The following is a 263022-nucleotide window of genomic DNA, read 5'->3' on the forward strand; positions in this document are numbered from 1 at the left end:
TGTAGAGTTGTAACTTGAATTATACAATGTAAAACCTAAAGGTTAAGATGTTATGTTCTCCCACAGGGAAAGTCTTTAGAGTGGTTGTTGTTTGCACAGTAACCATTAACATCTCTCAGTGGCTACATCTGGGGCATAATTATCCCTGATATGAAAAGTGCTTTGATAAGGTCTGTCTGAGTAAGAGTTGGCTTGCTGGAACTTTTTCTGCTAATACTATCTTAGATACGCTAAGAAGGGAGGGTAGTTTCACAACAACTTTTGGTAACTTTCTATGAGGCACATGCATTTATAATGCCTTATGATAGGCCTATAACACTGGCTGTGAACTGTCATAAGAACTCGTAAGTAGATATAACATCCTTATAATACACTCTCTGAATTCTGAAACACCCCTTTGTACAGTACCAGTTAAAAAATATATATATTTTCTACTTTGTAGAATAATAGTGAAGACATCAAAACTATGAAATAACACACATGGAATCATGTAGTAATCAAAAAAGTGTTAAACAAATGAAAATATATTTTATATTTGAGATTCTTCAAAGAAGCCACCCTTTGCATTGATGACAGCTTTGCACACTCTTGGCATTCTCTCAACCAGCTTCATGAGGTAGTCACCTGTAATGCATTTCAATGAACAGGTGCGCCTTGTTAAAAGTTCATTTGTGGGATTTATTTCCTTCTTAATGTGTTTGAGCCAATCAGTTGTGTTGTGACAAGGTAGGGGTTATATACAGAAGATAGCCTTATTTGGTAAAAGACCAAGTCCATATTATGGGGAAAACAGCTCAAATAAGCAAAGAGAAATGACATTCCATCACATTCCATCACTACTACAGTCAATCTGGAAAATGTCAAGAACTTTGAAAGTTTCTTCAAGTGCAGTCGAAAAAAACCACCAAGCGCAATGATGAAACTGGCTCTCAAGAGGACCACCTCAGGAAAGGAAGACCCAGAGTTACTTCTGCTGCACAGGTAAAGTTCATTAGAATAACTGCACCTCAGATTGCAGCCCAAATAAATGCCTCACAGAATTCAAGTAACAGACACATCTCAACATCAACTGTTCAGAGGAGACTGTGTGAATCAGGCCTTCATGGTCGAATTACTGCAAAGAAGCCACTACTAAAGGACACCAATAAGAAGAAGAGACCTGATTGGGCCAAGTAATACGAGCAATGGACATTAGACTGATGGAAATCTGTCCTTTGGTCTGACGAGTCCAAATGTGAGATTTTTGGTTCCAACCGCCGTGTCTTTGTGAGACACAGAGTAGGTGAACGAATGATTTGTGGTTCCCACCGTGAAGCATGGAGGAGGAGGTGTGATGGTGTGGGGGTGCTTTGCTGGTGACACTGTCAGTGATTTATTTAGAATTAAAGTGGGACTTAGAAGGCTTAGTGGGACTATCATTTGGATAATGACCTAAAATGCACCTCCAGGCTGTGTGAGGGCTATTTTTACCAAGAAGGAGAGTGATGGATTGCTGCATCAGATGACCTGGCCTCCACTATCACCAAAACTAAACCCAATTGAGATGGTTTGGGATGAGTTGGACCGCAGAGTGAAGGAAAAGTGGCCAACAAGTGCTCAACATATGTGGGGGAACTCCTACAAGAGAGTTGGAAAAGCATTCAAGGTGAAGCTGGTTGAGAGAAGACCAAGAGTGTGCAAAGCTGTCATCAAGACAATGGGTGTCCACTTTTTTTGCGTACTACATGATTCCATATGTGTTATTTAATAGTTTTGATGTTTTCACTCTTACTCAGAAAATAGTACAAATAAAGAAAAACCCTTGAATGAGTAGGTGTGTCCAAACCTTTGACCGGTACTGTATGTTTGGATAGTAGGTAGGCCTATTATATTCACTTCATGGCCAGCCTGACTGTCATCTCTTCAGTTGCTTATTAGGCCCACTTTGCTGCCACATATAAAATGACTCAACAACATTGGCACTGGGGCACAGGGTATGTTTGGCAATAACTCACCTTCTTCTTTCTGCTCCATCTGACGGCAGCAGTGACTTTGCACGCCCCAACACCGAAGGCTTTGTTAGGCCCTGCCATGATGGTACGTGGTGCTGACGTTGGCACCTGCGGGTAGACCTGAACTGATCCCTGGTGTTGGAAGCATCACAGTATTGGCATTGCCAGTCTTGGCTTGCAGCTGAGTGTGCCTCTCCGATGCACGTGTATGCAAAACAGCTGTGTGTAAAGTGACCTTTTGCAGTGTTATGGATGAAACGTTATGGATGAAACACCAGTTCGTTATGGAAGCAGAGTCAAAATCATAATCAATGATTGGATAGAATTAACACAGCAATTTATGGATAAATAGTCTAAGCTAACCTTAAATCGTTGCAATTTATCCATTATTCTCACATGGGGGCTTTGAAAAAGCCATACCTTCACAGAAGAAGGCTGTAAGCATTTAAAGAGAACGTAGAGAGAGGACTCAAGCAACTGCGCATTCACGACCCACATAAACTCCCACATCGCTCAGTATGTGATATGAATTGTCTCACTAAGAAAGGCGCAGTCGACCCAAAGTGATAAGCGCACTGGGTTTCTTAACAGATACATACCAAATATAAATTCCTGCCCCTATCTACATGGCTGCGAAATTACCACCTCCTTTAGAGGGTGTCACAATATACCAACCCCCTTTAGAAGGTGTTGCAAAAGATGGAGGTATACTATTTAACCGTCTGTTTTGCCCTCATTTTTATGTCACTTACGCGGTTCACCGCTCCCATGGAAAACAAGGGACCTGGTTTTGTCGATGTGGGCAGACGTTTTGATATTCTTGGATGCCTACCACGCCAGCTCATTTTCTAGGTTGCATCTGAAGTCTTACCCTATATTCTTCCTATCTAGTGCACCTTTGACTAGAGCCCTATGGTCCAGAGCCCTATGCACTACACAGGAAATAGCAGAGGTGTGGACTCGAGTCACATGACTTTGATTCGAGTCTGAAATATGATGACTTGGAACTCTACTTTGACTTTAACACCAATGGCTCGTGACTTGACTTGGACTTGAGCCTTTTAACTCGAACTGACTTGATACTCTACCCAATCCCAAATATAATAAATTATGCTATTTAAAAAAGTGTGCAGTGTATCAACTCTTCATTTAACAGGATCACAGTTGGAATCAGACAGCAGCCAATCAAATTGTGCCAGCTGAGAGAAAGTTGTGCGTGGCAATGCAGAGTAACGTCAGCAGGTGAATTCAGATGGAGCCCTTGGAAAGATGATACCCAAAATGTATTTTTGGATATAAAGACTACGCTGTATCAACAAAAAAAGGATTGCAACTTGCAAAACATGCAGGAAGAAAATTACAGACGGAGACGCAACAATTTCCAACTTTGTTCGACATTTGAAGCTGCACAAAGAACGGCGTGGCTGATATAGCCGACAGCTATATATTTAATTACTTTACTAGTGTAGGCTAACATAAGTTAAATCAATGACCCTCCACACAGTCAGTCAGTGCGGAACGTGAACATTGCACCCAAGATTGAGCTACAACTGGCTACGCAGTTGGTAGCCTAAATCCTGCCTGATGTTACTGCTGTTCCTAAAACCATTGACATTAGTTAGCCTACTGCAAACACACAGAGAGTGTGTGTGTGTTAAGGTTGGGTGATTGTGTACAAGCCTGCAACGCCCGATTGCGCCCCATAGTGATCCTCGATAGTCGATCCCTATTGGGGGGGGGGGGGGGGGGGGGGGGTGTATGTCTTTCTCATGGCTACCCATGTTTTTTTCTTGTTAAAAATATGAAATGGTATAACATTTGGTGAAGAGCACATTATGACTTGTTTAGGACTCGAAACTCAAAGTTTAGGACTTGAGACTTGACTTGATACTTGACGGTCTTGACTTGAGACTTGACTCAGACTTGCCTGTCTTGACTTGGGACTTGAGTGCTAAGACTTGAGACTTAATTGTGACTTGTAAAACAATGACTTGGTCCCACCTCTGGGAAATAGGGTGCCATTTGGGATGGATCCCAACTGTTTATTGTGGAGAAAGTCAGGTGTGCTGTCTTTTTTTCTCTTTCTCTCCTTCTCCTTCTCTTCCTTTTCTCCTCATCACCTTAAATAAACCAGACTGTCCCTGTATTATTTCAGATCATCAGCGTAGGGGGAAAGTGTGGCCTGAAACATTGCTGAATGTTGAATTGAAAAGGAATTTTGTGTTTCATGTAAGTAACCTTTGAGTTACTTTGTATATATAGTTTACTTTAACGTATTAAACATGTTTTATAATGGCCCTAATGGAAATGATAACAATCCTTTTTTAAGCATTGCACAATGGATTTTCTCATGGGTTTGGGAATTACTGTCCCACCTTTTGCGAAATAATGACTCAACCCATGTTAGGGAAAGGTGGGAAAAGTTTAAGCCTTGTCTCTTGCCAATCCACTGATCCAATACTCCACGAGTCACCTAATAGTCACCTTGATTGCTTAATGGCACATTACTGCCCAAGTGCCAAGGAAAGGAATGTTGGACACTCCACAAATCATCCAACCGTGGGCACTGCCAGGCACCTCTCTGACACAAGGGACACCAAGACGGCGTAGCAGTGAAGACGTGTTTGTTTGTCCTCTCGTGTACTTTAGTTTTTTTTGTATTTTTTGTATATATATTTCAATTTATTTTCAATCTCTTTTCGATTTTTAATTCGATTATACCTTCCGGTAACTTGCCTCACCCAATGTGATACGGAATCGCCATTATTTTCAATTTTAGAACACATTCAAGAACCTCCAGAAGCTAACCAGCTAATTAGCTACAAGCTATTTAGTCATTGTTAGCCACTGCTAGCGGCTTTACCTTCTGCACAGATACCAGCCCTGTTTTTAGCCTGGATAATACTCACTAGTCTACCAGTATCGGACTGTCTCTCAACAACAACGTCGGATTTCTGCCGTAATCCCTGGACCACTACTTCTGATCTTCACAGCTAGCTTGCAGCTAGCTAGCTCACAGCTGGCTTGCACTCACCGTGGCACCCAGTACCGAAGCTATCCCTGAGGCCCACCTCCATACCTACTCAGCTGTTCACCCGAACCCCACTCATACACGGCTAGAGCCCAATACTCCACCGGATCCTTGCTGTAAACTCTGGACCTTGGCACCGGATCACCGCTGCTACCGATTGGCTATAGTGGCTAACACCACTGCCACGAAGCTAGCACCAGTTAGCCGTGTTAGCCGTGAGCCAGGCGCATCTCCCGGCTAGCAAACTAAATTCTACAATACCTCTTTTGCCATCTTGGATTCTCTGTCGACACGGCGCCCCGCCGCACCACCACGACTGGTCTGCCGACGAATACTCCATCCGCTGTGCCTTCAACCGGCCTCCGTCGGAGCAGACGCTCCTACTAGCCCCGGGCTACTAACTTTAAACGCCGTGTTGCCCATGTGCTAACGTAGTGGTGGCTTCCCTGTTCCATCTACTGCTGCCCCCTAGACACTATGATCACTTGGCTACATAGCTGATGCCTGCTGGACTGTCATTAATCACGGTACTCCATTCTGTTTATTTATTTTTATCTGTCAGCCCCAGCCGCGAACTCAGGCTCTGTGTGTAGTTAATCTGACCCTCTCTGCCTAGTCATCGCCATTTTACCTGTTGTTGTTGTGTTAGCTGATTAGCTGTTGTTGTCTCAGCGGTTATTTTAGCTAGCTCTCCCAATCAACACCTGCGATTACTTTATGCCTCGCTGTATGTCTCTCTCAAATGTCAATATGCCCTGTATACTGTTGTTCAGGTTAGTTATCATTGTTTTAGTTTACAATGGAGCACCTAGTTCAACTCTTCATACCTCTGATACCTCCTTTGTCCCACCTCCCACACATGTGGTAACCTCACCCATTACAACCAGCATGTCCAGAGATACAACCTCTCTTATCATCACCCAGTCCCTGGGCTTACCTCCGCTGTACCCGCACCCCACCATACCCCTGTCTGCGCATTATGCCCTGAATATATTCTACCACGCCCAGAAATCTGCTCCTTTTATTCTTTGTCCCCAACGCTCTAGGCGATAGCCTTTAGCCGCATCCTCATCCCACTCCTCCTCTGTTCCGCGGGGGATGTGGAGGTAAACCCAGGCCCTGCATGTCCCCAGGCACCCTCATTTGTTGACTTCTGTGATCGAAAAAGCCTTGGTTTCATGCATGTCAACATCAGAAGCCTCCTCCCTAAGTTTGTTTTACTCACTGCTTTAGCACACTCTGCCAACCCTGATGTTCTTGCCGTGTCTGAATCCTGGCTTAGGAAGGCCACCAAAAATTCTGAGATTTCCATATCCAACTATAACATTTTCCATCAAGATAGAACTGCCAAAGGGGGAGGAGTTTCAGTCTACTGCAGAGATAGCCTGCAAAGTAATGTCACACTTTCCAGGTCCATACGCAAACAGTTCGAACTTCTAATTTAAAAAATGTATCTCTCCAAAAATAAGTCTCTCACTGTTGCCGCCTGCTACCGACCCCCCTCAGCTCCCAGCTGTGCCCTGGATTTGTGAATTGATCGCCCCCCATCTAGTTTCAGAGTTTGTTCTGTTAGGTGACCTAAAATGGGATATGCTTAACACCCCGGCAGTCCTACAATCTAAGCTAGATGCTCTCAATCTCACACAAATCATCAAGGAACCCACCAGGTACAACCCTAAATCTAAAAACAACCCTAAAAACAAGGGCACCCTCATAGACGTTATCCTGACCAGCTGGCCCTCCAAATACACCTCCGCTGTCTTCAATCAGGATCTCAGCGATCACTGCCTCATTGCCTGTATCCGCTATGGGTCTGCAGTCAAACGACCACCCCTCATCACTGTCAAACCCTCCCTAAAACACTTCTGTGAGCAGGCCTTTCTAATCGACCTGGCCCGGGTATCCTGGAAGGATATTGACCTCAACCCGTCAGTTGAGGATGCCTGGTCATTCTTAAAAAGTAACTTCCTCACCATCTTAGACAAGCATGCTCAGTTCAAAAAATGCAGAACTAAGACAGATATAGCCCTTGGTTCACTCCAGACCTGACTGCCCTCGATCAGCACAAAAACATCCTGTGGCGGACTGCAATAGCATCGAATAGTCCCCGCGATATGCAACTGTTCAGGGAAGTCAGCTTTTTCAAGCAGAAATTTGTATCCTGTAGCTCTAACTCCAAAAAGTTCTGGGACACTGTAAAGTCTATGGAGAACAAGAGCACCTCCTCCCAGCTGCCGACTGCACTGAGGCTAGGTAACACGGTCACCACCAATAAATGATAATCCATGATAATCGAAAACTTCAACAAGCATTTCTCAACGGCTGGCCATGCCTTCCATGCCTGCCATGCCCCCCCACCCCCCGCAGCTACTCGCCCAAGCCTCCCCAGCATCTCCTTTAACCAAATACAGATGGCAGATGTTCTGAAAGAGCTGCAAAACCTGGACCCGTACCAATCAGCTGGGCTTGACAATCTGGACCCTCTATTTCTGAAACTATCCGCCGCCATTGTCGCAACCCCTATTACCAGCCTGTTCAACCTCTCTTTCATATCATCTGAGATCCCCAAGGATTGAAAAGCTGCCGCAGTCATCCCCCTCTTCAAAGGGGGAGACACCCTGGACCCAAACTGTTACAGACCTATATCCATCCTGCCCTGCCTATCTAAGGTCTTCGAAAGCCAAGTCAACAAACAGATCACTGACCATCTCGAATCCCACCGTACCTTCTCCGCTGTGCAATCTGGTTTCCGAGCCGGTCACGGGTGCACCTCAGCCACGCTCAAGGTACTAAACGATATCATAACCGCCCTTGATAAAAGACAGAACTGTGCAGCCGTCTTCATCGACCTGGCCAAGGCTTTCGACTCTGTCAATCACCATATTCTTATCGGCAGACTCAGTAACCTCGGTTTTTCTAATGACTGCCTTGCCTTGTTCACCAACTACTTTGCAGAAAGAGTTCAGTGTGTCAAATCGGAGGGCCTGTTGTCCGGTCCTCTGGCAGTCTCTATGGGGGTGCCACAGGGTTCAATTCTCGGGCCGACTCTTTTCTCTGTATATATCAATGATGTTGCTCTTGCTGCGGGAGATTCTCTGATTCACCTCTACGCAGACGACACCATTCTGTATACTTCTGGCCCTTCCTTGGACACTGTGCTATCTAACCTCCAAACAAGCTTCAATGCCATACAACACTCCTTCCGTGGCCTCCAACAGTTCTTAAACGCTAGTAAACCCAAATGCATGCTTTTCAACCGGTCGCTGCATGCACCCGCACGCCCGACTAGCATCACCACCCTGGATGGTTCCGACCTAGAATATGTGGACATCTATAAGTACCTAGGTGTCTGTAAACTCTTCTTCCAAACTCATATCAAACATCTCCTATCTAAAATCAAATCTAGAGTCGGCATTCTATTTCGCAAACAAAGCCTCCTTCACTCACGCCGCCTAACATACCCTAGTAAAACTGACTATCCTACCGATCCTCGACTTCGGCGATGTCATCTACAAAATAGCTTCCAATACTCTACTCAGCAAACTGGATGCAGTTTATCACAGTGTCATCCGTTTTGTTACTAAAGCACCTTTTACCACCCACCACTGCAACCTGTATGCTCTAGTCGGCTGGCCCTCGCTACATATTCGTCGCCAGACACACTGGCTCCAGGTCATCTACAAGTCCATGCTAGGTAAAGCTCCGCCTTATCTCAGTTCACTGGTCACGATGGCAACACCCACCCATAGCACGCGCTCCAGCAGGTGTATCGCACTGATCATCCCTAAATCCAACACCTCATTTGGCCGCCTTTCGTTCCAGTTCTCTGCTGCCTGTGACTGGAACGAATTGCAAAAATCGCTGAAGTTGGAGACTTTTATCTCCCTCACCAACTTCAAACATCTGCTATCTGAGCTAAACGATCGCTGCAGCTGTACATAGTCTATCGGTAAATAGCCCACCCAATTTTACCTACCTCATCCCCATACTGTTTATATTTATTTACTTTTCTGCTCTTTTGCACACCAATATCTCTACCTGTACATGACCATCTGATCATTTATCACTCCAGTGTTAATCTGCTAAATTGTAGTTATTCGCCTACCTCCTCATGCCTTTTGCACACAATGTATATGGACTCTTTTTTTCTTTTTTTCTACTGTGTTATTGTTTACTCCATGTGTAACTCTGTGTTGTTGTTTGTTCACACTGCTATGCTTTATCTTGGCCAGGTTGCAGTTGTAAATGAGAACTTGTTCTCAACTAGCCTACCTGGTTAAATAAAGGGTAAATTAAAATGTAAAATTAAAAACATTTTTTTATCACCCTACACTGCTCTGCGCTGGCACTCCTGGTGGTGGGGTTTAGAGATAGTAAAAACAAACAAACAAATACAGAGAAAAACAAAACACACAAGCTTGGCAGACTGGCGAGGAAGGGTTTGTGTGCCTGCCTTGTCACAAGGTAAACATAACAACTTGTCATACGCTGACATAACTACCCTGTCATAAGGTAGACATAAGGTTGTCACAAGGTAGACACAAATCAGCAATGTTTCAGGCCATAGGGCAGCTATACTCTACCCCATTGTTATGAGGTAATAAGCAGGTTTTTCCAAACCTATTTATAACATATTTTCACATGCACCCATACATAGGGCAACTATCACTGTAAAACCTGATTAGTTACATTTACTCAAATGGTTGTAGGAAACCAATGGCACTGAACCAGTATACTGCACTGTCAATGTTTGAGTAAACATAACAAGTGTTCTTGTTAACTGTACTTAAATAAACAGCTCAAATGTAACGTAACACGATGGTGTTGGCTTTACCTGACGTTCTTATTTATTTTTATTTAAACTTTTTATTGAAAACGATGCTTCGAGGGTGACTGTTGTTGATGTGTGCAGAGGGTCCCTGGTTCGCGCCCGGGTATGGGCGAGGGGACGGTTTAAAGTTATACTGTTACATTGTTGCTGTTGACCCGGATCACTGGTTGCTGCGGAAAAGGAGGAGGTCAAAAGGGGGGTGAGTGTAACGGATGTGAAATGGCTAGCTAGTTAGCGGTGTTCGCGCTAAATAGCGTTTCAATCAGTGACGTCACTTGCTCTGAGACCTTGAAGTAGTAGTTCCCCTTGCTCTGCAAGGGCTGTGGCCTTTGTGGAGCGATGGGTAACGATGCTTCGAGGGTGACTGTTGTTGATGTGTGCAGAGGGTTCCTGGTTCGCGCCCGGGTATGGGCGAGGGGACGGTCGGTCTAAAGTTATACTGTTACATACAGGTGCAGTGATCTGTGAGATGCTCTGACAGCTGGTGCTTAAAGTTAGAGAGGGAGAAATGAGTCTCCAGCTTCAGTGATTTTTGCAATTCGTTCCAGTCATTGGCAGCAGAGAACTGGAAGGAAAGGTGGCCAAAGAGGAATTGACTTTGGTGGTGACCAGTGAAACATACCTGCTGGAGCGCGTGCTACTATGGTGACCAGTGAGCTGAAATAAGGCGGGGCTTTACCTAGCAAAGACTTATAGATGACCTGGAACCAATGGGTTTGGCGACGAATATGAAGCGAGGGCCAGCCAACGAGAGCATACAGGTTGCAGTGGTGGGTAGTATATGGGGCTTTGGTGACGAAACGGATGGCACTGTGATAGACTCCATCCAATTTGCTGAGTAGAGGGTTGGAGGCTATTTTGTAAATGACATCACCGAAGTCAAGGATCGGTAGGATAGTCAGTTTTACGAGGGTATGTTTGGCAGCATGAGTGAAGGATGCTTTGTTGCGAAATTGGAAGCCGATTCTAGATTTAATTTTGTATTGGAGATGCTTAATGTGAGTCTGGAAGGAGAGTTTACAGTCTAACCAGACACATAGGTTGTCCACACCTAGTTGTCCACATATTCTAAGTCAGAACAACCCAGAGTAGTGATACTAGACGGGCGGGCAGGTGCGGGCAGTGATCGGTTGAAGAGCATGCATTTAGTTTTACTTGCATTTAAGAGCAGTTGGAGGCCACGGAAGGAGAGTTGTATGTCATTGAAGCTCATCTGGAGGTTAGTTAACACAGTGTCCAAAGAAGGGCCAGAAGTATACAGAATAGTGTCTGCGTAGAGGTGGATCAGAAAATCACCAGCAGCAAGAGAGACATCATTGATGTATACAGAGAAAAGAGTCGGCCCGAGAATTGAACCCTGTGGCACCCCCATAGAAACTGTCAGAGGTCCGGACAACAGGCCCTCCGATTTGACACACTGAGCTCTGTCTGAGAAGTAGTTGGTAAACCAGGTGAGGCAGTCATTTTGAGAAACCAAGGCTGTTGAGTCTAGCGATAAGAATGTGGTGATGGACAGATTCGAAAACCTTGGCCAGGTCGATAAATACAGCTGCACAGTATTGTGTCTTATCGATGGCGTTTATGATATCGTTTTGGACCTTGACGTGGCTGAGGTGCACCCATGACCAGCTCGGGAAACCAGATTGAATAGCGGAGAAGGTACGTTGGGAATCGAAATGGTCGTTGATCTGTTTGTTAACTTGGATTTCGAAGACTTTAGAAAGGCAGGGTAGGATAGATATAGGTCTGTAACAGTTTCGGTCTAGAGTGTGTCCCCCTTTGAAGAAGGGGATGACCGTGGCAGTTTTCTAATCTTTGGGGATCTCAGGCTATACAAAAGAGAGGTTGAACAGGCTAGTAATAGGGGTTTCAACAATTGCGCCGGATAATTTTAGAAAGCGAGGGTCCAGATTGTCTAGCCCTGCTGATTTGTAGGGGTCCAGATTTTGCAGCTCTTTCAGAACATCATCTATCTGGATTTGGATGAAGAAATGGGGAGGCTTGGGCAAGTTGCTGTGGGGGGTGCAGGGCTGTTGACCGGGGTAGTGGTAGCCAGTTCGAAAGCATGGCCAGTCGTAGAAAAATACTTATTGAAATTCCTAATTATCACTGATTTATCAGTGCTGACATTGTTACCTAGCCTCAGTGCAGTGGGCAGCTGGGAGGAGGTGCTTTACAGTGTCCCAGAACTTTTTTGAGTTTGTGCTACAGGATGCACATTTCTGTATGAAAAAGCTTGCCTTTGCTTTCCTAACTGCCTGTGGATATTGGTTCCTAACTTCCTTGAAGAGTTGAATATCGCGGGGGCTATTCGATGCTAATGCAGTACGCCACCGGATGTTTATGTGCTGGTCAAGGGCAGTTAGGTCTGGAGTGAACCAAGGGCTAATTTTGTACCTGGTTCTACATTTTTTGAATGGTGCGTGGTTATCTCTCTCTCTTTATAGCTCTCTCTCCCTTCCTCTCTCACACCACAATCTCCCTTCTATCGGTATCGTGGAGGTATGCTCTAGCAACAGATGGATGCAATCCAAGGGATAGCAGTAGCGTTGACAGGAGCCATCCAACATTCTACCGAAGCTACGTGTCAGACTGTGGCCAAAGAATGGAGCGATATCACATTCTTTGATGTTAATTGCCGTAGTAAAAATAGATCCAAGTGCCAAACCCTCCTTCCTGTGGCTATTGGGCCTGTAACTATTTTTTACTGATGGGCAGCTCAAGACCTCATATAACCTCATTTGTATTCAAGGTTGCCATTGAGAGTCCCATCTAGTTGATGAAATACTAGCTAAACTGTGTTGATTTTGTGGCTCAGCTACTTTTCTTCAAACCAAGCTGCAGATTCAGTCTTCCCAGCCTGGTGCAGGTCTACAATTTTGTTTCTGGTGTCCTTTGACAGCTCTTTGGTCTTGGCCATAGTGGAGTTTGGAGTGTGACTGTTTGAGGTTGTGGATAGGTGTCTTTTATACTGATAACAAGTTCAAACCGGTGCCATTAATACAGGTAACGAGTGGAGGACAGAGGAGCCTCTTAAAGAAGAAGTTACAGGTCTGTGAGAATTCTTGCTTGTTTGTAGGTGACCAAAAACGTATTTTCCACCATAATTTGCAAATAAATTCATTAAAAATCCTATAATGTGATTTTCTGGATTTTTTTCCCTCATTTTGTCTGTCATAGTTGAAGTGTACCTATGATGAAAATTACAGGCCTCTCTCATCTTTTTAAGTGGGAGAACTTGCACAATTGGTGGCTGACTAAATACTTTTTTGCCCCACTGTATATGCTTGATGATTTACAGTTCATGTATAGTCTACAATCTTTTCATAGTTTTTTCCCTCAGTGTCACAGTTCCGCAAATGTACTGGATGGAAATTATTTTGAGATGATATTGTACCATTAACCACTATTATTCTGTGGTTGGGCACTAATCATCATAACTAAATTGCACAATATAAGAGAGAAAAAAAGTGAAAATAAGAGAAAAACACATCTACTAGTGAAAATATACAAATGTAAGGATATCGCATAGTATTTATTTTTCCTTAACTATTTACTACAAATATTCAGTGTCACAGCACAACATATCTTGGCGTCAAATGTCAAATCAATTATGTTATTATCATCATGACAAAAAATATCTGTCATGCCATCAATTCAAGAGCTGTCACGAAACCATACAAACATGCTTCCAGTAGAGGTCGCTGTAATACAGGCAACTGGTCCTCAGCAACTTCAGTCTTACATTCTACAGATACAGTATATGAAAATAAAATGCCACTACAAAACTGTTTGAAAAAGAACAACATCAATCGACTGAAGTCGCTATTTCTATAGTGTTGTAGAGGTTCATCTGTCTATGAATGAAATTCCACAAGTTTAACTCAGACCAGTATTCAGTTGTTACAGTCACAGGCATTCAGACATACGTTGGATGTTTGCCCCAGTTGGATGTTTGTCCCAGTTGGATGGGCAGGTTTGCCTCAGCACTACCACTAGACCATAGTTGTGTTCAGTAGGCATGAAACGGAGGGAAACGCACCTAAATGGAGTGAAATGGGGAGGTACTATCTGTACTTGTCCAATAAGAACTACTTGTTTTAGTTTTTCATTGTAAAACCTTTTAAAACATTTTCTGTTGCATGTCCTAATGAACACGACCCAAACTTGGCCTCATCAGTGCTCCAATTTTGAGTAGTTACACTCCCGCCTGGTGGATGAATGCCTTTACAACAGGTCAACAAGGCATCTGTCTGGTCAAAAATCTGCGCTTCACTGGGCCACTAGTAGTTGTTAAGGGAGTGTGTGTGTGTGTGGGGGGGGGGGGTGTCTTGTCCTCTTTCATGATTTACACAAACCAGCCTCTCCCATCTACCAGTGTGGCCTAGTTGCGTCACTTTGGCGCATGTGAAATGTGTAAATAGAAATCACCCCCGTTGCGAAGTCAAATATATGTGAGAGCTGAGAGTCAAGGGACAGCAGTTGCCCGGAACCACAGTAAAAATAGAAATGTGTTTTTTCTTTTTTTGGCTTTTTATTTGATCTCATCCCTCCTGTTTTTGATGAGTCAGTAGGTTGAGCGTAGTCTCTGTCAGGGCCCTCATGCTTGGCCTCCCCACGATACGATTTGGAGAACTCTCCCCCACCTCTGTGTTTCTTAGTTGGTGTGACCTTTTCCCTCTCTCTTCTCTCCTTTTTCTCTGTTCTCTCTCTCTCTGTTCTCTGTCTCACCTGTCTCTCTCTCTTTTCTGGCTACAGTAAGTTTGGCCATGGGTGAAACAAGACGAAGACTAGAGTTACTACGCTTATCTGCAGACAAAAGTATCTCTCTGCGTGTGAGTTAGCGTATGAATGGAAGGTTCATGACCTCGATTAAAACATTCTGTACACTTGATTCATCTAGTAGTCATAGTTTCCAGTCGGCTGGATTTCAAAAGCTATAATCAATGCATGTAGGCTACAGTATGGTGAAAATACAGGAAGCCATATGGTTATGCTTATGTTGAAAATGCAGGAAGCCATATGGTTATGCTTATATTGAAAATGCAGGAAGCCATATGGTTATGCTTATATTGAAAATGCAGGAAGCCATATGGTTATGCTTATATTGAAAATGCATGCACAGCATGTCAAAAATGGAGCAAGTTACATGGTTATGGTTATACTTAAAGTTCTGGCTAAGGTTATGGTTAAGGTTACAGCTATGGTTAAGGTTATCAAATCCAATCCAATTTTTGGGGATCACATACAAGTGTTTAGCAGATGGTGTAGCGAAATGCTTGTGTTTCTAGCTCCGACAGTACAATAATATCTATCAAGTAACATCTAACAATTTCACAACATATACCCAATACACAGAAATCTAAATAAAGGAATGGAATTAAGAATATAGAAATATATGGACGAGTGATGTCAGAGCAGCATAGACTAAGATACAGTAGAATAGTATGGAATACAGTATATACATATGAGATTAGTAATGCAGGATATGTAAACATTATTAAAGTAACTACTGTTTCATTTATTCAATTGGAAGCCTACAGTTGAAGTCGGAAGATTACATACACTTAGGTCGGAGTCACTAAAACTCGTTTTTCAACCACTCCACAAATTTCTTGTTAACAAACTATAGTTTTGGCAAGTCGGTTAGGACATCTACTTTGTGCATGACGCAGGTATCACATATTATTAGTATAGACATATTATTTCACTGTATCACAATTCCAGTGGGACAGAAGTTTACATACACTAAGTTGACTAAGTCTTTAAACAGCTTGTAAACTTCCAGAAAATGATGTCATGGCTTTAGAAGCTTCTGATTGGCTAATTCACATCATTTGAGTCAATTGGAGGTGTACCTGTGGATGTATTTCAAGACCTACCTTCAAACTCAGTGCCTCTTTGCTTGACATCATGGGAGAATCAAAAGAAATCAGCCAAGACCTCAGATTTTTTTTTTTGTAGACCTCAATAAGTCTGGTTCATCCTTGGGAGCAATTTACAAATGCCTGAAGGTAGAACGTTCGTCTGTACAAACAATAGAACGCAAGTATAAACACCATGGGACCACGCAGCCGTCATACCGCTCAGGAAGGAGACGTATTCGGTCTCCTAGAGATTAACGTTTTTGGGAAAAGTGCAAATCAATCCCAGAACAACAGCAAAGGACCAAAGAACCGGTGTAATGTTTACTCTCCGTCTGGTCGTGGTCAGTACCCGTGCTGCAGCATTCTGTATGGTTTGCCAATGGCGTTCTTGGGTAGACCCAAGAAAGCCATTGGTCAACTACAAAACTTGCAGAATGCTGCAGCACGGGTATTGACCACGACCAGACGGAGAGTAAACATTACACCGGTTTTTAGGTCTCTGCATTGGCTCCCTGTCAGTTTGCTGCCTGTGAGTTTACAGTAGTCAAGCCATCACTGCCAAGACTTAATTGTAATTTCCTTATTTTTATTTATTCAGTTTGTTTTCTAGCTACTACCAGTCTGCATGTCACAGTGTTTTGGAGTGCCAGCACAGCAACCTGTTTCTTAAGTAATGAATCTTTAGGCACTCGGCTGATTCAAGTCCCAAATGATTACATTTGCCTTGCTCGTGTGAGGGTTATTTGTAGCAAGTTCTACTTTTCACACCATTACTCAAGTAGCACATGGTTCCAGAGATTTCCCATGATATTTTGTGAATTCTTAATTCCTGTCTCCTTCACAGACGGCTTCATAATTATAGTTTTTTCCAAATGTTATTTTCTCCCTGTGGCTTCTTGCCCCAGTTATGAGTGATGCTGTAAAATAGGCCTACTGTGTACTATGAGGGGTGTGTTTGTGTGTGTTTGTGCGTGCGTGCGTGTGCTTATAAATGAAGACACTGGCATAAACATTACTATCCCAAGCCTGAATTCTACACTTTTTTTAAATTTTGGAATATTTAGCTATGCAAGCCTGGTCAACATTACTGATGGCTGAACTCAACCAGATTGACCGCTGTGCTCACTCAGTCTGATTTAAGGGGCTAATGTATACCTGTCTGCCTTTTGCTTTTAGGAGCCGCACCAGGAGCTTACGACATCATCACACAGTGCCGTCTGGGACCATTCTTCCTGTTCTGGAACGTGAGTCAACGAGGTGCTCCAGGGTGAACTGTCCTCTAGGTACAGATCTAGGATTAGCTTCTCCTCCCCAAATCCTAACCTTAACCATTATTGGGGAGACCCAAGATCAATGTCCAGGGACAACTGACGTGAGTCATTGAGGTAGCACTGCTACTGCTGCTGTTTCTCCTGCAAGCATTTCTTCCTCCATGTCTTGGGAGAGCATAGAAATATTTTGAGAAATAGCAGGATGTCGTAAATGCTTGGCAGGGTATCTTCTCAGCTGGAAAGTAGGCCAGCTTATTTGTCACATTTGAAGGAAAAATAAACAGTTGAGTGACTCGATTCTGCAACAGCGTAAATGTCAAGTTCCGTTCAAAGTTATAGGTTGGCATGTTGGTTGAACACTTTGGGATTGATCTTTCAATCACTGGCGTGTCAAAGGTTTTTGTGAGAGGGCTTTCAGATCACCGAAATGTGACGTTTTTTGCTTTAAAGCCAACCCATTCAAGAACACACTCACACACACTTAAATACTCGGAGGAGTTTGAAACCAGGATCAGATATAGTGGGTGTCCTGGCAGTTAAAGGACACATTTGCTTTTTGAACCAACCTTATATGTAAACAGCACATTATAGAAGTGTCCAGACACTTTTTTTGTGATTTCACTTACCACACCAACCATATTTTTTAAAGGTATTTAGCAGACACACTCTTATCCAGAGCAGCTGGAGTACATACCTTTTTGTACTGGTCACCCATGGGAATCAAACCCACAACCCTGGCATTGCAACAGCTTAGCTCTACCAACTGAGCCACACTGAGGATAGACTTCCTCAGGCTCATTCTGCAGTATCAGGCGATGATAAAACATGTACAAAGGCTCCAAAAAAAGGGTCATTTCATTTTCTAACTGCAAAGCTCTCAGTATAGTGATGCAGGTCTTTAGATGTTGTACACACCAAAATGTGTCAACTCCGCAACGTTATATTCCATTATGTTGGACTCAAGTGATACTTTTCCAAGTGCGAGCATGCTCTTGCTTTACATTCCCATTGTGCTGATAGAGAGAAAGCACATGCGTGCTCACACACAGAAAGTATCGCTCTTGTCTAAACATTATTTTATTTTTACAGACCGGGAATCCTTTGCCTATCACCTTTAAGGGCACAACGGTACATGGCATCTAGGATACCCAGAATCCCATCTAACTTTAATCAGGAGTCTTTTGCGAAGGGCCCCATTACAGAATGCAATGCTCAGATAGAATTGCATTGTGTACAACCTGATGTTATTATCTGTCGGTTAGAATTGTGGCTGGTTTTTTTCATTCGATTAATGGTTCACTTGTAAAAAAACTGTATCAAAAGAAGGAAAAGAAAGACGGCACTTCTCAACTTAAGCCCCTCCCTCCATTGCCTTTGAAACCCAAAGAACAAGAAGAATGTTTTATAATTACAATATCTTTTCATGGGTAACACTTTACTTTACGGCACAGGAATAAGTGGTTACAGTAGTTCACTTACAGCAGGTATTAATTTTAAAAAGTACAGAGTAAAATGGTACATGAAGACCTTCTTCTCAGTTTGTCAGTTAATGATGACAATTTCCAGGAAGTCTGTGCATGTGTCCCATTTCCTAAATAGTGCACTACTTCTGGCTACATCCCTATGGGCCCTGGTCAAAAGAAGTGTACAACATAGGGAATAGGGTGCCATTTGGGACACAGCCCTATGTTTCTTTATAGAGGTGGATTCTGGGACTGACCTTTACAGTAGTTGGCTTGGCCTTTGTGACAAGGCGCCTTTCTTTCCACTTGACATTTCTGGGGTTGCCGTGTATGTGTGTGTGTGTGTGTGTGTGTGTGCGCGTGCGTGCGTACGTGGGCGGTGTGTGTAGAACGGGGGTATCTGTGTGTGTTTGTGTGTGTATGTGTGTCGGGGTGTGTGTGTATTAGTGTGCGTCTCTGTGTGTGTGTGCGAGCACACGTTTGTGTGTAGGGGTGTGTGTGTGTGTATAGCATGGCTGGCGTTGGAGGAGCTGAGACTTGTGACCGTTCACGGAGGTGACAGCAGCTTATTGCGCGGAAGGGGATCAGTGTTGAAATTCCACCACTGCCAGGGGGAAGCCAGTGACTATGGCTCTTTGGCAGCTACCCACTGGGTAAAAACTGGTTGAATCAGCGTTGTTTCCACGTCATTTGAAAAAAAAAAGTGATGACGTTGAATCTATGTGGGAAAATGATTGTATTTGCAAAACATTATCAACAAGGGAATTTTGTTTTTACACCCAACTTTTAACCTAAATCCAATGTCATGGGGACATTTTTTGTTGAATTCACATTCGTTGACAACTCAACCAAATGTAAATCATAAATGGACATTGAACTGACGTCCGTGCCCAGTGGGCAGCCACTGGTGTGTGTGTGTGTGTGTGTGTGTGTGCTTGTGATGATATGTCAGTGCGTATTCTTATCAGCCAGTCTGAGTATACAGTAGCTTGTTGAATTACGTGTGTGTGTGTGTGCACGCGCATGTGCAATCGTACGTGCTTGCATGTGTGTGTGGATGGGTGTGGGTGGGTGGGTATTGCCTGTTCATGCATCACTAACCAAATTAACCCAGTGAAATTAACAGCCATTCCAGACTGGAGGTTAAATGTATTTAAGATTCAAACCTTCTTGCTCTCACGCAAGGTCCCAATAGACCAATGACATGACAGAAAGTGTGTGTGTGTGTGTGTGTGTGTGTGTGTGTACATGCTTGACATCGCCTGTCCCCTACAAGCCTTTAGCATTGCAAAGTCACAAGTCATATAAATGTCATACAGAATGTGACACTTTAAATTTTCCTCAACCTTTTTGAGGCATAAAGTTTTGCAGTCTAGCATCTATGAAAATTATACACATAGAATATCAGAATGTACTGTAAGTTCATTATCAAGTCATACAGGGAGGAAAAGCCTCCAAATTGGTTGTATTACTATCGTCATATTGCAAAATGATACCATGCCAAGTTATCTTGTTATGCTGTCTGACCAATATGATGGAATCATACATTGTCATTGTACTGTCTTGTAGGCATAGGAAGGGATGGTTTCAAATGAGCAATCTTGCATCCCTCAGTCAAAATCTCAAGCCATTCCACCAAGAGCAGTGAAGCCTAATGGGTATGCTGTGAGAGCTTACTGACATGCTCGCTATGGTTGTCAGTAAAATACACTCTTACATGCTGACCAGACCGCACGAGCATGTGCGCCATTGCGCGCATGTTGATTTTGTTCCCCAACACCAGATGCAATCAGGACATGCAGGTTGAAATATCAAAACAAACTCTGAACCAACTATATTCATTTGGGGACAAGTCAAAAAGCATTAAACATTTATGGCAATTTAGCTAGCTAGCTAGCTCGCTGTTGCTAGCTAATTTATCCTGGGATATAAACATTGGGTTGTTATTTTACCTGAAATGCACAAGGCCTCTGCTTCGACAATTAATCAACAGATAAAACAAAAAATGTTTGTTTCTAGTATTCGCTCCTCCTACAGGCTTCTTCTTCTTCTTTGGACTTTATATAGCAGTTGGCAACCAACTTTAAGGTACATTACCACTACCGACTGGACTGGAGTGTGGACCTCAGTTCATCTTTCAATTTCCCACATGGGTATATGCTCCTAAAAACCAATGAGGAGATGGGAGAGGCAAACCAAGTTATATTTTAGCGCCTGGCCACGCAGACGCTCGTTGATGCGTGCGAGCAATGTGGGTGCAGTGATTGAATAACATGTTTGTGTAAATTTATTTTGCAGCGCTCGGCCACGTGATAAGAGCGGTGTGGTCAGCATGTTAAAAAAAGGTTATAATGGTTATTCAGCTGTCCCCTACATAGAACCCAAAAGGGTTCTACCTGGAACCAAAAATGGTTATTGAAAGGGTTCTACTATGGGGACAGCCAAAGAACCCTTTTAGGTTCTAGATAGCACCTTTTTTTTCTAAGAGAGTACACCAAAAGCCCCTGTTGATGTCAAGCACCATTGGTTTGTAGATCCAGCTCAACCCCAAATGAATTGAAAAGATAAGCACTGCAAATGTGGATATATACATACTGATTACCTTATTCATTCAGTTTGGATTGTGGCATAGAGCTGGATCTACCATGGAGGACCATTTAGGAAACAAGCATTTTAATTAATACTATCAAGTGATATCCTCTAGGTCTACATTGTGCATTTTGTTGTGTATGTCTGTTGCCCAAAATAAATTATATTAAATTCAAAACAGATCTCCTGGGACATGAACTCATCTTGACATTAGACTACTTTTGACAAAGTTTGATTTTGGAGTGTATTGTCCCTTTAAATCAGTGTCCTTCAGCCCTATTCATGGAGGGCTGCAGTATGTGTGGGCTTTAGTCTCGACCCAGCCCCAACACACCTGATTCGTCTCGTCAACTAATCACCAAGACCATGATTAGTGGATTAGCTGAGTCATTAAACTAGGTGATTTAATGTTGAGCTGGAACAAAAGAATGCACACACTGTCTATCTACAGCTTTCTAAGATCAGAATTGTGAAGTGGAGAACACTGCTTCAGTAAGTCATCATTTCATCCTTTCGCTTATGCTTGTTGAGTGGTGGAGGCCATGTCTGCGTGTATGCAGCTGCGTCGTTGTTCTCCCTGTTGTAAAATCTTTGTTCATGTCAGGCTCCTCCACTCTGAGATGTCGATGTTCAAAGCCGGGCAAGCCTGAAGCGTAGCCCTGGGGGAGACAGGCCCTCCAGTCATCCTCAAAGAGCTTTCTCTGATGGAAGTTCCAGCTGTAACAACAGACAACTATGCAGCAACCATGTCATCGAATGCTTCCATTATATCACTCTAGTGATATACCAGAGCGGTAAGATTTTTTTTTACAGTGGTAAAAATAGAAATGGTCCTTTTACTGGTATTTTACTCGGTGACGCTCTCTTTGTAGGTCATTTTCTTTTCCTTTTGTGTTGTTTTTTTAGATGACTGCTGAAGGACTTGCCCTTTTATTGGACTCAAATTCAATGGAATTCTGTACTTCAATGACATTGTGCTTGACGCATTTACATTAGAAATTCAAGACTTAAGACTTAAATCTGCAGTTGCTACATCCATTTAGACTTTTAAATGAATGATATATACCCATTGATTATTGAAGAATATACTGTAGGATATAGATGCCTCATGGGCTTAGTTCAACTGTCGTACCCCATCAGAACTCAAAATATAAGCTTGTTTTACTCCAACAATGTAAATGTAAACAAATACTGTATGGCCTCAAAACATGTTTATTAAAACTATACATCCGATATTAGGGATGGTCAGTCTGTGTATCTATAGCTCTGTCCATGAGTTTGAGAATCGTTACATTTCTCCAGCCCTACCACTCAGCTGTTTACCCAAATCAGTGGCAGGGTGTTGCTTTGTTATTTTTCGAACTGCAGACTGCCCCTTTAGAGGGACAATCTGGGATTGGTTCATACATTTTTTTGGAATCCCAGATTGTCCCTTTAAAAATGCATTCTGCATTTCTTACACTCTACATATGTTTCCCTGTCTTTCATGCAGTCAGGTGAAATGAACACGTGCTGTGTGGTAAATGGAGCATGAAGTATTAGCTGTATACCTCTTATCCGTGTAACATCAATTATTTCCGCGTACCCAATCAGCTGACTATTTAGAATGCAGACTCAACCACAGAAAATAAATAAACAAAAGGGAAGCATAGAACCCCCTACAGGCACATGAACACAACTGAAATGGGAGACTAGAGATATTCGACTTCACAGAGGATATTTTATTTTATTTTATTTCACCTTTATTTAACCATGTAGGCTAGTTGAGAACAAGTTCTCATTTGCAACTGCGACCTGGCCAAGATAAAGCATAGCAGTGTGAACAGACAACACAGAGTTACACATGGAGTAAACAATTAACAAGTCAATAACACAGTAGAAAAAAAAGGGGGAGTCTATATACATTGTGTGCAAAAGGCATGAGGAGGTAGGCGAATAATTACAATTTTGCAGATTAACACTGGAGTGATAAATGATTAGATGGTCATGTACAGGTAGAGATATTGGTGTGCAAAAGAGCAGAAAAGTAAATAAATAAAAACAGTATGGGGATGAGGTAGGTGAAAATGGGTGGGCTATTTACCAATAGACTATGTACAGCTGCAGCGATCGGTTAGCTGCTCAGATAGCTGATGTTTGAAGTTGGTGAGGGAGATAAAAGTCTCCAACTTCAGCGATTTTTTGCAATTCGTTCCAGTCACAGGCAGCAGAGTACTGGAACGAAAGGCGGCAAAATGAGGTGTTGGCTTTAGGGATGATCAGTGAGATACACCTGCTGGAGCGCATGCTACGGATGGGTGTTGCCATCGTGACCAGTGAACTGAGATAAGGCGGAGCTTTACCTAGCATGGACTTGTAGATGACCTGGAGCCAGTGGGTCTGGCGACGAATATGTAGCGATGGCCAGCCGACTAGAGCATACAAGTCGCAGTGGTGGGTGGTATAAGGTGCTTTAGTGACAAAACAGATGGCACTGTGATAGACTGCATCCAGTTTGCTGAGTAGAGTGTTGGAAGCCATCTTGTAAATGACATCGCCGAAATCGAGGTTCGGTAGGATAGTCAGTTTTACTAGGGTAAGCTTGGCGGCGTGAGTGAAGGAGGCTTTGTTGCGGAATAGAAAGCCGACTCTTGATTTGATTTTTGATTGGAGATGTTTGATATGAGTCTGGAAGGAGAGTTTGCAGTCTAGCCAGACACCTAGGTACTTATAGATGTCCACATATTCAAGGTCGGAACCATCCAGGGTGGTGATGCTAGTCGGGCATGCGGGTGCAGGCAGCGATCGGTTGAAAAGCATGCATTTGGTTTTACTAGCGTTTAAGAGCAGTTGGAGGCCACGGAAGGAGTGTTGTATGGCATTGAAGCTCGTTTGGAGGTTAGATAGCACAGTGTCCAATGACGGGCCGAAAGTATATAGAATGGTGTCGTCTGCGTAGAGGTGGATCAGGGAATCGCCCGCAGCAAGAGCAACATCATTGATATATACAGAGAAAAGAGTCGGCCCGAGAATTGAGCCCTGTGGCACCCCCATAGAGACTGCCAGAGGACCGGACAGCATGCCCTCCGATTTGACACACTGAACTCTGTCTGCAAAGTAATTGGTGAACCAGGCAAGGCAGTCATCCGAAAAACCGAGGCTACTGAGTCTGCCGATAAGAATATGGTGATTGACAGAGTCGAAAGCCTTGGCAAGGTCGATGAAGACGGCTGCACAGTACTGTCTTTTATCGATGGCGGTTATGATATCGTTTAGTACCTTGAGTGTGGCTGAGGTGCACCCGTGACCGGCTCGGAAACCAGATTGCACAGCGGAGAAGGTACGGTGGGATTCGAGATGGTCAGTGACCTGTTTGTTGACTTGGCTTTCGAAGACCTTAGATAGGCAGGGCAGGATGGATATAGGTCTGTAACAGTTTGGGTCCAGGGTGTCTCCCCCTTTGAAGAGGGGGATGACTGCGGCAGCTTTCCAATCCTTGGGGATCTCAGACGATATGAAAGAGAGGTTAAACAGGCTGGTAATAGGGGTTGCGACAATGGCGGCGGATAGTTTCAGAAATAGAGGGTCCAGATTGTCAAGCCCAGCTGATTTGTACGGGTCCAGGTTTAGCAGCTCTTTCAGAACATCTGCTATCTGGATTTGGGTAAAGGAGAACCTGGAGAGGCTTGGGGAGGGGGGGGGGGGGGGGGGAGCTGTTGGCCGAGGTTGGAGTAGCCAGGCGGAAGGCATGGCCAGCCGTTGAGAAATGCTTATTGAAGTTTTCGATAATCATGGATTTATCGGTGGTGACCGTGTTACCTAGCCTCAGTGCAGTGGGCAGCTGGGAGGAGGTGCTCTTGTTCTCCATGGACTTCACAGTGTCCCAGAACTTTTTGGAGTTGGAGCTACAGGATAGAGAAATATCATTAAAGGATGTTGAGAAACATTAGAGTCACTCATACAGTGTTTACATATATTTATTCCAAAAGCCCCCAACTCACTTTAAATGCTCCACTGAGCCTACAGTATGAGTCAGTGAGTCAGTAGCTCAGAAGGGCATTTCTTGACCGGCGGATGAATCTTGACATGACAGCAGGACAAGTGTGTGTCCAATTACCCACATTATAGTCTGCTGAAGCAAGCAAGCAAAACTCCACAGGGACTGCAAGTAGATATTGAATCATTTGTTTTTGTTGTGACTTATTTCATTATTTTAAAGAGACATTTCAGTGAATTTACGTATATAGATATTTGTTTCCTTACCTTATTAAAGGCAGTTTGCAGTCACTCCCTGTCCGTAATCTATACTTTTTTTTGTTAAGGTAGCCAAACAAATAGCCAAACAAATATGTCAAATTGATGACCAGTCCCTTTAAGATTGAGTAGGGGAACTTGGCCCACAGTCACTGCTAGTTAAAATAATGCGTGGGAGAACTTAATTTGCTAGACCCAGTTTAATTTGTAAACATTTATAATTTTTTACAAAAAAATGATATCTTCTCAAGGAAATGTGGGCTACAGCAGCAAACGGATCATATCCATCAGACCAGTATTTGTAGAAAATGTAACTCATGTGATGAAGAGCAAATTGTGAAATCAGTTTGTTACTTGCTATGAGAACCGCTACTTAATAAACCTAACCTGCATGGTTAACCCTCTGAAACATAAGGATTTAAATGTCATGCCCAATCATTCATGTCAAAGTAACTTCTAACAAAGTTATTGCGCTACAAAATCATTTTCAGAGATGTTTTGGGCAAGAAATGTTAAGCATGCCAACCAGGGGAAATTGCAAAGGAAGAGCTTGGACAGTCCTGACTTCCTATCAATCCTGATACCGTAAACAACCTCCCCCTGAGTGAGGAAGAGGAGCTAGAAGACAACAACGCTTGCATAGCAGGATAAATGAAGACCATGGGAGCCAGGGGCTAGTTCTCTGGGGAGGAGGACTGTGTGTGTGTGTGTGTGTGTGTGTGTGCGCGCAAGTAGTGTATGGCACAAACATGCCATCCTTGGTTAGGTCCAGTGGAGACTGAAAGGCCAGAGCACATTGGGCTGCGCTGGAGAAAATCAACGCTGGGATAGATCAAAACAACCCTAGGATGGATGAGAAGGGATCACTGGGGATCACAGGATCAGCAGTCAGTGTATAGTGTGGAAGAGATATCAGATGACTGGTTCTCTCTTAGGCACTGGACTGAGCTGTACACGCACAGTACTGTACTCTAGGTCAACTTATCTGAGCTGGAGCCGTGGGTAGTTATCTTTGAGCCATACAAGTAGGTGAAAACAAATTAGAAATGTACAGTACCTTCAGAAAGTATTCACACCCTTCGACTTTTTTCACATTCTGTTGTGTTACAACCAGAATTTAAAATTGATTAAATTTAGATTTTTGTTGTAGTCACTGACCTAAACCCAATCATTTTAAAGTGGAATTATGTTGTTCCAATTTTTTGCTAATGAATTAAAACTGAAAAGTTGAAATGTATTGAGTCAATAACTATTCAAAACCTTTTAAGGCAGGCCTAAATAAGTTCAGCAGTAAAAACAATCTTAACATTTGCTTAACAAATCACATAAAAAGTTCCATAGACTCATTCTGTGTGCAATAATAGTGTTTAACATGATTTTTGAATGACTTCCTCATATCTGTAACCCACGAATACATTTATCTGTAAGGTCCCTCAGTCGAACAGTGAATTTCAAAAACAGTTTCAACCACAAAGACCAGGAAGGTTTTCCAATGCCTTGCATAGAAGGGCACCTATAAGTTGATGGGTAAAAAAACTACAAAAAAAACATTGAATATGCCTTTGAGCATGGTGAAGTTATTAATTACACTTTGCATGGTGTATCGATACACCCAGTCACTAAAAAGATACCTAACTCAATGGCTGGAGAGGAAGGAAACCATTCAGGGATTTCACCATGAGGCCAATGGTGACTTTAAATCAGTTACAGAGTTTAATGACTGATTGGAGACAGCTGAAGATGGATCAACACCACTGGAGTTACTCCACAATACTAACCTAATTGACAGAGTGAAAAGAAGGAAGTCTGTACAGAATAAATATATTTCAAAACATGCAACCTATTAGCAAGGAGGAATTAAAGTAATACTGCAAAAACATTTGACAAAGCAATTCACTTTTTGCTCTGAATACAAAGTGTGGTATTGGATTTGCCGTAAACATAACACATTACTAAGTACCACTCTCCATATTTTAGAGCATAGTGGTGACTGCATCATGTTATGGGTATGCTTGTACTCGTTAAGGATTGGGGAGCTTTTAAGAATAAAAAATGATCTGGCAAAGCAAATCTTAGTGGAGAACCTGGTTCAGTCTGCTTTCCACTAGACTCTGGGAGATTCATTATACATTGGAGTTGCTTGCCAAGAAGACAGTGACATGTGGCCGAGTTCCAGTTTTGACTTAGATCTGCTGATTTGAACATGTATTGAATCAGTGAGTTGAATACTTATCTAATCAAGATATACACTACATGGTCAAATGTTAGTGTAGTGTATCCCCTTCAAATCAATGGATTCGGATATTTGAGCCACCAGGTGTATAAAATAGAGCACACAGCCATGAAATCTCCATAGACAAACATTGGCAGTAGAATGGCCCGTACTAAAGAGCTCAGTAACTTTCAACGTGGCACCGTCATAGGATGCCACCTTTCCAACAAGTCAGATTGTCAAATGTCTGCCCTGCTAGAGCTGCCTCAGGTCAACTGTAAGTGCTGATATTGTGAAGTGGAAACATCTAGGAACAACAACTGCTCTACCGTGAAGTGGAAGGCTACACAAACTCACAGAATGAGACCGCAGAGTGCTGAAGAGCATGCTAAGAATTATCTGTCCTGAGGCCTCCCGAGTGGCACAGCGTTCTAAGACACTGCAGCGCAGTGCTTCAGGCGTCACTACAGACCCAGGTTTGATCCCAGGCTGTGTCACAGCCAGCTGTGACCGGGAGACCCATGACGCGGTGCACAATTGGCCCAGTGTTGTCCGGGTCAGGGGAGGGTTTGGCGAGCCGGGATTTCCTTGTCCCATCACGCTCTAGCGACTCCCTGTGATGGGTCGGGCACCTGCACGCTGATGTCGATTGCCAGCTGGACTGTGTTTCCTCTGAACATTGGTGCGGCAGGCTTCTGGTTAAGCGAGCAGTATGTAAAGAAGCAGTGCGGCTTGGCAAGTTCGTGTTTCAGAGAACACATGGCTCTCAACTTTCACCTCTCCCGAGTCTGTGGGACAAGACTGTAACTACCAATTGGATATCACGAAATTGTCCTTCTGTCCTCGGTTGCCACACTCACTATCGAGTTCAAAACTGCCTCTGGAAGCAATGTCAGCACAATAACTGTTCGTCGGGAGCTTAATGAAATGATTTTGCATGGCTGCACACAAGCCTAAGATCACCAATGGAGAATGTCAAGCGTCGGCTGGAGTGGTGTAAAGCTCGCTGCCATTGGACTCTGGAGCAGTGGAAACATGTTCTCTGGAGTGATGAATCACTCCTCACCATCTGTCAGTCTGATGTACGAATCTGTGTTTGGCTGATGCCAGGAGAACGCTACCTGCCTCAATGCATAGTGCCAACTGTAAAGTTTGGTGGAGGAGGAATAATGGTCTGAGGCTGTTTTTCATGGTTCGGGCTAGTCCCCTTAGTTCCAGTGAAGAGAATCTTGATGATACAGCATACAATGACATTCTAGACTGTTTAGTGCTTCCAACTTTATGGCAACAGTTTGGGGAAAGCCCTTTCCTGTTTCATCATGACAATGCCCCTGTGCACAAAGCGAGGTCCATACAGAAATGGTTTATCGAGATCGGTGTGGAAGAACTTGACTGGCCTGCACAGAGCCCTGACCTCAATCCCATTGAACACCTTTGGGATGAATTGGAACGCCGACTGCGAGCCAGGCCTAATTTCCAACATCAATGTCCGACCTCACTAATGCTCTTGGCTGAATGAAGTCCCTGCAGCAATGTTCCAACATCTTGTGGAAAGCCTTCCCAGAAGAGTGGAGGCTGTTATAGCAACAAAGGGGGGACCAACTCCATATTAATGCCCATGATTTTGGAATGAGATGTTCGACGAGCAGGTCTCCACATACTTTTGCCCATGTAGTCTATTATTGTTTTATTTTTCATTAATATATTTTCATACAATTATTGTATTCTTTCTTCCACTTTGACATGAGACTTTTTTGTGTAGATCATTGACAAGAATGTATAATTTAATCCCACTTTCTAGCACAAAATGTGGAAAAGCTCAAACTGGTGTTAATACTTTCTGAAGGCACTGTATGTCTTACATTTGCATCAATGGGGACTTTATAGTCCTGGTAGTCCCTCTCTGTGTCAGTCTGTTTTATTCAGTTTGGTGCTTAATGAACTGCAAGGCACACTGTTTTTTATTTCATGACATTTACTCTGTACATAATGGCACCCTGTTTCCTACACATCGCATTACTTTTCACATTTACATTTTAGTATTTTGGCAGACGCTCTTATCCAGAGAGACTTACACGACCAAGGGCCATACGGATCTGGTAAAAAGTAGTGCACTGTATATGGAATATTGTGCCATTTGGGATGCAGAGCCAGAGGCACGGAGCGTGTGGTGGTGAGTAGCCTAGGGACGGCAGGTAGCCTAGTGGTTAGAGGATTGGGCCAGTAACTGAAAGGTTGCTGAATCGAATCCCCGAGTTGACAAGGTAAAAATCTGTTGTTCTGCCCCTGAACAAGGCAGTTAACCCACTGTTCCCCGGTAGGCTGTCATTGTAAATAATAATTTGTTCTTTAACTGACAACATCCTAAAGAATGAACAACACTGTGTTATGCACACTCACTTTAAAATGGGGGCAGACATGAATCATTGAAAACCTCTTTGGTTGTCATCGCACAGCAGGAATGAACAAAAACCGAGTGTGTGGTGGCGATGGCAAGCGGTGAGGGCAATTCCCACAATGCAATGGGGGACCTGGTGAGGGGCAGTTGATGAGACACAGGTGGCTGCCATAGGGATGCTTGGTAAATGTGATTAAATCTTAACTCCAGTAAGCTGGAAGTGGCTCAGACACAAAGGGGAGGCACATAGGGAAAGTGTAGTGTGTGTGAGACTAGACAGATAGTGCACTGATCCTCTCCTCAAGGACCACGACAGTGTCCTGGCTTTGCATGTAAAGGGCACCTCCACAACTTTTCAACCTCATCTCCAGCACAATACCAGTGTCAACACATGTAGAGTTTCATTCCAAAACGCAATATACATTACCAGTCAAAAGTTTTCTACATTGTAGAATAATAGTGAAGACATCAAAACTATGAAATAACAGATATGGATTCATATAGTAACCAAAAAAGTGTTAAACACTTTTTATTTATTTTATTTTGAGTCTTCAAAGCATTCTCTTGGCATTCTCTCAACCATCTTCACATGGAATGCTTTTCCAACTGTCTTGAAGGAGTTCCCACATATGCTGAGCACTTGTTGGCTGCTTTTCCTTCACTCTGCGGTCCAACTCATCCCAAACCATCTCAATTGGGTTGAGGTCAGGTGATTGTGGAGGCCAGGTCATCTGATGCAGCACTCCATCACTCTCCTTTTTGGTCAAATTGTCCTTACACAGCCTGGAGGTGTGTTGGGTCATTGTCCTGTTGGAAAAAAAGGACAGTCCCACTAAGCGCAAACCCGATAGGAGTGCGTAATGCTGCAGAATGCTGTGGTAGCCATGCTGGTTAAGTATGCCTTGAATTCTAAATAAATCACTGACAATGTCACCAGCAAAGCACCCCCACACTATCACACCTCCTCCTCCATGCAGCAGGGGTTCAAACTGTATAACCCAGTCCCTACATTTGAATATACAAATTGATTTTATCAAACAAAATTATGCTACATTTTTTCTCTGGGACCCTCAGGATGACAAATCAGAGCAAGATTACTGAAGATAAGTACATTATCAGAGGTGAATGTATCAAACCAGTTGTCGTGATAAAAGTTGTTGTGTCCTCTCCTCAAACAATAGCATGGTATTTTTTCATTGTAATACCTACTGTAAATTGAACACTTCAGTTAGATTAAGAATTTAAGCTTTCTGCCCATATAAGGGAAAGGGAGATACGTAGTGAGGTAGTTACAACTGAAATGTGTCGTCTGCATTAAACCCAACCCCTCTGAATCAGAGAGGTGCGGGGAACTGCCATAGTTGAAATCCACGTCGTCGGTGCCCGGGTAACTGCCTAGCTCAGGGGCAGAACAACATATGTTTACTTCGTCGGCATAGGGATTCGATCCAGCAACCTTTCGTTTACTGGCCCAACGCTCTAACCACTAGGATACCTGCTGCCACGGTTGTTTCTAAAGTGCGATAATGTGACTAGAATAATGTTGTAACTAACAGCCAACATGTCTGTGTCATGGAAAGTTGGATGTTACTTACAACATCATTCTAGTCACATTAGCTCACATTAGCAACAGCCATTCCGGTATAGGGACACCGATCCCATAAAGGATCGACCCCTTTTTTAAATTTTTGCAAAAAATGACATACCAAAATCAAACTGCTTAAGCATTGAAGCAAGGATATGCATAGTCTTGATACCATTTGAAAAGATGCCTACACCTAGCAACCTATTTAAATGATATGAGTGTCACGCCCACACCATAGAGAGCCCTCGGGGTTCTCTATGGTGATTTAGGTCAGGGCGTGACGAGGGGGGTTTCTAGGTATTATATTTGTGTGTGTGTGTGTGTATATGTGTGTGTATGGTTCCCAATTGGAGGCAGCTGATGATCGCTACCTCTAATTGGGAATCATACTTCGTGTGTCCTTTTTCCCACCTGCGATGTGGGATATTGTTTTTTGTGAGTGCCTATGTGCGCTACGTATTTCATAATCATTATATTTTTGTTGTTTTGGAAGTTTCACTATCATTATAATGTGGAACTCTACTCACGCTGCGCCTTGGTCCAATTATTCATATGACGGTCATGACAATGAGCGAAAATTACGATATTTTATTTGAAATGGCAATCTAGACAAAATGAAAAGGGCCTATTTATATCATGAATAATTAGAAATGACTTTAGTTGGAACCTTTATCAAGTGGAAGGGGGAAAAAGTAAGGAACTTGTCAGTTAGCCCTGCATTAAAGAACAAAATTGGTTAAAGAAAATTGTGAAAATAAAAGTATATACCAGTATCATTTGGATAATAAAGCATTTAAAGGCTAACATTGGTTGAAATACTTCTGACTGTCAAACTTCTAACTCCACCCATAACTTTTGGACTTTAAAAAATTCCCAGAAGGCATGGATTATTATTTTTATTTGATTTATTTAACCTTTATTTAACTAGGCAAGTCAGTTAAGAACAAATTGTTATTTACAATGAGCTGGGATTATAAATATAGGACAAAACGCACATGACAAGAGAGGCAAAACAACACTACATAAAGAGAGACCTAAGACAACATAGCAAGGCAGCAACACAACATGGTAGCAACACAACATGGAAGTACTACAAACATTACTGGGCACAGACAACAGCACAAAGGGCAAGAAGGTAGAAACAATACATTACACAAAACAGCCACAACTGTCAGTAAGAGTGTCCATGATTGAGTCTTTGAATGTAGATATTGAGATCAAACTGTCCAGTTTGAGTGTTTGTTGCAGCTCGTTCCAGTCGCTAGCTGCAGCGAACTGAAAAGAAGAGGGACCCAGGGATTTGTGTGCTTTGGGGACCTTTAACAGAATGTGACTGGCAGAACGGTGTTGTATGTGGAGGATGAGGGCTGCAGTAGATCTCTCAGATGGGGGGACTGAGGCCTAAGAGGGTTTATAAATAAGCATCAAACAGTGGGTCTTGCGACAGGTATACAGAGATGACCACTTTACAGAGGTGTATAGAGTGCAGTTATGTGTCCTATAAGGAGCATTGGTGGCAAATCTGATGACCGAATGGTGAAGAATATTTAGCCGCTTGAGAGCACCCTTACCTGCCGATCTATAAATTATGTCTCCGTAATCTAGCATGGGAAGGATGGTCATCTGAATCATGGTTAGTTTGGCAGCTGGGGTGAAAGAGGAACGATTACGATAGAGGAAACCAAGTCTAGATTTAACTTTAGCCAGCAGCTTTGATATGTGCTGAGACAAGGGCAGTGTACCATCTAGCCATACTCCCAAGTACTTGTATGATGTGACTACCTCAAGCTCTAAACCCTCAGAGGTAGTAATTACACCTGTGTGGAGAGGGGCATTCTTCCTACCAAACCACATTACCTTTGTTTAGGAGCTGTTCAGAACAAGGTTAAGGGTAGAGAAAGCTTGTTGGACAATAAGAAAGCTTTGTTGTAGAGTATTTAACACAAAATCTAGGGAGGTGCTAAATGAGATAAGATGGTATCATCTGCATAAAAACTTCCGACTGCCTCAGCTATGTTGTTGATGTAAATTTAGAAGAGTGTGGGGCCTAGGATCGAGCCTTGGGGTAATCCCTTAGTGGCTGAGACAGCAGATTTTCACTCTTTGAGAGAGTTAGTTAGCAAACCAGGCCAAAGACCCCTAAGAGACACCAATACTCCTTAGCCGGCCCACAAGAATGGAATGGTCTACCACATCAAAAGCTTTGGCCAAGTCAATAAAAATAGCAGGACAACATTGCTTAGAATCAAGGGCAATGGTGACATCATTGAGGACCTTTAAGGTTGCAGTGACACATCTATAACCTGAATCCAGATTGCATACCTGAGAGAATACTAAAGACATCAAGAAAGCCAGTCAGTTGATTGTTGCCAAGTTTTTCCAACACTTTGATGAACACGTAAAAATAGAAATAGGCCTATAACAGTTAAGATCAGCTTTATCTCCCCTTTAAATGAAGGATGACCCGTGGCTGCCATCCAAGGAATGGGAACCTCCCCAGAAAGGAGAGACAGGTTAAAATGGTCGGAGATAGGCTTGGCGATGATAGGGGTAGCAACCTTAAAGAAGAAAGGGTCTAAACCATCTGACAAAGATGTTTTTTGGGGTCAAGTTTAAGGAGCTCCATTAGCACCTCTGACTCAGTGACTGCCTGCAGGGATAAACTTTGTAGCAGGCCAGGGGAAAAAGAGGGAGAAGTATTGAGGAAAGTCACAATGGAAGGGGTGGGAGATGAGGAAATGTTGGACGGGCAAGGAGGCATGGCTGAGTCAAATAGGAATCCTGACTTAATGAAGTGGTGATTAAAGAGCTCAGCCATGTGCTTCTTGTCAGTAACAATCACATCATCAACATTAAGGGACATGGGCAGCTGTGAGGAGGAGGGTCTATTCTCCGGGTCTTTACCCATTTACCAGAACTTCTTGGGGTTAGACCCACAGAGAGAGATCTGCTCCTTAAAACCTCTTAAGGATCTCTAAAGATCAGTGTCCCACCCTCGGGACGGTTGAGCTAATGTGCGTTAATGCGATTAGCATGAGGTTGTAAGTAACAAGAACATTTCCCAGGACATAGACATATTTGATTTTGGCAGAAAGCTTAAAGTCGTGTTAATCTAACTGCACTGTCCAATTTACAGTAGCTATTACAGTCAAATAATACCATGCTATTGTTTGAAGAGAGTGCACAGTTATGAACTTTAATAGTTATTAATAAATCAATTAGGCACATTTGGGCAGTCTTGACACAAAATCTTGAACAGAAATACAATTGTTCATTGGATCAGTCTAAAACTTTGCACATACACTGCTGCAACATCTAAATTGTGCCTGGGCTGGAATAATACATTTTGGCCTTTCTCTTGCATTTCAAGAATTGTACAAAAAACATACAAAAAAACGGGTTTTTTTTTCTTCGTATTTTCTTTTACATATTTTCCTACATTAACTTCACATTTCCACAAACTTCAAAGTGCTTCATTTCAAATAGTATCGAGAATATGCATATCCTTGCCTCAGGTCCTGAGCTACAGGTGGTTAGATTTGGTTATGTAATTTTAGACGAGGTAACTAACTTTGGCCTTCTTTTAGCCTGAGTGTACTTATTTCTCATTTGCCTGAACAAGTGCCAGTCATCCCGAGTAGGCTGAGCCATTTGCCAAATGCAATTTTTGAGGTGGAGTAACTCTGCAAGATCACAGTTGACCCAGGGGCTGAATCAGTTTTTAATTCTCATTTTCTTTATACCACTGAAAATGTCAAAAAGGAAGGTCCAAGCACCTTCAACAGAGGGGATCAAGCTGATTCTATACCATTTTACAGAGGCCAGTTCATGAAGGAAGGCTTGCTCATTAAAGTCTTTTAGCAAGTGTCTATGACAAATCAGGACAGGTCATTTCACTGAGCAGCCATTACGAACACAGGCTGTTAAACAGTGATCTCTAAGGTCATTACAGACAACACCAGACTGATACCTATCAGGATTATTTGTGACGCTAACATTGAGGAGAGTAGCCTTTTCTGGGTGTTTGGAGTCATACCTTGTGGGATTGGTAATAATCTGAGAAAGATTTATGGAGTCCCATTGCTTTAAGACTTGGTCAGGTGGTTTAAGCTTGTCCCAGTTTAGGTCACCTAGCAGGACATCGTGTAAGGGACAAGGACAGAGCTTAGGGCAGGTAGGGGTGCTTATGGAGGGCGATAGCACCCAGCAACAGTCAACAAAGAGCTATTTGAAAGTTTAATGCTTTAAACCAGCAAATCAAATTGTTTGGGGACAGACTTGGTAGAGACAACCGAGCACTGAAGGTGATCCTTGGTAAAGATTGCCACTCCACCAACTTTGGAAGATTTGTCTTGCCGGAAAAGGTTATAACCAGAGAGGTTAACATCAGTATTCAATACACTCTTCCTTTCAACCACGTCTCAGTATTGACCAACACATCTGGATTGGAGCTGTGAACCCACACGTTCAATTGATCCATTTTAGGTATTAACATTCTAGTGTTAACCTGCAGAAAACCCAGGCTTTTATGAGAGCAGAAATCAGTGACGCAGATATCAGAGCACAAGTCAGAATTGGGGACAGTAGATGGGCCAGGGTGTACATGCACATTTCCAGATATCATCAACAGTAATACAATCAAGGCACGGCATAGGACCGGGACAGCTCTGCAGTGCTGATTTATGACGTCTGAATTGTGCATCAGATGGCAACAAGATCACAATGTACATTAAATGAATCTGGTAAAATGAATACAAAGCCGGCGAGAGGTGGTTAGAATAGAATGGGAGGCCAAAAGTCTGTGTAACCAATAGAGAGTCAGAGTCGCAAGTGTGGGAACAAACATCATCTGTCCCACGGTTGGGTAAAGAAAGTGTGTAGTCCACAAAGTATGCAGGAGTCATAAGGCACATAGCAAAATAGCAAAAATTATGAAATACATAATGACTTGGGGCTAGCCATTGTAAGTTCAGAGTCACCCGCCCCAACAGTGTGTGTGTGCTGGAGGCGAGCGAATGATCGGGAAAGAGGGGGGAGTGTGGTGGGGGTACCTGTACCAGACAGGGGGAAGAGAGGCCATGGTGAACAGATCGCCAGGTGGAATCCAAGCAGCAGTGCAGCAGGCAATGGGAGTAGATGTCACACCCACTTGGGAGAAGCTTTTATTTCTGGAGGCAGATTTCTTGAAGAAAATGTTACAACCTCCTGCAGGCCTAAAACCTATGGGTACAAACAATGTTTCCATGATGGGCTATTATCAGGACAATAGTCTCTTCAACCTTTACAAAATGATAGCTCAGGCTAGGTGTGAAAAAAACTCCCCCAAAACTTGCAATGTATTCAGTACTCTAAAGCTTTACATTTCTAACAACAAACATCATGAAACCGCAAAATGTCAGGCAAAGGATATACTGTACAGTATTTCTTCATCAACGTATTTATGCTTTCGATAATAAAACATTTATACATTTTCTCTTTTAAAATGCAAAAATATATAAAATGTCTTACAGAGCCTTTCCATAAGTCCACTTAGGTTTCTTCACCTGTCTTCTGACTGTGATTAGAGCAATGTTTTATTTTTTATTTTTTTACATTTTTACCCCTTTTTCGTGGTATCCAAATGTTGTAGTAGCTACTATCTTGTCTCATCGCTACAACTCCCGTATGGCCCGCCACAGGAGTCGCTGGTGCGCAATGAGACAAGGACATCCCTACCGACCAAGCCCTCCCTAACCCGGACGACGCTAGGCCAATTGTGCGTAGCCCCATGAACCTCCCGGTCGCGGCCGGTTACGACAGAGCCTGGGCGCAAACCCAGAGTCTCTGATGACACAGCTGAATTTCACGGTAGATGCTGTGTTTTTGGTTGATGGCCAATATTAAAAACAGTGGAATGCATTTGTGAATTCAATCGCTTTATTGTTTAATTCATTAAGGCTCCTTTCTCTTCTCTGTGGTGGAGTTATTTTAAGAATAAAGTAGGCTAATGAAGGCAACAAATCCTTGCTTACTGGAACACCCAAAGTCATCCAATTGTTATAATAGGATTTGAAGCAATAGCCTACGCCCGTATGGTCAACTATTTCAGCACCGGGACTGGTCTTGATAAATCAATGAGATGTTTATTTTCACTTAATATCCATTTGGGTATTGGTTAGCCTACAATTAGGGTGTGGAAATATTAGGATTATTTTGCTCCTCACTCGCAGTCACTTAGTAGCCTACTCCTGACCGGTCACGTTGTACAGCGGCAACTTTTGAAAGTTGGACTACAGGAAAAGTCAGGCCGAACAGGCCCCCATTAACATCGACAGGGCTGTAGTTGGGCGGGTCAAGAGTTTTAAGTTCCTTGGTGTCCACATCACCAACAAACTATCATGGTCCAAACGCACCAAGACAGTCGTGAAGAGGGCACATCACCTTTTTCCCCCTTAGGAGACTGAAAATATTTGGCATGGGTACCCCAGATCCTCAAAAAGTTCTACAGCTGCACCATTGAGAGCATCCTGACCTTTTGCATCCTCGCATGGTATGGTAACTGCTTGGCATCTGACCGTAAGGCGCTACAGAGAGTAGTGCGTACGGCCCAGTACATCACTAGGGCTAAGCTTCCTGCCATCTAGGACCTATATACTAGGCGGTGTCAGAGGAAGGCACAAAAAATTGTCAAAGACTCCAGTCACCCAAGTCACAGACTGTTTTCTCTGCAACCGCACTGCAAGCGGTTCCGGTGCGCCAAGTCTAGGAGCAAAAGGCTCCTTAACAGCTTCTACCCCCAAGCCATAAGACTGCTGAACAATTAATCAAATGGCCACCCGGACTATTTACATTGACACCCCCCAATTTGTTTTTAACACTGCTGCTACTCGCTGTTTATTATCTATGCATAATCACTTTAACCCTACCAACATGTACAAATTATCTTGACTAACCTGTACCCCCGCACATTGACTCTGTACCGGTACCCCCTGTATATAACTCTTTCTTGAACTGCACTGTTGGTTAAGGGCTTGTAAGTAAGCATTTCACGGTAAGGTCGATCACTTGGTTGTTTCATTTCAGAGAGACAAATAATGTTTTTTCAAAACACTACTGTACACATCCGCCTCACACTCAGAGAAATAAGTAGTACTGATAGGTTTTACACAGTCAAGTGTAACAAATAACAAAAAAAATGTATAAAGAACTGTAGAAATGATACATTTGTGACATAAATATTTAATACAGTAATATTAGATGTGAATGTTAAACATTTACATTTGGCATTTTAGTCATTTAGCAGATGGTCTTATCCAGAGCGAAACTGGATAACCACTGTGTCAAGCCAAGACACAGTGGTAAAAAACAAACGGCTGAGCACCAAGTCACTTCACTGTAATAAGACAAAATGTTAGACATGAGGAACACATCACTTCTCTGTTCATGCAATTAAAATGAATAGAATAGAATTTGAATTTATTCCCAAACACAGAGTAGGGGACCACACGCCAGTCCCCAAAGGCCTTCTTCACTCAAGGACACTCCAGTCTAGATTTCTCTACAGTCTTTCACCAGAAGCTCAATCCAATTGCAATGATTAAGATATCAGGCTGAGCGCCTGCACGTTTTCAAGTGCCCACCAAAAACTACTCGATATCTGGCAATTCAGAAAACGCTCTGTATCCCAAATGACACCCTATTCCCTATTTAGTGCCCTACTTTTGACCAGGACCCATAGGACAGGCAAAAGTAGTGCATTACAGGGAATAGGGTGCCATTTGGGACACAGCCCACTTGGGTGTTGATGAATAAAAAAAAACACCAGATGGTCATGTACTATCAAGCCATGAAAAGTGATCAAAACAACGCAGCCAAAGTGCTTGGGAATGTTCCAGTGGTTGTGCTGCTGATTCTGGACCAAGCATGTCCGCCGTTGTGACGTGAGTTTGAATCCCCAATTGGCAACTTTCAAATTCTGTCATTTCTGCTCTATTTGTCTCATGTTTACCATGCCAACTGTTGCAATAAAAATAAACACGGCCATAGTGATGAAAGGAGACCTATAACAGAGATGTTGCTAATTCAATCAAATTGACTTCAATTTGATATTTACATGTTCAAGTCAATTCAAACAATGATTTCAAAAGACCTCATATGAAATAATCATGAATCATGATTTGAATTTGAATTTAGCTCCTGAATTGACTTTATAGAATGGAATTGACCCAAACCCTGGCTAATTACTGAAAAAGTTATTTCACCTTGTCTTGACCTGGGTTTTGGATAAAGCGCGATTTTGTCAAACTGTGCCTAAAATGTTTGAATGATCTTGCAGCACAGCATGCCATCTCTTGGGCACCGTAGTTTCAGTTTGTCAATATGATCTCACACCTCTAACTTACACTTCGTGGCACACCAATAGTCACACCCGATTGTGTCACACACACACACACACACACACACACACACACACACACACACACACACACACACACACACACACACACACACACACACACACACACACACACACACACACACACACACAGGTACTAACACCCAGACCGAGGGTTGCCATAGTAACCTAAACATAATTCACTTCTTTCAAAGGTGTTAGCAAAACCCTAAGTGAGGTGATAGGAAGCCAATTATCTATAATGGGGTATTTCACTTTCGTTGTCTGAAGGTTGAAATTAGACTACCAGAGAATATCTCATGGCTATGTCTGGGTGGATTATAATAAGGTAGATATTTTGGCCACCCATTGCCTATTCACATACATTTCTTGATTTACTCCATTGCCTCAAAGCACTGACAGGGACTAAAGTGTGTCGGAACCACAAATTTAAATGGGTTATTTTTGCTAACTTTTGATGTGAACACTTAAGTGTTGATTACAGTTTTTCGATTGCTTGAGCACATTTGTCCAAACAGAATTCACTTTTTCAAAACAATTAACACTCAGCCCCAAACAGAAACACATTGGCCAAAATGACACATTTCACTTGCAAAATGCATTTATGACTCTCAAAACAGTAAATACATGACACAAAAATATATCTAATGAAAAGTTATTTCAATCAATCTTTACACAATGGCCCAATAATACTAACTACAACTATCAATATACCCTATATTGCTGTATTGGAAATTTTTCCATTTTAACTGAGAGCTGAACTATCTTCCTCTATGGGTCCTTTCTTTGTCCTTGCCCTCGGCCTCTTACTTGGTCCATTCATGCAAAAAGCAACTCATAGGTGACCTCTTTTATGCATGAATAAGGAATGATTGCTGATTAAACATTTGTGCAGTTTTTGCACAAATACAGAAGAGGTTCACAGTCATTGGGAGTAATTTGTATCAGCTGTGACCAAATGCTTTAATTTTGTTTGACATGATTTACTCAACTGACTTTTGTGTCTTTTGTAGAGAGTTGTGTTTACTCTTTGCAGAAATGTGTTTAACACTTGCATTGTGTGTGAAAGCAATTAGAAATGAATTACAGTTTTGCAAAAAAGAATACTGTTGTGCTCATTAGGTTATGATAGAAATCAAGTGGACCCCAGTTTCATTAAACATGTTTTAGCAATCGAGAAAAGCTGTAGTAGGCACTGTCCCTGTCAAATAAACAATTTAGCAAAAATATAGTTCGAATTTGGTTTCCTGATTATCTGGGGTCATTAAAGAGCCTGTACCTCTTCTTAAATGGGTAAGTGTGTGATTTGATCAATTCTTGTTCTGGATGCCCATTGAAAAAACGGGGTTGTGTGGACAACAAAAATGTGTGTTTCAAATACCTCTTGTGCCGGCCAGATGGCAGACAGCGTGTTTGGTGTCATGTGGGCAAACAGCTTGCTGATGTCAATGTTGTGAACAGAGTGCCCCATGTTGGCAGTGGGGTTATGGCGTGAGCCGGCATAAGCTATGGACAATGGACACAATTGCATTTTCTCTATGGCAATTTGAATACACAAAGATACCGCGATGAGATCGTTGTCGTCCCATTCATCAGCCACCATCACCTCATGTTTTACCATGATAATGCACAACCCCATGTCACAAGGATCTGTACACAATTGCTGGAAACGGAACATTTCCAAGTTCTTCCATGTCCTTCATACTCACCAGATATGTCACCTATTGAGCATGTTTGGGATGCTCTGGATCGACTTGCACGTTCCAGTTCCAGCCAATATCCAGAAACTTCTCACAGCAATTGAAGAGTGGGACAACATTCCACAATCAACAGCCTGATCAACTCTATGTGAAGAACATGTTGCGCTGCATGAGGCAAATGGTCACACCAGATACTTACTGGTTTTCTGATCCATGAGTCTACCTTTTGTTAAGATACCGGTGACCAACAGGTGCATATCTGTATACCCAGTCATGTGAAATCCATATATTATTTTTGTTCAGTGTAAAATTTATAAAACAGAAAGGAAAGATATTGCAGTGAAATGCTATTTGAAAGGACAATTTAAACGTGCCCATTCAAAATATCCAAAATAAATGTTTCACATCTCTACTAAAGATGTATTAATCTATTAAAGGATTGGATAGGTATCAACAAAATGGTAATGGCACCACTTCACCTTCTGATAGGCCAAGAGAAATGAGACAAATTCAAACCTTTCAGATCTACACAAGTGCCTAAAGGCCCTGGTGGTGGGAGCAGGGCTATTGACTGACAGCAACTCTCAACTACCTTGTCTCACTGTCCTTAACACAGCTCAGGATATGACCCAGATGCAGACACAGGAGGCAGACAGTTAGAATCTCAGATGTTTATTACAAAACAGGGGGCAGGCAAAAAGGCAGGCCCAGGGCAGGCAGGGGTCGGTAATCCAAGACAGCATCAACCAGGGACTGAATGGCAGGCAGGCTCAGGGTCAAAGCAGGCAGGCAGGGGTCGGTAATCCAAGACAGCATCAATCAGGGACTGAATGGCAGGCAGGCTCAGGGTCAAGGCAGGCAGGGGTCAGTAATCCAAGACAGCATCAATCAGGGCCTGAATGGCAGGCAGGCTCAGGGTCAAGGCAGGCAGACAAAAAAACAGAAACTAGAGATACTGGAAAACGGGAAAACACGCTGGTTAGACAAGACGAACTGTCAACAGACCAACAGAAAACACGGTTATAATTACACAGGGGATAATGGGGGAAAATAGGAGACACCTGGTGGGGGGTGGAGACAAGCACAAGTAATTAGGCAGGTTTCCATTGACCCAGGTTTATTCAACAAAAACATTGTCTCAAAAAATATATTTTTGTCTCACCTAGGGCGGCAGAATGGCCAGGACAGGCCCGGTTAATTGAACTTTCTTTACTTGGACAAATAATGATGGAAAATGTGTTTTTCGAATAAATACTGATTGCCGAATCATTTTGAAGGTATGCAGGGCACCTGATGTCATCACGTAACTATAAAGCTTCACCCCACTTAATGCATACTGCTTGCAAAATCAATTTCTTCAACTATCAAAAATAATGTTCTTTGCAGGACAAGGATTGTCCTGATTGTCAAGAATGGCTGAATTGCTTCGCCCTGCTTTTCTGGTTGACTGGCAAATTTCATCATCCAATTATTTCAGATCTACAGGAGTGCAAGTTTCACCATGTCATGGCAATTATTGCATTCTATCCATGCTGGCTTTCGCGGGCTACCTGAAACATGAAAGAGATAGGTGGGATGGCATACAGGCTGTCGCCAGTTTATTAATGCGCAATTTGCCTAAGTGGGTAATGGAAAACACCTTTTTTTATGTGAAGTTATTACTGCCAGCTGTTTTTATCGACACAAGATAGTTCAATGGAAACGCACCATAGCAAGCAATTGTCTCATTTACTTTCTATGCAAAATATCTAAATGTAGACCCCCCAAAAAATCAATGGGCAAGGTCATAGAAACATAGCTAGTGTCAGTTTAATAAGGGCTTAAGGCTAGGGAAAGAGAAGAAGTGATTCGGAGGGTGTCTACTTGGCTCTGCAAGCCTGCAGTCAGATGTATCCAAGCAAACAGCTGGATTTAATCTTGTACTCCCTTCATCTGGGTCATGTTCACTGGGCACAAAATGGATGAAAACGGAGAGGTATAATAAAACAGGGAGGTATATAACCTGAACTCATCCTATGAGAAACAGTTATTACCGTTGCATGTTTTTATTTAACAAGGAAAAGCCCATTGAGACCCAGAGTCTCTTTTTCAATGGAGACCTGGCCAAGAAGGCAGCGACAATCAATACTTTACATAGTTAAAACGTACAACAACATGATCCAGCCTAAAAAAAAAACATTTACACTCCTCTATAATGGAGTCTCCCACCAATATTTTTTTTTTTTTGCTATGGTGTTCTCTAATGAATACAACCTACAGTAGTTGTGTGTTTCTTTCCCTGTGTGTTTCTTTCCAATATTGTAAAGGATAATCTTTCTCTGTTGGGTCGTGAACTATATGTGACTGTTTTTATTTTTCTTCCCACGATCAGATTGAGCAAGGGTCAGTTGTGCTAGCACAGTATATTTTAAATTGTGTTGTGGTGTTGTTGTGTTGGACTTCAGTCATGGAGCTACGAATATATTGCTTTACATCTATGCAATACAAATTATTAAAGACATTTGGGTCTACAGTATATAGGTCCTTGAGATCCAGGTTTAGATTACAGCATGTTTTCCTTCACGACACTACTACTAAGAGCAATCTATTTATAATTCATAATCTATCTTGGCACTATGGACGCAGGGACAGTTATTTTTGTTAGGTACTGAGAGAGAGGCGTGTGTAGAGAGGTTGTCAGTGGGTCACCCAACTAGCTCAGAAGAGCTTATTTAGTATGACACCCCGTTCCACAACAATAAACACAGCCAACATCCTCTTAGCTTGGGCCCTGAACCCTCCCTGGTTTTACTTATTAGTCTTCCTCTGATGGAGGGAGGAGGGAAGTTGAACTCAACTAGTGAACACCATGTCTGTCCACTCTCCCTATCTTCCACAGTGATCAGCCAAACTAAGCCTTACCATCATGGTACTCAGTTCTGTCCACTTTGGCCAGCACTGGGCCCTGCTGAAATATGTGGGGGAAGGTCGCACAAATGTTTTGGGTATGACCCCTTCTTCAGCGTTCAAGGCAACGCCAATCAATGTCACAACAATAATATCGTATTGGTGGGCATAATTATAAATTCACAGTCAGTATTGGCCCAATCAAGAGATCCCAGCAGAGGGAGCTGTGGGGGAAACATAAAAATCATATAAAGGTAGACACACAATATAAATACATTATGATGTAATTACCTAAATGTTTGGCCTATTTATAACCTACTACAAAAAAAACAAGAAAAAGACCATTCCTCATTAAGGCCTGCTGGGGCCAGAGTGCCCAAACAGTCTAGCCAATATATATCTCTTTGGAGAAGTCATTTATGCTTATCTCTTCCCATATGTGGCACCTTCAGCAATTCAATACGTGTATTAACATAAGGCACTTAAGTCCATGATTATGGTTATTGAAATGCCTGGCAACAGGTGATTTTTCATCATGGTTGCAAATGGAGCTCTTATGCTCACATATCCTTGTATTAAGTTCACGTTTGGTCTTACCCACATAATAAAAGTTACAAGAACACTTATATACAACATATTTCATGTTACATGTTATTCTACCTAAACTCTTGATCAACTCACCTGAATGGGGATGGATAAGAGAGTTCCCTCTGATCATGACATAACAGTGGACACAGTTGTGACAAAGGAAATTGCCATCGGGAATGATAGATATAAAATGTGATGCTTTTTTTCTTAGGCACCTTACTAAACAATCTCGTGTCATCGAGCAAAACCTCAGAGGGGGATTCAAACGCCATACCAAAGCTGGGGTCACTATGTAAAATGTGCCGATGTCGATCATCCATTTCCTTGATCGACCTTGAAATAGGACTAGGAGGTGGACATCAAAGATGGAGAAGGATTCCTTTTGACGTGGTTGCAATAATGCATTCCGATCAGTTTTTCCCTCTTGTTTTGAATCGTTCACATAGAAGGCGAGGCCCACAGCAGACGGCAGTGACATCTATAGCTTCATAGCCTTTAGGAAGGAACATGAACTACGCACTGGGCAAAACTGGTTGAATCAACATTGTTTCGACGCCATAAAAAAAAACATGTGATGACGTTGAATCAACGTGGAAAACTGATTGGATTTGTAAAAAGTCATTGGCGTAAGGCAATTTGGTATTTTTTTTCACATAACTTTTAACCTAAATCCAATGGCAGGGTGACATTTTTTAAAATGTATTTCACATTGAATTCACATTAGTTGACAACTCAACCAAATGTAAATCAAAACTAGACATTGAACTGACGTCTGTGCCCAGTGGGTAGTTTTCAACGCAGAGACGCCTTTGCGCCACTTCCTGGAAGTCAACCAAGTCATAGGAGGAGAAGTGGAAGCACTGGCAGGTGAAATCCTCAATGAACATTGAGAAGAAGTTCTGGACGGAGTGGCTTTGACAGACAAAATGAGAAAAAAAATCCAGAAATCACATTGTAGGATTTTGAATGAATTTCTTTGCAAATTATGGTGGAAAATAAGTATTTGGTCACCTACAAACAAGCAAGATTTCTGGCTCTCACAGACCTGTACCTTCTTCTTTAAGAGGCTCCTCTGTCCTCCACTCGTTACCTGTATTAATGGCACCTGTTTGAACTTGTTATCAGTATAAAATACACCTGTCCACAACCTCAAACAGTCACACTCCAAACTCCACTATGGCCAAGACCAAAGAGCTGTCAAAGGACACCAGAAACAAAATTGTAGACCTGCACCAGGCTGGGAAGACTGAATCTGCAATAGGTAAGCAGCTTGGTTTGAAGAAATCAACTGTGGGAGCAATTATTAGGAAATGGAAGACATACAAGACCACTTATAATCTCCCTCGATCTGGGGCTCCACGCAAGATCTCACCCCGTGTGGTCAAAATAATCACAAGAACGGTGAGCAAAAATCCCAGAACCACACCTAGTGAATGACCTGCAGAGAGCTGGGACCAAAGTAACAAAGCCTACCATCAATAACACACTACGCTGCCAGGGACTCAAATCCTGCAGTGCCAGACGTGTCCCCCTGCTTAAGCCAGTACATGTCCAGGCCCGTCTGAAGTTTGCTAGAGAGCATTTGGATGATCCAGAAGAAGATTGGGAGAATGTCATATGGTCAGATGAAATCAAAATATAACTTTCTGGTAAAAACTCAACTCGTCGTGTTTGGAGGACAAAGAATGCTGAGTTGCATCCAAAGAACACAATACCTACTGTGAAGCATGGGGGTGGAAACATCATGCTTTGGGGCTGATCATTTACACGACTGATCCGTGTAAAGGAAAGACTGAATTGGGCCATGTATTGTGAGATTTTGAGTGAAAATCTCCTTCCATCAGCAAGGGCATTGAAGATGAAACGTGGCTGGGTCTTTCAGCATGACAATGATCCCAAACACACCAACACGGGCAACGAAGGAGTGGCTTCGTAAGAAGCATTTCAAGGTCCTGGAGTGGCCTAGCCTGTCTCCAGATCTCAACCCCATAGAAAATCTTTGGAGGGAGTTGAAAGTCCGTGTTGCCCAGCAACAGCCCCAAAACATCACTGCTCTAGAGGAGATCTGCATGGAGGAATGGGCCAAAATACCAGCAACAGTGTGTGAAAACCTTGTGAAGACTTACAGAAAACGTTTGACCTCTGTCATTGCCAACAAAGGGTATATGACAAAGTATTGAGATAAACTTTTGTTATTGACCAAATACTTATTTTCCACCATAATTTACAAATAAATTCATTCAAAATCCTACAATGTGATTTTCTGGATTTTTTTTTCTCATCTTGTCTGTCATAGTTGAAGTGATGAAAATTGATGAAAATTACAGGCCTCTCTCATCTTTTTAAGTGGGAGAACTTGCACAATTGAAGGCTGACTAAATACTTTTTTGCCCCACTGTATAAGAGGGAGACCGAGCAGGACCACCAAGCGCCCCACCCCCCCAACCAAGAGAGGAAAGGCAGCTTCCAGGGAAGAACCAGCAGAACAGGAAGCCCGGAGACAAGCACCCCGAGAGAGAGCAAGCAGTCAGTCATTGAGCGAGAAGGAGAGTGACAGTGTGGAAGAAGAAGACAACTACGAAAATAGAGACACTTAAAAGTCAAGGCCAATATTACTTTAGAACTCTGCTTGAAAGATCTAACAGAAGTTGACCAAGTTTAAAAATGAGTAAAAGGAAAATCTGAGTTTGGAACTTTTACGCGTAGGGTATACATACGGTCATTAAGGGTTACCCCCTTTTTTTCAATTATCACCTAAAATGACATACCCAAATCTAACTGCCTGTAGCTCAAGCCCTGAAGCAAGGATATGCATATTCTTGGTACCATTTGAAAGGAAACACTGAAGTTTATGGAAATGTGAAAGGAATGTAGTAGAATATAACACAAACGATCTGGTAAAAGATAATACAACTGTTCTTTTGTATTTTTTATTGTACCATCATCTTTGAAAGGTAAGAGAAAGGCCATAATGTATTATTCCAGCCCAGGTGCAATTTAGATGTGGGCCACTAGATGGCAGCGGTGTATTTGCAAAGTTTTAGACTGATGCAATGAACCATTGCATTTCTGTTCAAAATGTTGTATCAATACTGCCCAAATGTGCATAATTTGTTTATTAATAACATTTTATGTTCAAATGGTGCACTCTCCTCAAACAATTGCATGGTATTCTTTCACTGTAATAGCTACTGTAAATTGGACAGTGCAGTTAGATTAACAAGAATTTAAGCTTTCTGCCAATATCAGATATGTCTATGTCCTGGGAAATGTTCTTGTTACTTACAACCTCATGCTAATCGCATTTGCCTACGTTAGCTCAACTGTCCTGTGGAAGGAACACCAATCCTGAAGAATATTTATAGGAGGTGATCTAATACTATAACAGAAACTATTGACCGGGAGGCAAGGTAGCCATTGAAATGAAGTGTGGAAGGGGGGAACGATGGGAGATTCTTGTTTTTTTAATTCCTTAAAACCAATTCTCAATACTTTTTGTATTATTACATGTACAGTACCAGTCAAATGTTTGGACACACCTACTCATTCAAGGGGTTTTCTTTATCTTTACTATATTCTACATTGTAGACTAATAGGGAAGATATCAAAACTATGAAATAACACATATGGAATCATGTAGTAACCCAACAAGTGTTAAACAAATCAAAATATATTTCATATTTGAGATTCATAAAAGTAGCCACCCTTTGCCTTGATGACAGTTTTGCACACTCTTGGTATTCTCTCAACCAGCTTCCTGAGGTAGTCACCTGGATTGTATTTCAATTAAGAGGTGTGCCTTGTTAAAAGTTCATCTGTGGGATTGCTTTCCTTCTTAATGCATTTGAGCCAATCAATTGGGTTGTGACAAGGTAGGGGTGGTATACAGAAGATAACCCTAGTTGGTAAAATACCAAGTCCGGATTATGACAAGAACAGCTCAAATAAGCAAAGAGAAATGACAGTTCATCATTACTTTAAGACATGGTCAGTCAATGCGAAACATTTCAAGAACGTTCAAGAATGTCAATTTCTCCTGGCTGAAAGTGGAAGAGAGATTGACTTCAACACTACTTTTATTTTTGAGAGGTATTGACATGTTGAATGTACCAAGCTGTCTGTCTAAACTACTGGCACACAGCTCAGACACCCATGTATACCCCACAAGACATGCCACAATAGGTCTCTTCACAGTCCCCAAGTTCAGAACAGACTATGGGAGGCACACGGTACTACATAGAGCCATAACTACATGGAACTCTATTCCACATCAAGTAACTGACGCAAGCAGTAAAATTACATTTAAAAAAAGATTTAAAAAACACCTTATGGAACAGCGGGGACTGTGAAGCAACACAAACATTGGCACAGACACATGCACACACACACACACACAATAACGTACGCACTACACATACACATGGATTTTGTACTGTAGATATGTGGTAGTGGTGGAGTAGGGGCCTGAGGGCACACAGTGTGTTGTGAAATCTATGAATATATTGTAATGTTTTAAAATTGTATAAACTTCCTAAATTTTGCTGGACCCCAGGAAGAGTAGCTGCTGCTTTGGCAGCAGCTAATGGGGATCCATAATAAATACAAATACAAAGTTTCTTCAAGAGCATGAGTTCCGCTCTCATGAGTACCGCCACAGGAAAGGAAGACCCAATATCAGGTATGAAGGTAAGACCCAGATGCAGACACGTTGAATTAACAATGGTTTAATAATCCAACAGGGGCAGGCAATAGAAACGTAAGGGAAGACCCCCATGAAATGGACAAAAATGAATGGCAACTTATTGCCATTGAGTGAAACATATACACAATCGCAAATACCACTCAAATGGAAGGCAGTTCATCCAAACCTTATGGCAAGTGGCATATGGCAAATGCCAAGTGTCATACAAAAAAGATGGCGAGCGCGCTCCACCATAGATTTTCATATAGCAAATGGACATAAATTCAAGACCAAAGGGTCAAATTTTGAAAATGTGATTTTTAAAAATTTATTTATTTTATTTCACCTTTATTTATCCAGGTAGGCAAGTTGAGAACAAGTTCTCATTTACAATTGTGACCTGGCCAAAATAAAGCAAAGCAGTTCGACACATACAACGACACAGAGTTACACATGGAGTAAAACAAACATACAGTCAATAATACAGTAGAAACAAGTCTAAATACGATGTGAGCAGATGAGGAGATAAGGGAGGTAAAGGCAAAAAAAGGCCATTGTAATGGCATTCTTCCTCGTCTTCTGAGGAGGAGTAGCGAGAAGGATCGGAGGACCAATGCGCAGTGTGGTAAGTGTCCATAACGTTTATTTTAAGACATAAACTGAACACTATGAAATACAAAACAATAAATGTGAACATGAACGAAACCGAAACAGTACCGTGTGGCAACAAACACTCACACGGAAACAAACACCCACAACTCAAAAGTGAAACCCAGGCTACCTAAGTATGATTCTCAATCAGAGACAACTAACGACACCTGCCTCTGATTGAGAACCATACTAGGCTGAACTCAAAACCCCAACATCGAAAAACACACATAGACTGCCCACCCCAACTGACGCCCTGACCATACTAAATAAAGACAAAACAAAGGAAATAAAGGTCAGAACGTGACAGCGATGGTGGCAAAGTAAATACAATATAGCAAGTAAAACACTGGAATGGTAGATTTGCAGTGGAAGAATGTGCAAAGTAGAAATAAAAATAATGGGGTGCAAAGGAGCAAAAATAAATAAATAAAATAAAATAAATACAGTAGGGAAAGAGGTAATTGTTTGGGCTAAATTATAGGTGGGCTATGTACAGGTGAACTGCTCTGACAGTTGGTGCTTAAAGCTAGTGAGGGAGATAAGTGTTTCCAGTTTCAGAGATTTTTGTAGTTCGTTCCAGTCATTGGCAGCAGAGAACTGGAAGGAGAGGCGGCCAAAGAAAGAATTGGTTTTGGGTGACCAGAGAGATATACCTGCTGGAGCGCGTGCTAAATGTGGGTGATGCTATGGTGACCAGTGAGCTGAGATAAGGGGGGACTTTACCTAGCAGGGTCTTGTAGATGACATGGAGCCAGTGGGTTTGGCGATGAGTATGAAGCGAGGGCCAGCCAACGAGAGCGTACAGGTCGCAATGGTGGGTAGTATATGGGGCTTTGGTGACAAAACGGATGGCACTGTGATAGACTGCATCCAATTTGTTGAGTAGGTTATTGGAGGCTATTTTGTAAATGACATCGCCGAAGTCGAGGATTGGTAGGATGGTCAGTTTTACAAGGGTATGTTTGGCAGCATGAGTGAAGGATGCTTTGTTGCGAAATAGGAAGCCAATTCTAGATTTAACTTTGGATTGGAGATGTTTGATGTGGGTCTGGAAGGAGAGTTTACAGTCTAACCAGACACCAAGGTATTTGTAGTTGTCCACGTATTCTAAGTCAGAGCCGTCCAGAGTAGTGATGTTGGACAGGCGGGCAGGTGCAGGCAGTGATCGGTTGAAGAGCATGCATTTAGTTTTACTTGTATTTAAGAGCAATTAGAGGCCACTGAAGGAGAGTTGTATGGCATTGAAGCTTGCCTGGAGGGTTGTTAACATAGTGTCCAAAGAAGGGCCAGAAGTATACAGAATGGTGTCGTCTGCGTAGAGGTGGATCAGAGACTCACCAGCAGCAAGAGCGACATCATTGATGTATACAGAGAAGAGTGTCGGCCCAAGAATTGAACCCTGTGGCACCCCCATAGAGACTGCCAGAGGTCCGGACAACAGACCCTCCGATTTGACACACTGAACTCTATCAGAGAAGTAGTTGGTGAACCAGGCGAGGCAATCATTTGAGAAACCAAGGCTGTCGAGTCTGCCGACGAGGATGTAGTGATTGACAGAGTCGAAAGCCTTGGCCAGAACAATGAATATGGCTTGAGTTAGTGTTAGTGAGTTAGTGTTGCAAATTTCTGCTTGAAAAAGCTAGCCTTGGCTTTTCTAACTGCCTGTGTATAATGGTTTCTAGCTTCCCTGAAAAGCTGCATATAACGGGGGCTGTTCGATGCTAATGCAGAACGCCATAGGATGTTTTTGCATTGCTTAAGGGAAGTCAGGTCTGGGGAGAACCAAGGGCCAAGGGCTATATCTGTTCCTGGTTCTAAATTTCTTGAATGGGGCATGAACCTGTTAGGTTCATTGATAATTTGTGTGAGATTGAGGGCTTCAAGCTTATATTGTAGGATGGCTGGGGTGTTAAAAACCTCTTATGGCTGCATCCCTTGTTCTCAGTTTCCGCCTGAAGACATAACCTAATCTAACTGCCTGTAGCTCAGCCCCAGATGCAAGGATATGCATATTCTTGGTATCATTTGAATGGAAACATTCTGAAGTTTGTGGAATTGTTAATTGAATGTAGGAGAATATAACACAGTAGATCTGGTGGAAGAAAAGAGAAAGAGCATATATTTTCTGTTTTTTTATTGTTGTAGCATCATCTTTCACATGTACTAGAATAGCCACACAGTCAGATAGGATGCTGGAGATAATTTTGATGGATAACAAAAGAGGGCAACTGTAGGTGTGCAAAGTTTCAGACTGATACCTTCAGGAATGGGTGAGCTACATGACATTTAGCATGAAGTCACCCAGGTGTCCCACACAAGTTACCCAAATGGTCGAATTGGTGAAATGACCTATAACTATATACAACAGTGCAAATAACTATATACAACATATCAAAAAGCAATTCTAACACACACACATTATTCTTTTTTAAATAACAGTACACCCTTTGGAAGTCCTCTACACAATATTTTGCTGCCTGTGCCATGTCCCATAGCAGTCTCTTTCTTGTGTAAAGCAGAGGCAAACTGAACAAGTGGTGCAGTTCATGCGACACAGAACACAACAACGCCTCCATGCTGTGCCCTTTTGGCCCTTGAGGCACAGTCATGCGTGCAGTAATGAACTGTGGCATATGAACACCACTGGGGGCAGAGACCGGGGGGCTCCCAGTCGGAGTTGCTATCACTGTGAAAGAAAACATAACAAATTATTTGTATTGTATGAGCCTTTTATCATCACATAAAATAAACAGATATGTATTGTATAGAGCAGTGCGAACAGTCACTAAGGTGAAGTGCTGTTCCATTCAACCCAATGGCTATTTCATATGGAAATGGAGAGGAGTAGCAGGCGCAGTGCCCATGTGTGTGTTTGCTGTTCTACTCCATTCCATTTGAATAAAATAATGGAAAATATATATATCTGACATGGAACACACACACACACACACACCGTATATATATATGCTCCTGGTAACACATGCTCCTGGTAACATGTTCCGATCACCAGGTGCACAGCTGTCCATTTGCAATGTCTTACAATGGGCATTTACCATCACAAATTTGACATGCTCTAATATACTGCAGAAATGCCAAATTGACTGGCCCATTGAACTCGGGATGGCCGGGCAGTGATAGTGGTTCCTCTCCATCGCTCGTTGGTGTTGATTTCAGCATGTCAATATGGTGATGGTTCATCACTGTTTAAACGTATTGCAAACGGACAAAAGTCAGCCATCAAGTCAGCGTCCATCAGTCAATAAGATATCATTCTGACACGAAACATACATTGACACAAAACCCACTTTGTCCAACACGTTTAGAAGCCAACTATCACATATTTCAGAGCAGGCCCAAAACTCACAGCGCCATCTGTTTAAACCATAATAAAAAATTAAAACACGTAGTTATGTTCTAGCTGCGGGTCCAGTTCTGATATTATGTGTAGGCCTAGCTGAGACGAATCCCAAGATTCGGCTCGATAGCTCATTCGGAGCCCGAGCAGCGACCTTAATTAGTGCTGAAAATCCCCTTTTTCCGGTCATTGCTACAAGGACCTTGAATGAGCTATCGGACAGAAACTTTAGGGTCTGTCGCTATGGGCCGAGGCGGTTTCAATGCACCTAGTCTTGTGACTCTGGGACTTTGCTAAAAGTCTAAATGTTATTTTTGCGATGGTAAAAATGTATTGAAGTCATTGCAAATGTACGAGGCTGTTTCTCAGCCTGAGAACCTTCTAGAGCCTTATAACTCACTGTGCACTATTGACTTAAGCTCTAGACCAGATTTATCAAGTTTCAGAGCTCTAGTTCTGACGGTTCTTTGATGGTGCAAACGCCGGTATCTATTGCAGGCTCTGTGTGTCTGTACGCCCCACACTGTGTTAATCCATCCATGCTGTGTGTGAGTTCAGAAAATCAAAGAAATCACAAAAATCATGTAGAGCACCGAAACCTGCCTTAACGGATTCGTCTGAAAACACCGCAACTGGATCTGTAACTTTTTTTGGAAAAGAAAACACATGTCTTTAACCATCAACAATTGTACATTGTACAATTTCTCGTAAATTCCGATAGATAAAAGTCTGGTTCTTTTTTTCCTTACACCGTAGGTTCATGTACTTTGACGTGAAGTAGTCAAATTAGCGCTCTATTACCATTTTTGACCTTTAATCCCAGAAAATGGGCCTGAACTCAAAAAGCGTTGAGGCTTTGATGCCAACTTGTTTCTGGGCTAAAAGCCCATTTGGCCAAACCTGTGCTCACCGAGTTTCATCTTTGAAGTCTTCATCTGTTGCCATCTGGTGGTATTTTCCAGAACAGTTCAACAATTCAAAATGGTATAAAACGGAAACCAAATGTCCAAGATACTTTATTTGATGACTTGCCGGAAGATCTGACCCTGGGGCATGACCTGAGGCCATCTGCCTATTTTTTAAGCATTCGTGGACATCTAGTAAGGGACCATACATTTTCAAAGGTAGGGAAATGGTACCAGATGGCAGGCATGCAGGCTCCGGTTCAGGGTAGGCAGAGGTCAATAATCCAGAGGTGGGGCAAAGATACAGGTCGGCAGGCAGGCTCAGAGGCAGGGGCAGGCAGAGTGGTCAGGCAGGCGAGCTGTGGTTATGGCGCTCAGTCAACATTTGGACCCCATATCCATAAGACCATGAAGCAATTCCTTGTGCCTACCAATGGAGGCTCCTTGGGAGGAAATGGCGTTGCGCCGCTGGCCCGGGTCTGCTGGGTCAGTCATGGCCAGTTCGTACTATCAGGTATGAAGGTAAGACCCAGATGTAGACATGTCTAATTAATAATGGTTTAATAATCCAATAGGGGCAGGCAATAGACAGGTCAAGGCAGGGGTCAGTAAACCAGAGGTGGGGCAATGGTAACGGAAGGCAGGCAGGCTCAGGTAAAGGGTAGGCAGAGGTCAATAATCCAGAGGTGGAGCAAAGGTACAGGTTGGCAGGCAGGCTTAGAGCAGGCAGAGTGGTCAGGCAGGTGTGCTCAGAGTCAGGACAGTCAAGGGTCAAATCCAGGAGGGTGAGAAAAAGAGAGACTGGGAAAAGCAGGAGCTGAGAACAAAAATGCTGGTTGACTTGATGAACTGGCAACAGACAAACAGAGAACACAGATATAAATACACAGGAGATAAATGGGGATGATGGGCGACACCTGGATGGGGGTAGAGACAATCACAAAGACAGGTGAAACAGATCAGAGTGTGATACCCATAGTTACCTCTTCTGCAGAGGATAAGTTAGAGTTACCAGCCTCAGAAATTGCAGTCCAAATAAATGCTTTACAGAGTTCAAGTAACAGACACATCTCAACATCAACTGTTCAGAGGGGACTGTGTGAATCAAGCCTTCATGGTCATATTGCTGCAAAGAAACCACTACTCAAGGACACTAATAATACGAGACTTGCTTGGGCCAAGAAACACAAGCAATGGACATTAGACTGGTTGAAATCTGTCCTTTGGTCTGAGTCCAAATTTGAGATTTTTGGTTCCAACTGCCGTGTTTTTCTGAGACTCAGAGTAGGTGAACATGTATGGTTCCCACCATGAAGCATAGGGGTTGAGGTGTGATGGTGTGGGGGTGCTTTGCTGGTGACACTGTCTGCGATTAATTTAGAATTCAATGCACATTTAACCAGCATAGCTACCACAGCATTCTGCAGCTATACGCCATCCCATCTGGTTTGCACTTAGCGGGACCATCATTTGTTTTTCAACAGGACAATGACCAAAGACACACCTCCAGACTGTGTTAAGGCTATATGACCAAGAAGGACAGTGATGGTGTGCTGCATCAGATGACCTGGCCTCCACAATCATCCAACCTCAACCAAATTGAGATTGTTTGGGATGAGTGCTCAGCATATTTGGGAACTCCTTCAAGACTGTTGGAAAAGCATTCCTCATGAAGCTGGTTGAGAGAATGCCAAGAGTGTGCAAAGCTGTCATGAAGGCAAATGGTGGCTACTTTGAAGAATCTCAAATATAAAATATATTTTCATTTGTTACACACTTCTTTGGTTACTACATTATTCCATGTGTTATTTCATAGTTTTGATGTCTTTACTGTTATTCTACAATGTAGAAAATGGTCAAAATAAAGAAAAACCCTTGAATGAGTAGGTGTGTCAAACTTTTGACTGGTACTGTAAATGTAATGTTTTGTATCAATGCTTATTGCCTTTTTTGATCCCAAAAACTATCAAAATAACAAAAAAATACAAAGCCTATGAAATCTGAAATAAATATTTTTTTTTACACAAAAAAACAACAAAACAAGAGATGATGCAAAATAACTGTCTGTATCTCATGAAAGAGAAAAATAATCAGAGAACTATGTTTTTAAAGCTGATCTTGTTAAAATCAGTCATATAGAGTAATTTAGGCCCACAGCCTTCAGTGGAAATCGTGAGTTGTGCTCTGCCCCCCACCTCATCCCTCCATCTGTCTCTGTAAGAGAGGGAGAGAGATAGAGAAAGATAAATAAGAAGCTTGGCTAAAATAACAAAGCAAAAGGCAAAGGGGGCGGAAAGGAAAGGGGGGGGGGTTGTTTGTTTGAGGAAGATTACTGTGCATTCCAAATGGCACCCTATTCCTTATATACTTTTGAACAGAGGACCCTGGTCAAAGAAGTACACTTCATAAGGAATGGGGTGCAATTTGGGACGCAGGCTACATACCTGCTGTCTTCCTCTGAAAGGGAGACACAGTAAAGGTTTTAATGGTAGAGTTAGACGGACAGTGTTGTTTGTGATGGCCCCCAAGTGCCTCGATCTCGACACAGACAGTGTGACCTCTATTGTCTGGTTCTAGCTGCAACATCTATCGCCAAATTTGGTGACGTGCGAAGGGGCGAATACGGGTCTCTTGGGCCCTCTGAACCAAAGCCTAGTCATTTGCTTGGGGAGCTAACATGAGTCTTCAGGTTAATGAAGATGGTAATTTTCGATTGCACATTAGAAATGTTGAATGGGATGCTTTTTGTGACCATGTTAGTTATCACTGCTACCTTTTTTAATTGGGGAGCAAGGTTGCTGTTACCTCAGCATCTAGGAATTCTATATATTTTTTGGTACCATATGTTATTATTCGCTGTCTGCTTAACCTTGTGAAATGAAATACAGATCATTGGCTCAACATGATAGGTGTTCCAGCGTGTTGGGAGTATTTTTAAATGGGTTTGTGTGTGTATGTGTGTGTGTGCTGTATCTTTAATTACAATTGCTTTTCAAAAATAACTCCTGTTGCCTGCTGCTGCCTGAAGCCTCAGCCAATCTGTCGGCAAACCATGATTGACTTCAATTGCCGGAAAACGCTGTTAGTTTCATTTCATTTACACCTGCGAATTTCCATTGTCCTGTTTTCCTTACATTGTTGTTGGAGGCATTTGCAATATCATGTTAAACCTGTCTAACAATGTCGATTTTTTTTCTTCTTGCCGTTTCATATGACAAGTGACAAACTGTAGATAAGATAAGTGGAGTTGCAGAAAGAAAATCACTGTATTACAAGAGAAACATTTCAATGCACCTGTTTGATTCTCATGATCTCAAAAATAGTAGCCATTCTTGCTCTTCTACTCAGCCAACAGCAAGTCTCAGTTCTTAGCCTAATAATTGAATGTACAAATATGACGTGTCTACTCTTCACAGGATAAGCTGGCACTGTGTATTTGGAAACTCTTCTGTTCAAAACACTACTGGAAACACTACTTTGAAGTCAAACCATTCTGACAGCGGGGGCATTTTGCTACTTAACACATGGAAATGTGTTCTATTTAGGGCCCAGATAGCCTGGCTCCACTCATCGCCCCTCGTGCCCCTCCTCACCTTTCTTTTTAGGCTACTGTTCAGTCCCCAGACTTCTACTCCTCCCTTCTGCACCTTTCTCCGTCATCTCAAATTCTCCCCTCTGTCAATGACTAATCCATCAGCCAGGAGCTTAGATATGTGGATGGAGAGAGAGAGAGAGAGAGAGAGCAAGAGAGAGACATCCCCACGCAATCTTCTGTGCAAACCCAAAGCAGTCGTCACCGGTCTCAGTTTCATATTTCATTCGATTTATTCGATATCAAAACACTTGAGAAGTTGAGACGATCATTTATTTAAACCTACTGTAAAAAAAAAAAATGTTTCAGATGCTGCTAAAATTGTGATATACTTTCATGCTACAAGAAATGTTAAAAAAATAAACATAAAGTACATTATAATGATATATTTGACTTTATAGGGACTGAATGCTGAGTTAAGGCTCCCAGGCTTGCAAGGACAGACCAGATACAACTTCCATCTTTTGATCCAACAATTGGCAGGAGTCTTCTGAAGCCCCCATGCTGCTGTTCAAAGACCATTCACTGGCATTTTCTACAAGAAATCTGCCTCCAGAAATGAAAGCTTCTCCCAAGTGGGTGTGACATCTACTCCCGTTGCCTGCTGCACTGCTGCTTGGATTCCACCTGGTGATCTGTTCACCATCTGCCCTGGCCTGTCTCCCCCTGTCTGGTGCAGGTACCCACTACACTCACCCTCTCTCTTCTGTGCTTTTGCACGCTTCCAGCACACACGCACTGTTGGGGCGAGTGACTCTGAACTTACAATGGCTAGCCCCAAGTCGTTATATATTGAAAAGTTTTGTGCATTTAGCTATTTTGCTATGTGCCTCATGACTCCTGCATACTTTGTTGACTACAAACTTTCTTTACCCAACCGTGGAACAGACTGTTTGTTCCCACACTCGGGACTCTGACTCTATACTGGTTACACATCCTATTCTAACCACCTCCTGCCGGCTTTGTATTCATGTTTCCTGATGAAATTGCTGTACAATATGATCTTGTTGCCATCTGATGCACATTCAGATGTCATAAATCAGCACTGCAGAGCTGTCCCTGTCCTATGCCATGCCTTGATTGTATTAATGTTGATGATATCTGGAAATGTGCATGTACACCCTGGCCCATCTACTGTTGCTAGCCCCAATTCTGACTTGTGCTCTGATATCTGTTTCACTGATATCTGCTCTCATAAAAACCTGGGTTTTCTGCACGTTAACACTCGAAGCTTATTACCTAAAATGGCTCAATTGAAAGTGTGGGTTCACAGCTCCAATCCAGATGTGTTGGTCATTACTGAGATGTGGTTAAGGAAGAGTGTTTTGAATACTGATGTTAAAACCTCGTAGGGCGCATGAACTGCTAGCGGGACACCTACGAAAACATCTGGTGAAATTGCAGAGCGCAAAATTAAAAATACAAAAATCGTAATATTAAACATTAATGAAAATAAAAGTGTCTTACATAATTTAAAAGCTTAACTTGTTATTTCAACCGCGTTGTCAGATTTCAAAAAGGCTTTACGGCAAAAGCATACCATGTGATTATTTGAGGACAGCGCCCCACATCAAAATACTTTTTCAACCAGCACAGGCATCACAAAATCACAAATAGCAATTAAATAAATCCCTTACCTTTGAAGATCTTCCTCTGTTTGCAATCACAAGGGTCCCAGCTACACAATGAATGGTCATTTTGTTCTATAAAGTCCTTCTCTATATACAAAAAAGTCTGTTTAGTTGGCACCAATGATCTCAGTAATCCACTCGTTCAACATGCATACAAACTAAATCCAAAAAGTTACCGGTAAAGTTTGTCAAAACAAGTCAAACAATGTTTCTAAATTAACTCTAATATATAAATAAATTATAATATAAAAATAAAATAAAAAATATATATATATATGGCTAGACGGTACACTACACTTCTCTCAGCACATATCAAAGCTGCAGTTAAAGTTAAATCTAGACTTGGTTTCCTCCATCGTAATCTTTCCTCTTTCACCCCAACTGCCAAACTAACCCTGATCAGATGACCATCCTACCCGTGCTAGATTACGGAGACATAATTTATAGATCGGCAGGTAAGGGTGCTCGAATGGATAGATGTTCTTTACCATTTGGCCAACAGTTTTGCCACAAATGCTCATTATAGGACACATCACTGCACTTTATACTCTTCTGTAAACTGGTCTTCTCTGTATACCTGTCGCAAGACCCACTGTTTGATGCTTATTTATAAACCGTCTTAGGCCTCAGTCCCCCCTATCTGAGATAGTGGGGCAAAAAGGTATTTAGTCACCAATTGTGCAAGTTCTCCAACTTAAAAAGATGAGGCCTGTAATTTTCATCATAGGTACACTTCAACTATGACAGACAAAATGAGAAAAAAAAAATCCAGAAAATCACATTGTAGGATTTTTAATGAATTTATTTGCAGATGGTGGAAAATAAGTATTTGGTCAATAACAAAAGTTTCTCAATAGTTTATTATATACCCTTTGTTGGCAATGACAGAGGTCAAACGTTTTCTGTAAGTCTTCACAAGGTTTTCACACACTGTTGTTGGTATTTTGGCCCATTCCTCCATGCAGATCTCCTCTAGAGCAGTGATGTTTTGGGGCTGTTTCTGGGCAACACGGACTTTCAACTCCCTCCAAAGATTTTCTATGGGGTTGAGATCTGGAGACTGGCTAGGCCACTCCAGGACCTTGAAATATTTCTTACGAAGCCACTCCTTCGTTGCCCGGGCGGTGTGTTTGGGATCATTGTCATGCTGAAAGACCCAGCCACGTTTCATCTTCAATGCCCTTGCTGATGGAAGGAGATTTTCACTCAAAATCTCACGATACATGGCCCCATTCATTCTTTCCTTTACACGGATCAGTCGGCCTGGTCCCTTTGCAGAAAAACAGCCCCAAAGCATGATGTTTCCACCCCCATGCTTCACAGTAGGTATGGTGTTCTTTGGATGCAACTCAGCATTCTTTGTCCTCCAAACACGACGAGTTGAGTTTGACATTCTCCCAATCTTCTTCTGGATCATTTAAATGCTCTCTAGCAAACTTCAGACAGGCCTGGATATGTACTGGCTTAAGCAGGGGGACACGTCTGGCACTGCCGGATTTGAGTCCCTGGCGGCATAGTGTTTTACTTTGGTAGGCGATGGTAGGCTTTGTTACTTTGGTCCCAGCTCTTTGCAGGTCATTCACTAGGTGTGGTTCTGGGATTTTTGCTCACCGTTCTTGTGATCATTTTGACCCCACGGGGTGAGATCTTGCGTGGAGCCCCAGATCGAGGGAGATTATCAGTGGTCTTGTATGTCTTCCATTTCCTAATAATTGCTCTCACAGATGATTTCTTCAAATCAAGCTGCTTACCTATTGCAGATTCAGTCTTCCCAGCCTGGTGCAGGTCTACAATTTTGTTTCTGGTGTCCTTTGACAGCTCTTTGGTCTTGGCCATAGTGGAGTTTGGAGTGACTGTTTGAGGTTGTGGACAGGTGTCTTTTATACTGATAACAAGTTCAAACAGGTGCCATTAATACAGGTAACGAGTGGAGGACAGAGGAGCCTCTTAAAGAAGAAGGTACAGGTCTGTGAGAGCCAGAAATCTCGCTTGTTTGTAGGTGACCAAATACTTATTTTCCACCATAATTTGCAAATAAATTCATAAAAAATCCTTACAATGTGATTTTCTGGATTTTTTTTTCTCATTTTGTCTGTCATAGTTGAAGTGTACCTATGATGAAAATTACACGTCTCTCTCAACCTTTTAAGTGGGAGAACTTGCACAATTGGTGGGTGACTAAATACTTTTTTGCCCCACTGCATCTACTGCAGCCCTCATCCTCCATATACAACAGCCGTTCTGCCAGTCACATTCTGTTAAAGGTCCCCAAAGCACACAAATCCCTGGGTCGCTCTTCTTTTCAGTTCGCTGCAGCTAGCGACTGAAACGAGCTGCAACAAACACTCAAACTGGACAGTTTTATCTCAATCTCTACATTCAAAGACTCAGTCATGGACACTTACTGACAGTTGTGGCTGCTTGTGTGATTTATTGTTGTCTCTACGCCCTTTGTGCTGTTGTCTGTGCCCAATAATGTTTGTGCCATGTTTTGTGCTGCTACAATGTTGTGTTGCTACCATATTGTTATTATGTTGTGTTGCTACCATGCTGTGTTGTCATGTGTTGCTGCCTTGCTATGTTGTTGTCTTTAGGTCTCTCTTTATGTGCTTTTATCTCTGTTGTGATGTGTTTTGTTCTATATTTATATTGTATTTATTTTTTAAATCCCATGCCCTCATTCTCGCAGGAGGCCTTTTGCCTTTTGGTAGGCTGTCATTGTATCATGTCATTTTCTTAAGAAGTTTTAAGGCTACTATTTTCACATCTGGATGAAAAGTGTGCCCAAAGTAAACTGCCTGCTACTCAGGCCCAGAACCTAGGATATGCATATTATTTGTAGATTTTGATTTAAAACACTCTTTCAGTTTTTAAAACTGTTTGAATGATGTCTGTGAGTATAACATAACTTATTTGGCAGGCAAAACACCAAGGACAAACCTCCAGGAAAAAAGTTGGAGGGTTTCATTGGGAATCTAGAATTTTAAGGCAGTTGCTTCCAGTTCCTATCGCTTCCACTGGATGTCAATAGTCTTTAGAAATTGGTTGATGTTTTTCCTTTGAGAAATGAATAAGTAGCCCTGTTCAGAACGAGGGTTGGGGGAAGTGTGTTGTTTGATAGAGGCGCGTGACCTGAAATGCACTCTCCACTTTGTTTTCCTCCGGTATTGAACACAGTTTATTCCGTCTTAAATTGGATTGATTATTTACATTTAAAAATACCTAAAGTTGGATTAGGAAAGTTGTTTGAAATTTTTGGATCAAATTTACAGGTAACTAATTAGATAATGTGTAGTCATGTAGCGCAAGTTGGAACCGGTGTATTTTATGAATCATACGCGCAAAATAAATGGACATTTTGGATATATAACGACAGAATTTATCAAACAAAAGGACCATTTGTGATCTTTAATGGACATATTGGAGTGCCAACAGAAGAAGATCTCCAAAGGTAAGGCATGCATTATATGTTATTTCTGACTTTTGTGTTGTGCCTGGCGGGTTGAATTATGATTTTCACGTGTATGTTTGCTGGGGTGCTGTCCTCAGATAATAGCATGGTGTTTGCTTTCGCCTTAAAGCCTTTTTGAAATCTGACACTGTGGCTGGATTAACAAGAAGTTCATCTTTAAACCGGTGTATAACACTTGTATGATTTAGGAATTATTATTATTATGAGTATTTCTGTTTTTGAATTTGGCGTGCTGCTATTTCACTGGATGTTGTCAGGGCGCGAAGGGATCACTAAGAGGTTGACTTGCCTAGTTAAATAAAGGTTAAACAAAAATTCACAAATACATGAAGAAACGTATCTTTCTTTCTTTGATTGGTGTACCTTTAGGTTATGTATTTCGGTCCAGAATGTAGAGGTCTGAGTTTGTGAGTAAAGAGGCTCAGCTGTATCACCAGGTCTATGGTTTCATTAGAGAGACTATTAGGATGAAGCATAGGCGGTAAAATGCTCGACATGTGGTGTTATTGATGTCAAGACCTCTTTGTAATGGACTCAACTATTGAGAAACACTGTGACCCTCCTCAAATACTAAAGGTCATAGGGAATATAACCGACCACGAGGCGGTGCCTTGGAGAAGGTCAGTGGCACAATTGTAGGGACAATGTGGGGGAAGAGAAGTAGCCCGTGCCTTGCTGAAGACCTCCAGGAGGTCATGGTACTCTGCGGGAACGGCAAAGATATCCGAGGCTTGACTTAAGCCCAGAGGAGGACGTCTCAGGGAAGGCTGCGCCGCTTTGAGGAAATGGGAATAGCAGAACTGACTCCAACCCAGGATTAAACTCGTGGTCCAGTCAATAACGGGGTTGTGTTTTTGGAGCCAAGAAAATCCCAATACAGGAACATGAGGGGAATCCATGAGGAGAAGCTGTATAGTCTCACTGTGATTTCCTGAAACCTACAGATTAATAGGCACAGTGCAGTGGGTAAGGAGCGGCCGTTCAGTACTCTAGCGTCCATGGGAACAGAGAGGAGTTGAGTCTGGATACCTAATCCAGAAACTAGAGTAGCGTCGATAAAACTCATCCGCCCCAGAGTCAATGAGCACCCGGAGAGACTGTGGGGAGACTGGTCTCCCCACAGCAGTATCACAAAAAAGCGAGTGCAGGTGATGGGAATTAGAGGATTCCCAGTTTGGCCCACCAGAGTACTTGTACCTACAAACGAAATAGGTCTCTTAACTGGGCAGGTGGCTATATAATGTCTGTACTGTGGGGCTGCGGGACAACAGTTGGCGCTCAGCCTGTGGGAAATTACCTAGGAGATAGTCCAGCTCTGCCCAGTTGCATAGGCTCATGGGTAACCGACTCACTCATCGCTGATGAGTCTCGAGGGAACTCGGGTGGCTTCGGCTCTCCTCGGAAGTGCACACTTCGGGAACTTCCGGATTCCTTTCGGAGGTGAGCAGGCAGCAGGGGATGAGCGAATGTTCCCGAGACCCGACCTCCTCTCACTTCTGCGTTCTTGTAGACTCCCATCAATCTTAATCGTGAGGGCGCCGAGGGAATCGAGGTCCAATGGTAACTCCCGCACTGTGAGCTTATCTTTAATTTCCTCTGACAGACCGTGAAGGAAGGTATCGAATAGAGCCTATGGATTCCAGGCACTCTTGGCGACCAATGTGCGAAACTCTACCGCGTAGTCTGCCACACTACGGGAGTTCTGATGTCCCTTCAGTAGTTTTTGGGCCGCTTCCCTCCCGGAAACCAGAGAATCGAATACCTTTTTCACCTCTGCCATGAAATCTTCCAGGTTATGACAAAACTGCGTTTTGTTGCTCCCAAACTGACATCGCCAAGGAGAGCGCCCTTCCTGACATTAGCGTAATTAGATACTCTATCTTCAATCGATCTGAAGCTGTAGCTCAAAAATGAGGGAGCACTGGGAAATATCGCTCCGGCGGAGGTAAACGGGGTTCAAAGTCTGCTGGGTCGGTCATGGCCAATTCGTTCTATCACGACACAAGGCGAGACCCAGATGCAGACACAGGAGGCAGATGGTTTGAGCTTTGATATTTATTATAATCCAAGGGATAGACAAAATGCAGGTCGGGGACAGGCAAGCATTCATAGCCAGGGCAGAGTCCAAAACGGTACAGGGCGGCAGGCAGGCTCGAGGTCAGGGGCAGGCAGAGTGGTCAGGCAGGCGGGCTCAGAGTCAGGACAGGCAAAGTGGTCAGGCAGGCGGTCTCAGAGTCGGGACAGGCAAGGGTCAAAACCAGGAGGATGAGGAAAAAGACTGGAAAAAACAGGAGCTGAGAGAAAAACACTGGTTGACTTGGAAAACAAGATGAATGGAATACCCAGGGGATAAGTAGGGAAGATGGATAACACCTGGGGGGGAGTGGAGAGAAGCACAAGGACAGGTGAAACAGATCAGGGTGTGACAACTGCAATTCTTTCAGACAAAGAGAGAAAGAGTGTGTGTCATGCTCTGACCTTAGAGAGACTTTTTATGCCTCTATTTGATTTGGTCAAGGTGTGATTTGGGTGGGCATTCTATGTTCTGTTTTCTAGGTTTGTGTATTTCTATGCTTTGGCCGGGTATGTTCTCAATCAGAGACAGCTGACAGCTGAATCATACTTAGGCAGCCTTTTCCCCTGTTGGTAGGTTGTCTTTGTTAGGGATACTATAGCCCTTGTAAGCCTCACGGTCATTTTTGTCATTTCTTGTTTTTGTTGGCGACATTTGACTAAATAAAAGAAAATGTACACTCACCACGCTGCACCTTGGTCTTCCTTTAATGACGGCCGTGACAGAACTTCCCACCACAAACGGACTAAGCAGCGGGTTAAGGAGGAGCAGCATCTTCAGGAGGACTGGACATGGGAGGACATCCTGGACGGCAAAGGATCCTAGACATGGGAGGAGATCCTGGCCAGAAGGGATCGCCTTCCATGGGAACAGGTGGAAGCAGCTAGGAAGGCGGAGGCAGCAAGTAAAGGGGTCCAGCGTTACGAGGGGACACGGCTAGCACGGAAGCACGAGAGGCAGTCCCCCAATTTCTTTGGGGGGGGGGGGGGGAGCACACGAGGAGATTGGCTGAGTCAGGTTGGAGACCTGAGCCAACTCCTCGTGCTTACCGTGGGGAGAAGCGTGGTACTGGTCAGGCACCGTGTTATGTGGTGGAGCACACGTTGTCTCCAGTGCGCGTTCACAGCCCCGTGCGCTACATCCCAGCATCTGCCGGGCTAGGGTGAGCATCCAGCCAGGACGGATGGTGCGGGCTCAGCGCGCCTGTTCTCCAGTGCGTCTGCACATCCCAGTGCGTCCTGTGCCAGCGCACCGCATTTGTAGGGCAAAGATAACCATCCAGCCAGGACGGGTTTGTGCAGGCTCTACGCTCGAGACCTCCAGTGCGCCTCCACGGCCCAGTGTATCCGGTGCCTCCGCCAAGAACCAAGCCTCCAGTAAGTCTCCCCAGCGACGGCCTCCAGTAAGTCTCCCCAGCGACGGCCTCCAGTCCGGAGCCTCCAGCGACGGCCTCCAGTCCGGAGCCTCCAGCGACGGCCTCCAGTCCGGAGCCTCCACACACCAGGTTGCCCATACATCTCCTCACTCCAGGGATGATCCATGGCACAATGCCTCCAGTGATGATCCATGGCACGAAGCCTCCAGTGATGATCCATGGCACGAAGCCTCCAGTGATGATCCATGGCACGAAGCCTCCAGTGATGATCCATGGCACGAAGCCTCCAGCGACGGCCTCCAGCGACGGCCTCCAGTCCGGAGCCTCCAGCGACGGCCTCCAGTCCGGAGCCTCCAGCGACGGCCTCCAGTCCGGAGCCTCCAGCGACGGCCTCCAGTCCGGAGCCTCCACACACCAGGTTGCCCATACATCTCCTCACTCCAGGGATGATCCATGGCACAATGCCTCCAGTGATGATCCATGGCACGAAGCCTCCAGTGATGATCCATGGCACGAAGCCTCCAGTGATGATCCATGGCACGAAGCCTCCAGTGATGATCCATGGCACGAAGCCTCCAGTGATGATCCATGGCACGAAGCCTCCAGCGACGGCCTCCAGTCCGGAGCCTCCAGCGACGGCCTCCAGTCCGGAGCCTCCAGCGACGGCCTCCAGTCCGGAGCCTCCAGCGACGGCCTCCAGTCCGGAGCCTCCAGCGACGGCCTCCAGTCCGGAGCCTCCAGCGACGGCCTCCAGTCCGGAGCCTCCAGCGACGGCCTCCATTCCGGAGCCTCCAGCGAGGGTCCCCAGTCCAGGGCCAGCAAAGAGGGTTCCCAGTCCAGGGCCCGCAAAGAAGGCCCCCGGTCCGGGGCCCGCAACGAAGGTACCCCGTCCGGGACCCGCAGCGAGGGTCCCTAGTCTGGGGTCGGCGACAAGAGTCCCCACACCAGAGGCGCCACCAAAGTGGGATGAGCCAGAGGTGGAGTGGGGTCTACGTTCCGCACCAGAGCCGCCACCGTGGATAGATGCCCACCCGGACCCTCCCCTATAGGTTCAGGTTTTGCGGCCGGAGTCCGCACCTTGGAGGGGGGGGGGGGGGGGGTACAGTCACGCCCTGACCTTAGAGAGCCTTTTTATGTCTATTTGGTTTGGTCATGGTGTGATTTGGGTGGGCATTCTATGTTCTGTTTTCTAGGTTTGTGTATTTCTATGTTTTGGCCGGGTATGGTTCTCAATCAGGGACAGCTGTCTATCGTTGTCTCTGATCGGGAATCATACTTAGGCAGCCTTTTTCCCTGTTGGTAGGTTGTCTTTGTTAGGGATACTATAGCCCTTGTAAGCCTTGTAAGCCTTGTAAGCCTCACGGTTTTTGTTGGCGACATTTGACTAAATAAAAGAAAATGTACGCTCACCACGCTGCACCTTGGTCTTCCTTTAACGACAGCCGTGACAGTGTGTGTGAGAGAGAGGGGGATATAAAAAGAGAGAGAGTGTGTACACACACACAAAACACACAGACAAAAAACTCCAACTGCCTCCAACTGCCCTTAAATGCTAGTAAAACTAAATGCATGCTCTTCAACCGATCGCTGCCCGCACCCGCCCGTCCGACTAGCATCACAACTACAAATACCTAGGTGTGTGGCTAGACTGTAAACTCTCCTTCCAGACTCATATTAAGCATCTCCAATCCAAAAATCTAGAATCAACTTCCTATATAGCAACAAAGCCTCCTTCACTCATGCTGCCAAACATACCCCAGTAAAACTGACTATCCTACCGATCCTTGACTTCGGTGATGTAATTTACAAAATAGCCTCCAACACTGTACTCAGCAAATTGGATACAGTCTATCACAGTGCCATCTGTTTTGCCACAAAAGCCCCATATACTACCCACCATTGCGACCTGTATGCTCTCGTTGGCTGGTCCGCGCTACATATTTGATGCCAAACCCACTGGCTCCAGGTCATCCTATAAGTCTTTGCGAGGTAAAGCCCTGCCTTATCTCAGCTCACTGGTCACCATAGCAACACCCACCCATAGCACGACTTATATCTCCCTCAATAACTTTAAGCATCAGCTGTCAGAGCAGCTTACCGATCGCTCCAGGTGTACACAGCCCATCTGTAAATAGCCCATCCAACCAACTACCTACCTCATCCCTATATTTGTTTATGTTTTTCTGCTCTTTTGCACACCAGTATTTCTACTTGCACATCCTCATCTACACATCTATCACTCCAGTGTAAATAACTGCAAAATTGTCATTACTTCGGCACTATGGCCTATTTATTGTCTTTATTTATTGTAATTATTAACGTGTGCGTCCCAAATGGCATCCTAACTCGTACCTTACGAGGTCCGGAGCCTGCTTGTTCTCTGTTCTACCTAATAATGAATTGCAAACACATTGAGTCCCAGGTCGAAATCAGTCCCTGATTAGAGGGGAACAATGAAAAAATGCAGTGGAACTGGACCTCGAAGCCAGTTCCACTGCATTTTGTCATTGTTGAGTTTGAGGGCCCTACATAGAGCCATATGGGCCCTGGGCAAAAGTAGTGAAATATACATGATAGGGAATAGGGTGCAGGGATCTGTCTGCATAAGATGTTCCAAATGCCAAGGACAATGATTTCAGCACGAGAGGGTTAGAGAAAGCAGGCACAGATGGTGCCCCCTTAGACACATACGTACACACACACACCAAAAGCTGCATACATTTGTATCAAACAAGGTTACCCAAGTTGAAATCCGAGCCTGTTATCTTATTACCCACATTTAGCAGACTTATTTTGGCTAGGGGGGGGGGGGGGGGGGTCGTATCAGAATAATATGTTAGTCTTTAAATGTTAGACAATTTCAGTGTCATAAAACAAACCCTTTATTCGGCTTATCCTTTTCACTTTGGCCTGCCATAGATCAGAGGTCAACTTGTTTTTTTTATTTAAAACCTGGAAGTACATACAGAATGCCACCAATGCCAGTAGGATCCCCATATGCATGTCCCAGTCCACCACAGCTGTCAGTCGACAGAACAGCTTACAATAAGCAGCATAACCTTGGGCTCTTGGAATAGGTGTAGCTATATGATATATTTTCATTATATCCATTAGTTGTAGCAGAAAATAAAAGCAACCTCACTTAACGATATTGCATTAAAAAGCTGAGCGATGATAAAACAACACACTATGATTGGAGTAATAATATCCTATTAGAGCTGCACAGACCCATTCCTTAACTTGTAACAATAAAATGGCAGCCCCAGCATTTGATGTGCTATGAAGAGCATTTAAAATGATCACAAAGTAAGCCTTTAAAACCATGTGATTTAATAATGTACAAGCTGTGAGCAAGGGCGTCATAATCTTTCATTCTATCCCTAACCCTGGCTTAACCTAGGCGTGACCTCCTCAACCATAGGATCAGTGTTGTATAAGCAGTCTAGATATTGATGATTCCCCCTTGTTTTACATGGATAGTTTCATAGAATCATGTCATTTGTAATACAGTTGAAGTCGGACGTTTACATACACCTTAGTCAAATACATTTAAACTCAGTTTCACAATTCCTGACATTTAATCCTAGTAAAAATTCCCAGTCTTAGGTCAGTTAGGATCACCACTTAATTTTAAGAATGTGAAATAATAGTAGAGAGAATGATTTATTTCAGCTTTTATTTCTTTCATCACATTCCCAGTGGGTCAGAAGTTTACGTACACTATTAGTATTTGGTAGCATTGCCTTTAAATTGTTTAAACTGGGTCAAATGTTTCAGGTAGGACTCATTTTACTGTGGATATGAATACTTTTGTACCTGTTTCCTCCAGCATCTTCACAAAATCCTTTGCTGTTGTTCTGGGATTGATTTGCACTTTTCGCACCACAGTACGTACGTTCATCTCTAGGAGACAGAATGCATCTCCTTCCTGAGCGGTATGATGGCTGCGTGGTCCCATGCTGTTTATACTTGCGTACTATTGTTTGTACAGATGAACGTGGCACCTTTCTTTTGATTTTCCCATGATGTCAAGCAAAGAGGCACTGCGTATGAAGGTAGGCCTTGAAATACATCCACAGGTACACCTCCAATTGACTCAAATTATGTCAATTAGCCTATCAGAAGCCTCTAAAACAATGACATAATTTTCTGGAATTTTCCAAGCTGTTTAAAGGCACAGTCAACTTAGTTAATGTAAACTTCTGACCCACTGGAATTGTGATACAAGTGAAATAATCAGTAAAAAAAAAATGGGAAAACTTACTTGTGTCATGCACAAAGTAGATGTCCTAACCGACTTGCCAAAACTATAGTTTGTTAATAAGACATTTGTGGAGTGGTTGAAAAACAAGTTTTAATGACTACAACCTAAGTGTATGTAAATATCCGACCTCAACTGTACATGTGTGTGGGGGGGTAGATAATCCATAGAAGCCTATGCATTACATAAGTGTACATCATGCGGACTAGGGATGTCACGACTTCCGCCGAAGTCGGTCCCTCTCCTTGTTCGAGCGGTGTTCGGCGGTAGACGTCACCGACCTAGCCATCACTGATCCATTTTTCATTTTCCATTGGTTTTGTACGGTCTTCCTTCACACCTGGTTCCAATCCCATCAATTACATGTTGTGTATTTAACCCTCTGTTTCCCCTCATGTCCTTGTCAGAGATTGTTTGATTGTATGTGATGTGCAAGTGATGTGCAAGTGATGTGCAAGTGATATTTTGTTTTTTGGAGTTTTGTCAGCACTTATTAAATGACTCAATTTATATCAAGTTCTTTCTCCAGCGCCTGACTTCCCTGCATCCTTTACAGGGGGCTACTTCTGTTTTGGTGCATGGGCGATAATTCCATGCTTTTCAGTCGTGTGATCTCCCAGGTGAATGCATTGCTAATAGAAGGTAGGATAGGGTGCTGTTTCAGGTGGTCTTTTCTGACATCACTCGGTAGAAATGATCAGATCACACAATGTCTAATCTGCACAGCACAACTCAACGAACAAAAAAAACTGAAACACCACCAAGGTGGTCTTGCACGTTGATCTCCTCGACAATGTTAAGTTAATGTACTGTGTGCTGGTTGGTATGGCATCCAACACCCACTGCTAACATGTTTGGGTGTATACCGCAAGGCTCTGTAATCAGACTTGTAGATTTTACATAGTAGCCTACGACGAAGTCAGTGCCATGCTCAGGGATAAGCACAAATAAGCACAAACAAACCCCAGATCAATACATTTAATCTAAAGGGCAAACAAAAATCTATCTACAGTGAAAAAAATCTATGAGACATCAAATGTCTTAATGCCTGTTGGTAGTGCCCAAATTAACATGTGAGAAAATAGGTTGCAGGAGGGTGTTTTGTTCTCCTTGGATCATAGGGGAACACTAAAAGAACATCAGAAGACTATGAACAGATCCCTGAGGAACGTCTTTACTACTATCTTCTAGTACACTAAAGCACTTAGGGAAGGACATGAGTTATATGCCCTGGAAAATGTGTCAGAGAGAGAGACTCCCTGACAACAGCTGAAGACAGCCTGACCTATATACGAGATGCGATGCTGACAATATCCCAAGGACACAGGCAGATCACCCCGAGGAGAACGTCTGTATAACGTCCAGCCATTAGGCAAAAAGCAGTAGCAAGGAGGCAGGGGGCATCTCCAAGAGAGAAATCCTCCATCCGGCAGCCCTACTCTCACTGACTACAGAGAAGAAACACATTCCATATCAATCTCGCTAGAACCATTTGTGTAAGGTAAGGTGTGGTGTGTGTCAGGGGCGTCATGCCTACTGAAACAGAGTTTGTATCCATTTGTATGCTGAAAATACAGATACTATTGTTTATTTTGTGCTGAGTTGATTTCCAAGACATCCTACCATTCATTGTTCATTACTTACTTCATCCTCCTTCATCCATATTGGGACATACGACAACAATGAGGCTCCCTCCACTTCTTTATGTCCTTGGCGTCAAGTTCCTTGTAAATTGGTTTGTCTTAGCTAGCTGTCTAACAGTGCTGGGTGTGTAAGCCCCTCTGGGACCCCCTGTCATGGCCGACTAATTGTCTCAATGCCAGAAGGGGTCACTCTGACTCTATCAATAAGGTGTCTGCTCGTTCCAGCAATGGAGATAGGGCCATTTCACCACCTCCTTCTCAAGGCTGTAGGGACTGAGTGAGAATGTGTGTTTGTTTTTGTCAGTGTCTTGATCTTTTAATGACAACATATTGAATTAGCACTGATAAGCAATAATCAGATGTTGTTAATATAAACATCTCTTATGTTGTATATGCTACAATATGCTGCAAGCAAAGGTCATTTTCTTCCTCCAAAAGTCATTTATATATTTCATTGGGGTCATGGTGTAGCTTATTGACTTGTCATTGGTACTGACCTCTTGGGGTCATGGTGTAGCTTATTGACTTGTCATTGGTACTGACCTCTTGGGGTCATCTCTAATCTAGTTATTAATTGCCTGATGTAAAACTTGAGTGATTTTATTGCTATGCATCGCCAGCTAATTCAAGCTTGGCCTTGTCGCTCTTTGAAAGCATAAGCATAGGCATACGATTTCAATGACCTACTACTGTATAGAGTGAAAGTGTTTAGGTGTGGTAAGTCCCAATGGTAGAATATCTGTGTCAGTAACACAAACCTATAACAAGCCTATATATATCACCACAGAGTTCTTAGTACTGCAGATGGCACCTACATGCAATTGAATAGGACAACATTAGAGCAGATTCATACAACAGCCCTTGAGATGGAAAAGTTCTACTTTTCCACATGAGGACATTTCCTCCAGGCATGTTCATGAAACATTAACGTCATCATTAGATCAGCCCACCTGCTTCTTCCCCAACTAACAAATGAGTCATATGATTCAGTCTTTAAAAAAACAAACATTTACAGACACACTTATTCAGAGCAACTTACTGTAGTGAGGGCATACATTTTCATATTCATTCATATGAATTGAACCCTCAACCCTGGCATTGAAAGTGGCATGCGCTACCAACTGAGCCACACAGGACCACATGGCATCGCCCTCACCAATGTACAGCACAGTATTGGTAACACCATAATTAGGCCTCCATTCCAACTGGAAAAAATACATAGTACATAGTAAGTACAGTATGGGCTGATTTTCTGTTTTCAGAATAAAAGGTGCCTCGGTAGATGAGCAACTTCAAGAAAAATAGCCAACTACTGGCCAATGATTGCCTACTGTATGTATAATTAATAGCATGCAGCTCATCTAGTATTCTATGTGAAATGTAAAGAACCCACTTGACATAGCTCTGTGTGCATCCCATCTGACACCTTATTCCCTATAAAGTGTGCTACTTTTGATGAGAGTGCTATGGGCCCTGGTCAAAAGGAGTGCACTATAAAGGGAATAGGGTGCCATTTGGGACGCTATCTCTCTGTCCTTCTGCATAGTGAGGGTTAGTTGGGTAATATTCTGTAAGAAGGCTTGCCACTTACTCTGCTCTGACTCTGTGTCTTCTGTGTCTTTGGTGTGTATTGCATATTTAATTGTGTAGTGTATTTTCTACATGCAAAAACTAACAGGAAATTCCCAGTTTTTTCACATGATTACTGTACAGTACCAGTCAAAAGTTTGGACACACCTACTCATTGAAGGGTTTTTCTTTATTTTTTTATTTTTTTACATAGTAGAATAATAGTGAAGAAATCAAAACTATGAAATAACACACATGGAACCATGTAGTAACCAAAAAAGTGTAAACAAATCAAAATATATTTCATATTTGAGATTCTTCAAAGTAGCCAGCATTTGCCTTGATGCTTTGCACACTTTTGCCACTCTCTCAACCAGCTTCATGAGGTAGTCACCTGGAATGCATTTCAATTAACAGGTGTGCCTTGTTAAATGTTAATTTGTGGAATTTCTTTCCTTCTTAATGTGTTTGAACCAATTAACCGCTGTGTCTTTATGAGACACCGAGTAGGTTAACGGATGATCTCCGCATATGTGATTCCCACCGTGAAGCATGGAGGAGGTGTGATGGTGTGGGGGTGCTTTGCTGGTGACACTGTCTGTGATTTATTTAGAATTCAAGGCACACTTAACCAGCATGGCTACCACAGCATTCTGCAGAGACATGCCTCCCATCTGTTTTGCGCTTAGTGGGACTGTCATTTATTTTTCAACACGACAATGACCCAAAACGCCACCAGGCTGTGTAAGGGCTAATTAACCAAGAAGGAGAGCGGTGGAGTGCTGCATCAGATGACCTGGCCTCCACAATCACCCACCCTCAAACCAATTGAGATGGTTTGAATGAATTGGACCGCAGAGTGAGGAAAAAGCAGCCAACAAGTGCTCAGCATTTGTGGGAACTCCTTCAAGACTTTTGGAAAAGCATTCCAGGTGAAGCTGGTTGAGAGAATGCCAAGGGTGTGCAAAGCTGTCATCACAGCAAAGGGTGGCTATTTTGAAGAATCTCTAATATAAAATATATTTTTGATTCGTTTAACACTTTTTTTGGGTTACTACATGATTCCATATGTGTTATTTCATAGTTTTGATGTTTTCACTATTATTATACAATGTAGTAATAATAAAGAAAACCCCTCGAATGAGTAGGTGTGTCCAAACTTCCAAACTTCCAAATCTATATTACTATTCTATATTCTATTCTACTCTATATGCATCTAGTCCTCTACAGATGGGGTCCCTGGAGCAACCACACTGTGTTTGACTGTAAATGAGTGTGAGACAACCTGGTCTCACTCAAGCCAATGCCTCTCAATGTGTTACGGGAGGGTGGCTAAGATGGGTGCCTGCCTACACACATCTTATAGCAAGTACACAAATGTCTAGAGGCAATGTCCTAATGGTGCTGCTCAGTACTTAGTATACGCACGCACACACGCACGCACGCACACACACACACACACGCGCGCACACACACACACACGCGCGCACACACGCACACACGCGCGCAGACAGGTGCACACACACGCGCAGACAAGTGCACAAACATACACACACACACACAATTGTTGTTCTTGGCATGCACCAGTAGTTTATCTTTTCGGGTTGGATACACTGCGTAAGTGTGGATAATGTATTCATGCTGTGTCAAAAAAAGGCTCCCACCGCTACAATGTGTCGTTTTAACAGTTTTGGCTTTGCAGTGTTCACATATAATTGTTGGAATGTTAATTCCAATGCTGCTGCAAAGCCAAACAGACAGATGTGTCTATGTCTCAATCTAGAGTTGCACACTACTTGGGCCCATATTCTCACTCTAATCAATATGATAATTTAGTGTGACCGACTGGATTAGAACCGGGGTGTGCTGTATGCCACAAAACTGTGTTATGTTACTGAGCTAATGGAATTCTCCAGGTTATAGGCAAGTTTACTTATCACATGAGAGTGGCTCAACATGCCCCTCCGTTACATTAGGACATTTCATAAATCGACTATTGTTGCCATGTGTGGTGCAAAGTACTTGTGTGGTGTAAAGTACTTGTGTGGTGTAAAGTATCTGTACTTTACTTTAATATACATTTAATGTATATTGTAGCGATTACATTTACTTTTTCTACTTAAGTACATTTAAATCAAATACTTTTAGACTTTTACTCAAGTAGTATTTCACTGGGTGACTCACTTTTACTTGAGTCATTTTCTGATAAGGTATCTTTACTTTTACTAAAGTATGACAATTGGGTACTTTTTCCACCACTGGCAGAAGCATCAGAAGGGACCAGACTGAATGAATTCACATTCCATGTAATAAAACCGAAAACAAAGACAAATGATCACACATTCAGAATAATCTGACAAAGAATTAATGCATTGCTATAAAATGGATCCATAGAGACGGAAAACCCGCCAACACTACCTCTTCCCATGCCTGCCTATTCAGACATTACAGTACGTTTGTTTATGCTAATTTGCGCCATGCAAATGACCTCCACAAAGCAAACAGAGGTCGACCCCCATCTCACAAGAATCTAAACTGAACATTTTTTTTCCACAATCTCCACACAAACTCTGACAGATTAACAAAACCCATATGCAAACGAACCAGGATGCTCAGTCGGAGGAAAACCGCAGTGTCACCCAAAGGCCATTTCTCTCCTCTGCTTTGCGACAGCAAAATAAAGAAATGTTCTTTTATTTCTCCTCATCAGCCGGACCAGGGAATGACAAGTTTACAAAGGAGAATGCAAGAGGGGAGCATCCTAAAAAAGGAAGCCATTATTGCGGGGTCCTGCTGAGCCGGTCGTAATGCCAGTTGCACAATAAGCAGAGGCAGTATGAGGAAATGGAAGGAAGAGACATTACATATCGATCCCATGGCAACTGTGAGTGGCAGCCATGCTATGTTCCTAACTGGATAGCAACCAGTGCCTTAGGGCAAAAAAGGGTCGCTTAAATTTGTCCTTTGGTTGTGCTGCCCATGCACGTCTGTTTTAAAAATGTTGGGCCAGTCTTTTGGAGAATGGAAAGAGAGAGGGCCTTTTTTAGTGAGTGAGAAACAAACTGTAACACTGGAGCAGTTTTTTATTTTGTCATTGTATTCTCCAACCACTATCCTACAGAATTACTTTGACAATATCAGTAGGTCTCCAATATTTCTCATAGGATCTTTACAAAATGGCACAAATTCTTAAAATTAAATACGGATTCACTGAAAAAGAAGAAAAGATAAACGTGACGACAGCAGACCATGGGAGAGGAGGTGCAAGAAGAAACACAGAGACAATCTACATAAACTGACAACAGTATGGACACATGATTGTTGTATGGGTGTTGAAGTCAGTAGAAGGTTGATGTCTTTGAGGAGAAATTATTGGAACAGACAGGAGACTGAAGGCTGAAACAAGGCCTGTGGCTCCTTTGATTGGCAGGTTAGACGGCATAGGGGCATCTCAGTTCCTCCAGGCACTAAAGACAGCATTCTTAGACCCCTTACCAGAGCCCAGTATAGGCCCTATAAGAGTAAATGTGTGTGTGCGTGAGTGCGCCTACCTCCCCTTGGTGGGAGACGTTTTCCTCATCAACCTTGTACTTGTCAACTAAGACCAGAAGTAGAGACCATTTATCTTCCTAAAGGTGCATCATCAACCCTCTAAAAATAACAGCTACAACTGACCCCCATTTTTCTCCTGTTGAGAGAGAGAGAGAGAGAGAGAGAGCTCTCAGGTCCATTTTTTCTATGTTCTGTCTCTCTCCCAGTTATTTTTAGGATGGTTATCTGTCAATGCTTTGTGGTGCTTCGTGACAAGGCTGGAATTAATTTGTTTTGTTGTACACAGACAGCTCGAAGAATCACTGTGCTGCGCTGGCCTTCAAAAGTTTCTTGCTCTTGGCCAATGACCTTTGCCAAGATGTTTGTTTGAAGTTGTAACATGTATTGGATTTGACAAATGGGAGTACTTTTTTTCTACCAAAATATCAAGAAGAGAGAGCGCTTACGCTAAAGACCTCAAAGGAACAAATAAAGTTTGGAAAGATTAAAAAAAAAAGAGTTAAAGGGACACAATATTTAACACAAATGTAATATCTCCAGCATCATACCAGTGTCTACACATTTGACAATGATGATTTTCTCAATTCTTTCACATAATGTTGACACTGGTGGTGCTTGAGATGCACTAAGGATGTGTTCCTTTAACATTCAGTAGTAAGAGCCGATCTCCTGCGGCAGTGCTGCCTGCCAGCAGGAATCATCTCTGATTGTTTTAGAGATTCATGGAGCTATCATCGTTAAGTAACATAGTAGATACAAAGCATTGAATATTTACATTCCTGAACTTACCATCATGCATTCGGTTTAATTTCCAACTATCTCTCACGGTCTCAGGTCACAATTAGACGTTCACCCATGATTCTCAAACACCAAATGTCAAAGTTTTTGCAAACGTAAAATTGTTTAAGGTTAAGTTTAGACAACTACGAATGGTTAACATAAGGGTCAAGGTTTGGGATAGGCTTAAAACAAGAATTGGCTAGGCTACAAAAGGCTAGGCTGCAGAAGGCAATCAAGCCATCCGTCAAAACCTATTTAATTGACTACTCCAATTGCTTGTGAGCGATGTAATGAAACAATACATTTAGCCTAAAATCCCTTGAACGTTGGTCAGTGTATTGAGCTGTTTTGCAAAAAGCCAAATGAACTTTCATGAATAAGTTAAGGATGTGCAGTACAAATTATATGTCAAAAGCCTGTAGTTTAGTGAAGCCTAAAGTGGAATGTATCAGAGCCCTTTGAAAAGAAAGCGTTGGGGGTGGACAAAACAAAAAAATGATGTTTTCTGTTCAAAAAAAAATGGGCAAACGTAACCATTCCTAAAAAAGCCAGCTTCGATGACACATTGGTGAACCATGAAATTAGATAAGAAGCCTTACAGGCTGAATAAGGCCACTCTGGTACACAGAGTAAGTGGTTTTGGAATAGTTTGAAACCTCTGTAGCGCAGTTGGTAGAGCATGGTGCTTGCTATGCCAGGATAGTGCACGCATGACTGTAAGTCACTTTGGATTAAAGCGTATGCTAAATGGCACATATAAACTGAGAGTGAAAAACATTAGCAACACCTGCTCTTTCCATGACAGACTGACCGGTGAGTCAAATCAAATCAAATTTGAGGGCAAAGGGGGTGCAAGTCAATATTAAGAAGTTGTTCCTAATGTATATATGACGCTATGACATTACATGACAGAAGGCATTAGCAAATGTGAGTTCCCTGTGAATGAAATGCTTCTGAAATGTTTCTGCAAGGCGGTGTGACTTCTCCGCATTCAATTTTTTCAGCCTTTCACTGTATGTTGTATTCCTCTCTGAAATCCATGTGTAGCAATGCAAATGCCTTGTAAATCTAGCCCTGTGGATGTGTGCGTGTGTAAGGGAAGTGGATGTTGTGTTTTGTGCTGTATACCGACGCAATGCTCAGGGGATATGAGAAGACGACCTTGTCTTTGTGGCAACTTCATTGCCGATTACATGATTTGTTGGCACAGTAACCAGGTCACCCGCAGGATATGACAAACAAAGTTACAGTCAGCCTCCTCTGGTAAGTTAGATTGCCACTTTGCATCCCTCACTGTTGCACTTGAAAATTGGCAGACTATTTGTTTCAAGTCTGCTGCTTGTTTCAAACAATGCAAAGTTGTTAACCATTATCAGTGGCGCCGTGAATACATCAAATGGTTGTTTTATGGAGTAGAATATGGTTTTTAGAACACTCTCATCTGTGCGTGGTCTTCGGAGTTGGGCCTCTTGAGGCCGACAGTGGATTTACGATGCCTTCGGTGATAAAAACCTAAAGACTGCATTCCACAGCATGAGTTGGTGTTTGTGTGCCAGGAGGTACCAGGGTGGAGATGGTTTGGGTATGGATAATGACCGAGGGCCTGAGAGGAGAAACTTACTAACCCAACTCGTAGTTGGCTCAAGTAGGCAACGAAAGACCCAGCTGACAATGTGTTTGCGAGATACCAGACAAAAGGCCATTTGTAACCAACCTGTGACTCATGCGGTGTCTACAGACATCCCCCAAACAAACAAAAACGGACTCTCGGAGAATGAGTGCACAACTGGTAAATAGTAGCTTAACCCTCCTGTTGTGTTCATGTTATTTAATTCTCTGTTCCCGGTCCAAAATGACCTCCCCATTATATCGGATTATAAAATCATAATAATACATACATTATCACCTAATGTTGTGTTAGATCTTTTTATCACCTTAAATTCTTGTGAACATTACAAGTTTTAAACTTCTATTTTCTATTTATGGTCTGTAGGCCTCATTGACCTGAGCTCATACAACTCGTTTTTGACTATGACAAATACTCAGATGAAACATAATGCGCTATTTATCACAGACTACTTTGTGTTAAAGGACTCTCCTCCTCACCAGTGTCATGATCAAAGAGCCTCACATACAGTATATCGTTTGGTCATTGTGCTGCCACAGAATGAATTGTGAGCAAGGCCTCAAAAAAGCTTTTATATACCAGAGCTGCGAGAAAAGTTCTATATGTTATTGAAAAAATGTTGCGATTGTTTGTGGGAATGCCAACAGGTGTCGTTCCCGTGGGGGAAAGATTCTATTGGGGACAGGTTCCCGTGGGGGTTGCCATGGAAGCCAAGAAGGGGAGTGAGGTGTGTGTGTGTGTGCTCAAACACACATGCATGTGGGGTTCTGGGAGAAGAAGTGTGTCCATCTGATGAATGGGCATGTGCCTTAACAAAATTTTACACGCTAATTGTAGTTTCACCTATTCATTTCTAATGACTGATAATTTTTGACCAGGAACACCACAGGCGTACAAAAGTAAAATAAAACACCCAAAATATAATGAAAATCGTCAAAATGAATTTTGTGTGATCACGCCCTGTGTGGACAAAGTCACGGAACCTTATGACAATCAGATTAAATGAACTACATTTTTCAGAGAGAAAACTTGAAAATCGGCCCAATTTGACCGGAACACAGCAGGAGGGTTAAAGATATGTCAGTCAGGAGGCTAGCTGCCAACAGAGACTTCTATTGCCCGCTAGAAGGATGACATAAGAAGCTAATGTTGAACGGAACCTAACGCAGCAGGAGCAAAACATCTGCTGTTTTTGCGGACATGAATGTAGTATACTATAGCATTTACTGTAGTGTTTTTGTGGAAATTACTGCAGCATTTACCCTAGTGTTTTTGTGGAAATTACTGCAGCATTTACCCTAGTGTTTTTGTGGAAATTACTGCAGCATTTACCCTAGTGTTTTTGTGGAAATTACTGCAGCATTTACCCTAGTGTTTTTGTGGAAATTACTGCAGCATTTACCCTAGTGTTTTTGTGGAAATTACTGCAGCATTTACCCTAGTGTTTTTGTGGAAATTACTGCAGCATTTACTGTAGTGTTTTTGTGGAAATTACTGCAGCATTTACCCTAGTGTTTTTGTGGAAATTACTGCAGCATTTACCCTAGTGTTTTTGTGGAAATTACTGCAGCATTTACTGTAGTGTTTTTGTGGAAATTACTGCAGCATTTACCCTAGTGTTTTTGTGGAAATTACTGCAGCATTTACCCTAGTGTTTTTGCTTTATATTTGACATAGAAGTGGAGGTTTTCTCCTTGAGGAAACCTACTGGACAAACTCTAAAGGTAGGTAGTACTGGAGTCTGAATGGATAGTTTAGAGCAGGTATTTCCAAACAGGGGTATTTCCAAACTACACGCAATGCCATCGGGGGTACACCAAATTAAAATGTGATTCACTTTTAACATTTTTTAAAAATGTACATTTATAAAAAATAAAAAAACTGTACATCTATATTTTCCAATGGGGCTATACATTTAGGTGAGGTTTTTTTCTCACCTGAGTAGCCTCGTTTCACTGTCAAAAATCAAATTAAACCTTCTAGTGTTCAGCGAAATAACAAAACAAGTCAAATACAGGTAGCCTGGTCAAATAAGTAACATCCAATTACATTAACTGTTACTCTCTCACGGGAAACTTTCACTCTTGCGCAGACATTTAGAAAAGGAATATGACAATTTGAAAAATAAGCCACCAGACTTTTTTGATCGAGAATAAAGAAGACTTGAGTCATAAGACATATATAAGCAACAGATACCATTAACAAGAAGGGGCATCTTATATGGTGAACTACCGAGTGGCTAGGACAGGCAAGGACAATAGTACTGTGGAGGGCTTAATTCTTCCTCCTGCCGTGGATATACAGTGGGGATAACAAGTATTTGATACACTGCCGATTTTGCAGGTTTTCCCTACTTACAAAGCATGTAGAGGTCTGTAATTTTTATCATAGGTACACTTCAACTGTGAGAGACGGAATCTAAAACAAAAATCCAGAAAATGACATTGTATGATTTTTAAGTAATTAATTAGCATTTTATTGCATGACATAAGTATTTGATCACCTACCAACCAGTAAGAATTCCGGCTCTCACAGACCTGTTAGTTTTTCTTTAAGAAGCCCTCCTGTTCTCCACTCATTACCTGTGTTAACTGCACCTGTTTGAACTCTTTACCTGTATAAAAGAAACCTGTCCACACACTCAATCAAATAGACTCCAACCTCTCCACAATGGCCAAGACCAGAGAGCTGTGTAAGGACATCAGGGTTAAATTGTAGACCTGCACAAGGTTGGGATGGGCTACAGGGCAATAGGCAAGACGCTTGGTGAGAAGGCAACAACTTTTGGCGCAATTATTAGAAAATGGAAGAAGTTCAAGATGACGGTCAATCACCCTCGGTCTGGGGCTCCATGCAAGATCTCACCTCGTGGGGCATCAATGATCATGAGGAAGGTGAGGGATCAGCCCTGAACTATACGGCAGGACCTGGTCAATGACCTGAAGAGAGCTGGGACCACAGTCTCAAAGAAAACCATTAGTAACACACTACGCCGTCATGGATTAAAATCCTGCAGCGCACGCAAGGTCCCCCTGCTCAAGCCAGCGCATGTCCAGGCCCATCTGAAGTTTGCCAATGACCATCTGGATAATCCAGAGGAGGAATGGGAGAAGGTCATGTGGTCTGATGAGACAAAAATAGAGCTTTTTGGCCTAAACTCCACTCGCCGTGTTTGGAGGAAGAAAAAGGATGAGTACAATCCCAAGAACATCATCCCAACCGTGAAGCATGGAGGTGGAAACATCATTCTTTGGGGATGCTTTTCTGCAAAGGGGACAGGACGACTGCACCGTGTTGAGGAGAGGATGGATGGGGCCATGTATCGCAAGATCTTGGCCAACAACCTCCTTCCCTCAGTAAGCGCATTGAAGATGGGTCATGGCTGGGTCTTCCAGCATGACAACGACCCGAAACACACAGCCAGGGCAAATAAGGAGTGGCTCCGTAAGAAGCATCTCAAGGTCCTGGAGTGGCCTAGCCAGTCTCCAGACCTGAACCCAATAGAAAATCTTTGGAGGGAGCTGAACGTCCGTATTGCCCAGCGACAGCCCCGAAACCTGAAGGATCTGGAGAAGGTCTGTATGGAGGAGTGGGCCAAAATCCCTGCTGCAGTGTGCGCAAACCTGGTCCAGAACTACAGGAAACGTATGATCTCTGTAATTGCAAACAAAGGTTTCTGTACCAAATATTAAGTTCTGCTTTTCTGATGTATCAAATACTTATATCATGGTATAAAATGCAAATTAATTACAAAAAAATCATACAATGTGATTTTCTGGATTTTTGTTTTAGATTCTGTCTATCACAGTTGATGTGCAAAATCGGCAGTGTATCAAATACTTGTTCTCCCCACTGTAGCTGGGACAATGCTGGGGGAAAAGGCCCAAAAAACTATACAGACAATGCCTTGATCAAACAACAGTTTCACTAAGCATCAGAGGCATGTCAGGAGATGTTTTGAAACAATTACTGCTTTGCATACAAGCCAGTGAATAATATGCGTTACAGACGTGGCGGGCCTGGCACAGCTCCTGGTATATGTTCGTTATGTTTATGGGGTCAATTAAGAAAGACATCCTCTTCTGCAAACCACTGGAAACCAGGACAACATGAGAGGATATTTTTAAAGTACCGGACAGCTTTGTGACATCAAATGGACTTTGGTGGTCAATATGTGTTGGTATCTGTACTGATGGCGCAAAAGCCATGACAGGGAGACATAGTGGAGTGGTAACGCGTGTGCAAGCAGTTGCTCTCAACGCCACTTGGGTACACTGCAGCATCCACCAAGAGGCTCTTGCTGCCAAGGGAATGCCTGACAACTTGAAATACATTTTGGACATTACAGTCAAAATGGCTAACTTTGTTAATTAAAGCAAGGCCCCTGAACTCTCGTATATATTTTCTGCACTATGCATGGGCAGCGACCATGTAAAGCTGGTTATCAAGGGGCAAAGTATTGACACGTTTTTTTTTTTTGAGACGAGCTTAAAGTTTTCTTTACTAACCATAATTTTCACTTGTCTGACCGCTTGTATGATGACGAGTTTCTCACACGACTGGCCTGTCTAGGTGATGTTTTTTCTTGCCTGAATGATCTGAATCTAGGATTACAGGGATTCTCCGCGGGACAAAATTGAGGCTATGATTAAGAAGTTGGAGCTCTTTTCTGCCTGCATTAACAAAGACAACACACAGGTATTTCCATCATTGTATGATTTTATTGGGGTGCAAATGAACTCAAGCTTACGGACAACGTCAAATGTGATATAGCGAAGCACCTGAGTGAACTGGGTGCGCAACTACGCAGGCACTTTCCCAAAACTGACGACACGAACAATTGGATTTGTTTTCCCTTTCATGCCCTGCCTCCAGTCCACTTACCGAACAAGAGAGCCTCATCGAAATTGCAACAAGCGATTCTGTGAAAATGTAATTTATTCAGAAGCCACTGAGATTTCTGGATAGGGCTGTGCTCAGAGTTTCTTGCCTTGGCAAATCGCGCTGTTAAGACACTGATGCCCTTTGCAACCACGTACCTATGTGAGAGTAGATTCTCTGCCCTCACTAGCATGAAAACTAAATACAGGCACAGACTGTGTGGATGACTATGTGATGAATGACTTAATACTGAGCCTATCTCCAATACAACCCAAAATTGCAGAGTTAGATGCATCCTTTCAAGCACACCCTTCTCATTAACCTGTGGTGAGTTACTTACATTTTTTGATGAACAAATAAGGTTTTATATGTAAGAAGGCTAAATAATGAGCAAAATGATTGATTATTATTATTTGTGCCCTGGTCCTATAAGAGCTCTTTGTCGCTTCCCACGAGCCAGGTTGTGACAAAAACTCACACTCATTCTTATGTTTAATAAATGTATCGTATAGTGTGTGTGTGTGGCAGGATTACAATGATGGCAAAAAAAAAACATTTGAGAGTGCGCTGACCCTGGAGCTATAGAGGGGGTACGCAGCTGGAGGTTGAATGTTTGAAGGTGTACGGAACTATAAAAAGTTTGGGAACCACTGTTCTACAGTATACAAAAAAATCTATAGTCAGCACTACACAATCAAGGAATACTACAGGGTGGAGTAAAGTATTCTATAGTTTACTACAAAATTATATAGTAAGTACTAAACATGATCAAGGGATACTACAGTGTGGAGTATAGTATTATACAGTACACTACAGTTTACTATAGTATTCTTTAATTAACTTAACATTTTTCATGTGGGTTTGGTATTCAAACTTTTTCAGAGGGGACCACATTTTTTCCAACAGAATTTCTGGAGACCCAACTTTTTCCCACAAGAATGTCTCACGACTCCACTCCAAATCTAATGATACAACTGTGAAATCTGTCAATAAATACATTTACAAAAAAAGTTATCTTTCTGAAAAAGTTTGTATATTGTCCCATACAACGATCACAGGCATAATCTTAATTATTACTCTTAATTATTTAATTTTTAACTTCACTGTAGTTTAGTGAGATTGCGACCCTCGGCTATGAATAGCACTGCTCTAATCCCACCGTGCCATTTTTTTAAAATTTAGGCAATGAAATATCAACTATGCAAAAGCTAAAACGAAACAGATTTAACCAACATATGGGGCAACATAATGGCACTGTCTGTCGTGTTCGTCATAACGATGAGACCATGAGATGTGTGAGATGAATACATTATTTTATTAAAACGAAGAACGCTTAAACAAAATAACAAAACGAACGTGACGCTATAAACACTAGTGCTGACATGCAACTACACAGACAATAACCCACAAATTATCCATGGAATATGGCTACCTAAATATGGTCCCCAATCAGAGACAACGATAAACAGCTGCCTCTGTTTAGCATTGGCAACCATAGACATCGTAGGCAACCATAGACATATAAACACCTAGACTAGATAAAAACCCATAAACATACAAAAAACCCTAGACAATACAAAAACTACACAAACCACCGTTGTCACACCCTGACCTAACCAAATAATAAAGAAAACAAAGATAACTAAGGTCAGGGTGTGACACTGTCACATACACTGCCTTCAGAAAGTATTCATACCCCTTGACTTCTTTCACATTTTATTATGTTACAGCCTGAATTCAAAATGGATTAAATATTATTTTTTCTCTCACAATATCCCATAATGATAAACTGTAATGAAAAACTGTTTTTAGACATGTTTTTAGACATTTTTGTTAATTTATTGAAAATTAAATACAGAAATATCTAATTTACATATGAATTCACACCCCTGAGTCAATACTTTGTAGATTACTTTTGGCAGCAATTACAGATGTGAGTCTTTCTGGGTAAGTCTCTAAGAGCTGGATTGTGCAACATTTGCCCATTATTCTTTTCAAACTTTTTGTTGATTATTGCTAGACAAGCAATTTCAGATCTTTCCATAGATTTTCAAGCAGATTTCATTCAAATCTGTAACTTAGTCATTCAGGAACATTCACTGTCTTCTTTGTAAACAACTCCAGTGAAGATTTTGCCTTGTGTTTTACGTTATTGTCCTGCTGAAAGGTGAATTCATCTCCCAGTGTCTGGAGGAAAGCAGAATGAACCAGGTTTCCTCTAGGATTATGCATGTGCTTAGCTCCATTCCATTTCATTTTTATCCTAGACAATTCCCCAGTCCTTAAAGATTACAAGCATACATGATTGCAGCCACCACTATGCTTGGAAATATGGAAACTGGCACCCAGTAATGTGTTGTATTGCATTTGCCACAAACATAACACTTTGCCAAAATTTTATTCTTTACAAGCCTCCTTCTTTTCACTCTGTCAATTAGGTTAGTATTGTAGAGTAACTGCAATATTGTTGACCCATCCTCAGTTTTTTCCTATTACAGCCATTAAACTCCATAACTGTTTTAAAGTCACCCATGGCCTCATGGTGAAATCCCTGAGAGGTTTCCTTCCTCTCCGGCAACTGAGTTAGGAAGGACGCCTGTATCTTTGTATTGACTGGGTATATTGATTTTATATTGTAATTTTATTTAACCTTCATTTCACTTTAGTTGATACACCATCCAAAGAGTAATGAATAACTTCACCATGCTCAAAGGGATATTCAATGTCAGATTTTTGTTGTACCCATGTACCAATAGGGGCCCTTCTTTGCAAGGCACTGGAAAATCTCCCTGGTCTATACAGAGTCCATGCAACATATTTTGTGACTTGTTAAGAAAATGTTTACTCCTGAACTTATTTAGGCTTGCTATAACAGCATTTCAGCTTTTCATTTTTGAAAAACATAATTCCACTTGGACATTATGGGGTATTGTGTGTTGGAGAAAAGAAATATACATATAACATTTTTTAAATTCAGGCTGTAACACAATAAAATGTGGAAAAAGTAATCTCCTTATCTTCTGCCTTAATAATGCAAACTAAGGAATAACTCTGGATACAGATGCTAGAGAAAAGCAGAGACCAGACGCTTCTTGGGTTTTTTCTTAAGAAGTATTATGTGAATTCGGGCCCAGATGTTTTCAGCAGGAAAAAAACAGATGGAACAGGCGGTATCTCCACGGGGCTTTATTATAAGCCTTCTATTTCTCCAGTCCAGAGGAGACAAAGACATCCACTCTCCGTCACACATAAATGGTGTCGATTACAAAACCCACTGGCTGATGCGGAATTGCAGCACACCCAGAGGTGTCATGCCGCTCAGATTTGTCCTTTTTCTTAATTTTTCAGATGTTAAATTAATTATTAAACTTAATTTTTAAGCCCATGTTTGATCACAATTATCTGTCAGGGTTTCTTCCAAGGTGCACCACGGAACAAAGGTATGCTAGGCAGGACACTAGATTCTCTAATGTGTGCATACACTATCATCAGTGGAGGAGGAGAGAGAGTGTTGAGTAACACACACAGCGTTTGATTTGATTTTAGCTGCCAGTGATGGGCAGGACTCCCAGGAGGTATGTTTGTAAATTAAATTGATCAGGCTATGTTAGCCTATTGATTCCTTTTTGATGAATAAATAAAACCGTTTTGGTGTTTCTCTGAAATACCTAGCAATTTTATCAAGTTGGCTTTAACTAGCCAGCTAGAGAGGTTCCCAATCTCCCAATCTCATTACTAGCTACCAAGCCATTTCAGGCTATCAATCCAGTTAAGAGTAGCTTGTCTAAGTATCTTAGCTGGCATGCTTGCTGGCAAGGTTGCTAGACTTTAGAAAATAACAAAATTGCTTTAATTCTTGGGTTATGATAGTATATATCAGTGTGGCAGCTGTACTAAACTTCTAAGGGCATAAACGTTGTTAAATAATCAATGTGGATCATTAATTTAAATGACAATTGAACAGGTAAAGACCTATGCTTAGATAACCTATACAGAAAAATAGATAGAAATATGTACTGTACACAGAGACATTGACATCTGGACCTGTGGCTGTCTTGATTGGATTGTCGCCATGTGTGGACCGATATTGTGGTTGTGAGAGACGCTGACAGTTTTCAATGCATTGATGCCACAGTAGAAGCCATATTCTTTTTATGTGTTCTAGTGACGATTATAAAAGGAATGCTGCGTTTCTATGGTGATACATCCTGTGGGAAAGTCAAAGTACAACAACTCAGAGCAGACCGAGTTGATGCTTTTGTTCAAGTCGTGATCACATGCATGTATAGCTCACAACATAAGTCTATTAGCGACTTGAAACACTTTATTGAAAATATGGGTGCCACTTTAAACGGAGTACGGCTTCATAAGCACTACATAAATTCTTCACAAGTCATCTATAAGCCTATGTCATACCCTATGAATGCTGTGGAATGTTAGATTTGGCAATTCACCATACTGCGGGAATTGTTATGTACCCTTTATACACGATTTATAGAGTATGACATAGGCTTATAGAAGATTTGTGAAGCCTTGTTGTAGTGCCTATGAAGCCTTGTTGTAGTGCCTATGAAGCCTTGTTGTAGTGCCTATGAAGCCTTTATCTTTATGTGTGCTATATAAAATTATACTTTGTTTAAAGTGGGACCAACATGTATTTCATTTTATATGAGGCAGTAGCCTCAGGCAGGCCAGGAAACAAAGGGTTGACGGGGAAAATCTGGCGGGAGAGAGGTGCCACCTACTGCCATTATGCCATTGAGTAAGGCACTTAATCCATAAACTGCTAAACTATATTATTATATACTAATACAATTGATCAGAGAAATAGATTCTGTTAAACAAGTGCTAAAACATAACTCAAAAAGACTGGGTCAAACTGATTGTACCCCCTATTATCAATACTGCAGCACCCTCCTAACACTGAGCCGTTTTCTAAAATGGTTTATGAGATTGGAGAACACATTGGGAGGGATATTAAATCAAATCAAATCAAATCAAATGTATTTATATAGCCCTTCGTACATCAGCTGATATCTCAAAGTGCTGTACAGAAACCCAGCCTAAAACCCCAAACAGCAAGCAATGCAGGTGTAGAAGCATTACATATTACATAATATTACACCTCCATCCAGAATCTTGATATCCTTCATCTGTGCTTATGGACTCCTTTTTGTATCTATCTGTAGTCAGTTAAGAACAAATTCTTATTTTCAATGACGGCCTAGGAACAGTGGGTTAAGGGGCTGTTCAGGGGCAGAACGACAGATGTGTACCTTGTCAGCTCGGGGGTTTGAACTTGCAACCTTCCTGTTACTAGTCCAACACTCTAACCACTAGGCTACCCTGCCGCCCCACTCTACAGGCCTATATGTTCCAATAAACAAATTATATATATTTTGCCTGAAATAATTTTGTAATTATGAGATCCAAAAATCTGAAACAAAATGGAAATCCTTTGTACTAATTGACATGGCTCATTTCCCCTGAACTTCCTGTGAACTTTCCTGAAATCGTTTTTTTTAGGATGTAAATCATCCTTACGTGCGTACATGCACACCAATACATCCTCATGCACGCTTACCACTCACCACACGCACACATACTGTAATATTCACCAACAACTAATACTACGGTTACTATCTAACACTTAATTACTGGTTATTATTTGAAAGACCCCTTGGCTGTTATGTTCACCCAAAATGCCCTTCATTTGAAAAGGGAGGAGTAAATTAACTACTTACTGAAGAACCTGCTGCTACTCTTTCCTATATACGCAATAGCAAAGATTAAGCAAGAACTATTCCACATTTTTGTCACCTTTGTAACATTGGCAAAGTGTGAGTGCAGTGGAGGTTGTTCGGTGAACCATGCTCATGTGATGAGTAACCTTCGTAAGACCTGAAGATTTTCATTGGCTAGCATAATATTGTCGTCTCAATTCACAACTCTACTGACAGATAGCTTCGGGAATTTTTCATTCAGGGCACCGGACCAAACTGTCAACATGGTTAACCTTGGTAGTAGAGCTGCTGAATTCTCCCTGTAGGACCGTCTGGAGATGTGACTTTTCCTGAACCTTTTCATGAGTCTGGCCTGCCCTAAACCTCTGTTGGCTTTGCGATTTTCTGAGAAGATAAGACATCAACGTTTTTCAATCCTGGTCCTTGTGTACCCGAAAGGTTGCACATTTAACTTGTTCTGTTTTATCCCATTTGAACTGTTCCAACCACTCAACTTATCATCAAGCCCTTGATTAGTTCGGGGGAGAAACAATGTTCCAACTTATTTGAAAGGACTGCGCAGTGAAAAGCAAAGTTGATGGAGCCCTAATGATGCTTAGATTAAGCTTTGATACACGGTCGGTCACATACACAGCAATATGCTCCAAATTACCATTGCATTCCCATGATTATTATTAGAAAAATGTTCTCATTTTGACCTAAAGCTCACTGCTGAGAATACACTCTGGCCTAGAAAGCCCAAACCTTTGGGGCACCACAGCTGAAACCATTGCACAATTTTCATTTTAACCCCGAGCCATAGAGGTCTCTGATCTTTCTCTACACTTCCTTTCTTTCCATTGTGTGTGTAGAACTCAGTGAAAAATACCAATGCATTGATCTTTTTTCCCTCTCTCGCAGCATTTATTCATGAAATCAGGTCATCGAACCTATGAATTATAGATCCCTCTCAATGACAAACTCCGGCACTTACAACATTGCATTGCTTTCTTTTTCCCTTCGGTTGAACGCTTCTGTTCGGGATTTAGCCTTGTGCTTCGCAAGCATCTTTGTAAAGTGTTGTTCCATTAAGTCAACTCTTCGTTCAAAACATGGGATCATTGGGAAGGATGGGACACAGCATCTTCTCATTTCGTGTCACACTTCTCGGGTCGGGGCTCTCATCCTAAAAGCACTTTGTCATGCGGCAGGTGCTCTATCCGTTTCCCACGCAACCACCAAAGTGCTCAAAAATACTCTGATGGGCTCCACTGAGGAGAACGCTGGGGTTTTGAAATGGAAGGTGAAACATGAGCTAGAGTAAAGGGGGTGACAATGGAGCTCCATTCAATATTCAGCACTCCATCCATCCAATTTTACTTCCATTGATCTTTAAAAAAAAGCTAACTTCGAACTATTCCACTGGCCCATTTGTCTTCCCCTACTTGCAGGATGCCTCTCCTGTTTGATCGCTCTTCTCCTCCTGTCCTTCTGTTTCTGTTTCTCTCGGGCCCTCGTTTTTTTAACTCTCTTTTTCATCTCCAACCAAACCTTGCTACTCCTCCTGGACTTCAACGATGTGCATGCGTGTGTGTCTGCTCCCAAATGCATGTGTGAGTGGGTGTGTGTCTCTCTCGGTTCCTCCACTTTTTTACATATGTGGTCAAACCATATGACAGAGAAGATGCTGCTGAGGTTTTACATTCTGCCAACCAATTGTGCAATTTTGTTATTTTTTGTGTGTTTTGTGTAACTTATTTTTGTTTTACTTATTGTGTACATGATGTTGCTGCTATTGTCTCTTATGATCAAAAATTACTTCTGGATATCAGAAAAGCGATTACTCACCGCGGACTGGAATAAACTTTTTCCTTTAATGAATCAGACGAGAAGGATATCCTGCTTTGCCTGGAACAGGCCCAGATCCACGCCTTTTGCATGTAGAAAATACACCAGAAAAGAGGATGCAGATCAGGCATCCTTCTGAGAATCAAATCAAATCAAATTTTATTTGTCACATACACATGGTTATCAGATGTTAATGTGAGTGTAGCGAAATGCTTGTGCTTCTAGTTCCGACAATGCAGTAATAACCAACAAGTAATCTAACTAACAATTCCAAAACTACTGTCTTATACACAGTGTAAGGAAATAAAGAATATGTACATAAGGATATATGAATGAGTGATGGTACAGAGCAGTATAGGCAAGATACAGTAGATGGTATCGAGTACAGTATATACATATGAGATGAGTATGTAAACAAAGTGGCATAGTTAAAGTGGCTAGTGATACATGTATTACATAAGGATGCAGTCGATGATATAGAGTACAATATATACGTATGCATATGAGATGAATAATGTAGGTTAAGTAACATTATATAAGGTGGCATTGTTTAAAGTGGCTAGTGATATATTTACATCATTTCCCATCAATTCCCATTATTAAAGTGGCTGGAGTTGAGTCAGTGTCAGTGTGTTGGCAGCAGCCACTCAATGTTAGTGGTGGCTGTTTAACAGTCTGATGGCCTTGAGATAGAAGCTGTTTTTCAGTCTCTCGGTCCCAGCTTTGATGCACCTGTACTGACCTCGCCTTCTGGATGATAGCGGGGTGAACAGGCAGTGGCTTGGGTGGTTGATGTCCTTGATGATCTTTATGGCCTTCCTGTAACTTCGGGTGGTGTAGGTGTCCTGGAGGGCAGGTAGTTTGCCCCCGGTTATGCGTTGTGCAGACCTCACTACCCTCTGGAGAGCCTTACGGTTGAGGGCGGAGCAGTTGCCGTACCAGGCGGTGATACAGCCCGACAGGATGCTCTCGATTGTGCATCTGTATTTCTTCAGCCTCCTGAGGTTGAAGAGGCGCTGCTGCTGCGTCTGTGTGAGTGGACCAATTCAGTTTGTCTGTGATGTGTATGCCGAGGAACTTAAAACTTGCTACCCTCTCCACTACTGTTCCATCGATGTGGATAGGGGGGTGTTCCCTCTGCTGTTTCCTGAAGTCCACAATCATCTCCTTAGTTTTGTTGACGTTGAGTGTGAGGTTATTTTCCTGACACCACACTCCGAGGGCCCTCACCTCCTCCCTGTAGGCCGTCTCGTTGTTGTTGGTAATCAAGCCTACCACTGTTGTGTCGTCCGCAAACTTTATGATTGAGTTGGAGGCGTGCGTGGCCACGCAGTCGTGGGTGAACAGGGAGTACAGGAGAGGGCTCAGAACGCACCCTTGTGGGGCCCCAGTGTTGAGGATCAGCGGGGTGGAGATGTTGTTGCCTACCCTCACCACCTGGGGGCGGACTGTCAGGAATTCCAGTACCCAGTTGCACAGGGCGGGGTCGAGACCCAGGGTCTCGAGCTTGATGACGAGCTTGGAGGGTACTATGGTGTTGAATGCCGAGCTGTAGTCGATGAACAGCATTCTCACATAGGTATTCCTCTTGTCCAGATGGGTTAGGGCAGTGTGCAGTGTGGTTGAGATTGCAGAGGTGAGCGAGCAAACTACCATTCTCATTGCTAACATGCAATCGTTGGAAAATAAAATTGATGACCTACTATTAAGATGATCCTACCAACGGGACATTAAAAACTGTAACACCTTATGTTTCACCGAGACGTGGCTGAATGAAGAAACGGACAATATAGAGCTGGCGGGATATTCCATGCACCGGCAGAACAGAGACACTACCTCTGGTAAGACGAGGGGTGGGGGTGTGTGTCTTTTTGTCAATAACAGCTGGTGCGCGATGTCTAATATTAAAGAAGTCTTGAGGTATTGCTAGAGTACTTTATGATAAGCTGTCGACCACACTATCTACCAAGAGAGTTCTCATCTGTATTATTCGTAGCCGTCTATTTACCACCACAAAGTGAAGCTGGCACTAAGACCGCTCTCAACCAACTCTATAAGGCCATAAGCAAAGACGAAAAAGCTCACCTAGAAGCAGCGCTCTTAGTGGCCGGCGACTTTAGGCAAACTTAAATCAGTTTTAACACATTTTTACCAGCATGTCACGTGCAACCAGGGTGAAAAAAATCCTAAACCACCTTTACTCCACACACAGAGATGCATACAAAGCTCTTCTCCGCCCTCCATTTGGCAAATCTGACCATAATTCTATCCTCCTGATTCCTGCTTACAAACAAAAACGAAATCAGGAAGTACCAGTGACTCGCTCAATACGGAAGTGGTCAGATGACATGGATGCTACACTACAGGACTGTTTTGATAGCGCAGACTGGAATATGTTCTGGGATTCATCCAATGGCATTGAGGAATACCTCAGTCATCGGCTTCATCAATAAGTGCATCGATGACGTCGTCCCCACAGTGACTGTACGTACATATCCCAACCAGAAGCCATGGATTACAGACAACATCTGCATGAAGCTAAAGGCTGGAGTGGGACACTAATCCAGACGCTTATAAGAAATCCTGCGTCAATACAGGATTAAGATTGAATCCTCCTACACCGGCTCTGATGCTCGTCGGCTGTGGCAGGGCTTGAAAACTATTACGGACTACAAAGGGAAACCCAGACACGAGCTGCCCAGTGACGCGAGCCTACCAGATGAGCTAAATGCATTTTATGCTCGCTTCGAGGCAAACAACACTGAAGCATGCACGAGAGCACCAGCTGTTCTGGACGACTGTGTGATACCGCTCTCAGCAGCCGATGTGAACAAAACAGATCAACAATCACAAATCCGCTGCGCCAGACGGATTACCAGGACGTGTACTCAAAGCATGCGCAAACCAACTGTCGTGTCTTCACTGACATTTTCAACCTCTCCCTAACCGAGTCTGTTATACCTACATGTTTCAAGCAGACCACCATAGTCCCTGTGCCCAAGGAAGTGAAGGTAACCTGCCTAAATGATTACCGCCACATGGCACTCACATCGGTAGCCATGAAGTGCTTTGAAAGGCTGGGCATGGCTCACATCAACAGCATTCTCCCGGACACCATAGACCCTCTCCAATTTGCACACCGCCCCAACAGATCCACAGATGACACAATCTCAATCGCACTCCACACTGCCCTTTCTCACCTGGACAAAAGGAACACCTATGTGAGAATGCTGTTCATTGACTACAGCTCAGTGTTCAACACCATAGTGCCCACGAAGCTCACCACTAAGCTAAGGACTCTGTGACTACACACTTCCCTCTGTAACTGGATCCTGGACTTTCTGACAGGCCACCCCCAGGTGGTAAGAGTAGGCAACAACACATCTGCCACGCTGATCCTTGACACTGGGGCCCCACAGGGGTGTGTACTTAGTCCCCTCCTGTATTCCCTGTTCACCCACGACTGCGTGGCCAAACACGACTCCAACACCATCATTAAGTTTGCTGACGACACAACCATGACGGACAACGATGAGACAGCCTATAGGGAGGAGGTCAGAGAAGTGGCAGTCTGGTGCCAGGATAACAACCTTCCCCTCAATGTGAGCAAGGCAAAGGAGCTGATCATGGACTACAGGAAAAGGCAGGCCGGACAGACCCCCATTAACATTGACGTGGCTGTAGTGGAGCGGGTTGAGAGTTTCAAGTTCCTTGGTGTCCACATCACCATCGAACTATCATGGTCCAAACATACCAAGACAGTCGTGAAGAGGGCACGCCAAGCGGCAAGCGGTACCGGAGCGCCAAGTCTAGGACCAAAAGGCTACTCAACAGCTTCTACCCCCAAGCCATTGGACTGCTGAACAATTTATGAAAATCGCCACCGGACAATTAACATTGACCCCCCCTTGTACACTGCTGCTTGTTACCTATGCATAGTCACTTCCCCCCACCTACATGTACAGATTACCTCAACTAGCCTGTACCCCTGCACACTGACTCGGTACCGGTGCCCCCTCTATATAGCCTCGTTATTATTCTTATTGTTACTTTTTATTTTGGCCTACTTAGTAAATATTTTCTTCTTCTTGAACTGCACTGTTGGTTAAGGGCTTGTAAGTAAGCATTTCACTGTAAAGTCTAAACTTGTATTCGGCACGTGGCAAATAAAGTTTGATTTGATGTGGAGAGAGGTGAGGTAATGGGACCTAAATTGGGTGGCTGGGGGCTGCAGGAGAGGCATCTGGGACATAGGCCTACCGTTGTAGACAGGCTAGGCTGATATCTGTACAGACTTCCCCACCATACCACAGTTTATTGTCCCTAAGGGATGGGAATGTTCTCGATCTGCCATACACAATGGCTCATCTGTTGGACACAATGAGAGTATGTTGCCTTCTTAGTTGGACATAGGGATCCACCCCTTTTTAAAATTTTCACCAAAATGACCCAAATCTAACTGCTCAGAACCTGAAGCAAGGACATGCAAATTCTTGATACCATTTGAGAGGAAACACTTTGAAGTTTGTGGAAATGTGAAATTAATGTAGGAGAATATAGATCTGGTAAAAGATAATACAAAAAAAAAATTGTACCATCTTTGAAATGCAAGAGAAAGGCCATAATTTGTTATTCCAGCCCAGGTGCAATTTAGATGTTGGCCACTAGATGGCAGCAGTATGTGCAAAGTTTTAGACTGGTCCAAAGAACTGTTCAAAATGTTGTATCAAGGCTGCCCAAATGTGCCTAATTGGTTTATTAATCATTTTTCAAACAATAGCATGGTATTCTTTCACTGTAATAGCTACTGTAAATTGGACAGTGCAGTTAGATTAATAATTTAAGCTTTCTACCAATATCCGATACGTCTAAGTCCTGGGAAATGTTCTTGTTACTTACAACCTAATGCTAATTGCACTAGCGCACAATAGCTCAACCGTCACGAGGGTGGGACACCGATCTGTAGAGATCCTTAAGAGGTAAACTGGTGTCGTCCAAATCTAGGCCTTGTTTTCAGAATGTATTAAAGGTTTTCATGAGAGACTAGTTTGGTTGTGTGAGGTTTTAGGAAAATACTATGCTCTGATTTCTCAACACACAAGACTTTCCAATATGTTAAGTCTAACCGATAAGGAATAAAAACAATTATAGTCTGATTACTATCGTGTGAATTCTCAAGTACAAGACACAAGTTTGACAGCAATTTGCACTGAGCAAAGTTTCACTCGTGTCTCCTTGCCATAAGAGCTGATAGCCCTACTCCTCAGAGACCTCTGAGCCAAATACTTTACAGTACCATCATTTTGGGGCAAATATATATTTTTTATTAGTTTAACATGGCTCCAGGATCCAGATCTGAAAATTCTATTGCGAAAGTATTATAATGATATTTCTTCTAAGCCATGAATAATTCAAAAGGTTTATCTAGGTGATGCTTGTGGACAGTCCCGGCCCATCTGGGTCTAACAAGATTTGATGATAATGTGTTACAGTCCAGAATACCCGTTTCCAGCCAGCCAGGCATCACTTTTGCTAGATCCTTTGGAGAGAGGAGCTGTTTTGAATAATGGCCTGACCTATAAAAAAGGAAGACACTATGCGGATTTCCCAATTGTGCCATAGATGTGATCCCTGTACAAGTGTTACCCATAATTCAATACTCTAAACGACTGCATGCCACTTCCTCAAACAGTGTCTAGCACTGATTATAGTCAGGGGCATACTATAGGATGTCTGTTTAAGACATAATTTGTCTGCAAAACAACACGGAACATAAAAAAAAAAACTCACAAACGTTGTCGCTGGAATTAAATGTCACTGTTGAGTCCATTTTGTTTTTCCAACATCCTACATTTATTAAAAAAGCAAACCTTTTGTCCCATCGTTAACAAAACACCTTACAAAGAAAGAAAGGCTTACAAAACAACAGGCTGTATTCTAGCAGCATCCAAACGTTGGGCCCTTACGTTGGGCCCTTAACCCTTTAAGTATATAGTATTTATATCTCATCTCTTGCCAACTATACAGACATTGCCAATAAGGAGCCATTAATTGTTTTAGTGCAGAAAGGATCAAAATACTCAATATTAAAATAAACAATTTGGAGGGTAAATTTAAATAAGAGTGTTAAATACAAGACACTTTCTCTAAAGTACTGTACAAAGAACATCAAACACACTTTGGCATTGAAAATACATAATTCGTACACTTGGTACCTTATGTACCTGCAAGTGTTCAGGATCGACTGCATAAGAATACTTTTCTCTGTGGCAAAAAGAAAAAAGGTAATAAAATCATGGTAGACATCATTAGTGAGAGTGGTGGACAAGGCATGGGGTTGGAAAAGGATGAGGGACTACAACAACAGAAAAGACTACAGTATCCATACACCACTGGTTAAAGTCAGGCACGTTTTTGTTCCTGCAAAATAAACACTTCCAAGTAATCCAATACAATCGCAATTTCGACAACACCACAATTAGTGCTAACCATTAATAACAGTTTTGTGACTATCACCATATTTATTGCTCTGACAATTTCATTTTTTTGTTCAAAAGTGGAGTATTTACAAAACTTATACAAGAACCTTGTAACACCTTAGTTATTTCCTGGTTATTATATAATGCATTAAAAGTCAAGGTAAAGTTGAGTAAATTTATTTGGGTGAACTTCTTTTCATTGTTGTTTACTGAGGGAACCGATAAGTTTACACTTGCCTTATTCGACAAAAGAATATAGATTACACATAAGTTACATTCATTTGTTTTTTAAAATTCACATGTTCCTTCCTATAACCAAATAGCCAAAAAACATGAGATCTGAAGCATTCTTCCCTTCCTCCCCTTTATTTTAACCTTCTATAAATGTATCCCTTTACCCTCCCCTGTCCCCTTGGTATATTTACACTAATTCATGTTGTTGTTTTGATTACAAAACAATGCTACTAGCATTAGCACGCTAACTCGCAACTTCTTGCACTCATGCGATGGCTATTCACTTTGAATCACTGTAGACATCGTCCCTCTTGACATGCCACTGGCTCAGGTAATGTGGAGTTAACGGCCATGTTGCAGTGTGTGTCAGTGTTATTTTTTTGTTGCTCAGGGCTTCTTGTTGTCGACCGAGTTTAGGAACCATTCGCTGAACCTCCTGAGCTGGCCGGCTGCCGTTTGGCTCTCCTCGTGCAGACGCATGTTGTCCTGACGCAAGTGCTGGACCTGCTCCTGCAACATGGCCTTGTCCTCTTGCTCCTGTGGAGCACACACACACACACAGGTTATTACGCAACCTGGCATGATGACATTGGCTATACATATGATCACCATTTGGCACAGTAGACAAGATTTGGCTTCATTATGACATAATTGTCTGGTTGTACAGTGGTTTTCTGAATGAGAATACAAAATATAACCAGATTACAAGCAACTGGTCTCTGTTATAGCCAGGTAAAGATGCATATTATATGACGACGTCACCACATCATGGAAAAGCGAATCATATTCTTGCTGTTTATCTGGTCAGATAAAGACCTATTTTTCTGGTTGCTGAAAAGACTGACAAAACGTCCTTTTACAATCAATATTCCACCTGACTATGACAACTGGTTTTCGCTGGGGTTGTATGATTTACAACATACACCAGCAGAGAAGCGTACATTTTAAAACCACAGCTAATTGTACAGACCATTTTAGTGTATCATGGTACTATACTGATTCACGTGTTAGCTGCACATCCCTTTGGATGAAAGTAATCAGCTAAATGACCATGTTATTATTGTTATACATGCTAAGCGATTCACTGGAGACATTGCTGATGTGCTTCGGGGAGTTGACTATACCTTTCGCAGGTCGAACTGAAGCTGTCTGAGGATCTCTTCCAGTTGGATGACTTTGCCAGTGAGCAGAGCAGGAGAATCATTCCTATATAGAGATAGAGAGACAGGCTTCTTCATGTTTTGCGAGTCTATAGAGCAGTCTATAGAATTTGACCTCTTCGTTATGTCTGTCTTTATTGGTATATGTTTTTATACAGCATCAATTACACCACTCTTTGAAGTGGAGTATAACTACTGACAAAAAACAGCATTGTTTACTAGCTAACTTCAGGTGTAACCAGGTCACTGACTTAAAACATATTTAAGTGAATAGTGTTGTAGGTCCACACTAAAGGTCATTTATGTGAAGTGAAGGTCATTTATGAAAATGTTTACATAGTTATTAACCTTTTCTGGTTAACAATTAAGCACCTTACTGTGATTGTTTTCAATTAAAATAGTCAAAAATAAACAAAAATAGCTTCTTAGCAAAGAGCCATTTTTCCAAGAAGGACTGCTAGGAGTGTCTGGGAGGGGTCTGAGTGGGGAGGAGAACATTGAAAACTAGCTGATATTGGCAGAGAGGTCTGGAACTCTTTCTTATTGGTCTATTAGCTCATTTGTGTTGACACCAGGCAGGCCAAAACTCCATCCCACCAAAAAAGGCAGACATTTTAGGCAGTCTTTCAAAAAGCTCTTACACTAGAAAGGCATTATCATATTTTTCACAATTTCACAGTATTACTCCAACCACAATGTGATTTTTTTTAACACACACACACACACACACACACACACACACACACACACACACACACACACACACACACACACACACACACACACAGAGAGAAGGAAAAATCAAATTTTTGACTACACTGGGCCTGTAATCAGAATCTTTTGATCATAAAAGTGATTCCTTTAGAGGAGGATGAACAATATTTCGGCATTCATGCTATTGTCAGTGCATTCAGTCAGTAAGTAGTGTTAAACATGCGCATATGTAAGACCTTCAATAACTAAATCCCTTCTCTACTAAGTCAAGCTCCTTTAACTTCTTCGATATAGGGGGCGCTCTTAATTTTTTGATAAAAAACGTTCCCGTTTTAAACAAGATATTTTGTCACGAAAAGATGCTCGACTATGCATATAATTGACAGCTTTGGAAAGAAAACACTATGATGTTTCCAAAACTGCAAAGATATTGTCTGTGAGTGCCACAGAACTAATGCTACAGGCGAGACCAAGGTGAAATTTCATACAGGAAGTGCCCCAGATTTTGAATGCGCTGTGTTCCAATGTCTCCTTATATGGCTGTGAATGCGCCAGGAATGAGCCTACACTTTCTGTCATTTCCCCAAGGCGTCTGCAGCATTGTGACGTATTTGTAGGCATATCGTTGGAAGATTGACCATAAGAGACTACATTTACCAGGTGCCCGCTTGGTGTCCTCCGTCGAAAGTATTGCGTAATCTCCAGCTGCGTGCATTTTTCCATTTGGTTCAGAGGAGAAACCAAACTGCCACGAATGATTTATCATCGAATAGATATGTGAAAAACACCTTGAGGATTGATTCTAAACAACGTTTGCCATGTTTCTGTCGATATTATGGAGTTAATTTGGAAAAAAGTTTGGCGTTGTAATGACTGAATTTTCGGGGGGTTTTCTTAGCCAAACATCACGTTCATCATGAACAAAACGGAGCGCTTTCTCCTACACAAATAATATTTTGGGAAAAACGGAACATTTGCTATCTAACTGAGAGTCTCCTCATTGAAAACATACGAAGTTCTTCAAAGGTAAATGCTTTTCTTGTTTTTGTGAAAATGTTGCCTGCTGAATGCTAGGCTTAATGCTATGCTAGCTATCAATACTCTTACACAAATGCTTGTATAGCTATGGTTGAAAAGCATATTTTGAAAATCTGAGATGACAGTGTTGTTAACAAAAGGCTAAGCTTGTGAGTCAATATATTTATTTCATTTCATTAGCGATTTTCATGAATAGTTAACGTTGCGTTATGGTAATGAGCTTGAGGCTATGATTACGCTCCCGGATACGGGATTGCTCAACGCAAGAAGTTAACTGCCTGCCCCACCCAAAGGCGCAGTACACCTACCCTGCCTCCAGAGCGGCAGCCTCCGACGCAGCCACCCTCCGATTCAGCTCATGGGACAGCTCCATGGCCTGCTGGGCCTGCTCCACGTCCAACATGGAGCAGAGTGAACCCTGGTCCGCTGCTAAAGAAAACACACACACAATACTATTAAAGCCGCAATAGGTAACTTTTTTTTGGGGGGGGGGGGGGGGGTAGATCTGTTCTATGTGCTCTATTTCTATGCATCCCTTTCTTACGTTTAGTTTTTTGCGACTTTTAGTTAGTTTTGCACACCAGCTTCAAATGGCTGAAAATACAGTCAACAAAAACATAAACGCAACGCAACATTCAACAATTTCAAATATTTGACTGAGTTACATTTCATATAAAGAAATCATTAGATTTTTTATTATTAGGTCCTAATCTATAGATTTCACAGACACAAAAAAAAGGCAGAGGCGTGGGTCAGAAAACCAGTCAATATCTGGTGTGACCACCATTTGCCTCATGCAGTACGACACATCTCCTTCGCATAGAGTTAATCTGGCTGTTGATTGTGGCCTGTGGAATGTTGTCCCACCCCCTTCAATAGTTGCGTGAAGTTGCTGGATATTGCCGGGAACTGGAACACGTGGTCGTACACGTCGATCCCGAGCATCCCATACATGTCTGGTGAGTATGCAAGCCATGAAAGAACTGGGACATTTTCAGCTTCCAGGAGTTGTGTACAGATGCGATGACATGGGGCCGTGCATTATCTTGCTGAAATATCAGGTGATGGTGGAGGATGAATGGCATGACAATGGGCCTCAGGATCTCGCAACGGTATCTCAGTGCATTCAATTGGCCATTGATAAAATGCTTTTGTGTTGGTTGTCCGTAGCTTATGCCTGCCCATACCATAACCCCACTGCCACCATGGGGCACTCTGTTCACAACGTTGATATCAGCAAACCGCTTGCCCACACAACGCCATACAAATGGTCTGCGGTTGTGAGGCTGGTTGGACGTATTACCAAGTTCTCTAAGACGACGTTGGAGGCGGCTTATGGTAGAGAAATTAACATTCTATTCTCTGACAACAGCTCTGGTATACATTCCTGAAGTTAGCATGCCAATTGCATGGTCCCTCAAAACTTGAGACATCTGTGGCATTGTGTTGTGTAATTTTAGAGTGCCATTTTATTGACACCATCATAAGATGCACCTGTGTAATGATCATGCTGTTTAATCAGCTTCTTGATATGCCACACCTATCAGGTGGATTTATTATCTTGGCAAATGAGAAATGCTCACTAACATGGATGTAAACACATCTTTGCACAAAATTTGAGAGAAATAAACCTTTTGTCCATATGGAACATTTCTGGGATCTTTTATTTCAGCTCATGAAACGTGGGACCAAGACTTTACATTTTTGTTCAGTGTACAATGTTTTTGGTTATGGAATATACATTTCACAGCAGTTTAGATGGTACAATGATTCTCTACACTACACTTGCTTGTTTTGTCACAAACTGAAATTTGTCAAATTATTAGAATTTTAGCAACCAGGAAATGGCGGAGAGATTTCTGCATAGTGTAGCTTTAAATACCATGACACACATCTCAACTTCAATAATGTTCTTAACTGCTGGGAAATGCCAGATTAGAAGAGGAGAGCAGTTTAATCAGGCGTGTTAGTGTAAGGCTGGAACAAAAGTTAGCAGGAGAAAACATCACAACAGAAGAAGTGGTTGAGGTAACACTAGGCAGAGGCACAAGGCAGAGGCACAAGGCAGAGGCACAAGCACTAGGCAGAGGCACTAGGCAGAGGCACTAGGCAGAGGCACTAGGCAGAGGCACTAGGCAGAGGCACTAGGCAGAGGCACTAGGCAGAGGCACAAGGCAGAGGCACAAGGCAGAGGCACAAGGCAGAGGCACTAGGCAGAGGCACTAGGCAGCTAGAAGGTGGTGATAGATGTACAGTGGTAGTAGTAGCTGCTGTAGTGTTACAGAAATGCTCGTAAAAACCCTAATTTGATTTGGTTTCAACACTAAATAAAATTGTAGCAGTTGTGGAGGTCCCATAGCAGTGATAGCAAAAGCACCAACGGCAGTAAAGGTGAAAGAAGCTTCAATGCCAGTGACTAACTAGTGGTAGTAAAAGTCAAGGAATCCCAGTGAAGAATAGAGTGCCTCGCGGAGAAAAATGTCATGTCACCTAGTGAGTCTTTCGGACAGCCTTTATCACACAGACGACTGGTATTCTTGTCGAGCTCCAGACCTGAAAACAGGAGACAGCACATCCCTCAGGTACAGTTCAGTTACCCACACTGTGTACAGTCCACTTTCAGTGCAAATGAACCTACAGTAGCGCTTAAATGCTCCAAAAGCAATGTTCTAAGGAAAGGCACATTCTGGTGCAGCCCTTTTATTAAGCAGTCCAATCTTGCAACCATGAAGGTGGAGAGCGTGACTAATAGGGAGTGATGTAGAGTAGAATGGATCCTGTGGAGGTGCTATGGTTAGCTCCCATCCCTAAGCCTTTGCCAGAGTCTATCCTAAAAGTAACAATTATGGAGCTACTTTCTAATTTTCGCATATTTTTTTATACTGAACATTATCAGATCTTCAACAAAACCTAATATTAGATAAAGGTTTAAGATCTGATAACATTCAGTATCAACGATATGCAAAAATAGAGGAAATAAGTAAGGGGGAAAACACTTTTTCACAGCACTGTATTTACCACCTGGATCCACTCTCTCGGGGGGGTGAAGAGGGCACGAGCAGGCTGGGGGTTAAATATGAGAGCAAACTGGATTTCACACAGTTAAGGCCCCACTCACAGTATAATACACAGTGCCTTCGGACTGTATTCAGACCCCTTGACAGTTCCCACATTTTGTTACGTTACAGTCTTTTAAAATGGATTTTGAAAAATGTACAAAAACTCTGCAATCTACACACAATACCCCACAATGACAAAGTGAAAACAGGTTTAGAATTTTTTTACAAATGTATACAAAATAAAAAAACAGCAATACCTTATTTGCATAAGTATTTAGACCCTTTGCTATGAGACTCGAAATTGAGATGGGAGAACCTTCCAGAAGGACAACCATCTCTGCAGTACTCCACCAATCAGGCCTTTACAGTAGAGTGGCCAGACGGAAGCCACTCCTCAGTTAAAGGCACATGATACCCCACTTGGAGTTTGCCAAAAGGCACCTAATGGACTCTCAGACCATGAGAAACAAGATTCTCTGGTCTGATGAAACCAAGATTGAACTCTTTGGCCTGAATGCCAAGCGTCACCTCTGGAAGAAACCTGGCACCATCCCTACAGTGAAGCATGGTGGTGGCTGCATCATGCTGTGGTGGTGTTTTTCAGCATCAGGGACTGGGAGACTAGTTGGGATCGAGGGAAAGATGAACGGAGCAAAGTACAGAGAGAGCCTTGATGAAAACCTGCTACAGAGCGCTCAGGACCTCAGACTGGGGCGAAGGTTCACCTTTCAACAGGACAATGACCCTATGCACACAGCCAAGACAACACCGGAGTGGTTCCAGGACAAGTCTCTGTATGTCCTTGAGTGGCCCAGCCAGAGCCCGGACTTGAACCCGATCGAACATCTCTGGAGAGACCTGAAAATAGCTGTGCAGCAACGCTCCCTATCCAACCTGACAGAGCTTGAGAGGATCTGCAGAGAAGAATGATAGAACCTCCCCAAATACAGGTGTGACAAGATTGCAGCATTTTATCGAAGAAAACTCAAGGCTGTAACTGCTGCCAAAGGTGGTTCAACAATATACTGAGTAATGGGTCTGAATACTTATGTAAATGTGATTTAATTGTTTTTATTAATTATTTTAATACATTTGCAAAAATGTCTAAACCTGCTTTTGCTTTGTCATTATGTGGTATTGTGTGTAGATTGATGAGGGGAAAAAAACTGTTTCATAAATATTTATGCTGTAACCTAACAAAATTTGTAAAAAGTCAAGGGGTCTGAATATTTTCCCAAGGCATTATAAGCCAGTGAATGTCAACTCCAGCTGTAAAGACCCACATGACTGCACATTTTTGTTCTAGCCCACCAAAACAAACACACTCGATTCAACTAGTCAACAACTCAAACAGCCCGTTGCTAAGTTGAATCAAGTGCATTAGCACTGGGTTAGAACAATAAAGCGCAGTCAGATGGGTTGTCGAGTGGAGAAACACTAGAAGCCAGTACCCTTCCTTAGTAACTGGCATGGCACAGCACACTATTGTTACCTTCCAGATAGAGAGCATAGGACAATTCTGGATAGGGAAGAAGACAAGAAAAAACAGACTAAGCTTGTGAGAAGTCAGAATAGCCTAGCAGATGTCCGAGTGGGCATCACATATCAATTTAGAAAGCCGGGGAAAGTGAGGTTGAGGAAAGTGAGGTTAAGTTTCTTGCGAAAGGGCAGCACCAACCATCCCCCACCTGCATCTGTCTTCTCAATATGTGGATGGCGTTGAGAGGTGACGTGGATTTGGAATGTGGTATTTGATGACAGAAAGGAGGGAGAAGGGGAAAGGGATGGGAGCTGTTCTCGCTAAGATTATTCCCGCTAAGGAGTGAGAAGAGGGGAGAGAGAAAAAGGGAATTGCGAGAGAGGGGTAAAGAGCGAGAGGGACGAGAGATGAAAGTGGTTTTCACTAAAGATAAGTGTCTCACCGAAGGTGCTTCTGAGAGCCAAGCGAGAGACTGACGCTTTGAAAACCACCCATAATTACACGTCCCTCTTTCTTCCTTTTAACAATCACTCCGTTCTAATTGAGTCTCAACATTGGCTTAACATTGACTGAAGTAAATCACAGGTGAAGTGATTGTCATAGTGGAAATCAAATAACACAAAAGAGGGAAAGGGGGAAAGTAAAAGAGGGAGATCTAGAACAGAGCCAGGTATTCCTTTTCCTTAAAAAGACTAGCCTATAGCGAGTTGGAAACAACTAAAACACCCCATGACATTCTCTCTGTAATGTGCAATATGGAAGACAAACAGTCTAAGATAAATCTTGAGGTTAAGTTTATCATTGATAAATATGAATCACAACTGAAGAATGAGACGCACAAGGAGAGAGGAATGTCTGTGTTGTGTCTGCTCTGCTGCACTCTTGACTGTGAACCATTTGTCCTGTTCTAGTATGCGTAGGTCTACGGTAACATAAATAATGCTCGCTTGTTGCTACTAATGCTCACCCTGCCCTTTTCCCCCAGCATGCTAATGAGGGCTAGCATGCTAGAGTCTTAGCGCTTAGCAACACTGCCTTGAGAGCACACAGCGAGCGACACGAAACAAAACAAGCCAATTAAACAACACGGCATAGTAACGCCAGGGTCAACACTACCATGACTCTCCAAGAAAATGAGTTCTCCCTCTTTTCTCTGGTGTTGACTTCTACACAAATCGAAGGCTGCTGTGCAGCCCGATGCTAATCCATGTCACCGACCCCGCCCCTCATTGCTCAGGGTGAAAAAAACGTGGTCAACGGGTCCAAACTATCCAGTCTATAAACATCTGTTGGTCATGAAGGAAGCAGGAGCCATTTGCAGGAAAAAACAACATTGTGAGTACATCACCCTGTAATTCCAGATGACCAGAAACACAGTTGGACGAGGTAGCGAGGCTATAATTGCCAGAGAAAGTGTGCAAGCAAGAGGTGCAATTACGGCGCGAATTGGCAGAATGGTTCCTTGCTGTGCGCTCCATTGTCATAATGCTTCGTTTCTCAAGTCCCCAAAATACACTCTCTCTCCTTCCACTTCCTGCTAATTAGCACCTCGAGGTAGACACAGACAATGGAAGAGACTGAGGATTTTGACTGGGTCAAGATGATATTGGGGGTCAATTTGAATTCATGTCAAGTCGCTTCAGCAAATGAATTTGGCAGACTTGAATTGGATGACGGACATTGAAATCCCATCTGAACATTAAGAGAAAAGAAAAACAACTTTTATAATGGTCTTTTCGCACTTTGAATTTCACGCCAAATTAGATACGTAAATTGACCAGAGTGGATTTAGACACTGAATAAAGGCCAGGAATTGTTGGCAGCAGCTAATGGGGATCCATAATAAATACAAATACTGAGTGAACAAAAGGGTAACAGTCCAAGCGCTGAAAGCCTGATGAGAACTGGGGACAAAAGATTTGACAGCCTTTGACAGTATGACACCTGACAGGAAGAACCTTGGTAGCAGCAAATGTTAAATCAGGTACCACTTACACCTAGCTAACATTTCTGCATTCCCAGAACATTTCTGCTAGGTAGGGAGATAACGTTTATGGTCGGTCAGGGGATAACATTCCCATAACCTTTGTTGGTCCAGCTTTTAAGTGCTTTAAGAAAGTCTGTCCAAAGGGATATTTTCCTTTGGACATCGTCCAAACGTATCATTTCCCAACAAATGTGAAGATTCCCCTTCTGATGTTCTCACATCACAACCAAATGGGTACCTGACAAAAAAAATCCATACTATTCTAGGCCATGTTAATTGTTAGCTGGGTAAGCTCTTGGGAGCATCAAAAGGTCAAACAGTGAATAAGTACTCAGTTTAATGATGATGATGAATCTAGACGTTGTCCTTACCTTCAAAAGCTCTTGCGGCATCAACAAGATGGGACCAGTCCAGGCCAGACACTGCTTCCGGGAGAGGCATCAGACTGCCATCAGCCATTTTGCAGCGGTCGGCCAGGGAGCTGTCAGAGAACCACAGCTCATCTGTAGAGATGAGACATTTCGGGTTTAGATAAGTGACTGACAAGCTCACCGATTTGGTTCTCTCTCCCTCTTTCCCCCTCTCCCTTCTGTCTACCGATAATTAGACATCAGCGCTCATCCATTCTCCACTTGGAACACCTGCTCCTATATTAAGCCCAAACTGCCTGCAGATTTCCGAAGTCATTTCAGGGTTTTAGGTTTCAAAGTCAGTAAAAACACAAGTAGAGTTTAAATAAGATGATACTCTTAGCGAATGAAAGACAGGCACTTTCCACCAAAGCGTAAGACAAAACATCACAGAGTTATCCATACGACTTGTATCACCTTAACATACATTTTTAGAGACATCTGGAATTCCCCTTGAAGCAAATACAACTCAGCCTGTTCAATTTGCACCAAATTGACTGTGCGAGACAAACCCCCACCCAAAATGTAAAAAAAAAAAAAAAGCTGAACAATTTTACTCTCAAAGTGCACTTCTGCTTGGAAAACTGCCAAGAACATGGTTACTTTTTTAAAACCCAATGTCAGTCTGTTGAAAGCTGATCAGAGGACAGAGATGAAGGGGGAGCTTCCCCCCCGTCAGACAGACAATTCACCTGCATCTAGGGGACATCCACAGGGGTCAGCTTTGGCGAACATACTCACACAAACGTTGGCATACAAATGGAGATTCATGATGCACCCCCCCATGATGCGCACCCCCCCCCATAGAGTTAAGGTGATCTGAATAAGACACAGCAATCACATATCCACACACACAAAACCTCCACCCTCCAAGGTGTGTGTGTGTGTGTGTGTGTGTGTGGGGGGGGGGGGGGGGGGGGGGGGGTATTCAGCCCCTGTGTGTCATTGCGAAATACAACAAGTGGTTAGAATGTTTCAACAAAGAACGCAAGGAGGACAGACAGTGAAAGGGTTAATATCTTGCATACTCAATGAGCACATACTGGGATGTTTTTCCCAGTGGAAAATAGCCAATATCTTGCTGTGTTTCTTATAAACAGAGTAAACTTTTTAAAATAGGTTTGCACAAGACAGATGGGAAATTGAAAGTGGCATATGCTGTAGCTATTACAATGGGTCTAGTTCAGCTTCAAGTTCAGCTTCAGACTGGCAAGGGCGTTTGCATTTAATTGACCACAATGAGCTCGCAGCTAGATATTTTGGATTTCTATGGCCTTAATTTGAAAATCAAAATGTCTGCCCTGCCACTTTGTTTTACTATAAAGCTGAGGAATGAGTCTGGAGAAATATAAAAGTGGCTGTAAATATCAAAGAGTAGGCCTTTAAGTGCTTTTCAGGAATAGGTGAATGCAGCTGTCCACTGTCCATTTAATGCGTTTGTCCATTTGCCCTGTTTGCGTTCCATCTTTGGCAGATATATTAATGATTTCGTAACATGTGTTCCATTCCTAAATGAATGTCTGAATCAATGAAATGTACTCCAGGGTTTCCCTAATATATAATAAAGTGTAGGGCAAATGTGGTACTTTTACACTGACTATACAGTTTGGACATATTTCGATTTTCAGGTAAAAGGGGCCTTGACGGTATTAGCGGTATTAGCTGAATATGGTGAGTTCGAGCCGGGCTGGAAGAATATATACACATCCTGTAGCTCTCTAGGAGAAAGGTTGGCCATCCCTATTACCTCTCAACCACAGATCTAGATTAAAGTATATATTATCTGTTCTATTAGATTCTGTTTTCACAACTGACAAGACCTAGCTAGCGAGAGACTACGCCACCCCTACCCTAAACAGGCAGACACTCACTCTTGTGTAGCGGCGCCCCATGGCTGTGGCCGAGGTTCACGCGAGGTGGCAGGGTGCTGTGGTGGGGCTCAGTGAGGGTGCTGAACAGGATATCGTTGGGCAGGGCCTGGTCCAGGAGAGAGCTCCGAGAGCTGACCAGCGACAGGTTTTTCCTGTAGCTGCTGCACAGGCTCTCGTCCGACAGGGTCCGGTACAGGGACCTCCGTGGGGACATGGGCAGGCCGCCAGGACCAGTCAGACTCTGCGGGAAGTGATGGAGAAAATGAGGGAGGGGAAAAGGGTGACCGAAAATCCTGAGACATTTTACATTTTGGAGGGCTGCACCACGGAAGGGGTGATTCAAGCTCCAACTGGTTGTGCTAAACTAGGAAAAAAACTGCCTGAATATTCCACAAAATTGGCAAAACAGTAACTTCGGTCTACCACAGTGCCAAAAATGAGAGCTGATAATTTCCCCTCAATTATCTGACGATAGCTTCCCTGCGCATAGTAGTTGGTATCAATGCAGGGCATCAGATAATAATGAAAGACTTGCATCTTCCATTTATTACAGGAGGGTATGTCAAGACTATTGACTATTATGTTGCTGGCAGCCATTTTCCTGTGATGTATTTTTCAATCAGTGAACAAAGAGGACTGAAGAGCAGGTGCTAGCTCCCAGATCAAATCCATTTGTATCAACCCCTTCCCATTCTACCTCCACCCTTGTTTCCTGGCCACATTGTCTTCTTCTAATTACCCAAGAGCCTTTACATCAAGTGGTGGGTTTTTTTCTGACGCTAGGCCGGTGGTATTGAACGGTAGATGTCGAAATTAACCTTTCGACAGGAGGAGGGAAGCTGTGCTAGAAAAAGGTTAGCCCAAGTCTGGCACCTTATAATCCCCCTTGGTTTTAATTTCAGTTCATTTGAAAACGGCGGCGGCCTTGATTTTTAATATCACAAGCAATCTGAATGGATTATGTCAAGCGGAGGAAGGAGCCGACTGAAGGAGGGAAGGAAATTGAAGCAAGACACTCATTGTCAGGGGAGGAAATGGCTAACACCACACTAGATAATGCTGTCAGCTCTATTTATTACATTTCTATCTGCGACGTTCAAACATTTCCTTTAACTGAACACAGCCCAGACAGCATACGAATGAACCACAGAGTCAGAGTGAACCAAGTAGAGTGAACTAGTGAACCAAGTAGAGTGTGGAGAAAAACTAGCGGGAGCAGGGGCTCACCTTGCCACGCCCCCCCTCCCCAGGGGGACTGTCGGGCAGCATCATCTTCAGGAAGGCCTCTCTGGTCAGGCTGGGCTGGACCTGGCTGTCTGCACCCAGCATGGCCCGCAGCCTGCTCCCCAGGGGAGGATGGGGGATGCAATGGAGAGCGGGAGGGAAGGGAAGACAGAGGCGGAAGAGAGAAAAGAGATCGAGAAGGGGTTAAATGAAGAACGATGGTAAGGTAGAGAATGTAACGAGACAGTGAGGGTAGAGAGAAAGTGGGGTGGAGAAAGGAGGGAAGAGAGAGATCGGGATGAGAAACAGGCAGAGAGAGGGTGTATATTGGGGGCAACAAAAAACAAAAAAGTAAGAGATGCATTAGAGACAAGCTTATCAGTTTCACTGAAGTTTCTTGTGAGAGCTATTGTACAAGGGTAGGTGGAAGGCAGCCTCTCCTGAACAAAGAACAGGCGTCTAAAATTCCTGGTCAAACGCAGTGCACGACATGTGGAATAGGGGGTCATTTGCACACAAAGGTGCGGTAGAGGGGGCATAGTGACACGTGTGGGAGAGTAAGGACATTACTGAACAGTAAGACCGAAAACGGTAAGACATATATAGAAGCATAAAGCTATCAAAAGTAAGACGAGGCAGCACATTACACTGCTCTTTGGGAAGGACAAAATAATAAAACAAGGTCATAAGAAAAAAGTATACTACCAGAACTACTGTAAAGGGTTATTGAAAGTTGAATATCAACACACACACACACACAAACAAACAGGGGGGAGTAATTTATTACAATATGCTGTCCGGAACCATTCAATCACAGTACTTCAACTGGAGGGCATCTAGTTTGGGGAGTTGCCGTTTCCAGGTAAACACACAGAGTGGGGGTCACGGTAGGCACAGTTTGCATTGTGTACAGACACCATGCGAATGACAAAGTGGGTAGACTTATTTTACCAGCCCATTTCAACCGGGCTCTGTCCAATATTTATTAAGAAATTACGCACTTAACTTGGAGACTTCCACACAACCAAATGGTGATTTTAAATCTCAAGAAACAGGTAAATATTAAATCATCTAAATTTTACAATGTCATTTCTTAGTAAATACAAAGTAAATAGTGGACTGTAAAATAAAGCATACGTAAGAGGTTTATTGAACCAAAGAGGGTTCCGTAAAGCTAGTGTACCTGGATCTCAGTGTTAGAGTCTTTAGTAGGAAAGACAATACGCCTTCCATTCCACTGATGTAGAAAACCCCAAGTGAAAAAAGGAGGGAAATAATGAGATGTAAACAAAAGCTGTATACATGGCTGATATGCAAGCATATTGCGGTCAAAATTCTTATGCTATACGGTCATACCTCAAATAACATTGGCCTTATAAAGCAGACTATGTTATAAACCTGTTACTTTTGTGTTAATTGTTTCTGTACAGGGGTAAGTACACTAACTACTTGTTCTTGCATACATAGTACAAACTAATTACATACAGTGGGGAATTTTTTTATTTAGTCAGCCACCAATTGTGCAAGTTCTCCCACTTAAAAATATGAGAGAGGCCTGTAATTTTCATCATAGGTACACTTCAACTATGACAGACAAAATGAGAAAAAAAATCCAGAAAATCACATTGTAGGATTTTTAATGAATTTATTTGCAATTTATGGTGGAAAATAAGTATTTGGTCAATAACAAAAGTTTCTCAATACTTTGTTATATACCCTTTGTTGGCAATGACAGAGGTCAAACGTTTTCTGTAAGTCTTCACAAGGTTTTCACACACTGTTGCTGGTATTTTGGCCCATTCCTCCATGCAGATCTCCTCTAGAGCAGTGATGTTTTGGGGCTGTTGCTGGGCAACACAGACTTTAAACTCCCTCCAAAGATTTTCTATGGGGTTGATATCTGCAGACTGGCTAGGCCACTCCAGGACCACTCCTTCGTTGCCTGGGCGGTGTGTTTGGGATCATTGTCATGCTGAAAGACCCAGCCACATTTCATCTTCAATGCCCTTGCTGATGGAAGGAGGTTTTCACTCAAAATCTCACGATACATGGCCCCATTCATTCTTTCCTTTACACTGCTCAGTCGTCCTGGTCCCTTTGCAGAAAAACAGCCCCAAAGCATGATGTTTCCACCCCCATGCTTCACAGTAGGTATGGTGTTCTTTGGATGCAACTCAGCATTCTTTGTCCTCCAAACACGACGAGTTGAGTTTTTACCAAAAAGTTATATTTTGGTTTCATCTGACCATATGACATTCTCCCAATCTTCTTCTGGATCATCCAAATGCTCTCTAGCAAACTTCAGACGGGCCTGGACATGTACTGGCTTAAGACGGGAACACGTCTGGCACTGCAGGATTTGAGTCCCTGGCGGCGTAGTGTGTTACTGATGGTAGGCTTTGTTACTTTGGTCCCAGCTCTCTGCAGGTCATTCACTAGGTCCCCCCGTGTGGTTCTGGGATTTTTGCTCACCGTTCTTGTGATCATTTTGACTCCACGGGGTGAGATCTTGCGTGGAGCCCCAGATCGAGGGAGATTATCAGTGGTCTTGTATGTCTTCCATTTCCTAATACTTGCTCCCACAGTTGATTTCTTCAAACCAAGCTGCTTACCTATTGCAGATTCAGTCTTCCCAGCCTGGTGCAGGTCTACAATTTTGTTTCTGGTGTCCTTTGACAGCTCTTTGGTCTTGGCCATAGTGGAGTTTGGAGTGTGACTGTTTGAGGTTGTGGACGGGTGTCTTTTATACTGATAACAAGTTCAAACAGGTGCCATTAATACAGGTAACGAGAGGAGGACAGAGGAGCCTCTTAAAGAAGAAGTTACAGGTCTGTGAGAGCCAGAAATCTTGCTTGTTTGTAGGTGACCAAATACTTATTTTCCACCATAATTTGCAAATAAATTCATTAAAAATCCTACAATGTGATTTTCTGGATTTTCTTTTCTCATTTTTTTCTGTCATAGTTGAAGTGTACCTATGATGAAAATTACAGGCCTCTCTCATCTTTTTAAGTGGGAGAACTTGCACAATTGGTGGCTGACTAAATACTTTTTTGCCCCACTGTAATAGCTACCTTGAAATAAGGCCAATGTAAAGTGGTGATAAAAATACTGCTCTACTCTTAACCTACACCAATCATAAACATTACAATGAAACCTGTCATGATATAATATAACAACAAAAGAATGACAACTATCCACGAATGCTATTTCTACACTGTATATACAAAAGTATGTGGTCACTCACCATTTTAAATTCGTGGATTCGGCTATTTCAGCCACAGTTGTTGCTGACAGGTGTATAAAAATGTAGCACACAACCATGCAATCTCCATAGACAAACATTGGCAGTAGAATGGCTGAAGAGCCATTTACTGAAGAGCTCAGTAACTTTCATCATAGGATGTCAAATATCTTCCCTGCTAGAGCTGCCCCGGGCAACGGTAAGTGCTGTTATTGTGAAGTGGAAACGTCTAGGAGCACCATCGGCTCAGCCGAAGTGGTAGGCCACACAAGCTCACAGAAGGGGACCCTCGAGTGCTGAAACCTTGGTTGCAACACTCACTACCGAGCTCCAAACTGCCTCTGGATGAAACATCAGCACAAGAACGGTTTGTCTGGAGCTTCATAAAATGGGTTTCCATGGCAAAGCAGACGCACACAAACCTAAGATCACCATGCACAATGCAAAGCATCGGCAGGAGTGGTGTAAAGCTCACCGCCATTGGACTCTTCAGCAGTGGAAACGCTTTCTCTGGAATGATGACTCACCCTTCACCGATGGACGTGGAATATCTTTCCTTCTTAATGCGTTTGAGACAATCAGTTGTGTTGTGACAAGGTAGGGGTGGGTATACAGGAGAAGGCCCTATTTGGTAAAAGACCAAATCCATATTATGGAAAGAACAGCTCAAATAAGCAAAGAGAAACGACAGTCCATCATTGCTTTAAGACATGACGGTCAGTCAATGAGGAACATTTCAAGAACGTCGAAAGTTTCTTCAAGTGCCATCGCAAAAACCATCAAGCGCTATGATGAAACTGGCTCTCATGAGGACCGCCACAGGAAAGGAAGACCCAGAGTTACCTCTGCTGCAGAGGATAAGTTAATTCCATAAATTAACTTTCAACAAGGCACACCTGTTAATTGAAACGCATTCCAGGTGACTACCTCTTGAAGTGCAAAGCTGTAATCAAGGTGTAGGGTGGCTACCTTGAAGAATCTTACATTTAAAATATATTTTGATTTGTTTAACACTTTTTTGGTTATTACATGATTCCATAGGTGTTATGTCATAGTTTTTATGTCTTCACTATTATTCTACAATGTAGAAAATAGTCAAAATAAAGAAAAAAACTTTCACAATTTTTTAAAATGGGTATTAGAAATGATGCAGACAATTACATTGATGGAAGCTATGCTCGCAAGGTGCCAGTTGGGGAAACATGTTCTAGATGAATCATGCTTCACCATCTAGCAGTCCGACGGACCAATCTGGGTTTGGTAGATGCCAGGACAACGCTACCTGCCCCAATGCATAGAGCCAACTATAACGTTTGTGGAGGAGGAATTATGGTCTGGGGCTGTTTTTCATGGTTCGGAAGCAAGTCCCAGCAGCAATGTTCCAACATCTAGTGGAAAGCCTTCCCAGAAGAGTGGAGATTGTTATAGCAGCAAAGGGGGGACCAACTCCATATTAACACCCATGACTTTGGAATGAGATGTTCGATGAGCATGTCTCCACATACCTTTTTTCATGTAGTGTAGCTTCAGCAATCCAAACTTGTTTTGTACTATCTATGTGCAGTCCCATCTAAAATTATATGTTTATTTTGGGGGCTCTTTACCCACTACGAAGACTGTTTTGTGAACTGAAAATATCAGAAAAGGTTGCACTAGCCGATGGACACTTGACACTAGCTAAATGAGAGACCATACTCGAGAACACTGCTTCAACTCCTACTTATCAATAAGATGGGACATGTGTCAAGAGGATTCTGTCAGAGCATCAAGTAATCAGAGGTTACTTTTAATATGGCTGTCCCTTTTGATCAGAACCTGCCTAAAATGGGGGCCTTTGGTTAGTATGGCTTGCCACCTTTTCAACAGGACCAAAGCAGGCAGTTTGTCAGCTCGCCATCTTTTTTCCCAGTTCAGTTAACTTAACCAAGAAAGACCGTCAACCCGGCCAAAGGTTAGCAGGAAAGTACTAGTAAAGTTGACACGCGTACGCACTTGTGGTTTCTTTATTAAAATAGGACGATGGGGTTTATTTCAACGGGTTACGTAGAATCGAGGCTGAAAACGTGTCAGTCTGGCAGCGAGAAAAATTATGTGTGGCACTGGCAACTATTATGATGCTATAGAGCATATTGACAGCGCTCTAGGAGCAAGTTAGTTATGTCCAAGTAAGAATACAACCCCACAAAACACTGCTTATTTTCTCACCCGTAGTCTTTTGGCCTGCCCAGATCCTCCATTGGAGAGCCATCCACGGCTTTCTTCCAGCCAATCAGATACTCTTTGCCTGGTGATTGGCGGGCGTGGATGGGATCATTAAGCCCCGCCCCTGTCACCGTGCTGCCGGAGGAGACGATGTAGACTTTGGAGGAGTCGACCGAGGTGGAGGTCTTAGGACCACGTTCCGAGGGGCTGCCTGAGTGCCGCGAGCCACTAGGAAAACCGAGACAGAAACATGTGATCACAGTTGGCCAATTACATCAAATATGAGTGGCTACCAAAAATCCAAGGTTTGGGATCAGTCCATTTTATATCAGTAAAGTCAGGGGATAATCAGGAGGGATAATTATGCCTCCTGAACTGAACTGACCCAAACCCTGCTACCCATATCAGTGGTTCTCCTCACTCTGTGTGGTTCTCGGAGCAGGTTTTGATCCTAACTCCAATGACTCCACTAGCCTATTTCAGCAGAATTCATGCCAACCCTGCATATGCGGACAACATAGTGATACGAATTGGGGCATGATGACACTGCACTGTTGCCGCTGGCAGCGAAGGGCAAATGTGTCACACCCCATTAAATGCTGCATTGTGTCCACTGCGGGGGGAGGCAGGATCCTGCCATGGCCACAGTGAGCCTGCCACAACATGGCAGACCGGTCGTCAACCTTTTAGCATAATCTTGTTCCCAGACACTTTCACCACAAATGCACAAAGAGTCTGGTGGACCAACGTGTCAAACTTAGTCTTTGTTAGCCAATACAGAGAGCCTGGAAAAACTCCCAGCGCAGGCATTGGTTTAATTAGGCTTAATCTACCAACCAATCATCTCCCAGAACGCTTTCCCCTTCACTATCCCCCGTATGCTAGCACACCACAAGCACAGAGCCACGCCTCGCAGTCAGGTGATTCGCTAAAATTCAATTACAAATACTTTACTCAGTAGAGCACTCCCATAGAATTCTATGGCCACTCCCATTAAGGCCAATTTAGAGTGGTTGATATCCCAGGATTATATAGGCTGGGCACAATAGCCAGAGGACGAGGTTACTTTTATTACGGTAGGAAACTGCACTTTGGCTCATCCAGTCTGACTTAAAATGGAGAACCTGATGTCACCGCTGCAGACTATATCTGGTCTACCTGACCCCAAAATGGAGGTACTGGTGTCACCTCTCAGCCTGGCCCAGCAGGAAACTGAAGACTATATCTGGTCTACCTGACCCCAAAATGGAGGTACTGGTGTCACCTCTCAGCCTGGCCTAACAGGAAACTGAAGACTATATCTGGTCTACCTGACCCCAAAATGGAGGTACTGGTGTCACCTCTCAGCCTGGCCCAGCAGGAAACTGAAGACTATATCTGGTCTACCTGACCCCAAAATGGAGGTACTGGTGTCACCTCTCAGCCTGGCCCAGCAGGAAACTGCAGAGTTTGGCAGGAAACTGTCTACTCCGTTTCATTCTGTCTGATCCAAAAATGAAGGACATGAAATGTTGGAAAGGTAACCTTGACTCCAGGGCTACTGCGCACAAACTTCGGAGAGGACGTGCGAGAATAATGGATTGGGAATCTGGTGGGGAGATTGTGATGATGACGACGGTGGTTTCTGCGTAGTCGCTGGCTAAGTAGGTTAGCTGGCTACTTTAGCTGCGTCATTATCGATGTGATGTGCCCAGTGTCTATGTGAATTAATAAAACAATCTATTGTGCAGGCACAGCAATGACCTATTTAGCCTTACTCACAGTAATGGACTGGCCATCTGGAGCACCGAAATGGCTAACACTAGAGAATCATGTCAGCTCTATTTATTACATTTACATTTACAACGTTCCAAACATTTCCTTTCACTGAACACAGCATACAAATGAACAAGAGAGTCGGAGTGATGGTGAACCAAGGAGTGTGGAGAAAAACTAGAAGGAGCAGGGGCTCCCGTTCACGAGAAGTTGAGCTATCTATCAAGAGAAGTCCACTCAGGAAAACTCCCAAATCAACATGAAAAAGTAACACCACCACACAAAAGAAACGCAAAAGGTGGGGCCGGAAAGTTAGGGGACAGTGCCAATGCTAACATCAATGTGCATGTAAGCCCATTCCGAGGAGGATACCACAGCCCCGGGTCATTGCCTAGCAGAAGAAGACAGCGACAGCATAGTTGATGATTGTGAGCCTAGCACCAGCAAAAGTCAGTGCTGCCGAAGTGCTAGGCAAAGGGGATCCAGGGCAGGGAGGGATACATGGGTAACACAACATCAATACTGGGCAAACTAACTAGGCTAACTAACTATACCAGCAACATGATACCAGCCAGACCGTTTCTTGATTAATGTACATGCCAGCCATAGTAATTTCAAGCCCTATTCCTCAACTTTTGTTGAATAGGAACAACAACATATGATTTCATATTTTAATCATGTTTTTATTACGTACTTGAGCTTGTGTCTTTAAAAGTGAGTACAGCTCGGCAATTTATAACTATGTTTTACCAGAAAGGTGCGATCTTTATCTTTCTTGGAGTATGCGGCATTACTAGCTATTGTTTTTGGCACTCATGATAAATAATTACTTTTGTGAATGTATATTTCGTCGGAATTCTACATTTTTACATTACATTCAACAGGTTCATGTTTGTTTGAAGCCCTACAATTGACATTAGTCAAATCAAATCAAACTTTATTGGTCACATACACATATTTAGCAGATGTTATGTGCGGGTGTAGTGAAATGCTTGAAAAGGCAGCCTTTGACACAGCACAGCTGCTTTTTATTTATACATTTTATGATGATTAATTCTGACTAAACCTATTGCTTCCACTATGTTGTTATATTTATAATCTGTTGCTATAACAACTATGAATGGCTGTGCTAAGCTAGAGGACAGCGAGCTGCTGAGAAAACTGCTCGTCCAATAAGGTAGCCAGGACATATTTTTCTATAACTTGCTTACTTACCATTCTCTTTACGCCCAAATTTGGTGTGTCTTTTTCTGTTTCACTGTGCTGTCTGTAGTAGTGTTGTCTACTGCTTTGACAGAGTGAAGCCAGCCAGCCCTCTCTGAAAAAGAGCAAGCCAGTGCTCTGTCTCACTGAGTATTCTAGCTACTATATATCTTCTCCGTTTTATTCTAGGCTTCAGATGACGGGATGTTGTTCAATCATGACAATTTCAGTATGTGTTCTGTAGAACTCCTTTAACAGTGTATAGCGTGTTCTGTAGTACTCTGAAAATAGTACTGCATTAGTGTACAATAGCTGTGATGCAGCTAGGTGGTGGTATTAGGGGCTGGTGTGTGTACGTGTGTGCGTAGGCGGTGGAGTATCCGAGGACTGGTTGTGGTGGGGCAGTCTGCGTCAAAGTCCAGGGCAATGTTTTTGTCCTAGTCCGTCCCTGCTTACTCATCATGATAATGTGTAATGTGTACATGCCTAGAGCAAAAATAACTCACATCCAATAATGACAGACACTGAAAACATGGGCAGTTTGACCTCACATTACTTAGCCTGATGATGTATTTGAGCATTGCCTGTGGTTGAATTGGAATGAAAAAGGTACCAGTACTGATTTACATTTTCCAGTACCAGGGTTCATTTTAGAGTGAATATTCGACAAGAGGTGCCGATGATCAAGCAGAATAACATGTCAGATGCTGGTACTGCGTATCGGTGAGTCGTTGTCAATAATTCAAGTGCTGGTCATTGGTCAGATAAAAGGGATCCATTCAGCCTCTTGGTGTATGGTGATGTTGCCCCTAGACACTGATCATGGGTCAGTTTGGCGGTTTCCCCACTAATGGATTGGGAGAGTGGAAGTTGATCCTAGATCTGTCCTTTGGGGAACTTTATTTTGGAGCTATACCTTACCTGGACATGGAGGAAATCTCACTCAGGTCGCCCAGGCTCCCGTCCGTTACGTGCCCAGCCGAAGTGGCCTGGGTGCTGTAGCCTTGTGACGTCAATCCTCCTTCCGGCGTCCCCGCTCCATGGTAACCCCCCGCCCCGTGGTACTCCAGCACCCACTGTTCCCCTCGGGCATTCTGGGGGACTGGCCGGCCAGCCGAGACCCCCGGTACACCACCTCCGCCGCAGCCGGGTAGAGGGGGAGGTGGCGGGGGCATGCAAGGTGCCGTGTCGATACCGCTGTCGGTAGACGCGCCCTTGATGTAGATGAGGCCCAGGGCATCGGGGTCCATGGGGTCACCAGAGCCAAAGTGCTTGTCGTCGCTGCTGCCGCTGGAGGCATTGCTGGAGAGCGTGTTGCTGCTGGAGTGGCTGGAGCCAGACTGGGGGAAGAGATGGCGATCAAAACACAACAACAGTTAGTGGTTAGCAGCATTCACTTGTGTCTGAAAATTAGCGGTTAAATCCTTGCTTCGTCCATTCTTGTTTTCTCAGTTCCTCTGAAAGAGCATTGGAGTAAAGGATCCAAGACCTCGCCCTCCGACCTCCAATGACCTTTGAGAGGAATTGAGGAAACAAGGATTCGGCAGCTAGTATACATAGGCTGTGTGTCCTTACACCACAATTCAATCAAATCTTAGATAAAATCAGAAAAACACTGTGGGTTTATTCACTGGTTCAGAACGTATTGACCCCTTAACTTGAGAATTATGAAACTGGGGCCCTGGAAATGTTTGGTACAATTTACTATTGTAATTACTCATTGTTACAATGTATTTACAGCAGTAAATTACTCTACTCCTAACCCTAATCTAATCCACCAAGTCATGTGGGAAAATGACCAACATACCACTTCACAGGCCTTTTAGTGTAATAAAACTGCATTTCAGTTAAAACATAATTTTCTTGTTGCTAGACTATATGTGGTTTGGACTTTAAACCATTCGCATTTTGATTTAATAGAGCTATCCAGCCAATGAGCTTCCTACTCCTGTTAAGAGAGCCATATTCATAGCCGACTTGGGTCCCATTTCAACTACACCGTAATAAAATAAATAATTCCTGAAGCTGCAATTAATTGAAATTCCCATAAACCAAGTCATTCCAAATGGGTTAGGAGGGCATATGAAACTTTAATGCGCTCTGCATAGGGAGACAAGTACATTCTACCCCTCTTTCTGTTTATCCAGGGCCAATTGTTGGGAAGCTTCCTCATTTGTAGTAACATGAATAAATAACGCACATGAATCGATATTCACCATGCGTTGCCATTACTTGCAATACACTTTTACAGCTTGGGACCGTATGGGTAACCACGCCGTTCTCTACTGCCAGGTGTGGCCCTTTCATATGAAACATTTGATTGGTTAAGGTATTACTTTGTTTATTTAAAGGGTCTTACGACTAACTGATTTTGTCCTGAAAAAAAGTGTTACAAGACACACTTTCCATTGATGCTCAAATGTAGGCATATGTATTGCATGAGATGTCATAGACGCAACAACAAGCTAACCCAAATCCAGCATGACAAGAAAAAAGCGTTACAGTGTCAAATTAAATTTAACCTGGCAACCCTCAATAAACATTAAGATAACTCTTCCCAAGTATGAGTACTCACATGTTGGTATTTATTGGGGGAGTCCTTTGCTCCTGGTCTCGGCTGGCTTCTCTCCCTCATGTTCAGAATCTTTGTGGAGGGATGGTGCCACTTGGCCTCTGCAAAAGAGGAATAAGACCATTTGTGATTCCACATTTTTTTTTTGATATAATTTTCTAATTAAAATACTTGTGGTGCAATTTCTACGATACTGTACACCAGTTGATGTCAGGAACTATTATATATTCACTAGGAACCAAACAGATTGAAGTGGGGAGGGACTACCTGAATGTGCCCTGTTTTCCTTTCCCTAGTTGCCATTACTGGCATTTTTTCAATGCAGTTCGCGAAATGCCAAAAAATGAATTGGAATGGCAGTTATTTGGTCATTCTATTTTGTGTTATAGGCTATGAAAGCACATTTGACATTTGTTGACATCACAACATGACACATTTGGTAACACTTAATGTGAATGACAATCGTGAATCTGTAAGAATGACAGTTAATATTGCTTTCTGTTTTGTCTGTCTCCAGCTGACCAATTCGCTAAAGTGCATTTCTACTGACAGGAGAGTGAGTCTCTTTCATAGCACAGTTGATAATGAAAAATGATATTGGTGAAACATGAAGCTTATGATGGTGCTGGTGATGAAGAAGAGTAACTCATACCTGCAGATCTGGTCCTCTCCAGCTTGGGCTCCCTCTCTCTCCGGCCCTCTCCCTCCTTGTCGCTCGGCTGGTCCAGGAGCAGTGCAGGGGACTGGCAACTACAGGTGCACGAAAGAAGGATGACAAATCCTTCTTTCGACAAAGCTAGCGGTATCAGCAAACTGGTTTAAATCTTCAAAAGTGGGAGGAAAGATATGACGTCTTTGCTGAACATTCTAACCATGAAGACAATCAGTGACGCACAGGTACGCCATTTTTATTTGCCCAAACAAACTCAGTTAACTGAACCCGCACCTGAATGATCCAATGTAGAGCTGCCAGTTCTTATTACAAGGGTTGGCAACCCTTGTCCTGGAGTGACGTAGGAACTTCCAATGTTTTTGATTTAACCGACCTGGATGACCAGGTGTTTTGCATTTAGACAATCATTTAACCTCAGTTGGTCAGGTGTGGTACCTAATCGGAGCAAAATCCTGCGGCACTCCAAGAACAGGGTTGCCTACCCATGCCTTACCTAATCACAATTGTATCAACTTTCAATGCAATAATTTTGTCAAATGAGAACTGTTGTCCTAAACTCAGGCCTCAAAGAGAAAAGAGAATGCTAACCAGCATATCATGGCTTCCAAACATTACAATTGAGAAAATGTGTTCAAATTATAGTCAAATTATAGTCTCCCACAGCATCCTCAATGCTTTGCCATTGCTTTAGAACCTTTTAAGTGCATTGTAATACTTATCAACCCCACTTCCTGCTTTTCACACCACTGGCCATTGTTTCACTGTTTCTCACCACTTGGCTAGTCGCACTGAGCTATTTCAAACCTTTCCCTTGGTGTGTAACAGTATCCGTTAAGCTGCGGCTGCCCAGACACATTTCCACAACGGATGCTGTGGGGATATTGAAGGAATGCCTTACAACCTGAGAGCCAGGGTCTGGCTGGGGCCTCTGGCCTGGCGACTATAACCTGGTCTGGACTGCCGAAGGTCAAGGAATGGGGTTCCTGGAAGAACCAGGATGGGGGGGTAGTAATGGTATCGTTTTGTCCTAGATAGAGGAGATGGCCTATCATATGACACAACTGGTCCCACTACATATACTGAATGTATGGGTCACTGTATTGAATATATACACTATGCTGAATATATGGGCCGATGTACTGAATATAAACACTACACTGATGCTTCTGCATTGTTTGGTCTTTGGTGTTTTAGGCTGGGTATCTGTAAAGCACTTTGTGACAATAGCTGAGGGATAAAGGGCTTTTAAAATAAATGTGATTGAATTTGATTGATTCATATACAGTATGAGTCACTGTGAATGCTGAACAGTTATGAAAATGGCTTTGGATAAAAATGCTAAATGACCATAGTATTATTATAGTCCTCTGTCTCTATAGATTATGTGCCATCTACAGTATGCCCAGGAGGGAATAGTCTGGTTTAAAGGAGTATAAATATGGATTGAACTTTCAATGTAAATATATAGCCTGTAGCATTATTCATATGAATTTTAATTGTGCATTATTCTGTGTTTCTATATATTATGTACTTTGTCTTTTTAAGCACATGACCAAATTCATTTCCCCCTGTTGGGATAATAAATCCCAACAGTTGATCTAATCTAGGAGCAAAGAAAAGCACCGAATTGCATTTTATTAGATGACAGCCACCTCTCCCATTTATTTGTGCTCGGGGTCTGTAGACTTCTCCTAATGCTCATAGCTGTAGGCCTATCTGTAACCGGGACACACAACAGATGCCATCAAATATGGACTTGATTATATTGAGAAACGTAAACATCCAATAAACTTTGATTTTGGACTAAACTATCCCTTTAAACAGAATGGTGGGCGGGGTTTCCACTTTTGCTACTATTTCATTGGCACCATTGCCCCAGACAAGCTAAATCAAGCGCAGATACAGTATTTGAATATAATTGTATTCAAACCCAGTCTGCTGTGTACGTAACTCTCCATGGAAGGGTGAGGCTTGAGGTTGAGAGTAAAATATACACCATAGCTGTCATAAAATGTGCACCGCAGCACTGTGCTCTAATGCACTTACACGTTAATGCATCCCGCCTTCTGGGACCAGGTGCCACAGGGTCCGGGGTCACTGGACGTGGATTGGTTGCTGGGGGAGCTGCAGTACAGTTGTCCTGGTTCCCGACTGCTACAGGAGGCCGTAGGGGAGATCTCATATTCCTGCAGTACCCTGAAAAACCACAAAAATAACACTTAGGGGACATGTAACCAAAATGGGCCTCAACCGCTAAAGTGCCCCACCTGTAGGCCACAGCTTCAATGGCCCTGTTAAATGGAAAGGGTTAGTTGTTCGTTTGATTCTCAAAAGGGCCACACACTAGGTCTAAGGAAACGATTTGACTGTACCTAGCAGACCAAACTAAATTGGCCACTGGGTGGGTCACTTGGGATAAATGCATCTGCTAAAGGACCATGTTATCACTCCTATTATTCTCAGAGTTGTGAAAACAAAATAAAAGAGCTGTCAAGACAATGTCAGGCGTGTCAATACAACTCATCACCTAGTCTGGACGTATGATGCATGTGCTCCTGATGTTTGTTTGTTTAGTATATCATTATGTGTATTATGCCAGAGGTCAAACTACACAGTGTAGATAAGAACGTTGGTATATTTTTAAAAAGGAGGGTTTATTTGATACAGACAATACAAATAGTAGGTCAACCGTTATACTGTGATGTAGTAGTAACTGGACCACTAGAATCCCATCCATTTATGAAGAGTGCTTGGGGAAATACTTGCAGAACATAGCGTAAGTAATCAGTTAGGCAAGGTGTTATTCTTAGCCTGAACACACTGTTCCAAGCCTCCGGGGCGTGGGAGATGCTCGAGCCTCCGACTCGTGAAACCTGACTCTCCCGCCAGACCGGGAAGAACGCTGAGACCTCGAACAAATACACAGAATAACACATCATATGGAAAAGCTGAGATGGGATCGTAAATGTGCAATGGAGAAGCTCGCATAATGGAGGTTATATAGGGCAGGGAGGGAGTAAAGGATGAGGAGGTGTGAAAGGGATCTTCAATGCTTGCATCTTCAGCAGCATTGGAGCAGGCCTGCTTTACAAGGCGTTGGCAGCTGCAAATTGAGTCCCGCTCCCTCTTAATTAGCTGGCAAAACTCTGACTAGGAGTCGAAGCCACAAAGTGTTTGAATTCAAACGATCCCCACACAATAAACATATGCAGTGTCTCCATGTATGTTTCCCTTAGGAAAACATGTCACCTTAATGGTTCCATTGTACTACCTCAGAGTCTATCACGTTTTTTTGTAGAACCCAGGCAAAGTGTTACATATGACAAATATGGTATGGTAAAAGTGTGCGGGAAATATAATGTTACATAAATCATAACCCAGAAATCTGTTTTTATATTTCCTGCTGGTAACGGTGTGGTGACTCCCGCTACGCTCCACAGCGCTTATAAGAACCAGTATGTTACTATTAGAGGTTGACCGATTAATCGGAATGGCCGATTAATTAGGGATGATTTCAAGTTGTCATAACAATCGGAAATCGGTATTTTTGGGCGCCGATTTCCGATATTTTAATACATTTTATTTTTTTATACCTTTATTTAACTAGGCAAGTCAGTATTTTCAATGATGGCAGAGGAACGGTGGGTTAACTGCCTTGTTCAGGGGTAGAACGACAGATTTTCATCTTGTCAGCTCAGGGGATCCAATTTTGCAACCATACAGTTAACTAGCCCAATGCTCTAACCATTGCACTCCACGATTAGCCTGCCATACATGGCCCCATTCATTCTTTCCTTTACACGGATCAGTCGTCCTGGTCCCTTTGCAGAAAAACAGCCCCAAAGCATGATGTTTCCACCCCCATGCTTCACAGTAGGTATGCTGTTCTTTGGATGCAACATCTTTTTAAGTGGGAGAACTTGCACAATTGGTGGCTGACTAAATACTTTTTTGCCCCACTGTATATGAAATACAAATGGTATAGAGAGAAATAGTCCTATGAATACTATATTAACTACAACCTAAAACCTCTTACATTGGAAAATTGAAGTCTCATGTTAAAAGGAACCACCAACTTTCATATGTTCTCATGTTCTGAGCAAGGAACTTAAACGTTAGCTTTATTACACGGCACATATTTTACATGGCACATATTGCATATTAGCACATATTACTTTCTTCTCCAACACATTGTTTTTGCATTATTTAAACCAAATTGAACATGTTTCATTATTTATTTGAGGCTGAATTGATTTTATTGATGTATTATATTAAATTAAAATAAGTGTTAATTCAGTATTGTTGTAGTTGTCATTATTACAAATGTAAAAAAAATATAAATAAAAAAAATATATATATATATAAACAAAAACAATTGGCCGATTAATTGGCATCTGCTTTTTTGGTCCTCCAATAATCGGTATCGGCGTTGAAAAATCATAATCGGTCGACCTCTAGTTATTATATTAACTGGTCTGGTAGACCAGAACGTAGACTGAGAGGGCTAGTGTCTTGGAAATACGTGGTCATTTAAAATGTGATATATGTTTTTATTTTCAAGACATTACGGTCACACTGAAAAGTCGAACTTTGTTCTAAAAGCTTTCCCCCTTAAGCGTAGCTCAAAGCGCTAACTAAAACCCACATGATAAAAAAGGACAATGACTAGTTGGTCAGGACTTTATGTCCACTAAAGCCTTAGATGGAGTTTATCATAGCACACTGCACTTTATTATGGGCGGCAATTTTAGTACTCATCACTGCATTCTCTACCAGAAAGTTTGTTGGCCCTCTGATGTCATGTAGGTTGATACATTGCTATGTTTTAAGTGGGACTAACATATTCACTAAACTTTAGCCACCTGGTCTCAGGGATGGCGAACTCTGATAATTCCTTTGGTAACTCAGCTTTTAGTTTTCTGGCACCTTATTTTGTGGAACAATCTTTAACATTTTCTTAAATGTGATGTTTTGGTGCCTCTAGGGTAATTCAGAAAGCTGATTGAGTACCTTATTACCGATGAATGTGTTTGTTTTCTATGACCATGTTTTCCTTTCTGCTTGCATTTTGTATTTATATTTTGATGTGGGTATTTTCTGCAATTCAGGGTGTCATCAAGAGACCAAGAGAACTTGGTTTCAGTATGAATTAGAGGTCGACCGATTATGATTTTTCAACGCCGATACCGATTATTGGAGGACCAAAAAAAACAGATACTGATTAAATTGGCCGATTTGTATATAAAATTGTTGTTGTTTGTAATAATGACAATGATACTGAATTAACACTTATTTAAAATTAATATAATACATCAATAAAATCTATTTAGTCTCAAATAAATAAATGAAACATGTTAAATTTTGTTTAAATAATGCAAAAACAAAGTGTTGGAGAAGTAAAAGTGCAATATGTGCCATGTAAAAAAGCTAACGTTTAAGTTCCTTGCTCAAAACATGAGAACATATGAAAGCTGGTGGTTCCTTTTAATAGTCTTCAATATTCCCAGTTAAGAAGTTTTAGGTTGTAGTTATTATAGGACTATTTCTCTCTATACCATTTGTATTTCATATACCTTTGACCATTGGATGTTCTAAGAGGGACTTCAGTATTGCCAGCCTAATCTCGGGAGTTGAAAGGCTTGAAGTCATAAACAGCACAATCCTTGAAGCACAGCGAAGAGCTGCTAGCAAATGCAGGAAAGTACTGTTTGAATGAATGCTTACGAGCCTGCTGCTGCCTGCCACCACTCAGTCAGACTGCTCTATCAAATCATAGACTTAATTATAATATAATAACACACAGAAATATGAGCCTTAGGTCATTAATATGGTCAAATCCGGAAAATACCATTTCGAAAACAAAACGTTTATTATTTCAGTGAAATACAGAACCGTTCCGTATTTTATCTAACGGGTGGCATCCCTCAGGTCTAAATACTGCTGTTACATTGCACAACATTCAATGTTATGTCATAATTATGTACAATTCTGGCAAATTAATTACAGTCTTTGTTAGGAAGAAATGGTCTTCACACAGTTTGCAACGAGCCAGGCGGCCCAAACTGCTGCATATACCCTGACTCTGCACGGGAACGCAAGCGAAGTGACACAATTTCCCTAGTTAAAAGAAATTCACGTGAGCAGGCAATATTAACTAAATATGCAGGTTTAAAAATATATACTTGTGTATTGATTTTAAAAGAAAGGCATTGATGTTTATGGTTAAGTACACATTGATACAACAACAGTGCTTTTTTTCGCGAATGCGCTTGTTAAATCACCCGTATTTGGCGAAGAAGGCTGTGATTCAATGATAAATTAACAGGCACTGCATCGATTATATGCAACGCAGGACAAGCTAGATAAACTAGTACTATCATCAACCATGTGTAGGTAACTAGTGATTATGTTAAGAGTGATTGTTTTTCATAAGATACGTTTAATGCTAGCTAGCACCTTGCCTTGGCTCCTTGCTGCACTCGCATAACAGGTAGTAGGTCAGCCTGACACGCAGTCTCCTCGTGGAGTGCAATGTAATCGGACATAATCGGTGTCCAAAAATGGCAATTACATATTGTTATGAAAACTTGAAATCGGCCCTAAATAAATCGACCTCTAGTCTGAATCCCTGATCAAATAAAATTCCCCATTTGGTGCCAAGTGGGGTTGACATCTTAACTCACAACATATTAAGTTTAATGAGAAAAATTTCACAACCATTTGGTTCCCAGACTGCCACCAGAAGAGTTTGTAGCGAAGCAAACCACCCGTTTTCTTTAACATGTCTATAATATACACTGACTGTACAAAACATTAAGAAAACATTAAGAACACCACCCCCCCCCCTCTCCGTCAGAACAGCCTCAATTCTTCGGGGCATGGACTCTACAAGGTGTCAAAAGCATTCCACAGGGATGCTGGCCCACGTTGACTCCAATTGTGTTGGAGTCAATAAGGGATCAAAGCTTTCATCTGGATTCACCTGGTCAGTCTATGTCATGGAAAGAGCAGGTCTTCACAATATTTTGTACACTCAGTGTAGACTTGTAAAGTCTTTCATAACAGACATATACAAGGACACTCCAATCTGAAAATAGAGTTCTCTCCTGAGAGGCCAATCCATGCCGCAATCAATCCTGTGAAACCACTGACTAGAAGGGAATCACTTAATCTCAATTTTCCGCCAGCAAAACAGGCTGTGCTTTTCTTTCTACAAAAGGTCAAACTCATCCCACACAATTGCACTACTCCCACATATACCGGTATGCTTGCATGCACACACACAGTTGTCACACAGTTGTAAATGGACATGCACACACTGATTAGATGTAACACCACAGATACGCATGGCATGGACACACACGCGTGTTCAACCTGATATGTAATGCAACACTACCCTGAAAGACCAGTGCTGAGGTAGCCTTACTGTAGCTGTGTGTGTGTGTGTGTGTGTGTGTGTGTGTGTGTGTGTGTGTGTGTGTGTGTGTGTGTGTGTGTGTGTGTGTGTGTGTACAGACAATCGTGGACAGTCCACAGCAGAGGGGCAGTGCAGGGCTGCAAACAAGCACCTCGACACTCCAGAGCTCAATAAAACATTCACACACCATGACACCCTGCTAGCTAACACCCCCCCTCCCCCCATGCTGTGCGCCATGTTAAATAACAGGGGCACAACATGGAGGTCGATCCTCAACCCTCAGACAGAGTGAGAAACATACACTCTAAATACAGGGTAAAGAAAGTTGATGCTTATGGAGTGATATTAGTGCCAACAAAATGAAACATTTCATAACATAAATTCAACATGATTCAATTCTGATAAAAAATTATTTTGAAAGTTGCCACTAAAATCACTCCATAAAACATGACCCAACATAAGAGCAAAAATAAAACACTAGGAAAAAAGGTATAGTTTATTCTGTTTGTTTATCTGTTATTATTATATCACAGTGCCAAAGAGCTCTTCTCATCTACATTCAGCATTGATTCAGTTGTTTTCTCTAGTCCTGGGACCCACTGTGTGTGCAAATACCATCTGAAACAATGTCTATGAGAAACACTGATTTAAGTATAGTAGCCACAGTATGTTAGAGTTGGAATTAGAGCTGGGTCGAGTTCATTAGGCATGAACGGTAGAAAACAGACGAACAGGGACGGTTTACCTAGACTTGTCAAATAAAAGCTCATTCCCGTTTTCCATTGTAAATCATTTTAGAACACTTTGTTGGTTTCCCTAATGCCCCTTCCGCCATCTTGTTTTTCTTCCTGTCAGAGCCCAGTCTCAGTTTCCCAGTCATGTATTTGCCACTTGCTAATTTTATGCTAATCAAATTACAAAAACCTTGACCTCATTATGCACAGCCTATGCTAATATCGTGCAGTGTCAGGGATACTAAGGATAGAGGTGCCATTGTGTTCGCCGAGAAAATTATACAATTTCACTGACAAAGACAAGTCGGCAATGAGTCCCATTCAATTATTTGTACAGGTTCTTGGGATGAGTCAGACATGGTTGGCCAGCAAATCTGTATATGTACATGAAAATATTTTCAGAATTATAGTGACTCTTCATGCCAAGCAAAGAAGCATGCTTGATGTAATTAATATAGCTCAAGTCTCTTTTGGTGACACACTTTGAGCATGATTATGAGTGTCAAAGGCAGGGATACTAAAATCTGGCCTCAAGACAAGAAGTACTGCTGATGTAAATTCTTTGCTCTAAGCAGGGACTGATTAAGATCGAGATTCCACTCACTAGCACTAACCAAACAGTGACAATGAGTTTACTCTGTTTGAAAATAAATAAAAAAACATCAGGACTTTGGCCATCCAGGCTCAAATGTGAGTACCTCGGATCTAGGGTGCTGGAACTAGGAACTATGAGTCAATTGAGTCAAAGAAGATGGAAGTGGGTGCTGAGGTGTACCTGGTCCCGTCCTGTTGCTTCCTGTCGAAGGAGGTGCTGCGGGAGATGGCCCCCTGGGCGTAATGGAACATCTGCTGCCCGGGGCTTGGGCCCTGTGTGGGGGAGGTCCGGGACATGGATGGGCCACCACCCGGGGCTGCCGAGACGCGGTGCCAGCCGGCAGCCGTGGTAGTCTTGTACTCCACCACGGGGATGCGGTACATCTCCGAGCAGCTCCTGATAGAACAAATCAAAAAGACACATCAACAATTGAGCATCTTATTATACTGTAAGAGCATGTGTAGGTGTTGTTAAATATTATTATGTGAATCTAATGTAAAAAAAAAATAAAAAAGTGTGACGCAATCCTCATAGGTAACTCTAAGTCAATAGGAGATTTATGTGGATGTTTGGCAGATGGACTGCATTTTAAGTGTTAGGTATTTTGAGATTTTTCACTGCCAGAAATTTGTGGAGAGGTTGAAAAACTAGTTTTAATGACTCCAACCTAAGTGTATGTAAACTTCCGACTTCAACTGTATATAGACATTTGGTTAAAAGGAGACATTGTACTGATCAATAAAATGTTTGAGACTATGGTAAACATTAACTTTGGTTTGTTGTCAGAATTCCTTCAGAACACAGAGTACAGCAGTGCCGTCATAACTTGATTGATGTGACGGCTAACATGTTCTGGCAGTTGTGCAGGTGAGCCATAACACTGTCAAGAGCCATTAATCCACTGTGAAGACAGGGGAGTGCAAGCCACTAACAAGGAATAAGAATTATTGATGTAAAACCCAAAAGGTTATAGTGGTCGAAATCGTGGGAAATCGATGAAGCAATGATACGAACAGTGTTTAAAGTAGCAATTTGTCATTTTTATTTTGCCAGTGGCAACTTAAGATACTACAAACACAAACATCCAAGAAGCAAAGTTAAAAATAAAGGGACATACTCAACAAGACCCAAACCCTGCCCTTTTGAGAAAAATAAAGATACAGATTAAACCTTTAAAGATTGAGTTGGTTATATACTGAAAAAAAATATCAACGCAACATGTAAAGTGTTGGTCCCATGAGCTGAAATAAAAGACCCCATAAATGTTCCATATGCACAAAAAGCTTATTTCTCTCAAAGTTTGTGCACAAATTTGCTTACATCCATGTTGGTGAGCATTTCTCATTTTCCAAGATAATCCATCCACCTGATAGATGTGGCATATCAAGAAGTTGATTAAACAGCATGATCGTTACACAGATGCACCTTGTGCTAGGGACAACAAAAGGCCACTAAAATGTGCAGTTTTGTCACAACACAATGCCAGAGATGTCTCAAGTTGAGGGAGCATGCTAACTAAAGGACTGTCCAACAGAGCTGTTGCCAGATAATTGAATGTTCATTTCTCTACCATAAGCCGCCTCTCCAATGTTGTTTTAGAGAACGTCCAACCGGCCTCACAACCACAGACTACGGGTAAACATGCCAGCCCAGGACCTCCACATCAAACTTCTTCACCTGCGGGATTGTCTGAAACCAGCCACCCGGACAGCTGATGAAACTGATGAGTATTTATGTCTGTAATAAAGCCCATTTGCTGTGAAAAACTAATTATGATTGGCAAAACATTGGAAACATTGGAACTGTCCCTCGTCAAATCATCTGGAATGTTAAGGAGTGACTGGACAAGACCAAGCTGCGTGTTGGAGGAAAAACATTCCCTTAACGCAAATTAAAATTCAGAAAGAACAGTAAGTATTTTATAGAAACCAATACGTTGCAGACTCGCTGGGCCTGGCTCCCAAGTGGGTGGGCTTATGCACTCCCATGGCTGTGCCCCTGCCCAGTCATGTGAAATCCATACATTAGGGCCTAATGAATTTATTTAAATTTACTGATTTCCTTATATGAACTGTACCTCAGTAAAATCATTGAAATTGTTGCATGTTGCGTTGACATTTTTGTTCAGTGTAAGAATAAAACAGCGCTTAGTTTAAGTGCAAAGGAGGTGGTGGTGTTTAACCTACCTCCTGGGCGTGCCGTCTTCGTGGGGCTGAACGATGACCACACTGACTGTGTTGGACGTGCGCAGCAAGTCGATCATCTGCTCGTGGGATAGTGTGGCCACAGCCACCTTGCAGATCTCCATCAGCCGGCTGCCCGGACGGAGACCCACCTGCCAGGCGAAGCCGAAAGGCTCCACGTCCGCCACCACGCCCTCAAAGTTGACGTGGAATCCCAGCTGGCCCAGACCGTTCCGCCGAAGGGTCATCTCCACTGTCTCGCAGCCCCGGGTGACAATCTAGGACGACATGACCAAGAGAGTCAATTCCAGCCTACTCTGATCTAATGGCTTTATTAGGGATTATCCATGTTGGCAACTGTTTTGATAAGTTATGAGCATTACCTTATAAAGCCTACTGTAGGTCAACCTTTACCCCAGTTAACCTCATTAACCTCATGGCTGGCCCTCGCTTCATACTCGTCGCCAAACCCACTGGCTCCATGTCATCTACAAGACCCTGCTAGGTAAAGTCCCCCCTTATCTCAGCTCGCTGGTCACCATAGCATCTCCCACCTGTAGCACACGCTCCAGCAGGTATATCTCTCTAGTCACCCCCAAAACCAATTCTTTCTTTGGCCGCCTCTCCTTCCAGTTCTCTGCTGCCAATGACTGGAACGAACTACAAAAATCTCTGAAACTGGAAACACTTATCTCCCTCACTAGCTTTAAGCACCAACTGTCAGAGCAGCTCACAGATTACTGCACCTGTACATAGCCCACCTATAATTTAGCCCAAACAACTACCTCTTTCCCTACTGTATTTTATTTATTTATTTTGCTCCTTTGCACCCCATTATTTTTATTTCTACTTTGCACATTCTTCCATTGCAAATCTACCATTCCAGTGTTTTACTTGCTATATTGTATTTACTTTGGCCTTTTTTTGCCTTTACCTCCCTTCTCACCTCATTTGCTCACATTGTATATAGACTTGTTTATACTGTATTATTGACCGTATGTTTGTTTTACTCCATGTGTAACTCTGTGTCGTTGTATCTGTCGAACTGCTTTGCTTTATCTTGGCCAGGTCGCAATTGTAAATGAGAACTTGTTCTCAACTTGCCTACCTGGTTAAATAAAGGTAAAATAAATAAATAAAATAAAAATAAATAAAAATGGAGGGGCAGTAATTAGCAAGTTTGTGGTTTGATCTACTCCACACAAAAACAAAACTTTAAAATTGCACCGAAGCCAATGAGTACTTAAATCAGTATCCCTTTCCAAGATAAAGTTGGTTGAAAAGACTAAAGGGCTCCATTCAATCAAACTTGGCAACAAAAACTAAATATAGTCCAAAAGTGGCCTGAGCTGGCCTCTTGAAGCGCAGGAAACTGTTACGGGATTTGACCAAAAAGTTTGCCAACAACAGAAGAAATCATTTCAGAATAAACCAGCCAAAACACAATGTGAAGCTCTGCAGAGATTAGGGTCGTCACCATGCCAAAGATTTAAAAAAAAACGCCATCTCTGTTTGGAGTGGCAACGTGTTACTATTTTTCATCCAGACTCCCCAGTTCTTCACCCCTTTTTGGCATCTTAAAGCCTGGGCGTCTGAGGCTAATGGTATCATGACAACCCTAGCAGATGCTTTAGACACCTTTGGATTATCCCATTTAACTGAAATGTAAAGGGCCTGGGACATAGCGCTCAGGGACACCCGACCCCATACGACCTCTCGTCTCCCCCAAAATAACACAATTATCAACCAAATGATTAAATCAATTCCAGGCCCAAAAAAAAGCAGGAGGAAAGTACATGCCCCGGCAGGCGTTTATTACAAACAGTGATTCAAGAACAGTAACTTCTAACAACAAACATATTGTTGTGAGGCTGAGGTAAAGTGGCGGTATAATGGGGGACATCTGCTGACTAAACTGCTGTGACTTGGGCCGGCTCCCAGGACTTGAGTAATCTTCTCACTGCAGCGTTAACCCATAGTAAACCATTTAACCTAACAAGATCTTTTCACATCAGATCTTTTACAGATCTGATTGGTCAAAATACCAATTAGTGAAAAAATATCAGAATTGGGCTTCCTGTCTAAACGCAGCCAAATACTAAGGTACAAGGTTTTATGCAAGTGTCTTATGATATTAAACTACAGTTCAAAAGTTTGGGGTCACTTAGAAATGTCCTTGTTTTTGAAAGAAAATCACTTTTTTTGTCCATTAAAATATCAAATTGATCAGAAATACAGTGTAGACATTGTTAATGTTGTAAATGACTATTGTAGCTGGAAATGGCTGATTTTTAATGGAATATCTACATGGGCTAACAGAGGCCCATTATCAGCAACCTGATCACTCCTGTGTTCCAATGGCACGTTGTGTTAGGTAATCCAAGCCTTTTAAAATGATAAATTTAGATTAGCTAACACAACGTGCCATTGGAACACAGGAGTGATGGTTGCTGATAATGGGCCTCTGTACGCCTATGTAGATAATCATTTTTTTTAAATATTTAATATATATATATATTTTTAAATTAATTATTATTATTATTATTTATTTTTTATCGATCGTTCCCAGCTATAATAGTCATTTACAACATTAACAATGTCTACCCTGTATTTCTGATCAATTTGATGTTATTTTAATGGACGAACAATGTACTTTTCTTTCAAAAACAAGGACCCCAAACTTTTGAACGGTAGTGTATGTCTCAGGCAGAAGTGGCCAATCTTCTCTCTGGGCCAGTGTGGGTACAGCCAAGCAGTAACAAACCCAAACCCAATTTTCAAGTGATAAACTAAACCTAGTCTTCAGTAAATACTTGGAGAAGTTGAATTATATATGTTCCTTGTGGGTCCGATTGGCAACCACTAGTTTAAAGGACTTTAACACTTAAGCCTGGACTAAATATCATTCTCAATGGAAGATCTTAATTGAAAATACTGCTTAGTCCAGTAATAGGCTTAACCTGTGTACAGGATGTGTAGCACTGAATGATGTTGTCTTTTAGCCTAACACAACCTTCTTACCTCCAACCTCTGCATGATCTCCCGGACGTCGTCCAGGCATCCTTCCTGCGTGGAGAACACCACACACTCGCCTCGCTCGTAGAAGAGCCGGACGCTCCCAGATGTTGCGCTCCAACCAAGGACGTCGCGGCAGTAGCAGTTGAACACCACCTCCTTGGACGCCTCTTCGATCAGCACCACAAACTCATTGGAGACGGCCAGCAGGCAGCCAATGTCCGCCGATTGGCCAAAGTCCCGGGCCACCACGGCCCAAGTGACTGCCCCGTAGCTCTGGAGGTGGGCGTTCCGCCGAGGTCGGCTGCGCTCCTTCTTCTTGACACCCAACGAGATGAAGCTAAACTTGGCCGTTGAAGAGTCCACGGGGTTGGCGCTTACAAAGTTCTCAGACAAATCTTTCAGGTACTCTTGGCGCGTGCGCATGGCCATGGCGCGGAACTTGTCCGACTTATGCACCGCATTCTCACCGTTCATCATCTTGGCCAGAAGGAAGTCCCGGAACATGGCCGACTTTGGGAAGAGCACCCCCTGGGGGATGGGAGGACCGAAGGCGGGCACGTCTTTAGATCTGGTGACCGCCACACTAAAATAAAGACAAACAGCTATTTTAATCCCTCTGTCCTTTTCCATCACGGTATTTTATAAGTAACACAAACAGGTCAAAACAATACATCTGAGAGAGAATTGTTGGGGGGGGGGGGGGGGGGATTTGAATTAAAGCCACTCCCCGGAAATGAAAATGTTACAAACTGTTGTTCTGCTAATCCAAAGGGCAATTACAAGAGCAGAACAAGTGGTTTCATGATCAACTGTACGTCATATTAGATAGCTAAAGTGCTGTTCCATTGCGTGAATATAATTGGCTACACAAGCTTAATTTTTAAATCCTCTATTGTAAATAGAGGTGTGGTTTCAGTTTAAACAAATAGAGGTTGTTTCAACCCTCACAGTGGTGTAGGTAGTGACAAGCCTACTGGTGTTTCTGTATGATCACAATTGTGATTCAAGACTCAGGTCCACTCACAGTAAGGGCCGGAAATCATCGTACTGGATTTGAATCGTACAGCAGCATATCCAAATTAAATCTAATTATAGGTCGCTAACACAGATTTGCAGATGTTACCGCAGATGCAGCAAAATGCTTGTGTATCTAGCTCCAACAGATCAGTAATAGCTAGCAATTAAAAAACGTAAACTATACAATCCAGAAAAATAACGAGCAATGTCAAGAGACTGGAATGTATATATACACACACACACACATACATACATATATATATATACACAAAAAATCCTACAATGTGATTTTCTGGATCTTTTTTTTTCATTTTGTCTGTCATAATTGAAGTGTACCTATGATGAAAATTACAGGCCTCTCATCTTTTTAAGTGGGAGAACTTGCACAATTGGTGGCTGACGAAATACTTTTTTGCCCCACTGTACATACACATACACACGCATATAAATGGTGTAAAGGCAGTAGGGACATTATTGTCCAGCAGTTGATATATAGGTTGATCCATGACTAGAATACAGTTTGAGTGCATTCGGAAAGTATTCAGACCCCTTGACTTTTTCCAAATTTTATTATGTTACATCCTTATTTTTTCCCTTATCAATCTACACACAATACCCCATGACAGGTTCACACATTTAAAAAAAAAAAACATAAATATCACATTTACATAAGTATTCAGACCCTTTACTCAGTACTTTGCTGAAGAACTTTTGGCAGCGATTACAGCCTGGAGTCTTCTTGGATTTGAAGCTACAAGCTTGGCACTAGAGGTCGGCCGATTAATCGGAATGGCCGATTAATTAGGGCCGATTTCAAGTTTTCATAACAATCGGAAATCTATTTAACTAGGCAAGTCAGTTAAGAACCTATTCTTATTTTCAATGACAGTGGGTTAACTGCCTTGTTCAGGGGAAGAAGGACAGATTTTCACCTTGTCAGCTCGGGGGATCCAATCTTGCAACCTTACAGTTAACTAGTCCAACGCAATAACGACCTGCCTCTCTCGTTGCACTCCACAAGGAGACTGCCTGTTACGCGAATGCAGTAAGCCAAGATAAGTTGCTAGCTAGCATTAAACTTATCTTATAAAAAACAATCAATCATAATCACTAGTTAACTACACATGGTTAATGATGTGACTAGATATATGCGTTGCATATAATCTGACCGAGCATACAAGCATACAAGTACTTAAGTATCTGACTGAGTGGTGGTAGGCAGAAGCAGGCACGTAAACATTCATTCAAACAGCACTTTCGTGCGTTTTGACAGCAGCTCTTCATTGTGCGTCAAGCATTGCACACTTCAAGCTTATCAACTCCCTAGATGAGGCTCGTGTAACCGAAGTGAAATGGCTAGCTAGTTAGCGTGCACTAATTGTCTTTGTGTTGCTGGTTCGAGCCCAGGGAGGAGCGAGGAGAGGGATGGAAGCTATACTGTTACACTGGCAATACTAAAGTGACTAAGGTTAATGAAATACAAATGGTATAGAGGGAAATAGTCCTATAAATCACTACAACCTAAAACTTCTTACCTGGGAATATTGAAGACTCATGTTAAAAGGAAATACCAGATTTCATATGTTCTCATGTTCTGAGCAAGGAACTGAAACGTTAGCTTTCTTACATTGCACTTTTACTTTCTTCTCCAACACTTTGTTTTTGCATTATTTAAACCAAATTGAACATGTTTCATTATTTATTTGAGGCTAAATTAATTTTATTGATGTATTATATTAAGTTAAAATAAGTGTTCATTCAGTATTGTTGTTATTGTCATTATTACAAATACATTCCAAAAAATGAATCGTTATCGGTTTTTAAATCGGTATCGGGTTTTAGGTCCTCTAATAATCGGTATTAAAATCATAAATCGGTCGACCTCTACTTGGCACACCTGTATTTGGGGAGTTTCTCCCATTCTTTTTTGCAGATCCTCTCGATCGCTGTCAGGTTGGATGGGGAAGTGTTGCTGCACAGCTATTTTCAGGTCTTTCCAGAGATGTTCGATCATGTTCAAGTCTGGGCTCTGTGTCACTCAAGGACATTCAGCGACTTGTCCAGAAGCCACTCCTGCATGGTTTTGGCTGTGTGCTTAGGGTCGTTGTCCTATTGGAAGGTGAATCTTGGCCCCAGTCAGAGGTCCTGTGCGTTCTGGAGCAGGTTTTCATCAAGGATCTCTCTGTACTTTGCGCTGTTCATCCTACCCTCAAATCCTGTCTCCCAGTCCCTGAAAACATCCCCACAGCATGATGCTGCCATCACGCCTCACCGTAGGGATGGTGGCTGGTTTCCTCCAGACGTGACTCTTGGCATTTAGACCAAAGAGTTCAATCTTGGTTTCATCAGACCAGGGCATCTTGTTTCTAGTAGTCTGAGAGCCTTTAGGTGCCTTTTGGCAAACTCCAAGTGGGCTGTCCTGTGCCTTTTGCTGAGGAGTGGCTTCCGTCTGGCCACCAAAGAGTCCTGATTGGTGGAGTGCTGCAGAGATGTCCTTCTGGAAAGTTATCCCATCCCCACAGAGGAACTCTGGGGCTCTGTCAGAGTGAGCATTGGGTTCTTGGTCACCTCACTGACCAAGGCCCTTCTCCCCCAATTGCTCAGTTTGGCCGAGCGGACAGCTTTAGTAAGAGCCTTGGCGATTCCAATCTTCTTCCATTTAAGAATGACGGAGGCCACTGTGTTCTTGGGGACCTTCAATGCTGCAGACATTTTTTTGGTACCGTTCCCCAGATCTGTACCTCAACACATTCCTGTCTTGGAGCTCTACAGACAATTTCTTCAGCTTCATTGCTTGGTTTTTGCTCTGACATGTACTGTCAACTGTGGGACCTTATATATACAGGTGTGTGCCTTTCCAAATCATGTCCAATCAATTGAATTTGCCACAGGTGGACTCTAATCAAGTTGTAGAAACATCAAGGATGATCAATGGAAACAGGATGCACCTTTAGCTCAATTTCAAGTCTCATAGATGATTTCCATAATTATTCAAACCTTTGTGATCCGTTTATTTATTTGTTTAAATTTGCTAAGTTTCCTAAAAACCTGTTTTCACTTCATCATTATGGGTTATTGTGCATAGATTGATGAGGAAAACAATTAATTTGATACATTTTAGAGTAAGGCTGCAACGTAACAAAATGTGGGAAAAGGGGTCCGAAAACTTTACAAATGCACTGTACATACAAAATGTGGGTTAACCAGTATGTAAACACTATTAAAGTGACCAGTGTTCAATGCCTATGTACATAGGGCAGCAGTCTAAGGAGCAGGGGTAGAGTACCATGTGGTAGCCGGCAAGAACAGTGACTAAGTGTCAGGGCAGGGAACTGAGTGGAGGCCGGCTAGTGGGGACTGTAACAGTCTGATGGCCTGGAGATACAAGCAGTGTCTCAGTTTCTCGGTCCCAGCTTTGATGCACCTGTACGGTCTCTGCCTTCAAGATGGTAGCGGCGTTCCCGTGACACCGGGTGCTGTACCCCCGTCACCAGGCAGTGTACCCCCGGTGACGTGTTGGGCTGACCGCACCACCCTCTGGAGAGCCCTGCAGTTGCGGGCGGTGCAATTGCCATACCATGCAGTGATACAGCCCGACAGGATGCTCACAGTGGTGAATCTGTAGAAGTTTGTGAGGGTCTAAAGGCATCCTGCATGTTTCAGTTCGGCCTAAGTCGGCAAATGAGTGTGTTCGCATACTCCCTTCTGAACTGTTTCGTCTGGGAAGCATGCGGATGTCTTCAGGGACCAAGCTGAATTTCTTCAGCCTCCTGAAGTTGAAGAGGCACTGGTGCTTCTTCTTCACCACGCTCTCGGTGTGAAGGGACCATTTCAGGCTGTCCGTGATGTGTACGCTGAGGAACGTGTACTTTTCACTTCCACTGCGGCCGTCGATGTGGATGGGGGAGTGCTCTCTCTGCTGTCTCCTGTAGTCCACAATCAGCTCCTTCGTTTTGAAGACGTTGAGATTATTTTCCTGACACCACTCCACCCAGTTCCCTCACCTTCTCACTGTAGGCCGTCTCATCGTTGTTGGTTATCAGGCCTACAATCGTCAGCAAACCTAATGATTGAGTTGGAGAAATGAGTGGCCACACTGTCAAGAGTAAACAGGGAGCACAGGAAGGGGCTGAGCACACACAGCTGTGAAGACCAGTGTTGAAGACCAACAACACCTCTGCCACTCTGCCTAACCTTACCACTTGGGGTCAGCCCGTCAGGAAATCCAGGACCGAGTTACACAGGGAAGGGTTCAGACCAAGGCCCTGAGCCTCTTTCATCATAGCGCTTGATGGTTTTGCGACTGCACTTGAAGAAACCTTCCAAGTTCTTGAAATGTTCCATGTTGACTGACCTTCATGTCTTAAAGTAACGGACTGTCGTTTCTCTTTGCTTATTTGAGCTGTTCTTGCCATAATATGCACTTGGTATTATACCAAATAGGGCTATCTTCTGTAAAACCACCCCTACCTTGTGACAACACAACTGATTGGCTCAAACACATTAAGGGGCACACCTGTTAATTTAAATGCATTCTAGGTGACTACCTTATGAAGCTGGTTGAGAGAATACCAAGATTGATGACAGCTTTGCACAAAGGTTGGCTACTTTGAAGAATCTCAAATATAAAATATTTAGATTTGTTTAACACTTGTTGGGTTACTACATGATTCCATATGTGTTATTTCATAGTTTTGATGTCTTCACTACTATTTTACAAAGTAGAAAATAGTAAAAATAAAGAAAAACCCTGGAATGAGTAGGTGTGTCCAAACTTTTGGGTGCCAGGTAAGGTAGAGGTGATAAGATCCTTAACTAGTCTCTCAAAGCACATCATGATGACAGAAGTGAGTGCTATGGGGTGATAGACATTTAGTTCAATTACCTTTGCTTTATTGGGTACAGGAATAATGGTGGACATCTTGATGTAAGTGGGGACAACAGACTGGGATATGGAGATAAAATATGTCTGTAAACACTTCAGCCAGCTGGTCTGCTTTGAGGACGTGGCCCTGGCAGCCTAGCTTGTACAGGTCCACATTCCCAGTCACCTTGCCATGGTTAAATGCGATGTTTCACACTTTTAGTTTTGCGCGAATGCCGCAATCTATTCACAGTTTTTGGTTTAGATGAGTTCTAATCGTCACAGTGGGACAACATCCTCTATGCATTTCCTTATGAACCCAGTCAGTGTGTACATCAATACTACTATTCTAAGGAGGCGACCCAGAATATTTCCAGGTCCGCGTGATCAAAACAATCTTGAAGCATAGATTTCGATTGGTCAGACCAACATTGAGCAGTCCATACCACGGGAGCTTCCTGTACCCATTTTGCCTATAGGTGGGCAGGAGCAGAACAGAGGTTGTGGTCAAATTTGCCGAAGGGAGGGAGGGGGATGGTCTTGTAGCCCGCCTCAAAAGGGAGAGTAGCAATGATCCACAGTCTGTGTTGCGCATGTAGCACAGGAGATGTGTTGATTGGATTTCGGTAGCCTTTTCCTCAGATTTCCTTTATTAAAGTCCCCAGTTACAATAAATGCGGCCTCACAATAAGCGGCAATGACGATGACCGAATAAATGTATTTTGGGGGGTAATGCGGTCGGCATTTGATGGTGAGGTATTCCAAATTGGGAGAACGTTACCACAATCACACAGTTGTTAATCATGAAACTTTATTTTTTTTGACTGTACAATGGACAGAGAACCCTGCTGGCTAAATGGACAATATATCTGCAGAGTCATGATTCTGTCTCTCTGGAAAGAGATCATAAGCCCTAAGCTTGTCTACTTTATTGTCCAAGGACTGAACGTTAGCGATGGAGGGAGTTGACACTTGATTCAACAATCATTAATAAGAGGTACTTCTTAAAATGATTGGATTGCAGCCTTATTGAAAATTGGGCCCTGAGGTACATGAACGGTTGAATCAATGCAAGTTAATTGAAACCAGCTTTACACATCTCTCGCACCATGTATTTTAGAAGTATCAGTGGGAATGCTTTGCTCACCTGTAGCAAACATTTTCTGTGCAAGGGTTGTGAACTCTGACGATGATGAACACGTGCTGGAAGTGTGAGCGAATGTTTTTGGGAGTGAAGGGAAGAGCACCAGGTTCCTGGAAGATGACGGTGACGATGTCATTTCCAATGTGCCTCTTCCTCAGTAGCTAAATAGCAAGAAAAGGAAACGGAAAAGAAAAAGCACATTAGAATTCAGAAAAATAAATGCCCTTACAGTATATGAGAGACTAGGACAAGGTCTCAAAGGCTGATTGAAGACCTAATTGATGGAAATCTATCCCACTCTAGAACACAAGTCAAGCTGTTAAGTGGTCAAGGAAAGGATATGGAGGACAGTAAAACATGTTTATTTGGAGTCTATCAGAGGGCCTGTGGGAGCTATAGTACTGTCATATTGCTTATACCTCTCATAATCCTTGCCAATCAACAGAAGTGCTGAAGGCAGTGGCTAGGGTCCAGGGGTTTCTAACAGGGCGATAGCCTCCTCACCAGGAGGCCATAATCTGTTAAGTCCCTTGGTGTAGGTGGTAAACAAACGGGATGAGGGGTGGAATTGACTGGATAAAGGGGCTCAAGTAGTGGCAGAGCCTCTGCCGACCTTGGGGGGGGGGGGGGGGGGTTACGGCTAATCTCAGAAATCAAATGGGATCCCAGGGGAGGAATGAAACTTCAAATCCTAATAATTTGGCCCAAGACACTTGGCCCGTTCTGATTTCGGAAAGCTCAGAAAGACACTGGCCCTCGTTCCTGTATAGGTGGCTTTCAATGAACGCTGGGCAGATTGCGGCATATGTCCAGGAATCAGGATTGCCAGATGGCCACAGCTTTAAGATGGCCTAAAAATCTTTATTAATGTAATTTCATTTCAGACTTGCAGAATAGTCCATTAATATAAAAAAAACTGTGATCCGAATGCTGTTCCCAAGAGCTTTATGTAAGATACTGCTTACAACTGCAAAGCAAATAGAATCAACATGGTGCACGTGACAATTCATTTACAGGGCGTGTTGCTATGGTCTCGATAGAAAGACCCACCTAGGCATATTCACAGACACCAAGCAGAGTGGGGAATTGAATTGAGGAGTGCATGCGAAATTGTTGTCGTGGCAACATCTACAGAAATATAATTTCCAATTAACATGTCACTGACTGGGGGAAATTATGCGGAACTCTGAAATGATGAGTGCTAATTTCTAATATTGGAGAGCAGATTGTGACTAAAGGATCAACATGGCAAGCTACCTGTTGTAGTAAAGGGGTAGAAACTATAAGAAATGTTCATGAAAATGATCACCATAATTACGATAAAAAAAAGGGTTGCAATTTAGAGTTAACTTCACTAACAAGTGATTTTTAAAAATATTCTTCACAGCAGCTTAAAAACTGTGAGCTTGACTTGAGTTTCATATGGAATTGTTTTAAGATGGTCATATCAAGGATCATTTAGCCATTTGATTTAGAATTTTAGAACCCCTTTAGGTATCCCCCCAAAATATTAAAACAATATTTGTTGAAACATTGAATTTGGGCTTACTGAATTTAGCCGATAGAAACACATTGATAAAATAAAATTAAAAAAACAGATCCTTTTTAGATCCTTTTTTTTACTAAGTTTGTTTTGAAGTGTCTGTCCTATATCTGAGTGATATAAGATCAGGAAACTATTTTATTATTTTTGCACATATTTACCCCATTATTTGGGCACTAAACTATTTCCATATATACTTTAATAACATTTTGTAACTGGTATCGGGTTGCCAGTTAAACCCTTGTAATAAAATATATACAACTATCTTAGACGGATTTTTGATGGGGATTTTTTTATTATGCCAATTAGATTGTCGCAGAGTCGCGGAAATGAACTCAAGATGGTTATGTGCAGTGGTGTAAAGTACTTAAGTAAAAATACTTTGAAGTACTACTTAAGTAACTTTTACTTTACTTCATTCCAACAGAAAATAATGTACTATTTACCCCATACATTTTCCTTGACACCCAAAAGTACTCGTTATAATTTGAATGCTTAGCAGGACAGGAAAATGGTCCAATTCACACTCTGATCAAGAGAACATCCCTGGTCATCCCATACTAAGGGATCTTTACTTTTACTCAAGTATGACAATTGGGTACTTTTTCCACCACTGGTTATGTGAACATTTCAAGTTTAAATTCAGCCCTTAATATTTAAAAAACGGACCTACGAGATCCTTGTGTTAATTATCAAAAAGGTGTTAAATTGCTCTTTTGAAGTGGCACTCCAAAATCTGGCTTTAAGGGCAGTTACAACAATATTCAAATACCTGTGGCAGTGACATTTGCCAAGACCAATCTCTCAGATTACTTACACAAATGTTGGGGGCCCACTGTGTGTGGACACAGATTGACTAGAGCTGCTTTAAAAGGGATACTTTGGGATGTTGGCAATGAGGCCTTATAGCTACTGTCACAGAGTCAGATGAACTTGTGGATAAAAGTGTTACTCATCAGTGTCCAGTATGAAGGAAGTTAGAGGTAGCATTGCTAGCAGATACCCATAGACTTCCAGAGTCCACTCACCTGTTGTCTGTTGTTGGGGGTGTAGGGGAGCAGTGTGGACACGTGGAACATCAGTTCATAGTCTTTGTAAGTAGTGTAGAGAGAATGTGTTCCAGTGGAATCCGCTGTAACACCCAAACAAAGAATTTAGGTCAGAGCAGCTCAGACAGACATTCTAAACAATAGAATTGAAAATAATGTAATACTGCAGTCTCCGGGAAAAATGATCTGCAATAAGATCATTGCATCCTGCAACAATAATCCTGTGGTATTGCCAGGGACGGCCCATTTGTTTTCGTGAGGCCCCCCCATTATTAGTCAAATAACGATAATACAGCGCAAATGATTTTTAAAAAACAAATGTACACAGGACCGCTGGGCTGACCACCTATTTCTGGGTATTTCTAAATGGCCCGTTCTCTTTCCCTAGACCTCAGAAACGACACTGGCCCTGGTTCCTGTATAGGTGGCTTTATATGAATGCTGGGCAGATTGCGTGTTATGTCTAGGAATCAGGATTGACAGACGGACACAGCTTTAAGATGGCATAAAATCTTGATTGCTGTAACTGAATTTCAGACCTCCAGAATAATCCAAAAACAGTGATCTGAATGATTTCCCCAAGAGCATTACGCAAGATACTGCTTAGAACAGCAAAGCAAATAAAACCAACCAGGGTACACACGACAATAAATGTATATACAGTGTTGCTATGGTTTAGATAGAAAAGACCCATCCGGGTTTATTCACAGAAACCAAGTCAAATCAAGCTTTATTTATACAGCTCATTTCAGACATGGAATGCAACTAAATGTGCTTCACAGGAAGAAAAAAAAAGAAAGAAAAAGGAAAATAAAAGCTGAAATATTTACTACACAACAAACATAAGAATAAAAAATGAGTGACAAAAACTGAATGACTAAAAAGCACCCGAAGGAAAAGCAAAGCTAAAAAGATATGTTTTAAGATCTCATATACAGTTGAAGTTGGAAGTTTACAAAAAAATGAACACTATCTCTTAATCAGTGCTCAGACTGTCCGCAAAAGGCAGAGAGAGGCTGAGGGCTTGTAGGCCTGTTTGTAAGGCAGGTCCTCACCTGACATCACCGGCAACAGCGTCACTTTTGGGCACAAACCCACCATCGCTGGACCAGACAGGACTGGCAAAAAGTGCTCTCCACTGACGAGTCGCATTTTTGTCTCACCAGGGGTGATGGTCGGAGTCACGTTTATCGTCGAAGGAATGAGTGTTGCACTGAGGCCTGTACTCTGGAGCGGGATCGATTTGGAGGTGGAGGGTCCGTCATGGTCTGGGACGGTGTGTCACAGCATCATCGGACTGAGCTTGTTGTCATTGCAGGCAATCTCAACGCTGTGCGTTACAGGGAAGACATCCTCCTCCCTCATGTGGTACCCTTCCTGCAGGCTCATCCTGACATAACCCTCCAGCATGACAATGCCACCAGCCATACTGCTCGTTCTGTGCGTGATTTCCTGCAAGATCGGAATGTCAGTGTTGGCCAGGGAAGAGCCCGGATCTCAATCCCATTGAGCACGTCTGGGATCTGTTGGATCGGAGGGTGAGGGCTGGGGTCATTCCCCCCAGAAATGTACGGGAACTTGCAGGTGCCTTGGTGGAAGATTGGGGTAACATCTCACAGCAAGAACTGGGAAATCTGGTGCAGCCCATGAGGAGGAGATGCACTTAATGCAGCTGGTGGTCACACCAGATACTGACTGTTACTTTTGATTTTGACCCCCCCCCCCCCTTTGTTCAGGGACACATTCCATTTTTGTTCGTCACATGTCTGTGGAACTTGTTCAGTTTATGTCTCAGTTATTGAATCTTGTTATGTTCACACAAATATTTACACATGTTAAGTTTGCTGAAAATAAAACGCAGTTGACAGTGAGAGGACGTTTATGTTTTTTGCTGAGTTTATATACACATACGGGAATCAGTACCAATCAGTCCTGGTGTTGCCAGCATCAAGCAGAAGGCAACAACAGCTCTGAAGTTGGCCAAACTCATACCTCCATAGACTTTAGTCATATCTCCATATACAGTGGCTTGGTTTTCACATTCAATGATAACTTGTTTCACATACAGTGCCTTGCGAAAGTATTCGGCCCCCTTGAACTTTGCGACCTTTTGCCACATTTCAGGCTTCAAACATAAAGATATAAAACTGTATTTTTTTGTGAAGAATCAACAACAAGTGGGACACAATCATGAAGTGGAACGACATTTATTGGATATTTATAACTTTTTTAACAAATCAAAAACTGAAAAATTGGGCGTGCAAAATTATTCAGCCCCCTTAAGTTAATACTTTGTAGCGCCACCTTTTGCTGCGATTACAGCTGTAAGTCGCTTGGGGTATGTCTCTATCAGTTTTGCACATCGAGAGACTGAAATTTTTTCCCATTCCTCCTTGCAAAACAGCTCGAGCTCAGTGAGGTTGGATGGAGAGCATTTGTGAACAGCAGTTTTCAGTTCTTTCCACAGATTCTCAATTGGATTCAGGTCTGGACTTTGACTTGGCCATTCTAACACCTGGATATGTTTATTTTTGAACCATTCCATTGTAGATTTTGCTTTATGTTTTGGATCATTGTCTTGTTGGAAGACAAATCTCCGTCCCAGTCTCAGGTCTTTTGCAGACTCCATCAGGTTTTCTTCCAGAATGGTCCTGTATTTGGCTCCATCCATCTTCCCATCAATTTGAACCATCTTCCCTGTCCCTGCTGAAGAAAAGCAGGCCCAAAACATTATGCTGCCACCACCATGTTTGACAGTGGGGATGGTGTGTTCAGGGTGATGAGCTGTGTTGCTTTTACGCCAAACATAACGTTTTGCATTGTTGCCAAAAAGTTCCATTTTGGTTTCATCTGACCAGAGCACCTTCTTCCACATGTTTGGTGTGTCTCCCAGGTGGCTTGTGGCAAACTTTAAACAACACTTTTTATGGATATCTTTAAGAAATGGCTTTCTTCTTGCCACTCTTCCATAAAGGCCAGATTTGTGCAATATACGACTGATTGTTGTCCTATGGACAGAGTCTCCCACCTCAGCTGTAGATCTCTGCAGTTCATCCAGAGTGATCATGGGCCTCTTGGCTGCATCTCTGATCAGTCTTCTCCTTGTATGAGATGAAAGTTTAGAGGGACGGCCAGGTCTTGGTAGATTTGCAGTGGTCTGATACTCCTTCCCTTTCGATATTATCGCTTGCACAGTGCTCCTTGGGATGTTTAAAGCTTGGGAAATCTTTTTGTATCCAAATCCAGCTTTAAACGTCTTCACAACAGTATCTCGGACCTGCCTGGTGTGTTCCTTGTTCTTCATGATGCTCTCTGCGCTTTTAACGGACCTCTGAGACTATCACAGTGCAGGTGCATTTATACGGAGACTTGATTAAACACAGGTGGATTGTATTTATCATCATTAGTCATTTAGGTCAACATTGGATCATTCAGAGATCCTCACTGAACTTCTAGAGAGAGTTTGCTGCACTGAAAGTAAAGGGGCTGAATAATTTTGCACGCCCAATTTTTCAGTTTTTGATTTGTTAAAAAAGTTTGAAATATCCAATAAATGTCGTTCCACTTCATGATTGTGTCCCACTTGTTGTTGATTCTTCACAAAAAAATACAGTTTTATATCTTTATGTTTGAAGCCTGAAATGTGGCAAAAGGTCGCAAAGTTCAAGGGGGCCGAATACTTTCGCAAGGCACTGTACTCCACACTTTCAAAGCAAAGGAGAAACAAAGGATATGAGCAGTGTGGGTTTGGGTGTGGCGGAACAGTTCTCTTTGGAAACAGTATTGACTGATAGGAACAAACATGGAAGGTAGTCCTTCGCTGCATTAGCAAAACTCTCCAAGGCACTTGTGTGTGTGTATCTATATTTTTTCAAGTATTATTTTGTTTGCACTGTTTTAAATATCCTGGCCATGTAACTCATTTTTCAGTGTACAGAGAGACATGGACTTTTTTTGTAGTTCTTTTGCAATCTACCACATTTATTTAATACAGAGAAAAGGACTAACTTCCAAGTTTGCTCCTATCAAAAGATATGTCATTAAAAACTGCATTCTTCTTCTTTTCAGTTGGTCTGTACAAGATGATGTACAGTATGTGTCCAGCTGGGCCCTGATCCTCTAACTTATTTGCACATTTATCAACCATATGATAAATCAAATGCGAATAAAACAAACAAATGATGTGTGTGTTGAGCCGTGAACTTACTTTTGTTGTCCAGCTGGGCCCGGTACTTGGTGAAGCCCTTCAGCCTGACCCTCTGGCCCAGCAGCTCCAAGAACTCCTCCAAGGAAGGGCTGGCACTCTCATTGTTGTACATCTCCTCTTCGGTGCTCTGGCCCGCCTGGCAGTACATGATGCCCACCTTGTGCTGGAAGCTCAACTGGAACCACAAAGAACAATAGGATCTGCCCAAAATCTGTTTATTCTATGCTAATGGGTGGAAGAACCTTGTAATATCGGGGTGGGTTAAAGAGACACCTATTGTCTGTTTATTATACAATAATATATCTATTTTGTTTTTAAATCTCAATTCAAATCTTATAAGGTTACTGGCATAACGCTTGTGAAACATTTCTCAAAATGTTTGGGCTCATGACCAAATTATAGCAGGTGCTATTTTTCATAAGACACGTTATTTCAGCCCAAAACTGAGATGGGCCATACAGTTTTCAACAATGCGTTCCTCCTTATCTGCACTCTTGATTGAAATGCTCTGTAGTGTCAGAGACGATTACCGGCGCCGGTCTATGGTGTCAAATTAGACTGAAACGCCCATGTAAGCACTCAGGGAGGAAGGGCTTTTTCAAGAGTTTTACCAGCCCAGTGGATTTTATCTCCTGCTATCAATACCTATTACCTGACACCCGGTGCTGAGATTGTTCATTTTGATAGCTAGTGCTAAGTGCACTGTGGAGCAGACACACACAAAAAAGAGGAAGTCATTAGAGTGTGAGTGGCCCTCAGACCACACTTAACTGTTGGTCCTGAATCATTTAATAATCTTGGAAATGCTATAGGATGAAACGTTTTTTGGAGTGTGTGGGGGAGGCTTGGGGTGTGTAGTGCGTGTGAGCAAGACCAGGGATCAGTAGACCCTTGTGAAACAAAAAGACAGTGGGGGTGCCCACTGCTCACAGCTAGGCAACACGACGAGACGAGCGTTCAAAAGAAACATTTATTAAAATCTAGAAAAGTCTCAATTTGCTTGGCTGGTCTCTTCTCATCTCTAACACAGGAAATAAAGGAAATAAAGGGTCTCGCATCCTGGTGCCGCTGTGGCAGTTGTCGTGGCAACACTGCAAAAATTCAGTAGGAGCCGAGGCCATATCGTTTTGGATAAGGGGAACGGAAGCTGTGCCGCCTTAGTAAATTATTCACACTTGAGGGGGATGGGGGAAGTACTGCTTGTAAAGCGATGTTAGATTGCCATTGATTGTTGTCTTCACTATATCTCCATGGTTGCTTAACGAGTAGCTAAAACAATAATAGCATTCCAGTCCTACTCGCAGTAGATATAACCGGTGAAAGCTTATTATGATATTATGAATATCACATCAATGAAAGGTAATGTAATTAACTTTATTGAATTAAGGAACATGTAATTAAACTTAAATCGAATTGAGGAATAAGAGATGTGACCGTTAGATATTGACAGAGGTCAAGATTCCCCCCTCCTCGCTCTCCGATAGATTTACAAATCACCTGCCACTTTCCCCAAATGAAAGAGGCTTGTATGAAACGTGATATCATCAATACTCTTACTGCACACTGATGCCATTTCTCCCCCTGCTGTTACATGCTTTAGGAATCGATCTGTCTCTGTCTCTGGTTACCCAGATATCCAGTTACACGGCAATACCGCTTATTGTTTTCCCCCTGTCCAGAGTTGAGTGAAGCAATCAAAATCTGCAGTGTAATCCCTTGTTATAAGCGGAAATACTTACTCATGACAACAGTGACGTAGATTGTATTAGGATGTGTCATATTGTGCACTCATTTCCAATTCAAATACCGTGGTCATTTATACTACCGTTCAAAGGTTTGGGGTCACATAGAAATGTCCTTGTTTTCCATGAAAACATACATGAAATGATCTGCAAAATGAACAGGAAATATAGTCAAGACGCTGACAAAGGTATAAATAATGATTTTTATTTAAATAAGTGTCCTTCAAACTTTTCTTTCGCAAAAGAATCCTTAATTTTCAGCAATTACAGCCTTGCAGACCTTAGACATTGTAGTTGTCAATTTGTTGAGGTAATCTGAAGAGATTTCACCCCATGCTTCCTGAAGCACCTCCAACAAGTTGGATTGGCTTGATGGGCACTTCTTACGCACCATACGGTCAAGCTGCTCCCACAACAGCTCAATAAGGTTGAGATCTGGTGACTGTGCTGGCCACTCCATTATAGACAGAATACCAGCTGACTGCTTCTTCCCTAAATATTTATTGCATAGTTTGGAGCTGTGCGTTGGGTCATTGTCCTGTTGTAGGAGGAAATTGGCTCCAATTAAGGGCTGTCCACAGGGTATGGCATGGAGTTGCAAAATGGAGTGATAGCCTTCCTTCTTAAAGATCCCTTTCACGCTGTACAAATCTCCCACTTTGCCTCCATCATGCTTGACAGATGGCGTCAAGCACTCCTCTAGCATCTTTTCATTTTTTCTGCATGATGAGTTTCAGAATAAAGTTAATAGTTTCTGGCCATTTTGAGCCTGTAATCGAACCCACAAATGCTGATGCTCCAGATACTCAACTAGTCTAAAGTAGGCCAGTTTTATTGCTTCTTTAATCAGAAAAACAGATTTCAGCTGTGCTAACATAATTGCAAAAGGCGCAGTGGTGGCACAGTGGTTAAGGGCGCTGTACTGCAGCGCCAGCTGTGCCACCAGAGACTCTGGGTTCGCGCCCAGGCTCTGTCGTAACCGGCTGCGACCGGGAGGTCAGTGGGGCAACACACAATTGGCCTAGCGTCGTCCGGGTTAGGGAGGGGTTGGCCGGTAGGGATATCCTTGTCTCATCGCGCACCAGCAACTCCTGTGGCGGGCCGGGCGCAGTATGTGCTAACCAAGGCTGCCAGGTGCACGGTGTTTCCTCCGACACATTGGTGCGGCTGGCTTCCGGGTTGGATGCGCACTGTATTAAGAAGCAGTGCGGCTTGGTTGGGTTGTGTATCGGAGGACGCATGACTTTCAACCTTTGTCTCTCCCGAGCCCGTACGGGAGTTGTAGCGATGAGACAAGATAGTAGCTACTAAAACAATTGGATACCACGGAATTGGGGTAAAATAAAAAATAAACATAATTGCAAAAGGGTTTTCTAATGATCAATTAGCCTTTTAAAATGATAAACTTGGATTAGCTAACACAACCTGCCATTGGAACACAGAAGTGATGGTTGCTGATAATGGGCCTCTGTACGCCTATTCCATAAAATAAAATGAGCAGCTTCCAGCTACAATAGTCATTTACAACATTAACGTACACTGTATTTCTGATCAATTTGATGTTATTTTAAACGGGGGGAATTTAAAAAAAAAGGTGATCGTCTTTCAAAAACCAGGAAATTTCTAAGTGACCCAAACTTTTGAATGGTAGACTGACACACACTTTGAAAATATGGAGTAGTTTTATTACCTTTTTACATCATTTAAGCCAGCAAAATGAAGACTGTGCAAGAGGTGTGAAGACTTTCATAATCGACTGTATGTCACTCACCCCCTGTTGGTCCAGCTTGAGGAGCTGCTCAGGGACCTTGGGCGAGCTGGTGGCCAGCCTGAGACACTGGATGTTCAGCTCTGGGACCACATACTCCAGCACCTCCTTCAGCGGTAGGCCCCTGGCCATACCATGCTTAGCGGTGGAGGGCACGGCGTCTTCCAGGATGGCCCCTCGGAGAGTCGTGAGCTGGGGAGGACAGAGAGAGAGGCTGGAGGTTAGCTGAGTGTCTAGCCCTGACGGATGAGTCAAATTTCGAGTAACCTCATGAATAAAGTTGCAAATTATAAGTAAGTATAGATTATGAATAACTGTTTCATTATTTGCCCAGTTTAACCCCCTAGAGTGTATTGATGCACCGGTGCATCAAAATCTGTCAGTTTAAGCTAGAGCTGCATCTCAATCCACCGCATCACCTATGTCACCCTTCCACATCTGCGTGGAGAGTGGCCGATCTACAGTGCTGTTTGTCAGACCAGGAGACATCCCGAAGAAAAAAATTAAATAGGTCTTCTCCGTCTCTAGCATCCAAACAGTTTGTCACGGGACTCGTTTGAAGTCGGTAACACTAATGTACTAACGTTTGTCTATAGTGGCCGAGCCGTTTGGGCTACATATCACTGTAGAACTGTACGACCCTCACAAGTGTCACGGGATTCGTCTAAACGTAACAAATTAATGGAAGTAAGGAGGTAGTTCTGTGCCCAAAAAATATTTCCTGAGCGTTCTTATCTCCTAGATAAAAGACAGACACTTCAAAACCTTATTCCTTGTGATTCATTTTTTGGGGTATTTTTGGCCATTTATAAATGTGTAATTCAATGCATTTCTATGGGTTACAATAGTAAAGGATGATCCATGGTGTGACCTTCTTAAAACAATTCCATATGGCATCTTAGAAGCCCCCAACGGCTTAAGACTTAAGAATTGAGCACTTAGAGTACAATTGAACACAATTGTACAATCATTACAATTCCTAGGGACTTAGATACAACATTGAAAGTTATTCATGAACTGTAAGCATTTATAAAGGCTCATTCGTGAAAGTTGTTATGAAGGGTTCAGATTTGGTGCGGATGTCAGAATCTTTTCTGCACCCACGTTTCAAGAGCAACATGATCCTAAATAATGTTTGTAACACATTAATTAAGTGAGTGGGAATCATTTAAGTGTTTGACTATCTTTAGTAATGTAGCTATGATGTTATTAAAGAAGTATTCCGTTTTTGGGGGGGGAATGCTTACAAATTAGGAATAATATATATATTTTTTTACATCAGGAAGAAAACGTAAAAGACAAATTACTGTAATACATAAGAAACGTGAGTGATATATGGAGTAGTAAACTAGGATACTTGTGATGAAAAGAGAGTGCCTCCCCAAACAGCTTCAATTTCCCACTGTATGCAGTTAACCCAGTGAACTGGGAGAGAGACGTTTAAGTTAGGGAATTAGCTTTTAGTAAAACTAAATAGAATAGCTTTTAGCATTAGCGTGTCATAAGAAGTGCAACTGCGAACTCCCCACTTACAGTGTCTCATGGGAGAACTAACATATCGTGGGATCAAACTTTCCCTTTAAGAGTTTAACTTCCATTAACTTGTCTAATGTCCCATTGGTTTTGATCATACAAAAAGTCTGCTCATCTAGTTGACTGTGTATAGTTTCAGAAGAGATGTACCTTTTGGTTATGTTGTGATTATCTAGAGTTGAACTTGGGGGTTTTGTGGAACTACTTGGTTAAGTTTGCATTCAATTTAGAGGTATTTCCTATTTCACACCATTTGTTGTGATATATTTAATTGATTATTCATTATGTATGAAGGTATGACAATATTCTACGACTTCAGCATAGTCAGCAATGTGAGAGTCCACAGTAAGAACCTGTGTACATCATACATTTTAGGACAACCTCAGCCTTAAATGACATCTACCCTTTTCAATTATTTACCTCGCTAGTCCGGAAGGTTACCCGGTAGTTGTACTGTGCTCCCTCCTTTCCCTCATCCAGCTTTTCCCGGCGGATACTGACCGCCACGGGGCCCAAGTTCTCATCCGTGCCAAAGTAGTTCTGGTGATCTGAGGGTAAATGGTAAACGACGGTACAACACAAATGTTAGCTGTGGTTTGGATTATGATAACATAAGAAATCTTTATTTCATTCACATAAAATAAAAATGTGGCTTTGGCACTCAGGTCAAATGTTAAAAATAAAATAAAATAAAAAGATTTGCAACAAACACAGTTCAACTTAACATGATTTGCCTTTTGATTGGATGTTCCTTTGCATTCCTTAAACTCCATGAATAGGGCCAACACATCATAGATTATAACACTAGCAAAGCCAGAAAAGTAGATCAAATTCACCAAATACATGGACCCACTGACATTGCTAACCCATAAAGAGATATGCCTTAACCTAGTGTAGCAATAAATCAATGAGTAGACAGATACAATTCATGTAGTAATGCTCCCTTTACTGATGAATTGACATGTAGGCATATGACCTTGCAGGGTTCGAAAAGACATGTAACTACAGGCTCATCTCAATAAAACCTGCACAGACTGAAACCAGCACTGCCCGAAACCTACACTGTAGGAAAAACAGTCTTTGTAGTTAACTTCAGTACGGGTTTCATTAAATTCATCCCTAAAATGAAGTGCATAACAATAAACATAAGTAGAAAGTGTTGAAAAGGTAAATAAAAGGTGAGGACTAGGGGTGTCAAATTAATTTTGCCCCGGGGGCCACATTCGGATTTCAACGAGGTCCGGCAGGCTGCACTGGAAATGTGTTCAATTTCCTCTGTCAAAATGTACTCCCTGACTGTCTAGCTTTAACTTATGTGATTATTAGCAAGCTGGACAAAGTCAAGAAAGTGTATAAATGTAGGCCTATTAACAAGTCTACACAGTTGCGATGTGGTTTTAGTCATTTAGTCAAGTACACTACCTATATATATAACCAAAAGTATGTGGACGCATCTTCAAATTTGTGGATTCAACCATTTCAGCCAGACCCATAGCTGACACGGGTAAAAATCAAACACACAGCCATGCAATCTCCATAGACAAGCATTGGCAGTATAATGAAGAGCTCAGCACCGTTGTAGGATGCCACCTTTACATCAAATTTCTATCCTGCTAGAGCTGCCCCGGTCAACTTTAAGTGCTGTTATTGTGAAATGGAAACATCTAGGAGCATCAACGGCTCAGCCGCGAAGTGGTAGGCCACACAAGCTCACAATGAATTGGAACGTCGACGGCAAGCCAGACCTAATCACCCAACATCAGTGCCCAACCCCACAGCTCGTGGTTGAATGGAAGCAAGTCCCGGCAGCAATGTTCCAACATTTAGTGGAAAGCCTTCCCAAAAGAGTGGAGGCTGTTACAGCAGAAAATGGGCGACCAACTCCATTTTAAGATGTTTGACGAGCAGTGTATGTAGTTTGTTTTCCCACAACAACAAAAATCCCAAAAGAGCTTCAATGGTCTATATTATTTATAAACTATACAGCACATTCCCACATTTTGTTACAGCCTTACTCTAAAATTGATTAAATAAAAAACGTCCCTCAATTGGGGCGGCAGTTAGCCTAGTGGTTAGAGCGTTGGACTAGTAACCGAAAGGTTGCAAGATCGAATCCCCGAGCTGACAAGGTGAAAATCTGTCGTTCTGCCCCTGAACAAGGCAGTTAACCCACTGTTCCTAGGCCGTCATTGAAAATAAGAATTTGTTCTTAACTGGAAAGGAAAGAAAAATAAAATACAAATCTACACACAATACCCCATAAGGACATAATTGAAAACAGGTTTGTAGAAAGTTTTGACAAATGGATTAAAAATAAAAACAGAAATACATTATTTACATAAGTATTCAAACCCTTTGCTACAAGACTAGAAATTGAGCTCAGGTGCATCCTGTTTCCATTGATCATCCTTGAGAAGTTTCTACAACTTGATTGGAGTACACCTGTGGTAAATTCAATTGATTGGACATAATGTAGAAAGGTCCCACAGTTGAAAGTGCATGTCAGAGCAAAAAACAAGCCATGAGTTTGTAGGAATTGGCCGTAGAGTTGAAGCACAGATCCAGGAAAGGGTATCAAAACATTGAAGGTCCCCAAGAACACAGTGGCCTCCATCATTCTTAACCAAGACTCTTCCTAGAGCTGGCCGCCTGGCCAAACTGAGCAATCAGGGGAGAAGGGCCTTGGTCAGGGAGGTGACCAAGAACCCGATGGTCACTCTGACAGAGCTCCTCTGTGAAGGTGGGAGAACCTTCCAGAAGGACAACCATCTCTGCAGCACGCCACCGATCAGGCCTTGTTATCAAAGATCCCACCATGTCGAACCAACAATTTATCCGTCTGCCTTTCTAAAATAATAATGAAACTTCCTGTTTCCATCATTGCTGTCATGATTTTTATACGGTATGACTTTACTCGCATAAAAAGTGTGGATGGAAACATGGTTATAAGGAGTATGTTGACACCAAGATGTTGTCTGTATCATGTCAGGATCACAGATCATAAGGTCTTACAGGAGGCATATAAAGGTCTAAAATAGGCCTAAAATGGCCACTTTCATCATGATTTTTTCATGATTGCGATACAAAATGTAAAATGCATGTCAAACATTCTTCCTCCCAATGAAGTTTGTGAGAATTGCCAGAACAATCTGAGACACAAAAAAATATTTTCCAACTAAGCTGGCGTGAAATCGCCCATCTTCAAGTTTAGCTCAAGTCTGTAAAATGGCTGAAAAAAGCTATTAGCAACATCTTGGGTTTGATGTGGATATTCATATGGCTAATGTGAATTTATTTTCAACCTATGTATACTGACAAATGTAGAGGGAAAAACTACTGCACTGCGGTGACTCAACCGTGACTATAGTCATCTAAGGCAATGTCAATCACTGACATATAAGCGACATTTAAGTGCCTTTAAGTGCCCAGAAGGTATGGTCAACAAACAAGCTACACTTATGCCATCCAAAAAGCAGAGTGGAAAATTGCAGATTTTTACATGTATCAGGTATCATGTTGACGTCTACTCCAGTAAATTCTTTCCTCATTCAATGAGCAGGTCATAGATTTTCAGCAACATTTAGCTACACATGGCCAGACTATGGCGTGTCTGCAAACGTTGTGCATTTGTAAACACTGCAAAGCACATCGTAAATGAACTTGAAAAACTGAAAAGCCCCATCTGGCTTTTTCTTTAAGTTGCTACAGTACATTATAGTAAGGAAACAATTTCGTATTAGGAGGTAATCAATGCCTCTCTTACCTTTATTGTAAAAGTACTTGTGGTAGTAGTAAGCACCTTGGTCAATGTGTTCGATTATGTAGCGCTTGTACATGTCCCTGTGGAAAGCCTGGCTCTCCCTTGGCACCTCGAGCACCGACACCCCTGCGTTGGTGCACCGGGTGCTGAGCGATGATTCCACAGAGTAGCCTTGTCCTCCACCCCCATAGTTAGCAGCATAGTCTCCGCTCCCATAGCTGGCGCTGCTGGCTTTGCTCAGGGCCACCTTCCTCTCGCCCTCCCCACCAGTCTCGTTACGGAAGTACGGACAGCTAAGCACCAGGGTATTGCTCTTCCCATCCCCTTCATCTGCGTCCATGCTGGCCTTGTGGCCCAGGTCCTCGCAGCTGCCTACGGGTGACTCACAGATGGGCATGGGCGTGGCGCTGTCTCCCAGCCCAGAAGCCGGCACCTGGCACTGAGAGGCAGCCGATGCCCCAGTGGTAGTGTTCTTCCTGCGACCCAGGTCAGCGCGGTTGGCCACCGCCTCGCTGATGTTGAAGAGGACGCTCTGCACATCGTAGTGGGCAAAGCACTTCTGGAAGCTCAGGGGCCTTCCGAAGCGCCCTCCGTACTCCTGGTCCAGGTACTCGCCCTCGCTCTTCACATTCCGCAGCCTCCGGAAGATGGAGGTGTCGGCCTTCTCCGCCTTCATGCGTTGGATGAAGGACTTCTCCCGCTCACGGCTGTAGAGCAGGGAGCTGTCCACGTAGTCGTAGCCCGGGATGCAGACAATGTCGCCTCGCGCGATCTGGGCGGCCGTCTGTAGGCTGGGTGACAGGGTGGTGTTGAGACGCAGCAGCTCCGGGAAACTCTGTGGAGGAGGCATGCGGGGTTGGTCCGAGCGGTCCTCCATGTGGTAGCCCCTCAGGGTTCCCACAAGGCCTTCGCTGGCGCCGGACAGACTCTGCTTGTCGAGAGAGGACGTGCTGCCATACTCACGGCGCAAGGTGGCCCCAGTGTTGGGGTTGATGGTGGTGTGATCCAAGTCTTCGGCGCCGATGTCACTAATGGTGACCTCGCTGTTGCTCCTCTTGATCCCAGGGAAGCCCTTCATGGGAGAGTGGCTCAGGAGGTCACACAGCGGATACTTGGTCTCTGGGAACTCGGCACTGAGTAACTCCTGGTTCTTTTGGAGGATGACCTCTGTGCTAAGATTTGACGGTCCCTTCTGGAAGGTCGGCACCAGGCTGTCATAGCGTGGTGGAGGTTGTGACTCCCAGCCGTCCTTTCGCTGGGGCCAGTCTGACACCCTCGCCCGGACACCCATCTTGGGCATGGCTGGAGTTCCTTGCACGTTGGCATTTGGAGGTCCCATGGGCCCCTTTAACGCTTGTAGTTTCTTGTTGAACAGGTTATCCGACTGCATCAAATGATTGGAGCCTTTGGTTCACCAGCTACTCCAGCAAGATGCGCTACGTCCTCAGTCCAGAGGCTAGGCGCAGGTACCTTACAGTCCCAAATTTCATGACTGGTTTCCAATACAAGCCATTTGCTCTGGAAACTGCGATCAGGTAGTACTAGGCAAAAACCCAAATCTGGGGTTTCACTTCGCCAGGTCCATAATCCATAGAAAATGATTAGCTTGACAGATCTGCTTGGGTCTCTGAAGGCCAGTGCAGCATAGAAGGTGAAGATCCTTTCCTGGTCCACATCAAGCCAATGACCGGCACATGGTGATCCTTTGTGGATTCAGATCTTAAAAAGTGAGAAACATAACATGGTTAATTTCATTCAATTATAACATCAAAAATAAAAACAGAACTAAAATTGCATTTCAACAATTTGTACAAAGGCCTAAACACAACGAACATCAATTGTCATAGCTATTTCGGTTTAATTAATCGGACCGAGGGCCTACAAACAATGTCCATGTACCAATATTAGAACAAAATACATGTATTGCGTTGATGGGGTTTTTGGCAGCTTTTAACACATTGGGAATGGTGTGGCTGAAAGATTAATGGCCTTTTCAAGTTCAAAGGCTCATTTGCAATCATTTAGAATGAATTATTTCATGTCTCTAGGTGCTGCAAGCTACATGGCTGTAAATGGCCCACAACCTTGTTGAATTTGAAAGATTTATCGCAGTTATCTGATCTGTATTAATGTAACATGCCACACAGCCTATGCAAAAACAAGTAATGCCTCCTAGGTCTTACAGAAGAGTAACAATGTCATATGATACGAATCATCCTATCACTCTCAAAGTAAACTGTTTGTCACACTGCCTCTGGACTGTGGAGTCATTAAAATGTTAGTTGTGGAGGGCAGGATTTCGGAAAACAGTATAACTGTCAATATTAACCAGTATTTGGTTAGTCATCTTGGAATGTGATTAACCGTGTGAACATGTGACCAACATTTCAACCTTCCTGATAAGTACTGTATGCATTTGAAAGTGTTACTAATTAGAAATGACAACATTACTGTGGAATTGCCCTTATTAAATTTTTTTTTAAAGAGTGGAGGGAGTATGTTTATGTTAAGGTAGTTGCATTATTCAGAGGATTTATTTCAAAACCGGCTACAATATTTGTGAACAAGGACAAATGTATATCCTTACCAGATTTGAATATCCATAATTCATCATTTCCTATAGTAAACATCAACAGATTTAACACCAGGGGGTATATTAATACCATGTTGGAAAATACCAGTCTGAATATGTCCCAAATGGCACCCTATTCCCTACATAGTCCCGGGTCAAAAGCAGTGCACGATCTTTAGATGGGCCCCAAAACTTTGACCAGACGGAATAGTCCCCCTACCCTTTGAGGATAAACAGAGGCCTTATCCTTTCATCTCTCTTTTGCCTCATTGTATTGAATGTTAAATGGTTCTGATTGGATGCTCATTTGAACTTTAAGGTTACCTTAGTGTAAAAAAAATTGAATAAATAAAGAGTATGATAACTAGAATAAAGTAACATGGGTTTTTTGAATTTGTTATAGGATACTTTTGAAAGTGCCACATCCATTCAAACACCATAGACCTTCACTGACTAGATTATAAAATCAACACTCTTAGCAAGAGCCAGACAGACCATTGCACACTAATCACTGTAGAGACACCTCTAACAGACGGCTGTTTAAAACGAGCGTTGAGCAGTCATAACATCAAGGTGTAAAAGTTATTCACTACAGAGGCAGCCGTGCTATGATTGGACCCGGAACACTGAGGGGGCCCAAGATGCAGCAACCGATGCCAATGACGCCCTGCTCCATTATTAAAAACACCCCAATAAAATGAGGAGGAGATCAAAGTGAGAAAAGAGCCCTCATTAAATGCATGGCCTTAATGTCCGACTGCTTGAGAGCAAACAGATCATGAAAGCGTGAGATGAAAACAGCGTGTGACATACTTTCTTCCCCCTTCAGTACTCGTCAGGAATCTTCTGAAAGGTTCCTGCCTCGGCAAAAGAAGACAACTTTGGTTCTGAGGCTTGAGTCAGTTGTCTGATCTACAAAGCCGAATTAAGTGGATATGGTTTAGAAGTACAAGTTCATGCTGCTTTACATATCAGTATGTATACTTCCCATTGGCCATCAAAGGCCCGACTGATGCTGCAGTAGGGTCTGACTGATTCTGGAAGTTAGGACAAGCTAAAGTATGATGGTGCACTGCATCGGATGCTTGATTCTTCAATATGTCAAAGTTTGTGTTGTAATATGTCTCAAATTAAAAATACATTTAAAAACAGCACATAGCACTCTAGTAAGCGTTGCAATAAACTGCAATAAACACATAGTAATTACCAAGAGTCAGATAAATTGCATGAACATTGTCCCTAGATGGTCTTTAAAATAAGACCATCTAAAAAGGGGGGGGGGGATTTATAATATGTTTTTTTTTAAACATACAAACGTGGTCACAAATGAACGGGCGACACCGTCCATCAAACGTCAGCCTGAATGTAGGCTACAGTCTCACCACTGCTGGTTAATGACAGAACCGATGTGCGCTACAGTTGGTTCCACCAGCGGGGCACACAGAGCTGGCCACTCACCCAAACATAATGGTAATCAAATGAGGGAACAGTGCAAATGTTAGGGTAGTGACATGGGAGCAACATTTGGCTGGGAGGCAGAGTAGTGTTGTTTTGGTTTAAATCTATAGAACGGACACTATCTACCCTGACTGGGGTACAGTGAAGTCGATGTCAGTACTGGGTATTGGATTCTGTGATTTGGGAGATTTTGAGATTAATGGTGTGTGGCATCTAGAAATGAGCCAGGCCTAACGCATTGCTGGCTGCAGAGGTTTGTACTTGTTATGTCTGTCTGTATGGCTCAAACCCATTTGACATACTGTTACACTGAACTATAGATTTGCGTGTGATCTGGACATTGTACTTGAGCTATTTTCCTATGTGATTAAGCTATTGTTTGCAGTACTACAGTTCAAATTCAGTTATTCAGTGACATTTTGGAAATGCTCATGCAGTCCCTGTATCATCACACTTCATTAACCACGGGAACAAGCGCAAGTGGCGATGTCCTTCGGGAACACTAGGTAAAGATTAGGAAAGGCAGATAGACCTCCACTTTAAAGTATGATGAGGTGTAGAGGTCGACCGATTAATCGGAATGGCCGATTTCAAGTTTTCATAACTATCGGAAATTATATATATATATATATTTTTACACCTTTTACTTAATCTTTATTTAACTAGGCAAGTCAGTTAAGAACACATTCTTATTTTCAATGACGGCCTAGGAATGAGGCAGAACCTTGTCAGCTTGGGGGATCCAACCTTGCAACCTCACAGTTAACTAGACCGACGCTCTAACCACCTGCCTCACGAGGAGCCCGCCTGTTATGCGAATGCAGTAAGCCAGGGTAAGTTGCTAGCTAGCATTAAACTTATCTTATAAAAAACAAATCAATCGACTGTCGTTGCACCAATGTGCACCATAAACATCGATGCCTTTCTTAAAATCAATACACAAGTATATTTTTTTTTTAACCTGCATATTTAGCTAAAATAAATCCAGGTTAGCAGGCAATATTAACCAGGTGAAATTGTGTCACTTCTCTTGCGTTCATTGCACGCAAAGTCAGGGTATATGCAACAGTTTGGGCCGCCTGGGCTCTATTATGACATAACATTGAAGGTTGTGCAATATTTAGACTCATGGATGCCAGCCGTTAGATAAAATACGGAACGGAATAAACGTTTTGTTTTCGAGGTGATAGTTTCCGGATTTGACCTAAGGCTCGTATTTCTGTGTGTTTATTATAGTTAAGTCTATGATTTGATATTTGATAGAGCAGTCTGACTGAGGGGTGGTAGGCAGCAGCGGTCTCGTAATAGTCAAAGGTATATGGTTTAGAGAGAAATAGTCGACGCGTCATAATTCCTGTAATGACTTGCGGCTGAACTTGAAAGGGGTTCCTTCGTTATTTTACTGTTCATGTCTTCCATACAGAATGCCTTGATCTACTTCAAATAAGGTCTGTGTTTCGTTCAGGCTTAAACCGCCTTGGCGTTTTGATATCCGTGTAAATCCCACTAGGATAAGGTAACGTTTGTCAAAATATTTTCATCAATCCACTCTACAAAAAAAAAAGATCTTTGCTTATATTTAGCCAATATTGATCAGAGTTACCTTGTCCTATGGATATCTACACAGTTATAAAATTGGCAAGGTGGTGTAAGCCTACATGAAACACAGACCTTATTTTAATTGAATCTAAAAATATCCTATGGAATAAATGAATGAAGGAACCGCTTTTCAGATTTTGCTAGAAGGTGTCATGGGAATTATGACTCGCACTTTGGTAGTCAATTCTTACCGTGTCCATTATTAAAATAGGATTTCCTGCATATAGAAATTACAGTTTTTGTTTTCAACATTCATCACAGGTAACTTAAACTCTATTTTATTCAAACAGTTGAGATTATTTGTCTCCTAAGCAGACGCTTCAGAGTCATTGTCACTTCAGAGCTGTGTGTGTGTGTGTGTGTGTGTGTGTGTGTGTGTGTGTGTGTGTGTGTGTGTGTGTTTTACAGATGGCAGAGAAAAGCAGTGCAAAAAAAATCGGCCGATTAATCGGTATCAGATTTTTTTTGTCCTCCTCTAATGAGGTGGGCAACAAAAAAAATGACAGAGAAAGGAGGTCAGTGAGCAGTGGAAGCTTTGCAGCCAGTTCCAAAACCCCCAAAGACAGACAGACAACCCCATCATTCCTTTGTTCTACTTGACAATGTGAGCTTTATCTTTACCATTAAAAAATATTCAGGAAAGTAAAACATACTGTATATATTTGGAGGGGGGGGGGGGGATTCAAATTGAGATCCAAATTCACACCAAGGGATTGGCCGCAATATGCCTTGAAACCTTCGAATCAATGGGCTCACGTGTCTCCAACTGCTGACTGGGCCCGTATCCAAACCAAGGGGCAAGAAAACAAGGGCGTCTAGCCTGCTTCCAACACCGTACATGGGTGCATCCCATTAACTGGCAACCCACCCTGGCATTCACATAACCTCACACATCAATAAGACAGAGCTAAGATAGCAGGGACCCCATCCATCTTCCCACTGCTTGTCTGCTTTGCCTTGTTAGGTGCACTAGCCTAAGTACCCAGGCATTCTAAGCCCCTGGAAGAACTACGAGATACTCCCAGTCACAGGGCCTAATGCATTCCATGCCAGGGGAAGTTTCTCCAGGATTTATTCCAAGCGGAGGCAGGCAGGATGGGGTGGGGGGGATCAGTTCACATACACATTCCAGTGCGGTCCTCCGATATGCACTCCACCACGACATACATGCGTACGTTTGATTTCCTGAAGCAGAGACAAATCAGTGTGTGTTTACTTTAAAATGACTAGTCCCTCAAGAAGGCAGGTTGGTTGGGGGGTGGGAGAGGTTGGTCAGCCATCGAGAACACTGTGCGGCTGTTTAGTTGTGGGGCTGTAGCTAGTGAAGAGGGGCAGCGGTGGTAGTGGTAGGTGGGCCAAATGAAGGTATGGAGAAAGGCCATAAATAAACAAAAAGAGAGGAAATGCAGACATCAAGGAAGTGAATGTAAACACTGATGGCTCTGCAGGAGCTAAATGAAAGACGGACCCCTGGGAAGGTTCCAGGGAGGCACATATGGGTGGGTTGTGGGGAGGATAGTGCATCTGGACATTAACATTAGTTTTGTTATTGTTGTGGCTATTTCCTCTTCTGCTGGTCTCTCTGTTTACTATATAAACAGGCCAGCTAACTTTTCTAAATATTTTTTTAATAATTTGAAATGGGTATGGTTTAATTGACGTAACAAAAAAAAACACTAAATAAGTTTAACTGACTTTGTCAGACATAACCTAGGTACAACAGATCCATTTATTGTATGGGACACTTAAAATGTGCCTTTAGAGGCCATGAAATTCAGTTCTCATCTATAAAACAAAAGCAATTTAGATTAAGAGTCGATATTAACAAAGGAAATTGAAGGACTAACAGTACAGTTAGATAGCAATAACAACTGTACCATAGCGACACAGAATACGTTAGAGGAAAAACAAAAAGAAATGGAGGAACTTATTCAAGACAAGATACAGTGCAATATATTATACAAATAAAGCGAACTGGATGGAATATGGGGAAAAATGCACCAAAATCTTTTTCAATCTTCAATATAGAAATGCTATCAAATTGTTTTTATTGAAACTTGTTAAAAATGGAGTCACGCATGATTCACCAAAATATATTATGAAAGAGGAAGTAAAGTACTTTAAGGATATGTTTTCATTTCACTCTCCTCCATCTCCACTAACCGATGCTAATTGTATGGATTTTTTCCTAATAATAATGTAAAATTCTTTTTTTGATATACACAGAGGACCACTATTAGCATGTTTTAACCACTCCCATATAATGGTAGATTATCGGACACGCAAAAGAAGGTCTGACATCATTATTACTGAAACAGGACCCAAGTGGTATATATAAATATCCAATCCATAAAAAAAATTGGAGGCCTCTTACACTTCAGTGTTCTGATGCAAAAATCCTAGCAAAATGCTTGGCGCATAGAATTTAAAAAATATTGTCAAATATTATTCATCCTAATCAGACAGGTTTTTTACATGGAAAATACATTGGAGATAATATAAGACAAGTACGGGAAACAATAGAATACTATGAAATATCGGGGACACCAGGTCTGGTTTTCATAGCCGATTTTGAAAAGGCTATTGATAAAGTATGACTGGAGTTTATATATAAATGCCTAGAATATTTCAATTTTGGGGAATCTCTTATAAAATGGGTTAAAGTTATGTAAAGTAACCCTAGGCGTAAAATAGTAAATAATTGCTACATCTCAGAAAGTTTTAAACTGTCAAGAGGCGTAAAACAAGGTTGTCCACTATCGGCATATCTATTTATTATCGTCATCGAAATCTTAGCTATTAAAATGAGATCCAACAATAATATTAAGGGATTAGAAATCCAGGGCTTAAAAACGAAGGTGTCATTGTACGCTGATGATTCATGTTTTCTTTTAAAACCACAATTAGAATCCTTCCACGGCCTCAGAGGATCAAGCCCGTTTTTGGTCACAGGTCCAGGAATGGCTGAAGAATTGCAATATTTGCCTAGAACTAAACGCTGCAGATAGCAATACTGGGTGATTTGAAAAGCCATAGTCAATCAATAATATAATAACTATTTTAGCAAAAATGTTTACCTTTAATTTACAATCTGCAGAAGCTATGAGAATAGAAAGGATCAGAACTTTTGTGAAGCATCACAGCAATGTTGAAAAATGTATGGCAAATAGAAATCCAAAGAGGATGGTGTTGGGAGACAGATGGGTGGGGTTGAATGGAGCTGAAGGGTGGGACTAATAACAAGATAACCAATGTAAAACATACAGGGTCTGTAAAATGTATATAGTTTCAGAAATATTGTTAAATGGCACAGTTGCAAATGGAAATCAAACTGGATGGACATCAGAAAAAGAGGATGGACTAAAAACAAACAAGATAACTATTGTAAAATAGATTGTTTGTAAAAAGGTGTATAAGATGTATGGACTGAAGGTAGAAGCCTGAGTGTTGTTGTTTATTAGTTTGCTCCAATTGGGGGAAGGGTGGTGGGGTTTGCGGTGAATAATAAAGGTATATTCAAAAAAAATTATGTATATGAATGTTTATGTATGCAAATGTATGGGCATATACAGTGTGGAGAACAAGTATTTGACTTGCAAATTAATTACTTAAAAATCATACAATGTGATTTTCAGGTTTTTTGTTTTAGATTCCGTCTCTCACGGTTGAAGTGTACCTATGATACAAAATTGGCAGTGTATCAAATACTTGTTCTCTCCACTGTATATACACAGTATGTCACAAAAGTGAGTACACCCCTCACATTTTTGTAAATATTTGAGTATATCTTTTCATGTGACAACACTGAAGAAATTACACTTTGCTACAATGTAAAGTAGTGAGTGTACAGCTTGTATAACAGTGTAAATTTGCTGTCCCCTCAAAATAACTCCATTAATGTCTAAACTGCTGGTAACAAAAATGAGTACACTCCTAAGTAAAAATGTCCAAATTGGGCCCAATTAGCCATTTTCCCTCCCCGGTGTCATGTGACTCGTTAGTGTTACAAGGTCTCAGGTGTGAATGGGGAGCAGGCGTGTTAAATTTTGTGTCATCACTCTCACACTCCCTCATACTGACTGGTCACTGGAAGTTCAACATGGCACCTCATGGCAAAGAACTCTCTGAGGATCTGCAAAAAAATAGTTGCTCTACATAAAGATGGCCTGGGCAATAAGAAGATTGCCAAGACCCTGAAACTGAGCTGCAGCACGGTGGCCAAGACCATACAGCGGTTTAACTGGACAGGTTCCACTCAGAACAGGCCCCGCCATGGTCGACCAAAGAAGTTGAGTGCACGTGCTCAGTGTCATATCCAGAGGTTGTCTTTGGGAAATAGACGTATGAGTGCTGCCAGCATTGCTGCAGAGGTTGAAGGGGTGGGGGGTGAGCCTGTCAGTGCTCAGACCATACGCCGTACACTGCATCAAATTGGTCTGTCGTCCCAGAAGGAAGCCTCTCCTAAAGAGGAAAGCCCGCAAACAGTTTGCTGAAGACAAGCAGACTAAGGACATGGATTACTGGAACCATGTCCTGTGGTCTGATGAGACCAAGATAAACACATTTGGTTCAGATGGTGTCAAGCGTGTGTGGCGGCAACCAGGTGAGGAGTACAAAGACAAGTGTGTCTTGCCTACAGTCAAGCATGCTGGTGGGAGTGCCATGGTCTGGGGCTGCATGAAGGCTGCCGGCACTGGGGAGTTACAGTTCATTGAGGTAACCATGAATGCGAACATGTACTGTGACATACTGAAGCAGAGCATGATCCCCCTCCCTTCGGAGACTGGGTCGCAGGACAATATTCCAACATGATAATGACCCCAAGACGACCACTGCCTTGCTAAAGAAGCTGAGGGTAAAGGTGATGGACTGGCCAAGCATGTCTCCAGACCTAAACCCTATTGAGCATCTGTGGGGCATCCTCAAACGGAAGGCGGAGGGGTGCAAGGTCTCTAACATCCACCAGATCCGTGATGTGGTCATGGAGGAGTGGAAGAGGACTCCAGTGGCAACCTGTGAAACTCTGGGGAACTCCATGCCCAAGAGGGCTAAGGCAGTGCTGGAAAATGATGGTGGCCACACTAAATATTGACACTTTGGGCCCAATTTGGACATTTCACTTAGGGGTGTACTCACTTTTGTTGCCAGCAGTTTAGGCATTAATGGCTGTGTATTGAATTATTTTGAGGGGACAGAAAAATTTACACTGTTATACAAGCTGTACACTCACTACTTTACATTGTAGCAATGTGTCATTTCTTCAGTGTTGTCACATTTAAAGATATATTAATTTACAAAAATGTGAGGGGTGTACTCACTTTTGTGATATACTGTATATATAAAATAGCAAACCTATATATATTTACCCCAAAAATATATGGGGGATTGGGAATGAGAATTTCAGAGAATTGCATTGATGGAAGCAACAATTTTGCCGCAATATTAAGCTGATCCACCCCAAAAAATAAAACATGTTTAGATTTATTAACCAGAAAATCTAGTTATACAGTGCCTTGCGAAAGTATTCGGCCCCCTTGAACTTTGCGACCTTTTGCCACATTTCAGGCTTCAAACATAAAATATATAAAACTGAAGAAGAATCAACAACAAGTGGGACACAATCATGAAGTGGAACGACATTTATTGGATATCTCAAACTTTTTTAACAAATCAAAAACTGAATAATTGGGCGTGCAAAATTATTCAGCCCCCTTAAGTTAATACTTTGTAGCGCCACCTTTTGCTGCGATTACAGCTGTAAGTCGCTTGGGGTATGTCTCTATTAGTTTTGCACATCGAGAGACTGACATTTTTTCCCATTCCTCCTTGCAAAACAGCTCGAGCTCAGTGAGGTTGGATGGAGAGCATTTGTGAACAGCAGTTTTCAGTTCTTTCCACAGATTCTCAATTGGATTCAGGTCTTGACTTGGCCATTCTAACACCTGGATATGTTTATTTTTGAACCATTCCATTGTAGATTTTGCTTTATGTTTTGGATCATTGTCTTGTTGGAAGACAAATCTCCGTCCCAGTCTCAGGTCTTTTGCAGACTCCATCAGGTTTTCTTCCAGAATGGTCCTGTATTTGGCTCCATCCATCTTCCCATCAATTTTAACCATCTTCCCTGTCCCTGCTGAAGAAAAGCAGGCCCAAACCATGATGCTGCCACCACCATGTTTGACAGTGGGGATGGTGTGTTCAGGGTGATGAGCTGTGTTGCTTTTACACCAAACATAACATTTTGCATTGTTGCCAAAAAGTTCAATTTTGGTTTCATCTGACCAGAGCACCTTCTTCCACATGTTTGGTGTGTCTCCCAGGTGGCTTGTGGCAAACTTTAAACAACACTTTTTATGGATATCTTTAAGAAATGGCTTTCTTCTTGCCACTCTTCCATAAAGGCCAGATTTGTGCAATATACAACTGATTGTTGTCCGATGGACAGAGTCTCCCACCTCAGCTGTAGATCTCTGCAGTTCATCCAGAGTGATCATGGGCCTCTTGGCTGCATCTCTGATCAGTCTTCTCCTTGTATGAGCTGAAAGTTTAGAGGGACGGCCAGGTCTTGGTAGATTTGCAGTGGTCTGATACTCCTTCCATTTCAATATTATCGCTTGCACAGTGCTCCTTGGGATGTTTAAAGCTTGGGAAATCTTTTTGTATCCAAATCCGGCTTTAAACTTCTTCACAACAGTATCTCGGACCTGCCTGGTGTGTTCCTTGTTCTTCATGATGCTCTCTGCGCTTTTAACGGACCTCTGAGACTATCACAGTGCAGGTGCATTTATACGGAGACTTGATTACACACAGGTGCAAGTGTGTCCCACTTGTTGTTGATTCTTCACACAAAAAATACAGTTTTATATCTTTTATGTTTGAAGCCTGAAATGTGGCAAAAGGTCGCAAAGTTCAAGGGGGCCGAATACTTTCGCAAGGCACTGTATATGGTTGTTTATAAAAGTTAGTTGGCTAAAGCAGTGATCCTGCTTTGTAGTATACCCCTCAGCACCTACCCTGAGCTACTTGAGATCATAGTAGCATTGAGTAAATATGCCTTTGCCCCAATAGCCACATAAAATCACAAACTAATGGTCTTGGGTACTGGAGATGTACAAAGTAGACCCCCCTCACATGGATGCTTTTAGTGTAAAAAATAACATGTGTACATGTAGTAGCTTTTTTTTATGGCAAGCTGTTACTGAATTAGGCCCATATAGTCTGTGATGAGTGAGATGAGAAGTAAGGAGATAGTTGACTGTGTCAGTACATCCAGTATATTCAAGTGATTAAGTAAAATATTTTTTCTAAGACAACAATCTGAAAAATCCATTTTCATATCACTACTCCCCGGTGGGCAAAACTGGGCTGAGCTGGCTGAAATGACAAAGTTACAGGTTGCATGTTTATTGGATTTTCACAGTGGTTGCTCTTCCATATCCTAAACGTATATGGTATAGCTATCCATGTTGGAGTATAAAGTACTGTATCATTACTTTCAATCAGCCTATGTCAGCAATCTCTAGCAGTTTTTTGGCAAACCAAGAGGTCAACGTTAAGGGCTGCCAATAAAGCTCTCGTTGAGTTTTTTTGAAAGTGGGATGGCCATGCTCTGGCTCTGCTGACTGGCCCAGTTGACTTGGATCAGCTGTTCAAATAAATCAATGCCAGAATGCACCAGAAGCCCTTTTCAACCTGTGATCCTACCCCCCCAGCCAACATAACCCTTCACAGCTGAGCTCTAGGCAAGCTGCCACATGGAACCAATATATGTTTTTTTTGTTTGCATAGATAAAGCACTGATGACATCTTTAAACAAGTTATGGGATTTATGGGAACTGTATGTCGGGCTGTTGTTTGATTAGCAACATGGTGCTCCAGGCTCGATCACATCGAGCCCATGCAAGGAGCTCCAGCTGAGATGGAACTGCTGGACTAGGACAATGTTGACTTTTGTTTGTTTCATTTAGGGGGTCTGACATTTTGTTCAACTCCCCCATCTGGACTTCTCATGCTGGGAAACACTCCCACGTTGTTCTCCTTCTTTCCCTTAAGAGCAAGCCTTGGAATTCGGGGGCAATTAAGTGTGCTAAGGCTCAGTTATTCTAAATTCTAACTTTTAAAGTAATACCTACCATATGCCTTGCAGCATGCAACAATGCCACTCTTCGAGGCTAAGGACCAGACGGGGATGTGACTGTGTCATTACCAAACAACTTGGGACGAGTTTCCTACATATAGCACAAGGATGGGATGGCCAAGAACCAAAACCTTTCAACTGCAGACTGTTGCTGTGTCTATCTATAAAAAGGCTCAATCATGCTCCATGCATTCCCCTTTTCTTTTTTGTTAACTTCAGCATACGAAACACTGAACCCAAACTCAGTCCTGGAGGGCCATTATGGAAGCACTAGACTCTTCAAGAGATGTCTTAAATGTATGCAAATCGTTGGGAAAAAAAATGACAAAAATCACCTGAAAGGCAGCATCAAATCATTGAGAGCATAATTTTTAAAATATGAGTTGAAGACAAGACCAGCATATACGGCAGTCTCTCAGAACCAGGTTGAGAGGGAAAAGGCCATGTTTGTGAAGGGGACATGGTCTGGAATGAGACTGAGTAAATGGACAACAGGTGAGCCTAAAGATGCAGATTAAAAGGCGAGCAGATTAGTCAGGCATTGTTTGGAAAGGACCGGTGCTCGAGATAAGACTGTTTACTGTGTCACTGCATCTTACCACTCGTCTTACAGACAAAAGCGAGGAAAACAGTAGTAGGACCTCATCATCACCAAACCAATATGATGTTAACAGCATACACAGGCCTGTGGACAAATGTCTCTGCGTGATGGTAACTGTTAGCTGAGTAACAAGAAACACAAAAGAAAAGGGTCAGCCATCAGTTCATTTAGTTTTTTTTCACCTTTATTTAACCAGGTAGGCCAGTTGAGAACAAGTTCTCATTTACAACGGCGACCGAGACAAGATAAAGCAAAGCAGTGCGACAAAAACAACAGTTACACATGGGATAAACAAACGTACAGTCAATAACACAATAGACAAATCTATGTATAGTGTGTGCAAATGTAGTAAGATTAGGGAGGGAAGACAATAAATAGGCCATAAAGGCAAAATAATTACAATTTAGCATTTTTTATTTTTATTTTACCTTTATTTAACTAGGCAAGTCAGTTAAGAACAAAATCTTATTTTCAGTGACGGCCTAGGAACAGTGGGTTAACTGCCTGTTCAGGGGCAGAACGACAGATGTGTACCTTGTCAGCTAGGGGGTTTGAACTTGCAACCTTCCGGTTACTAGTCCAACGCTCTAACGACTAGTCTACCCTGCCGCCGCAATTAACACTGGATTGATAGATGTGCAGATGATAATGTGCAAGTAGAGATACTGTGGTGCAGAAGAGCAACAAAAAAAATAACAATATGGGGATGCGGTAGTTGGGTGGGCTATTACAGATGGGCTGTGTACAGGTGCAGTGATCGGTAAGCTGCTCTGACAGCTGTTGCTTAAAGTTATTGAGGGAGATAAGTCTCCAGCTTCAGTCATTTTTGCAATTTGTTCCAGTCTTTGACAGCAGAGAACTGGAAGGAAAGTCGGCCAAAGGGGTGTTGGCTTTGGGGATGACCAGTGAAATATACCTTCTGGAGCGTGTGCTATGGGTGGGTGTTGCTATGGTGACTAGTGAGCTGAGATAAGGCGGGGCTTTACCTAGCAAAGACTTATAGATGACCTGGAGCCAGTGGGTTTGGTGACGAATATGTAGCGAGGGCCAGCCAACGAGAGCATACAGGTTGCAGATGTTGGTGGCATATGGGGCTTTGGTGATAAAACAGATGGCACTGTGATAGACTACATCCAGTTTGCTGAGTAGTGTTGGAGGATATTTTTGTAAATGTCATCGCCGAAGTCAAGGATTGTCAGTTTTACGAGGGTTGCCACTCATAACTCGGCTGGTTTTGGGCTCTTCCAACTTGTTGCTGTTGCAGACACTTTGAATCTGGGCACATGGGAGGGTGTGAACAAAACATAGAAGGAGAAGCCATGTGCACGCACACAGCCTTTGTGTTCGCTTTCATTTCTATATTAATTTTATCAAATCAAATGTTATTTGTCATATGTGCCGAATACAACAGGTGTAGACCTTGAAATGCTTACTTACAAGCCCTTAACCAACAATGCAGTAGAGAAAAATACCTGAAAATAAAAGTAACAAATAATTAAAAGAGTAGCAGTAAAATAACAATACCAAGGCTATATACAGGGAGAACCATGTGCAGGGCACCGGTTAGACAAGATAACGTGGGTAGAGTTATTGAAGTGACTAAGCGTAGATAATAACAGAGTAGCAGCAGCGTAGAGGAGGGGGGGTGCAAGTAGTCTAGGTAGCCATTTGATTAGATGTTCAATAGTCTTAAGGCTTGGGGGTAGAAGCTGTTAGAAGCTTCAAGGACCTAGACTTTGCGATGCGGTATCGCTTGCCATGGGGTAGCAGAGAGAACTATGACTAGGGTGGCTGGATTCTTTTACAATTTTTAGGGCCTTCCTCTGACACCGCCTGGTATAGAGGTCCTGGATGGCAGGAGGTTTGGCCCCAGTGATGTACTGGACCGCACGCTCTACCCTCTGTAGTATCTTGCGGTCTGATGGCTGAGCAGTTGCCAAACCAGGCAGTGATGCAACCATCACCATGCTCTCAAAGGTGCAGCTGTAGAAACTTTTGAGGATCTGAGGACTCAGGAGACTGAAATGATTTGGCATGAGGCGGGAATAGGTTTTGTGGTGCCCTCTTCACGACTGTCTTGGTGTGCTTGGACCATGTTAGTATGTTGGTGATGTGGACACCAAGGAACATGAAGCTCTCAACCTGCTCCACTATAGCCCTGTCGATGAGAATGGGGGCGTGCTCAGTCCTCCTTTTCCTGGAGTCCACAATCATCTCCTTTGTCTTGATCACGTTGTTGTCCTGGCACCACACGGCCTGGTCTCTGACCTCCTCCCTTATAGGCTGTCTCGTTGTTGGTGATCAGGCCTACCACTGTTGTGTCATCGGCAAACTTAATGATGGTGTAAAAGTCGTGCCTGGCCGTGAGGGAACAGGGAGTCAAGGAGGGGACTGAGCACACACCACTGATGGGCCCCCATATTGAGGATCAGCATGGCGGATATGTTGTTACCTACCCTTACCACCTGGAGGCAGCCCATCAGGAAGTCCAGGATCCAGTTGCAGAGGGAGATGTTAAGTCCCAGGGTTCTTAACTTATATAGGTGTTCTTTTTATCCAGGTGTGAAAGGGTAGTGTGGAGTGCAATAGTGATTGCATCATCTGTGGATCTGTTGGGGCGGTATGCAAATTGGAGTCTTGGGTTTCTAGGATAATGGTGTTGGTGAGCCATGGACAAGCCTTTCAAAGCACTTCATGGCTACAGACGTGAGTTCTACGGGTTGATAGTCATTTAGGCAGGTTACCTTAGTGTTCTTGGGCTCATTAACTATGGCGGTCTGCTTGAAACATGTTGGTATTACAGACTCGGACGGGTTGAAAACACTTGCCAGTTTGTCAGCGCATGCTTGGAGTACACGTTCTGTCAATCCGTCTGGCCCTGCGGCCTTGTGAATTTTGACTTGTTTAAATCGGCTGCGGAGAGCATGATCACACAGTCATCTGGAACAGATGGTCCTCTCATACATGTTTCAGTGTTACTTGCCTTGAAGCGAGCATAGAAGTAATTTAGCTCATCTGGTAGGCTCGGGTCACTGGGCAGCTCTCAGCTGTTTTTCTCTTTGTCGTCTAATAGTTTGCAAGCCCTGACACATTTGACGAGAGTCGGAGCCAGTGTAGTACGATTTGATCTTAGTCCAGTATTGACGCATTGCCTAGTTGGTGGTTCGTCGGAGGCCATAGCAGGATTTCTTGTAAGCTTCCGGATTAGAGTCCCACTCCTTGAAAGCGGCAGCTCTACCCTTTAGCTCAGTGTGGATGTTGAATGTAATCCATGGCTTCTGGTTGGGGTATGTACGTACATTCACTGTGGGAACAACGTCATCGATGCACTTATTAATGAAGCCAGTGACTGATGTGGTGTGCTTCTCAATGCCACTGGAAGAATCCCGGTAGATATTCCAGTCTGTGCTAGCAAAACAGTCCTGTAGCTTAGCATCTGCATCATCTGAACACTTTTTTTATTGACCGAGTCACTGCAGCTTCCTGCTTTAATTTTTGTATGTAAACAGGAATCAGGAGGAGGATAGAATTATGGTCAGATTTGCCAAATGGAGGGCGAGTTTTGTACACATCTCTGTGTGTTGAGTAAAGGTGGTCTAGAGTTGTTTTCCCACTGGTTGCACATTTAACATGCTGATAGAAATGAGGTAAAACAGATTTAAGTTTCTCTGCATTAAAGTCTCCGGCCACTAGGAGCGCCGCTTCTGTCTGAGAGTTTTCCTGTTTTCTTTTGGTGTTATACAGCTCATTGAGTGCGGTCTTAGTGCCAGCATCAGTTCGTGGTGGTATGTAGACAGCTAAGAAGATTATATATGAAAACTCTTAGTAGATAGTGTGGTCTACAGCTTATCATGAGACACTCCGTGAGACTTCCTTAGATATTATATTATTATTGTTCAGCCACGACTCAGTGAAACCTAAGATATTACAGTTAATGTCCTGTTGGTAGGATATGTGCTTTTAGTTCGTCCAATTTATTATCCAGCGATTGTACGTTGGCCAGGAAGGCAAAGGCAGATTAGCCAATTGTCGGCGGATCCTCACAAGGCATCCAGATTTCTTTCCGACATATCTCTTCAGTCTTTTTCTCCTGCGACTTAAGGGGATGAGGGCCTCGCCAGGTGTCTGGAGTAAATCCTTCTCGTCCGATTCATTAAAGAAAATGAATCGGACGAGATTATTCGTCCAGTTCAAGGTGAGTAATCTCTGTTCTGATTTACAGAAGCTCTTTCCAGTCATAAGAGACAGTAGCAGCAACATTATGTACAAAATAAGTTACAAAAAGTGATTGTAAAAAACTAACAAAATGGCACGGTTGAATAAGAGTCCATGAAATGGCAGCCATCCTCTCCAGCGCCAGTGCTACGGGCAGTGCTATGTCAGAGACAGAGTAGGAGAGTGAAACGAGAAGGACAGTTTTTCGCAAGCCTATTTTCCAGCCAGGATTTCCCCATAGAGCTTGAGGAAAGCAGTCTGTTGCATTGTCTGTTGACAAAAAATTAACCCCATTGGGTGGAAGCGAGGAGGAATCATCATCATTCATTCTGGAATGCTAATGAAAAAAAAAACGAGGGAAGGAGAGGCGGCAACTGAAGTCTCCAATGAATATGAAAAAGGAGAAGGAAAAAAACGGAGCAGCAGGTAGCTTGATTGCATTTCAGTCGCTCTGTTTCTCTTGAATGAAGGCAAGTCAGTCATCCCATATCGGGCTATAGCTAGGCCTAGTTGTCAAACAATAACACCTTTAAGGAGAAGTACATCCATCCACCCCCAAATTTCAACCATCTGGTGACAGAAGGAGCACTGAACAGAGAGCTAGTGAGACTCCCCTCACACCCTACTGTGAGAGGGATGGGATGTGTAGCTAGCAATCCCCGGGTGTCCTTCCCTGAACAAATGCCCACACTCTCCAACTGCCGAACTGATTGGGATGCATTAGCATGTGTATAGAGAAAAGGGACACCATGACATTCAGTTTATCAGGACGGCAGATACATCCTGATTGTGTCGTCCAAAATAACCCCGGTCTACGTTGCAACACCCCCAACTTCTGGACTGAAAGGGTCTTTAGAGGGGGAGCAACAGGATTGAAGAAGGGCCTTTCAACGTATTCTGGGGGGACACAATAAAAGAACGGAGCCCCTTTAAGTTCTGGAGGTTTAAAAAGAAAAATGCAAAGGAGGAAAAGGATCTGGTGCTTTCAGAGCCTCCAATAGGACCTTCTCTGGGCTGTATATTTTTGACTTCCTGTGGATTGCAGCGAAAGAATAGGACAAAGGTATGGAGGGAGAGTGATTTTTCAGAGATCAGAATGTACAATTCAGTCTTGATTTCGGCCTGTGTGTATGGGTATACGTGCGGGTCTGTACATGAATTGAGTGCAGATGCAGACACGCATGCATCTAACCACTCCCTTTCACTTGGGAGCTTGTTTTTAAAGCGTTACCAAGTCTGACGTGATCATCTGGGATCAACCAAAGTCTAAGAGAAACATCCTCGACAAGAGCTTGATGCTTCTGCTTAATCCTTAAGTACACCGCCACCAGTGCCTCTATTTAGACAGACTAGAGCGATCGGTCTCTAAACCAATAAGTAACCTTCCTAATCTCTTTTAGTCTTAACTGTATAAACGTCTTACAATGCAGGGTTTGATGCCGAGTGCTTGATTCTGTGTGAAAACGTCTGCCTGGTGCAACCTAAACAGGCAAAAAGAGAAATCTTGTTCGGTTTGTTTAGACTCTAGGGTGGGGGGGCTCTAAATAATGCTAATTTAATAATTATCCGACATGTTTAAAAATGCAGTGGTATGTATTTACAGTGGTAAATATGAAAACAAATACCCCCACCTCTCAGTCATGGTTTAAACCATATTTGTATGTGGTGGCGTTGTCCAATCAGTAGTGCTGATTTTCGGCCACAGCTGAGCTCCTTTACACAGTTTCTTGTGTACTTCCTCCTTTTTCGCCATTTGTTTGCAATGTGTCCTTAAAAAAAAATGCCTATGATTTTATTCCAAAGCATTAGATTTATCCTTTGATATATCATTGTTTGCTTTTGTCAGTCAGCTGTTAAGAGTGCTCATTGCTTTGTGTTTCAGGTGTACTCCGTGCCCAAAAGTAGATTTGTTTAAATAAATATTTGTTTTCTTTCAGCTGATGGTTGACAATATCACTAGACAACTAGCCAAAAGCTGGACACCAATGCGCATCCAATCCATCCAACAGTTAACTCTTTCGGTTAGAAGCATTCGATTTCGCAATGGCATAGGCCTAAATTATTTGGGATTTGTGTACACGAGAACTGTTTACATGGTGAAACATTACGTAGGCATAGTTACACATACAGGACATTTTCCGAGACCTCTAAGATCAATGATTCATACAGGGTTTAAGTTCAATTGTTAAATGCTTAATAATGACAAATAACACTGTCAAAATTGTAATTAATATAAGGAACGGTAGTGTTTTATGTCACACAATCTGTAAAGACTCCAAGCATTAATACATGAAGCACTATTTATTTTTACCAGTACACACTGGCTACCAGTAGTCCTATTTGAAGAAGTTCACGGTAATACACATTGTAGCCTTGTTTAGTAAGTTGACCGTGTGTGTTACGGTGACCATCACGTTTTCCCCAGGACAGTTTGCCGCATTTTAGGTGTCCCGACTTATCAGACCACAAAAAAAAGTCAATTTGTCTATTAATGTAACAGATGTCCATTTACAGTCATAAAATGGTGCAAGTATACACACAGTTTGTAATTATTAATCATTATTTTAGAGTGGATGAACATGCACAGGTAGCTTACTTTTTTAATTGATTTGTTTGACAGTCAGATGAAAATATCATGACTGGTTGTGTTCATGCCACAATAAAAAGGTAATTCATTTTTACTGTTTAAATTAGGTGTTGATTATTAGGCTCAGACCAACCCCCACCCTATTTCGCGCTCTGCTTAGGGGGTCACACGTGACACCAAAGGTCGGAGTCCAGGAGTTGACGCAATATTAAAACTAGCGTTAATGTTACTTATCGTTTCAGAGTGCATCAAAACGCCACACAATGGTTTAAGCATCAATAAAACATCAATGAAAGGCAGTCCCAGTGGTTACAATTGTATGATTACTCAGTCTTTTGCTCAATCACGCAACATCAGAATGCGTGAAAACCTTTAGAAGGCTTGTCTCATCAAAAACCATTTTGGTTGAGGGTCAGACACCTCTCTCATTGGTCGTAAAATATGTGGTTCCCATGATACGAATCCATATTTAACACAAACACGAATCACCAGCGGTTGTTCTCCACACACAATTGAAAACTTTCCAACAGACAAGTCTGTATTTTTAAAATAGATCTCTGTGGGTGAGACAGAGGAGGTGTGTGTGTGTGTGTGTGTGTGTGTGTGTTCGGGGGGGGGGGGGGGGGGACTGCCAGCGTTTCAGTCTGGTGGAGTGCTGTAGATCACTGCCTCCCATATCAGACAGCTGTCCATTATGTGTTGTCTGTGGGCAGAGAGCGGACAAGAGACAGAAATGAGAAAGAGTGAGGCCGAAATGGACCGAGGCAAAGTAAAGAGAAGGAAAGCAATAAGAGTGGGAGTGATAAAGATGGACAGAGGGAGAAAAAGTAATATGGGGAATAATAAGAGGGGGAGGGATTCAAAATGGGAGACCGAATGACAGACATGGAAGGAGAGAGAGAACAGGAGAAAGACAGTCTTTGGATCAACCCTTTGTCTCCTAACAGCAAACAGATCCTAATACATATATGGACACGTTCACTCTGCAGCCACAACAACCAGAGACTAACACAAGACCCGAATGACCCCAGATTGTTTATCAACATACACTACATACATTACACCGGTCCAGCTGACACTTGGCATTGCGCATGGTAATCTTAGGCTTGTGAGTGGCTTCTCAGCCATGGAAACCTATTTCATGAATCTCCCGACAAACCGTTATTGTGCTGACATTGCGTCCATAGGAAGCTGTCACTCAATAGTGAGTGTTGCAACAGAGGACAGATGATTTTTACACTCTGAGCTCTTCAGCACTCGATGGTCCCATTCTGTGAGCTTGTGTGGCCTACCACTTCGCAGCTGAGCCGTTGTTGCTCCAAGACGTTTCCACTTCACAATAACCGGACTTACGGTTGACCGGGGCAGCTCTAGCAGGGCATACATTTGATAAACTGACTTGTTGGAAAGGTGGCATCCTAAGACGGTGCCATGTTGAAAGTTAACCTCTTGAACCTCTGGGGGCAGTATTTCATTTTTGGATGAAAAACATTCCCGTTTTAAACAAGATATTTTGTCACGAAAAGATGCTCGACTATGCATATAATTGACAGCTTTGGAAAGAAAACACTCTGACGTTTCCAAAACTGCAAAGATATTGTCTGAGTGCCACAGAACTAATGCTACAGGTGAAACCAAGATGAAATTTCATACAGGAAGTGAGCCAGATTTTTAATGCGCTGTGTTCCAATGTCTCCTTATATGGCTGTGAATGCGCAAGGAATGAGCCTACACTTTCTGTCGTTTCCCCAAGGTGCCTGCAGCATTGTGACGTATTTGTAGGCATATCATTGGAAAATTGACCATAAGAGACTACATTTACCAGGTGTCCGCTCGGTGTCCACCGTCGAAACTATTGCGTAATCTCCAGGTGCGTGCATTTTTCCATTTTGTTCAGAGGAGAAACCAAACTGCCACAAGTGATTTATGATCGAATAGATATGTGAAAAACACCTTGAGGATTGATTCTAAACAACGTTTGCCATGTTTGTCGATATTATGGAGTTAATTTGGAAAAAAAAGTTTGCCGTTGTAATGACTGAATTCTGTTTTTTTTCTTAGCCAAACGTGATGAACAAAACGGAGCGATTTCTCCTACACAAATAATATTCTTGGAAAAACTGAACATTTGCTATCTAACTGAGAGTCTCCTCATTGAAAACATCCGAAGTTCTTCAAAGGTAAATTATTTTATTTGAATGCTTTTCTTGTTTTTGTGAAAATGTTGCCTGCTGAATGCTAGGCTTAATGCTATGCTAGCTATCAATACTCTTACAGAAATGCTTGTGTAGCTATGGTTGAAAAGCATTTTTTGAAAATCTGAGATGACAGTGTTTTTAACAAAAGGCTCAGCTTGTGAGCCAAAATATTTATTTCATTTCATTTGCGATTTTCATGAATAGTTAACGTTGCGTTATGGTAATGAGCTTGAGGCTATAATTACACTCCCGGATACGGGATTGCTCATCACAACAGGTTAATGAGCTTTTAAGGAAGGCCATTCTACTGCTAATGTTTGTCTGTGGAGAATGCATGGCTGTGTACTCGATTTTATACACATGTCAGCAAATGGGTGTGACTGAAATAGCCAAGTCCACTAATTTGAAGGTGTCCACATACGTTTGTGTATATAGTACAGTTTCCATTTGAAAGAGGGCATGGCAATGTAACTGTGTGCCAGTGATGTTAATGGACAAAGCCATCAATCATGGGACACCATTCATTTCTATGTGAAGCAAACCAAATTAAAATCGGTTAAGATGGCATCTCATGGAAACATAACATGAGCGGTTTGAGCTACTCCAGAAAGTGAGGTTGCAGACTTGCTCTGTGTTTCCCCTTCTCAGTGAGTAACTCAAGGCCGACCAGGGTACTCCAGGGCGCCATTACAAACTCAATTATCCTCATAACTTCTGTGTGCGATTTTAAAATAATTGGCTCAATGACACAGTGCATTCGGAAAGGATTCAGACCCATGATCTTTTTCCACATTTTGTTACCTTACAGCCTCATTCTAAAATTGATCAAATAAAAAAAACATTCAATCTACACACAATACCCCATAATGACAAAGTGAAAACAGGTTTAGAAATGTGTGCAAATGTATTCAAAATTTAAATGCCTTATTTACATACAGTGGCAAGAAAAAGTATGTAAACCCTTTGGAAATACCTGGATTTCTGCATAAATTGGTCACAACAATAGACAAACACAGTCTGCTTATACTAATAACACACCAACAATTATATGTTTTCATGCATTTATTGAACACACCGTGTAAACATTCACAGTGCAGGGTGGAAAGTAGGTGAACCCTTAGATTTTATAACTGGTTGACCCTCCTTTGGCAGCAATAACCTCTACCGAACATTTTCTGTTGTTGCGGATCAGATCTGCACAACAGTCAGGAGGAATTTGACCATTCCTCTTTATAAAACTGTTTCATTTCAGCAAAACTGCTCTCGAGTTCATGCCCCAGCATCTCAATCGGGTTGAGGTCAGGACTCAGACTGGACCACTCCAGAAGGCATATTTTCTTCTGTTGAAGCCATTCTGTTGTTGATTTACTTCTGTGTTTTGAGTCTATGTCCTGTCGCATAACTCAACTTCTGTTGAGCTTCAATTGGCGGGCAGATAACCTTACATTCTGCTGTCTTGATAAACTTGGGAATTCATTTTTCCGTCGATGATAGCAAGCTGTCCAGGCCCCGAGGCAGCAAAGCAGCCCCAAACCATGATGCTCCCTCCAACCATACTTCACAGTTGGGATGAGGTTTTGATGTTGGTGTGCTGTGCCTTTTTTCTCCACAGACAGTGTTGTGTGTTCCTTCCAAACAAAGTTCACATCAAGCATAGTTCACATCAGGCAATGCTTCTTGTGAATAGCAAACTCACATTTTGTGAGTGTTTTTTTATAGGTCAAGGCAGCTCTAACCAACATCTCCAATCTCGTCTCATTGACTGAACTCCAGGTTAGCCAACTCCTGACTCCAATGAACTTTTGAAGAAGTCATTAGCCTAGGGGTTCGCATACATTTTCCAACATACACAGTGAATGTTTAAATTATGTATTCAATATAGACAAGACAAATACAATAATGTGTGTGTTATTAGTTTAAGCACACTATGTCTATTGTTGTGACTCAGATCAATATGATGACCAATTTATGCAGAAGTCCAGGTAATTCCAAAGGGTTCACATACTTTTTCTTGCCACTAAGTATTAGGACCCTTTGCTATTAGACTCTAAATTGAGCTCAGGTGCGTTCTGTTTCCATTGATCATCCTTGAGATGTTTCTATAACTTTATTGGAGTCCACAAGTGGTAAATTCAATTGATTGAATATAATTTAGAAAAGGCACACACACCAGTATACACAAGGTCCCAGTTGACAGTGCATGTCAGTGTAAAAACCAAGACGAGGTCAAACGAATTTTCCATAGAGCTCCAAGACAGGATTTTGTCTGGGCACATGGGGAAGGGTACCAAAACATTTCTGCAGCATTAAAAGGTCCCCCAAGAACACAGTGGCCCCCATCATTCTTAAAATGGAAGAAGTTTAGAACCACCAAGACTATCCCTAGAGCTGGCCGCCTGGCCAAACTGAGCAATCGGGGGAGAAGGGCCTTGGTCAGGGAGGTGACTAAGAACCTGATGGTCAGTGACAGAGCTCTAGAGTTACTCTGAGAAGATGGGAAAAACTTCCAGAATGACAACCAACTCTGCAGCACTCCATGAATCAGGCCTTTATGGTAGAGTGGCCAGACGTAAGCCACTCTTCAGTAAAAAGCACATGACAGCCCGCTTTGTTTGCCAAAAGGCACCTAAAGGACTCTCATACCATGAGAAACAAGATTGAACTCTTTGACCTGAATGCCAAGCATCATGTATGGAGGAAACCAGGCACTGCTCATCAATTGAACATCTCTGGAAATGGCTGTGAAGCATCATCAAACCTGACAGAGCTTGAGAGGATCTGCAGAGAAGAATGAGAGACACCACCACCACCACCCCCCCCCCCCCAAATGTTTTTCCATTCACTATAACGGAGGTTCCTGTTGTTTTCTGCTAACAATACATGATGTACCGCTGTCGGCCTTAAACTGCCGTGGCTTCAATGAGAGGGGGCAGTCCTTCTCCCCTGTGTGCAGTTGGCCACCACGCAATGCAAACATTTTGCAATGGGAAAAAACGGTTTCTTATTGGACAAGTACAGGTAGTGCCTCCCTGTTTCAGTCTGTGTTATTCTGTTTGTTACCTAATGAATATGACCTAGTTACCCACCATTTGCAAAGGAAAGCAGTGCCAGCCACAAGTTGAGGGATCTGTTGGACTGGTGACCGAGTGTGATAGCAATAATTCACATAAGTGAAATAGTGCAGGAAAGAGGGATGGGTAACAAAATTATTAGGCAATAATGGAATGTGGAAGAGAGTGGAAGTATGAGGTAGAGATAAACCAAGAGAGATGGAGATTGTATGGTCACAGTGAGTATGTTTATGCCTCTCTTCTTCCGTCTCTAGGCAACAACCAACCGATTGGACTATTTTCTTCAGAGACAGCAACCGGTCGGCTGGGAAGGCGTGCACCGTATCATTGAAGAGGAATTTGATTGACAGAATGTGCCTCTCCGTTTGGCTTAAGGCCTGTTGGGAAACCATTTTAGTGGGGGATAGACTGTAATTTAAGGCTCTTTCAAGCCTGCATAAAGTGTGGCATTGCTTCAACACATCTGGTGGTTGGGTGTGTGTGGGAAAGAGTGGGAGTATTGGGGGGGAAGGGGGGGGGGGGGGGGTTGGCAGGGGAGATAGCCAGCAGATGTTTCTACCACCTGACACTCCCATGTTAAAGAAGTGACGTGCCAACTGTTTTGCAGCCCGCTGTGCCAAAGTCAAAATTATACGAGTTCGTGGTCCACTTGAGTAAAAACAGGGCGTGTTGCATTTGTGTGAGAGTGTTAAAAGGGGTAGTGGGGGGAGGTGGCAGCTTGGTCCAACAAAATTACACACAAATGATCATAAACTTTGTAACTAGCTGAATTAAATGTTTTGCTCCAGAGACAGCATAACTGTCTAGTTGAATGTAGAGCAAGTTATTTCCATTCCTTTGTATGCTAGTGGAGGGGTATGGTATGTCCATTCATCATCTAGGGAGAGAAGAAACGGAGCATCTAGCTTTACAGTCAACTGTAGGTTTCATCAACCAGGCTTGCTTTATCATCATCCAGGCTTGCTTGATCATCATCCAGGCTTGCTTGATCATCATCCAGGCTTGCTTGATCATCATCCAGGCTTGCTTGATCATCATCCAGGCTTGCTTGATCATCATCCAGGCTTGCTTTATCATCATTCAGGCTTGCTTTATCATCATTCAGGCTTGCTTTATCATCATCATCATCATCATTCAGGCTTGCTTTATCATCATCATCATCATCATCTAGGCTTGCTTTATCATCATCATCATCATCCAGGCTTGCTTTATCACCATCCTCATCATCATCCAGGCTTGCTTTATCATCATCATCATCCAGGCTTGCTTTATCATCATCATCATCATCAACCAGGCTTGCTTTATCATCAACCAGACTTGCTTTATCATCAACCAGGCTTGCTTTATCATCAACCAGGCTTGCTTTATCATCATCATCATCATCCTCCTCATCATCATCATCCAGGCTTGCTTTATCATCATCATCATCATCCTCCTCATCATCATCCAGGCTTGCTTTATCATCAACAAGGCTTGTTTTATCATTAAAATATCCTCTACGGTACAGTGAAAATACAAATAAAACGCTTCATTTGTTTTCACGGACTCTCAAAGCTCCCATCCTAAATCCTATCTCACACACGCACAGGGTGCGAGTGAGGTTGGTTGCATGCAACACTAACGACGTAGGCAATTTAGCTATCGCTAGCTTTAATTACCGTCTCCCCCCTCCGTGGAGCCAGAACACCTGCACTATGTAAGCTCTGAAGTGGATGGGAAGCTTGACGCTAATGACAGACAGACTGGGGGTTCTCTTGTGGTGGTTACAGCAGCGTATTAGACATTGCTGTATGACATGTAGGTCTCGCTGAGAGAGTAGTCAGCCTTTGAAGGGACTGGAGCTTTCTTTAAGGCTAGACCCAAAGCATTTTAGTTGGTTGGCCTCCAAGCTCTAGCCTGTTCGCACGTTTGTCTGAGGTGTAGGCTGTGGACAAATCCTGTGGTGGTCGTCATGGCAAGGCAGCAAAAACTGATATGGTTTTTCTTAGTCTTTGTTTTTACAGGTCACACATGTACAAGAGTGGTGCGAAAATGGAAATTGTGTTTTTTGGATATAGCAATGAGACACCCGCATCGAGTGGGTCACGGCCAGGGATCAGACATTACTGATAGCTACCCTGGAGCAATTAGGCATACGTGCCTTGCTCATGTGCAGATCAACAGATGTTTCACCTAGTCAGCTCAGGGATTCAAACTAGCAACCTTACGGTTACTGGCCCAATGCTCTAACCGCTAGGCTATCTGCCGCCCTGAGATAGGGTGCAGAGTGTGACAGGGTGTGTGTGAGTCGTGTGTGAGTCACTGACTGGATTTTCAGAACTCCCTTTTACAGTGTTTGTTTCCCTGTTCCAGACTGATAGCAAAAGAGCACATCTGTACATGGTGAATTTGTACAGCCGAACAGGATTTTCTTTGCAGAACAAGCTCTATTTTGATGGCCTCTGGAACATTCAGGAAATTTGGGATGCGCGATATGTCAGTGAACATATCAGAATCGTCCAATACTAGCAAAAAATGCCAACATGGACCCGATGTCTAGTTTAACGCCGATGTGCAAAACTGATGTCAAAGCATACCTATATAAAACGTTGGTACATGGAGGAATGACGCCACGTAAAATGTAGCTCTACACGTGCAACACAGCATTCCTCACCTAGCCCAGTGTCTGCTGTGTGGATCGAGCAGTCAACAAGTCGAGCAGTCATTTGAAAGAGTAAGAACATTTCAGCGAGACAACTCAAATTGGAAATCCGTTAAAGCCAAGATCATTTAATTCATTGCCCTTGACAATCAACCGTTCTCTGTTGTGGGTGATGTTGGCTTTTGCCGACTGGTCGAACACCGGTACACACTACCTAAATAACACCGATCAAATGTTCACACTTTTACAGTGTTACTTGCATCAGCTGTTGTACAATATCATATAAAAACAGAAGAGTCTGCGGACAGCCACAGGCATCAAGCTTCCTCTTAAGATGCATTTTCTAAGCTACTTGCAATACAGGTGTTAAACATGGGCTTTGCTACACAGAAAGCATTAGATGACTACTCCATTGTCAACACTTGGATTAAGATCATTAGACGTATATCAACATCTTCGAAAATATCACATACAGTCGTGATAAAGTATTTCCCCCCTTTCTGATTCTTTTGGATACTGAATGTTATCAGATCTTCAACCAAAACCTAATATTAGATAAAGGGAAACAGTGAACAAATAACAATTACATACTTATGTCATAAACAACGTTATGCAATATCGAATGCCCTGTGTGAAAAAGTAATAGCGCCCTTACATTCAATAAGGGGCGGCAGGGTAGCCTAGTGACCGGAAGGTTGCAAGTTCAAACCCCCGAGCTGACATGGTACAAATCTGTCGTTCTGCCCCTGAACAGGCAGTTAACCCACTGTTCCTAGGCCGTCATTGAAAATAAGAATTTGTTCTTAAAAACCCCCGAGCTGACAAGGTACAAATCTGTCGTTCTGCCCCTGAACAGGCAGTTAACCCACTGTTCCTAGGCCGTCATTGAAAATAAGAATTTGTTCTTAAAAACCCCCGAGCTGACAAGGTACAAATCTGTCGTTCTGCCCCTGAACAGGCAGTTAACCCACTGTTCGTAGGCCGTCATTGAAAATAAGAATTTGTTCTTAACTGACTTGCCTAGTTAAATAAAAGGTAAAATAAAAAAATAACTGGTTGTGCAACCTTTGACTGCAACCAAATGTGTGTTTATGAATTTTTTTAACTACGGTTCCCTTTGTCTAATATTATGTTTTGGTTGAAGATCTGAACATTCAGTATAAAAACCAAATATGCAATTAGAGAATATCAGAAAGGAGGAAAATACTTCCACAGCACTGAACATCATTAGCTTAAAACATTTTTTTTTTTATGTTTATTTTATCACGCTCAGTGCAGAAATGTTAAAGTAACCACAGCGCACACAACACACACAGGTAAAGAGAGGTAGGATCGACAGCAGACTCAAACCAGCAATGTTTCACTGTCGTCACTCACGGTGACTGACAGGCGCTGTCCTATGATGTTCAACCTTTGTCAGGTATCTCGCACCATACTTTCTCCCGCTAAAATGAACGATATGCATCTTCTAGCGATCTATTGATAGGACTCCTGTACCAGTAGGATCGTAAGAAAATCCATACGGAAATCGTTAGGATCATAAGAAAAGCCATGCGTGAAACATAAACATTAAAATTCATCTGTGAACATATGTTACACCATGTTACGATCACAAAAATTGGGTTGAAAAGGGGGGTAAAATACAAACAAACAAAACTCCATTCTCTACTACTCCTCTGAGCTCTGTCTGCAATCATAACCAGTAGTATCTACCAGGAAAAATGAAACACATAACAATAATACTAATAATAAACATGTTTGGTGAATCTATGAATTATAAATGACCACTGGAGTCTTTGCATCACTCAAAATCTTGCCAAAGCATATTCTGTAGGAGGGGTTAATATATATGTTTCATTTGACATGATGTATATGAATTGGGTCATGAACATCCTTTGAAATTAACAAGGGAGAGGTTAAACGTAGGCTAAGTCTGGCATAAGCTTATTCCCACACTACAATAAGTAGAACGGGGTTTCCTCTGACACATTGGTGCGGCGGGCTGCCAGGTTTTTGCGGGCGGGTATTAAGAAGCACCGTTTGGCGGGTCATGTTTCAGAGGACGTATGACTCGACCTTCACCTCCCGACCCCGTTGGGGAGTTGCAGCGATGAGACAAGCTCGATATTGGGGAGAAAGGGGGGGGTAAAATTCAACATCTTTTTTTTTTTAAAGGGAAAAGTGCAGTAGCAAGTAAAGTAGAGGTCAGATTGAGAGAGAACTGAGCATCTGAAAACAGAGAGAGAAAGAAATCATTAGAGTGAGAGAAGATGCAGCAGACAGCCATTGAAAAAATAAGGAGGGTGAGAGGGAGAGAGCAGACTAAAAGCCTCAAGAGACGAAGAGCAGAAATAAGACAATGACAGAGGAAGAGTGGAGAGAGTGAGTGAGTGAATGCAAGTTTAATGCACCATTGGGTACATCAGAGCCCTTCCCCGACTGGAGGCGGTCACATCACTAGATTCTAGGAAGCAGGTTTGGGAAGCCTCAACCAAGACAGATTGAACTACTACCCCCCCCAACTGTGCTCCTCCACCCCCCCCATGTCCTCTCTACCTCTCCCTCCACCGCCCCTTCTCTCCTCTACTCAGGGAAAAGCATGCAGGGGCGGGCGTGGGGCCTGTCTGCATCGAGGCTTCCTTCAGCAAACATGTCTCCAGGAGCAGTATGTCTAGTCTCTGAAGAGTCACCTTTGACCTCTCGAGTCTGCCAGAGCTAATGATCTCATGAAAAGACATGCCTTTTTAAAGGAGACAGGTACTCAGATAAAATGTGTATCCTGGGTTAGGAAAGAAAGAGGGGAAAATAGCGCACAAGGCTTTTGGGAAATGCTGACTTGTTATATAGAGCAGAATAGTTCAAGGCAGTGACGACTATAAGAATAAATTATATTACTAGTTGAAATGCCTGTGTGTTTTGGAGCTACTCTGGAAGTGCACAATGAGTGCTGAGTAAGGGAGGATTAGTCAGCCCTACAAATTCCTGCACCCACACCCACACCATATATAAACCAGATACCAAAACACAACAGTCTAGTAACAAACAGACATATGCCCGAACACCCACCTAACACATGATTTTCCAATTACGACAAACTCGCACATTATGACCCAGTCATCCAACAACACATGGACCATATACACACACACGAAAACCCGGGCCCCATGAATGATATCAAAGAGTGTTTCTGCCCATTATGGAGTGAATTTGAACAGTGCCACAGTGGCTCTTTCTGCGTTTTGACCTATGGCCTTTGAGTGTTCATGGCCGTGTTGGCCAGAAATGTCCATTGAATTATCACGTATGAAGACACCATCATCCTAAATCCAAAAAGTTGTGTAATATTGGAGGTGATTACTATTGCAAACTACGCAAAGGGCATGTTATCCGGTGATCACGGTCACTATCCATTATTTGCAGTTGCAACTAATTAAGCCTGTTGAAACTGCTCTCGGGTCTACGTCGCCGCTCTTGATTAGCGACCATAATTCCAATTAACCTCGAAACGGATGGGGTCATCTTCCATCTAATGGTTCCCTTTGTAGAACGGAAAACTCCATGTGACGGCACACGAGAGACGGCACCGGTAATCGGTTCATCAGCAGCTCGTCGTGAGGGCGAGTTCACTATATACATTTCCACAGTTGCCGGAATGGCTTCGAGTGGATGGCCGAAGTGGGATATTGATGGGCTTCCTGGTTGGCGGGGTCAACTTGGGGTCAATGTTACCCGGCAGGATGTGGGTGGCAGAATTGTGAAGCTGGCGATATGCATTCCATGAATTATGAATTAAATCCATAGACAAGCCTATGTGACAAGCCATAGACAAGCCTATCCATAGACAGAACTCTTGGTGAGTAAGACACGGAGCAGCACATTTAAAAGATTTCGCTTCTCTGTTTGAAGCCTATGGTGGAATCACTGTACTGAGATTTTTTTTTATAAATAAAAATAAAAACAGCTCTTCCTGTCTGGTTGAGGCCTACTGTGCTGAGTACCCTCTACAAATACATCCAAAGGTAGCAGAGACGCTGCTCCCAAAAGCGAAGAAGATTTAGAAGACTTACGCAATAACATTTAAAGAGGTACGCAATAACATTTAAACTGTTTAAACATTTAAACTCGGTAGCTAAAATGTGTGTTATTGTATCCCCAAAGCTTCTTAAAAAATCCCTTTTGGGAGCAGCAAAGAGTTTAGTGTGGTGGCAGGGGTAAATGTTTGAAGAATTGAAAAAAAATAACCAAAACACACAGATGGTGAAAACAAAACATAATACTTTAAAACCTATAAGGAAACTGTAATTAAAAAAGCATGACAACAAAAATTGGACTCGATACCAATCCAAAGCCACTAGTCGGTCACACTGTTGGTAAATGACTACATAACGAAACATCGGTCACGAGGCCTTATGACTGGTTGGTAGTAAAGCTGGGTGAAAGGGCCTTAAAAATCATATTTCGATTTTTTCCAAATTGATGGAAAATATACATCTCAATTTCTTGAACATTTTCTCAAAATAAGCTTTGTTGGAAAATTAAAAAAAGATCAATGCACTGCATTTCAAACAGTCAGGAATAATCTAATGAATTCAGTGCGTGAAACATTATACCTAGGCTAAATAAGCATTCCACAATCATAACACACACAAATAATTTAATTATTTGATCAAAATACCAGCTTTTTTTGCAATAATCACAGGTCTGGCTTTCAAGTTAGTCTTCGAAAATGAGATTGTTGGTTACAAATTTAACCTGAACCATGCACATCCACCAGTAATGACCACCTTATGGCAGGCATTGTAGAAAATGAACACGTCTCCTACACAACCTCTCAAGCACAAGGTCACATGCTAGTGAGTAGCCAGCTAAGTAGCCAGACAACTTGGATCTATTTGCTTGCTAACGTAGGCCAGTTGAACTATTAGGAATTGGTGTCTGTGTGAGAGTGGGAAGGTGCACAGTGCACACAGAAGAAGTGAAGATCACGAGACCAAAAACACACAACACTCATGAAAACGAACGGAAAATGATTATTGCGATACAGGCATTGCACTAAAACATACATTTGAATTATGATACATCGCCCAGCCCCAGTTGGTAGTCATGCATTAGTCTGACGATATTGCCTGATTCAGAACATTCCTCTAACATACAAGCCAACATGGTGACAGTAATCAAAACCATTAGAGCCAATATGGTTGTTTAGCATCCAAAGCCACTTAGGCCTCCTAAAATGGAATCAAACCCACACCCTTGGTGTGCCAAGCACCATCCTCTAACCAACTAAGTTCTTCTTGGTTCCTATAACTGAACCACCAATATGCTGTCATCTTTTTCTACCTTTTGACTTGTCTACCAAAAATGTTCAAAGACAATTTGTGTTTGCTAGTAATCGTCCTTTAAAACAAAAAAACAAAACTAAAATCGGCAACAAACAACTTCCTGCCAATATCAGCACATCCATAATTTCCCTCAGCCAGCTCTGCTCAGTGGGACTTGATCAGATGACTTCCCATCCCAATTCATAAACGACATCAGCGGAGATAGAAGAGTCAAGTGATCCAGGAGTGTCAAAGGAGATCCCCGAGGGCTTCCAATTGAGATGGCACTTTCGCCTCAGTGAGGAGAAGGAATGCAGGGAGGGAAGGCCGGTAAATCTTCTTTTTATCTCCCGTTCGAGGCTGGGGCCAGTGAGGTCAGTACCTGGCTTCTGCTCTGGGCCGGAGAAAACACAACACATTCCCCCAGGTTGTTTCAACCTCAGAGGGGCTGCAGTTAACCGTAGCACGGCCAGAGGGGTTATCACAAGCTTGAGTTCAGGGTCATTGACATGGCAGACTTTGCTTTCCTGACGTTGTATGACAATATCTGGTAAGGTGGGCTTAGTTTTTATCTGAAAGATTCAACAATGCAACAACTTTTTCATGGTGTCCTTTATGTTAGCCCTTGCCCTTTAAAATGTTTCAGTCATTGAACGGTCATTAAGCCAAATGATACATAAGGAAAACAAAGATCCTTCTCTTCATCTTTCACAAATATATGGAAGACATCTGGTAGATGTCTGGTAAAGCTGCCCCTGCAACTAACCGACACCAAGGGGAGAACTTCAGTGCAGTGATTGGTCATTTACAGGATTTTTACTTTTGACCTGCAAATCCTCAGAGAATCTGAGGATTCCCAGGGTTATACAAAGGTTACACTAGTGACCTATCATAGGATGTCGAACTATAGGGATGAGGTGAGAACACCTCTCTGGGAGCCAAACAGAAAATGCTTCACCGCAGCCTTTTGATTGAGTTAAACCTCTGATCGGATGTGGCTGACCTCCACGTCTGTCAATTTGGTGCATTGAGGCCACTTGCACCGTAACCCCCAAAAATCACCCCATGATTACAATTGGGGTGCGGTCTACAAATGGGTGTAACAATGCCATAACCCACCCAGTGTCATTCTGTCATTATCCCAATAATAATTCTAAATAATAGTGTATCCCAGAAAAAAAGGACATAGTTGTACTATTATTTATCACCATCCACTAAACGACGAAGAATAGCAATACTCGAAGATGACAGATTTGTTATGAAAGCAGTCAGAGCAAACTAATCTTCCTTTACAGCACAAGAAAAAGGTTAAGGAGGATTACATAAATTAAAATCAAGCATATTGGGCTCATCATCCACCCACACAAACGAACCCACAAAGAAAAATAGAAATGCCATGGGATATCACATCAGTGTAATATGGCGGGAATTGTAGGCCACAAACAACATCATTTGTACTCTGCTGTCGAGGACATTGAGTCTACATCCTCATTAATTCTTAGACAAATGGCTCGAAAGTGATCTCCTCTGGCAATGAAGAATGGAAATACTAAATGGTTCCCCGGTCGTTGCTGAAATAACACAAACCGTGGGACTCCCAATTTGGAGTTGATAGCTCTGAGGGACCAAATATAATAAACTACGATTAGTAAATCGAGCAAACAAATGATGCAAAGCATAGAAATGGAGAGTAAATGTCCCCAAAGGGCTAATGTATGCATTAATACAACAACAAAGTCGCTTGTCATTCACTAATAATTGCAGAACCATTGTCAAACTGTCATCTGAAAAAAAGCCTTGCTCAACCCTCAAATGCATTAGTAGTGTTGAAGAGAATGGAAAAAACACAAGAAACTTGTCAGCACAGCTGCCAAGATCCAATAGAAAACTTAAACGAGACGGTCACCAAATATGACATGACCAGTTAAGACAAGCCCCAGATGATTGTCGATGTAGACACCCACACTACTGCTTTGTAGCTTGTCGCTACTCGATAGTTACGAAGGCCTCCAAGTGTCATAACACTCTAAATAAACCCGTCTTGTCTTTTGATTGCATACACCTCAATGACAACAACGGTTGTTGCTTTACCAACCTTTTGACAGGTGTTTCTACAATAGCATAAAGGCTTCTCATTCTTTCTTTTCATAGACCCATCAAGCTCGATTCTTTGTTTTGTATTTCCCAGATGGACACCAACCAAGGATCAATTAGAGGTTATTAAGAGGTGAAATTAATCAAATTTTCACCCGGAGGCAATTGCTGACATCCTGAAAACAGCTTCGACCTTGGGGAAATTAAAGGTGGCCGTCTACTTTAAACACAGTTTGTTTTAAGCAACGTTTCCCTTGTCTTTGTTAGTAGTTTGATGTAAAGTTCAAAATGTCTGAGATCTTAAAGTTACTTTCACTGAGAACTCTGGAAACACAGTGTGCACTTAGCAACTGTATCAGCCCTGGCCTACTATTACGACTAACTCAAAGATTCAATAACCATAAATTCAGCCAAATTAAAATGATGCGAAAATAAACTCTCAGCACAGTCAAAAAAAACATTTTGCGCAACCCAATGAAACAAATACACTTACAAAAGGCCAAAAGTCCTCAATTATACTTGTCAGCAAGATTGCACATAGCATCCATTTGTCACATCTAATTTGAAATGCATCCAAACCGGGAGGTTGATTCAACACCGCCCCAGCTAAAGCACACAAGCATTCAGGCACACTTGATTGGTCCACAGTCATTTTCAAATATTAAACATGTTTTCAGATTATTTTCTGGGTGAAAATAAAAGGAACGTGTGGATGTGACTCCTATGACCGGAGATCGGCGATCTATTCTATTGGTGTGGTAGATAGTGGTGATGCTTTGTCGTCAGTTTTTAAACCGTCTTTAATAGGAACAAACGCGTCTCTGAGGAGAAGTCGAATTGGATCTCAGTGTGTGCTATGGTGTCAGGTGTCGAGGCAGATGGCTGAATGTTTGGAAAAGGCCTTGCCAGCAGCTTGATCCACTCCCCTGAGAGTATGTGGTGCTGGATAGAGAGAATTTCAGATGATAGCGTAGAGGTTCCAAAAGGAGACTGGGAATGCGGTTACAACACACGATCAGGCTAAACGGTATCCTTCCTTACAGGAATGCATGAGAATATCAGTAGTGTTTGATTCAAGCCATTCATATTTTTCCAAGGATCCACCGAGAAGACACTCTAAAAAGTAGAGTTGTCCCATCTAGAAAGTTCATCAAAAAGGTTGCTTCAGTATTTAAATATTTCATTGGCTTAACTCCTTACGCTTAAGTCAATCCACTTAATTGACCTTAAACCTTGACTGTGGTCCGTGACCTAAGTCAATCACCTGACCAGTTTATGGCGCCAGCCCAAACACCGCGCAGGCCCAGTCACCGTAGAGTAATTACAGCTAATAATAGATTAAACACACAAACGAGTCGAGTGAATAAAGCCGTCCACACTGGTAAACCTGTTAATCCCATTTTTCAACCTGCAAGGGCTATGGCCCCCCGTGACTGACTAGCTGGGCTGGCTGGAAAAGTAGGGTGCTAAGACCAGGTGATTCACGTTTGAATATCACCGCGATCAGTAGAGCGGAAGTCAGAGGCCTTTCCCCGAGCTGGCATTGCCTCTTCGGGGCTCTCTGCTGCTATCATGGGGAAGGATCCGTTTTAATTTCCATCGACCTGAAACTAAACTCTCTATGGGGTTTACGGAGGAGTGGCCCCTGCCTGGCCACAGACTCCTTTCACCTGTGGTATGGAGAATTGGGAATGAAGGGAGGTGATTGTGGAGGCAGCTCCTCCCTCCAGCTTCACGGTGAAATCAAATCATTGAAGACCACAGGGTGGCCCAGATGAAGGGAGGTCAACGGGGAGTCCAGCAGAGACTTCCGGACTCCATGCAGGGACACCAAGAAAAGGCCTGGCTACCGCTGTCCATCTCACAGATGGCCCCGGCTAGCTAATCCCAGTCTGCGTCCGTGCATTCCCTTGTTACCAGATACCGGATCACAAGAGTTGATGAAGGCCCTTTAAAAATGTGTTTACCCAGTCCTAAAACCCCTTGTCTGTAACACTATCATGCAGCCTTTCTAGTCAGGCATGTTGAAATAGGTCTACAAGCTGGCCTGCGGTCAGGTTACACATGTGGATGATTCGATGTGCAGACTATCGCCAGTGGCCATTTTCCTGTTCTGCACCACACAGGATGTGTGTACAGAGAAAAAAAGTGTGCGGCACAAAGTTGCAGACACCTGGTTAGGAATTTAAATATGTGCAGTACACTACTGGGCAGGGCAAGAAAAAGGTCAAGTGAAGGACAAGAGGAGAACTTGTTTAGTCTACAGCAGTATGGCACAGAGTCCTTCCTCTCTTGACCTTGTTTGGAGGAACACGAAACACATCAGGATTGATTCTCTCACTTCATTATCTATAATCATGCAAACCATGCACATGATCTTCCCTGCCAAGTAGGATACTGGCGATGAGCTCACACTCCAATTATTTAACCTCCCCGGGGGAACCAAAGAAGCAGAGTACAAGGAGGTGGGGAATATGGAGATGAGTAGAGAAACCTGACCCGCAAACAACAGATCCAGATAAGATTACACCCCAATGCCCTACAGTAAGGAGTACTCAGTTTCCAAATATCAAGAGTGGAAAGGAGGAAAAGGGAACGCAGATAAGGATTACTTTCATCTACAGTGAACACCTTGCTGAGGGACGACTTTCCTTGGCCTGCTCAAGGGGACCTTAATGCAGACAGAAAATACCCTGAATACACTGCTCTGGAGTGTGGGCTGCATCTATAAACAGGCTTGGCTTGTCTCAGCTGTCCAGCATTCCAGGAACAGGATTAGAAAACAAAAGCTGTGCCTTTTAATTAGCTGCCTCCAGTAAAGAAAGTTGGAGCCCCATTGAGCGGGCTTGAGTGCTGACAGGTACTTTTGCAAGTTCAGATAAAAGGAGCTAATCTGGCCAAACAAATCACCCATAAGCTTGTCCTCTCAGGCACTTGGCAATACAAATGCTATTGATTTTAGCCATATGAGGAGGGTATGCAAGCTAGAATTAGTTGCCAGTTTTGAGCATTTTAGGCATGTTGATGAGTGGAAGTATTTTGGGAGCCAAAGGACCTTGTTTCCATAGCCATTTTTTAGGGATTCTCGTGTGTTTTGGGGACTTTATATTTAGAAAAAAGCTACTCGAGGCTAATGTATTCTTGGCTGTCTCTTGAACTACCAAGGTCTATCCTGGAGAAAACGACTCCCTTTTTTCAAAGTTGAGCATTTCTGTCAGAATCGTTTTCTCCTGGCCGATAAACCACTTCACAAGTAATGGTGTTTGATATCTCAAACACGCAAAGCATCAGCGAGCTATAAGAAGAAGTACTTAGCAGGCGTTTCTCCAAAAGTCTGAAATCAAAAGTACCGCGTTGCAGGCTGATGAAGACAACAGCTGGACTGTCAAGGTTAACACTGCCACACTAGGTAGAAGAAACAGACTTAGTTTCAATATAAACCAAACCCTTACACAGGTACCAACTAGTTTAGTTGACAAATTGTCTTAATATATGCTTGTGTGAATGACACTTATTTTAATAGCATAATAATATCATCATCACTACGCTATCAAAACACTATTTTTAGCAACATACTTAGGATAGTTTAATTAGAAACTATACAAAATGTCTTGTAGAGCTAACTTAGCCAATTTGAGAAAGCATACTCAGTGGTGTAGTGGAGGGTATACGCAAGTATATGGCGTATAACCATTTATTTTCAATGGTCATTGCATATACTCACTTCTTAATGCCCAGGATGCATACCATCAGAGATGGAAATATCCATTTGAAATGTAGAAAGTGATCCAAAGATGCAACAACCATCATGGGTTGCCAATATGACTAGGATAATGCCTTTGGTTGCTTGACAATAAAAGAAAGTGGAAAGAAAACGAATTGAACAGGATAATACTTATGAGGAAGCTTTATAAAATAAATTGCCTCCACATTTCTATGGTGGAATTTTGGCTATAGGCTACTTTGAAGCTAGGTAAGAAATGCCTCATAATATGAAATAAAATGTCCAGGTTTCAAACAATTAAGGAACAGGGAAAATATAGCAATGCTAATGATGGGCCTATCAAATCAAATGTATTTATATAGCCCTTCGTACATCAGCTGATATCTCAAAGTGCTGTACAGAAACCCAGCCTAAAACCCCAAACAGCAAGCAATGCAGGTGTTGAAGCACATTGGCTAGGAAAAACTCCCTAGAAAAGGCCAAAACCTATGACGAAACCTAGAGAGGAACCAGGCTATGAGGGTGGCCAGCCCTCTTCTGGCTGTGCTGGGTGGAGATTATAACAGAACATAGCCAAGATGTTCAAATGTTGATAAATGACCAGCATGGTCAAATAATAGGTCTGGGACATAGCTGCCTATCCGTCCTCATGCCTATCCGTCATCAGGTAGATGGAAAGGCTTTCCCAAAAACCTTCTCAGTTAAATGTTAACTAGCTACAAAGTAACCTATGCCTACTTTGCAAAATAATATCATGATTATTATTATCAATCAAGTGGCCATTTGTTTTGCAAACTCCATCTCCTGTGCAACAGAAACACCACTAACCACAGTGTTTAGGTACCTGAGCCTTTGAATTAAAGGGAAACTACACTCAAAAATAAAAAATGGCGTACATTTTTTCCCAGGTCTCAAAAGTTGTCTCCTGATGTGGTTTATGCAATGTTGTGGACTTAGAAAAACAACAAAACTAAATATTCTATTTAAAAAAGGTCTGAGAGCGTAAACCTGAGAGAAAAAACAAACATGGGGCAAATCTGAAACCTGTGAATTTCTGACTCCGTTGACAGACTTATTTATCTGTTTCAATAGTAGGCCTACTACTAGCAAGCCCAAGATGTACTCTTAAGGAGCCTAACATTGCCGTTACTCCTAAAAGGTCAAAGGACCTTGTGTTATTTTCGGAGGTAGACTGGCTCTGGCTGCCAAAACAGCCGAATGCTCCATCCAAACAGGAATTGATTCTCAATTGCAATACTAGATTCTAGAAGAAAAAAAACGCTTTACTTTCCTATCCCAACAAAATACTTTCACAAATGCAAAGAAACACACTGTTTTAACCAGCTTTATCACAGTTGTAGCTGACAGTATTTTTTAGAGACGTTTCTGGCTTTACACACAGGTGTTCGGCGCATGCTAGATAGCACAGTGGTCCCTCTCTCTTCCGTATTTCTTCTGTAAACACAAACCCCATAAGAAGGTTGTGTATAAATTGAACATTTTTTGCTGATATGAATGATTAAGTCATTATACTTCCAAAACTGTACCACAAGCAATGCATGTCAATGTTCAGAACGACTGTTAGGGCTCTTAACAAAACTCCCCAGTACAGATGACACCTTCATCCAATGACTTGTGTGTAATGTAAAGGAACGGAGTCATGATCAAGGGCTAACTATTAAGGTTTCCGCATGCTTCAGTGCGGCTGGCACCTAGCCAAACGAGTGTGCTCACATGTTCCCTTAAAAGACCTTCACTTGAAAAACAATAATAAAGCAGCAAAAGTACTGTTTGTCCATCTAGAGGCGCCATAGCCAGTAGCCATTCACTTCCTCAAATAGTCCGAATGAATCTTAGATAACTCAAGAAATCTGTGATTCATTTGGACTTTTTAGTCAAGGAGATCGTAGTCTCGCAATTTTACATCCAACTAAGTTTTTTGGTGCAGTCTTTCTCAAGTGAAAAAATCTGAATGAAAACGTGTCGTCTATCGTTAAATGACAATAAACACTTCATTTAAGAATCCCTACTGCTGAACACAAGGACTGACGAAGGGGCGTAAAACTTTGACTACCAAAATTCGGCTCATCTCAATTTTTTCTTTATTTTTATTACCCCTTTTTCTCCCCAATTTCATGGCATCCAATTGTTTGCTTCTACGTGCTTCAACACCTGCATTGCTTGCTGTTTGGGGTTTTAGGCTGGGTTTCTGTACAGCACTTTGAGATATCAGCTGATGTACGAAGGGCTATAAAAATAAATTTGATTTGATTTTAGTAGCTACTATCTTGTCTCATCGCTACAACTCCCGTACGGGCTCGGGAGAGACGAAGGTTGAAAGTCATGCGTCCTCCGATACACAACCCAACCAAGCCGCACTGCTTCTTAACACAGCGTGCATCCAACCCGGAAGCCAGCACCAATGGAGGAAACACCGTGCACCTGGCAACCTTGGTTAGCGCGCACTGCACACGGCCCGCCACAGGAGTCGCTGGTGTGCGATGAGACATCCCTACCGGCCAAGCCCTCCCTAACCCGGACGACGCTAGGCCAATTGTGCGTCGCCCCACGGACCTCCCCAGTCGCGCCGGTTAAGACAGAGCCTGGGCGCGAACCCAGAGTCTCTGATGGCACAGCTGGCGCTGCAGTACAGCGCCCTTATCCACTGCGCCACCCGGGAGGCCTCGTCTCAATTTTTTGTGTGTGCACGAACAGACGAAGAAACCTTGCTGAAGTCCAAAATGAACATAAACATCACAATGTTGTCATAATATATACACCAACTGTTTCCGAATATTTCTCCACTGGAAGCATGCAGGCCTTTAAGCCTACTGCATGCTTCTGCTAGGGGTCCCAAACTAGGGTGCTTCGCTAGAAAAACAAGAAAAAAAGCGACAATAGTACTGTTTGTACATCTTGAGACGCCATAGCCAGATACACTTCCTCAAAATAGTCTGAATTAATCTAAAATAACTGAAGAAATCTGTCATTATTTTCACTTTTCTGTCAATGAGATCATAGTTGGGCAATTTTACATCTAACTATGTTTAGTGCAGTTTTTCTCAAGTACATTTTTTTGCATAAAAAACAATTAGTCTCTCCTTGAATTACAAACACTTAATTTAACAATCCCTACTGTTGACCAATCCCCAATCTTCCTCAACCGAGTTCGGCTTGCCTCGAGAAAAAAATCTGTGCACGAACAACCGGAAAAAAAACCTTGCCGAAGACCGAAAACGTCACAAAATGTCGTCATAATACATGCAGGAACTGTTCCAGACGGGAAGTATGCGGACGCGTTTAGCTTGTCCTGACTTAAAGACCAACATAGGATGTATCATTTTAGGTGTGTATGTCACTGTTTCTCATAGAATTCTTCACCAAAAAGTTAGTATAATTTTGGCTAAATGTTTGTATACCCATTTCACACCACAGTCGTTTTTACCTCTTCCCTTTGAATCCCAACATAACATGCAGTGAGTTTTGCAAACAATCAACATTTGACTCAAAGGAAAGAAGTTGAACTAGCGCTGGTATTTGTACAATATCAAGAAGCCGTATCGTATCAATTCTGGCTTCAAAATATCAGTCCAGTTTACAATTTATGAACGGTGTTTTGCTTCTAATGAAAAGTTAATGTAATTTAGGCTAGAGAGCCCGCTGTTGAGGGCGAACTCACAGCACAATAGAATCGCAGAACCTTTTAAGATCTCGCTGTTGTTTTTACCATTATACACCAGATTTAGATGGTCAGGCCGACTTTTAAAGTTGCATTCGGTTATGATACCATTTGAACTATATCAATTCATGCCAAAGTGTAATTCTTATAAATGTGGCTACTTTAATCGAATTACTTAAACAAGAAAAAAAATATCTTACCTCAGACGAGATCTAGATAACTCCAATCCCATTTTATCCAAAACGATTAACTTGAAGGCTTAACATCCTAGGTGAAGAATAAACTGTGTTTACCAATGACTTTTTGCAATTGCAACTAGACAAAGCCCCTTCCCTAAAATTCATGAACTGTATCAATAGGCCTAGCTGTGTCTGTCTATACAACTAGTTTCTGTTGAGTCGCGCTGGCAGCATCGGCAGAAGTCCCGCCTATCCCATGCGGTCATTTGTTTAGGGATAGGCTGGCCTACCGTGACGTTATTGCTCGTTTGTTCTCTGAGATGTCAATCATCACTTGTAATTGCTGAAACATAAGACACAAATAATGCAAAAAGAATGAGTAAAATCATACAGAATACAGTAATGAAAACATGAGCATAAGTAATAGTAGTGACACATTACCTTTCCTGTACTGCTCGACAATGAATTCACATTGGTCCACATTGTGTCCACATAAAGTAGCCTATCTAAATGAAGGCTCTTAAATGGTCTATTACTGGCCCCAACTGGAAGTTTGCACAGCCACTGAATGGACTACAAGTTGTCTTGCTTTTTGTAACAATAATAAAGTGAATATATCTGAGCCTGACCATTTAAAATGTCTACTCGTAAAGGCAATCTTCCTAGATACTTCAAATTCATTGAAAGAGTATGAGAGGTTGAACTTCTTCATGATAACCTGAAATAGGTTTCTCTATTACAACTAATAAACGGACAAACCACTTCAATTCAATATGAACTGAGACTGCAAATGATCTTTGACTTATTTATTTTTTCTTTACAAAAGGGATTACAATTATAAATGATAGTCTACTGTACAGCAGATTAAAATAGGTATCAATGGCAGTTCTTTCTTTATGTGCCCTGCATGCAATTCATACACAGTTGAAAGAAATCAGACACCAAGTGGCATTAAAGAGAAGGAGCAAATACATTTTGATCGTCTTGTATGGTATTCAATGGGGTAAGTCTATTCAGTTCAGTGTATTGCACTACTTGTGACCCTGCATCAAGTGTCTGATTGCTTCAATACAGTAATGTGTATTGTTTTATGTTGTATCAGGCAGTCAAGTCATGGTAACAGCCAGTAACCAATGGAAAGAGTCACAAAGATTGTAGTGCTTCGGCCTTCCATTGTCCATTGACATCCATCAATTATTGAGTGGAAATCCATCTTTGGTATGGGATGTCCTGACTCTCTGTGGTCGCTAAAGATCCCATGGCACTTATAAGAGTAGGGGTGTTAACCCCCGATGTCCTGGCTAAATTCCCAATCTGGCCCTCATACCATCATGGCCACCTAATCATCCCCAGCTTCCAATTGGCTCATTCATCACCCCCTCCTCTCCCATGTAACTATTCCCCAGGTCGTTGCTGTAAATAAGAATGTGTTCAAATTACCTGGTAAAATAAGGGTTAAAAAAAGGTTGAGGATACCAAGTCAAAATCACAGGTAAGAGTTTAATATGGGGAATTCTGTCTAATTTCCCTTATTGAAGAACAGCATGACTACTTTGGTCTTGTATGGATGTTTTCAGTCTCCTGTAGTGAGATTCTTGCAGACTGCTTGCAGGTGGTGTAAAGTACTTAAGTATTTTGGGGGGATATCTGTACTTTACAATTTATATTTTTGCCAACTTTTAATTTTTCTTCACTACATACAAAGAAAATAATGTACTTTTTACTCCATACATTTTCCCTGACACCCAAAGTACTATCCGTCAATTAAAACATTTGTTTTATTATTGTGCCATCTGGTTTGCTTAATTAATATAAGGAATTTGAAGTGGTTTATACTTTTACTTTTGATACTTAAGTACATTTTAGCAATTCAATATACTTTTGATACTTAAGTATATTTAAAACCAAATACCTTTGGACTTTTACTCAAGTAATAGTTTACTGTGTGACTTTGACTTGAGTCCTTTTCTATTAAGGTGACAATTGAGTACTTTTTCCACCACTGCTGCTTGCACACGATAGTCCTCTAATGTCACTGAGACAATGTGAAGTAAAAGTCCATTTGGAGTCAAGATTGGAAAAGGGGGAGAATAAACTGATCATAGATCTGGGTCCGAATCCCACAAAGCATCTCAGAGTAGGAGTTCTGATCTAGGATCTGTCATATAATCTTAATCATTATGATCTAAAAAAAGCAAACTAATCCTAGATCAGCACTCCTACTCTGAGACGTTTAGGGACACTTTAATCTATGGTTGGTTGGTCACTGGTCTGTGCTTCAGTGTGGCATGGGCACCACCTGGTGGGAGAAGAAGGAACATGAGAATACATTGAAGATTAAAATTGAGTTGTTCAAGGCAAAACCAGTTCAATCTCTTTCAGACAATTGTTCACTCAGAATGTTCAGGCTGTATCAAAAGGTGTTATCTGTGTTAAAACAGACATGCATACACTTCAAGCTTTTCCTAATGCGGTGTCCATGTAGAACTTGATTTAGAATTGAAATGTAAAAGTCTGAAATCTAAATCAATGTTACTTACAGTGGGGCAAAAAAGTATTTAGCCAGCAACCAATTGTGCAAGTTCTCCCACTTAAAAATATGAAAGAGGTTTGTAATTTTCATCATAGGTACACTTCAACTTTGACAGACAAAATTAGGGGAAAAAATCCTGAAAATCACGTTGTAGGATTTGTTATGAATTTATTTGCAAATTATGGTGGAAAATAAGTATTTGGTCACCTACAAATAAGCAAGATTTCTGGCTCTCACAGACCTGTAACTTCTTCTTTAAGAGTCTCCTCTGTCCTCCACCCGTTACCTGTATTAATGGCACCTGTTTGAATGTGTTATCAGTATAAAAGACGCATGTCCACAACCTCAAACAGTCACACTCCAAACTCCACTATGGCCAAGACCAAAGAGCTGTCAAAGGACACCAGAAACAAAATTGTAGACCTGCACCAGGCTGGGAAGACTGAATCTGCAATAGGTAAGCAGCTTGGTTTGAAGAAATCAACTGTGGGAGCAATTATTAGGAAATGGAAGACATACAAGACCACTGATAATCTCCCTCGATCTGGGGCTCCACGCAAGATCTCACCCTGTGGGGTCAAAATGATCACAAGAACGGTGAGCAAAAATCCCAGAACCACACGGGGGGACCTAGTGAATGACCTGCAGAGAGCTGGGACCAAAGTAACAAAGCCTACCATCAGTAACACACTACACCGCCTGGGACTCAAATCCTGCAGTGCCAGACGTGTCCCCCTGCTTAAGCCAGTACATGTCCAGGCCTGTCTGAAGTTTGCTAGACAGCATTTGGATGATCCAGAAGAAGATTGGGAGAATGTCATGTGGTCAGATAAAACCAAAATATAACTTTTTGGTAAAAACTCAACTCGTCGTGTTTGGAGGACAAAGAATGCTGAGTTGCATCCACTGTGAAGCATGGGGGTGGAAACATCATGTTTTGGGGCTGTTTTTCTGCAAAGGGACCAGGACGACTGATCCGTGTAAAGGAAAGAATGAATGGGGCCATGTATCGTGAGATTTTGAGTGAAAACCTCCTTCAATCAGCAAGAGCATTGAAGATGAAACGTGGCTGGGTCTTTCAGCATGACAATGATCCCAAACACACCACCTGGGCAACGAAGGAGTGGCTTCGTAAGAAGCATTTCAAGGTCCTGGAGTGGCCTAACCAGTCTCCAGATCTCAACCCCATAGAAAATCTTTGGAGGGAGTTGAAAGTCCGTGTTGCCCAGCAACAGCCCCAAAACATCACTGCTCTAGAGGAGATCTGCATGGAGGAATGGGCCAAAATACCAGCAACAGTGTGTGAAAACCTTGTGAAGACAGAAAACGTTTGACCTCTGTCATTGCCAACAAAGGGTATATAACAAAGTATTGAGAAACTTTTGTTATTGACCAAATACTTATTTTCCACCATAATTTGCAAATAAATTCATTAAAAATCCTACAATGTGATTTTCTGGATTTTTTTTCTTCTCATTTTGTCTGTCATAGTTGAAGTGTAGCTATGATGAAAATTACAGGCCTCTCATCTTTTTAAGTGGGAGAACTTGCACAATTGGTGGCTGACTAAATATTTTTTTGCCCCACTGTATTTACTTAGGCTACACTTTGCAGTATGAAATCAGCTGGTTTGTGTGTAGAAATATTAATGCAAGAATGTATGTATATTACACTAATGCAGATGTATTGTGTGTGCGGTGTGTGTGTTATGAGTGCAGATATATACAAATATAAGATGGACACTTTTGTTGATCTAAATACCTCGTATTTTTGGACCACAGTAATTCAAGGCGCTCTTTCCCGGTCTGTGCCATTCCAAATATCCTCCAGCTCCTCTTCCTCCTCCTCAAACTGCCAATGATCAGGATGAATATGATCTGGTTCTCTTTTGGGTGAAGTTTCTTTTTCCAATACCATCATTGGTGCGGAGCTGTCGGAGCACACGCAACAGTTGTCCTCAGAGCACACAATGACTCGTCCAGACCTGCGCACACCCATCCATGTGGAGTCTTCAGACACAGTAGACAAGACATTGATCTCTACAACTCGAAGTGCACTTTGGAAAGTGAATTGCCTCTTTGCAGAAGGGAAGTATATGTGGTTATTGAGGTCTTGAATCTTAGTGTGAACACTTAAACAGTTGTGCTTGTGGTTCTGTGACGGTTCAGTGCGGGTGTGGTCATGCATCGAGCTGCTGCAGTTTGGTTCAGTGCGTTGCTTGTTCGAGTCCAAAATGGCCACTGGAATAGAAATCTCAACCTTATCCTCATCGTGGATACCAACAGTGCTGGAGAAAATGTTCTCATGTCCAGCAGCAAGGGCAGGACTCCTTGTGGCGCATCTTAGGTCGTGATAGACGTCATCTTTCTCAGGAAGCGAGATACACTGAACCAAAAGAGAAACTGACTCTGCACTCACCTTCTGCGAGTCCTGCCTTGCTGTTTCGCAGCTCCTTTCCTCTTTTGGACTGAGGGTGAAAGTATGACCAATCACTTTGTGAGTCTGACTGAGTGTGTTTGAGTCTGCCAATTTGTATAGATTCAAAGGTGAACCATTTTGAACAGCAAAGTCCCCTGTTTTGCAGATACTTTCCTCCCCTGGACTGAGGGTGAAATTCTGCCCAATCACTTTCTGAGTTAGACTGAGTGTATTTGATCCTGGCGGTCTACACAGAATCGAAGGTGAACCATTCGGACTGTCATGTTCCCCATCAGCTTCAAGATGCCTTTCCTTCTCTGGAATGAGGGCGAAAGTCTGTCCAATTACTTTGGACGATGCGTGAGTCTGACCGAGTGTGTTTGAGATATACAGATTCAAAGGTGGACTGGCATGGTCCCCATTGGCTTCAGAAGGCACTTTCTCTGTTGTGAGGTCTTTTGCACCTATCTGTGAGATTTTCCCCCAATCCTTGGGTAGGTCAAAGCTCAACATCGACCCAAGAGGGATAACGCCATAGCGGCTCTTGTCTTGCCTAATGGTGATCTCATTGGGCCCATGCAAGAAATGCCCCTGGATGGTAGGAACGGTAGGAATGCTTGACGTGTCTGAAGAGTTTCCATCTATGACACTCACCACAGAATTATTTTTGATATACAGTTGGAGTTCTGTATTAACTGGACTCCCTTGTTTGGCATGGCATTCCTTCTTATCCTCCAGTGGCCAGGTGTAGGCTCTGTGCGTGGCGCCGATGGGCACGGTAGTAACCCCCTCCGGCTTGGGCATTCCGACAATGCCAGTCACAGTGTGCCTGTGTGTCATTTTCTTCCTCCTCTTCATCGGTCCCTTCAGGTTTAAGGTAGAGGTGGAACTGGTTCTGGGTAAGGTGGGGAGCAAGACAGTCCTGACTTGGGGTATGAAAGTGGCGTTGGTTGAGCTTGTGGAAACGGTGGTCGACACGTGGCTCGTGTCTGTGATATGAGGCGATGCCACCTCTTCAAAAACAGGACTTCCATCTGTGACTTGCAGATAGGTGCTCACCTGAAAAAGATTTAGATAATTGGATGTATTAAAATACAAAAACTCTTCAAAATGAGACTTTCATTATCCTTGAAGTTAAATGCTTATGCAACCATGATCAAAGACATCTTAGATTAATTTACGAAGAACCAATTTGATACTCGTGCAAACTTTATGAAATATGTAGTTGATTCTGTAGGAAAATACTGTACGTTATTTTAAGACATTACTTCAGCTGCAAGCCTTCAAAGTGGGATCACACATTCTGCAAAACTTATCAAAATCACATGGAGATGAGGTGGTCTCATACCCAACTGCAGTGGCAATGGCTTGACCATTACTAATCCACTGAGTGTGAGCCAAGTTGATGAAACACCACTTCTGGAATTGGGGACCTTACAGAAATCTTACAGCACATTCCTTTACTAATAGCTGCTCTAGGCCATTAGGATCAGCTCTCCCTATCCCAGTCTAAAGCTTTTTAAGATAAACACAATAGAAATGTGTCTGAAAGTCTTGAGGTTCTGCTAGATGTTTTGTACTTTTCCAAAAGTATGTGGACACCTGCTCGTCGAACATCTCATTCTAAAATCATGGGTATTAATATGGAGTTGGTCCCCACTTTTGCTGCTATAACAGCCTCCACTCTTCTGGGAAGGCTTTTCACTAGATGTAGGAACATTGCTGCGGGGACTTGCTTCCATTCAGCAATAAGAACATTAGTGAGGTTGTGCACTGATTAGACCTGGCTCGCAGTTGGCATTTCAATTCATCCTAAAGGTGTTCGATGGGGTTGAGTTCAGGGCTCTCTGCAGACCAGTCAAGTTCTTCTACACCGATCTCGACAAACCATTTCTGTATGGACCTCACTTTGGGCACGGGGTCATTGTCATGCTTAAACTGGAAAGGGCCTTCCCCAAATTGTTGCCACAAAGTTTAAGTTAACCAATCATCTAGAACAGAGGTGGGCAACTTCAATTCTCTGGGGCCTGATTGGTGTCACACTTTTTCTACATCCCTAGCAAACACAGCTGATTAATCAAATTGCATTCTAAACTGAAGATCATGATTAGGTGATAATTGGAGTCAGGTGTGTTAGCTGGGGCAAAACTGTGACACCAATCAGGCCCCCGAGGACTGGAATTGCCCACTCCTGGTCTAGAGTGTCATTGTATGCTATAGGGTTAAGATTTCCCTTCCCTGTAGCAAAGGGGCCTTGGCTGAACCATGGAAAAACAGCCCCAGACCATTATTCCTCCTCCCCCAAACGTTACAGTTGTCACTATGCATTGGGGCAGGTAGCGTTCCCCTAGTATCCGCCAAACCCCGATTTGTTTGTCAGACTGCCAGATGGTGAATGTGTGTGTGCAGCTGCTCGGCCATGGAAATCCATTTCATGAAGCTCCCGACAAACAGTTATTGCGCTGACGTAGCTTCCAGAGGCAGTTTGGAACTCGATAGTGAATGTTGCAACCAAGGACAGACAAGGACACTTGGCGGTCCGTTCTGTGAGCTTGTGGGGCCAACCACTTCGCGGCTGAGCCGTTGTTGCTTCTAGACGTTTCCACTTACGGTTGACGAGGGCAGCTCTAGCAGGGCTGAAATGTTCAAACTGACTTGTTTGGAAGGTGGCATCCTATGACGGTGCCACATGGAATGTCACTGAGCTCTTCAGTATAAGCCATTCTACTTCCAATGTTTGTCTACGGACATTGCATGGCGGTGTGCTCAATTGTATATACACCTGTTAGCAACAGGGGTGGCTGAAATAGCCAAATCCACTCATTTGAAGGGGTGTCCACATACATTTGGCCATGTTGTGTATTTGTGCTTGACAGTAGACTTGACAGTATAACATCATCGTACACGTTGGGTCAACTACCTGCTTACAGACATCTACAGCAACATAATTCAAATGTAACTGTTGTCCAAAACTTTGCATCCTCCCTTTTAATTTGGATGATGTTGTCTTGTGGTATGTAGATATGAATATGTGGTGATCTGTACTCACCCTATGCACAGGTTCCACTGCCTGCCTTGGCTCCACTGGCCCCTGTTGCAGACTGCCCCCTGGTGGCTGTTGGTCAAAACTGAGGATGAGGTTGATGCTGCTGCCCAGTGGGGTGACAGTAGCACCGGGCTCTTCAAGGATAATGCTGGGCGAGTTTACTGCCACAGCCAAGGGGACGTGTGGTGTGACATTTACCAGCTTGGCAAAGTTTTCTCCATGGTGACCTATCCCCGGTTGGGATTTTTGTGGTCCTTCAAACCGGCTCGCCAGCATCAGCCTGTGCTTTGTGGACAGTCTTTCCGAGGACTTGTGTTCTGCCAGAGAGGATAGATTCTGCAAAGAAAACCAAAGATTTTGTTCAATAACTCCTATTTCAAGTATTTTTAAAATTATTTTTAGGTTTTGTGCAATAAGCCTTGATCCTTAGGAGCATATTTTGCCAAGATTTGGGCAGGTTGAATATCGTCAGAAAGCACTTGGTCTTCTATACACATTACACATGTATACAGTAGCTTCACCACAGCGATGTAGTTCAGTGCATTAAATGTGTCGAATTCTAATAGAGAACAGTGGTATTGTTCTGAAAGAATTTGTTATAATGAATAAATATCGTATTGACGTGAAAGCAGGGATATCCTTTTATTATTTATTATTATAATACATGTTTTAGGGGGTAGCAGGGATATCCTACCTGGGGTTGGCCTTGTGAAAATCTGGTTGCGTCTCCCTGAGGGGCATCACTTCTTCTTGAATCCCCTGACCTCTCCCGACCCAGCTGGTCTTTCTGTGCCCTCCAGTACACCAGGATCCATCCCAGCATGCTTTGCAATTCCTCAGTCCTCTCCTTTATCTGTAGAAACAGTTGCCCAGATATTTTCAGTCTCTTCTAATGGTTGGGTCATTTGGGGTTTGTGCAACTAGACTAGTTCCATTTTTAAAACAAGTGAAAGTACAAAATCATTTAATTAATCATAGTCTTTTCAAAGGCTGTGGTCCACAGGGCAAAATATGTTTGTGACCCCTGTTGTAAAATAACTCACAATATCTGCCAAGTGATGTCGCTCCTTGATAAGCTTCTGCCCAGCAGCAGCGAGCTTGTCAAACTCGTCAAACTTCTGCTCTATCCTCAGATGTAGCTCAGATGGAACACTCGATTCTGCCAATCTCCACTGCTGGGCTGAAGCCTCTGAGAAAATGCAAGTCTGTGTGTCCTCTGTCCATGAGCTGTATGGGAGGGAGAGGAGGGGGGGGGGGGGGGGGAGGGGGGGGGGGGGGGGGGGGGGGGGGGGGGCTCAGTACGTAAATTGGTTATTACAATAAGCATTCGTGAGCACTAAACATATACATGTACATTATTCAGGTCAAAACAGGCGCAACATTCCAGTTGAACCAATTGTACCAAGAACAATATTTGACATCACACTGTATGTGTAATCCCTTACATCATGGCCAGGTAGGCCCTAAGGAAATCTTGCAGTTGCCGAAATTGTTGGAGGTTGCATTGGTTCTCTGCGATGCTCCAGCCCAACTCCTGCCAAGCTTGCTGGGTCGCATGGACGTTCTCCCCCAAAGCCCCTGCCATCTCAGGTAGGAGGACCTGTAGTTGCGAAGCCAGTCCCTCAATCTCCTCCACCTCCTCTTTTATGACCTGATAGTCCCTCTGAAAGAAGATCATACTGTATGTTTTATACTGTATGTGGAACAATTACACTCTCGCGGGTGAGTTGAATATTTTTGTATCAGAGTTTAAGCCTGTCATAATCTTATGATAGATAATGGACATAGGGTTGCATTAACCTATGAAAACAAAATCTATATTTTTTTCTGTTCTTACAATCTACAAAGGGACACCAAGGCTAGTATGATTGAACTCATCATGTATCATGACTGGATAGCCAAGATTACACTATTGACAGCTTATGCTGGATAGTTTGAGAGAACTATCCTTTATTAATGATGTTCGAAATTTTAACGCAGGTGTAAAGTCTATGACTCTGAGATGAGATCTGACAATTCTAGAGTTTTAAAAAAAAATACAATGCTATGGAGCATTAAAGCAAGCTGAAGCATACACAATATCTCTGAAAACACTGGACTAAACAGTGCATTCAGAAAGTATAGAGACCCCTTGACTTTTTCCACATTTTGTTACGTTACAGCCCTATTCCAAAAAAATTGCAAATGTATTAAATAAAACATTGAAATATAACATTTACATAAGTATTCATACCCTTTACACAGTACTTTGTTGAAGCACCTTTGGCAGCAATTACAGCCATGAGTCTTCTTGGGTATGATGCCTCAAGCTTGGCACACCTGTATTTGTGGAGTTTCTCTCATTCTCTGCAGATCCTCCCAAGCTCTGTCAGGTTGGATAGGGATCGTTGCTGCACAGCTGTTTAAGTCTCTCCAGAGATGGTTGATCAGGTTCAAGTCCGGTCTCTGGCTGGGCCACTCAAGGACATTCAGAGACTGTCCCGAAGCCACTCCTACGCTGTCTTGGCTGTGTGCTTAGGGTCGTTGTCCTATTGGAAGGTGAACTTCGCCCATTCTGAGGTCCTGAGTGCTCTGGATCAGGTTTTCATCAAGAATCTCTCTGTACTTAGCTCCATTCATCTTTGCCTCGATCCTGACTAGTCTCCCAGTCCCTGCTGCTGAAAAACATCCCCACAGCATGATGCTGCCACCACCATGCTTCACCTTAGGGATGGTGTCAGGTTTCCTCCAGACATGACGCTTGGCATTCAGACCATTCAGATTTCAATCTTGCTTTCATCAGACCAGAGAATCTTGTTTCTCATGGTCTGAGTCCTTTAGGTGCCTTTTGGCAAACTCCAAGCGGGGTGTCATGTGCCTTTTACTGAGGAGTGGCTTCCGTCTGGCCAGTCTACCATAAAGGCCTGATTGGTAGAGTGCTGTAGAGATGGTTGTCCTCGTGGAAGATTCTCCCATCTCCACAGAGAAACTTTGGAGCTCTGTCCGAGTGACCATTGGGTTCTTGGTCACCTCCCTGACCAAGAACCTTCTCCCCCGATTGCTCAGTTTGGCCGGGCGGCCAGCTCTAGGAAGTCTTGGTGGTTCCAAACTTCTTCCATTTTAGAATGATGGAGGTCAGCCTCCCGAATTGCGCGGCGGTCTAAGGCAATGCATTGCAGTGCTTGAGACGTCACTACAGACCTGGGTTCGAGCCATGACGGGGAAGCAGGGATGGCAGGGTTGCGGCTTGGCAGGGTTGTGTTTCGGAGGACGCATGGCTCTCTACCTTCACCTCTCGATGGGACAGGACTGTAACTATCAATTGTCTATTACAAAGAAACATAAAAAATAAATAAATAGAATGATGGAGGACACTGTGTTCTTTGGGAACTTTAGGTTTTTAAATCATTGTCAGCTCAAGCGATCTCATGCAAAACCCATTGCTTGACTATACTCCCAGACTAACGGCAGGACGTTAGTGGAGACCATCCCTTTACAGAAACACAGCATTAATAGAACAGAAATGTCTTACTATTAGTTAAGTATATAATCGTTAACTCTTAATATCAAACAAATTTGAGATTTTTGGTTCCAACCACTGTGTCTTTGTGAGACGCAGAGTAGGTGAACGGATGATCTCCGCATGTGTAGTTCCCATGGTGAAGCATGGAGGAGGTGGTGTGATGGTACATTGCTGGTGACACTGTCTGTGATTTATTTAGAATTCAAGGCACACTTAACCAGCATGGCTACCATAGCATTCTGGAGTGATACGCCATCCCATCTGGTTTGCGCTTAGTGGGACTATCATTTGGATAATGACCTAAAATGCACCTCCAGGCTGTGTGAGGAGAGTGATGGCGTGCTGCATCAGATGACCTGGCCTGCACAATCACCCAACCTCAAACCAATTGTGATGGTTTGGGATGAGTTGGACCACAGAGTGAAGGAAAAGCAGCCAACAAGTGCTCAGCATATGTGGGAACTCCTTCAAGACTGTTGGAAAATCATTCCAGGTGAAGCTGGTTGAGAGAATGCCAAGAGTGTGCAAAGCTGTCATCAAGGCAAAGGGTGGTTACTTAGATTCTTCAAAAATATAAAACCTATTTTAATTTGTTTAAGACTTTATTGGTTACTACATGATAGTAAAAATAAAGAAAAACCCTTGAATGAATAAGTGTGTCCAAACTTTTGACCGGTACCCTATCAGATGACAGGTCCTGGGAATCAAACCCACTATCCTGGCATTGCAAGCACCATGCTCTAACAACTGAGCTACAGAGGACCACATCCAAATCAAAAACTGTTCAGTCAACCTGACTCCTAAGTTCTTTGATGTCTTGGACTTTGATAGAGGGAATGTCCTCTTTTTAACACACATACATATACTGTATATACCTCTAGCTCATCCTGTTGCTCCTGCAGTCCCTCGAGTTCAGAACTATTGGGCTCACATCTGACCGCCATGTCTGTCTCAGTGTCCAGAATGTCCATGCTGAACTCTGCACACCTGGACAAGAGCTGGTTGATGCGCAGCTTCAGTGTTGATTGCTAGTAGAGGATAGGAGAGGAAAGGAGAGAAGCGAAGAAAGGAGAGGGGGCATTGCAGATTTTATTTTAGCCCATAGGTAAAGAATGACTTTGTGCTTGTAGAGTTTCACAAACTGAACAATAGTAACAGAAACAGACTGATTTTACTAGCATTGACTGGTTGAAGTAGTGTAACCAGTCAATGCTAGTACAGTCAGGCTGTTTCTGCTACTATTGTTCAGTTTGTGAAACTCTACAAGCAGTGTGCAAATTTGTGGTGTTTTTTATGTTAAAAGCAACAGAAAATAATCATATAATATATGCCATTTAGCAGACACTTTTATCCAAAGGGAATTACAGTCATGCATGCATATTTCACTTACGGGGGTTCCTGGGAAACAAACCCACTATATCCTGGCGTTGCAAGCACCATGCTCTACCAACTGAGCTACAGAGGACCACATCCAAATAAAAAACGGATCAGTTAACTCCTATCTGACTCATAAGTTCTTGGATGTCTTGACTTTGATAGAGGGAATGTCCTCTTTTCTCCACTGCTTCACCAAGATCCTCCAGGGCCCCCACCAATTCCTCCATAGGGTGGTCCATGCACCCCTGGTCATCCATTTGTGGGGTCTGCCATGATACTCAAATAAATTATTCAGTATTTTGGTAGATTGTGGCTGTATTAATCTAATTGAGTTATCTGATGATAGAATTGGAGTGTGGTTAGCTTTGCCTGCAAGGCCAGTGACCATGTCTTGTTGAGGTCTAATGGGAGGTTTAGTGGGAGTGTATGTATCTAGAAAAAAAACACACCCCACCTTTCTTTTACGGAGGTTTGAGGAAACGGACTTGCAAGGAGGACATTAATAAAGTGGCATTGGAAAACCACGTGAACGGAAAAAGCTGAAACCTTACCTGTTCCTCTACCTCACAATGATCAAAGTTTTCATCCTGGTTAAGACACCTAAGCAGCTCTGTCAGCATTCCTCTGTCGTTTTCCTCCAATGTCTCAGAGAGATCCTTGACTTCTGGGATGCTCCAGAATTCCACGTTTTCCGTGGTTGCCCTGTATTCTGACATGCGTCCTTCGAGCCGATCCTTGTCTGTCTCATGATTGTCATCCCTCTACAAAGGATAGCATGGATTTGTCTTCAATACTGCATAAATTGCCCTCTGGGGACCAAAGAGTGTCTCAGAATAGGAGTGCTGATCTAGGATCAGGTACATCAATACATCAATACATAACTGATCCTACATCAGCACTCTGACTTTGAGACACTATGAATACAGGCCCAGATCAGTGTATATAGACACCAATAATCAATACCTCCAAGTTGAGCCTTTCAGAGCTGTTTGCATCAATCATGCTTCTATGATGTCTTCTCCTCAGAACTTCCCATAGCGTCTCCACTTGGCCAAGGAGGTCCTCCATCTTCACACCACCTTTGTGCTGGCCTTGAGTTGACCCTGGCTTTTCCTGTACCAAAGCATGGAACATGAATCTTTGCTCTAGTCTATTATGTCATTTTGTAGGATAAAATAAAATATTTTCAATTTTAACAGTCACATTTATACATTTCTGAATTGTAAATTCTATTCGTGAATAGGAAAATCCTGATAATGAAAGTCATGTTCAATTTAAACCCTTTGCCAGAATTAAAGACCCCAACTCTGATAGCCCCTGCAAATCTCATCATACATATACTGAACAAAAATATAAACGCAAAATGCAACAGTCAAAGGTTTCAATCAGTTACAGTTCATATAAGGAAGTAATTAAATTGAAATAAATGAATTAGGCCCTAATCTATGGGTTTCACATGACTGGAAATACAGATATGGATCTGTTGGTCATAGATACCTTATCAGAAGGATCAGAAAACCAGTCAGTATCTGGTGTGACCATTTGCCTCATGCAGCGCAACACATCTCCTTCACATTGAGCTGATCAGGCTGTTGATTGTGGCCTGTGGAATGCTGTCCCACTCCTCTTCAATGACTGTGCAAAGTTGCTGGATATTGGCGGGAACTAGAACACGCTGTCGTATTCCCAAACATTTAATCGTTGACATGTCTGGTGAGTATGCAGGCGATCGAAGAACTGGGACATTTGCATCATCCAATAATTGTGAACAGATCCTTGCAACACAGGGCCGTGCATTTTAATGCTGAAACATGAGGTTGTGGCGGCGGATGAATGGCACGACAATGAGCCTCAGGATCTCGTCATGGCATTCAAATTGCCATCGGTAAAATGCAATTTTGTTTGTTGTCTGTAGCTCATGCCTGTTGACATCAGCATAACAGCATAACCCCACTGAGACCATGGGGCACTCTGTTCACAACGTTGACATCGACAAACTGCTCACCCACACAATGGCATACACGCTATTTGCCATCTACCCAGTACAGTTGAAACCAAGATTCATCCATGAAGAGCACACTTCTCCAGTATGTCAGTGGCCATGGAAGGTGAGCAGTTGCCCACTGAAGTCAGTTACAACACCAAACTGCAGTCAGGTTAAGACCCTGGTGAGGATGACGAGCACTCGGATGAGCTTCCCTGAGACGGTTTCTGACAGTTTGTGCAGAATTTCTTTCAGTTGTACAAACCCAGAGTTTCATCAGCTGGCCGGGTGTCTGGTCTCAGACGATCCCGCAGGTGAAGATGCCGGGTGTGGATGTCCTGGGTTGGCGTGGTTATACGTGGTCTGCGGTTGTGAGGCCGGTTGGACGTACTGCCAAATTCTCTAAAACTACATTGGAGACAGCTTATGGTAGAGAAATGGACATTCAATTCTCTGGCAACAGCTCTGGTGGACACTCCTGCAGTCAGCATACCAATTGCACTCTCCCTCAAAACCTGAAACATCTGTGTCAGTGTTGTGTGGCAAAACTGCACATTATAGAGTGGCCTTTTATTGTCCCCAGAACAATGTGGACCTATGTAATAATCAGTGGCAACCCGTCATTCACGGCAGGTGGCCCACATTTGCAAAAAATAATAATATATATATATGTCCAGTGCTATGTCCAGTAGCTGTGATTGGACTGATCATGTTAATGTCTTACTTTCATAATTTTAGCTAGCAGTCATCATCATGATTCGTGAATCAAGTCTACTGGCAAATCCTTTTTAATCCTTGTCATATGAAGAAATATAATGATGAGAAAATCTAGATAAAACGTATCAGTGATCATCGGCCATTGGACATAAACATTACACAACAATTTGGAAATAGCAAATTCAACAATGAGTTGTTTGGAAGGAATCAGTGAAGCAAGCATTGCAGCTGGGAAGTCAGACCAGGAAAATACTTTTTGAACGGTCATCCAACTCGGAATTGTAAATCATTTTTATTGATGACAAAATTTGCCAAAGAAGGACCGGCGCGTACAACAAGGTGATTCCAAAAATGTTTGATATGCTGCTGCATAATTGATGTAATATGCCCGGGTGATATGGTCAGCCATATCAGCTTTGTTTTTTAAAAGGCAGTAAACGAGGCTGAATGAATTGTGTCGCTGCCAGACAAGGCTCCGCTGATAGCCAGGTGTAGCGATGGCAAGGATTCACTCCATTGTGCTCGAAAGAAAGCTCTGCTATTGTGACAGCTTTATGCAGGCCCTCAGAGTTTGTGGGCACCACTTGTCGCCATTATAGTGCAATTAATGTATTGTTTCGTGTTCTTTTGTGTAGTAGCTTTGCTGGCATGCATTTGTTTTAAATAGTTTTTGTTTGCCCCAACAAGATTTAAATGCTAAAATCGCCACTGGTATTGATCGTGCTGTTTAATCAGCTTCTTGATATGCCACACCTGTCAGGTGGATGGATTATCTTGGCAAAGGAGAAATGCTCATTAACATGGATGTAAAAAACATTATGCTCAAAATTTGTGAGAGAAATAAGCTTTTTGTGCATATGGAAAAATTCTGGGATATTTTATTTCGGCTCATGAAACATGGGTCCAACACTTTACATTTATATTTTTGTTCAGTATAAATTGCCCAATGTAAAACTTTCTGAATACGACAAGTACCGTCGCAAAGACTGCATATTATGCAAAGAAAAGCTACAAGACATACTCCCTTGGACAGGTCGAAGCAAATCGTGTTCGAAACAACATTGTCCTCGTAAATATCAGCTGGCAGGTTTTTAATCACATCTGGACCACACAGACTGGCTGTGTGGTGGCTGGGGGTTGACATAGCAAGGTTGTCTTTCAGCCATGACAGAGTCTTCAACCAAGAAACAGGAAGTGAGGAAACGGAAGAGGAAGAGAGAAAACAAGAGGAGGAAGTGACGTTTGGTTAACCCAGTGGGATGCATCCAGGCCCAAATTCAATCATTTGCAGATGAAGGAAAACTACACTGTAGTGTACTGGGGGTTCACTCTCGATGTTTACACCGTATCAACGTTGTAAACACGGTTAAAATCAACACACCCTGTTCATCTCGCGGACATTGTCATTGGATATTTACTCTAAAGTATTAGTACTGGTACTGTAGTAGCAGACCACAAGAAACACCAGAAATCAATCCATAGCTACCTTATCAGCAGATGTGGTAGAATTTTGCAACTGAGTACCAAGTTCTGATTGGCAATCTGGAGAACAAGTGTTGAAATGTGTTGTCTGGTCCTTTCTGCAAAGCAAGCACATACGTTAACTTAATGTTCTGCTTAAAGTGTCATCAACAATTTAATCTGGTTTCAAAAAACAAGAAGCTGATGAAAGTCTATACCCTTGCCTCTCCACACGCCGTCTTCCAATCAAGTCATCCAGATTGCTGGTGGTGTCACAGGAGACTCGGGCATAGCTTTTGAAAGGCTGTTCTTCAACTTGACAAACAGTCAGCTTCCTGGGGACACCACAGTCTTTCATGTTCTAAAAAAAAAGGAAATGACATAGGTCATTAGTAGGTCATATAATTAGGTATCAAGTACCACCTATTCTCATAACAGTTCACCCAAATTACACCCCATATTACAAAATTACATATTAGTTTTTAATCGACTGCTTTAAAGGTAAGGAAACCTATATGTAATGTTGTAATTTGGGTGAACTAGCTTCATTTTGTAATTTGAGTTAACCATCCCTTTAACTACTTTTAAAGAGAATTTCCTAGTCATTTGAAAAATGGATCTGCTGACCTCGAACCCTTTGAGACGGTTCTGTTCCTCTTTGATGTCCTTTCCTATGGTCGTCTGGGCCTCATGTTCCGTATCTCTGGTTGGACTCAGTGAGCCAGGTTCATCACAGGAGAAGTCTATGTCAAAGGTGGTGGGCAAATCTGGCCACTCGCTCCTGTATGGCAAAACATTATGAGTTACTTAGGTGACCCTACCCTACTTCATCCAGAAGGCCAGTTGATACTCTCAGTGCTTGGTTCATTGGTAATGAAATAGAACAGTTAATGTGAGTGACTGGGCTAAAATCATAATAAAGCAAGAACAAGCTGTTGTTGTGATTGTGGTTTCGGATAGAGAACTAACTCAAAATTGTCTTGAGAAAAGTCACTGTCCGAAATGCTGCCAACAATAAACATGCAGAGGTAGTCATGTGTCCGGGAGTAGTCTTTTACAATGTACGATATTATGCTCATTCTCCACAGCAAACATTGGTGTACTGTATCCACCCCGGTGATATACTAGGGAAATTGTGTTTCCTGAGGCTTCTATTTTCAGCCCCACAAAGAAGATGAGAGAAAAGCATTGTGGTGTGGAGTGTTAAAATAAAACACACACTGCATTTTAGTGCTTTTAATGTAGGCAGATTGGAAACAAATGGGTAGATAGATGTGGGGGAGAGGTCAGAAGGGTGGACACGAAGGTTGAACTCTGGACTCCAGGGCTGTGGTACATAGCGAAGGGAGTGATACCACTTAACCACGGCTTAGCACGTATTGTCATGCATTAGAGACAATATGTCCAAAGTGGATCATTTGTGGCAGCTGCGGATGCCTGTAAATCAGTTTTACTGTATATTCTTTAGGGTTTAAGTCATACCCACAAGTTTGAGCACTCCTCAACATGTCTAGAGCGCTTCTGCTTGGAGACGTGTCACATGACTCAGAAATCCCAGGATGAACAACATTGACTGGATCCACCAGATAAGCTGAATTAGCTAATGACATGTTATGCAACCATGACAATCTGAACAGACAGAGGGCTTTGTCCTTGGAGAGACTGACTGGGGCTGGCAGGGGTATAAAGTAATGATGTCACCCCCCTCTAAAGGGGTGAGGTCATGGTTTCAGGAAAGTGCTTTTGTTTTTGAAAGAAACTATAAAATAGAGAGGGAACAGCTGGGAGGAGTCAGAAATCTTGGAATCAAAAAGGAACACTTTGTGTATGTCGTGTCTTGTCGGTTGTCTTTAATTCGAACGTTCTTTCTCGCTGGCGCCCGTTAAGGAAATCTATTTCCAGTTTTGACATAAGAGAGCCCATTGCCGCCCTTACAACAAAAATACAACGTTTGTGATACTGAAATGGGCACACCTCTCCACACAGATGCTTGGAATGTGGGTCATCTGTTTATATTTCAAAGGTTTGATACCCTAAAATGTTATGGTTCAATGGGTTAAGAAATGTGTTCATGCCTCTGTAAACCATACAGTTTAAATCCAAAATCTGAGGTAGAACATTTGTAATTAAACTTCCAAAATGTGACTTTAAAGGCAGAAGTGCATTTAACCCACAATCGAATGACCAACATGGTAACTGACCAGTATACTTCTGTTCAATTAGCTTTATAAGCTACATCCGTTTGTATCCCTGGTCACTAGGCCATACCATACTTATGAGGCACCCTGCACACATCTGCTGAAGAAATTAGGAGCAGGTTTATCGTATAGTATAATCTCCCCCCAAAATGTCTTTCTCGATATTCATCCATATCTCATTTTGGCACCAGCTCCTACACAGAACACATTCACTGTGACACAGGGGCTTGCGAAATCCATGTCATGTTTAAAGTTGGAGCATTGCATAATGCAAAGAGAATGTCAAGAATGAATTCCCCTGAATTGATTCCATGGCGATTATTTGGACAGCATTTGTTACGAGTGAAACTCAGACTGTGGCTTATTAGGGCAAGAATCATTTCAATGTCGGCTTCAGTTGCCATTAGGGCATTGGTTCTAATGCCAGAATGTCTTGTTATTTACGCAACAAGAGTGTTAGTAGAAAAAAAAATCATCTTATTCACCGAGTATGTTTTCCATTTAATCCAATTGTAAACATCAAACCTTTTCATCTGGAATACATATTCCATGAGTTCATCCAGACATAAACTGTTAAGCAATGTTTATCAACACGTTGAAAAGTTCAGAGTCGACGTGTGGGTTGGGTCAAAAGGGCTGCCCATTTTGTATCATTATAGTGTAGCAACGGCTCGCTAACTCAATTATTGGTGACCTCCATTGATTACTTTATTCAGCACTACCATATATAAGCGATTTTATGGAGGGAAAAATAGCAATGGTGTGATGTACTTAAGTAAAAATAAAAATAAACATTTTTTGGGTAACTTTTACTTCACTACATTCCCGAAAGAAAAAATGTACTTTTTACTCCATACATTTTCCCTGACACCCAAAAGTACTCGTTACATTTTGAATGTTTTGCAGGACAGGAAAATGGTCCAATTCACACACTTATCAAGAGAACATCCCTGGTCATCCCTACTGCCTCTGATCTGGCGGACTCACTAAACACAAATGCTTTGTTTGTAAATTATGTCTTAGTCCATGGCTATCCATGGCTATCCGTAAGTAAATTTAAAAAACATACATTTTGTCATCTGGTTTGCTCAATATAAGGCATTTGAAATGTGTTTTTTTTTGTTTGTTTTTTTGATACATAAGTATTTTTGAATAATTACATTTACTTTTGTTACTTAAAACCAAATACTTTAAGACTTTTACTCAAGTTGTATTTTACTGGGTGACTATCACTTTTACTTGAGTCATTTTCTATGAAGATATCTTTTATTTTTTACTTAAGTATGACAATTGGGTACTTTTTCCACCACTGAAAAATAGGCTACAGGTAAGCAACCTGGTTGTCAGACTGTGGTTTCAGGAGCGAAATATACACAGTCTTCAATAAACCAATAGGGTTGAGTGATGCAAACACATCCTCACTTGAACATTTGAACCTTGCCCCTAATTTAAATTGTATTTGTGAGTGTTTATTTCTATGTTAATTGTATTCCATGGTTCCTACTTAACATACATTATTCATATCATGCCATAGTTGAGATCCGATTCCACCAATTCACCTGAACCAGTTAAGTGTGTAGTAATTGAGTGTTTGTGTCTGAATTGGTATTGGCTAAAGAGGTAATTGTAGGCCCCTCCCACTAAATGAGATAATGAGCTACAGATGTTTTAAATGTTTGTGGGAGAGTGTCAGTGGGGAAGAGAGGTAAGCAACGATAGACCAGTGAAGATTATTATTTTATTCTGGGGCTTAAATCTTTTAGTCCATGTTTTTACCATTTTAGTGCTGCCATTTTGAAGCCTGTTTTTGTATTTATATATTTATTGAAAATAAATCTCCCAATTTGGAAGAAACCGTTCCAGTTCTTTTAGTAAAACCCTTTTTATGTGAAGGGCATTGGCCAGCCCTGTCACAGTTAAATCAGGTGTTTCAGGAGTTATGTTACAACCAGCGTTCTCCAACCAAACAGGAACCATGTGTGAACGTTGCAAACATTCTCAAAATCCTTTGATGTTAGTATTTGATCTTACATTTATAGCAAATATTGCCATAATATATAGATACGATGATAGATGGCATCCTTGTAACACACCCCTAGATAATGCGATATTAGATCAGTGTTTCCCGAGTTCCCCCGACAACACACATTGTGGCCCTGGACAAGCACATCTGATTCTACTTAAGTAATCATCAAGTTGAATCAGGTGTTTTTGTCCAGGGCTACAACAAATGTGTGCTGTTGGGGATACTCAAGGCCTGGAGTTAGGAAACACTGTATTATATAATAGAAGGACTTTATAGGGTATCCTGAAATGGCACCCTATTCACTATATAATGCACTACTTTTGACCAGAGTCGCATGGGCCTTGGTCAAAAATAGTGAACTACAGTATATAGGGAATAGGGAAGCCATTAGAGCAAGGTTTCCCAAACTTGGTCCTCGGGACCACAAGGGCTGCACATTTAGTTTTTTGCCCTAGCACAAGACAGCTGATTCAAATAATCAACTAATCATCAACCTTTGATAATTTGAATTAGCTGTGTAGTGCTAGGGCAAAAACCAAAATGTGCACTCCTTGGGGTCCTGAGGACCAATTTTAGGAAACGCTGCATTAGAGAAACATTATGGGCTTTAGGACCCTTATTTACCCACTACCCTCCTGGAGAAGGCCCCAGCTCTCCTGCACCTCAGCCTGCTTCCGTGTCACTCTGGCAGCCAGGGTAGGGTGGAGGTCCGAAAGGCGGGAAACAGTCTCGTTCAGCATCTGGAGAGAGCGTGGTCGAGGAGGGGATGGGGGTAGTGGATGGATGTGACACAATTCATTTACAGTTGATTTACAGTCTTGGAAAACAACCCACGTTCTTTAAAATGGAAGTCTATGGTTAGATTTAACACAGAAGTGTAACACCACTTCATAGAAGGCTTCTTCTATGGTTAAGGGGGAAACGCCACAAAAAAAGATTCAGAAAAGGTCTAGGAAGGAGTAGTCTAGATTTTAGTGTTATGTTTCACTGTCTTATGATAGTTTCTCTGTGTTTTTCTCTACTTAGGATTGAAGTAGTCTTGAGTACTGAGCATTGGGCCAGTAACCGAAAGGTTGCTAGATCGAATCCCTGAGCTGACAAGGTAAAAATCTGTTGTTCTGCCCCTGAACAAGGCAGTTAACCCACTGTTCCTAGGCCATCATTGTAAATAAGAATTTGTTCTTAACTGACTTGCCTAGTTAAGTAAAGGTTACAAAATGTGCTTACACCATACACTACATCTGTAGTGTATTCCTTTTAAATTCCTATTGGAGTACATTTGAGTATTTTCAACGATAACATTTGTAAACGACCAGTATTTCACTTGAAATGGAACTGAACACAACCCTGATGTATGAATGATGCATTGCTGCATTTCACCATAAATGCATTAATTATTCTGAGCTACATTCCCCATGTGCCACTCACCATGATTTGGCTGGCAATATTGTAGATCTCTGTCTGACCGCAGCTCCCCTGGTTATCGGATCCAGACAGGACGCTTCTCTACCAAACAAACCAAATAACAGAGTCAATGTGTAATAACGTGTAATTACAAAACAATGATAATCTGCAGAACCTTGGGACCACATTTCCACATACCATTCAAATAATGAGGAACTATGGAGTAAAACGATCTTATATTTGGGGTTATGATGTTATGATGGGGACAGTTGTACTAAGCTCATGGCGCATATAGTTTTCAAGAATCAATCAAACTTTTAACAGCATGTAAATATTGCAGATTGTACCTTTACAGGATCACTGGTGCAAAATAGGACTCTTGTCCAAATTCCTATTCTGCCTTTTTACCTTCCTGTTGATGGTGCAGATGATGGTGTCAGCCTGTTGGTAGAAGGAGGAGACGTCCAGAGCCAGTTTGAGGTCTTGGTGATAGTTTCTTATTAACAGTGACTGGAACCTCAGCCAGCTACCAAAGAGATACAGTATCTAGTTCAGTGCTTTGGCAATGGGATCACAATGGGGTCAAATTCCCAGATATGACTTGAAATCCAAGATGGATGTGAAAGTAATTCAAGTCAGACCAAGTACTGTTACATAACATGGAAAGCTGTAGTTACATAGGAGTAGATAGGAAAACAACATGTTAACGGTAGCCATAACAAATATACATCCATAGCACCAAGGACAAAGTATATGTAGCCTAGTCAAGGACTCTAACCCAGACGCTTATAAGAAATCACAGTATGCCTTCCGACAAACCATCAAACAGGCAAAGCGTCAATACAGGACTAGGATTGAATCGTACTCCACCGACTCGTCGGATGTGGCAGGGCTTGCAAACTATTACGGACTACAAAGGGAAGCAGAGCCGCGAGCTGCCCAGAGACACGAGCCTACCAGTCAAACTAAATATCTTATAGGCTCGCTTCGAGGCAAGCAGCACTGAAGCATGCATGAGAGTATCAGCTGTTCCGGATGACTGTGTGATCATGCACTCCGTAACAGACGTGAGTAAGACCTTTAAACTATTTAACATTCACAAGGCCACAGGGCCAGACAGATTACCAGGATGTGTACTCTGAGCATGCACTGACCAACTGGCAAGTGTCTTCACTGACATTTTCAACCGGTCCCTGACCGAGTCTGTAATACCAACATGTTCCAAGCAGACCACCATAGTCCCTGTACCCAAGAACACCAAGGTAACCTACATAAATAACTGCCGACCCATAGCACTCATGTCTGTATTCATGAAGTGCTTTGAAAGGCTAGTCATGGCTCAGATCAACACCAGTATCCCAGAAACCCTAGACCCTCTCCAATTTGCATACCGCCCCAACAAATCCACAGATGATGCAATCTCTATTGCACTCCACACTGCCCTTACCCACCTGGAGAAATGGAACACCTACGTGAGAATGCTATTCATTGACCACAGCTCAGCGTTCAACACCATAGTGCCCTCAAAGCTCATCACGAAGCTAAGGACCCTGGGACTAAACACCTCCCTCCAACTGGATCCTGGACTTCCTGATGGGCCGCCCCCAGGTGGTAAGGGTAGGTAACAACACATTGCCATGCTGATCATCAACACGGGGCCCCTCAGGGATGCATGCTCAGTCCCCTCCTGTACTCCCTGTTCACCCATGACTGCATGGCCAAGCACCAACATTAAGTTTGCCGACGACACAACAGTGGTAGGCCTGATCACCAACAACGATGAGACAGCCTATAGGGAGGAGGTCAGAGACCTGGCAGTGTGGTGCCAGAATAACAACCTCTCCCTCAACGTGATCAAGACAAAGGAGATGATTGTGGACTACAAGAAAAGGAGGACCAAGCACGCCCGCATTCTCATTGACGGGGCTGTAGTGGAGCAGGTTGAGAGCTTCAAGTGTCCACATCACCAACAACCTAACATGGTCCAAACACACCAAGACAGTCGTGAAGAGGGCATGACAACATCTAATCCCCCCCAGGAGACTGAAAAGATCTGGCATGGGTCCTCAGATCCTCAAAATGTCCTACAGCTGCACCATCGAGAGCATTCTGACTGGTTGCATCACCCACCGCCTGATATGGCAACTGCTCAGTCTCCGACCGCAAGGCACTACAGAGGGTAGTGCGTACGGGCCAGTACATCACTGAGGCCAAGCTTCCTGCCATCCAGGACCTTTATACCAGGCGGTGTCAGAGAACGACTCCAGCCACCCTAGTCATAATAGATTGTTCTCTCTGCTACTGCACATCACGTGCTACCGGAGTGCCAAGTCTAGGTCCAAAAGGCTTCTTAACAGCTTCCATCCCCAAGCCATAAGACTCCTGAACAGCTAATCAAATGGCTACCCAGACTATTTGCTATTTCCTCCCCAGCCTCATTTTTACATTGCTGCTACTCACTGTATCCATTCATAGTCACTTTACCTCTACCGACATGTACATATTATCTCAATTACCTCGGCTAACCGGTGCCCCCGCACATTGACTCTGTACCAGTACCCCCTGTATATAGCCTCGCTACTGTTATTTTATTGTTGCTCCTTTTTTTTTCTTCTATTTTTCTTATTTATTCATTTTTTACTTCAGTTTATTTGAGTAAATACTTTAACACTTTTTTTCTTAAAACTGTATTGTTGGTTAAGGGCTTGTAAGTAAGCATTTCACAGTAAAGTCTACACCTGTTGTATTCGGCGCATGTGACAAATAGAATTTGATTTGATTTAGCCATAGAGAGAGAAAAAAACTATAATAAAGCACGAGTGGCCATGATTTATCATGAGTATATCACAGCCTAGGGGCCTCGAATACCTTACTGTTATTGTTTTATTTTTTAATTAAAGTAAGGTGTTATTGATGCATCTTGCTCAAACAGTCAAAAATGGGACTTACGTTTGGTTAACGGTGTTCTCTCCAGAAGGGATTTTGTTGCCTTCTATCTGTTGCAGTCTCTTCCTCTTCTCTCCCTCGTGGCCGGTCTCCACGTCAAGCGTCTCGTACTGATGTCCATCCTATAAAGGACATTAGAAAGGAAGAATCTGTGAACCACGTACGTACACTCAATGCATGTTTCTGACACTTGAGGGCATGTATGTGGATACAGTACAATATTGTAGGAAGTAAATGTAATCAATGTGTAGTGCATAAAGGCCCATGACATGATAACATTTCTTTATCCATTCCAGGGTGCACATTTTTGTTTTAGCCCAGTACTAACACACCAGATTCAACTAATTAATGGCTAACTTATCAGTTGAGTCAGGTCTGTTAGTCCTTGGCTAGAATAACATATTTTTTATGGATTGAGATACACTGAATTATGAGCTATACCACATCATGGACCTTTGTGCACTACACATTGATTCATTCATTGAAGCACAAACCTGTTTTATGTCCAGACTTCTCGTCATCTGTATGAGGGAATTCTCAATGTCCTTTAGGTCTCGCTGTTGGGTCGGTGACACGTCCTCTGGGTCCTGCAAAGGACATCCAAGGACACTACAGCCATACTTCAGATCCCGAAGCTTCCTCTTGAACCAAGAGTCCACCTGTGTAGAAACACGATTGAGTAATAACAAGTCTTTAAAATCAAGTTGATACGAAATTAGTTCAAGGGATTTTTACTGTAGCAGATATGCTCTTACAATAAAGTATCTATCCATGATGACATGATTACATTTGATGAGTACTGTGCCTTTAGTGAGGAGATTACTGTTTATAAATACAGAAAATATACTGAAAAGAGTATATAAAAATATCCTGGAACACTGATTTAGGTGTTTGGCTAACTAAACAGTTTGGAACCCGGGATTAAACATCTGAAAGTGAGCAAGCAGAAAGGAGTAAATGTACTATTATTGATAGTCATTTGTTACAAAGTAAATCTGCAATATAATCATGAAATATATTATTGATAGTCAAAACAGAACAAGCCTGCAATATTGTGACAATACAGAGGCGGATGCAAGATGCAAGCAACGATGGTTTAATGAATACAGTTTACAGCAGCAACAGGACAGACAGACTGTACTCAGACGGAATCCGACCCAGGGACTAGGGCGCATCTTCCGATGATAGCGTGCTGAGAAATCCAGGGGAGTGTGTCCGGATGGGTAGGAGGGAGCACAGCAGATAATCCACACAAGGGCGGTGAGAGATGAGCACGGACACACGACACAAACTCAGAGAAGTAACAACGATCTGACAACAAGAAACACTGGTTACAGAACATATAAAGGGAAGATAAGTGATTCCAGCTGGCACAGACAATCAGGCCGAGATTGGGAACCACGCCCACACAAACACGGGAGAGAGAGAGAGAGAGAGAGAGAAAGAGAAAGAGAAAGGGAGGCAGTGGATTCATGAACCGTGACAATACCCCCCCCCCCCTAGGAACGCCTCTTGGCGTTCCCAGGCTAATTTACCTGTCGATTGAAATCATCGATAAGGGAGTGATCCAGAATGTCCCTAGCAGGTACCCAACTTCTCTCCTCCGGGCCGTAACCCTCCCAGTCCACCAGGTACTGGAATCCGCGTCCCCTCCTTCTAGAGTCCAAAATACGATTGACAGAAAAGGTGGGTTCCCCATCAACAAGTCGTGGCGGCGGGGGAACCGGGACCGGCGGGTTAATGTGTGCCTGAAACACAGGTTTTATTTTAGACACATGAAAGGTAGGATGAATTATCCTATACGCCGGAGGAAGCTTGAGCCGGACCGCCACCGGACTAATGATCCTGGTGAATTTGAACGGGCCGATAAATTTGGGGGCAAGCTTGTTCGAAACGGATCGGAGTGGAATGTTCTTAGTAGAAAGCCACACTCTTTGGCCAACGACGTATACCGGAGGCTTCGACCGGTGGCGATCGGCCTTAGCCTTGGTGCGCGCCCCCACCCGGAGAAGAGTCTCACGGGCTCTGCTCCATGCGTGACGGCACCTCTGGATGAAAGCGTGAGCGGAGGGAACAGTGACCTCGGACTCCGTACTGGGAAAGATAGGTGGCTGGTAACCTAAACTACACTCAAACGGAGAGAGACCCGTGGCTGCCACTGGCAACGAATTGTGAGCGTACTCAACCATAGAGAGTTGTTGACTCCAGGAAGAGGGATTCTTAGAAACCAAACATCGCAACACTCTCTCCAAATCTTGGTTGGCCCTCTCCGTTTGACCGTTGCTCTGGGGATGAAACCCTGAAGACAGGCTGACACTCGCTCCCAGTAACCTACAAAACTCTTGCCAAAACTTGGACACAAATTGGGGCCCCCTGTCAGAAACTACGTCCATCGGCAGGCCATGTAAGCGAAAGACGTGATCCACGACAGTTACCGCTGTCTCCTTGGCAGATGGTAATTTAGGCAAGGGAATGAAATGAGCCGCCTTCGAGAACCGGTCCACCACGGTCAAAACAACCGTCTTGCCCTGGGAGGGCGGGAGGGCGGTAACAAAATCTAGCGCGATGTGGGACCAGGGTCTCGAAGGGACCGACAGTGGTTGGAGTAACCCATCTGGGGTCGATTAGAAGTCTTCCCAGTGGCACAAACCGAGCAAGCCAAGACAAAACTGTGAATGTCACGAGCCATCAGTGGCCACCAAAAGCGTTGCTTAGCCAAAAAGCTAGTGCGGCTGACTCCTGGATGACACGCTACGTTGGAGCAATGCCCCCACCGAATAACATCGGACCGACACCCCTCCGGCACAAACAACCGATTAGGCGGGCAACCGGGCGGAGGCGTTACCCCTTCTAAGGCCGTTTTGACCCTTGATTCAACCTCCCATGTGAGTGTGGAGACCACTAGGGTCCCGGGTAGGATGCACTCGGGAGTGGATGGGCGTTCGGAATGGTCAAAAATGCGAGAAAGGGAATCGGGTTTGACATTCTTGGAACCCGGGCGATACGAGAGAGAGAAGTCAAAACGTCCGAAAAAGAGTGCCCACCGCGCCTGCCTGGAGTTGAGTCGCTTGGCGGTTCTGATATATTCTAAATTCTTGTGATCGGTCCAAACTATAAAAGGTACCCCCGAACCCTCTAACCAATGGCGCCACTCCTCCAGTGCTAACTTCCCTGCCAACAACTCTCTGTTGCCAATGTCGTAGTTGCGTTCCGCAGGTGATAACCGATGGGAAAGGAACGCGCAAGGGTGCATCTTGTCGTCAGAAGAGGAACGTTGGGAAAGTACCGCACCTACCCCCACCTCTGAAGCGTCCACCTCCACCACGAACTGACGCGAGGGATCGGGAGCTATGAGGATGGGAGCCGAAACAAAGCGGCTCTTGAGTTTGGTGAATGCAGCCTCGGCTGTATCGGACCACCTGAACGTCACTCTGGGGAAGGTTAAGGCGGTAAGAGGAGCGACTATCTGGCTAAAGTTGCGAACGAAACGCCGGTAGAAATTGGCGAATCCCAGAAACCTCTGTAGGGCCTTACGGGAATCTGGGCTTGGCCAATCCACCACAGCCTTAACCTTGTCAGGATCCATGCGAATACCTTCAGTCGAGACGATGTAACCTAGGAATGGAACGGATTGTGCATGAAAAATGCATTTCTCCGCCTTGACAAAAAGTCCATTCTCCAACAACCTCTGAAGCACTCGTCTGACGTGCTGAACGTGTTCCTGGAGAGAAGAAGAAAAAATCTGTATGTCATCCAGGTAAACATATATGATCTGATCAATCATATCTCTCAGCACGTCATTGACGAGTGCCTGGAAAACCGCTGGGGAGTTGGATAGCCCAAAAGGCATGACCAAATATTCGAAGTGCCCTCTGGGGGTGTTAAACGCGGTCTTCCATTCGTCCCCCCCCCCTTATGCGAACCAAATGATATGCATTCCGTAAATCCAACTTAGTGAACACGGATGCTCCCTGTAACCTTTCAAAGGCTGAGGACATCAACGGTAAGGGATAGGTATTCTTCACTGTGATGTTATTCAACCCACGGTAATCAATGCAAGGACGCAGAGAACCGTCCTTCTTCCCCACAAAGAAGAACCCCGCCCCCGCTGGAGAAGAGGAAGGACGAATGAATCCAGATGCCAGAGAATCAGAGATGTATCTCTCCATAGCCTCCCTCTCAGGAACAGAGAGTGAATATAACTTGCCTTTAGGCGGAGACTCACCTGGCAATAATTCTATTGCACAGTCATAGGGACGATGCGGAGGAAGAGAAGCAGCACGGGACTTACTGAACACCTCCTTCAGGTCGAGGTATTCAACGGGCACGTTAGACAAATCCACTGCCTCCTCTAGAAACACAGAATCAGATACAGACGAACAAGCAGACACCAAACAGGACTCAAGGCACTTGTTACTCCACATGGATATAGAGTTATGACCCCAGTCAACTCTGGGGTTGTGTTGGGTGAGCCAAGGGTGGCCGAGAACTAATGGTGCAAGGGGTGAGTCCATGAGTAGAAATGATAGTGTCTCAGTGTGATTGCCAGAAGTGATGAGTGTGATAGGTTCAGTGGTGTGAGAAATGTTGGGGAGTTCTTGACCATTGAGAGCGTTGACGGATATCTTGTGCGAGAGTGAGGTGATAGGAATCTGGAGTTTGTGAGCGAGCTTGAAGTCCATGAAATTACCCTCTGCTCCTGAGTCCAGTAAGGCTTGGGTGTCGTGCGTGTGGGTGGCCCATCTTAGTCTTACCGGGAGGAGAGTAGATGATGAGGTCTTCTCTGTGGTGACACCACCCGATAGTAGCCTCATGCTTACTACCGGGCCTGATCTTTTACCGGGCAGGAGTGGATAAAGTGGCCCGCTCTACCACAGTAGAGACAGAGTCCTTGGGATCTCCGCCTCTCCCTCTCTTCCCGGGAGAGGCGAGCTCTCCCCAGCTGCATGGGTTCGTGAGCGGAGGCTGAACTGGCCGTGTTCCCGCCGCTGGCATGCCAGCCCTCCGTGTCGTTATACGGTCTGTTAGGGCATGCTCGGCGGCCAATACGACTCAGACGAGCGTCGACCCTCAAGGCTAGTTCCACTAGTCCATTTAAATTCCTGGGAAGGTCCAGAACATAAATCTCCTTCTGGATCCGGTCCTCCAGCCCATGCAGGAACATGTCCCACTGCGCCTCCTCGTTCCACTGACACTCTGCGGCCAGAGTGCGGAATTGGATGGAGTATTCCGATACTGAACGGTCTCCTTGGCGAAGGTCAGCGAGTAGTCTGGCCGCCTCCCTACCCGCCACGGCCCGATCGAAGACCCTTCTCATCTCCTCGGAGAGTGTCTGGAAAGAGGTGCAGCATGGGTCGTGGTTCGCCCACACCGCCGTTCCCCAAAGAGCCGCTTTGCCTGATAGCAGTGTGAGTACGAATGCTACTTTAGACTGTTCACGGTTGAAGGTCCGTGGCTGCAACGAGAATTGCATGGAACATCTCGTAAGAAAAGCTCTGCAATAGTCAGGATCACCTGAATAACCCTCTGGTGTCGGTAGCCGTGGCTCTAGCTGGGAATCCGGCTCTGGCGGGGCGGGTTGAACTGCCGGTGTAGGTGGCGCAGCGAGACCCCTCAGATGTCGTAATTGTTGGGTCAGCTGGGATACCTGCGTCACAAGGGCTTGTACTGCCCGACCTGTGCTGGAGATGTTCTCCTCTTGTTGATCCATTCTCGTGATACTGAGGGAAATGAATTCGGTCAGACTCGTTGAACTCGCTGCATCCATGGTCTGGTCAGATCGTTCTGTGACAATACAGAGGCGGATGCAAAATGCAAGCAACGATGGTTTAATGAATACAGTTTACAGCAGCAACAGGACAGACAGACTGTACTCAGACGGAATCCGACCCAGGGACTAGGGCGCATCTTCCGATGATAGCGTGCTGAGAAATCCAGGGGAGTGTGTCCGGATGGGTAGGAGGGAGCACAGCAGATAATCCACACAAGGGCGGTGAGAGATGAGCACGGACACACGACACAAACTCAGAGAAGTAACAACGATCTGACAACAAGAAACACTGGTTACAGAACATATAAAGGGAAGATAAGTGATTCCAGCTGGCACAGACAATCAGGCCGAGATTGGGAACCACGCCCACACAAACACGGGAGAAAGAGAGAGAGAGAGAGAGAAAGAGAAAGAGAAAGGGAGGCAGTGGATTCATGAACCGTGACAAATATATCATGAAATACATTCCTTTACATTTCCCAATATAATTTATACAGACATGTCAAATTGCAAGCATTGCAGGTGCACTGAGAGACAGTTGCAAGCCTGTGGTACTCATAATTCTTGTGTTTCACAATTGCACAAATAAATGAAAAGAAGTGATGAAGTAAAAAGACGACTCTAGCTCCTACTCCTTACATTTCTTATTGGACAGTTACATTTTATGACAGTCTGTAAACAAGATGAATTGGTCCCATGTGGGTAATATATATATATATATATATATATATATATCAGTTGAAGTCGGAAGTTTACATACTTCTTGTTGACAAATTATAGTTTTGCTAAGTCGGTTAGGACATCTACTTTGTGCATGACAAAAGTAATTTTTCCAACAATTGTTTACAGACAGATTATTTCACTGTATCACAATTCCAGTTAGTCCGAAGTGTGTCTTTAAACAGCTTGGAAGCTTTAGAAGCTTCTGATAGGCTAATTAACATAATTTGAGTCAATTTGGAGGTGTACCAGTGGATGTATTTCAAGGCCTACCTTCAAACTCAGTCCCTCTTCGCTTGACATCATGGGAAAATCAATAGAAATCAGCCAAGACCTCAGAAAAAAAAAATTGTAGACCTCTACAAGTATGGTTCATCCTTGGGAGCAATTTACAAATGCCTGAAAGTACCACGGTTATCTGTACAAACAATAGTATGCAAGTATAAACACCATGGGACCATGCAGCAGTCATACCAATCATGATGGAGACGTGTTCTGTCTCCTAGAGATGAATGTACTTTGGTGTGAAAAGTGCAAATCAATCCCAGAACAACAGCAAACGACCTCGTAAAGATGCTGGAGGAAACAGGTACAAAAGTATTTATATCCACAGTAAAACGAGTCCTATATCAGCATAACCTGAAAGGCTGCTCAACAAGGAAGAAGTCACTGCTCCAAAACCGTCATAAAAAAAGCTTGACTACGGTTTGCAACTGCACATGGGGACAAAGATCGTACTTTTTGGAGAAATGTCCTCTGGTCTGATGAAACAAAAATAGAACTGTTTGGCCATAACGACCGTCGTTATGTTTGGAGGGAAAAGGGGGACGCTTGCAAGCCGAAGAACACCATCCCAAACGTGAAGCACGGGGGTGGCAGCATCATGTGGTGGGGGTGCTTTGCTGCAGGAGGGACTGGTGCACTTCACAAATAGATGGCTTCATGAGGCAGGAAAATTCTGTGGATATATTGAAGCAACATCTCAAGACATCAGTCAGGAAGTTAAAGCTTGGTTGCAAATGGGTCTTCCAAATGGACAATGACCCCAAGCATATTTCCAAAGTTGTAGCAAAATGGCTTAAGGACAACAAAGTCAAGGTATTGGAGTGGCCATCACAAAGCCCTGACCTCAATCCTATAGAACATCTGTGGGCAGAACTGAAAAAGCGTGTGCAAGCAAGGAGGCCTACAAACCTGACCCCGTTACACCAGGTCTGTCAGGAGGAATGGGCCAAAATTCGCCCAACTTATTGTGGGAAGCTTGTGGAAGACTACCCAAAACGTTTGACCCAAGTTTAAACAATTTAAAGTCAATGCTACCAAATACTAACTGAGTGTACGTAGACTTCTGACCCACTTGGATTGTGATGAAATAAATAAAAGCTGGAAATAAATAATTCTCTACTGTTATTCTGACATTTCACATTCTTAAAATAAATTTGTGATCCTATCTGACCTAAGACAGGGAATTTTTACTATGATTAAATATCAGGAATTTTGAAAAGCTGAGTTTAAATGTATGTGGCTAAAGTGTATGTAAACTTCCGACTTCAACTGTACACACTACACTGTATATACACACTACAGTTCAAAAGTTTGAGGTCACAAGCACATTGTTTGTCCATTAAAATAACATCAAGTTGATCAGAAATACAGCTTCATTAAATAGTACCCGCAAAACACCAGTCTCAACGTCAACAGTGAAGAGGCGACTCTGGGATGCTTGGTTGCTGATAATGGGCCTCTGTACGCCTATGTAGATATTCCATAAAAAATCTACCGTTTCCAGCTACAATAGTTATTTACAACATTAACAATGTCTACATTGTATTTTTTGATCAATTTGATGTTATTTTAATGAACAAAAAATGTACTTTTCTTTCAAAACAAGGACATTTCTAAGTGACCCCAAACTTTTAAACAGTGGTATATATACTGAACAAAAATATAAACTCAACATCTAAGGTGTTTGTCCCATGTTTCATGATCTGAAATAAAAATATCTCAGAAATGTTGTGCCATTCATCTGCCGCTGTCACCTCATATTTCAGCATGATAATGCACGGTGCCATGTCGCAAGGATCTGCACACAATTCCTGGAAGCTGAAATCATTTTCTGCGAGCTCCAGAGCACTACTCCATCTCCATCTTTGCGATTTCATAACCTTAACCTTAAGCTTGAGGAACCTTTTCCCTGTCTGTCGCCATTCTCCCTTTGCCATGCCAATGCATTCTGTACTGATGACCTCATGCAAAACGTTGAATGATGCATATTATCTTTCCGAGACCTCTTACATCATCACAGTATGTAGCTAAATCATGGAGCAACCTGCTGCTGGTTCCCTACGGTCTCCACAATAATCTGAAACTTGTTAGGCCTGCCTGCTTTTCATCTTAGAAAGATGTTTGTTTTCCTGGAACGTAATGTGCTGTATTTTCTGCAGTGAAATACACACTTTGGTAACAGTTTACTTAAAGCTTGCAGTTATAATGCAGTATGATGCGTTGATAAGCTTTATATATGAGCTTTTAGAATGTTTTACAATAATGCGTCTCTGTAAGCCCTGTTGAACAGGTTTCATGTAAGAAATGTAACACAAGTTTCACCATGTTGCAAGATTTCCATGTGCCTTCCACAGGTTGGCTACAAAAGACCACAACACGGAATGCACATACCCTGTAGTATTTGGATAGTTTGCCTGGCTATAAACAATGTGTCTATTTAGTCTTGGGCCCTTGAAAAGTTGAAAACTTCAAGAGATGTAGACATTGTCATGCGAAACAGGGAAATGTACAGACAGATACACAGAAACGGACCCCCAGAGCTATACTCAATCCTGGTGAAAAATTGAACTTGTGTACTAAACACAGCGATGAGATAACGCAGGCTTTGTGTGACTCAGCCAGCCCACCTACACAGGGCCGAGATGAAGAACGAAGAGAGCCAAAGCCATGATCTCATCTCAAAATAATTGCTCCTCTTCTCGCTGTTGGGGCGTTCCTTTTCCCCTCCCACTGTCCTTTTGCTAGTTGCATGCTCAGCATTGAAAATTGTAACCATTGGACTGTTGTCTGTATAAATATCTAACTTAATTTTCCAGTTTGCTTCAAATGTATATCATGCTTTCTGAGTGCATAAAATATGCATCTTAACATGGTATGTGATAATAAGTACACAATCTTCCTCATTTGTAAGCTTATTTTGGCATGCTTGTGCCACTGGAGTGGAACTCATGGAACGTGTCGAGTTATATTTCAAAATAGTTGGTCAATGTCGCCATTAAATACAATTAGGATCCCCTTAAATTCCTAAAGATACTCGCAAATATTGAAATAACCTGTTTGCCAGCTGTGGATCTGGAGAAACACTTAATCACAGGTACAACTTCAGTTTGGCATCATTATATCCACCAACGCAATGTGCCTGATTGCTATTTTTATCATGCAACCCCTTCAATTATGGAATTGGGAGTCGTTTATTCTGTGGAAATAACCAGTTCATCCGAAACGTGGCCTTTTGCCTAGCTTAATGAAAGCCTGCTGATGATCTCATAGCTCGAGAGTACAGTGTGGATAATGCAACACTGAGGTAATAGTGCACACATTGTGTGTGTGTGTGGAGGTTTCATGCTGGAACAATGTACGTTATGGTGGTGTTTATATCATGTTGCTTTTGGTAACAGCCGATAAAACAGTATCTTGTGTTGCAGGGTGGAAGGCGCCCAACGGAAAGATTCTGATGTTGTTACTCAATTTAGTCAGTAACGCAAATCCAGTAATTATTAGTATGTTAAAAAACACTTATGTAATGAGAGCATTACATAGTATGTGAAATGAGGGAGAAAAACATTACTTACACTGGTTTTTGTGGTTATGGATTTAATTCCCAATCCTCCTATTGCCTTTTGGCTCTGGACTTACTTTCTTTAAAGTAAACCAGTCAATTAATTTGCTTTCAGAAAGCTTGAGAATGGTTAACACGGGTCACATTGACCAACAGAAACAAAACAAATGTCCATAACACTGGTTGAGACATTCACCATTTCTATTTCAAAGTCAATTGAATTGAACCAGGTGATTTGAAATGTACATTAGTTGGTGCTGGCTTGTAGCCTATCCCAACTCAATAACATGTGAGACACCATGAATAAAACAACTGTAATCCAAGGTTACCTTAGACTGAGAGTTGGACCTCTTATCCAAGTCGTCCTCTACCATCAAGGATGGCGGTTTTGGGTGAACACTGTTGTAGTTGCTTTGGATGGTCTCCGACGTGGATCTAACGGAAGTGGCCAGGTCAGAGTCACACAAGGACACGTCGGGGGCTGTCTCAACGTTCCGGCAAATAGCAATCTTCCTGATGGATCTAGAGGATGCAGTGGGGGACACAGAATTCCTGTCCTCCTCCACTCTCTCATCCTGATGTCCCTCTGGTGTTGAAGCGTAGACCTGGGTGGCCACTTGTGGGAGTTCCGAGTTCCCAGGCCACCCCTGGGACTGGCCCATGTAAAGGGACATTTGGTCGTGTAGCTCCAACTTGTTCGGAGCAGCAGACTTCGGCAGATAGACGTCCACGAACTCCTGGCATTTGGCTTCGGAGGGGACAGACAGCCTGGTCCCAATGGTAAAGGGTTGGATTTTTCTGACGACACCCTCAGACATGGTTTTTGATAGCTGTGCAGTTTAGTCTAGATGGGCATACTGTGACAAGAGTCACAAAACAATACAGATATCTCACCTCATGTACGGCAATGTCCAGTATCAGAAGTTCAGAATGAGAGGAAAAACCAGATGAATTCTCGAATAAACAGCGCTCTTTTCCCCAAGAAATTGTCAAAAGCAAAACTCACTCAAAAAGCCGCCCGCCTCCTTGCACCTCATGGAGAGGAAGACAAGTACAGGACACACAATAGAACGTCCCCTCCTGTCTGTTTCGAAGTTATCAACTGAGCTACAGCGCCTGTGTCATGTCAGGGGAAACCAATATGAGGAGGGAGGAGTGCCTCTTCTGAGCAACCACCAAGCCAATAGTGAGAGAGAGAGAGACAGAAAGAGAGAGAGAAATCTGAGTGAAAAGGGAAAGTGTCTGGCTTGCTGCCTGGGTGCTCTCTTAGAAAAAATAGAAAAAATAGGAAGGGAAAGAGAGGGGGGAAGTTTCATTAAAGAGGAGTGAGGTCACCACTTTCTGTCAAGGGCTGGGCAGAGTCAGAGTGACTGAGGGTTGTAAACTGGAGCTGTAAAAACTTCCTCCCCAAACAAAAAGCTCCATGCTCAGATATGAGTAGAGTAACAGAGGGGTAAAATGCTCTCTTGCTCTCTCTCTCGCTCTCACTCTCTCTCATTCTGGTCTCGCCTGCTCACAGCTGGACAATGAGGTAATGCTTTTAACAAGAACAACAAACATGAAGCACCTCTAGATCTCACGTCTGCAGTCTGCTCTCTCTCTCTCTTTCTCCCTCTCTCTCTTTATCTCTCTCCATAACTGGTCAAATTGTCAAATGTTTGCTCTACAAAGACTAAAGGTGAGGGTATTTGCTTGTTCTCAAACATGCCCCAAGAATCAATTGTCTTTTCTAACAGTTTTCACACTTTTTCATAACAATCCCTATGAGTTTGATTTGAGGAGTAACAAAATCCAATGCAATTTTCCACTTATTTTTCTAATTCCACATTCACAGTCCAAACATTTACAGACACACATAGGAAACACATTGTGCTTACTCAGGCCTCAGGCTTCCACTTGATTTGAACCAGGTGTCCTATCAGGCTACTGTAACATCCTCTGTACTTCTTTGGCAATCAATTACAGGTATTTTCCACGTTATAAGCCACAGGCCTATACTGTATGTGGACTGGGACTTATACAATGTTGTTTGTTCTTATAGGAACAGGGGAAAATACCTTGTCATTGTTTCATGAAGATGGATTGGGGTTTTGTAGAAAGAAGATTTATTTTTGTTTTCTCAAATATTTCACTGTGTAATCCTATACTCTGGTGAAACTGCGTTCACATATTTGACTTGTACAAGATGTTGGGTAATTCCCTCGTTGATTTATGAACGCGACACAATTACACCATGCTAACTTGCTCACTCTCACAAATGAACACTTCTCATGTTTGTATTTTACCCTTACACCCCGTGCCCCCTTTCTCGGGAGGCTCAACTGAAGTCAACTGACTTTGGGTCAACCCCATGAGGACCAAAAATACTTAAGGCATGAAACAGCCCTGTCCATTTACTGTTCCAAGAACCAGCCGTCTTATGTACTGTAGCTACATGACCTCAAATTCCTATGGCCATAGCTCACCCCTTACAATGACAGCTCTTGTTTTGCTGATAGCAAGAACAAAGAGTTCAGTCACATACTCCTGCATTTTCAACACTTATTCCAACATGGGTTACTAGACATTTGAATTTTTTCATGATGCTAATGAAACATTAAACATTCCAGAATAAATGTCAATATGCAGTATCTAAATATAAATCTGACCATCTTGATCCTACCATAAAACAAACTCTATGGGGCGGTTTTGCGGACACAGATTAAGCCTAATCCTAGACAAATGTTCACTTTTAAACTGGACAAATGTATATTACATTTCTCAGGTTTAAAATAGTCTCAGACTTGCCCAAGTCTAGATTTAAAAAGTCTGATTTCCAGAAAGACGATTATAATTAATCTAGATCTAAGTGAAAGCTTAAATTAAACCTGGCCAAAAAAATGTTTTACCTGGACTATTTCAATGATGATCAATGAGCACCACCAAGGCCAAGGGCGATTATAGACAGGAGCAACCCATTTTGATTAAATACATTTTCGTGATCGTTTCCGTAAATACAAAGAAAGTGCAGCTGACATTGAGGTTTTTGGCATCTGGAACCTTCCACTGTGAAACAGGAGATTTGTGTGGTGCAAGTGAACAGACAGTTTGCAGAATAGTCCACAAAGTCTACAATGCGAACTGAATGACAATTACATGAAGTTCTATTATGCTGTTACCCAAGCCAACTACAAGGTAGAGTTATATGAATATGGGAACTTCCCTGGAGTCATTAGCTGTATAGATGGAAGTCATATTCCCATCTACAGCAGAGGCTGAGAAGTACAGGAATCTTAAAAACTGTACAAAGTGTGTGCACTCCCAATTTGCAGTTCTCCAACATTGTTGCACGACGGAAAGGTGCAACTCCAGAACTCCTCTTTGTATGCTCAGCTTGAAGGAAGACAACATAGTGGAATCATACTTGGTGACAGCGGGTATGCACAGACCAACTTATTGTTCAACCCCTATCTTCCTGCAATAGGACCTGAGCAACAACGGTACAACCAAGCTCATATTCGCACCAGAGGTGCAGTGGAGCACATTTTTTGTATATGGAGACTTCAGCATGCTTATAGAAAAGGGAACTCAACATGTACTGCACTGACACAAATTACTGTACTGTTAGATTTCAGTGCAGCCTTTGAAATTATTGACCATAACATGTTGTTGAAAAACATGTGTTATGGCTTTTCATCCTCTGCCATATCTTGGATTCAGAGCTCTCTATCTAATAGAACTCAAATGGTTTTCTTTATTGGAAGCTTCTCTAATGTAAAACATGTAAAGTGTGGTGTACCTCACAGCAGCTCTCTAGGCCCTCTTTTATTGTTATCAATGACCTGCCACTGGCATTAAACAAGGCATGTGTGTCCATATACGCATCAGCAACCACAGCTAATGAAGTCACTACAACCCTTAACAAAGAGTTACAGTCTGTTTTGGAATGGGCAGGCAGTAATAAACTGGTTCTGAACATCTCTAAAACTAAGAGCATTGCATTTGGTACAAATCATTCCATAAGTTCTAGACCTCAGCTGAATATGGTAATGAACAGTGTGGCTGTTGAACAAGTTTAGGAGACTAAATTACTTGGTGTTACCTTAGATTGTAAACTGTCATGTTCAAAACATATAGATTCAATGGTTGTAAAGATGGGGAAAGTTCTGTCTGTAATAAAGAGATGCTCTGGTTTTTTGACACCACACTCCAAAAAGCAAGTCCTGCAGGCTCTAGTTTTGTCTTATCCTGATTGTTGTCCAGTCGTGTGGTCGAGTGCTGCAAGGAAATACCTAGTTAAGCTGCAGCTGGCCCAGAACAGAGTGGCACTTCTTGCTCTTCATTGTAATCAGAGGGCTGATATAAATACTATACATGCCAGTCTCTCTTGGCAAAGAGTTGAGGAGAGACTGACTGCATCCCTTCTTTTTATAAGAAACAACATTCATGTGTTGAAAATTCCAAATAGTTTCCATAGTCAACTTACACACAGCTCTGACACACACATTTACCCCACCAGACATGCCACCAGGGGTCTTTTTACAGTCCCAAAATCCAGAACAAATTCAAGAAAGCGTGCAGTATTTTATAGAGCCATTATTGCATGGAATCTCATATTGCTCAAATGAACAGCAAACCTGGTTTAAAAAAAACAGATAAAGCAACACTTCACAGCACAATGCCTCTTCCCTATTTGACCTAGATAGTTTGTGTGTATGTACTGACATGTAGGCTGTGTGTGACTTTAAAATATTTTTGATGTAGTTCTGTCCTTGAGCTGTTCTTGTCTATGAATGTTCTATATTATGTCATTTTTGTGTGGACCCCGGGAAGAGTAACTGCTGCTTTTGCAACAGCTAATGGCGATCCTAATAAAATACCAAATGGAAGAGTCGTTTCCAGTGTCTCAGAAACACATTGCACTTTCAACCAAGAAGATGCAGCATTGTCATAATTGCAACAGCAGTGCTTCATAATTATCTCAAACAGCACGGCTGCCCAGATCCTCGCACTGAAGATGAAGATTACCCATTTGTTTCCATGGCTTGAGACAGAATCTTGACAGAAATGGACAACCCTGCAGAGATGCTTTTGCTATGTAGCACTTCTCACAACAAAGACAGCTCAAGTGATTGAAGCAAACAATAGCCATGGATTGGTAACAAAAATGTTATTATTCACAAATGGAAATATTTGGATCCCAAACTGGTGCTGGTTCGAGAAGAACCTGCTTCTGGTTTCCCTACAAATGGTAGTTCAGGCACTATTTTTTTATTGTTTTCTGTTGATGCTGTTTGTTCTCGATAATTGGGTGGTTTGACACAATTCGCTTCAAGAGGGTTTTTTCAGTCACTGAAATTGTTTTCTTTTACCTCCATCCTTTGCTTGGTTTAGGTGACTTGCTTATGTATTCGTGTCCCATCCCTGATTTTTGAAGCAGCCTCAGGTCAGCACCAAGTGCGCATCATTAATCTAATTAGGCTTCACAAAGATTAACTGGTTAGTCCTTATTTACCTTAGTCTGAGACTCCCCAGTCTATAATTAATTCATCTGAAGTTAAGCAACATCTCAGAAAGCTATTTTTTAAATTGGGATTAATTTAAGAAGAATTAGCTTACTTACCTTCTCGGGGTTTTCACCCCGAGAGTAACAGGCAGGTGGAGAGAGTGAACCAAGATGTGGGTAGGTTTCTGCTGTCTTATTGCCAGGACGGCAATAGACGGCAATGGGCGGCGTACGTGCCCTGGGCAGTGATGGCCACTCCTCCACTAGCCTCTCCCCCTTCCAGTGGGTACTGGGATACCAGCTGGTTCTGGCGCCTTGGCATCAGAGCCAGATCGAGGCTCCTGCGGTGGACGACTGGTTTAGGCACGCTGAGGAGACATGGGACGCCGCTCATGTGCACCTTCAGCGGGCCATGAGGCGCCAAAAAACAGCGCAGTGAGGACCGGGTCTGGCTCTCGATCCGAAACCTGCCCCTCCGCCTGCCTTGCCGGGAAGCTGGGTCCACGGTTTGTGGGGCCATTCAAAGTCCTGAGGAGACTGAACGAGGTTTGTTACAGGTTACAGCTTCCCCCCGATTACCGCATTAACCCCTCGTTCCACGTGTCTCTCCTCAGGCCGGTGGTGGCTGGCCTGCTCCAGGATTCTGAGGTGCAGGAGGTTCCTCCGCCCGCTCTGAACATCGAGGGGGCCCCGGGGCGTATTCTGTTCGCTACATACCTGATTCGAGACGTTGGGCGAGGGGCCTTCAGTACCTCGTGGACTGGGAGGGGTATGGTCCGGAGGAGAGATGCTGGTTTCCGGTGGAGGACGTGTTGGATCCTTCAATGCCGCGAGAGTTCCACCGTCTCCATCCGGATCGCCTTGCGCGTCGCCCTCTGGGTCGTCGCGCTGCTAGGGCCGCACGTCAGTGGGGTGGGGGGGGGGGGGGGGGGGGGGGGGGGGTACTGTCACGACTTCTTTCGAAGACGGTCCCTCTCCTTGTTCGGGCGGTGTTCGAAGGTTGACGTCACCGACCTTCTAGCCATCACTGATCAATTTTTTTTTTCATTGGTTTTGTCTTGTCTTCCATCACACCTGCTTCCAATCCCATGTTGCATGTTGTGTATTTAACCCTCTGTTTCCCCTCATGTCCTTGTCAGTAATTGTTTGATTGTATGTATTGGTACTAGTTATGTTCTGGTGTGCGACAAAGTCATAATTATGGCTAAACCCTACCCATTTCCACAATTTCTCTTCTTAAAATGTGATTTTAAACCTAACCCTAACTAATGAAGGCCACATTTGATTCGTTGGACCTTCCGCACATTTGGGCATAAGTGTCTGGGAACGAAATTAGGTGTAATGGGAATAACATGACTACACTTCAGAGCATGGGCCATCCTACAGCACAACATGTCACATGTTTATATCATATTCGACATAAGTGGGTTATGTCACATTTGATCATGTTGATTGTCACACAGTTATGCCACATTTATGAAGCCTGTATAATGCATGACATATGGTTATAGATGAGTTGTAACACATTCATGTAGTGTTTATGAAGGAATTATGAAGCCTTTATAAACTGAACATCATTTAAAAGCGGGGGCGTTTTTTTTCACTCTGCAAGTGAGCCTACCTACCAATGAGAATGACAAAAAAGTTTGAGCAGTGTTGTCCAATTTTATCGAGAATAAAGCTCTGATGTGGATCGGGGGATGATCAACACATTCTTGTTAGTATAGACAGATAAAGGTGCCTTGAATTAGAAAATGTCAGCATTGTAACAAGGTCAAATTTAAGGTAACACATACATCTTTGGGCCCGCGTCTGCCTATATCTCAATACCTATTCAACAGTGCCCCCCGTTGGTCGATTAAATATTGCACGGGAATCAGTCAGACTCAGTGTAGCTAGCTAGCTAACAGTACACAACTAAAACCCACGTGGATAACATCTTGGGCTGGTTGCTATTATAGTTCGTTTCTAAGTTAGGATCGTCGTTCATATAATGGTAAGTCGTTAACGTACCTACTTAATAACTCTTTCGCCAAAAACAATACCGTGTTATATTCACCGTTGTTGTTGGTTTGACTTTTTATTGCAAGCTAGCCACTATAGCTAACGTTAACTAGTAACATTAGCCAAGCAAGACAAGGCCTCTCTAAAGCCTGGTACTCGAGTTGTGTTCTATTCGGGGGGAGAGTGAACGCCGGGGACTTGCGTTGAGAGACATTATTTCTGGAGTGGCTTTCCCAATGTAGAGCACGGCAATTTGTTTTAGGGGTTTTATGTAACCTTTTTCAGCATAGGCAGGTGAGCCAATCAATCACGTTGATTTATAAAGCCACCGTTTCTAAGGAGTCTAAATAGGCGTGCTGTTTCTGGTACCTGTTTGTCTACGTGTTGCTAGAACGTGCCTCATAGCAACATGTTATGTGTAGAGGTGTTTCACCCTTTGTGTTATTGTTTAAAATCGACTATCTCAAAGTAGGCTACCTAAATCTATTTCAGGCCCCATACACTTTGTAAGCGAGTGAGCTAAGGCTTTACTACAACTCCTATGTGTCTTTTCACAGTCCATAATGTCCTCCGGGCACCAGAAAGCAACTATGAAGCGAAAGCAACATCAAGAAGTGGCTGTCACTGTGTCTAGGTTGGATAACAAGCCAAAAAAGACCAAAAGTCTGTCAAATAAAGCCCCTGACAGTAGTGGTGAAGACTCTGAAATGGAAGAAAACTTTGCCTTACTCAGTAAAAAGAGCTCCTCAGGTATGATCCAGGAAGAGTCTGGACGAGAGGAAGAGGAGTACAGTTTGAGTGGTGGAGAAGCTCTTGAGGATGCCAGTGAAGAAGAGGCTAATGATGAAAATGCAGAGAGTGATGGTGTTGACCAGACAGGTTTGGGTAGTGACACTGAGGACTCTGAGGATGTCGATGATGACGCAGAACAACCGGAATCGGTAAACAGCAGTGGTGAAATACAAACAGAAGACGACATTAAAAAAGGTAAATCGTAAGCATAGTTTCATTCACTGCAGTTGATCTCCCAGGAACAAATGTCAAGGTATTTTATTTATTTTTATTTAACCATTATTTAACTAGGCAAGTCAGTTAAGAACTAATTCATATTTACAATGACGGCCTAAAAGGTCTATAGGATAGTTTGGTGTGTTCTCCATCTCATTTATGAAGAATCCTTCATTTTTCTTTATGACTTTTACAGAGCTTTCAACAATGTCTTTTGAGGACATTATGAAGCTTCAAAACAAGGTGGGGACAAAGGTCTATAATGAAATGGCCTACGGAACAACCAAGGCAAAACAAACTCCCACAAAGAAACGCCTCAACAAGAATAGGTAATGTCCAATTGTCTGTTCACCTTCATGCATTAGAATAAGGCCATTCCAATAGCTGAGTTGGAGCATGGATGGCACTCTAAATATGTGTTATGGGTTTTTGATTCCTTTATGAACCTCCATTTTTATTCAGTATCTGTATGTGTTGAGTGTGTCATTTTGGAGAAAATCTGTTATTTCTTTACTGTGGGCATGGTGTATGTATTTAAACTCCTAACAATCCTTTCTCATACATTGTTTTTCTTTTTAAGGCCCATGGAGATATCAGCCAAGAGGCCAGCCCCTTTTCTCAGACAAGTAGTTCCTGTCAAGAAATCAGTAAGGCACTTCTGAAGTATTTTGTAGATTGACATCTCCATCTCTTGCTTTTTTGCTTTTGACCTCTCAAACCATCTTGTTGCATGCTGTCTTTTATTTATTTAACTAGGCAAGTTAGTTAAGAACAAATTCATATTTACAATGACGGCCTACTGGGGAACAGTGGGCTAACTGCCTTGTTCAGGGGCAGAACGACAGATTTTTACCTTGTCAGCTCGGGATTCGGTTGCTGGACCCAACGCTCTAACCACTAGGATACCTGCCGCCCCAGGTGTAATTGTAATTGTCTGTCCCTTTCCCCCTCCCCCCCAGGTGTCAAGAGATCCTCGATTTGACGATCTGTCTGGTGAATACAAACCGGAGATCTTTGAGAAAACATACAGATTCATCAACGACATCAAACAGCACGAGAGAGATGTGTGAAAACGATCAATTCTAATCAGTCCATATTTGTCTAGTCCATATCAGTCCGTTTTTCATTTTAGACAACATACATTGTAGGAAAAAGGACTTGTTTTGCATTATCTCTTGTACAACATGGTCCTGCTTGTCCTCAAGATTTTTTACATTTGACTATCACTGAATTTAATTGTGTTCATTCTTTGTGGTGTGTGTATGTGTGTGTAATATATATATATATATATATATAGGTAGTGCAGAAGAAGCTCAAGAAACCACTAAAGAGCAACCAAAAGAAGGAGAAACTTCAGTTCCTGTTGAAAAGAATGGTGAGTTAACTGCTGAACACACACAACCATGCAAAGCAGTTTTAGAATGAGGGCTGCTTTTCTATATAATTCACCCGATTCCTTCTCATATTCAGGAGAACCAGGAGCGGGCCCGGAAGAGCCGGGAACAGCAGCGTGAGAAGGAGCTAGAGTTCAAGAGGAAGCAGAGAGAGATGGCGGGCCAGGGACTGAAGCCTTTCTTCCTCAAGAAATGTAAGTTGGGATGTAAAGCATGACATTCTATTCTATTTCTTGTACTCTGAAGCCTATTTATTCTTCTCTATAGACATTATATTTTTATGTTGTAAAGCGCTTAACTTCAGATATGATACAGTTCTATAATCAAGGCAACAACAATGCAATATTGTTGAACCCCTCAGAATTTGCCACTAGACTATAATACAATGCTGTACCCTGTTTGGTTGGTTGGGGAATCTCTTTTTTTTTTCACATTGTAAATCAGAGATATTACAATGGAATATTGCTGTCCAAACGCCATCTTCGTGGTGAAAGCGCAGATAGGATACTCAAAAACCTTACTCTGCTCTCTTAACCCTCTCACAGCTGACAAGAAGAAGCTGGAGCTGGCGGAGAAGTACAGCGAACTGAAGAAGAGCGGCAAGCTGGAAAACTTCCTCAGCAAGAAGAGGAAGAGGAATGCTGGCAAAGACCGCAGGAAGCTGCCTTTCCAGCAGAAGTGACTGTCCTGAAACTGGCCCAGGAACAGTCTTGCTCTTTTGTTTGTCCTGATGATGATGATGATGATGGTGGGACATTTTGGCCTCAGAAGCTGTCCCAGCAACAGTTTACACTGCTTTGTTTTTACTAAGGGCCAATCTACCCAGGGGCCGCTCTTCTATCTTGAGATTCATGTGAGTAACTGAACTGGTCTGAATCCCATTAACAATGTATGATTTATGTGAGAGTCTAAGATGCTTGCATGCATCTTAAGTTTGGACTGAGCCAATAAGGTTAGGAGAGGGCTGACAGAGACCGAAGCCAAGCGAATGCGGCCCTATCATGGCCATGGAGGTGTCCCATGGGAGAGGACTTAATCACAACTACGGTATATTATCTAGTACTTCATATCATCTTCCCGTATTTGCTCACCGGCGAGGAATTTCTGAAAGCACACTGTTGATTTAGTATGTTTTTATGAGGACTTCCAATGCAAATACGTATGGTTTGTATTGATGTTATTTCATTGGAACATGCAGAAGGGTCATTTTTGTATTAAATATATACGTCATTGCCAATATCATGAGTGTCAATCCTCTCCTCAACCAAACCTAGCATCTATGTTATGATCATTCATTGACAAACTTGGTTGGGTGGCACTTAGTGGGGAGAACAAGTATTTGATACACTGCCGATTTTGCAGGTTTTCCTACTTACAAAGCATTTAGAGGTCTGTAATTTTTATCATAGGTACACTTCAAATGTGAGAGACAGAATCTAAAACAAAAATCCAGAAAATCACACTATGATTAAGTAATTAATTTGCATTTTATTGCATGACATAAGTATTTGATACAACTATCATCGCTGAGAATGTCTCAGATGACAACCGAACTGACATCATATTTATTAAGTACCAACGCATATGTTCAAGTGGTCGGATTACCAGAATATGGTTCATTTCCCCCCGCCTTCTCATGTTCCCAGAATCTCTATGTTAACCAAAGGATTTTCAAATGTCACATCAGTAGGGTAGAGAGAGGAAAAGGGGGGGAAGAGGTATTTATGACTGTCATAAACCTACCCCCAGGCCAACATCATGACAGTGGTCAGTATAATTTAATAATTGAGTCCTTGTAGTTTACGTAACTGTTTCCCATGACAGTGTAGAAGTAGTAACGACTTGTCAGTAGATGGCACTGAACATCTGTTACCTTCACATTGTGTTATCTGGATCAGATTGACCCCATCCTTTTCTGAAAAACTCATTCGGAACAATTGATCTGATCCTGCATTGCAAAATAGGGGATTACAGAATCTGGATCATTCTTTGACCAATTAAAAACGGGGTCCTGGCAGATCACTTCCACCCTCAACTGCTTTCTGACTTCTTCACAGACGGAACCAATTGGACCATTGGTAAATGATTTTGAAAGGAGGAGAACATGAGGTTAGTCTGCAGAATTATTCCCTATTGTTGTGATTGCCACTGCTCTAGGACACGGGAGTTCAAATACTATTTGAAATATAAAATACTAAGAATGTTCTTGATTGAGCCTGCCTGTTTTAATGGAACCAGTGATCCCAAAAGTACAAACTCCAGGCAGGCTAAAGCCAACTCTGAAATAATTTGAAAGCTTTCAAATTGTGTTAGTGAGTGAATCTGTCCCATGATTATGAGATTGAGAGATTAAGTTAAAATATTCCAGTATATCCCCAAAAATATGGAGGTATTGATGTTCTTGTTGCCAGTGGTTGTATTCCTTACATGTTGTCACAGACTTGTTGATGCTGAAGGCGCTGACTGAAGAGCAACTAGAAAGATTTCAGCCTGTAGCCTGAATTTCCTGTAGGAAGCCAGCTAGAGAACGATGTCAGGCAGGACACGGTGATGGAGAGCTACCGTGATGAGGGGACAGTAAAGATCACCTTGGACATCCTGGTAAACTTGAAGATAAACCAGAATTACATATCTGAGAGATGTTACAGGTCAAAAGGTTTAGAACACCTCATTCAAGGGTTTTTCTTTATTTGGACTATTTTCTACATTGTAGAATAATAGTGAAGACATCAACTGAAATAACACATGGAATCATGTAGTACCCAAAAAAGTGTTAAACAAATCAAAATATATTTTATATTCTTCAAAGTAGCCATGACAGCTTTGCACACTCTTGGCATTCTCTCAACCAGCTTCATGAGGTAGTCACCTGGAATGCATTTCAATTAACAGGTGTGCCTTAAAAGTTCATTTGTGGAATTTCTTTCCTTAATGTGTTGTTTGAGCCGATCAGTTGTGTTGTGACATGGTAGGGAGGTATACAGAAGATGGCCCTATTTGGTAAAAGACGAAGTCCATATTATGGCAAAAACAGGTCAAATAAGTAAAGACTAATGACAGTCCATTATTTAAGAGATGGTCAGTCAATACGGAAAATTTCAAGAATTTTGAATGTTTCTGCGTCTGCGCTTGAAACGATCAAGTCTGTGATGAAACTGGCTCTCATGAGGACCGCCACAGTAATGGAAGACCCAGAGTTATCTCTGCTGCAGAGGATAAGTTCATTAGTTACCAGCCTCAAATAATTGCTTCACAGAATTCAAGGAACAGACACATCAAAACATAAACTGTTCAGTGGAGACTGTGCGAATCAGTCCTTCATTGTCGAATTGCTGCAAAGAAACCACTACTAAAGGACACCAATAATAAGAAGAGACTTGCTTGTGCCAAGAAACACGAGCAATGTCCATATTGAGAGTCCAAATTGGAGATTTTTGGTTCCAACCTCCATGTCTTTGTGAGGACAATGACCCAACAAATCAAATGTATTTATATAGCCCTTCTTACATCAGCTGATATATCAAAGTGCTGTACAGAAACCCAGCCTAAAACCCCAAACCGTAAGCAATGCAGGTGTAGAAGCACGGTGGCTAGGAAAAACTCCCTAGAAAGGCCAGAACCTAGGAAGAAACCTAGAGAGGAACCAGGCTATGAGGGGTGGCCTCTTCTGGCTGTGCCAGGTGGAGATTATAACAGAACATGGCCAAGATGTTCAAATGTTCATAAATGACCAACATGGTCAAATAATAATAATCACAGTAGTTGTCGAGGGTGCAACAAGTCAGCACCTCAGGAGTAAATGTCAGTTGTCTTTTCATAGCCGATCATTGAGAGTATCTCTACCGCTCCTGCTGTCTCTAGGGAGTTGAAAACAGCAGGTCTGGGACAGGTAGCACGTCCGGTGAACAGGTCAGGGTTCCATAGCCGCAGGCAGAACAGTTGAAACTGGAGAAGCAGCACGGCCAGGTGGACTGGGGACAACAAGGAGTCATCAGGCCAGGTAGTCCTGAGGCATGGTCCTAGGGCTCAGGTCCTCCGAGAGAGAGAAAGAGAGAATTAGAGAGAGCATACTTAAATTCACATAGGACACCGGATAAGACAGGAGAAATACTCCAGATATAACATATTGACCCTAGCCCCCCGACATATAAACTACTGCAGCATAAATACTGGAGGCTGAGACAGGAGGGGTCAGGAGACACTGTGGCCCTATCCGATGATACCCCCGGACATGGCCAAACAGGCAGGATATAACCCCACCCACTTTGCCAAAGCACAAGCCGCACACCACTAGAGGGATATCTTCAACCACCAACTTACCATCATGAGACAAGGCCGAGTATAGCCCACAAAGATCTCCGCCATGGCGCAACCAATTTTAGATGCTTTTGGGATGAGTCGGACCGCAGAGTGGAGGAAAAGCAGCCAACAAGTGCTTAGCATATGTGGGAACTCCTTCAAGACTGTTGGAAAAGCATTCCAGTTGAAGCTGGTTGAGAGAATGCCAAGAGTGTACAAAGCTGTCATCAAGGCAAAGGGTGGCTACTTTGAAAAATCTCAAATATAAAATATATTTTAATTTGTTTAACACTTCTTTGGGTACTACATGATTCCATTTGTGTTATTTCATAGTTTTGTTGTCTTCACTATTATTCTACAATGTAGAAAATAGTAAAAAATAAAGAAAGACCCTTGAATGAGTAGGTGTTCTAAACTTTTTGACTGGTAGTGTAGATGAACATGCAGTATAAACTGTGATCATTTACTTTCAGACATTTTGCAGGCTAATTATAATAAATGCAATGGTATCAAACATGGAAACCAGGACCCGTGTCCACAAAGCGTCTCAGAAAAGGTCCTAGGAATTCTGTTAAAACCTGTTTTAAGACAAGAAAAAAAACTCCCATGTCAGAGTAATTTTTAGGATGATGTTATGACACTGCTAAGACAAACTCTGAGCCAGGAGTAAAATCCCCCCCCCCCCCCCCCCTATTTTTTATATGATAACTGATGATCAAAGGGCCCCACCCCGGTTGATAATTCGACCGGGGTGCTTACTACAAGTTTAGATAGCTGGCCACTAGACTAACTTACCAATCAAGACAAATTTGCGGACATGGGCTAATTGAGTGACTGCTGGTGCACAGCCAGATTTCAAATGTGTACCTTGTGTACTATACTGTTTCACGTAGGTCTAGATTATGTAATGGTTGATCATATAGAAATACCAAAACATTCTTTCAACAACTCCAAAGCAATTGCCTGTCTATGGCGCAGGAACTACTGACTCGCTGCCCTTTTCTATTTTCAAGACATCTGCTGATAACACTTAACCCCATAAAGTTGTTTTTCACTACCTTGACATTTTGGCTTCTACAGGCATTTCTGTAATGAGCGCCATGAAGTGTTTTAAATCTATTGATTCAGCACACTGTCAGCTACAATAAATATAATGTCAAAACAAACTTTTGAGAAATTTATATGAGCGATAAAATTTATATGAGCGATAATGTGCCGTAAATGCAAAAAATGAAAAAACTGATGTTGAATTTCTATGTTTTTTATTGTGAAAAGCACTGCAATACATTATGAACAAGATATCCAATGCAAGACTGGTTTCCCCAGGTCTTGATTACCTCTAAGTTTTAGGTGCCACAGTTGACAGTGCATGTCAGAGCAAAAACCAAGCCATGAGGTCGAAGGAATTGTCCGTAGAGCTCTGAGACAGGATTGTGTCGAGGAACAAGGGTACCAAAAAATGTCTGCAGAATTGAAGGTCCCCAAGAACACAGTGGCCTCCATTATTCTTAAATGGAAGAAGTTTGGAACCGCCAAGACTTCCTAGAGCTGGCCGCCTGGCCAAACTGAGCAATCGGGGGAGTAGGGCCTTGGTCAGGGAGGTGACCAAGAACCCGATGGTCACTCTGACAGAGCTCCAGAGTTCCTCTGTGAAGATGGGAGAACCTTCCAGAAGGACAACCATCTCTGCAGCACTCCACCAATCAGGCCTTTATGGTAGAGTGGCCATGCGGAAGCCACTCCTCAGTAAAAGGCACATAACAGCCCGCCTGGAGTTTGCCAAAAGGCTCCTAAAGGACTCTCAGACTATGAGAAACAAGATCCTTTGGTCTGATGAAACCAAGATTGAACTCTTTGGCCTGAATGCCAAGCGTCACATCTGGAGGAAACCTGGCACCATCCCTAAGGTGAAGCATGGTGGTGGCAGCACGCTGTGTAGATGTTTTCAGCGGTCTGGGAGGATAGTCACGATCGAGGGAAAGATGAATGGAGCAAAGTACAGAGAGATCCTTGATGAAAACCTGCACCAGAGTGCTCCGGACCTCAGACTAGGGCGAAGGTTCACCTTCCAACAGGACAACGACCCTAAGCGCACAGCCAAGACAACGCAGGAGTGGTTTTGGGACTAGTCTCTGAATGTCCTTGAGTGGCCCAGCCAGAGCCCGGACATGAACCCGATCGAACATCTCTGGAGAGACCTGAAAATAGCTGTGCAGCGACGCTCCCTATCCAACCTGACAGAGCTTGAGAGGATCTGCAGAGAATAATGGGAGAAACCCCCCAACTACAGGTGTGTCAAGCTTGTAGCGTTATACCCAAGAAGACTTAAGGCTGTAATCTCTGCCAAAGGTGCTTCAACAAAGTACTGAGTGAAGTGTCTGAATGCTTATGTAAATGTGACATTTGATTTATTTTTATAAATTCGCATAAATTGAGGTATTGTGTGTAGATTGAAAAGGAATAAAAACAATTTAATAAATGTTATAAGGTTGTAACTTAACAAAATGTGGAAAAAGTCAAGCGGTCTGAATACTTTCGTAACAAAAGTTTACTTTTGAGGTCTGAAACGCATCACTTTACATGGAAAGGAAGTGGTTAATTAAGAAGGTTACACCTGCTTAAACTCACATCAGTGTGTATATCTAACAATCTAGCTTCATCCTTTGCCCTCCAGTGGATTGTAGCGTTACTACACCACAGAATGACAACACTGTCTATGCTCAATTTTCATTGGTTTATGAAAATAAAGGGCCGAGATCGAGTTCCATATGTGGTACCACTGTTTTCAACTCGACCATAATTCAATTTTGTTGATTTTCTTTTACCATTAATCATAACAACAGTATAAGTCATCCTTAATGTACTGTCATGCACCTTCTATTTGGAACGATACTTGGAAAGGACTGAAATGTACAATTGTAATCCATTACTCATTTGATACTCAAGATTTTTATAGACAAAATCATGCGGCTTTCTGTGGATCTAAGAATTTAATAGTATATTCTCCATGGCCGTCTCCACACAAAAGAATCCGGGCATAAGCAAATATAGGTGAAAAATCTGTATTCTGGTCATGTTCACATTGTAACACTGAATAAAACATAGAATAAACAATATTATGATGTATTTGAAACACTCATTGGGACATTAGAGTACTTTAGAGGTCTGAAAAATGTCTGATATAGAGTTGATTGGGGGAACCTGGTTACCGACATTTACAGCCCAAAACCACTCCCTTTTCCCGGGAAAAAAATAACTTTGAGAAACCAGTAAATTATAATAAATGATTTATATGAACAGCATGGCGTGAAATGGAAATGTTAAATTGTATGCAAATGTCGAAATCTGGCTTCTCTACGGCCTCTGCATGATGAATCATCAATGCTCATGGTGGGGACAAACAGCTCATCTCAGTGTGGAGCGCAGTTCACAATGCACGTGGACCCATCATTTTATCACGGTATTTTTTTTTCTTATGACAGGTAGGCCTGCATTTGCTGCAACATAGTGTATGCTACAATAATATAAAGACCGAATGCGGGTCTAATTTACCCATCTCCATCTGGCTGTCGGGAATCACATTTAGACTTTATTTTATTGCAGCTGCAGAGTTTTAAAACGGCCTAGCACTCAAATACTGTTGCTTTAAATCAATGCACGCGCGAGCACTCTCTGGCAGTCTTTCTCTCTCTCCATCAACTCCATTCAAATTGCATCCAAAATAGATCATCCTGTTCTAGATTAATATTAAAGCTCTATATATAGATGTCCTAGCCTACCTCTTTCAGGTAATACATTCAATGCAGTATTAGCCTTATATTTAGCTAATTAATGATGGGTTCTGCATAATAGATTTCTAATATGACAAATACAATTTTATTTGATTTAACTTATCGCCTCTGTCTCTTGCGCAATACGCATGCACCTGTGCTCCGCTGGCCTCTATCCTTAAAAAAACCCTCCTTAGCTCTTGGAGTCCAATGCAGGGAAACCTAGACTATAATAGCTTGCTGGACAATATTGTTCTTAGCGTTTCTTTTACCAATAGACTTTTCGAAGAGGGACGCAAAAGCTCTTGTTTGCTGGATGTGAAATACAGCAGCCAATAAAACTCAAGGAGAGTTTGAAAGAAGAGCGAGCGTGCAGAAGCAACAACAGAGATAGAGGAGGTCGGCTAATAACATTAGGGGAAATATTACGAAAGGTATATATGCGTCAGCCTCGGTGGTGTAAGGGTGTTGGTGAGGGTGTTGATACACCAAGTTCTTAATAAAAGAACTCCAGCACAGAGGAGAGAGAAACATAAACATCACATTTGACAAAAATGTAGCTTATGCAGAGGGTGTGCAGTTAGTTTGATAAAGATGGAATGAAGGTTTTATTACAGGCTAAGAGCAGTGAATATTTGATGAATACAAAAAAAAGAAACATTTGAGTCACGTGGTGAAAAGAACGCATGGGACATTTACTGTAAATCCGATAAGGCGCTTTTGATTAATTTATTTAAGCCTATAGCTTTATACATATTTTCTGATAAAAGTATTGCCAACCATGACCAGAAAATGTTTGACTGTCCATGGGTAGGATATACCTGAAAGATGTGGAACGTGCCCCCCTTCCGCAGGTGAGGAATGATTATGAATCGAGAGAATTGTGACACTCGTCGACGCACACCTTTGGCCGACATATCAAAATGCATAGGGAATATGTAGTTTGGATAGCGTTTGCACATTGGCGAGATGTGCCAATTAAAATCAGAATAAAATGTTGATGCCTGGCCGACATATAAACGATGTAGAACGTTATTCATACTACATCTTCCCGATGTATCATGTATACTTCGTGACTACGTTGGGCAGACGTATGTGTGCTATCTGGGTCCTAATTTAGATGTCTACATGATCTACGGCCAACACAGTGATGCTGAGCTCGCCTGCATTAAGACCTCCCACACTCACAGCCGCCCTCCCGCCGACCTTCTAAATGGAACGCGATCTACTAACGATATAACGCTGTCAGGTCAACATCGGGGAAAATGTATGTGTGCTGTCTGGGGGGCTTATCACCAATTTAGGGCACCACTATCCCGATACCGATAGAGGGCGGCTTCAAAACATTCATAACAATGGCATGACGTGACCGAGTGATGGAGGTGCAACCTATGAATACCGTGCGTTATATGGAAATAAAGCACGCTCTAGAACACCCTTCAAGCCAATAAGAAAGGAATATTCAGCTATGCCATGATATAAGTACATATACAGTGGGGAGAACAAGTATTTGATACACTGCCGATTTTGCAGGTTTCCTACTTACAAAGAATGTAGAGGTCTGTAATGTTTATCATAGGTACACTTCAACTGTGAGAGATGGAATCTAAAACAAAAATCCAGAAAATCACATTGTATGATATTTAAGTTATTAATTAGCTTTCGCCAAAAAGCTTTTTTGAAATCTGACACTCCATGTGGATTAACAACAAACTAAGCTGTATTTTGCTATATTGCACTTGTGATTTCATGAAAATTAAATATTTTTAGTAAGTTAATTTGAATTTGGCGCTCAGCAATTCAGCGGATGTTGACGAAAATGATCCCGCTAACGGATGGGTGCACCAAGAAGCACCATCCATTTTGGATTTCTATTTGCCATATTTTTTTCAACTGTGCTGTGATGCTTCAGAAAAGTACTGAACCTTTTTACTCTCATAGTTTCCACAGATTGCAAATTAAAGATATATATTTTTTTGCTGAAATAATAATAATATTATTAATTGATTGACTATGACATGTCAAATCACCCAGTATTGCTATCTGCAGCGTTAGTTCTAGGTAAATGTTGCCATTCCTGGATGTGTGACCAAAAACAAGCTACATATGGACCTTACCAAAATAAAATGATCTAATGACTCTGCGTCCTCGCAGCAAAATCTGCAGAGCTGGGAAGATTGTATCCCCCATACAATCTTCTATTGGTTCAATTTAAATTGAAAAATTCAAAGTTTTGAATCCGTCAATTCATAAACCATGTGCCATGGAATCGATACATAGAAAATCTCTCCCCAACTATTTTGCAATTAAATGGCACAGCTGTCAATTTTTTGGTCCTTAAATTAAATTGGAATATGTTTTTATTTATCACTTTTTTTTTTTTTACCATTTATGGTGTTTAATGCAGTCCCGACAGACAAGTTCCTTACTTTTTCCCCTTTTACTTGCCTCTTCCATTTTTGTGGTAATGCTGCAATTAGTTGGTTGTAATTTTGGGTAGAGCAGACATTTCCATATGTCTGTGTTAGCTGCATGTGTGACATAACTCCACCAAATCAAATCAAAGTTTATTTGTCACATGAGCCGAATACAACAGGTGTAGGTAGACCTTACAGTGAAATGCTTACTTACAGGCTCTAACCAATAGTGTGAAAAAAATATGTGTGTGCGTGCGTGCGTGTAAGTAAAGAAATAATACAACAGTAAAAAGACATTTGAAAATAAGAGTAGCAAGGCTATATACAGACACCAGTTAGTCAGACTTATTCAGGTAGTATGTACATGTAGGTATGGTTAAAGTGACTATGCATATATGATGAACAGAGAATAGCAGTAGCATAAAATAGGGGTTGGCGGGTGGTGGGACACAATGCAGATAGCCCGGTTAGCCAATGTGCGGGAGCACTGGTTGGTCGGGCCAATTGAGGTAGTACGTACATGAACATATAGTTAAAGTGACTATTCAAATAAGATAAACAGAGAGTAGCAGCAGCGTAAAAGAGGGGGGGGGGGACGCAATGCAAATAGTCCGGGTAACCATTTGGTTACCTGTTCAGGAGTCTTATGGATTGGGGGTAAAACTGTTGAGAAGCCTTTTTGTCCTAGAACAGTCTATGACTGGGGTCGCTGGGGTCTTTGACAAATTTTAGGGCCTTCCTCTGGCACCACCTGTTGTAGAGGTCCTGGATGGCAGGCAGCTTTGCCTCAGTGATGTACTGGGCCGTACGCACTACCCTCTGAAGTGCCTTGCAGTCGGAGGCCAAGCAATTGCTGTACCAGGCAGTGATGCAACCAGTACATGATGCAACCAGTACATGATGCAACCAGTACATGATGCAACCAGTACATGATGCAACCAGTACATGATGCAACCAGTACATGATGCAACCAGTACATGATGCAACCAGTACATGATGCAACCAGTACATGATGCAACCATGCTCTCGATGCTGTAGAACATTTTAAGGATCTCAGGACCCATGGCAAATCTTTTTAGTTTCCTGAATAGGCTTTGTCGTGCCCTCTTCACAACTGTCTTGGTGTGTTTGGACCATGTTAGTTTGTTGTTGATGTGGACACCAAGGAACTTGAAGCTCTCAACCTGCTCCACTACAGCCCCGTCGATAAGAATGGGGGCGTGCTCGGTGCTCCTTGTCCTGTAGTCCACAATCATCTCCTTAGTCTTGGTTACATTGAGGGATAGGTTGTTATTCTGGCACCAGTCTTATTTATGATATAATTTACACAAATTATACCTTTTTTAAACATCTTATCAAAAAATATGTTTTTTTTTATCAATTAGTATATTTGAATTTAACCACAATATTTGTTGTATTATTTGTTCTGTCTTTTCAGGTGGATTAAAACTGAATTTGCAACCAACCTTCTAAGGCTTGTTGTCACACCCTGACCATAGTTTGCTTTGTATGTTTCTATGTTTTGTTTGGTCAGGGTGTGATCTGAGTGGGCATTCTATGTTGTGTGTCTAGTTTGTCTGTTTCTGTGTTTAGCCTGATATGGTTCTCAATCAGAGGCAGGTGTTAGTCATTGTCTCTGATTGGGAAGCATATTTAGGTAACCTGTTTGGTGTTGGGTTTGATGGTTCCTGTCTCTGTGTTTGCACCAGATAGGGCTGTTTTGGTTTTTTCACATTTCTTGGTTTTGTTAGTCTATTCAAGTATAGTTTCTTTATTACAGTTTTTTTCGATTGCTAAATGACAGTGGACACAACTGGAGTCACATGTGCAAAACTCTAACTACAGTCTGCACAGCAGCAGTTCATGTGGACCAAACTCTAGTTCGTTTTTCATTGCTTGAACACAGTTTTCAAAACTCTACACACTTATCCCATGACTTTAACCACAACCTGCACAACACTGTGGATTTACAGCACTTCAAATGCTGTTCAAATGCTAACACACTGCTGTCAAAACTGTGAACCACACATTCAAAACGGAATAGATTTCAGCCTTGTGCCTTTCAAACACTGCTGATTGCAATT

The 263022-nt window shown here is 42.5% G+C and overlaps 3 protein-coding genes across 12 annotated transcripts; 1 reads left to right on the forward strand and 2 right to left on the reverse strand.

The window, feature by feature from the left end:
* Nucleotides 1-98489: 98489 nt before the first annotated feature.
* LOC109875481 (signal-induced proliferation-associated 1-like protein 2) lies at nt 98490-204874 on the reverse strand. Of its 8 annotated transcripts, none has more exons than XM_020467807.2 (24): nt 204637-204874; nt 160543-162258; nt 157200-157327; nt 155250-155438; nt 151737-151911; nt 147509-147612; nt 144941-145098; nt 137916-138495; nt 134898-135172; nt 132892-133107; nt 126012-126161; nt 123945-124042; nt 123296-123393; nt 121642-122060; nt 117766-117990; nt 113500-113553; nt 112320-112431; nt 111093-111333; nt 109183-109314; nt 106837-106863; nt 104776-104838; nt 102594-102711; nt 100498-100579; nt 98490-99910 (listed from the first exon to the last, which is right to left on the reverse strand). In XM_020467807.2, the coding sequence occupies exons 2-24, from the start codon at nt 161927-161929 to the stop codon at nt 99761-99763; spliced, it is 5181 nt and encodes a 1726-aa protein (XP_020323396.1). In that variant the 5' UTR covers nt 161930-162258; nt 204637-204874; the 3' UTR covers nt 98490-99760. The 8 variants fall into 8 exon arrangements, with proteins under 8 accessions (XP_020323396.1, XP_020323395.1, XP_020323398.1 ...); XM_020467806.2 differs by having other exon boundaries at nt 102594-102714; nt 204637-204873; XM_020467809.2 differs by lacking the exon at nt 106837-106863 and having other exon boundaries at nt 204637-204873.
* A 532-nt stretch (nt 204875-205406) lies between these two features.
* Nucleotides 205407-241695, reverse strand: LOC109875512 (uncharacterized). 3 transcript variants are annotated; one of them, XM_031799780.1, is made up of 20 exons: nt 240891-241695; nt 230722-230886; nt 230231-230349; nt 227690-227807; nt 227306-227383; nt 226502-226617; nt 222281-222434; nt 221872-222014; nt 221679-221772; nt 221214-221366; nt 218455-218604; nt 218043-218252; nt 216990-217142; nt 214058-214275; nt 213656-213839; nt 213307-213465; nt 212811-212948; nt 212616-212681; nt 208910-210625; nt 205407-206914 (listed from the first exon to the last, which is right to left on the reverse strand). In XM_031799780.1, the coding sequence occupies exons 1-19, from the start codon at nt 241377-241379 to the stop codon at nt 208934-208936; spliced, it is 4599 nt and encodes a 1532-aa protein (XP_031655640.1). In that variant the 5' UTR covers nt 241380-241695; the 3' UTR covers nt 205407-206914; nt 208910-208933. The 3 variants fall into 3 exon arrangements, with proteins under 3 accessions (XP_031655640.1, XP_031655639.1, XP_031655641.1); XM_031799779.1 differs by having other exon boundaries at nt 212616-212948; XM_031799781.1 differs by lacking the exon at nt 221214-221366 and having other exon boundaries at nt 212616-212948; nt 240891-241694.
* A 6202-nt stretch (nt 241696-247897) lies between these two features.
* rrp36 (ribosomal RNA processing 36) lies at nt 247898-251691 on the forward strand. The gene is made up of 8 exons (XM_020467820.2): nt 247898-248042; nt 248608-249037; nt 249255-249387; nt 249639-249705; nt 250018-250122; nt 250356-250433; nt 250529-250646; nt 250998-251691. Exons 1-8 carry the CDS (start codon nt 248040-248042, stop codon nt 251132-251134), a joined length of 1071 nt encoding a protein of 356 aa, XP_020323409.1. The 5' UTR covers nt 247898-248039; the 3' UTR covers nt 251135-251691.
* The last annotated feature ends 11331 nt before the right edge of the window (nt 251692-263022 follow it).

This window comes from Oncorhynchus kisutch, linkage group LG20, assembly GCF_002021735.2.
Source record: "Oncorhynchus kisutch isolate 150728-3 linkage group LG20, Okis_V2, whole genome shotgun sequence".
NCBI lineage: Eukaryota > Metazoa > Chordata > Actinopteri > Salmoniformes > Salmonidae > Oncorhynchus > Oncorhynchus kisutch.

Coding starts and splice junctions, on each gene's coding strand:
- LOC109875481 (XM_020467806.2), bottom strand. CDS start 161,929: ATGCAGTCGGATAACCTGTTCAACAAGAAACTACAAGCGTTAAAGGGG. Junction 126,162..132,891: donor AAGCAACAGGACGGGACCAG/GTACACCTCAGC, acceptor GTGGTTTTTCAG/GGTACTGCAGGAATATGAGA. Junction 111,334..112,319: donor GGGAGGGGGGGCGTGGCAAG/GTGAGCCCCTGC, acceptor CACTTCCCGCAG/AGTCTGACTGGTCCTGGCGG.
- rrp36 (XM_020467820.2), top strand. Junction 249,038..249,254: donor AGAAGACGACATTAAAAAAG/GTAAATCGTAAG, acceptor TGACTTTTACAG/AGCTTTCAACAATGTCTTTT. Junction 250,647..250,997: donor GCCTTTCTTCCTCAAGAAAT/GTAAGTTGGGAT, acceptor ACCCTCTCACAG/CTGACAAGAAGAAGCTGGAG.
- LOC109875512 (XM_031799779.1), bottom strand. CDS start 241,379: ATGTCTGAGGGTGTCGTCAGAAAAATCCAACCCTTTACCATTGGGACC. Junction 227,808..230,230: donor GAGAACACCGTTAACCAAAC/GTAAGTCCCATT, acceptor TCTCTTTGGTAG/CTGGCTGAGGTTCCAGTCAC. Junction 213,466..213,655: donor GACATCACTTGGCAGATATT/GTGAGTTATTTT, acceptor CTGTTTCTACAG/ATAAAGGAGAGGACTGAGGA.